This window comes from Hippopotamus amphibius, chromosome 8 (genome assembly GCF_030028045.1).
Source record: "Hippopotamus amphibius kiboko isolate mHipAmp2 chromosome 8, mHipAmp2.hap2, whole genome shotgun sequence".
In the NCBI taxonomy this organism is placed as follows: domain Eukaryota; kingdom Metazoa; phylum Chordata; class Mammalia; order Artiodactyla; family Hippopotamidae; genus Hippopotamus; species Hippopotamus amphibius.
Genome location: NC_080193.1, coordinates 29,304,196 through 29,592,553, shown reverse-complemented (window position 1 = coordinate 29,592,553; position 288,358 = coordinate 29,304,196).

Here is a 288,358-nt window from a genome sequence, read left to right as displayed (position 1 = left end):
CTGTGTGTGCACGTTGCCATTGGGCCTTGAGGAGAAACCAGTCATGACCCCTATTTCATGCAGGACTCCTGCAGCCTCTTAGCTGCCTGCCAAACCCCCATGCTGCCTGCGCTGTCTTCGCTGCTGGCAGGCCTCCCCATGTACAAGCCAGTCTCTTCAAGGGAAACAAGGTGCTTGCTCTCCCCTTGCTAGGAGCTCCTCCTACAGCACTTTAGACCAAGGGACACAGGCCCCTGGACCAGCAGCCTGCAAGGGAGCTGCAGCTTAGCCACCCAGAAAGGCCTGCAGGCCTTTGCAAGAAGCCTTCTGCTAAGGACAGATTTCCTGCTCCAAAACCTTGGAGGAGTTCATGGATGTTCGGGCCTGCAGCGTGTTTCGTCCCAGAGCACTGGGTGCCCAAAGCCTCCCCTGTGGCTTCCGAGCACCCTCCAACCCACATGCCCTTGCCATCCACTCTGGAGCCACTGGGAAGTCCTAAGCAGGACCCTCTAGCTTGTGGAGCCAGAGTGCCTCCTGCTTGGGACCTTCCTCAGGAACTCAGTTGGAGCGAGGCTTCGCCTTCCACGCTTGTCAGCCAGCAGATGGAGCCATCGCTCCACCGAAAATCTCTCTGCTTTGCCTTCAGCCAGTGATGGCCTCTCTGCCGTCCCTCTGCCTCAAGCAGAAACTCGAGTGTGCCTCCAGCCTAAAGAAAGAAGGGTGCTCTTTCCTGAGCACTGCTATGCCATGGCAGCTCCCTGAAGGCCTCTTTGAGCCTTCTCTCCCCTAACACAGTCATGACATTCAGCCCACCCGGGGAGCGCACCCACACACACCCGCACACACACACAGAAACCTATACACACACGCACACACCCGCACACACCCACATACCCACACTCACCTGCACACACACATACACACGCGCACACACCTGCACACAGTTGCACTCAACCGCACACACCCACAAACACCCATAGACACTCGCACACACAAACACACTCACACACACTCACACACACCCGCACACATACACACACACCTGCACACACCCACTCACCCTCACACACCTGCACACACTCTCACACACCCTCACACCCACACCCTCACACACCTGCACACAACCACTCACCCTCTCGCACAGGCGCACAACCTCAAGCACCCGCACACACGCACTTGCACTCACACACACTCTCACAGACCCACACAGACTCATACACACCCACACACTCTCGCACACACTAACAAACACCCACACAAACCCAAACACACCCAATCACACACACAACCTGCACACAACCACACATACCCACATATACTTGCACACTCCTGCACACATCCACACACACCCGAACACACCTGCACACCCTGCACAGTCCCACTCACTCTAACACACGCATGCACACACCCAAACCCACTCACACACACCCAAACCCACTCACACACACCCAAAGACACTAGCACACACCCACACACATTCACACACAGCCGCACACACCCACACACACCCCCCACACACACACAATCCTATACACACCCGCACACAACCGCAGATACACATACACGCCTACACACACACACACACACCTACCCCCACCAAAACACACACGCACATGCCCGCACACACACACACACACCCGCACACACCCATACACACTCGCACGCCCGCACTCACGCAAACTCTCACACACACTAATACACACTCGCACCCATGCGCACAAACCCACACATATTGGCACACCTGCACCCAACCACACTCAAGTCTCCCCTGTGGTTTCTGAGCACCCTCCAACTCACATGCCCTTGCCACCCACTCTGGAGCCACTGGGAAGTCCTCTAGCTTGTGGAGCCAGAGTGCCTCCTGCTTGGAAACTTGCTCAGGAACTCAGCTGGAGCAAGGCTTAGCCTTCCACGCTTGACGGCCAGCAGAGGGAGCCAACGCTCCACCGAAAAACCCTCTGCTCTGCCTTCCCCCGGGGATCGCCTATCTGACCTCTCCGGGCCTCAAGCAGAAACTGGAATGTGCGTCCAGCCAAAAGAAAGCAGAGTGCTCATTGCTGAGCACTGCTATGTCTTGGCAGGTCCCCCAAGGCCTCCTCGGGCCTTCTCCCACCTTAGCCAGATGTGGCATTCAGCCCTCACAGGGAGCAAAGTTCACAGTTGGAAGGGCTCAGGGTGTGGCCTGCGTGTGTTTTCAGGGCTGGGAAAGGGCAGATCCAGAGGCTGGGTGCCCACTTAGAAATGGGCACTGATGGGCACAGCAGGCATTCCCTGCTTGGGAAACAGAAGATTTGGGGGCCACCCAGCTGCATGCAAATCCCCTCCTTGGCTGCCCCTCTTTGTTCTTCTCTGCTGCCAAGCCTCTCACCACACGTGTTCCTAATGGAAAGGAGCAGGCTGCTTGCCTTCCTTTGCAAGCACCTTAACCCACAAGCCTATTGCACTCGAAGGTGAGTGAAAATTGGCCCAGAGCCTCCAGAGGAGCTGCAGTCTCTCCAGCCACAAAGGCCTGCAGCCGAGTCCATGACAGCCTGCTGCGTGGAGGGCTTCTACCGCAGAGGGCCATGCAGCCCCGGCGGGTGCTCTTTTTCACACCACTTTCCATGGGGAAACGCTGTGTGTGCCAAGCGTCTCCTGGGTGCAGAAAGTCTCTCCCCAGTGCCAGAGGCACAGCGAATCCTCTTTGTACACAGAGCAATGTTCTAGGCAGGTCTCCCTTGCTGGGGGAGGTCCACTTCCCCAGCTGTCCAGCTGTCTGAGGAACACACATCCAAGGAGTGTGGGACGGATGGGCCGGGCACCCCAAGTGAGGCACATGGATTGCAGGTAAAAACCACAGCGCTTCACATTCCCCCTGGAAGTCCTAGCTGAAGTCTCTCTGCAGCAGACACAACATTGAATGTGCCTGCAGCCTGGCCTCAAACACGGGTTTTCCCTGAGCACTGCGAGGGCAGGGCCCATCCCAGGCTCAGCCGGGCCTCTCTAGGGCCTGGGGTGGCCTAGGCCATTGCCAGCAGGCAGGCCCTCTATGGAGCACAGCTCATCCGAGGAGGCCCCAGGGTGCTGCCTGGGGGTCTCTTGCACTGCTCGGGAGCTGCAGGTCCAGAGGCTGTGTGTGCACGTTGCCATTGGGCCTTGAGGAGAAACCAGTCATGACCCCTATTTCATGCAGGACTCCTGCAGCCTCTTAGCTGCCTGCCAAACCCCCATGCTGCCTGCGCTGTCTTCGCTGCTGGCAGGCCTCCCCATGTACAAGCCAGTCTCTTCAAGGGAAACAAGGTGCTTGCTCTCCCCTTGCTAGGAGCTCCTCCTACAGCACTTTAGACCAAGGGACACAGGCCCCTGGACCAGCAGCCTGCAAGGGAGCTGCAGCTTAGCCACCCAGAAAGGCCTGCAGGCCTTTGCAAGAAGCCTTCTGCTAAGGACAGATTTCCTGCTCCAAAACCTTGGAGGAGTTCATGGATGCTCGGGCCTGCAGCGTGTTTCGTCCCAGAGCACTGGGTGCCCAAAGCCTCCCCTGTGGCTTCCGAGCACCCTCCAACCCACATGCCCTTGCCATCCACTCTGGAGCCACTGGGAAGTCCTAAGCAGGACCCTCTAGCTTGTGGAGCCAGAGTGCCTCCTGCTTGGGACCTTCCTCAGGAACTCAGTTGGAGCGAGGCTTCGCCTTCCACGCTTGTCAGCCAGCAGATGGAGCCATCGCTCCACCGAAAATCTCTCTGCTTTGCCTTCAGCCAGTGATGGCCTCTCTGCCGTCCCTCTGCCTCAAGCAGAAACTCGAGTGTGCCTCCAGCCTAAAGAAAGAAGGGTGCTCTTTCCTGAGCACTGCTATGCCATGGCAGCTCCCTGAAGGCCTCTTTGAGCCTTCTCTCCCCTAACACAGTCATGACATTCAGCCCACCCGGGGAGCGCACCCACACACACCCGCACACACACACAGAAACCTATACACACACGCACACACCCGCACACACCCACATACCCACACTCACCTGCACACACACATACACACGCGCACACACCTGCACATAGTTGCACTCAACCGCACACACCCACAAACACCCATAGACACTCGCACACACAAACACACTCACACACACTCACACACACCCGCACACATACACACACACCTGCACACACCCACTCACCCTCACACACCTGCACACACTCTCACACACCCTCACACCCACACCCTCACACACCTGCACACAACCACTCACCCTCTCGCACAGGCGCACAACCTCAAGCACCCGCACACACGCACTTGCACTCACACACACTCTCACAGACCCACACAGACTCATACACACCCACACACTCTCGCACACACTAACAAACACCCACACAAACCCAAACACACCCAATCACACACACAACCTGCACACAACCACACATACCCACATATACTTGCACACTCCTGCACACATCCACACACACCCGAACACACCTGCACACCCTGCACAGTCCCACTCACTCTAACACACGCATGCACACACCCAAACCCACTCACACACACCCAAACCCACTCACACACACCCAAAGACACTAGCACACACCCACACACATTCACACACAGCCGCACACACCCACACACACCCCCCACACACACACAATCCTATACACACCCGCACACAACCGCAGATACACATACACGCCTACACACACACACACACACCTACCCCCACCAAAACACACACGCACATGCCCGCACACACACACACACACCCGCACACACCCATACACACTCGCACGCCCGCACTCACGCAAACTCTCACACACACTAATACACACTCGCACCCATGCGCACAAACCCACACATATTGGCACACCTGCACCCAACCACACTCAAGTCTCCCCTGTGGTTTCTGAGCACCCTCCAACTCACATGCCCTTGCCACCCACTCTGGAGCCACTGGGAAGTCCTCTAGCTTGTGGAGCCAGAGTGCCTCCTGCTTGGAATCTTGCTCAGGAACTCAGCTGGAGCAAGGCTTAGCCTTCCACGCTTGACGGCCAGCAGAGGGAGCCAACGCTCCACCGAAAAACCCTCTGCTCTGCCTTCCCCCGGGGATCGCCTATCTGACCTCTCCGGGCCTCAAGCAGAAACTGGAATGTGCGTCCAGCCAAAAGAAAGCAGAGTGCTCATTGCTGAGCACTGCTATGTCTTGGCAGGTCCCCCAAGGCCTCCTCAGGCCTTCTCCCACCTTAGCCAGATGTGGCATTCAGCCCTCACAGGGAGCAAAGTTCACAGTTGGAAGGGCTCAGGGTGTGGCCTGCGTGTGTTTTCAGGGCTGGGAAAGGGCAGATCCAGAGGCTGGGTGCCCACTTAGAAATGGGCACTGATGGGCACAGCAGGCATTCCCTGCTTGGGAAACAGGAGATTTGGGGGCCACCCAGCTGCATGCAAATCCCCTCCTTGGCTGCCCCTCTTTGTTCTTCTCTGCTGCCAAGCCTCTCACCACACGTGTTCCTAATGGAAAGGAGCAGGCTGCTTGCCTTCCTTTGCAAGCACCTTAACCCACAAGCCTATTGCACTCGAAGGTGAGTGAAAATTGGCCCAGAGCCTCCAGAGGAGCTGCAGTCTCTCCAGCCACAAAGGCCTGCAGCCGAGTCCATGACAGCCTGCTGCATGGAGGGCTTCTACCGCAGAGGGCCATGCAGCCCCGGCGGGTGCTCTTTTTCACACCACTTTCCATGGGGAAACGCTGTGTGTGCCAAGTGTCTCCTGGGTGCAGAAAGTCTCTCCCCAGTGCCAGAGGCACAGCGAATCCTCTTTGTACACAGAGCAATGTTCTAGGCAGGTCTCCCTTGCTGGGGGAGGTCCACTTCCCCAGCTGTCCAGCTGTCTGAGGAACACACATCCAAGGAGTGTGGGACGGATGGGCCGGGCACCCCAAGTGAGGCACATGGATTGCAGGTAAAAACCACAGCGCTTCACATTCCCCCTGGAAGTCCTAGCTGAAGTCTCTCTGCAGCAGACACAACATTGAATGTGCCTGCAGCCTGGCCTCAAACACGGGTTTTCCCTGAGCACTGCGAGGGCAGGGCCCATCCCAGGCTCAGCCGGGCCTCTCTAGGGCCTGGGGTGGCCTAGGCCATTGCCAGCAGGCAGGCCCTCTATGGAGCACAGCTCATCCGAGGAGGCCCCAGGGTGCTGCCTGGGGGTCTCTTGCACTGCTCGGGAGCTGCAGGTCCAGAGGCTGTGTGTGCACGTTGCCATTGGGCCTTGAGGAGAAACCAGTCATGACCCCTATTTCATGCAGGACTCCTGCAGCCTCTTAGCTGCCTGCCAAACCCCCATGCTGCCTGCGCTGTCTTCGCTGCTGGCAGGCCTCCCCATGTACAAGCCAGTCTCTTCAAGGGAAACAAGGTGCTTGCTCTCCCCTTGCTAGGAGCTCCTCCTACAGCACTTTAGACCAAGGGACACAGGCCCCTGGACCAGCAGCCTGCAAGGGAGCTGCAGCTTAGCCACCCAGAAAGGCCTGCAGGCCTTTGCAAGAAGCCTTCTGCTAAGGACAGATTTCCTGCTCCAAAACCTTGGAGGAGTTCATGGATGCTCGGGCCTGCAGCGTGTTTCGTCCCAGAGCACTGGGTGCCCAAAGCCTCCCCTGTGGCTTCCGAGCACCCTCCAACCCACATGCCCTTGCCATCCACTCTGGAGCCACTGGGAAGTCCTAAGCAGGACCCTCTAGCTTGTGGAGCCAGAGTGCCTCCTGCTTGGGACCTTCCTCAGGAACTCAGTTGGAGCGAGGCTTCGCCTTCCACGCTTGTCAGCCAGCAGATGGAGCCATCGCTCCACCGAAAATCTCTCTGCTTTGCCTTCAGCCAGTGATGGCCTCTCTGCCGTCCCTCTGCCTCAAGCAGAAACTCGAGTGTGCCTCCAGCCTAAAGAAAGAAGGGTGCTCTTTCCTGAGCACTGCTATGCCATGGCAGCTCCCTGAAGGCCTCTTTGGGCCTTCTCTCCCCTAACACAGTCATGACATTCAGCCCACCCGGGGAGCGCACCCACACACACCCGCACACACACACAGAAACCTATACACACACGCACACACCCGCACACACCCACATACCCACACTCACCTGCACACACACATACACACGCGCACACACCTGCACACAGTTGCACTCAACCGCACACACCCACAAACACCCATAGACACTCGCACACACAAACACACTCACACACACTCACACACACCCGCACACATACGCACACACCTGCACACACCCACTCACCCTCACACACCTGCACACACTCACACACACCCTCACACCCACACCCTCACACACCTGCACACAACCACTCACCCTCTCGCACAGGCGCACAACCTCAAGCACCCGCACACACGCACTTGCACTCACACACACTCTCACAGACCCACACAGACTCATACACACCCACACACTCTCGCACACACTAACAAACACCCACACAAACCCAAACACACCCAATCACACACACAACCTGCACACAACCACACATACCCGCATATACTTGCACACTCCTGCACACATCCACACACACCCGAACCCACCTGCACACCCTGCACAGTCCCACTCACTCTAACACACGCATGCACACACACAAACCCACTCACACACACCCAAAGACACTAGCACACACCCACACACATTCACACACAGCCGCACACACCCACACACACCCCACACACACACACAATCCTATACACACCCGCACACACCCGCAGATACACATACACGCCTACACACACACACACACACCTACCCCCACCAAAACACACACGCACATGCCCGCACACACACACACACACCCGCACACACCCATACACACTCGCACGCCCGCACTCACGCACACTCTCACACACACTAAAACACACTCGCACACATGCGCACACACCCACACATATTGGCACACCTGCACCCAACCACACTCAAGTCTCCCCTGTGGCTTCTGAGCACCCTCCAACTCACATGCCCTTGCCACCCACTCTGGAGCCACTGGGAAGTCCTCTAGCTTGTGGAGCCAGAGTGCCTCCTGCTTGGAAACTTGCTCAGGAACTCAGCTGGAGCAAGGCTTAGCCTTCCACGCTTGACGGCCAGCAGAGGGAGCCAACGCTCCACCGAAAAACCCTCTGCTCTGCCTTCCCCCGGGGATCGCCTATCTGACCTCTCCGGGCCTCAAGCAGAAACTGGAATGTGCGTCCAGCCAAAAGAAAGCAGAGTGCTCATTGCTGAGCACTGCTATGTCTTGGCAGGTCCCCCAAGGCCTCCTCGGGCCTTCTCCCACCTTAGCCAGATGTGGCATTCAGCCCTCACAGGGAGCAAAGTTCACAGTTGGAAGGGCTCAGGGTGTGGCCTGCGTGTGTTTTCAGGGCTGGGAAAGGGCAGATCCAGAGGCTGGGTGCCCACTTAGAAATGGGCACTGATGGGCACAGCAGGCATTCCCTGCTTGGGAAACAGGAGATTTGGGGGCCACCCAGCTGCATGCAAATCCCCTCCTTGGCTGCCCCTCTTTGTTCTTCTCTGCTGCCAAGCCTCTCACCACACGTGTTCCTAATGGAAAGGAGCAGGCTGCTTGCCTTCCTTTGCAAGCACCTTAACCCACAAGCCTATTGCACTCGAAGGTGAGTGAAAATTGGCCCAGAGCCTCCAGAGGAGCTGCAGTCTCTCCAGCCACAAAGGCCTGCAGCCGAGTCCATGACAGCCTGCTGCGTGGAGGGCTTCTACCGCAGAGGGCCATGCAGCCCCGGCGGGTGCTCTTTTTCACACCACTTTCCATGGGGAAACGCTGTGTGTGCCAAGTGTCTCCTGGGTGCAGAAAGTCTCTCCCCAGTGCCAGAGGCACAGCGAATCCTCTTTGTACACAGAGCAATGTTCTAGGCAGGTCTCCCTTGCTGGGGGAGGTCCACTTCCCCAGCTGTCCAGCTGTCTGAGGAACACACATCCAAGGAGTGTGGGACGGATGGGCCGGGCACCCCAAGTGAGGCACATGGATTGCAGGTAAAAACCACAGCGCTTCACATTCCCCCTGGAAGTCCTAGCTGAAGTCTCTCTGCAGCAGACACAACATTGAATGTGCCTGCAGCCTGGCCTCAAACACGGGTTTTCCCTGAGCACTGCGCGGGCAGGGCCCATCCCAGGCTCAGCCGGGCCTCTCTAGGGCCTGGGGTGGCCTAGGCCATTGCCAGCAGGCAGGCCCTCTATGGAGCACAGCTCATCCGAGGAGGCCCCAGGGTGCTGCCTGGGGGTCTCTTGCACTGCTCGGGAGCTGCAGGTCCAGAGGCTGTGTGTGCACGTTGCCATTGGGCCTTGAGGAGAAACCAGTCATGACCCCTATTTCATGCAGGACTCCTGCAGCCTCTTAGCTGCCTGCCAAACCCCCATGCTGCCTGCGCTGTCTTCGCTGCTGGCAGGCCTCCCCATGTACAAGCCAGTCTCTTCAAGGGAAACAAGGTGCTTGCTCTCCCCTTGCTAGGAGCTCCTCCTACAGCACTTTAGACCAAGGGACACAGGCCCCTGGACCAGCAGCCTGCAAGGGAGCTGCAGCTTAGCCACCCAGAAAGGCCTGCAGGCCTTTGCAAGAAGCCTTCTGCTAAGGACAGATTTCCTGCTCCAAAACCTTGGAGGAGTTCATGGATGCTCGGGCCTGCAGCGTGTTTCGTCACAGAGCACTGGGTGCCCAAAGCCTCCCCTGTGGCTTCCGAGCACCCTCCAACCCACATGCCCTTGCCATCCACTCTGGAGCCACTGGGAAGTCCTAAGCAGGACCCTCTAGCTTGTGGAGCCAGAGTGCCTCCTGCTTGGGACCTTCCTCAGGAACTCAGTTGGAGCGAGGCTTCGCCTTCCACGCTTGTCAGCCAGCAGATGGAGCCATCGCTCCACCGAAAATCTCTCTGCTTTGCCTTCAGCCAGTGATGGCCTCTCTGCCGTCCCTCTGCCTCAAGCAGAAACTCGAGTGTGCCTCCAGCCTAAAGAAAGAAGGGTGCTCTTTCCTGAGCACTGCTATGCCATGGCAGCTCCCTGAAGGCCTCTTTGGGCCTTCTCTCCCCTAACACAGTCATGACATTCAGCCCACCCGGGGAGCGCACCCACACACACCCGCACACACACACAGAAACCTATACACACACGCACACACCCGCACACACCCACATACCCACACTCACCTGCACACACACATACACACGCGCACACACCTGCACACAGTTGCACTCAACCGCACACACCCACAAACACCCATAGACACTCGCACACACAAACACACTCACACACACTCACACACACCCGCACACATACGCACACACCTGCACACACCCACTCACCCTCACACACCTGCACACACTCACACACACCCTCACACCCACACCCTCACACACCTGCACACAACCAATCACCCTCTCGCACAGGCGCACAACCTCAAGCACCCGCACACACGCACTTGCACTCACACACACTCTCACAGACCCACACAGACTCATACACACCCACACACTCTCGCACACACTAACAAACACCCACACAAACCCAAACACACCCAATCACACACACAACCTGCACACAACCACACATACCCGCATATACTTGCACACTCCTGCACACATCCACACACACCCGAACCCACCTGCACACCCTGCACAGTCCCACTCACTCTAACACACGCATGCACACACACAAACCCACTCACACACACCCAAAGACACTAGCACACACCCACACACATTCACACACAGCCGCACACACCCACACACACCCCACACACACACACAATCCTATACACACCCGCACACACCCGCAGATACACATACACGCCTACACACACACACACACACCTACCCCCACCAAAACACACACGCACATGCCCGCACACACACACACACACCCGCACACACCCATACACACTCGCACGCCCGCACTCACGCACACTCTCACACACACTAAAACACACTCGCACACATGCGCACACACCCACACATATTGGCACACCTGCACCCAACCACACTCAAGTCTCCCCTGTGGCTTCTGAGCACCCTCCAACTCACATGCCCTTGCCACCCACTCTGGAGCCACTGGGAAGTCCTCTAGCTTGTGGAGCCAGAGTGCCTCCTGCTTGGAAACTTGCTCAGGAACTCAGCTGGAGCAAGGCTTAGCCTTCCACGCTTGACGGCCAGCAGAGGGAGCCAACGCTCCACCGAAAAACCCTCTGCTCTGCCTTCCCCCGGGGATCGCCTATCTGACCTCTCCGGGCCTCAAGCAGAAACTGGAATGTGCGTCCAGCCAAAAGAAAGCAGAGTGCTCATTGCTGAGCACTGCTATGTCTTGGCAGGTCCCCCAAGGCCTCCTCGGGCCTTCTCCCACCTTAGCCAGATGTGGCATTCAGCCCTCACAGGGAGCAAAGTTCACAGTTGGAAGGGCTCAGGGTGTGGCCTGCGTGTGTTTTCAGGGCTGGGAAAGGGCAGATCCAGAGGCTGGGTGCCCACTTAGAAATGGGCACTGATGGGCACAGCAGGCATTCCCTGCTTGGGAAACAGGAGATTTGGGGGCCACCCAGCTGCATGCAAATCCCCTCCTTGGCTGCCCCTCTTTGTTCTTCTCTGCTGCCAAGCCTCTCACCACACGTGTTCCTAATGGAAAGGAGCAGGCTGCTTGCCTTCCTTTGCAAGCACCTTAACCCACAAGCCTATTGCACTCGAAGGTGAGTGAAAATTGGCCCAGAGCCTCCAGAGGAGCTGCAGTCTCTCCAGCCACAAAGGCCTGCAGCCGAGTCCATGACAGCCTGCTGCGTGGAGGGCTTCTACCGCAGAGGGCCATGCAGCCCCGGCGGGTGCTCTTTTTCACACCACTTTCCATGGGGAAACGCTGTGTGTGCCAAGTGTCTCCTGGGTGCAGAAAGTCTCTCCCCAGTGCCAGAGGCACAGCGAATCCTCTTTGTACACAGAGCAATGTTCTAGGCAGGTCTCCCTTGCTGGGGGAGGTCCACTTCCCCAGCTGTCCAGCTGTCTGAGGAACACACATCCAAGGAGTGTGGGACGGATGGGCCGGGCACCCCAAGTGAGGCACATGGATTGCAGGTAAAAACCACAGCGCTTCACATTCCCCCTGGAAGTCCTAGCTGAAGTCTCTCTGCAGCAGACACAACATTGAATGTGCCTGCAGCCTGGCCTCAAACACGGGTTTTCCCTGAGCACTGCGCGGGCAGGGCCCATCCCAGGCTCAGCCGGGCCTCTCTAGGGCCTGGGGTGGCCTAGGCCATTGCCAGCAGGCAGGCCCTCTATGGAGCACAGCTCATCCGAGGAGGCCCCAGGGTGCTGCCTGGGGGTCTCTTGCACTGCTCGGGAGCTGCAGGTCCAGAGGCTGTGTGTGCACGTTGCCATTGGGCCTTGAGGAGAAACCAGTCATGACCCCTATTTCATGCAGGACTCCTGCAGCCTCTTAGCTGCCTGCCAAACCCCCATGCTGCCTGCGCTGTCTTCGCTGCTGGCAGGCCTCCCCATGTACAAGCCAGTCTCTTCAAGGGAAACAAGGTGCTTGCTCTCCCCTTGCTAGGAGCTCCTCCTACAGCACTTTAGACCAAGGGACACAGGCCCCTGGACCAGCAGCCTGCAAGGGAGCTGCAGCTTAGCCACCCAGAAAGGCCTGCAGGCCTTTGCAGGAAGCCTTCTGCTAAGGACAGATTTCCTGCTCCAAAACCTTGGAGGAGTTCATGGATGCTCGGGCCTGCAGCGTGTTTCGTCACAGAGCACTGGGTGCCCAAAGCCTCCCCTGCGGCTTCCGAGCACCCTCCAACCCACATGCCCTTGCCATCCACTCTGGAGCCACTGGGAAGTCCTAAGCAGGACCCTCTAGCTTGTGGAGCCAGAGTGCCTCCTGCTTGGGACCTTCCTCAGGAACTCAGTTGGAGCGAGGCTTCGCCTTCCACGCTTGTCAGCCAGCAGATGGAGCCATCGCTCCACCGAAAATCTCTCTGCTTTGCCTTCAGCCAGTGATGGCCTCTCTGCCGTCCCTCTGCCTCAAGCAGAAACTCGAGTGTGCCTCCAGCCTAAAGAAAGAAGGGTGCTCTTTCCTGAGCACTGCTATGCCATGGCAGCTCCCTGAAGGCCTCTTTGGGCCTTCTCTCCCCTAACACAGTCATGACATTCAGCCCACCCGGGGAGCGCACCCACACACACCCGCACACACACACAGAAACCTATACACACACACACACACCCGCACACACCCACATACCCACACTCACCTGCACACACACATACACATGCGCACACACCTGCACACAGTTGCACTCAACCACACACACCCACAAACACCCATAGACACTCGCACACACAAACACACTCACACACACTCACACACACCCGCACACATACGCACACACCTGCACACACCCACTCACCCTCACACACCTGCACACACTCACACACACCCTCACACCCACACCCTCACACACCTGCACACAACCACTCACCCTCTCGCACAGGCGCACAACCTCAAGCACCCGCACACACGCACTTGCACTCACACACACTCTCACAGACCCACACAGACTCATACACACCCACACACTCTCGCACACACTAACAAACACCCACACAAACCCAAACACACCCAATCACACACACAACCTGCACACAACCACACATACCCGCATATACTTGCACCCTCCTGCACACATCCACACACACCCGAACCCACCTGCACACCCTGCGCAGTCCCACTCACTCTAACACATGCATGCACACACCCAAACCCACTCACACACACCCAAAGACACTAGCACACACCCACACACATTCACACACAGCCGCACACACCCACACACACCCCACACACACACACAATCCTATACACACCCGCACACACCCGCAGATACACATACACGCCTACACACACACACACACACCTACCCCCACCAAAACACACACGCACATGCCCGCACACACACACACACACCCGCACACACCCATACACACTCGCACGCCCGCACTCACGCACACTCTCACACACACTAAAACACACTCGCACACATGCGCACACACCCACACATATTGGCACACCTGCACCCAACCACACTCAAGTCTCCCCTGTGGCTTCTGAGCACCCTCCAACTCACATGCCCTTGCCACCCACTCTGGAGCCACTGGGAAGTCCTCTAGCTTGTGGAGCCAGAGTGCCTCCTGCTTGGAAACTTGCTCAGGAACTCAGCTGGAGCAAGGCTTAGCCTTCCACGCTTGACGGCCAGCAGAGGGAGCCAACGCTCCACCGAAAAACCCTCTGCTCTGCCTTCCCCCGGGGATCGCCTATCTGACCTCTCCGGGCCTCAAGCAGAAACTGGAATGTGCGTCCAGCCAAAAGAAAGCAGAGTGCTCATTGCTGAGCACTGCTATGTCTTGGCAGGTCCCCCAAGGCCTCCTCGGGCCTTCTCCCACCTTAGCCAGATGTGGCATTCAGCCCTCACAGGGAGCAAAGTTCACAGTTGGAAGGGCTCAGGGTGTGGCCTGCGTGTGTTTTCAGGGCTGGGAAAGGGCAGATCCAGAGGCTGGGTGCCCACTTAGAAATGGGCACTGATGGGCACAGCAGGCATTCCCTGCTTGGGAAACAGGAGATTTGGGGGCCACCCAGCTGCATGCAAATCCCCTCCTTGGCTGCCCCTCTTTGTTCTTCTCTGCTGTCAAGCCTCTCACCACACGTGTTCCTAATGGAAAGGAGCAGGCTGCTTGCCTTCCTTTGCAAGCACCTTAACCCACAAGCCTATTGCACTCGAAGGTGAGTGAAAATTGGCCCAGAGCCTCCAGAGGAGCTGCAGTCTCTCCAGCCACAAAGGCCTGCAGCCGAGTCCATGACAGCCTGCTGCGTGGAGGGCTTCTACCGCAGAGGGCCATGCAGCCCCGGCGGGTGCTCTTTTTCACACCACTTTCCATGGGGAAACGCTGTGTGTGCCAAGTGTCTCCTGGGTGCAGAAAGTCTCTCCCCAGTGCCAGAGGCACAGCGAATCCTCTTTGTACACAGAGCAATGTTCTAGGCAGGTCTCCCTTGCTGGGGGAGGTCCACTTCCCCAGCTGTCCAGCTGTCTGAGGAACACACATCCAAGGAGTGTGGGACGGATGGGCCGGGCACCCCAAGTGAGGCACATGGAATGCAGGTAAAAACCACAGCGCTTCACATTCCCCCTGGAAGTCCTAGCTGAAGTCTCTCTGCAGCAGACACAACATTGAATGTGCCTGCAGCCTGGCCTCAAACACGGGTTTTCCCTGAGCACTGCGCGGGCAGGGCCCATCCCAGGCTCAGCCGGGCCTCTCTAGGGCCTGGGGTGGCCTAGGCCATTGCCAGCAGGCAGGCCCTCTATGGAGCACAGCTCATCCGAGGAGGCCCCAGGGTGCTGCCTGGGGGTCTCTTGCACTGCTCGGGAGCTGCAGGTCCAGAGGCTGTGTGTGCACGTTGCCATTGGGCCTTGAGGAGTAACCAGTCATGACCCCTATTTCATGCAGGACTCCTGCAGCCTCTTAGCTGCCTGCCAAACCCCCATGCTGCCTGCGCTGTCTTCGCTGCTGGCAGGCCTCCCCATGTACAAGCCAGTCTCTTCAAGGGAAACAAGGTGCTTGCTCTCCCCTTGCTAGGAGCTCCTCCTACAGCACTTTAGACCAAGGGACACAGGCCCCTGGACCAGCAGCCTGCAAGGGAGCTGCAGCTTAGCCACCCAGAAAGGCCTGCAGGCCTTTGCAGGAAGCCTTCTGCTAAGGACAGATTTCCTGCTCCAAAACCTTGGAGGAGTTCATGGATGCTCGGGCCTGCAGCGTGTTTCGTCACAGAGCACTGGGTGCCCAAAGCCTCCCCTGCGGCTTCCGAGCACCCTCCAACCCACATGCCCTTGCCATCCACTCTGGAGCCACTGGGAAGTCCTAAGCAGGACCCTCTAGCTTGTGGAGCCAGAGTGCCTCCTGCTTGGGACCTTCCTCAGGAACTCAGTTGGAGCGAGGCTTCGCCTTCCACGCTTGTCAGCCAGCAGATGGAGCCATCGCTCCACCGAAAATCTCTCTGCTTTGCCTTCAGCCAATGATGGCCTCTCTGCCGTCCCTCTGCCTCAAGCAGAAACTCGAGTGTGCCTCCAGCCTAAAGAAAGAAGGGTGCTCTTTCCTGAGCACTGCTATGCCATGGCAGCTCCCTGAAGGCCTCTTTGGGCCTTCTCTCCCCTAACACAGTCATGACATTCAGCCCACCCGGGGAGTGCACCCACACACACCCGCACACACACACAGAAACCTATACACACACGCACACACCCGCACACACCCACATACCCACACTCACCTGCACACACACATACACACGCGCACACACCTGCACACAGTTGCACTCAACCGCACACACCCACAAACACCCATAGACACTCGCACACACAAACACACTCACACACACTCACACACACCCGCACACATACGCACACACCTGCACACACCCACTCACCCTCACACACCTGCACACACTCACACACACACTCACACCCACACCCTCACACACCTGCACACAACCACTCACCCTCTCGCACAGGCGCACAACCTCAAGCACCCGCACACACGCACTTGCACTCACACACACTCTCACAGACCCACACAGACTCATACACACCCACACACTCTCGCACACACTAACAAACACCCACACAAACCCAAACACACCCAATCACACACACAACCTGCACACAACCACACATACCCGCATATACTTGCACACTCCTGCACACATCCACACACACCCGAACACACCTGCACACCCTGCGCAGTCCCACTCACTCTAACACATGCATGCACACACCCAAACCCACTCACACACACCCAAAGACACTAGCACACACCCACACACATTCACACACAGCCGCACACACCCACACACACCCCACACACACACACAATCCTATACACACCCGCACACACCCGCAGATATACATACACGCCTACACACACACACACACACCTACCCCCACCAAAACACACACGCACATGCCCGCACACACACACACACACACACCCGCACACACCCATACACACTCGCACGCCCGCACTCACGCACACTCTCACACACACTAAAACACACTCGCACACATGCGCACACACCCACACATATTGGCACACCTGCACCCAACCACACTCAAGTCTCCCCTGTGGTTTCTGAGCACCCTCCAACTCACATGCCCTTGCCACCCACTCTGGAGCCACTGGGAAGTCCTCTAGCTTGTGGAGCCAGAGTGCCTCCTGCTTGGAAACTTGCTCAGGAACTCAGCTGGAGCAAGGCTTAGCCTTCCACGCTTGACGGCCAGCAGAGGGAGCCAACGCTCCACCGAAAAACCCTCTGCTCTGCCTTCCCCCGGGGATCGCCTATCTGACCTCTCCGGGCCTCAAGCAGAAACTGGAATGTGCGTCCAGCCAAAAGAAAGCAGAGTGCTCATTGCTGAGCACTGCTATGTCTTGGCAGGTCCCCCAAGGCCTCCTCGGGCCTTCTCCCACCTTAGCCAGATGTGGCATTCAGCCCTCACAGGGAGCAAAGTTCACAGTTGGAAGGGCTCAGGGTGTGGCCTGCGTGTGTTTTCAGGGCTGGGAAAGGGCAGATCCAGAGGCTGGGTGCCCACTTAGAAATGGGCACTGATGGGCACAGCAGGCATTCCCTGCTTGGGAAACAGGAGATTTGGGGGCCACCCAGCTGCATGCAAATCCCCTCCTTGGCTGCCCCTCTTTGTTCTTCTCTGCTGCCAAGCCTCTCACCACACGTGTTCCTAATGGAAAGGAGCAGGCTGCTTGCCTTCCTTTGCAAGCACCTTAACCCACAAGCCTATTGCACTCGAAGGTGAGTGAAAATTGGCCCAGAGCCTCCAGAGGAGCTGCAGTCTCTCCAGCCACAAAGGCCTGCAGCCGAGTCCATGACAGCCTGCTGCGTGGAGGGCTTCTACCGCAGAGGGCCATGCAGCCCCGGCGGGTGCTCTTTTTCACACCACTTTCCATGGGGAAACGCTGTGTGTGCCAAGTGTCTCCTGGGTGCAGAAAGTCTCTCCCCAGTGCCAGAGGCACAGCGAATCCTCTTTGTACACAGAGCAATGTTCTAGGCAGGTCTCCCTTGCTGGGGGAGGTCCACTTCCCCAGCTGTCCACCTGTCTGAGGAACACACATCCAAGGAGTGTGGGACGGATGGGCCGGGCACCCCAAGTGAGGCACATGGAATGCAGGTAAAAACCACAGCGCTTCACATTCCCCCTGGAAGTCCTAGCTGAAGTCTCTCTGCAGCAGACACAACATTGAATGTGCCTGCAGCCTGGCCTCAAACACGGGTTTTCCCTGAGCACTGCGCGGGCAGGGCCCATCCCAGGCTCAGCCGGGCCTCTCTAGGGCCTGGGGTGGCCTAGGCCATTGCCAGCAGGCAGGCCCTCTATGGAGCACAGCTCATCCGAGGAGGCCCCAGGGTGCTGCCTGGGGGTCTCTTGCACTGCTCGGGAGCTGCAGGTCCAGAGGCTGTGTGTGCACGTTGCCATTGGGCCTTGAGGAGAAACCAGTCATGACCCCTATTTCATGCAGGACTCCTGCAGCCTCTTAGCTGCCTGCCAAACCCCCATGCTGCCTGCGCTGTCTTCGCTGCTGGCAGGCCTCCCCATGTACAAGCCAGTCTCTTCAAGGGAAACAAGGTGCTTGCTCTCCCCTTGCTAGGAGCTCCTCCTACAGCACTTTAGACCAAGGGACACAGGCCCCTGGACCAGCAGCCTGCAAGGGAGCTGCAGCTTAGCCACCCAGAAAGGCCTGCAGGCCTTTGCAGGAAGCCTTCTGCTAAGGACAGATTTCCTGCTCCAAAACCTTGGAGGAGTTCATGGATGCTCGGGCCTGCAGCGTGTTTCGTCACAGAGCACTGGGTGCCCAAAGCCTCCCCTGCGGCTTCCGAGCACCCTCCAACCCACATGCCCTTGCCATCCACTCTGGAGCCACTGGGAAGTCCTAAGCAGGACCCTCTAGCTTGTGGAGCCAGAGTGCCTCCTGCTTGGGACCTTCCTCAGGAACTCAGTTGGAGCGAGGCTTCGCCTTCCACGCTTGTCAGCCAGCAGATGGAGCCATCGCTCCACCGAAAATCTCTCTGCTTTGCCTTCAGCCAGTGATGGCCTCTCTGCCGTCCCTCTGCCTCAAGCAGAAACTCGAGTGTGCCTCCAGCCTAAAGAAAGAAGGGTGCTCTTTCCTGAGCACTGCTATGCCATGGCAGCTCCCTGAAGGCCTCTTTGGGCCTTCTCTCCCCTAACACAGTCATGACATTCAGCCCACCCGGGGAGTGCACCCACACACACCCGCACACACACACAGAAACCTATACACACACGCACACACCCGCACACACCCACATACCCACACTCACCTGCACACACACATACACACGCGCACACACCTGCACACAGTTGCACTCAACCGCACACACCCACAAACACCCATAGACACTCGCACACACAAACACACTCACACACACTCACACACACCCGCACACATACGCACACACCTGCACACACCCACTCACCCTCACACACCTGCACACACTCACACACACCCTCACACCCACACCCTCACACACCTGCACACAACCACTCACCCTCTCGCACAGGCGCACAACCTCAAGCACCCGCACACACGCACTTGCACTCACACTCTCACAGACCCACACAGACTCATACACACCCACACACTCTCGCACACACTAACAAACACCCACACAAACCCAAACACACCCAATCACACACACAACCTGCACACAACCACACATACCCGCATATACTTGCACACTCCTGCACACATCCACACACACCCGAACCCACCTGCACACCCTGCACAGTCCCACTCACTCTAACACACGCATGCACACACCCAAACCCACTCACACACACCCAAAGACACTAGCACACACCCACACACATTCACACACAGCCGCACACACCCACACACACCCCACACACACACACAATCCTATACACACCCGCACACACCCGCAGATACACATACACGCCTACACACACACACACACACCTACCCCCACCAAAACACACACGCACATGCCCGCACACACACACACACACCCGCACACACCCATACACACTCGCACGCCCGCACTCACGCACACTCTCACACACACTAAAACACACTCGCACACATGCGCACACACCCACACATATTGGCACACCTGCACCCAACCACACTCAAGTCTCCCCTGTGGCTTCTGAGCACCCTCCAACTCACATGCCCTTGCCACCCACTCTGGAGCCTCTGGGAAGTCCTCTAGCTTGTGGAGCCAGAGTGCCTCCTGCTTGGAAACTTGCTCAGGAACTCAGCTGGAGCAAGGCTTAGCCTTCCACGCTTGACGGCCAGCAGAGGGAGCCAACGCTCCACCGAAAAACCCTCTGCTCTGCCTTCCCCCGGGGATCGCCTATCTGACCTCTCCGGGCCTCAAGCAGAAACTGGAATGTGCGTCCAGCCAAAAGAAAGCAGAGTGCTCATTGCTGAGCACTGCTATGTCTTGGCAGGTCCCCCAAGGCCTCCTCGGGCCTTCTCCCACCTTAGCCAGATGTGGCATTCAGCCCTCACAGGGAGCAAAGTTCACAGTTGGAAGGGCTCAGGGTGTGGCCTGCGTGTGTTTTCAGGGCTGGGAAAGGGCAGATCCAGAGGCTGGGTGCCCACTTAGAAATGGGCACTGATGGGCACAGCAGGCATTCCCTGCTTGGGAAACAGGAGATTTGGGGGCCACCCAGCTGCATGCAAATCCCCTCCTTGGCTGCCCCTCTTTGTTCTTCTCTGCTGCCAAGCCTCTCACCACACGTGTTCCTAATGGAAAGGAGCAGGCTGCTTGCCTTCCTTTGCAAGCACCTTAACCCACAAGCCTATTGCACTCGAAGGTGAGTGAAAATTGGCCCAGAGCCTCCAGAGGAGCTGCAGTCTCTCCAGCCACAAAGGCCTGCAGCCGAGTCCATGACAGCCTGCTGCGTGGAGGGCTTCTACCGCAGAGGGCCATGCAGCCCCGGCGGGTGCTCTTTTTCACACCACTTTCCATGGGGAAACGCTGTGTGTGCCAAGTGTCTCCTGGGTGCAGAAAGTCTCTCCCCAGTGCCAGAGGCACAGCGAATCCTCTTTGTACACAGAGCAATGTTCTAGGCAGGTCTCCCTTGCTGGGGGAGGTCCACTTCCCCAGCTGTCCAGCTGTCTGAGGAACACACATCCAAGGAGTGTGGGATGGATGGGCCGGGCACCCCAAGTGAGGCACATGGATTGCAGGTAAAAACCACAGCGCTTCACATTCCCCCTGGAAGTCCTAGCTGAAGTCTCTCTGCAGCAGACACAACATTGAATGTGCCTGCAGCCTGGCCTCAAACACGGGTTTTCCCTGAGCACTGCGAGGGCAGGGCCCATCCCAGGCTCAGCCGGGCCTCTCTAGGGCCTGGGGTGGCCTAGGCCATTGCCAGCAGGCAGGCCCTCTATGGAGCACAGCTCATCCGAGGAGGCCCCAGGGTGCTGCCTGGGGGTCTCTTGCACTGCTCGGGAGCTGCAGGTCCAGAGGCTGTGTGTGCACGTTGCCATTGGGCCTTGAGGAGAAACCAGTCATGACCCCTATTTCATGCAGGACTCCTGCAGCCTCTTAGCTGCCTGCCAAACCCCCATGCTGCCTGCGCTGTCTTCGCTGCTGGCAGGCCTCCCCATGTACAAGCCAGTCTCTTCAAGGGAAACAAGGTGCTTGCTCTCCCCTTGCTAGGAGCTCCTCCTACAGCACTTTAGACCAAGGGACACAGGCCCCTGGACCAGCAGCCTGCAAGGGAGCTGCAGCTTAGCCACCCAGAAAGGCCTGCAGGCCTTTGCAAGAAGCCTTCTGCTAAGGACAGATTTCCTGCTCCAAAACCTTGGAGGAGTTCATGGATGCTCGGGCCTGCAGCGTGTTTCGTCACAGAGCACTGGGTGCCCAAAGCCTCCCCTGTGGCTTCCGAGCACCCTCCAACCCACATGCCCTTGCCATCCACTCTGGAGCCACTGGGAAATCCTAAGCAGGACCCTCTAGCTTGTGGAGCCAGAGTGCCTCCTGCTTGGGACCTTCCTCAGGAACTCAGTTGGAGCGAGGCTTCGCCTTCCACGCTTGTCAGCCAGCAGATGGAGCCATCGCTCCACCGAAAATCTCTCTGCTTTGCCTTCAGCCAGTGATGGCCTCTCTGCCGTCCCTCTGCCTCAAGCAGAAACTCGAGTGTGCCTCCAGCCTAAAGAAAGAAGGGTGCTCTTTCCTGAGCACTGCTATGCCATGGCAGCTCCCTGAAGGCCTCTTTGGGCCTTCTCTCCCCTAACACAGTCATGACATTCAGCCCACCCGGGGAGCGCACCCACACACACCCGCACACACACACAGAAACCTATACACACACGCACACACCCGCACACACCCACATACCCACACTCACCTGCACACACACATACACACGCGCACACACCTGCACACAGTTGCACTCAACCGCACACACCCACAAACACCCATAGACACTCGCACACACAAACACACTCACACACACTCACACACACCCGCACACATACGCACACACCTGCACACACCCACTCACCCTCACACACCTGCACACACTCACACACACCCTCACACCCACACCCTCACACACCTGCACACAACCACTCACCCTCTCGCACAGGCGCACAACCTCAAGCACCCGCACACACGCACTTGCACTCACACACACTCTCACAGACCCACACAGACTCATACACACCCACACACTCTCGCACACACTAACAAACACCCACACAAACCCAAACACACCCAATCACACACACAACCTGCACACAACCACACATACCCGCATATACTTGCACACTCCTGCACACATCCACACACACCCGAACCCACCTGCACACCCTGCACAGTCCCACTCACTCTAACACACGCATGCACACACCCAAACCCACTCACACACACCCAAAGACACTAGCACACACCCACACACATTCACACACAGCCGCACACACCCACACACACCCCACACACACACACAATCCTATACACACCCGCACACACCCGCAGATACACATACACGCCTACACACACACACACACACCTACCCCCACCAAAACACACACGCACATGCCCGCACACACACACACACACCCGCACACACCCATACACACTCGCACGCCCGCACTCACGCACACTCTCACACACACTAAAACACACTCGCACACATGCGCACACACCCACACATATTGGCACACCTGCACCCAACCACACTCAAGTCTCCCCTGTGGCTTCTGAGCACCCTCCAACTCACATGCCCTTGCCACCCACTCTGGAGCCACTGGGAAGTCCTCTAGCTTGTGGAGCCAGAGTGCCTCCTGCTTGGAAACTTGCTCAGGAACTCAGCTGGAGCAAGGCTTAGCCTTCCACGCTTGACGGCCAGCAGAGGGAGCCAACGCTCCACCGAAAAACCCTCTGCTCTGCCTTCCCCCGGGGATCGCCTATCTGACCTCTCCGGGCCTCAAGCAGAAACTGGAATGTGCGTCCAGCCAAAAGAAAGCAGAGTGCTCATTGCTGAGCACTGCTATGTCTTGGCAGGTCCCCCAAGGCCTCCTCGGGCCTTCTCCCACCTTAGCCAGATGTGGCATTCAGCCCTCACAGGGAGCAAAGTTCACAGTTGGAAGGGCTCAGGGTGTGGCCTGCATGTGTTTTCAGGGCTGGGAAAGGGCAGATCCAGAGGCTGGGTGCCCACTTAGAAATGGGCACTGATGGGCACAGCAGGCATTCCCTGCTTGGGAAACAGGAGATTTGGGGGCCACCCAGCTGCATGCAAATCCCCTCCTTGGCTGCCCCTCTTTGTTCTTCTCTGCTGCCAAGCCTCTCACCACACGTGTTCCTAATGGAAAGGAGCAGGCTGCTTGCCTTCCTTTGCAAGCACCTTAACCCACAAGCCTATTGCACTCGAAGGTGAGTGAAAATTGGCCCAGAGCCTCCAGAGGAGCTGCAGTCTCTCCAGCCACAAAGGCCTGCAGCCGAGTCCATGACAGCCTGCTGCGTGGAGGGCTTCTACCGCAGAGGGCCATGCAGCCCCGGCGGGTGCTCTTTTTCACACCACTTTCCATGGGGAAACGCTGTGTGTGCCAAGTGTCTCCTGGGTGCAGAAAGTCTCTCCCCAGTGCCAGAGGCACAGCGAATCCTCTTTGTACACAGAGCAATGTTCTAGGCAGGTCTCCCTTGCTGGGGGAGGTCCACTTCCCCAGCTGTCCAGCTGTCTGAGGAACACACATCCAAGGAGTGTGGGACGGATGGGCCGGGCACCCCAAGTGAGGCACATGGATTGCAGGTAAAAACCACAGCGCTTCACATTCCCCCTGGAAGTCCTAGCTGAAGTCTCTCTGCAGCAGACACAACATTGAATGTGCCTGCAGCCTGGCCTCAAACACGGGTTTTCCCTGAGCACTGCGCGGGCAGGGCCCATCCCAGGCTCAGCCGGGCCTCTCTAGGGCCTGGGGTGGCCTAGGCCATTGCCAGCAGGCAGGCCCTCTATGGAGCACAGCTCATCCGAGGAGGCCCCAGGGTGCTGCCTGGGGGTCTCTTGCACTGCTCGGGAGCTGCAGGTCCAGAGGCTGTGTGTGCACGTTGCCATTGGGCCTTGGGGAGAAACCAGTCATGACCCCTATTTCATGCAGGACTCCTGCAGCCTCTTAGCTGCCTGCCAAACCCCCATGCTGCCTGCGCTGTCTTCGCTGCTGGCAGGCCTCCCCATGTACAAGCCAGTCTCTTCAAGGGAAACAAGGTGCTTGCTCTCCCCTTGCTAGGAGCTCCTCCTACAGCACTTTAGACCAAGGGACACAGGCCCCTGGACCAGCAGCCTGCAAGGGAGCTGCAGCTTAGCCACCCAGAAAGGCCTGCAGGCCTTTGCAGGAAGCCTTCTGCTAAGGACAGATTTCCTGCTCCAAAACCTTGGAGGAGTTCATGGATGCTCGGGCCTGCAGCGTGTTTCGTCACAGAGCACTGGGTGCCCAAAGCCTCCCCTGCGGCTTCCGAGCACCCTCCAACCCACATGCCCTTGCCATCCACTCTGGAGCCACTGGGAAGTCCTAAGCAGGACCCTCTAGCTTGTGGAGCCAGAGTGCCTCCTGCTTGGGACCTTCCTCAGGAACTCAGTTGGAGCGAGGCTTCGCCTTCCACGCTTGTCAGCCAGCAGATGGAGCCATCGCTCCACCGAAAATCTCTCTGCTTTGCCTTCAGCCAGTGATGGCCTCTCTGCCGTCCCTCTGCCTCAAGCAGAAACTCGAGTGTGCCTCCAGCCTAAAGAAAGAAGGGTGCTCTTTCCTGAGCACTGCTATGCCATGGCAGCTCCCTGAAGGCCTCTTTGGGCCTTCTCTCCCCTAACACAGTCATGACATTCAGCCCACCCGGGGAGCGCACCCACACACACCCGCACACACACACAGAAACCTATACACACACGCACACACCCGCACACACCCACATACCCACACTCACCTGCACACACACATACACACGCGCACACACCTGCACACAGTTGCACTCAACCACACACACCCACAAACACCCATAGACACTCGCACACACAAACACACTCACACACACTCACACACACCCGCACACATACGCACACACCTGCACACACCCACTCACCCTCACACACCTGCACACACTCACACACACCCTCACACCCACACCCTCACACACCTGCACACAACCACTCACCCTCTCGCACAGGCGCACAACCTCAAGCACCCGCACACACGCACTTGCACTCACACACACTCTCACAGACCCACACAGACTCATACACACCCACACACTCTCGCACACACTAACAAACACCCACACAAACCCAAACACACCCAATCACACACACAACCTGCACACAACCACACATACCCGCATATACTTGCACCCTCCTGCACACATCCACACACACCCGAACCCACCTGCACACCCTGCACAGTCCCACTCACTCTAACACACGCATGCACACACCCAAACCCACTCACACACACCCAAAGACACTAGCACACACCCACACACATTCACACACAGCCGCACACACCCACACACACCCCACACACACACACAATCCTATACACACCCGCACACACCCGCAGATACACATACACGCCTACACACACACACACACACCTACCCCCACCAAAACACACACGCACATGCCCGCACACACACACACACACCCGCACACACCCATACACACTCGCACGCCCGCACTCACGCACACTCTCACACACACTAAAACACACTCGCACACATGCGCACACACCCACACATATTGGCACACCTGCACCCAACCACACTCAAGTCTCCCCTGTGGCTTCTGAGCACCCTCCAACTCACATGCCCTTGCCACCCACTCTGGAGCCACTGGGAAGTCCTCTAGCTTGTGGAGCCAGAGTGCCTCCTGCTTGGAAACTTGCTCAGGAACTCAGCTGGAGCAAGGCTTAGCCTTCCACGCTTGACGGCCAGCAGAGGGAGCCAACGCTCCACCGAAAAACCCTCTGCTCTGCCTTCCCCCGGGGATCGCCTATCTGACCTCTCCGGGCCTCAAGCAGAAACTGGAATGTGCGTCCAGCCAAAAGAAAGCAGAGTGCTCATTGCTGAGCACTGCTATGTCTTGGCAGGTCCCCCAAGGCCTCCTCGGGCCTTCTCCCACCTTAGCCAGATGTGGCATTCAGCCCTCACAGGGAGCAAAGTTCACAGTTGGAAGGGCTCAGGGTGTGGCCTGCATGTGTTTTCAGGGCTGGGAAAGGGCAGATCCAGAGGCTGGGTGCCCACTTAGAAATGGGCACTGATGGGCACAGCAGGCATTCCCTGCTTGGGAAACAGGAGATTTGGGGGCCACCCAGCTGCATGCAAATCCCCTCCTTGGCTGCCCCTCTTTGTTCTTCTCTGCTGCCAAGCCTCTCACCACACGTGTTCCTAATGGAAAGGAGCAGGCTGCTTGCCTTCCTTTGCAAGCACCTTAACCCACAAGCCTATTGCACTCGAAGGTGAGTGAAAATTGGCCCAGAGCCTCCAGAGGAGCTGCAGTCTCTCCAGCCACAAAGGCCTGCAGCCGAGTCCATGACAGCCTGCTGCGTGGAGGGCTTCTACCGCAGAGGGCCATGCAGCCCCGGCGGGTGCTCTTTTTCACACCACTTTCCATGGGGAAACGCTGTGTGTGCCAAGTGTCTCCTGGGTGCAGAAAGTCTCTCCCCAGTGCCAGAGGCACAGCGAATCCTCTTTGTACACAGAGCAATGTTCTAGGCAGGTCTCCCTTGCTGGGGGAGGTCCACTTCCCCAGCTGTCCAGCTGTCTGAGGAACACACATCCAAGGAGTGTGGGACGGATGGGCCGGGCACCCCAAGTGAGGCACATGGATTGCAGGTAAAAACCACAGCGCTTCACATTCCCCCTGGAAGTCCTAGCTGAAGTCTCTCTGCAGCAGACACAACATTGAATGTGCCTGCAGCCTGGCCTCAAACACGGGTTTTCCCTGAGCACTGCGAGGGCAGGGCCCATCCCAGGCTCAGCCGGGCCTCTCTAGGGCCTGGGGTGGCCTAGGCCATTGCCAGCAGGCAGGCCCTCTATGGAGCACAGCTCATCCGAGGAGGCCCCAGGGTGCTGCCTGGGGGTCTCTTGCACTGCTCGGGAGCTGCAGGTCCAGAGGCTGTGTGTGCACGTTGCCATTGGGCCTTGAGGAGAAACCAGTCATGACCCCTATTTCATGCAGGACTCCTGCAGCCTCTTAGCTGCCTGCCAAACCCCCATGCTGCCTGCGCTGTCTTCGCTGCTGGCAGGCCTCCCCATGTACAAGCCAGTCTCTTCAAGGGAAACAAGGTGCTTGCTCTCCCCTTGCTAGGAGCTCCTCCTACAGCACTTTAGACCAAGGGACACAGGCCCCTGGACCAGCAGCCTGCAAGGGAGCTGCAGCTTAGCCACCCAGAAAGGCCTGCAGGCCTTTGCAGGAAGCCTTCTGCTAAGGACAGATTTCCTGCTCCAAAACCTTGGAGGAGTTCATGGATGCTCGGGCCTGCAGCGTGTTTCGTCACAGAGCACTGGGTGCCCAAAGCCTCCCCTGCGGCTTCCGAGCACCCTCCAACCCACATGCCCTTGCCATCCACTCTGGAGCCACTGGGAAGTCCTAAGCAGGACCCTCTAGCTTGTGGAGCCAGAGTGCCTCCTGCTTGGGACCTTCCTCAGGAACTCAGTTGGAGCGAGGCTTCGCCTTCCACGCTTGTCAGCCAGCAGATGGAGCCATCGCTCCACCGAAAATCTCTCTGCTTTGCCTTCAGCCAGTGATGGCCTCTCTGCCGTCCCTCTGCCTCAAGCAGAAACTCGAGTGTGCCTCCAGCCTAAAGAAAGAAGGGTGCTCTTTCCTGAGCACTGCTATGCCATGGCAGCTCCCTGAAGGCCTCTTTGGGCCTTCTCTCCCCTAACACAGTCATGACATTCAGCCCACCCGGGGAGCGCACCCACACACACCCGCACACACACACAGAAACCTATACACACACGCACACACCCGCACACACCCACATACCCACACTCACCTGCACACACACATACACACGCGCACACACCTGCACACAGTTGCACTCAACCGCACACACCCACAAACACCCATAGACACTCGCACACACAAACACACTCACACACACTCACACACACCCGCACACATACGCACACACCTGCACACACCCACTCACCCTCACACACCTGCACACACTCACACACACCCTCACACCCACACCCTCACACACCTGCACACAACCACTCACCCTCTCGCACAGGCGCACAACCTCAAGCACCCGCACACACGCACTTGCACTCACACACACTCTCACAGACCCACACAGACTCATACACACCCACACACTCTCGCACACACTAACAAACACCCACACAAACCCAAACACACCCAATCACACACACAACCTGCACACAACCACACATACCCGCATATACTTGCACACTCCTGCACACATCCACACACACCCGAACCCACCTGCACACCCTGCACAGTCCCACTCACTCTAACACACGCATGCACACACCCAAACCCACTCACACACACCCAAAGACACTAGCACACACCCACACACATTCACACACAGCCGCACACACCCACACACACCCCCCCCACACACACAATCCTATACACACCCGCACACACCCGCAGATACACATACACGCCTACACACACACACACACACCTACCCCCACCAAAACACACACGCACATGCCTGCACACACACACACACACCCGCACACACCCATACACACTCGCACGCCCGCACTCACGCACACTCTCACACACACTAAAACACACTCGCACACATGCGCACACACCCACACATATTGGCACACCTGCACCCAACCACACTCAAGTCTCCCCTGTGGCTTCTGAGCACCCTCCAACTCTCATGCCCTTGCCACCCACTCTGGAGCCACTGGGAAGTCCTCTAGCTTGTGGAGCCAGAGTGCCTCCTGCTTGGAAACTTGCTCAGGAACTCAGCTGGAGCAAGGCTTAGCCTTCCACGCTTGACGGCCAGCAGAGGGAGCCAACGCTCCACCGAAAAACCCTCTGCTCTGCCTTCCCCCGGGGATCGCCTATCTGACCTCTCCGGGCCTCAAGCAGAAACTGGAATGTGCGTCCAGCCAAAAGAAAGCAGAGTGCTCATTGCTGAGCACTGCTATGTCTTGGCAGGTCCCCCAAGGCCTCCTCGGGCCTTCTCCCACCTTAGCCAGATGTGGCATTCAGCCCTCACAGGGAGCAAAGTTCACAGTTGGAAGGGCTCAGGGTGTGGCCTGCGTGTGTTTTCAGGGCTGGGAAAGGGCAGATCCAGAGGCTGGGTGCCCACTTAGAAATGGGCACTGATGGGCACAGCAGGCATTCCCTGCTTGGGAAACAGGAGATTTGGGGGCCACCCAGCTGCATGCAAATCCCCTCCTTGGCTGCCCCTCTTTGTTCTTCTCTGCTGCCAAGCCTCTCACCACACATGTTCCTAATGGAAAGGAGCAGGCTGCTTGCCTTCCTTTGCAAGCACCTTAACCCACAAGCCTATTGCACTCGAAGGTGAGTGAAAATTGGCCCAGAGCCTCCAGAGGAGCTGCAGTCTCTCCAGCCACAAAGGCCTGCAGCCGAGTCCATGACAGCCTGCTGCGTGGAGGGCTTCTACCGCAGAGGGCCATGCAGCCCCGGCGGGTGCTCTTTTTCACACCACTTTCCATGGGGAAACGCTGTGTGTGCCAAGTGTCTCCTGGGTGCAGAAAGTCTCTCCCCAGTGCCAGAGGCACAGCGAATCCTCTTTGTACACAGAGCAATGTTCTAGGCAGGTCTCCCTTGCTGGGGGAGGTCCACTTCCCCAGCTGTCCACCTGTCTGAGGAACACACATCCAAGGAGTGTGGGACGGATGGGCCGGGCACCCCAAGTGAGGCACATGGATTGCAGGTAAAAACCACAGCGCTTCACATTCCCCCTGGAAGTCCTAGCTGAAGTCTCTCTGCAGCAGACACAACATTGAATGTGCCTGCAGCCTGGCCTCAAACACGGGTTTTCCCTGAGCACTGCGCGGGCAGGGCCCATCCCAGGCTCAGCCGGGCCTCTCTAGGGCCTGGGGTGGCCTAGGCCATTGCCAGCAGGCAGGCCCTCTATGGAGCACAGCTCATCCGAGGAGGCCCCAGGGTGCTGCCTGGGGGTCTCTTGCACTGCTCGGGAGCTGCAGGTCCAGAGGCTGTGTGTGCATGTTGCCATTGGGCCTTGAGGAGAAACCAGTCATGACCCCTATTTCATGCAGGACTCCTGCAGCCTCTTAGCTGCCTGCCAAACCCCCATGCTGCCTGCGCTGTCTTCGCTGCTGGCAGGCCTCCCCATGTACAAGCCAGTCTCTTCAAGGGAAACAAGGTGCTTGCTCTCCCCTTGCTAGGAGCTCCTCCTACAGCACTTTAGACCAAGGGACACAGGCCCCTGGACCAGCAGCCTGCAAGGGAGCTGCAGCTTAGCCACCCAGAAAGGCCTGCAGGCCTTTGCAGGAAGCCTTCTGCTAAGGACAGATTTCCTGCTCCAAAACCTTGGAGGAGTTCATGGATGCTCGGGCCTGCAGCGTGTTTCGTCACAGAGCACTGGGTGCCCAAAGCCTCCCCTGCGGCTTCCGAGCACCCTCCAACCCACATGCCCTTGCCATCCACTCTGGAGCCACTGGGAAGTCCTAAGCAGGACCCTCTAGCTTGTGGAGCCAGAGTGCCTCCTGCTTGGGACCTTCCTCAGGAACTCAGTTGGAGCGAGGCTTCGCCTTCCACGCTTGTCAGCCAGCAGATGGAGCCATCGCTCCACCGAAAATCTCTCTGCTTTGCCTTCAGCCAGTGATGGCCTCTCTGCCGTCCCTCTGCCTCAAGCAGAAACTCGAGTGTGCCTCCAGCCTAAAGAAAGAAGGGTGCTCTTTCCTGAGCACTGCTATGCCATGGCAGCTCCCTGAAGGCCTCTTTGGGCCTTCTCTCCCCTAACACAGTCATGACATTCAGCCCACCCGGGGAGCGCACCCACACACACCCGCACACACACACAGAAACCTATACACACACGCACACACCCGCACACACCCACATACCCACACTCACCTGCACACACACATACACACGCGCACACACCTGCACACAGTCGCACTCAACCGCACACACCCACAAACACCCATAGACACTCGCACACACAAACACACTCACACACACTCACACACACCCGCACACATACGCACACACCTGCACACACCCACTCACCCTCACACACCTGCACACACTCACACACACCCTCACACCCACACCCTCACACACCTGCACACAACCACTCACCCTCTCGCACAGGCGCACAACCTCAAGCACCCGCACACACGCACTTGCACTCACACACACTCTCACAGACCCACACAGACTCATACACACCCACACACTCTCGCACACACTAACAAACACCCACACAAACCCAAACACACCCAATCACACACACAACCTGCACACAACCACACATACCCGCATATACTTGCACACTCCTGCACACATCCACACACACCCGAACCCACCTGCACACCCTGCACAGTCCCACTCACTCTAACACATGCATGCACACACCCAAACCCACTCACACACACCCAAAGACACTAGCACACACCCACACACATTCACACACAGCCGCACACACCCACACACACCCCACACACACACACAATCCTATACACACCCGCACACACCCGCAGATACACATACACGCCTACACACACACACACACACCTACCCCCACCAAAACACACACGCACATGCCTGCACACACACACACACACACACACCCGCACACACCCATACACACTCGCACGCCCGCACTCACGCACACTCTCACACACACTAAAACACACTCGCACACATGCGCACACACCCACACATATTGGCACACCTGCACCCAACCACACTCAAGTCTCCCCTGTGGCTTCTGAGCACCCTCCAACTCACATGCCCTTGCCACCCACTCTGGAGCCACTGGGAAGTCCTCTAGCTTGTGGAGCCAGAGTGCCTCCTGCTTGGAAACTTGCTCAGGAACTCAGCTGGAGCAAGGCTTAGCCTTCCACGCTTGACGGCCAGCAGAGGGAGCCAACGCTCCACCGAAAAACCCTCTGCTCTGCCTTCCCCCGGGGATCGCCTATCTGACCTCTCCGGGCCTCAAGCAGAAACTGGAATGTGCGTCCAGCCAAAAGAAAGCAGAGTGCTCATTGCTGAGCACTGCTATGTCTTGGCAGGTCCCCCAAGGCCTCCTCGGGCCTTCTCCCACCTTAGCCAGATGTGGCATTCAGCCCTCACAGGGAGCAAAGTTCACAGTTGGAAGGGCTCAGGGTGTGGCCTGCGTGTGTTTTCAGGGCTGGGAAAGGGCAGATCCAGAGGCTGGGTGCCCACTTAGAAATGGGCACTGATGGGCACAGCAGGCATTCCCTGCTTGGGAAACAGGAGATTTGGGGGCCACCCAGCTGCATGCAAATCCCCTCCTTGGCTGCCCCTCTTTGTTCTTCTCTGCTGCCAAGCCTCTCACCACACGTGTTCCTAATGGAAAGGAGCAGGCTGCTTGCCTTCCTTTGCAAGCACCTTAACCCACAAGCCTATTGCACTCGAAGGTGAGTGAAAATTGGCCCAGAGCCTCCAGAGGAGCTGCAGTCTCTCCAGCCACAAAGGCCTGCAGCCGAGTCCATGACAGCCTGCTGCGTGGAGGGCTTCTACCGCAGAGGGCCATGCAGCCCCGGCGGGTGCTCTTTTTCACACCACTTTCCATGGGGAAACGCTGTGTGTGCCAAGTGTCTCCTGGGTGCAGAAAGTCTCTCCCCAGTGCCAGAGGCACAGCGAATCCTCTTTGTACACAGAGCAATGTTCTAGGCAGGTCTCCCTTGCTGGGGGAGGTCCACTTCCCCAGCTGTCCAGCTGTCTGAGGAACACACATCCAAGGAGTGTGGGACGGATGGGCCGGGCACCCCAAGTGAGGCACATGGATTGCAGGTAAAAACCACAGCGCTTCACATTCCCCCTGGAAGTCCTAGCTGAAGTCTCTCTGCAGCAGACACAACATTGAATGTGCCTGCAGCCTGGCCTCAAACACGGGTTTTCCCTGAGCACTGCGCGGGCAGGGCCCATCCCAGGCTCAGCCGGGCCTCTCTAGGGCCTGGGGTGGCCTAGGCCATTGCCAGCAGGCAGGCCCTCTATGGAGCACAGCTCATCCGAGGAGGCCCCAGGGTGCTGCCTGGGGGTCTCTTGCACTGCTCGGGAGCTGCAGGTCCAGAGGCTGTGTGTGCACGTTGCCATTGGGCCTTGAGGAGAAACCAGTCATGACCCCTATTTCATGCAGGACTCCTGCAGCCTCTTAGCTGCCTGCCAAACCCCCATGCTGCCTGCGCTGTCTTCGCTGCTGGCAGGCCTCCCCATGTACAAGCCAGTCTCTTCAAGGGAAACAAGGTGCTTGCTCTCCTCTTGCTAGGAGCTCCTCCTACAGCACTTTAGACCAAGGGACACAGGCCCCTGGACCAGCAGCCTGCAAGGGAGCTGCAGCTTAGCCACCCAGAAAGGCCTGCAGGCCTTTGCAGGAAGCCTTCTGCTAAGGACAGATTTCCTGCTCCAAAACCTTGGAGGAGTTCATGGATGCTCGGGCCTGCAGCGTGTTTCGTCACAGAGCACTGGGTACCCAAAGCCTCCCCTGCGGCTTCCGAGCACCCTCCAACCCACATGCCCTTGCCATCCACTCTGGAGCCACTGGGAAGTCCTAAGCAGGACCCTCTAGCTTGTGGAGCCAGAGTGCCTCCTGCTTGGGACCTTCCTCAGGAACTCAGTTGGAGCGAGGCTTCGCCTTCCACGCTTGTCAGCCAGCAGATGGAGCCATCGCTCCACCGAAAATCTCTCTGCTTTGCCTTCAGCCAGTGATGGCCTCTCTGCCGTCCCTCTGCCTCAAGCAGAAACTCGAGTGTGCCTCCAGCCTAAAGAAAGAAGGGTGCTCTTTCCTGAGCACTGCTATGCCATGGCAGCTCCCTGAAGGCCTCTTTGGGCCTTCTCTCCCCTAACACAGTCATGACATTCAGCCCACCCGGGGAGCGCACCCACACACACCCGCACACACACACAGAAACCTATACACACACGCACACACCCGCACACACCCACATACCCACACTCACCTGCACACACACATACACACGCGCACACACCTGCACACAGTTGCACTCAACCGCACACACCCACAAACACCCATAGACACTCGCACACACAAACACACTCACACACACTCACACACACCTGCACACATACGCACACACCTGCACACACCCACTCACCCTCACACACCTGCACACACTCACACACACCCTCACACCCACACCCTCACACACCTGCACACAACCACTCACCCTCTCGCACAGGCGCACAACCTCAAGCACCTGCACACACGCACTTGCACTCACACACACTCTCACAGACCCACACAGACTCATACACACCCACACACTCTCGCACACACTAACAAACACCCACACAAACCCAAACACACCCAATCACACACACAACCTGCACACAACCACACATACCCGCATATACTTGCACACTCCTGCACACATCCACACACACCCGAACCCACCTGCACACCCTGCACAGTCCCACTCACTCTAACACACGCATGCACACACCCAAACCCACTCACACACACCCAAAGACACTAGCACACACCCACACACATTCACACACAGCCGCACACACCCACACACACCCCACACACACACACAATCCTATACACACCCGCACACACCCGCAGATACACATACACGCCTACACACACACACACACACCTACCCCCACCAAAACACACACGCACATGCCCGCACACACACACACACACACGCACACACCCATACACACTCGCACGCCCGCACTCACGCACACTCTCACACACACTAAAACACACTCGCACACATGCACACACACCCACACATATTGGCACACCTGCACCCAACCACACTCAAGTCTCCCCTGTGGCTTCTGAGCACCCTCCAACTCACATGCCCTTGCCACCCACTCTGGAGCCACTGGGAAGTCCTCTAGCTTGTGGAGCCAGAGTGCCTCCTGCTTGGAAACTTGCTCAGGAACTCAGCTGGAGCAAGGCTTAGCCTTCCACACTTGACGGCCAGCAGAGGGAGCCAACGCTCCACCGAAAAACCCTCTGCTCTGCCTTCCCCCGGGGATCGCCTATCTGACCTCTCCGGGCCTCAAGCAGAAACTGGAATGTGCGTCCAGCCAAAAGAAAGCAGAGTGCTCATTGCTGAGCACTGCTATGTCTTGGCAGGTCCCCCAAGGCCTCCTCGGGCCTTCTCCCACCTTAGCCAGATGTGGCATTCAGCCCTCACAGGGAGCAAAGTTCACAGTTGGAAGGGCTCAGGGTGTGGCCTGCGTGTGTTTTCAGGGCTGGGAAAGGGCAGATCCAGAGGCTGGGTGCCCACTTAGAAATGGGCACTGATGGGCACAGCAGGCATTCCCTGCTTGGGAAACAGGAGATTTGGGGGCCACCCAGCTGCATGCAAATCCCCTCCTTGGCTGCCCCTCTTTGTTCTTCTCTGCTGCCAAGCCTCTCACCACACGTGTTCCTAATGGAAAGGAGCAGGCTGCTTGCCTTCCTTTGCAAGCACCTTAACCCACAAGCCTATTGCACTCGAAGGTGAGTGAAAATTGGCCCAGAGCCTCCAGAGGAGCTGCAGTCTCTCCAGCCACAAAGGCCTGCAGCCGAGTCCATGACAGCCTGCTGCGTGGAGGGCTTCTACCGCAGAGGGCCATGCAGCCCCGGCGGGTGCTCTTTTTCACACCACTTTCCATGGGGAAACGCTGTGTGTGCCAAGTGTCTCCTGGGTGCAGAAAGTCTCTCCCCAGTGCCAGAGGCACAGCGAATCCTCTTTGTACACAGAGCAATGTTCTAGGCAGGTCTCCCTTGCTGGGGGAGGTCCACTTCCCCAGCTGTCCAGCTGTCTGAGGAACACACATCCAAGGAGTGTGGGACGGATGGGCCGGGCACCCCAAGTGAGGCACATGGATTGCAGGTAAAAACCACAGCGCTTCACATTCCCCCTGGAAGTCCTAGCTGAAGTCTCTCTGCAGCAGACACAACATTGAATGTGCCTGCAGCCTGGCCTCAAACACGGGTTTTCCCTGAGCACTGCGCGGGCAGGGCCCATCCCAGGCTCAGCCGGGCCTCTCTAGGGCCTGGGGTGGCCTAGGCCATTGCCAGCAGGCAGGCCCTCTATGGAGCACAGCTCATCCGAGGAGGCCCCAGGGTGCTGCCTGGGGGTCTCTTGCACTGCTCGGGAGCTGCAGGTCCAGAGGCTGTGTGTGCACGTTGCCATTGGGCCTTGAGGAGAAACCAGTCATGACCCCTATTTCATGCAGGACTCCTGCAGCCTCTTAGCTGCCTGCCAAACCCCCATGCTGCCTGCGCTGTCTTCGCTGCTGGCAGGCCTCCCCATGTACAAGCCAGTCTCTTCAAGGGAAACAAGGTGCTTGCTCTCCTCTTGCTAGGAGCTCCTCCTACAGCACTTTAGACCAAGGGACACAGGCCCCTGGACCAGCAGCCTGCAAGGGAGCTGCAGCTTAGCCACCCAGAAAGGCCTGCAGGCCTTTGCAAGAAGCCTTCTGCTAAGGACAGATTTCCTGCTCCAAAACCTTGGAGGAGTTCATGGATGCTCGGGCCTGCAGCGTGTTTCGTCACAGAGCACTGGGTACCCAAAGCCTCCCCTGCGGCTTCCGAGCACCCTCCAACCCACATGCCCTTGCCATCCACTCTGGAGCCACTGGGAAGTCCTAAGCAGGACCCTCTAGCTTGTGGAGCCAGAGTGCCTCCTGCTTGGGACCTTCCTCAGGAACTCAGTTGGAGCGAGGCTTCGCCTTCCACGCTTGTCAGCCAGCAGATGGAGCCATCGCTCCACCGAAAATCTCTCTGCTTTGCCTTCAGCCAGTGATGGCCTCTCTGCCGTCCCTCTGCCTCAAGCAGAAACTCGAGTGTGCCTCCAGCCTAAAGAAAGAAGGGTGCTCTTTCCTGAGCACTGCTATGCCATGGCAGCTCCCTGAAGGCCTCTTTGGGCCTTCTCTCCCCTAACACAGTCATGACATTCAGCCCACCCGGGGAGCGCACCCACACACACCCGCACACACACACAGAAACCTATACACACACGCACACACCCGCACACACCCACATACCCACACTCACCTGCACACACACATACACACGCGCACACACCTGCACACAGTTGCACTCAACCGCACACACCCACAAACACCCATAGACACTCGCACACACAAACACACTCACACACACTCACACACACCTGCACACATACGCACACACCTGCACACACCCACTCACCCTCACACACCTGCACACACTCACACACACCCTCACACCCACACCCTCACACACCTGCACACAACCACTCACCCTCTCGCACAGGCGCACAACCTCAAGCACCTGCACACACGCACTTGCACTCACACACACTCTCACAGACCCACACAGACTCATACACACCCACACACTCTCGCACACACTAACAAACACCCACACAAACCCAAACACACCCAATCACACACACAACCTGCACACAACCACACATACCCGCATATACTTGCACACTCCTGCACACATCCACACACACCCGAACCCACCTGCACACCCTGCACAGTCCCACTCACTCTAACACACGCATGCACACACCCAAACCCACTCACACACACCCAAAGACACTAGCACACACCCACACACATTCACACACAGCCGCACACACCCACACACACCCCACACACACACACAATCCTATACACACCCGCACACACCCGCAGATACACATACACGCCTACACACACACACACACACCTACCCCCACCAAAACACACACGCACATGCCCGCACACACACACACACACACGCACACACCCATACACACTCGCACGCCCGCACTCACGCACACTCTCACACACACTAAAACACACTCGCACACATGCGCACACACCCACACATATTGGCACACCTGCACCCAACCACACTCAAGTCTCCCCTGTGGCTTCTGAGCACCCTCCAACTCACATGCCCTTGCCACCCACTCTGGAGCCACTGGGAAGTCCTCTAGCTTGTGGAGCCAGAGTGCCTCCTGCTTGGAAACTTGCTCAGGAACTCAGCTGGAGCAAGGCTTAGCCTTCCACACTTGACGGCCAGCAGAGGGAGCCAACGCTCCACCGAAAAACCCTCTGCTCTGCCTTCCCCCGGGGATCGCCTATCTGACCTCTCCGGGCCTCAAGCAGAAACTGGAATGTGCGTCCAGCCAAAAGAAAGCAGAGTGCTCATTGCTGAGCACTGCTATGTCTTGGCAGGTCCCCCAAGGCCTCCTCGGGCCTTCTCCCACCTTAGCCAGATGTGGCATTCAGCCCTCACAGGGAGCAAAGTTCACAGTTGGAAGGGCTCAGGGTGTGGCCTGCGTGTGTTTTCAGGGCTGGGAAAGGGCAGATCCAGAGGCTGGGTGCCCACTTAGAAATGGGCACTGATGGGCACAGCAGGCATTCCCTGCTTGGGAAACAGGAGATTTGGGGGCCACCCAGCTGCATGCAAATCCCCTCCTTGGCTGCCCCTCTTTGTTCTTCTCTGCTGCCAAGCCTCTCACCACACGTGTTCCTAATGGAAAGGAGCAGGCTGCTTGCCTTCCTTTGCAAGCACCTTAACCCACAAGCCTATTGCACTCGAAGGTGAGTGAAAATTGGCCCAGAGCCTCCAGAGGAGCTGCAGTCTCTCCAGCCACAAAGGCCTGCAGCCGAGTCCATGACAGCCTGCTGCGTGGAGGGCTTCTACCGCAGAGGGCCATGCAGCCCCGGCGGGTGCTCTTTTTCACACCACTTTCCATGGGGAAACGCTGTGTGTGCCAAGTGTCTCCTGGGTGCAGAAAGTCTCTCCCCAGTGCCAGAGGCACAGCGAATCCTCTTTGTACACAGAGCAATGTTCTAGGCAGGTCTCCCTTGCTGGGGGAGGTCCACTTCCCCAGCTGTCCAGCTGTCTGAGGAACACACATCCAAGGAGTGTGGGACGGATGGGCCGGGCACCCCAAGTGAGGCACATGGATTGCAGGTAAAAACCACAGCGCTTCACATTCCCCCTGGAAGTCCTAGCTGAAGTCTCTCTGCAGCAGACACAACATTGAATGTGCCTGCAGCCTGGCCTCAAACACGGGTTTTCCCTGAGCACTGCGCGGGCAGGGCCCATCCCAGGCTCAGCCGGGCCTCTCTAGGGCCTGGGGTGGCCTAGGCCATTGCCAGCAGGCAGGCCCTCTATGGAGCACAGCTCATCCGAGGAGGCCCCAGGGTGCTGCCTGGGGGTCTCTTGCACTGCTCGGGAGCTGCAGGTCCAGAGGCTGTGTGTGCACGTTGCCATTGGGCCTTGAGGAGAAACCAGTCATGACCCCTATTTCATGCAGGACTCCTGCAGCCTCTTAGCTGCCTGCCAAACCCCCATGCTGCCTGCGCTGTCTTCGCTGCTGGCAGGCCTCCCCATGTACAAGCCAGTCTCTTCAAGGGAAACAAGGTGCTTGCTCTCCTCTTGCTAGGAGCTCCTCCTACAGCACTTTAGACCAAGGGACACAGGCCCCTGGACCAGCAGCCTGCAAGGGAGCTGCAGCTTAGCCACCCAGAAAGGCCTGCAGGCCTTTGCAGGAAGCCTTCTGCTAAGGACAGATTTCCTGCTCCAAAACCTTGGAGGAGTTCATGGATGCTCAGGCCTGCAGCGTGTTTCGTCACAGAGCACTGGGTACCCAAAGCCTCCCCTGCGGCTCCTGAGCACCCTCCAACCCACATGCCCTTGCCATCCACTCTGGAGCCACTGGGAAGTCCTAAGCAGGACCCTCTAGCTTGTGGAGCCAGAGTGCCTCCTGCTTGGGACCTTCCTCAGGAACTCAGTTGGAGCGAGGCTTCGCCTTCCACGCTTGTCAGCCAGCAGATGGAGCCATCGCTCCACCAAAAATCTCTCTGCTTTGCCTTCAGCCAGTGATGGCCTCTCTGCCGTCCCTCTGCCTCAAGCAGAAACTCGAGTGTGCCTCCAGCCTAAAGAAAGAAGGGTGCTCTTTCCTGAGCACTGCTATGCCATGGCAGCTCCCTGAAGGCCTCTTTGGGCCTTCTCTCCCCTAACACAGTCATGACATTCAGCCCACCCGGGGAGCGCACCCACACACACCCGCACACACACACAGAAACCTATACACACACGCACACACCCGCACACACCCACATACCCACACTCACCTGCACACACACATACACACGCGCACACACCTGCACACAGTTGCACTCAACCGCACACACCCACAAACACCCATAGACACTCGCACACACAAACACACTCACACACACTCACACACACCTGCACACATACGCACACACCTGCACACACCCACTCACCCTCACACACCTGCACACACTCACACACACCCTCACACCCACACCCTCACACACCTGCACACAACCACTCACCCTCTCGCACAGGCGCACAACCTCAAGCACCTGCACACACGCACTTGCACTCACACACACTCTCACAGACCCACACAGACTCATACACACCCACACACTCTCGCACACACTAACAAACACCCACACAAACCCAAACACACCCAATCACACACACAACCTGCACACAACCACACATACCCGCATATACTTGCACACTCCTGCACACATCCACACACACCCGAACCCACCTGCACACCCTGCACAGTCCCACTCACTCTAACACACGCATGCACACACCCAAACCCACTCACACACACCCAAAGACACTAGCACACACCCACACACATTCACACACAGCCGCACACACCCACACACACCCCACACACACACACAATCCTATACACACCCGCACACACCCGCAGATACACATACACGCCTACACACACACACACACCTACCCCCACCAAAACACACACGCACATGCCCGCACACACACACACACACACGCACACACCCATACACACTCGCACGCCCGCACTCACGCACACTCTCACACACACTAAAACACACTCGCACACATGCGCACACACCCACACATATTGGCACACCTGCACCCAACCACACTCAAGTCTCCCCTGTGGCTTCTGAGCACCCTCCAACTCACATGCCCTTGCCACCCACTCTGGAGCCACTGGGAAGTCCTCTAGCTTGTGGAGCCAGAGTGCCTCCTGCTTGGAAACTTGCTCAGGAACTCAGCTGGAGCAAGGCTTAGCCTTCCACACTTGACGGCCAGCAGAGGGAGCCAACGCTCCACCGAAAAACCCTCTGCTCTGCCTTCCCCCGGGGATCGCCTATCTGACCTCTCCGGGCCTCAAGCAGAAACTGGAATGTGCGTCCAGCCAAAAGAAAGCAGAGTGCTCATTGCTGAGCACTGCTATGTCTTGGCAGGTCCCCCAAGGCCTCCTCGGGCCTTCTCCCACCTTAGCCAGATGTGGCATTCAGCCCTCACAGGGAGCAAAGTTCACAGTTGGAAGGGCTCAGGGTGTGGCCTGCGTGTGTTTTCAGGGCTGGGAAAGGGCAGATCCAGAGGCTGGGTGCCCACTTAGAAATGGGCACTGATGGGCACAGCAGGCATTCCCTGCTTGGGAAACAGGAGATTTGGGGGCCACCCAGCTGCATGCAAATCCCCTCCTTGGCTGCCCCTCTTTGTTCTTCTCTGCTGCCAAGCCTCTCACCACACGTGTTCCTAATGGAAAGGAGCAGGCTGCTTGCCTTCCTTTGCAAGCACCTTAACCCACAAGCCTATTGCACTCGAAGGTGAGTGAAAATTGGCCCAGAGCCTCCAGAGGAGCTGCAGTCTCTCCAGCCACAAAGGCCTGCAGCCGAGTCCATGACAGCCTGCTGCGTGGAGGGCTTCTACCGCAGAGGGCCATGCAGCCCCGGCGGGTGCTCTTTTTCACACCACTTTCCATGGGGAAACGCTGTGTGTGCCAAGTGTCTCCTGGGTGCAGAAAGTCTCTCCCCAGTGCCAGAGGCACAGCGAATCCTCTTTGTACACAGAGCAATGTTCTAGGCAGGTCTCCCTTGCTGGGGGAGGTCCACTTCCCCAGCTGTCCAGCTGTCTGAGGAACACACATCCAAGGAGTGTGGGACGGATGGGCCGGGCACCCCAAGTGAGGCACATGGATTGCAGGTAAAAACCACAGCGCTTCACATTCCCCCTGGAAGTCCTAGCTGAAGTCTCTCTGCAGCAGACACAACATTGAATGTGCCTGCAGCCTGGCCTCAAACATGGGTTTTCCCTGAGCACTGCGCGGGCAGGGCCCATCCCAGGCTCAGCCGGGCCTCTCTAGGGCCTGGGGTGGCCTAGGCCATTGCCAGCAGGCAGGCCCTCTATGGAGCACAGCTCATCCGAGGAGGCCCCAGGGTGCTGCCTGGGGGTCTCTTGCACTGCTCGGGAGCTGCAGGTCCAGAGGCTGTGTGTGCACGTTGCCATTGGGCCTTGAGGAGAAACCAGTCATGACCCCTATTTCATGCAGGACTCCTGCAGCCTCTTAGCTGCCTGCCAAACCCCCATGCTGCCTGCGCTGTCTTCGCTGCTGGCAGGCCTCCCCATGTACAAGCCAGTCTCTTCAAGGGAAACAAGGTGCTTGCTCTCCTCTTGCTAGGAGCTCCTCCTACAGCACTTTAGACCAAGGGACACAGGCCCCTGGACCAGCAGCCTGCAAGGGAGCTGCAGCTTAGCCACCCAGAAAGGCCTGCAGGCCTTTGCAGGAAGCCTTCTGCTAAGGACAGATTTCCTGCTCCAAAACCTTGGAGGAGTTCATGGATGCTCGGGCCTGCAGCATGTTTCGTCACAGAGCACTGGGTACCCAAAGCCTCCCCTGCGGCTTCCGAGCACCCTCCAACCCACATGCCCTTGCCATCCACTCTGGAGCCACTGGGAAGTCCTAAGCAGGACCCTCTAGCTTGTGGAGCCAGAGTGCCTCCTGCTTGGGACCTTCCTCAGGAACTCAGTTGGAGCGAGGCTTCGCCTTCCACGCTTGTCAGCCAGCAGATGGAGCCATCGCTCCACCGAAAATCTCTCTGCTTTGCCTTCAGCCAGTGATGGCCTCTCTGCCGTCCCTCTGCCTCAAGCAGAAACTCGAGTGTGCCTCCAGCCTAAAGAAAGAAGGGTGCTCTTTCCTGAGCACTGCTATGCCATGGCAGCTCCCTGAAGGCCTCTTTGGGCCTTCTCTCCCCTAACACAGTCATGACATTCAGCCCACCCGGGGAGCGCACCCACACACACCCGCACACACACACAGAAACCTATACACACACGCACACACCTGCACACACCCACATACCCACACTCACCTGCACACACACATACACACGCGCACACACCTGCACACAGTTGCACTCAACCGCACACACCCACAAACACCCATAGACACTCGCACACACAAACACACTCACACACACTCACACACACCTGCACACATACGCACACACCTGCACACACCCACTCACCCTCACACACCTGCACACACTCACACACACCCTCACACCCACACCCTCACACACCTGCACACAACCACTCACCCTCTCGCACAGGCGCACAACCTCAAGCACCCGCACACACGCACTTGCACTCACACACACTCTCACAGACCCACACAGACTCATACACACCCACACACTCTCGCACACACTAACAAACACCCACACAAACCCAAACACACCCAATCACACACACAACCTGCACACAACCACACATACCCGCATATACTTGCACACTCCTGCACACATCCACACACACCCGAACCCACCTGCACACCCTGCACAGTCCCACTCACTCTAACACACGCATGCACACACCCAAACCCACTCACACACACCCAAAGACACTAGCACACACCCACACACATTCACACACAGCCGCACACACCCACACACACCCCACACACACACACAATCCTATACACACCCGCACACACCCGCAGATACACATACACGCCTACACACACACACACACACCTACCCCCACCAAAACACACACGCACATGCCCGCACACACACACACACCCGCACACACCCATACACACTCGCATGCCCGCACTCACGCACACTCTCACACACACTAAAACACACTCGCACACATGCGCACACACCCACACATATTGGCACACCTGCACCCAACCACACTCAAGTCTCCCCTGTGGCTTCTGAGCACCCTCCATCTCACATGCCCTTGCCACCCACTCTGGAGCCACTGGGAAGTCCTCTAGCTTGTGGAGCCAGAGTGCCTCCTGCTTGGAAACTTGCTCAGGAACTCAGCTGGAGCAAGGCTTAGCCTTCCACGCTTGACAGCCAGCAGAGGGAGCCAACGCTCCACCGAAAAACCCTCTGCTCTGCCTTCCCCCGGGGATCGCCTATCTGACCTCTCCGGGCCTCAAGCAGAAACTGGAATGTGCGTCCAGCCAAAAGAAAGCAGAGTGCTCATTGCTGAGCACTGCTATGTCTTGGCAGGTCCCCCAAGGCCTCCTCGGGCCTTCTCCCACCTTAGCCAGATGTGGCATTCAGCCCTCACAGGGAGCAAAGTTCACAGTTGGAAGGGCTCAGGGTGTGGCCTGTGTGTGTTTTCAGGGCTGGGAAAGGGCAGATCCAGAGGCTGGGTGCCCACTTAGAAATGGGCACTGATGGGCACAGCAGGCATTCCCTGCTTGGGAAACAGGAGATTTGGGGGCCACCCAGCTGCATGCAAATCCCCTCCTTGGCTGCCCCTCTTTGTTCTTCTCTGCTGCCAAGCCTCTCACCACACGTGTTCCTAATGGAAAGGAGCAGGCTGCTTGCCTTCCTTTGCAAGCACCTTAACCCACAAGCCTATTGCACTCGAAGGTGAGTGAAAATTGGCCCAGAGCCTCCAGAGGAGCTGCAGTCTCTCCAGCCACAAAGGCCTGCAGCCGAGTCCATGACAGCCTGCTGCGTGGAGGGCTTCTACCGCAGAGGGCCATGCAGCCCCGGCGGGTGCTCTTTTTCACACCACTTTCCATGGGGAAACGCTGTGTGTGCCAAGTGTCTCCTGGGTGCAGAAAGTCTCTCCCCAGTGCCAGAGGCACAGCGAATCCTCTTTGTACACAGAGCAATGTTCTAGGCAGGTCTCCCTTGCTGGGGGAGGTCCACTTCCCCAGCTGTCCAGCTGTCTGAGGAACACACATCCAAGGAGTGTGGGACGGATGGGCCGGGCACCCCAAGTGAGGCACATGGATTGCAGGTAAAAACCACAGCGCTTCACATTCCCCCTGGAAGTCCTAGCTGAAGTCTCTCTGCAGCAGACACAACATTGAATGTGCCTGCAGCCTGGCCTCAAACACGGGTTTTCCCTGAGCACTGCGAGGGCAGGGCCCATCCCAGGCTCAGCCGGGCCTCTCTAGGGCCTGGGGTGGCCTAGGCCATTGCCAGCAGGCAGGCCCTCTATGGAGCACAGCTCATCCGAGGAGGCCCCAGGGTGCTGCCTGGGGGTCTCTTGCACTGCTCGGGAGCTGCAGGTCCAGAGGCTGTGTGTGCACGTTGCCATTGGGCCTTGAGGAGAAACCAGTCATGACCCCTATTTCATGCAGGACTCCTGCAGCCTCTTAGCTGCCTGCCAAACCCCCATGCTGCCTGCGCTGTCTTCGCTGCTGGCAGGCCTCCCCATGTACAAGCCAGTCTCTTCAAGGGAAACAAGGTGCTTGCTCTCCCCTTGCTAGGAGCTCCTCCTACAGCACTTTAGACCAAGGGACACAGGCCCCTGGACCAGCAGCCTGCAAGGGAGCTGCAGCTTAGCCACCCAGAAAGGCCTGCAGGCCTTTGCAGGAAGCCTTCTGCTAAGGACAGATTTCCTGCTCCAAAACCTTGGAGGAGTTCATGGATGCTCGGGCCTGCAGCGTGTTTCGTCACAGAGCACTGGGTGCCCAAAGCCTCCCCTGCGGCTTCCGAGCACCCTCCAACCCACATGCCCTTGCCATCCACTCTGGAGCCACTGGGAAGTCCTAAGCAGGACCCTCTAGCTTGTGGAGCCAGAGTGCCTCCTGCTTGGGACCTTCCTCAGGAACTCAGTTGGAGCGAGGCTTCGCCTTCCACGCTTGTCAGCCAGCAGATGGAGCCATCGCTCCACCGAAAATCTCTCTGCTTTGCCTTCAGCCAGTGATGGCCTCTCTGCCGTCCCTCTGCCTCAAGCAGAAACTCGAGTGTGCCTCCAGCCTAAAGAAAGAAGGGTGCTCTTTCCTGAGCACTGCTATGCCATGGCAGCTCCCTGAAGGCCTCTTTGGGCCTTCTCTCCCCTAACACAGTCATGACATTCAGCCCACCCGGGGAGCGCACCCACACACACCCGCACACACACACAGAAACCTATACACACACGCACACACCCGCACACACCCACATACCCACACTCACCTGCACACACACATACACACGCGCACACACCTGCACACAGTCGCACTCAACCGCACACACCCACAAACACCCATAGACACTCGCACACACAAACACACTCACACACACTCACACACACCCGCACACATACGCACACACCTGCACACACCCACTCACCCTCACACACCTGCACACACTCACACACACCCTCACACCCACACCCTCACACACCTGCACACAACCACTCACCCTCTCGCACAGGCGCACAACCTCAAGCACCCGCACACACGCACTTGCACTCACACACACTCTCACAGACCCACACAGACTCATACACACCCACACACTCTCGCACACACTAACAAACACCCACACAAACCCAAACACACCCAATCACACACACAACCTGCACACAACCACACATACCCGCATATACTTGCACACTCCTGCACACATCCACACACACCCGAACCCACCTGCACACCCTGCACAGTCCCACTCACTCTAACACACGCATGCACACACCCAAACCCACTCACACACACCCAAAGACACTAGCACACACCCACACACATTCACACACAGCCGCACACACCCACACACACCCCACACACACACACAATCCTATACACACCCGCACACACCCGCAGATACACATACACGCCTACACACACACACACACACCTACCCCCACCAAAACACACACGCACATGCCCGCACACACACACACACACACACCCGCACACACCCATACACACTCGCACGCCCGCACTCACGCACACTCTCACACACACTAAAACACACTCGCACACATGCGCACACACCCACACATATTGGCACACCTGCACCCAACCACACTCAAGTCTCCCCTGTGGCTTCTGAGCACCCTCCAACTCACATGCCCTTGCCACCCACTCTGGAGCCACTGGGAAGTCCTCTAGCTTGTGGAGCCAGAGTGCCTCCTGCTTGGAAACTTGCTCAGGAACTCAGCTGGAGCAAGGCTTAGCCTTCCACGCTTGACGGCCAGCAGAGGGAGCCAACGCTCCACCGAAAAACCCTCTGCTCTGCCTTCCCCCGGGGATCGCCTATCTGACCTCTCCGGGCCTCAAGCAGAAACTGGAATGTGCGTCCAGCCAAAAGAAAGCAGAGTGCTCATTGCTGAGCACTGCTATGTCTTGGCAGGTCCCCCAAGGCCTCCTCGGGCCTTCTCCCACCTTAGCCAGATGTGGCATTCAGCCCTCACAGGGAGCAAAGTTCACAGTTGGAAGGGCTCAGGGTGTGGCCTGCGTGTGTTTTCAGGGCTGGGAAAGGGCAGATCCAGAGGCTGGGTGCCCACTTAGAAATGGGCACTGATGGGCACAGCAGGCATTCCCTGCTTGGGAAACAGGAGATTTGGGGGCCACCCAGCTGCATGCAAATCCCCTCCTTGGCTGCCCCTCTTTGTTCTTCTCTGCTGCCAAGCCTCTCACCACACGTGTTCCTAATGGAAAGGAGCAGGCTGCTTGCCTTCCTTTGCAAGCACCTTAACCCACAAGCCTATTGCACTCGAAGGTGAGTGAAAATTGGCCCAGAGCCTCCAGAGGAGCTGCAGTCTCTCCAGCCACAAAGGCCTGCAGCCGAGTCCATGACAGCCTGCTGCGTGGAGGGCTTCTACCGCAGAGGGCCATGCAGCCCCGGCGGGTGCTCTTTTTCACACCACTTTCCATGGGGAAACGCTGTGTGTGCCAAGTGTCTCCTGGGTGCAGAAAGTCTCTCCCCAGTGCCAGAGGCACAGCGAATCCTCTTTGTACACAGAGCAATGTTCTAGGCAGGTCTCCCTTGCTGGGGGAGGTCCACTTCCCCAGCTGTCCAGCTGTCTGAGGAACACACATCCAAGGAGTGTGGGACGGATGGGCCGGGCACCCCAAGTGAGGCACATGGATTGCAGGTAAAAACCACAGCGCTTCACATTCCCCCTGGAAGTCCTAGCTGAAGTCTCTCTGCAGCAGACACAACATTGAATGTGCCTGCAGCCTGGCCTCAAACACGGGTTTTCCCTGAGCACTGCGAGGGCAGGGCCCATCCCAGGCTCAGCCGGGCCTCTCTAGGGCCTGGGGTGGCCTAGGCCATTGCCAGCAGGCAGGCCCTCTATGGAGCACAGCTCATCCGAGGAGGCCCCAGGGTGCTGCCTGGGGGTCTCTTGCACTGCTCGGGAGCTGCAGGTCCAGAGGCTGTGTGTGCACGTTGCCATTGGGCCTTGAGGAGAAACCAGTCATGACCCCTATTTCATGCAGGACTCCTGCAGCCTCTTAGCTGCCTGCCAAACCCCCATGCTGCCTGCGCTGTCTTCGCTGCTGGCAGGCCTCCCCATGTACAAGCCAGTCTCTTCAAGGGAAACAAGGTGCTTGCTCTCCCCTTGCTAGGAGCTCCTCCTACAGCACTTTAGACCAAGGGACACAGGCCCCTGGACCAGCAGCCTGCAAGGGAGCTGCAGCTTAGCCACCCAGAAAGGCCTGCAGGCCTTTGCAGGAAGCCTTCTGCTAAGGACAGATTTCCTGCTCCAAAACCTTGGAGGAGTTCATGGATGCTCGGGCCTGCAGCGTGTTTCGTCACAGAGCACTGGGTGCCCAAAGCCTCCCCTGCGGCTTCCGAGCACCCTCCAACCCACATGCCCTTGCCATCCACTCTGGAGCCACTGGGAAGTCCTAAGCAGGACCCTCTAGCTTGTGGAGCCAGAGTGCCTCCTGCTTGGGACCTTCCTCAGGAACTCAGTTGGAGCGAGGCTTCGCCTTCCACGCTTGTCAGCCAGCAGATGGAGCCATCGCTCCACCGAAAATCTCTCTGCTTTGCCTTCAGCCAGTGATGGCCTCTCTGCCGTCCCTCTGCCTCAAGCAGAAACTCGAGTGTGCCTCCAGCCTAAAGAAAGAAGGGTGCTCTTTCCTGAGCACTGCTATGCCATGGCAGCTCCCTGAAGGCCTCTTTGGGCCTTCTCTCCCCTAACACAGTCATGACATTCAGCCCACCCGGGGAGCGCACCCACACACACCCGCACACACACACAGAAACCTATACACACACGCACACACCCGCACACACCCACATACCCACACTCACCTGCACACACACATACACACGCGCACACACCTGCACACAGTTGCACTCAACCGCACACACCCACAAACACCCATAGACACTCGCACACACAAACACACTCACACACACTCACACACACCCGCACACATACGCACACACCTGCACACACCCACTCACCCTCACACACCTGCACACACTCACACACACCCTCACACCCACACCCTCACACATCTGCACACAACCACTCACCCTCTCGCACAGGCGCACAACCTCAAGCACCCGCACACACGCACTTGCACTCACACACACTCTCACAGACCCACACAGACTCATACACACCCACACACTCTCGCACACACTAACAAACACCCACACAAACCCAAACACACCCAATCACACACACAACCTGCACACAACCACACATACCCGCATATACTTGCACACTCCTGCACACATCCACACACACCCGAACACACCTGCACACCCTGCACAGTCCCACTCACTCTAACACACGCATGCACACACCCAAACCCACTCACACACACCCAAACCCACTCACACACACCCAAAGACACTAGCACACACCCACACACATTCACACACAGCCGCACACACCCACACACACCCCACACACACACACAATCCTATACACACCCGCACACACCCGCAGATACACATACACGCCTACACACACACACACACACCTACCCCCACCAAAACACACATGCACATGCCCGCACACACACACACACACCCGCACACACCCATACACACTCGCACGCCCGCACTCACGCAAACTCTCACACACACTAATACACACTCGCACCCATGCGCACAAACCCACACATATTGGCACACCTGCACCCAACCACACTCAAGTCTCCCCTGTGGTTTCTGAGCACCCTCCAACTCACATGCCCTTGCCACCCACTCTGGAGCCACTGGGAAGTCCTCTAGCTTGTGGAGCCAGAGTGCCTCCTGCTTGGAAACTTGCTCAGGAACTGAGCTGGAGCAAGGCTTAGCCTTCCACGCTTGACGGCCAGCAGAGGGAGCCAACGCTCCACCGAAAAACCCTCTGCTCTGCCTTCCCCCGGGGATCGCCTATCTGACCTCTCCGGGCCTCAAGCAGAAACTGGAATGTGCGTCCAGCCAAAAGAAAGCAGAGTGCTCATTGCTGAGCACTGCTATGTCTTGGCAGGTCCCCCAAGGCCTCCTCGGGCCTTCTCCCACCTTAGCCAGATGTGGCATTCAGCCCTCACAGGGAGCAAAGTTCACAGTTGGAAGGGCTCAGGGTGTGGCCTGCGTGTGTTTTCAGGGCTGGGAAAGGGCAGATCCAGAGGCTGGGTGCCCACTTAGAAATGGGCACTGATGGGCACAGCAGGCATTCCCTGCTTGGGAAACAGGAGATTTGGGGGCCACCCAGCTGCATGCAAATCCCCTCCTTGGCTGCCCCTCTTTGTTCTTCTCTGCTGCCAAGCCTCTCACCACACGTGTTCCTAATGGAAAGGAGCAGGCTGCTTGCCTTCCTTTGCAAGCACCTTAACCCACAAGCCTATTGCACTCGAAGGTGAGTGAAAATTGGCCCAGAGCCTCCAGAGGAGCTGCAGTCTCTCCAGCCACAAAGGCCTGCAGCCGAGTCCATGACAGCCTGCTGCGTGGAGGGCTTCTACCGCAGAGGGCCATGCAGCCCCGGCGGGTGCTCTTTTTCACACCACTTTCCATGGGGAAACGCTGTGTGTGCCAAGTGTCTCCTGGGTGCAGAAAGTCTCTCCCCAGTGCCAGAGGCACAGCGAATCCTCTTTGTACACAGAGCAATGTTCTAGGCAGGTCTCCCTTGCTGGGGGAGGTCCACTTCCCCAGCTGTCCAGCTGTCTGAGGAACACACATCCAAGGAGTGTGGGACGGATGGGCCGGGCACCCCAAGTGAGGCACATGGATTGCAGGTAAAAACCACAGCGCTTCACATTCCCCCTGGAAGTCCTAGCTGAAGTCTCTCTGCAGCAGACACAACATTGAATGTGCCTGCAGCCTGGCCTCAAACATGGGTTTTCCCTGAGCACTGCGCGGGCAGGGCCCATCCCAGGCTCAGCCGGGCCTCTCTAGGGCCTGGGGTGGCCTAGGCCATTGCCAGCAGGCAGGCCCTCTATGGAGCACAGCTCATCCGAGGAGGCCCCAGGGTGCTGCCTGGGGGTCTCTTGCACTGCTCGGGAGCTGCAGGTCCAGAGGCTGTGTGTGCACGTTGCCATTGGGCCTTGAGGAGAAACCAGTCATGACCCCTATTTCATGCAGGACTCCTGCAGCCTCTTAGCTGCCTGCCAAACCCCCATGCTGCCTGCGCTGTCTTCGCTGCTGGCAGGCCTCCCCATGTACAAGCCAGTCTCTTCAAGGGAAACAAGGTGCTTGCTCTCCTCTTGCTAGGAGCTCCTCCTACAGCACTTTAGACCAAGGGACACAGGCCCCTGGACCAGCAGCCTGCAAGGGAGCTGCAGCTTAGCCACCCAGAAAGGCCTGCAGGCCTTTGCAGGAAGCCTTCTGCTAAGGACAGATTTCCTGCTCCAAAACCTTGGAGGAGTTCATGGATGCTCGGGCCTGCAGCATGTTTCGTCACAGAGCACTGGGTACCCAAAGCCTCCCCTGCGGCTTCCGAGCACCCTCCAACCCACATGCCCTTGCCATCCACTCTGGAGCCACTGGGAAGTCCTAAGCAGGACCCTCTAGCTTGTGGAGCCAGAGTGCCTCCTGCTTGGGACCTTCCTCAGGAACTCAGTTGGAGCGAGGCTTCGCCTTCCACGCTTGTCAGCCAGCAGATGGAGCCATCGCTCCACCGAAAATCTCTCTGCTTTGCCTTCAGCCAGTGATGGCCTCTCTGCCGTCCCTCTGCCTCAAGCAGAAACTCGAGTGTGCCTCCAGCCTAAAGAAAGAAGGGTGCTCTTTCCTGAGCACTGCTATGCCATGGCAGCTCCCTGAAGGCCTCTTTGGGCCTTCTCTCCCCTAACACAGTCATGACATTCAGCCCACCCGGGGAGCGCACCCACACACACCCGCACACACACACAGAAACCTATACACACACGCACACACCTGCACACACCCACATACCCACACTCACCTGCACACACACATACACACGCGCACACACCTGCACACAGTTGCACTCAACCGCACACACCCACAAACACCCATAGACACTCGCACACACAAACACACTCACACACACTCACACACACCCGCACACATACGCACACACCTGCACACACCCACTCACCCTCACACACCTGCACACACTCACACACACCCTCACACCCACACCCTCACACACCTGCACACAACCACTCACCCTCTCGCACAGGCGCACAACCTCAAGCACCCGCACACACGCACTTGCACTCACACACACTCTCACAGACCCACACAGACTCATACACACCCACACACTCTCGCACACACTAACAAACACCCACACAAACCCAAACACACCCAATCACACACACAACCTGCACACAACCACACATACCCGCATATACTTGCACACTCCTGCACACATCCACACACACCCGAACCCACCTGCACACCCTGCACAGTCCCACTCACTCTAACACACGCATGCACACACCCAAACCCACTCACACACACCCAAAGACACTAGCACACACCCACACACATTCACACACAGCCGCACACACCCACACACACCCCACACACACACACAATCCTATACACACCCGCACACACCCGCAGATACACATACACGCCTACACACACACACACACACCTACCCCCACCAAAACACACACGCACATGCCCGCACACACACACACTCACACGCACACACCCATACACACTCGCACGCCCGCACTCACGCACACTCTCACACACACTAAAACACACTCGCACACATGCGCACACACCCACACATATTGGCACACCTGCACCCAACCACACTCAAGTCTCCCCTGTGGCTTCTGAGCACCCTCCAACTCACATGCCCTTGCCACCCACTCTGGAGCCACTGGGAAGTCCTCTAGCTTGTGGAGCCAGAGTGCCTCCTGCTTGGAAACTTGCTCAGGAACTCAGCTGGAGCAAGGCTTAGCCTTCCACGCTTGACGGCCAGCAGAGGGAGCCAACGCTCCACCGAAAAACCCTCTGCTCTGCCTTCCCCCGGGGATCGCCTATCTGACCTCTCCGGGCCTCAAGCAGAAACTGGAATGTGCGTCCAGCCAAAAGAAAGCAGAGTGCTCATTGCTGAGCACTGCTATGTCTTGGCAGGTCCCCCAAGGCCTCCTCGGGCCTTCTCCCACCTTAGCCAGATGTGGCATTCAGCCCTCACAGGGAGCAAAGTTCACAGTTGGAAGGGCTCAGGGTGTGGCCTGCGTGTGTTTTCAGGGCTGGGAAAGGGCAGATCCAGAGGCTGGGTGCCCACTTAGAAATGGGCACTGATGGGCACAGCAGGCATTCCCTGCTTGGGAAACAGGAGATTTGGGGGCCACCCAGCTGCATGCAAATCCCCTCCTTGGCTGCCCCTCTTTGTTCTTCTCTGCTGCCAAGCCTCTCACCACACGTGTTCCTAATGGAAAGGAGCAGGCTGCTTGCCTTCCTTTGCAAGCACCTTAACCCACAAGCCTATTGCACTCGAAGGTGAGTGAAAATTGGCCCAGAGCCTCCAGAGGAGCTGCAGTCTCTCCAGCCACAAAGGCCTGCAGCCGAGTCCATGACAGCCTGCTGCATGGAGGGCTTCTACCGCAGAGGGCCATGCAGCCCCGGCGGGTGCTCTTTTTCACACCACTTTCCATGGGGAAACGCTGTGTGTGCCAAGTGTCTCCTGGGTGCAGAAAGTCTCTCCCCAGTGCCAGAGGCACAGCGAATCCTCTTTGTACACAGAGCAATGTTCTAGGCAGGTCTCCCTTGCTGCGGGAGGTCCACTTCCCCAGCTGTCCAGCTGTCTGAGGAACACACATCCAAGGAGTGTGGGACGGATGGGCCGGGCACCCCAAGTGAGGCACATGGATTGCAGGTAAAAACCACAGCGCTTCACATTCCCCCTGGAAGTCCTAGCTGAAGTCTCTCTGCAGCAGACACAACATTGAATGTGCCTGCAGCCTGGCCTCAAACACGGGTTTTCCCTGAGCACTGCGCGGGCAGGGCCCATCCCAGGCTCAGCCGGGCCTCTCTAGGGCCTGGGGTGGCCTAGGCCATTGCCAGCAGGCAGGCCCTCTATGGAGCACAGCTCATCCGAGGAGGCCCCAGGGTGCTGCCTGGGGGTCTCTTGCACTGCTCGGGAGCTGCAGGTCCAGAGGCTGTGTGTGCACGTTGCCATTGGGCCTTGAGGAGAAACCAGTCATGACCCCTATTTCATGCAGGACTCCTGCAGCCTCTTAGCTGCCTGCCAAACCCCCATGCTGCCTGCGCTGTCTTCGCTGCTGGCAGGCCTCCCCATGTACAAGCCAGTCTCTTCAAGGGAAACAAGGTGCTTGCTCTCCCCTTGCTAGGAGCTCCTCCTACAGCACTTTAGACCAAGGGACACAGGCCCCTGGACCAGCAGCCTGCAAGGGAGCTGCAGCTTAGCCACCCAGAAAGGCCTGCAGGCCTTTGCAGGAAGCCTTCTGCTAAGGACAGATTTCCTGCTCCAAAACCTTGGAGGAGTTCATGGATGCTCGGGCCTGCAGCGTGTTTCGTCACAGAGCACTGGGTGCCCAAAGCCTCCCCTGCGGCTTCCGAGCACCCTCCAACCCACATGCCCTTGCCATCCACTCTGGAGCCACTGGGAAGTCCTAAGCAGGACCCTCTAGCTTGTGGAGCCAGAGTGCCTCCTGCTTGGGACCTTCCTCAGGAACTCAGTTGGAGCGAGGCTTCGCCTTCCACGCTTGTCAGCCAGCAGATGGAGCCATCGCTCCACCGAAAATCTCTCTGCTTTGCCTTCAGCCAGTGATGGCCTCTCTGCCGTCCCTCTGCCTCAAGCAGAAACTCGAGTGTGCCTCCAGCCTAAAGAAAGAAGGGTGCTCTTTCCTGAGCACTGCTATGCCATGGCAGCTCCCTGAAGGCCTCTTTGGGCCTTCTCTCCCCTAACACAGTCATGACATTCAGCCCACCCGGGGAGCGCACCCACACACACCCGCACACACACACAGAAACCTATACACACACGCACACACCCGCACACACCCACATACCCACACTCACCTGCACACACACATACACACGCGCACACACCTGCACACAGTTGCACTCAACCGCACACACCCACAAACACCCATAGACACTCGCACACACAAACACACTCACACACACTCACACACACCCGCACACATACGCACACACCTGCACACACCCACTCACCCTCACACACCTGCACACACTCACACACACCCTCACACCCACACCCTCACACACCTGCACACAACCACTCACCCTCTCGCACAGGCGCACAACCTCAAGCACCCGCACACACGCACTTGCACTCACACACACTCTCACAGACCCACACAGACTCATACACACCCACACACTCTCGCACACACTAACAAACACCCACACAAACCCAAACACACCCAATCACACACACAACCTGCACACAACCACACATACCCGCATATACTTGCACACTCCTGCACACATCCACACACACCCGAACACACCTGCACACCCTGCACAGTCCCACTCACTCTAACACACGCATGCACACACCCAAACCCACTCACACACACCCAAACCCACTCACACACACCCAAAGACACTAGCACACACCCACACACATTCACACACAGCCGCACACACCCACACACACCCCCCACACACACACAATCCTATACACACCCGCACACACCCGCAGATACACATACACGCCTACACACACACACACACACCTACCCCCACCAAAACACACATGCACATGCCCGCACACACACACACACACCCGCACACACCCATACACACTCGCACGCCCGCACTCACGCAAACTCTCACACACACTAATACACACTCGCACCCATGCGCACAAACCCACACATATTGGCACACCTGCACCCAACCACACTCAAGTCTCCCCTGTGGCTTCTGAGCACCCTCCAACTCACATGCCCTTGCCACCCACTCTGGAGCCACTGGGAAGTCCTCTAGCTTGTGGAGCCAGAGTGCCTCCTGCTTGGAAACTTGCTCAGGAACTCAGCTGGAGCAAGGCTTAGCCTTCCACGCTTGACGGCCAGCAGAGGGAGCCAACGCTCCACCGAAAAACCCTCTGCTCTGCCTTCCCCCGGGGATCGCCTATCTGACCTCTCCGGGCCTCAAGCAGAAACTGGAATGTGCGTCCAGCCAAAAGAAAGCAGAGTGCTCATTGCTGAGCACTGCTATGTCTTGGCAGGTCCCCCAAGGCCTCCTCGGGCCTTCTCCCACCTTAGCCAGATGTGGCATTCAGCCCTCACAGGGAGCAAAGTTCACAGTTGGAAGGGCTCAGGGTGTGGCCTGCGTGTGTTTTCAGGGCTGGGAAAGGGCAGATCCAGAGGCTGGGTGCCCACTTAGAAATGGGCACTGATGGGCACAGCAGGCATTCCCTGCTTGGGAAACAGGAGATTTGGGGGCCACCCAGCTGCATGCAAATCCCCTCCTTGGCTGCCCCTCTTTGTTCTTCTCTGCTGCCAAGCCTCTCACCACACATGTTCCTAATGGAAAGGAGCAGGCTGCTTGCCTTCCTTTGCAAGCACCTTAACCCACAAGCCTATTGCACTCGAAGGTGAGTGAAAATTGGCCCAGAGCCTCCAGAGGAGCTGCAGTCTCTCCAGCCACAAAGGCCTGCAGCCGAGTCCATGACAGCCTGCTGCGTGGAGGGCTTCTACCGCAGAGGGCCATGCAGCCCCGGCGGGTGCTCTTTTTCACACCACTTTCCATGGGGAAACGCTGTGTGTGCCAAGTGTCTCCTGGGTGCAGAAAGTCTCTCCCCAGTGCCAGAGGCACAGCGAATCCTCTTTGTACACAGAGCAATGTTCTAGGCAGGTCTCCCTTGCTGGGGGAGGTCCACTTCCCCAGCTGTCCAGCTGTCTGAGGAACACACATCCAAGGAGTGTGGGACGGATGGGCCGGGCACCCCAAGTGAGGCACATGGATTGCAGGTAAAAACCACAGCGCTTCACATTCCCCCTGGAAGTCCTAGCTGAAGTCTCTCTGCAGCAGACACAACATTGAATGTGCCTGCAGCCTGGCCTCAAACACGGGTTTTCCCTGAGCACTGCGCGGGCAGGGCCCATCCCAGGCTCAGCCGGGCCTCTCTAGGGCCTGGGGTGGCCTAGGCCATTGCCAGCAGGCAGGCCCTCTATGGAGCACAGCTCATCCGAGGAGGCCCCAGGGTGCTGCCTGGGGGTCTCTTGCACTGCTCGGGAGCTGCAGGTCCAGAGGCTGTGTGTGCACGTTGCCATTGGGCCTTGAGGAGAAACCAGTCATGACCCCTATTTCATGCAGGACTCCTGCAGCCTCTTAGCTGCCTGCCAAACCCCCATGCTGCCTGCGCTGTCTTCGCTGCTGGCAGGCCTCCCCATGTACAAGCCAGTCTCTTCAAGGGAAACAAGGTGCTTGCTCTCCCCTTGCTAGGAGCTCCTCCTACAGCACTTTAGACCAAGGGACACAGGCCCCTGGACCAGCAGCCTGCAAGGGAGCTGCAGCTTAGCCACCCAGAAAGGCCTGCAGGCCTTTGCAGGAAGCCTTCTGCTAAGGACAGATTTCCTGCTCCAAAACCTTGGAGGAGTTCATGGATGCTCGGGCCTGCAGCGTGTTTCGTCACAGAGCACTGGGTGCCCAAAGCCTCCCCTGCGGCTTCCGAGCACCCTCCAACCCACATGCCCTTGCCATCCACTCTGGAGCCACTGGGAAGTCCTAAGCAGGACCCTCTAGCTTGTGGAGCCAGAGTGCCTCCTGCTTGGGACCTTCCTCAGGAACTCAGTTGGAGCGAGGCTTCGCCTTCCACGCTTGTCAGCCAGCAGATGGAGCCATCGCTCCACCGAAAATCTCTCTGCTTTGCCTTCAGCCAGTGATGGCCTCTCTGCCGTCCCTCTGCCTCAAGCAGAAACTCGAGTGTGCCTCCAGCCTAAAGAAAGAAGGGTGCTCTTTCCTGAGCACTGCTATGCCATGGCAGCTCCCTGAAGGCCTCTTTGGGCCTTCTCTCCCCTAACACAGTCATGACATTCAGCCCACCCGGGGAGCGCACCCACACACACCCGCACACACACACAGAAACCTATACACACACGCACACACCCGCACACACCCACATACCCACACTCACCTGCACACACACATACACACGCGCACACACCTGCACACAGTTGCACTCAACCGCACACACCCACAAACACCCATAGACACTCGCACACACAAACACACTCACACACACTCACACACACCCACACACATACGCACACACCTGCACACACCCACTCACCCTCACACACCTGCACACACTCACACACACCCTCACACCCACACCCTCACACACCTGCACACAACCACTCACCCTCTCGCACAGGCGCACAACCTCAAGCACCCGCACACACGCACTTGCACTCACACACACTCTCACAGACCCACACAGACTCATACACACCCACACACTCTCGCACACACTAACAAACACCCACACAAACCCAAACACACCCAATCACACACACAACCTGCACACAACCACACATACCCGCATATACTTGCACACTCCTGCACACATCCACACACACCCGAACACACCTGCACACCCTGCGCAGTCCCACTAACTCTAACACATGCATGCACACACCCAAACCCACTCACACACACCCAAAGACACTAGCACACACCCACACACATTCACACACAGCCGCACACACCCACACACACCCCACACACACACACAATCCTATACACACCTGCACACACCCGCAGATATACATACACGCCTACACACACACACACACACCTACCCCCACCAAAACACACACGCACATGCCCGCACACACACACACACACACACCCGCACACACCCATACACACTCGCACGCCCGCACTCACGCACACTCTCACACACACTAAAACACACTCGCACACATGCGCACACACCCACACATATTGGCACACCTGCACCCAACCACACTCAAGTCTCCCCTGTGGCTTCTGAGCACCCTCCAACTCACATGCCCTTGCCACCCACTCTGGAGCCACTGGGAAGTCCTCTAGCTTGTGGAGCCAGAGTGCCTCCTGCTTGGAAACTTGCTCAGGAACTCAGCTGGAGCAAGGCTTAGCCTTCCACGCTTGACGGCCAGCAGAGGGAGCCAACGCTCCACCGAAAAACCCTCTGCTCTGCCTTCCCCCGGGGATCGCCTATCTGACCTCTCCGGGCCTCAAGCAGAAACTGGAATGTGCGTCCAGCCAAAAGAAAGCAGAGTGCTCATTGCTGAGCACTGCTATGTCTTGGCAGGTCCCCCAAGGCCTCCTCGGGCCTTCTCCCACCTTAGCCAGATGTGGCATTCAGCCCTCACAGGGAGCAAAGTTCACAGTTGGAAGGGCTCAGGGTGTGGCCTGCGTGTGTTTTCAGGGCTGGGAAAGGGCAGATCCAGAGGCTGGGTGCCCACTTAGAAATGGGCACTGATGGGCACAGCAGGCATTCCCTGCTTGGGAAACAGGAGATTTGGGGGCCACCCAGCTGCATGCAAATCCCCTCCTTGGCTGCCCCTCTTTGTTCTTCTCTGCTGCCAAGCCTCTCACCACACGTGTTCCTAATGGAAAGGAGCAGGCTGCTTGCCTTCCTTTGCAAGCACCTTAACCCACAAGCCTATTGCACTCGAAGGTGAGTGAAAATTGGCCCAGAGCCTCCAGAGGAGCTGCAGTCTCTCCAGCCACAAAGGCCTGCAGCCGAGTCCATGACAGCCTGCTGCGTGGAGGGCTTCTACTGCAGAGGGCCATGCAGCCCCGGCGGGTGCTCTTTTTCACACCACTTTCCATGGGGAAACGCTGTGTGTGCCAAGTGTCTCCTGGGTGCAGAAAGTCTCTCCCCAGTGCCAGAGGCACAGCGAATCCTCTTTGTACACAGAGCAATGTTCTAGGCAGGTCTCCCTTGCTGGGGGAGGTCCACGTCCCCAGCTGTCCAGCTGTCTGAGGAACACACATCCAAGGAGTGTGGGACGGATGGGCCGGGCACCCCAAGTGAGGCACATGGATTGCAGGTAAAAACCACAGCGCTTCACATTCCCCCTGGAAGTCCTAGCTGAAGTCTCTCTGCAGCAGACACAACATTGAATGTGCCTGCAGCCTGGCCTCAAACACGGGTTTTCCCTGAGCACTGCGAGGGCAGGGCCCATCCCAGGCTCAGCCGGGCCTCTCTAGGGCCTGGGGTGGCCTAGGCCATTGCCAGCAGGCAGGCCCTCTATGGAGCACAGCTCATCCGAGGAGGCCCCAGGGTGCTGCCTGGGGGTCTCTTGCACTGCTCGGGAGCTGCAGGTCCAGAGGCTGTGTGTGCACGTTGCCATTGGGCCTTGAGGAGAAACCAGTCATGACCCCTATTTCATGCAGGACTCCTGCAGCCTCTTAGCTGCCTGCCAAACCCCCATGCTGCCTGCGCTGTCTTCGCTGCTGGCAGGCCTCCCCATGTACAAGCCAGTCTCTTCAAGGGAAACAAGGTGCTTGCTCTCCCCTTGCTAGGAGCTCCTCCTACAGCACTTTAGACCAAGGGACACAGGCCCCTGGACCAGCAGCCTGCAAGGGAGCTGCAGCTTAGCCACCCAGAAAGGCCTGCAGGCCTTTGCAGGAAGCCTTCTGCTAAGGACAGATTTCCTGCTCCAAAACCTTGGAGGAGTTCATGGATGCTCGGGCCTGCAGCGTGTTTCGTCACAGAGCACTGGGTGCCCAAAGCCTCCCCTGCGGCTTCCGAGCACCCTCCAACCCACATGCCCTTGCCATCCACTCTGGAGCCACTGGGAAGTCCTAAGCAGGACCCTCTAGCTTGTGGAGCCAGAGTGCCTCCTGCTTGGGACCTTCCTCAGGAACTCAGTTGGAGCGAGGCTTCGCCTTCCACGCTTGTCAGCCAGCAGATGGAGCCATCGCTCCACCGAAAATCTCTCTGCTTTGCCTTCAGCCAGTGATGGCCTCTCTGCCGTCCCTCTGCCTCAAGCAGAAACTCGAGTGTGCCTCCAGCCTAAAGAAAGAAGGGTGCTCTTTCCTGAGCACTGCTATGCCATGGCAGCTCCCTGAAGGCCTCTTTGGGCCTTCTCTCCCCTAACACAGTCATGACATTCAGCCCACCCGGGGAGCGGACCCACACACACCCGCACACACACACAGAAACCGATACACACACGCACACACCCGCACACACCCACATACCCACACTCACCTGCACACACACATACACACGCGCACACACCTGCACACAGTTGCACTCAACCACACACACCCACAAACACCCATAGACACTCGCACACACAAACACACTCACACACACTCACACACACCCGCACACATACGCACACACCTGCACACACCCACTCACCCTCACACACCTGCACACACTCACACACACCCTCACACCCACACCCTCACACACCTGCACACAACCACTCACCCTCTCGCACAGGCGCACAACCTCAAGCACCCGCACACACGCACTTGCACTCACACACACTCTCACAGACCCACACAGACTCATACACACCCACACACTCTCGCACACACTAACAAACACCCACACAAACCCAAACACACCCAATCACACACACAACCTGCACACAACCACACATACCCGCATATACTTGCACACTCCTGCACACATCCACACACACCCGAACACACCTGCACACCCTGCGCAGTCCCACTCACTCTAACACATGCATGCACACACCCAAATCCACTCACACACACCCAAAGACACTAGCACACACCCACACACATTCACACACAGCCGCACACACCCACACACACCCCACACACACACACAATCCTATACACACCCGCACACACCCGCAGATATACATACACGCCTACACACACACACACACACCTACCCCCACCAAAACACACACGCACATGCCCGCACACACACACACACACACACCCGCACACACCCATACACACTCGCACGCCCGCACTCACGCACACTCTCACACACACTAAAACACACTCGCACACATGCGCACACACCCACACATATTGGCACACCTGCACCCAACCACACTCAAGTCTCCCCTGTGGCTTCTGAGCACCCTCCAACTCACATGCCCTTGCCACCCACTCTGGAGCCACTGGGAAGTCCTCTAGCTTGTGGAGCCAGAGTGCCTCCTGCTTGGAAACTTGCTCAGGAACTCAGCTGGAGCAAGGCTTAGCCTTCCACGCTTGACGGCCAGCAGAGGGAGCCAACGCTCCACCGAAAAACCCTCTGCTCTGCCTTCCCCCGGGGATCGCCTATCTGACCTCTCCGGGCCTCAAGCAGAACCTGGAATGTGCGTCCAGCCAAAAGAAAGCAGAGTGCTCATTGCTGAGCACTGCTATGTCTTGGCAGGTCCCCCAAGGCCTCCTCGGGCCTTCTCCCACCTTAGCCAGATGTGGCATTCAGCCCTCACAGGGAGCAAAGTTCACAGTTGGAAGGGCTCAGGGTGTGGCCTGCGTGTGTTTTCAGGGCTGGGAAAGGGCAGATCCAGAGGCTGGGTGCCCACTTAGAAATGGGCACTGATGGGCACAGCAGGCATTCCCTGCTTGGGAAACAGGAGATTTGGGGGCCACCCAGTTGCATGCAAATCCCCTCCTTGGCTGCCCCTCTTTGTTCTTCTCTGCTGCCAAGCCTCTCACCACACGTGTTCCTAATGGAAAGGAGCAGGCTGCTTGCCTTCCTTTGCAAGCACCTTAACCCACAAGCCTATTGCACTCGAAGGTGAGTGAAAATTGGCCCAGAGCCTCCAGAGGAGCTGCAGTCTCTCCAGCCACAAAGGCCTGCAGCCGAGTCCATGACAGCCTGCTGCGTGGAGGGCTTCTACCGCAGAGGGCCATGCAGCCCCGGCGGGTGCTCTTTTTCACACCACTTTCCATGGGGAAACGCTGTGTGTGCCAAGTGTCTCCTGGGTGCAGAAAGTCTCTCCCCAGTGCCAGAGGCACAGCGAATCCTCTTTGTACACAGAGCAATGTTCTAGGCAGGTCTCCCTTGCTGCGGGAGGTCCACTTCCCCAGCTGTCCAGCTGTCTGAGGAACACACATCCAAGGAGTGTGGGACGGATGGGCCGGGCACCCCAAGTGAGGCACATGGATTGCAGGTAAAAACCACAGCGCTTCACATTCCCCCTGGAAGTCCTAGCTGAAGTCTCTCTGCAGCAGACACAACATTGAATGTGCCTGCAGCCTGGCCTCAAACACGGGTTTTCCCTGAGCACTGCGCGGGCAGGGCCCATCCCAGGCTCAGCCGGGCCTCTCTAGGGCCTGGGGTGGCCTAGGCCATTGCCAGCAGGCAGGCCCTCTATGGAGCACAGCTCATCCGAGGAGGCCCCAGGGTGCTGCCTGGGGGTCTCTTGCACTGCTCGGGAGCTGCAGGTCCAGAGGCTGTGTGTGCACGTTGCCATTGGGCCTTGAGGAGAAACCAGTCATGACCCCTATTTCATGCAGGACTCCTGCAGCCTCTTAGCTGCCTGCCAAACCCCCATGCTGCCTGCGCTGTCTTCGCTGCTGGCAGGCCTCCCCATGTACAAGCCAGTCTCTTCAAGGGAAACAAGGTGCTTGCTCTCCCCTTGCTAGGAGCTCCTCCTACAGCACTTTAGACCAAGGGACACAGGCCCCTGGACCAGCAGCCTGCAAGGGAGCTGCAGCTTAGCCACCCAGAAAGGCCTGCAGGCCTTTGCAGGAAGCCTTCTGCTAAGGACAGATTTCCTGCTCCAAAACCTTGGAGGAGTTCATGGATGCTCGGGCCTGCAGCGTGTTTCGTCACAGAGCACTGGGTGCCCAAAGCCTCCCCTGCGGCTTCCGAGCACCCTCCAACCCACATGCCCTTGCCATCCACTCTGGAGCCACTGGGAAGTCCTAAGCAGGACCCTCTAGCTTGTGGAGCCAGAGTGCCTCCTGCTTGGGACCTTCCTCAGGAACTCAGTTGGAGCGAGGCTTCGCCTTCCACGCTTGTCAGCCAGCAGATGGAGCCATCGCTCCACCGAAAATCTCTCTGCTTTGCCTTCAGCCAGTGATGGCCTCTCTGCCGTCCCTCTGCCTCAAGCAGAAACTCGAGTGTGCCTCCAGCCTAAAGAAAGAAGGGTGCTCTTTCCTGAGCACTGCTATGCCATGGCAGCTCCCTGAAGGCCTCTTTGGGCCTTCTCTCCCCTAACACAGTCATGACATTCAGCCCACCCGGGGAGCGCACCCACACACACCCGCACACACACACAGAAACCTATACACACACGCACACACCCGCACACACCCACATACCCACACTCACCTGCACACACACATACACACGCGCACACACCTGCACACAGTCGCACTCAACCGCACACACCCACAAACACCCATAGACACTCGCACACACAAACACACTCACACACACTCACACACACCCGCACACATACGCACACACCTGCACACACCCACTCACCCTCACACACCTGCACACACTCACACACACCCTCACACCCACACCCTCACACACCTGCACACAACCACTCACCCTCTCGCACAGGCGCACAACCTCAAGCACCCACACACACGCACTTGCACTCACACACACTCTCACAGACCCACACAGACTCATACACACCCACACACTCTCGCACACACTAACAAACACCCACACAAACCCAAACACACCCAATCACACACACAACCTGCACACAACCACACATACCCGCATATACTTGCACACTCCTGCACACATCCACACACACCCGAACCCACCTGCACACCCTGCACAGTCCCACTCACTCTAACACACGCATGCACACACCCAAACCCACTCACACACACCCAAAGACACTAGCACACACCCACACACATTCACACACAGCCGCACACACCCACACACACCCCACACACACACACAATCCTATACACACCCGCACACACCCGCAGATACACATACACGCCTACACACACACACACACACCTACCCCTCCAAAACACACACGCACATGCCCGCACACACACACACACACCCGCACACACCCATACACACTCGCACGCCCGCACTCACGCACACTCTCACACACACTAAAACACACTCGCACACATGCGCACACACCCACACACCCACACATATTGGCACACCTGCACCCAACCACACTCAAGTCTCCCCTGTGGCTTCTGAGCACCCTCCAACTCACATGCCCTTGCCACCCACTCTGGAGCCACTGGGAAGTCCTCTAGCTTGTGGAGCCAGAGTGCCTCCTGCTTGGAAACTTGCTCAGGAACTCAGCTGGAGCAAGGCTTAGCCTTCCACGCTTGACGGCCAGCAGAGGGAGCCAACGCTCCACCGAAAAACCCTCTGCTCTGCCTTCCCCCGGGGATCGCCTATCTGACCTCTCCGGGCCTCAAGCAGAAACTGGAATGTGCGTCCAGCCAAAAGAAAGCAGAGTGCTCATTGCTGAGCACTGCTATGTCTTGGCAGGTCCCCCAAGGCCTCCTCGGGCCTTCTCCCACCTTAGCCAGATGTGGCATTCAGCCCTCACAGGGAGCAAAGTTCACAGTTGGAAGGGCTCAGGGTGTGGCCTGCGTGTGTTTTCAGGGCTGGGAAAGGGCAGATCCAGAGGCTGGGTGCCCACTTAGAAATGGGCACTGATGGGCACAGCAGGCATTCCCTGCTTGGGAAACAGGAGATTTGGGGGCCACCCAGCTGCATGCAAATCCCCTCCTTGGCTGCCCCTCTTTGTTCTTCTCTGCTGCCAAGCCTCTCACCACACGTGTTCCTAATGGAAAGGAGCAGGCTGCTTGCCTTCCTTTGCAAGCACCTTAACCCACAAGCCTATTGCACTCGAAGGTGAGTGAAAATTGGCCCAGAGCCTCCAGAGGAGCTGCAGTCTCTCCAGCCACAAAGGCCTGCAGCCGAGTCCATGACAGCCTGCTGCATGGAGGGCTTCTACCGCAGAGGGCCATGCAGCCCCGGCGGGTGCTCTTTTTCACACCACTTTCCATGGGGAAACGCTGTGTGTGCCAAGTGTCTCCTGGGTGCAGAAAGTCTCTCCCCAGTGCCAGAGGCACAGCGAATCCTCTTTGTACACAGAGCAATGTTCTAGGCAGGTCTCCCTTGCTGGGGGAGGTCCACTTCCCCAGCTGTCCAGCTGTCTGAGGAGCACACATCCAAGGAGTGTGGGATGGATGGGCCGGGCACCCCAAGTGAGGCACATGGATTGCAGGTAAAAACCACAGCGCTTCACATTCCCCCTGGAAGTCCTAGCTGAAGTCTCTCTGCAGCAGACACAACATTGAATGTGCCTGCAGCCTGGCCTCAAACACGGGTTTTCCCTGAGCACTGCGAGGGCAGGGCCCATCCCAGGCTCAGCCGGGCCTCTCTAGGGCCTGGGGTGGCCTAGGCCATTGCCAGCAGGCAGGCCCTCTATGGAGCACAGCTCATCCGAGGAGGCCCCAGGGTGCTGCCTGGGGGTCTCTTGCACTGCTCGGGAGCTGCAGGTCCAGAGGCTGTGTGTGCACGTTGCCATTGGGCCTTGAGGAGAAACCAGTCATGACCCCTATTTCATGCAGGACTCCTGCAGCCTCTTAGCTGCCTGCCAAACCCCCATGCTGCCTGCGCTGTCTTCGCTGCTGGCAGGCCTCCCCATGTACAAGCCAGTCTCTTCAAGGGAAACAAGGTGCTTGCTCTCCCCTTGCTAGGAGCTCCTCCTACAGCACTTTAGACCAAGGGACACAGGCCCCTGGACCAGCAGCCTGCAAGGGAGCTGCAGCTTAGCCACCCAGAAAGGCCTGCAGGCCTTTGCAGGAAGCCTTCTGCTAAGGACAGATTTCCTGCTCCAAAACCTTGGAGGAGTTCATGGATGCTCGGGCCTGCAGCGTGTTTCGTCACAGAGCACTGGGTGCCCAAAGCCTCCCCTGCGGCTTCCGAGCACCCTCCAACCCACATGCCCTTGCCATCCACTCTGGAGCCACTGGGAAGTCCTAAGCAGGACCCTCTAGCTTGTGGAGCCAGAGTGCCTCCTGCTTGGGACCTTCCTCAGGAACTCAGTTGGAGCGAGGCTTCGCCTTCCACGCTTGTCAGCCAGCAGATGGAGCCATCGCTCCACCGAAAATCTCTCTGCTTTGCCTTCAGCCAGTGATGGCCTCTCTGCCGTCCCTCTGCCTCAAGCAGAAACTCGAGTGTGCCTCCAGCCTAAAGAAAGAAGGGTGCTCTTTCCTGAGCACTGCTACGCCATGGCAGCTCCCTGAAGGCCTCTTTGGGCCTTCTCTCCCCTAACACAGTCATGACATTCAGCCCACCCGGGGAGCGCACCCACACACACCCGCACACACACACAGAAACCTATACACACACGCACACACCCGCACACACCCACATACCCACACTCACCTGCACACACACATACACACGCGCACACACCTGCACACAGTTGCACTCAACCGCACACACCCACAAACACCCATAGACACTCGCACACACAAACACACTCACACACACTCACACACACCCGCACACATACGCACACACCTGCACACACCCACTCACCCTCACACACCTGCACACACTCACACACACCCTCACACCCACACCCTCACACACCTGCACACAACCACTCACCCTCTCGCACAGGCGCACAACCTCAAGCACCCGCACACACGCACTTGCACTCACACACACTCTCACAGACCCACACAGACTCATACACACCCACACACTCTCGCACACACTAACAAACACCCACACAAACCCAAACACACCCAATCACACACACAACCTGCACACAACCACACATACCCGCATATACTTGCACACTCCTGCACACATCCACACACACCCGAACCCACCTGCACACCCTGCACAGTCCCACTCACTCTAACACACGCATGCACACACCCAAACCCACTCACACACACCCAAAGACACTAGCACACACCCACACACATTCACACACAGCCGCACACACCCACACACAACCCACACACACACACAATCCTATACACACCCGCACACACCCGCAGATACACATACACGCCTACACACACACACACACCTACCCCTCCAAAACACACACGCACATGCCCGCACACACACACACACACCCGCACACACCCATACACACTCGCACGCCCGCACTCACGCACACTCTCACACACACTAAAACACACTCGCACACATGCGCACACACCCACACACCCACACATATTGGCACACCTGCACCCAACCACACTCAAGTCTCCCCTGTGGCTTCTGAGCACCCTCCAACTCACATGCCCTTGCCACCCACTCTGGAGCCACTGGGAAGTCCTCTAGCTTGTGGAGCCAGAGTGCCTCCTGCTTGGAAACTTGCTCAGGAACTCAGCTGGAGCAAGGCTTAGCCTTCCACGCTTGACGGCCAGCAGAGGGAGCCAACGCTCCACCGAAAAACCCTCTGCTCTGCCTTCCCCCGGGGATCGCCTATCTGACCTCTCCGGGCCTCAAGCAGAAACTGGAATGTGCGTCCAGCCAAAAGAAAGCAGAGTGCTCATTGCTGAGCACTGCTATGTCTTGGCAGGTCCCCCAAGGCCTCCTCGGGCCTTCTCCCACCTTAGCCAGATGTGGCATTCAGCCCTCACAGGGAGCAAAGTTCACAGTTGGAAGGGCTCAGGGTGTGGCCTGCGTGTGTTTTCAGGGCTGGGAAAGGGCAGATCCAGAGGCTGGGTGCCCACTTAGAAATGGGCACTGATGGGCACAGCAGGCATTCCCTGCTTGGGAAACAGGAGATTTGGGGGCCACCCAGCTGCATGCAAATCCCCTCCTTGGCTGCCCCTCTTTGTTCTTCTCTGCTGCCAAGCCTCTCACCACACGTGTTCCTAATGGAAAGGAGCAGGCTGCTTGCCTTCCTTTGCAAGCACCTTAACCCACAAGCCTATTGCACTCGAAGGTGAGTGAAAATTGGCCCAGAGCCTCCAGAGGAGCTGCAGTCTCTCCAGCCACAAAGGCCTGCAGCCGAGTCCATGACAGCCTGCTGCATGGAGGGCTTCTACCGCAGAGGGCCATGCAGCCCCGGCGGGTGCTCTTTTTCACACCACTTTCCATGGGGAAACGCTGTGTGTGCCAAGTGTCTCCTGGGTGCAGAAAGTCTCTCCCCAGTGCCAGAGGCACAGCGAATCCTCTTTGTACACAGAGCAATGTTCTAGGCAGGTCTCCCTTGCTGGGGGAGGTCCACTTCCCCAGCTGTCCAGCTGTCTGAGGAACACACATCCAAGGAGTGTGGGACGGATGGGCCGGGCACCCCAAGTGAGGCACATGGATTGCAGGTAAAAACCACAGCGCTTCACATTCCCCCTGGAAGTCCTAGCTGAAGTCTCTCTGCAGCAGACACAACATTGAATGTGCCTGCAGCCTGGCCTCAAACACGGGTTTTCCCTGAGCACTGCGAGGGCAGGGCCCATCCCAGGCTCAGCCGGGCCTCTCTAGGGCCTGGGGTGGCCTAGGCCATTGCCAGCAGGCAGGCCCTCTATGGAGCACAGCTCATCCGAGGAGGCCCCAGGGTGCTGCCTGGGGGTCTCTTGCACTGCTCGGGAGCTGCAGGTCCAGAGGCTGTGTGTGCACGTTGCCATTGGGCCTTGAGGAGAAACCAGTCATGACCCCTATTTCATGCAGGACTCCTGCAGCCTCTTAGCTGCCTGCCAAACCCCCATGCTGCCTGCGCTGTCTTCGCTGCTGGCAGGCCTCCCCATGTACAAGCCAGTCTCTTCAAGGGAAACAAGGTGCTTGCTCTCCCCTTGCTAGGAGCTCCTCCTACAGCACTTTAGACCAAGGGACACAGGCCCCTGGACCAGCAGCCTGCAAGGGAGCTGCAGCTTAGCCACCCAGAAAGGCCTGCAGGCCTTTGCAGGAAGCCTTCTGCTAAGGACAGATTTCCTGCTCCAAAACCTTGGAGGAGTTCATGGATGCTCGGGCCTGCAGCGTGTTTCGTCACAGAGCACTGGGTGCCCAAAGCCTCCCCTGCGGCTTCCGAGCACCCTCCAACCCACATGCCCTTGCCATCCACTCTGGAGCCACTGGGAAGTCCTAAGCAGGACCCTCTAGCTTGTGGAGCCAGAGTGCCTCCTGCTTGGGACCTTCCTCAGGAACTCAGTTGGAGCGAGGCTTCGCCTTCCACGCTTGTCAGCCAGCAGATGGAGCCATCGCTCCACCGAAAATCTCTCTGCTTTGCCTTCAGCCAGTGATGGCCTCTCTGCCGTCCCTCTGCCTCAAGCAGAAACTCGAGTGTGCCTCCAGCCTAAAGAAAGAAGGGTGCTCTTTCCTGAGCACTGCTACGCCATGGCAGCTCCCTGAAGGCCTCTTTGGGCCTTCTCTCCCCTAACACAGTCATGACATTCAGCCCACCCGGGGAGCGCACCCACACACACCCGCACACACACACAGAAACCTATACACACACGCACACACCCGCACACACCCACATACCCACACTCACCTGCACACACACATACACACGCGCACACACCTGCACACAGTTGCAATCAACCGCACACACCCACAAACACCCATAGACACTCGCACACACAAACACACTCACACACACTCACACACACCCGCACACATACGCACACACCTGCACACACCCACTCACCCTCACACACCTGCACACACTCACACACACCCTCACACCCACACCCTCACACACCTGCACACAACCACTCACCCTCTCGCACAGGCGCACAACCTCAAGCACCCGCACACACGCACTTGCACTCACACACACTCTCACAGACCCACACAGACTCATACCACCCACACACTCTCGCACACACTAACAAACACCCACACAAACCCAAACACACCCAATCACACACACAACCTGCACACAACCACACATACCCGCATATACTTGCACACTCCTGCACACATCCACACACACCCGAACCCACCTGCACACCCTGCACAGTCCCACTCACTCTAACACACGCATGCACACACCCAAACCCACTCACACACACCCAAAGACACTAGCACACACCCACACACATTCACACACAGCCGCACACACCCACACACAACCCACACACACACACAATCCTATACACACCCGCACACACCCGCAGATACACATACACGCCTACACACACACACACACCTACCCCTCCAAAACACACACGCACATGCCCGCACACACACACACACACCCGCACACACCCATACACACTCGCACGCCCGCACTCACGCACACTCTCACACACACTAAAACACACTCGCACACATGCGCACACACCCACACACCCACACATATTGGCACACCTGCACCCAACCACACTCAAGTCTCCCCTGTGGCTTCTGAGCACCCTCCAACTCACATGCCCTTGCCACCCACTCTGGAGCCACTGGGAAGTCCTCTAGCTTGTGGAGCCAGAGTGCCTCCTGCTTGGAAACTTGCTCAGGAACTCAGCTGGAGCAAGGCTTAGCCTTCCACGCTTGACGGCCAGCAGAGGGAGCCAACGCTCCACCGAAAAACCCTCTGCTCTGCCTTCCCCCGGGGATCGCCTATCTGACCTCTCCGGGCCTCAAGCAGAAACTGGAATGTGCGTCCAGCCAAAAGAAAGCAGAGTGCTCATTGCTGAGCACTGCTATGTCTTGGCAGGTCCCCCAAGGCCTCCTCGGGCCTTCTCCCACCTTAGCCAGATGTGGCATTCAGCCCTCACAGGGAGCAAAGTTCACAGTTGGAAGGGCTCAGGGTGTGGCCTGCGTGTGTTTTCAGGGCTGGGAAAGGGCAGATCCAGAGGCTGGGTGCCCACTTAGAAATGGGCACTGATGGGCACAGCAGGCATTCCCTGCTTGGGAAACAGGAGATTTGGGGGCCACCCAGCTGCATGCAAATCCCCTCCTTGGCTGCCCCTCTTTGTTCTTCTCTGCTGCCAAGCCTCTCACCACACGTGTTCCTAATGGAAAGGAGCAGGCTGCTTGCCTTCCTTTGCAAGCACCTTAACCCACAAGCCTATTGCACTCGAAGGTGAGTGAAAATTGGCCCAGAGCCTCCAGAGGAGCTGCAGTCTCTCCAGCCACAAAGGCCTGCAGCCGAGTCCATGACAGCCTGCTGCGTGGAGGGCTTCTACCGCAGAGGGCCATGCAGCCCCGGCGGGTGCTCTTTTTCACAACACTTTCCATGGGGAAACGCTGTGTGTGCCAAGTGTCTCCTGGATGCAGAAAGTCTCTCCCCAGTGCCAGAGGCACAGCGAATCCTCTTTGTACACAGAGCAATGTTCTAGGCAGGTCTCCCTTGCTGGGGGAGGTCCACTTCCCCAGCTGTCCAGCTGTCTGAGGAACACACATCCAAGGAGTGTGGGACGGATGGGCCGGGCACCCCAAGTGAGGCACATGGATTGCAGGTAAAAACCACAGCGCTTCACATTCCCCCTGGAAGTCCTAGCTGAAGTCTCTCTGCAGCAGACACAACATTGAATGTGCCTGCAGCCTGGCCTCAAACACGGGTTTTCCCTGAGCACTGCGTGGGCAGGGCCCATCCCAGGCTCAGCCGGGCCTCTCTAGGGCCTGGGGTGGCCTAGGCCATTGCCAGCAGGCAGGCCCTCTATGGAGCACAGCTCATCCGAGGAGGCCCCAGGGTGCTGCCTGGGGGTCTCTTGCACTGCTCGGGAGCTGCAGGTCCAGAGGCTGTGTGTGCACGTTGCCATTGGGCCTTGAGGAGAAACCAGTCATGACCCCTATTTCATGCAGGACTCCTGCAGCCTCTTAGCTGCCTGCCAAACCCCCATGCTGCCTGCGCTGTCTTCGCTGCTGGCAGGCCTCCCCATGTACAAGCCAGTCTCTTCAAGGGAAACAAGGTGCTTGCTCTCCCCTTGCTAGGAGCTCCTCCTACAGCACTTTAGATCCAGGGACACAGGCCCCTGGACCAGCAGCCTGCAAGGGAGCTGCAGCTTAGCCACCCAGAAAGGCCTGCAGGCCTTTGCAGGAAGCCTTCTGCTAAGGACAGATTTCCTGCTCCAAAACCTTGGAGGAGTTCATGGATGCTCGGGCCTGCAGCGTGTTTCGTCACAGAGCACTGGGTGCCCAAAGCCTCCCCTGCGGCTTCCGAGCACCCTCCAACCCACATGCCCTTGCCATCCACTCTGGAGCCACTGGGAAGTCCTAAGCAGGACCCTCTAGCTTGTGGAGCCAGAGTGCCTCCTGCTTGGGACCTTCCTCAGGAACTCAGTTGGAGCGAGGCTTCGCTTTCCATGCTTGTCAGCCAGCAGATGGAGCCATCGCTCCACCGAAAATCTCTCTGCTTTGCCTTCAGCCAGTGATGGCCTCTCTGCCGTCCCTCTGCCTCAAGCAGAAACTCGAGTGTGCCTCCAGCCTAAAGAAAGAAGGGTGCTCTTTCCTGAGCACTGCTATGCCATGGCAGCTCCCTGAAGGCCTCTTTGGGCCTTCTCTCCCCTAACACAGTCATGACATTCAGCCCACCCGGGGAGCGCACCCACACACACCCGCACACACACACAGAAACCTATACACACACGCACACACCCGCACACACCCACATACCCACACTCACCTGCACACACACATACACACGCGCACACACCTGCACACAGTTGCACTCAACCGCACACACCCACAAACACCCATAGACACTCGCACACACAAACACACTCACACACACTCACACACACCCGCACACATACGCACACACCTGCACACACCCACTCACCCTCACACACCTGCACACACTCACACACACCCTCACACCCACACCCTCACACACCTGCACACAACCACTCACCCTCTCGCACAGGCGCACAACCTCAAGCACCCGCACACACGCACTTGCACTCACACACACTCTCACAGACCCACACAGACTCATACACACCCACACACTCTCGCACACACTAACAAACACCCACACAAACCCAAACACACCCAATCACACACACAACCTGCACACAACCACACATACCCGCATATACTTGCACACTCCTGCACACATCCACACACACCCGAACCCACCTGCACACCCTGCACAGTCCCACTCACTCTAACACACGCATGCACACACCCAAACCCACTCACACACACCCAAAGACACTAGCACACACCCACACACATTCACACACAGCCGCACACACCCACACACAACCCACACACACACACAATCCTATACACACCCGCACACACCCGCAGATACACATACACGCCTACACACACACACACACCTACCCCTCCAAAACACACACGCACATGCCCGCACACACACACACACACCCGCACACACCCATACACACTCGCACGCCCGCACTCACGCACACTCTCACACACACTAAAACACACTCGCACACATGCGCACACACCCACACACCCACACATATTGGCACACCTGCACCCAACCACACTCAAGTCTCCCCTGTGGCTTCTGAGCACCCTCCAACTCACATGCCCTTGCCACCCACTCTGGAGCCACTGGGAAGTCCTCTAGCTTGTGGAGCCAGAGTGCCTCCTGCTTGGAAACTTGCTCAGGAACTCAGCTGGAGCAAGGCTTAGCCTTCCACGCTTGACGGCCAGCAGAGGGAGCCAACGCTCCACCGAAAAACCCTCTGCTCTGCCTTCCCCCGGGGATCGCCTATCTGACCTCTCCGGGCCTCAAGCAGAAACTGGAATGTGCGTCCAGCCAAAAGAAAGCAGAGTGCTCATTGCTGAGCACTGCTATGTCTTGGCAGGTCCCCCAAGGCCTCCTCGGGCCTTCTCCCACCTTAGCCAGATGTGGCATTCAGCCCTCACAGGGAGCAAAGTTCACAGTTGGAAGGGCTCAGGGTGTGGCCTGCGTGTGTTTTCAGGGCTGGGAAAGGGCAGATCCAGAGGCTGGGTGCCCACTTAGAAATGGGCACTGATGGGCACAGCAGGCATTCCCTGCTTGGGAAACAGGAGATTTGGGGGCCACCCAGCTGCATGCAAATCCCCTCCTTGGCTGCCCCTCTTTGTTCTTCTCTGCTGCCAAGCCTCTCACCACACGTGTTCCTAATGGAAAGGAGCAGGCTGCTTGCCTTCCTTTGCAAGCACCTTAACCCACAAGCCTATTGCACTCGAAGGTGAGTGAAAATTGGCCCAGAGCCTCCAGAGGAGCTGCAGTCTCTCCAGCCACAAAGGCCTGCAGCCGAGTCCATGACAGCCTGCTGCGTGGAGGGCTTCTACCGCAGAGGGCCATGCAGCCCCGGCGGGTGCTCTTTTTCACACCACTTTCCATGGGGAAACGCTGTGTGTGCCAAGTGTCTCCTGGGTGCAGAAAGTCTCTCCCCAGTGCCAGAGGCACAGCGAATCCTCTTTGTACACAGAGCAATGTTCTAGGCAGGTCTCCCTTGCTGGGGGAGGTCCACTTCCCCAGCTGTCCAGCTGTCTGAGGAACACACATCCAAGGAGTGTGGGACGGATGGGCCGGGCACCCCAAGTGAGGCACATGGATTGCAGGTAAAAACCACAGCGCTTCACATTCCCCCTGGAAGTCCTAGCTGAAGTCTCTCTGCAGCAGACACAACATTGAATGTGCCTGCAGCCTGGCCTCAAACACGGGTTTTCCCTGAGCACTGCGCGGGCAGGGCCCATCCCAGGCTCAGCCGGGCCTCTCTAGGGCCTGGGGTGGCCTAGGCCATTGCCAGCAGGCAGGCCCTCTATGGAGCACAGCTCATCCGAGGAGGCCCCAGGGTGCTGCCTGGGGGTCTCTTGCACTGCTCGGGAGCTGCAGGTCCAGAGGCTGTGTGTGCACGTTGCCATTGGGCCTTGAGGAGAAACCAGTCATGACCCCTATTTCATGCAGGACTCCTGCAGCCTCTTAGCTGCCTGCCAAACCCCCATGCTGCCTGCGCTGTCTTCGCTGCTGGCAGGCCTCCCCATGTACAAGCCAGTCTCTTCAAGGGAAACAAGGTGCTTGCTCTCCCCTTGCTAGGAGCTCCTCCTACAGCACTTTAGACCAAGGGACACAGGCCCCTGGACCAGCAGCCTGCAAGGGAGCTGCAGCTTAGCCACCCAGAAAGGCCTGCAGGCCTTTGCAGGAAGCCTTCTGCTAAGGACAGATTTCCTGCTCCAAAACCTTGGAGGAGTTCATGGATGCTCGGGCCTGCAGCGTGTTTCGTCACAGAGCACTGGGTGCCCAAAGCCTCCCCTGCGGCTTCCGAGCACCCTCCAACCCACATGCCCTTGCCATCCACTCTGGAGCCACTGGGAAGTCCTAAGCAGGACCCTCTAGCTTGTGGAGCCAGAGTGCCTCCTGCTTGGGACCTTCCTCAGGAACTCAGTTGGAGCGAGGCTTCGCCTTCCACGCTTGTCAGCCAGCAGATGGAGCCATCGCTCCACCGAAAATCTCTCTGCTTTGCCTTCAGCCAGTGATGGCCTCTCTGCCGTCCCTCTGCCTCAAGCAGAAACTCGAGTGTGCCTCCAGCCTAAAGAAAGAAGGGTGCTCTTTCCTGAGCACTGCTATGCCATGGCAGCTCCCTGAAGGCCTCTTTGGGCCTTCTCTCCCCTAACACAGTCATGACATTCAGCCCACCCGGGGAGCGCACCCACACACACCCGCACACACACACAGAAACCTATACACACACGCACACACCCGCACACACCCACATACCCACACTCACCTGCACACACACATAGACACGCGCACACACCTGCACACAGTTGCACTCAACCGCACACACCCACAAACACCCATAGACACTCGCACACACAAACACACTCACACACACTCACACACACCCGCACACACACGCACACACCTGCACACACCCACTCACCCTCACACACCTGCACACACTCACACACACCCTCACACCCACACCCTCACACACCTGCACACAACCACTCACCCTCTCGCACAGGCGCACAACCTCAAGCACCCGCACACACGCACTTGCACTCACACACACTCTCACAGACCCACACAGACTCATACACACCCACACACTCTCGCACACACTAACAAACACCCACACAAACCCAAACACACCCAATCACACACACAACCTGCACACAACCACACATACCCGCATATACTTGCACACTCCTGCACACATCCACACACACCCGAACCCACCTGCACACCCTGCACAGTCCCACTCACTCTAACACACGCATGCACACACCCAAACCCACTCACACACACCCAAACCCACTCACACACACCCAAAGACACTAGCACACACCCACACACATTCACACACAGCCGCACACACCCACACACACCCCCCACACACACACAATCCTATACACACCCGCACACACCCGCAGATACACATACACGCCTACACACACACACACACACCTACCCCCACCAAAACACACACGCACATGCCCGCACACACACACACACACCCGCACACACCCATACACACTCGCACGCCCGCACTCACGCAAACTCTCACACACACTAATACACACTCGCACCCATGCGCTCAAACCCACACATATTGGCACACCTGCACCCAACCACACTCAAGTCTCCCCTGTGGTTTCTGAGCACCCTCCAACTCACATGCCCTTGCCACCCACTCTGGAGCCACTGGGAAGTCCTCTAGCTTGTGGAGCCAGAGTGCCTCCTGCTTGGAAACTTGCTCAGGAACTCAGCTGGAGCAAGGCTTAGCCTTCCACGCTTGACGGCCAGCAGAGGGAGCCAACGCTCCACCGAAAAACCCTCTGCTCTGCCTTCCCCCGGGGATCGCCTATCTGACCTCTCCGGGCCTCAAGCAGAAACTGGAATGTGCGTCCAGCCAAAAGAAAGCAGAGTGCTCATTGCTGAGCACTGCTATGTCTTGGCAGGTCCCCCAAGGCCTCCTCGGGCCTTCTCCCACCTTAGCCAGATGTGGCATTCAGCCCTCACAGGGAGCAAAGTTCACAGTTGGAAGGGCTCAGGGTGTGGCCTGCGTGTGTTTTCAGGGCTGGGAAAGGGCAGATCCAGAGGCTGGGTGCCCACTTAGAAATGGGCACTGATGGGCACAGCAGGCATTCCCTGCTTGGGAAACAGGAGATTTGGGGGCCACCCAGCTGCATGCAAATCCCCTCCTTGGCTGCCCCTCTTTGTTCTTCTCTGCTGCCAAGCCTCTCACCACACGTGTTCCTAATGGAAAGGAGCAGGCTGCTTGCCTTCCTTTGCAAGCACCTTAACCCACAAGCCTATTGCACTCGAAGGTGAGTGAAAATTGGCCCAGAGCCTCCAGAGGAGCTGCAGTCTCTCCAGCCACAAAGGCCTGCAGCCGAGTCCATGACAGCCTGCTGCGTGGAGGGCTTCTACCGCAGAGGGCCATGCAGCCCCGGCGGGTGCTCTTTTTCACACCACTTTCCATGGGGAAACGCTGTGTGTGCCAAGTGTCTCCTGGGTGCAGAAAGTCTCTCCCCAGTGCCAGAGGCACAGCGAATCCTCTTTGTACACAGAGCAATGTTCTAGGCAGGTCTCCCTTGCTGGGGGAGGTCCACTTCCCCAGCTGTCCAGCTGTCTGAGGAACACACATCCAAGGAGTGTGGGACGGATGGGCCGGGCACCCCAAGTGAGGCACATGGATTGCAGGTAAAAACCACAGCGCTTCACATTCCCCCTGGAAGTCCTAGCTGAAGTCTCTCTGCAGCAGACACAACATTGAATGTGCCTGCAGCCTGGCCTCAAACACGGGTTTTCCCTGAGCACTGCGCGGGCAGGGCCCATCCCAGGCTCAGCCGGGCCTCTCTAGGGCCTGGGGTGGCCTAGGCCATTGCCAGCAGGCAGGCCCTCTATGGAGCACAGCTCATCCGAGGAGGCCCCAGGGTGCTGCCTGGGGGTCTCTTGCACTGCTCGGGAGCTGCAGGTCCAGAGGCTGTGTGTGCACGTTGCCATTGGGCCTTGAGGAGAAACCAGTCATGACCCCTATTTCATGCAGGACTCCTGCAGCCTCTTAGCTGCCTGCCAAACCCCCATGCTGCCTGCGCTGTCTTCGCTGCTGGCAGGCCTCCCCATGTACAAGCCAGTCTCTTCAAGGGAAACAAGGTGCTTGCTCTCCCCTTGCTAGGAGCTCCTCCTACAGCACTTTAGACCAAGGGACACAGGCCCCTGGACCAGCAGCCTGCAAGGGAGCTGCAGCTTAGCCACCCAGAAAGGCCTGCAGGCCTTTGCAAGAAGCCTTCTGCTAAGGACAGATTTCCTGCTCCAAAACCTTGGAGGAGTTCATGGATGCTCGGGCCTGCAGCATGTTTCGTCACAGAGCACTGGGTGCCCAAAGCCTCCCCTGTGGCTTCTGAGCACCCTCCAACCCACATGCCCTTGCCATCCACTCTGGAGCCACTGGGAAGTCCTAAGCAGGACCCTCTAGCTTGTGGAGCCAGAGTGCCTCCTGCTTGGGACCTTCCTCAGGAACTCAGTTGGAGCGAGGCTTCGCCTTCCACGCTTGTCAGCCAGCAGATGGAGCCATCGCTCCACCGAAAATCTCTCTGCTTTGCCTTCAGCCAGTGATGGCCTCTCTGCCGTCCCTCTGCCTCAAGCAGAAACTCGAGTGTGCCTCCAGCCTAAAGAAAGAAGGGTGCTCTTTCCTGAGCACTGCTATGCCATGGCAGCTCCCTGAAGGCCTCTTTGGGCCTTCTCTCCCCTAACACAGTCATGACATTCAGCCCACCCGGGGAGCGCACCCACACACACCCGCACACACACACAGAAACCTATACACACACGCACACACCCGCACACACCCACATACCCACACTCACCTGCACACACACATACACACGCGCACACACCTGCACACAGTCGCACTCAACCGCACACACCCACAAACACCCATAGACACTCGCACACACAAACACACTCACACACACTCACACACACCCGCACACATACGCACACACCTGCACACACCCACTCACCCTCACACACCTGCACACACTCACACACCCTCACACCCACACCCTCACACACCTGCACACAACCACTCACCCTCTCGCACAGGCGCACAACCTCAAGCACCCGCACACACGCACTTGCACTCACACACACTCTCACAGACCCACACAGACTCATACACACCCACACACTCTCGCACACACTAACAAACACCCACACAAACCCAAACACACCCAATCACACACACAACCTGCACACAACCACACATACCCGCATATACTTGCACACTCCTGCACACATCCACACACACCCGAACACACCTGCACACCCTGCACAGTCCCACTCACTCTAACACACGCATGCACACACCCAAACCCACTCACACACACCCAAACCCACTCACACACACCCAAAGACACTAGCACACACCCACACACATTCACACACAGCCGCACACACCCACACACACCCCACACACACACACAATCCTATACACACCCGCACACACCCGCAGATACACATACACGCCTACACACACACACACACACCTACCCCCACCAAAACACACACGCACATGCCCGCACACACACACACACACCCGCACACACCCATACACACTCGCACGCCCGCACTCACGCAAACTCTCACACACACTAATACACACTCGCACCCATGCGCACAAACCCACACATATTGGCACACCTGCACCCAACCACACTCAAGTCTCCCCTGTGGTTTCTGAGCTCCCTCCAACTCACATGCCCTTGCCACCCACTCTGGAGCCACTGGGAAGTCCTCTAGCTTGTGGAGCCAGAGTGCCTCCTGCTTGGAAACTTGCTCAGGAACTCAGCTGGAGCAAGGCTTAGCCTTCCACGCTTGACGGCCAGCAGAGGGAGCCAACGCTCCACCGAAAAACCCTCTGCTCTGCCTTCCCCCGGGGATCGCCTATCTGACCTCTCTGGGCCTCAAGCAGAAACTGGAATGTGCGTCCAGCCAAAAGAAAGCAGAGTGCTCATTGCTGAGCACTGCTATGTCTTGGCAGGTCCCCCAAGGCCTCCTCGGGCCTTCTCCCACCTTAGCCAGATGTGGCATTCAGCCCTCACAGGGAGCAAAGTTCACAGTTGGAAGGGCTCAGGGTGTGGCCTGCGTGTGTTTTCAGGGCTGGGAAAGGGCAGATCCAGAGGCTGGGTGCCCACTTAGAAATGGGCACTGATGGGCACAGCAGGCATTCCCTGCTTGGGAAACAGGAGATTTGGGGGCCACCCAGCTGCATGCAAATCCCCTCCTTGGCTGCCCCTCTTTGTTCTTCTCTGCTGCCAAGCCTCTCACCACACGTGTTCCTAATGGAAAGGAGCAGGCTGCTTGCCTTCCTTTGCAAGCACCTTAACCCACAAGCCTATTGCACTCGAAGGTGAGTGAAAATTGGCCCAGAGCCTCCAGAGGAGCTGCAGTCTCTCCAGCCACAAAGGCCTGCAGCCGAGTCCATGACAGCCTGCTGCATGGAGGGCTTCTACCGCAGAGGGCCATGCAGCCCCAGTGGGTGCTCTTTTTCACACCACTTTCCATGGGGAAACGCTGTGTGTGCCAAGTGTCTCCTGGGTGCAGAAAGTCTCTCCCCAGTGCCAGAGGCACAGCGAATCCTCTTTGTACACAGAGCAATGTTCTAGGCAGGTCTCCCTTGCTGGGGGAGGTCCACTTCCCCAGCTGTCCAGCTGTCTGAGGAACACACATCCAAGGAGTGTGGGATGGATGGGCCGGGCACCCCAAGTGAGGCACATGGATTGCAGGTAAAAACCACAGCGCTTCACATTCCCCCTGGAAGTCCTAGCTGAAGTCTCTCTGCAGCAGACACAACATTGAATGTGCCTGCAGCCTGGCCTCAAACACGGGTTTTCCCTGAGCACTGCGAGGGCAGGGCCCATCCCAGGCTCAGCCGGGCCTCTCTAGGGCCTGGGGTGGCCTAGGCCATTGCCAGCAGGCAGGCCCTCTATGGAGCACAGCTCATCCAAGGAGGCCCCAGGGTGCTGCCTGGGGGTCTCTTGCACTGCTCGGGAGCTGCAGGTCCAGAGGCTGTGTGTGCACGTTGCCATGGGCCTTGAGGAGAAACCAGTCATGACCCCTATTTCATGCAGGACTCCTGCAGCCTCTTAGCTGCCTGCCAAACCCCCATGCTGCCTGCGCTGTCTTCGCTGCTGGCAGGCCTCCCCATGTACAAGCCAGTCTCTTCAAGGGAAACAAGGTGCTTGCTCTCCCCTTGCTAGGAGCTCCTCCTACAGCACTTTAGACCAAGGGACACAGGCCCCTGGACCAGCAGCCTGCAAGGGAGCTGCAGCTTAGCCACCCAGAAAGGCCTGCAGGCCTTTGCAAGAAGCCTTCTGCTAAGGACAGATTTCCTGCTCCAAAACCTTGGAGGAGTTCATGGATGCTCGGGCCTGCAGCGTATTTCGTCACAGAGCACTGGGTGCCCAAAGCCTCCCCTGTGGCTTCCGAGCACCCTCCAACCCACATGCCCTTGCCATCCACTCTGGAGCCACTGGGAAGTCCTAAGCAGGACCCTCTAGCTTGTGGAGCCAGAGTGCCTCCTGCTTGGGACCTTCCTCAGGAACTCAGTTGGAGCGAGGCTTCGCCTTCCACGCTTGTCAGCCAGCAGATGGAGCCATCGCTCCACCAAAAATCTCTCTGCTTTGCCTTCAGCCAGTGATGGCCTCTCTGCCGTCCCTCTGCCTCAAGCAGAAACTCGAGTGTGCCTCCAGCCTAAAGAAAGAAGGGTGCTCTTTCCTGAGCACTGCTATGCCATGGCAGCTCCCTGAAGGCCTCTTTGGGCCTTCTCTCCCCTAACACAGTCATGACATTCAGCCCACCCGGGGAGCGCACCCACACACACCCGCACACACACACAGAAACCTATACACACACGCACACACCCGCACACACCCACATACCCACACTCACCTGCACACACACATACACACGCGCACACACCTGCACACAGTCGCACTCAACCGCACACACCCACAAACACCCATAGACACTCGCACACACAAACACACTCACACACACTCACACACACCCGCACACATACGCACACACCTGCACACACCCACTCACCCTCACACACCTGCACACACTCACACACACCCTCACACCCACACCCTCACACACCTGCACACAACCACTCACCCTCTCGCACAGGCGCACAACCTCAAGCACCCGCACACACGCACTTGCACTCACACACACTCTCACAGACCCACACAGACTCATACACACCCACACACTCTCGCACACACTAACAAACACCCACACAAACCCAAACACACCCAATCACACACACAACCTGCACACAACCACACATACCCGCATATACTTGCACACTCCTGCACACATCCACACACACCCGAACACACCTGCACACCCTGCACAGTCCCACTCACTCTAACACACGCATGCACACACCCAAACCCACTCACACACACCCAAACCCACTCACACACACCCAAAGACACTAGCACACACCCACACACATTCACACACAGCCGCACACACCCACACACACCCCCCCCACACACACAATCCTATACACACCCGCACACACCCGCAGATACACATACACGCCTACACACACACACACACCTACCCCCACCAAAACACACACGCACATGCCCGCACACACACACACACACCCGCACACACCCATGCACACTCGCACGCCCGCACTCACGCAAACTCTCACACACACTAATACACACTCGCACCCATGCGCACAAACCCACACATATTGGCACACCTGCACCCAACCACACTCAAGTCTCCCCTGTGGTTTCTGAGCTCCCTCCAACTCACATGCCCTTGCCACCCACTCTGGAGCCACTGGGAAGTCCTCTAGCTTGTGGAGCCAGAGTGCCTCCTGCTTGGAAACTTGCTCAGGAACTCAGCTGGAGCAAGGCTTAGCCTTCCACGCTTGACGGCCAGCAGAGGGAGCCAACGCTCCACCGAAAAACCCTCTGCTCTGCCTTCCCCCGGGGATCGCCTATCTGACCTCTCCGGGCCTCAAGCAGAAACTGGAATGTGCGTCCAGCCAAAAGAAAGCAGAGTGCTCATTGCTGAGCACTGCTATGTCTTGGCAGGTCCCCCAAGGCCTCCTCGGGCCTTCTCCCACCTTAGCCAGATGTGGCATTCAGCCCTCACAGGGAGCAAAGTTCACAGTTGGAAGGGCTCAGGGTGTGGCCTGCGTGTGTTTTCAGGGCTGGGAAAGGGCAGATCCAGAGGCTGGGTGCCCACTTAGAAATGGGCACTGATGGGCACAGCAGGCATTCCCTGCTTGGGAAACAGGAGATTTGGGGGCCACCCAGCTGCATGCAAATCCCCTCCTTGGCTGCCCCTCTTTGTTCTTCTCTGCTGCCAAGCCTCTCACCACACGTGTTCCTAATGGAAAGGAGCAGGCTGCTTGCCTTCCTTTGCAAGCACCTTAACCCACAAGCCTATTGCACTCGAAGGTGAGTGAAAATTGGCCCAGAGCCTCCAGAGGAGCTGCAGTCTCTCCAGCCACAAAGGCCTGCAGCCGAGTCCATGACAGCCTGCTGCGTGGAGGGCTTCTACCGCAGAGGGCCATGCAGCCCCGGCGGGTGCTCTTTTTCACACCACTTTCCATGGGGAAACGCTGTGTGTGCCAAGTGTCTCCTGGGTGCAGAAAGTCTCTCCCCAGTGCCAGAGGCACAGCGAATCCTCTTTGTACACAGAGCAATGTTCTAGGCAGGTCTCCCTTGCTGGGGGAGGTCCACTTCCCCAGCTGTCCAGCTGTCTGAGGAACACACATCCAAGGAGTGTGGGACGGATGGGCCGGGCACCCCAAGTGAGGCACATGGATTGCAGGTAAAAACCACAGCGCTTCACATTCCCCCTGGAAGTCCTAGCTGAAGTCTCTCTGCAGCAGACACAACATTGAATGTGCCTGCAGCCTGGCCTCAAACACGGGTTTTCCCTGAGCACTGCGCGGGCAGGGCCCATCCCAGGCTCAGCCGGGCCTCTCTAGGGCCTGGGGTGGCCTAGGCCATTGCCAGCAGGCAGGCCCTCTATGGAGCACAGCTCATCCGAGGAGGCCCCAGGGTGCTGCCTGGGGGTCTCTTGCACTGCTCGGGAGCTGCAGGTCCAGAGGCTGTGTGTGCACGTTGCCATTGGGCCTTGAGGAGAAACCAGTCATGACCCCTATTTCATGCAGGACTCCTGCAGCCTCTTAGCTGCCTGCCAAACCCCCATGCTGCCTGCGCTGTCTTCGCTGCTGGCAGGCCTCCCCATGTACAAGCCAGTCTCTTCAAGGGAAACAAGGTGCTTGCTCTCCCCTTGCTAGGAGCTCCTCCTACAGCACTTTAGACCAAGGGACACAGGCCCCTGGACCAGCAGCCTGCAAGGGAGCTGCAGCTTAGCCACCCAGAAAGGCCTGCAGGCCTTTGCAGGAAGCCTTCTGCTAAGGACAGATTTCCTGCTCCAAAACCTTGGAGGAGTTCATGGATGCTCGGGCCTGCAGCGTGTTTCGTCACAGAGCACTGGGTGCCCAAAGCCTCCCCTGCGGCTTCCGAGCACCCTCCAACCCACATGCCCTTGCCATCCACTCTGGAGCCACTGGGAAGTCCTAAGCAGGACCCTCTAGCTTGTGGAGCCAGAGTGCCTCCTGCTTGGGACCTTCCTCAGGAACTCAGTTGGAGCGAGGCTTCGCCTTCCACGCTTGTCAGCCAGCAGATGGAGCCATCGATCCACCGAAAATCTCTCTGCTTTGCCTTCAGCCAGTGATGGCCTCTCTGCCGTCCCTCTGCCTCAAGCAGAAACTCGAGTGTGCCTCCAGCCTAAAGAAAGAAGGGTGCTCTTTCCTGAGCACTGCTATGCCATGGCAGCTCCCTGAAGGCCTCTTTGGGCCTTCTCTCCCCTAACACAGTCATGACATTCAGCCCACCCGGGGAGCGCACCCACACACACCCGCACACACACACAGAAACCTATACACACATGCACACACCCGCACACACCCACATACCCACACTCACCTGCACACACACATACACACGCGCACACACCTGCACACAGTTGCACTCAACCGCACACACCCACAAACACCCATAGACACTCGCACACACAAACACACTCACACACACTCACACACACCCGCACACACACGAACACACCTGCACACACCCACTCACCCTCACACACCTGCACACACTCACACACACCCTCACACCCACACCCTCACACACCTGCACACAACCACTCACCCTCTCGCACAGGCGCACAACCTCAAGCACCCGCACACACGCACTTGCACTCACACACACTCTCACAGACCCACACAGACTCATACACACCCACACACTCTCGCACACACTAACAAACACCCACACAAACCCAAACACACCCAATCACACACACAACCTGCACACAACCACACATACCCGCATATACTTGCACACTCCTGCACACATCCACACACACCCGAACACACCTGCACACCCTGCACAGTCCCACTCACTCTAACACACGCATGCACACACCCAAACCCACTCACACACACCCAAACCCACTCACACACACCCAAAGACACTAGCACACACCCACACACATTCACACACAGCCGCACACACCCACACACACCCCCCACACACACACAATCCTATACACACCCGCACACACCCGCAGATACACATACACGCCTACACACACACACACACACCTACCCCCACCAAAACACACACGCACATGCCCGCACACACACACACACACCCGCACACACCCATACACACTCGCACGCCCGCACTCACGCAAACTCTCACACACACTAATACACACTCGCACCCATGCGCACAAACCCACACATATTGGCACACCTGCACCCAACCACACTCAAGTCTCCCCTGTGGTTTCTGAGCACCCTCCAACTCACATGCCCTTGCCACCCACTCTGGAGCCACTGGGAAGTCCTCTAGCTTGTGGAGCCAGAGTGCCTCCTGCTTGGAAACTTGCTCAGGAACTCAGCTGGAGCAAGGCTTAGCCTTCCACGCTTGACGGCCAGCAGAGGGAGCCAACGCTCCACCGAAAAACCCTCTGCTCTGCCTTCCCCCGGGGATCGCCTATCTGACCTCTCCGGGCCTCAAGCAGAAACTGGAATGTGCGTCCAGCCAAAAGAAAGCAGAGTGCTCATTGCTGAGCACTGCTATGTCTTGGCAGGTCCCCCAAGGCCTCCTCGGGCCTTCTCCCACCTTAGCCAGATGTGGCATTCAGCCCTCACAGGGAGCAAAGTTCACAGTTGGAAGGGCTCAGGGTGTGGCCTGCGTGTGTTTTCAGGGCTGGGAAAGGGCAGATCCAGAGGCTGGGTGCCCACTTAGAAATGGGCACTGATGGGCACAGCAGGCATTCCCTGCTTGGGAAACAGGAGATTTGGGGGCCACCCAGCTGCATGCAAATCCCCTCCTTGGCTGCCCCTCTTTGTTCTTCTCTGCTGCCAAGCCTCTCACCACACGTGTTCCTAATGGAAAGGAGCAGGCTGCTTGCCTTCCTTTGCAAGCACCTTAACCCACAAGCCTATTGCACTCGAAGGTGAGTGAAAATTGGCCCAGAGCCTCCAGAGGAGCTGCAGTCTCTCCAGCCACAAAGGCCTGCAGCCGAGTCCATGACAGCCTGCTGCATGGAGGGCTTCTACCGCAGAGGGCCATGCAGCCCCGGCGGGTGCTCTTTTTCACACCACTTTCCATGGGGAAACGCTGTGTGTGCCAAGTGTCTCCTGGGTGCAGAAAGTCTCTCCCCAGTGCCAGAGGCACAGCGAATCCTCTTTGTACACAGAGCAATGTTCTAGGCAGGTCTCCCTTGCTGGGGGAGGTCCACTTCCCCAGCTGTCCAGCTGTCTGAGGAACACACATCCAAGGAGTGTGGGATGGATGGGCCGGGCACCCCAAGTGAGGCACATGGATTGCAGGTAAAAACCACAGCGCTTCACATTCCCCCTGGAAGTCCTAGCTGAAGTCTCTCTGCAGCAGACACAACATTGAATGTGCCTGCAGCCTGGCCTCAAACACGGGTTTTCCCTGAGCACTGCGAGGGCAGGGCCCATCCCAGGCTCAGCCGGGCCTCTCTAGGGCCTGGGGTGGCCTAGGCCATTGCCAGCAGGCAGGCCCTCTATGGAGCACAGCTCATCCGAGGAGGCCCCAGGGTGCTGCCTGGGGGTCTCTTGCACTGCTCGGGAGCTGCAGGTCCAGAGGCTGTGTGTGCACGTTGCCATTGGGCCTTGAGGAGAAACCAGTCATGACCCCTATTTCATGCAGGACTCCTGCAGCCTCTTAGCTGCCTGCCAAACCCCCATGCTGCCTGCGCTGTCTTCGCTGCTGGCAGGCCTCCCCATGTACAAGCCAGTCTCTTCAAGGGAAACAAGGTGCTTGCTCTCCCCTTGCTAGGAGCTCCTCCTACAGCACTTTAGACCAAGGGACACAGGCCCCTGGACCAGCAGCCTGCAAGGGAGCTGCAGCTTAGCCACCCAGAAAGGCCTGCAGGCCTTTGCAAGAAGCCTTCTGCTAAGGACAGATTTCCTGCTCCAAAACCTTGGAGGAGTTCATGGATGCTCGGGCCTGCAGCATGTTTCGTCACAGAGCACTGGGTGCCCAAAGCCTCCCCTGTGGCTTCTGAGCACCCTCCAACCCACATGCCCTTGCCATCCACTCTGGAGCCACTGGGAAGTCCTAAGCAGGACCCTCTAGCTTGTGGAGCCAGAGTGCCTCCTGCTTGGGACCTTCCTCAGGAACTCAGTTGGAGCGAGGCTTCGCCTTCCACGCTTGTCAGCCAGCAGATGGAGCCATCGCTCCACCGAAAATCTCTCTGCTTTGCCTTCAGCCAGTGATGGCCTCTCTGCCGTCCCTCTGCCTCAAGCAGAAACTCGAGTGTGCCTCCAGCCTAAAGAAAGAAGGGTGCTCTTTCCTGAGCACTGCTATGCCATGGCAGCTCCCTGAAGGCCTCTTTGGGCCTTCTCTCCCCTAACACAGTCATGACATTCAGCCCACCCGGGGAGCGCACCCACACACACCCGCACACACACACAGAAACCTATACACACACGCACACACCCGCACACACCCACATACCCACACTCACCTGCACACACACATACACACGCGCACACACCTGCACACAGTTGCACTCAACCGCACACACCCACAAACACCCATAGACACTCGCACACACAAACACACTCACACACACTCACACACACCCGCACACATACGCACACACCTGCACACACCCACTCACCCTCACACACCTGCACACACTCACACACCCTCACACCCACACCCTCACACACCTGCACACAACCACTCACCCTCTCGCACAGGCGCACAACCTCAAGCACCCGCACACACGCACTTGCACTCACACACACTCTCACAGACCCACACAGACTCATACACACCCACACACTCTCGCACACACTAACAAACACCCACACAAACCCAAACACACCCAATCACACACACAACCTGCACACAACCACACATACCCGCATATACTTGCACACTCCTGCACACATCCACACACACCCGAACACACCTGCACACCCTGCACAGTCCCACTCACTCTAACACACGCATGCACACACCCAAACCCACTCACACACACCCAAACCCACTCACACACACCCAAAGACACTAGCACACACCCACACACATTCACACACAGCCGCACACACCCACACACACCCCACACACACACACAATCCTATACACACCCGCACACACCCGCAGATACACATACACGCCTACACACACACACACACACCTACCCCCACCAAAACACACACGCACATGCCCGCACACACACACACACACCCGCACACACCCATACACACTCGCACGCCCGCACTCACGCAAACTCTCACACACACTAATACACACTCGCACCCATGCGCACAAACCCACACATATTGGCACACCTGCACCCAACCACACTCAAGTCTCCCCTGTGGTTTCTGAGCTCCCTCCAACTCACATGCCCTTGCCACCCACTCTGGAGCCACTGGGAAGTCCTCTAGCTTGTGGAGCCAGAGTGCCTCCTGCTTGGAAACTTGCTCAGGAACTCAGCTGGAGCAAGGCTTAGCCTTCCACGCTTGACGGCCAGCAGAGGGAGCCAACGCTCCACCGAAAAACCCTCTGCTCTGCCTTCCCCCGGGGATCGCCTATCTGACCTCTCTGGGCCTCAAGCAGAAACTGGAATGTGCGTCCAGCCAAAAGAAAGCAGAGTGCTCATTGCTGAGCACTGCTATGTCTTGGCAGGTCCCCCAAGGCCTCCTCGGGCCTTCTCCCACCTTAGCCAGATGTGGCATTCAGCCCTCACAGGGAGCAAAGTTCACAGTTGGAAGGGCTCAGGGTGTGGCCTGCGTGTGTTTTCAGGGCTGGGAAAGGGCAGATCCAGAGGCTGGGTGCCCACTTAGAAATGGGCACTGATGGGCACAGCAGGCATTCCCTGCTTGGGAAACAGGAGATTTGGGGGCCACCCAGCTGCATGCAAATCCCCTCCTTGGCTGCCCCTCTTTGTTCTTCTCTGCTGCCAAGCCTCTCACCACACGTGTTCCTAATGGAAAGGAGCAGGCTGCTTGCCTTCCTTTGCAAGCACCTTAACCCACAAGCCTATTGCACTCGAAGGTGAGTGAAAATTGGCCCAGAGCCTCCAGAGGAGCTGCAGTCTCTCCAGCCACAAAGGCCTGCAGCCGAGTCCATGACAGCCTGCTGCATGGAGGGCTTCTACCGCAGAGGGCCATGCAGCCCCGGTGGGTGCTCTTTTTCACACCACTTTCCATGGGGAAACGCTGTGTGTGCCAAGTGTCTCCTGGGTGCAGAAAGTCTCTCCCCAGTGCCAGAGGCACAGCGAATCCTCTTTGTACACAGAGCAATGTTCTAGGCAGGTCTCCCTTGCTGGGGGAGGTCCACTTCCCCAGCTGTCCAGCTGTCTGAGGAACACACATCCAAGGAGTGTGGGATGGATGGGCCGGGCACCCCAAGTGAGGCACATGGATTGCAGGTAAAAACCATAGCGCTTCACATTCCCCCTGGAAGTCCTAGCTGAAGTCTCTCTGCAGCAGACACAACATTGAATGTGCCTGCAGCCTGGCCTCAAACACGGGTTTTCCCTGAGCACTGCGAGGGCAGGGCCCATCCCATGCTCAGCCGGGCCTCTCTAGGGCCTGGGGTGGCCTAGGCCATTGCCAGCAGGCAGGCCCTCTATGGAGCACAGCTCATCCAAGGAGGCCCCAGGGTGCTGCCTGGGGGTCTCTTGCACTGCTCGGGAGCTGCAGGTCCAGAGGCTGTGTGTGCACGTTGCCATGGGCCTTGAGGAGAAACCAGTCATGACCCCTATTTCATGCAGGACTCCTGCAGCCTCTTAGCTGCCTGCCAAACCCCCATGCTGCCTGCGCTGTCTTCGCTGCTGGCAGGCCTCCCCATGTACAAGCCAGTCTCTTCAAGGGAAACAAGGTGCTTGCTCTCCCCTTGCTAGGAGCTCCTCCTACAGCACTTTAGACCAAGGGACACAGGCCCCTGGACCAGCAGCCTGCAAGGGAGCTGCAGCTTAGCCACCCAGAAAGGCCTGCAGGCCTTTGCAAGAAGCCTTCTGCTAAGGACAGATTTCCTGCTCCAAAACCTTGGAGGAGTTCATGGATGCTCGGGCCTGCAGCGTATTTCGTCACAGAGCACTGGGTGCCCAAAGCCTCCCCTGTGGCTTCCGAGCACCCTCCAACCCACATGCCCTTGCCATCCACTCTGGAGCCACTGGGAAGTCCTAAGCAGGACCCTCTAGCTTGTGGAGCCAGAGTGCCTCCTGCTTGGGACCTTCCTCAGGAACTCAGTTGGAGCGAGGCTTCGCCTTCCACGCTTGTCAGCCAGCAGATGGAGCCATCGCTCCACCAAAAATCTCTCTGCTTTGCCTTCAGCCAGTGATGGCCTCTCTGCCGTCCCTCTGCCTCAAGCAGAAACTCGAGTGTGCCTCCAGCCTAAAGAAAGAAGGGTGCTCTTTCCTGAGCACTGCTATGCCATGGCAGCTCCCTGAAGGCCTCTTTGGGCCTTCTCTCCCCTAACACAGTCATGACATTCAGCCCACCCGGGGAGCGCACCCACACACACCCGCACACACACACAGAAACCTATACACACACGCACACACCCGCACACACCCACATACCCACACTCACCTGCACACACACATACACACGCGCACACACCTGCACACAGTCGCACTCAACCGCACACACCCACAAACACCCATAGACACTCGCACACACAAACACACTCACACACACTCACACACACCCGCACACATACGCACACACCTGCACACACCCACTCACCCTCACACACCTGCACACACTCACACACACCCTCACACCCACACCCTCACACACCTGCACACAACCACTCACCCTCTCGCACAGGCGCACAACCTCAAGCACCCGCACACACGCACTTGCACTCACACACACTCTCACAGACCCACACAGACTCATACACACCCACACACTCTCGCACACACTAACAAACACCCACACAAACCCAAACACACCCAATCACACACACAACCTGCACACAACCACACATACCCGCATATACTTGCACACTCCTGCACACATCCACACACACCCGAACACACCTGCACAACCTGCACAGTCCCACTCACTCTAACACACGCATGCACACACCCAAACCCACTCACACACACCCAAACCCACTCACACACACCCAAAGACACTAGCACACACCCACACACATTCACACACAGCCGCACACACCCACACACACCCCCCCACACACACAATCCTATACACACCCGCACACACCCGCAGATACACATACACGCCTACACACACACACACACACCTACCCCCACCAAAACACACACGCAAATGCCCGCACACACACACACACACCCGCACACACCCATGCACACTCGCACGCCCGCACTCACGCAAACTCTCACACACACTAATACACACTCGCACCCATGCGCACAAACCCACACATATTGGCACACCTGCACCCAACCACACTCAAGTCTCCCCTGTGGTTTCTGAGCTCCCTCCAACTCACATGCCCTTGCCACCCACTCTGGAGCCACTGGGAAGTCCTCTAGCTTGTGGAGCCAGAGTGCCTCCTGCTTGGAAACTTGCTCAGGAACTCAGCTGGAGCAAGGCTTAGCCTTCCACGCTTGACGGCCAGCAGAGGGAGCCAACGCTCCACCGAAAAACCCTCTGCTCTGCCTTCCCCCGGGGATCGCCTATCTGACCTCTCCGGGCCTCAAGCAGAAACTGGAATGTGCGTCCAGCCAAAAGAAAGCAGAGTGCTCATTGCTGAGCACTGCTATGTCTTGGCAGGTCCCCCAAGGCCTCCTCGGGCCTTCTCCCACCTTAGCCAGATGTGGCATTCAGCCCTCACAGGGAGCAAAGTTCACAGTTGGAAGGGCTCAGGGTGTGGCCTGCGTGTGTTTTCAGGGCTGGGAAAGGGCAGATCCAGAGGCTGGGTGCCCACTTAGAAATGGGCACTGATGGGCACAGCAGGCATTCCCTGCTTGGGAAACAGGAGATTTGGGGGCCACCCAGCTGCATGCAAATCCCCTCCTTGGCTGCCCCTCTTTGTTCTTCTCTGCTGCCAAGCCTCTCACCACACGTGTTCCTAATGGAAAGGAGCAGGCTGCTTGCCTTCCTTTGCAAGCACCTTAACCCACAAGCCTATTGCACTCGAAGGTGAGTGAAAATTGGCCCAGAGCCTCCAGAGGAGCTGCAGTCTCTCCAGCCACAAAGGCCTGCAGCCGAGTCCATGACAGCCTGCTGCGTGGAGGGCTTCTACCGCAGAGGGCCATGCAGCCCCGGCGGGTGCTCTTTTTCACACCACTTTCCATGGGGAAACGCTGTGTGTGCCAAGTGTCTCCTGGGTGCAGAAAGTCTCTCCCCAGTGCCAGAGGCACAGCGAATCCTCTTTGTACACAGAGCAATGTTCTAGGCAGGTCTCCCTTGCTGGGGGAGGTCCACTTCCCCAGCTGTCCAGCTGTCTGAGGAACACACATCCAAGGAGTGTGGGACGGATGGGCCGGGCACCCCAAGTGAGGCACATGGATTGCAGGTAAAAACCACAGCGCTTCACATTCCCCCTGGAAGTCCTAGCTGAAGTCTCTCTGCAGCAGACACAACATTGAATGTGCCTGCAGCCTGGCCTCAAACACGGGTTTTCCCTGAGCACTGCGAGGGCAGGGCCCATCCCAGGCTCAGCCGGGCCTCTCTAGGGCCTGGGGTGGCCTAGGCCATTGCCAGCAGGCAGGCCCTCTATGGAGCACAGCTCATCCGAGGAGGCCCCAGGGTGCTGCCTGGGGGTCTCTTGCACTGCTCGGGAGCTGCAGGTCCAGAGGCTGTGTGTGCACGTTGCCATTGGGCCTTGAGGAGAAACCAGTCATGACCCCTATTTCATGCAGGACTCCTGCAGCCTCTTAGCTGCCTGCCAAACCCCCATGCTGCCTGCGCTGTCTTCGCTGCTGGCAGGCCTCCCCATGTACAAGCCAGTCTCTTCAAGGGAAACAAGGTGCTTGCTCTCCCCTTGCTAGGAGCTCCTCCTACAGCACTTTAGACCAAGGGACACAGGCCCCTGGACCAGCAGCCTGCAAGGGAGCTGCAGCTTAGCCACCCAGAAAGGCCTGCAGGCCTTTGCAAGAAGCCTTCTGCTAAGGACAGATTTCCTGCTCCAAAACCTTGGAGGAGTTCATGGATGCTCGGGCCTGCAGCGTGTTTCGTCACAGAGCACTGGGTGCCCAAAGCCTCCCCTGTGGCTTCCGAGCACCCTCCAACCCACATGCCCTTGCCATCCACTCTGGAGCCACTGGGAAGTCCTAAGCAGGACCCTCTAGCTTGTGGAGCCAGAGTGCCTCCTGCTTGGGACCTTCCTCAGGAACTCAGTTGGAGCGAGGCTTCGCCTTCCACGCTTGTCAGCCAGCAGATGGAGCCATCGCTCCACCGAAAATCTCTCTGCTTTGCCTTCAGCCAGTGATGGCCTCTCTGCCGTCCCTCTGCCTCAAGCAGAAACTCGAGTGTGCCTCCAGCCTAAAGAAAGAAGGGTGCTCTTTCCTGAGCACTGCTATGCCATGGCAGCTCCCTGAAGGCCTCTTTGGGCCTTCTCTCCCCTAACACAGTCATGACATTCAGCCCACCCGGGGAGCGCACCCACACACACCCGCACACACACACAGAAACCTATACACACACGCACACACCCGCACACACCCACATACCCACACTCACCTGCACACACACATACACACGCGCACACACCTGCACACAGTCGCACTCAACCGCACACACCCACAAACACCCATAGACACTCGCACACACAAACACACTCACACACACTCACACACACCCGCACACATACGCACACACCTGCACACACCCACTCACCCTCACACACCTGCACACACTCACACACACCCTCACACCCACACCCTCACACACCTGCACACAACCACTCACCCTCTCGCACAGGCGCACAACCTCAAGCACCCGCACACACGCACTTGCACTCACACACACTCTCACAGACCCACACAGACTCATACACACCCACACACTCTCGCACACACTAACAAACACCCACACAAACCCAAACACACCCAATCACACACACAACCTGCACACAACCACACATACCCGCATATACTTGCACACTCCTGCACACATCCACACACACCCGAACACACCTGCACACCCTGCACAGTCCCACTCACTCTAACACACGCATGCACACACCCAAACCCACTCACACACACCCAAACCCACTCACACACACCCAAAGACACTAGCACACACCCACACACATTCACACACAGCCGCACACACACACACAATCCTATACACACCCGCACACACCCGCAGATACACATACACGCCTACACACACACACACACCTACCCCCACCAAAACACACACGCACATGCCCGCACACACACACACACACCCGCACACACCCATACACACTCGCACGCCCGCACTCACGCACACTCTCACACACACTAAAACACACTCGCACACATGCGCACACACCCACACACCCACACATATTGGCACACCTGCACCCAACCACACTCAAGTCTCCCCTGTGGCTTCTGAGCACCCTCCATCTCACATGCCCTTGCCACCCACTCTGGAGCCACTGGGAAGTCCTCTAGCTTGTGGAGCCAGAGTGCCTCCTGCTTGGAAACTTGCTCAGGAACTCAGCTGGAGCAAGGCTTAGCCTTCCACGCTTGACGGCCAGCAGAGGGAGCCAACGCTCCACCGAAAAACCCTCTGCTCTGCCTTCCCCCGGGGATCGCCTATCTGACCTCTCCGGGCCTCAAGCAGAAACTGGAATGTGCGTCCAGCCAAAAGAAAGCAGAGTGCTCATTGCTGAGCACTGCTATGTCTTGGCAGGTCCCCCAAGGCCTCCTCGGGCCTTCTCCCACCTTAGCCAGATGTGGCATTCAGCCCTCACAGGGAGCAAAGTTCACAGTTGGAAGGGCTCAGGGTGTGGCCTGCGTGTGTTTTCAGGGCTGGGAAAGGGCAGATCCAGAGGCTGGGTGCCCACTTAGAAATGGGCACTGATGGGCACAGCAGGCATTCCCTGCTTGGGAAACAGGAGATTTGGGGGCCACCCAGCTGCATGCAAATCCCCTCCTTGGCTGCCCCTCTTTGTTCTTCTCTGCTGCCAAGCCTCTCACCACACGTGTTCCTAATGGAAAGGAGCAGGCTGCTTGCCTTCCTTTGCAAGCACCTTAACCCACAAGCCTATTGCACTCGAAGGTGAGTGAAAATTGGCCCAGAGCCTCCAGAGGAGCTGCAGTCTCTCCAGCCACAAAGGCCTGCAGCCGAGTCCATGACAGCCTGCTGCGTGGAGGGCTTCTACCGCAGAGGGCCATGCAGCCCCGGCGGGTGCTCTTTTTCACACCACTTTCCATGGGGAAACGCTGTGTGTGCCAAGTGTCTCCTGGGTGCAGAAAGTCTCTCCCCAGTGCCAGAGGCACAGCGAATCCTCTTTGTACACAGAGCAATGTTCTAGGCAGGTCTCCCTTGCTGGGGGAGGTCCACTTCCCCAGCTGTCCAGCTGTCTGAGGAACACACATCCAAGGAGTGTGGGACGGATGGGCCGGGCACCCCAAGTGAGGCACATGGATTGCAGGTAAAAACCACAGCGCTTCACATTCCCCCTGGAAGTCCTAGCTGAAGTCTCTCTGCAGCAGACACAACATTGAATGTGCCTGCAGCCTGGCCTCAAACACGGGTTTTCCCTGAGCACTGCGAGGGCAGGGCCCATCCCAGGCTCAGCCGGGCCTCTCTAGGGCCTGGGGTGGCCTAGGCCATTGCCAGCAGGCAGGCCCTCTATGGAGCACAGCTCATCCGAGGAGGCCCCAGGGTGCTGCCTGGGGGTCTCTTGCACTGCTCGGGAGCTGCAGGTCCAGAGGCTGTGTGTGCACGTTGCCATTGGGCCTTGAGGAGAAACCAGTCATGACCCCTATTTCATGCAGGACTCCTGCAGCCTCTTAGCTGCCTGCCAAACCCCCATGCTGCCTGCGCTGTCTTCGCTGCTGGCAGGCCTCCCCATGTACAAGCCAGTCTCTTCAAGGGAAACAAGGTGCTTGCTCTCCCCTTGCTAGGAGCTCCTCCTACAGCACTTTAGACCAAGGGACACAGGCCCCTGGACCAGCAGCCTGCAAGGGAGCTGCAGCTTAGCCACCCAGAAAGGCCTGCAGGCCTTTGCAAGAAGCCTTCTGCTAAGGACAGATTTCCTGCTCCAAAACCTTGGAGGAGTTCATGGATGCTCGGGCCTGCAGCGTGTTTCGTCACAGAGCACTGGGTGCCCAAAGCCTCCCCTGTGGCTTCCGAGCACCCTCCAACCCACATGCCCTTGCCATCCACTCTGGAGCCACTGGGAAGTCCTAAGCAGGACCCTCTAGCTTGTGGAGCCAGAGTGCCTCCTGCTTGGGACCTTCCTCAGGAACTCAGTTGGAGCGAGGCTTCGCCTTCCACGCTTGTCAGCCAGCAGATGGAGCCATCGCTCCACCGAAAATCTCTCTGCTTTGCCTTCAGCCAGTGATGGCCTCTCTGCCGTCCCTCTGCCTCAAGCAGAAACTCGAGTGTGCCTCCAGCCTAAAGAAAGAAGGGTGCTCTTTCCTGAGCACTGCTATGCCATGGCAGCTCCCTGAAGGCCTCTTTGGGCCTTCTCTCCCCTAACACAGTCATGACATTCAGCCCACCCGGGGAGCGCACCCACACACACCCGCACACACACACAGAAACCTATACACACACGCACACACCCGCACACACCCACATACCCACACTCACCTGCACACACACATACACACGCGCACACACCTGCACACAGTCGCACTCAACCGCACACACCCACAAACACCCATAGACACTCGCACACACAAACACACTCACACACACTCACACACACCCGCACACATACGCACACACCTGCACACACCCACTCACCCTCACACACCTGCACACACTCACACACACCCTCACACCCACACCCTCACACACCTGCACACAACCACTCACCCTCTCGCACAGGCGCACAACCTCAAGCACCCGCACACACGCACTTGCACTCACACACACTCTCACAGACCCACACAGACTCATACACACCCACACACTCTCGCACACACTAACAAACACCCACACAAACCCAAACACACCCAATCACACACACAACCTGCACACAACCACACATACCCGCATATACTTGCACACTCCTGCACACATCCACACACACCCGAACACACCTGCACACCCTGCACAGTCCCACTCACTCTAACACACGCATGCACACACCCAAACCCACTCACACACACCCAAACCCACTCACACACACCCAAAGACACTAGCACACACCCACACACATTCACACACAGCCGCACACACACACACAATCCTATACACACCCGCACACACCCGCAGATACACATACACGCCTACACACACACACACACCTACCCCCACCAAAACACACACGCACATGCCCGCACACACACACACACACCCGCACACACCCATACACACTCGCACGCCCGCACTCACGCACACTCTCACACACACTAAAACACACTCGCACACATGCGCACACACCCACACACCCACACATATTGGCACACCTGCACCCAACCACACTCAAGTCTCCCCTGTGGCTTCTGAGCACCCTCCAACTCACATGCCCTTGCCACCCACTCTGGAGCCACTGGGAAGTCCTCTAGCTTGTGGAGCCAGAGTGCCTCCTGCTTGGAAACTTGCTCAGGAACTCAGCTGGAGCAAGGCTTAGCCTTCCACGCTTGACGGCCAGCAGAGGGAGCCAACGCTCCACCGAAAAACCCTCTGCTCTGCCTTCCCCCGGGGATCGCCTATCTGACCTCTCCGGGCCTCAAGCAGAAACTGGAATGTGCGTCCAGCCAAAAGAAAGCAGAGTGCTCATTGCTGAGCACTGCTATGTCTTGGCAGGTCCCCCAAGGCCTCCTCGGGCCTTCTCCCACCTTAGCCAGATGTGGCATTCAGCCCTCACAGGGAGCAAAGTTCACAGTTGGAAGGGCTCAGGGTGTGGCCTGCGTGTGTTTTCAGGGCTGGGAAAGGGCAGATCCAGAGGCTGGGTGCCCACTTAGAAATGGGCACTGATGGGCACAGCAGGCATTCCCTGCTTGGGAAACAGGAGATTTGGGGGCCACCCAGCTGCATGCAAATCCCCTCCTTGGCTGCCCCTCTTTGTTCTTCTCTGCTGCCAAGCCTCTCACCACACGTGTTCCTAATGGAAAGGAGCAGGCTGCTTGCCTTCCTTTGCAAGCACCTTAACCCACAAGCCTATTGCACTCGAAGGTGAGTGAAAATTGGCCCAGAGCCTCCAGAGGAGCTGCAGTCTCTCCAGCCACAAAGGCCTGCAGCCGAGTCCATGACAGCCTGCTGCGTGGAGGGCTTCTACCGCAGAGGGCCATGCAGCCCCGGCGGGTGCTCTTTTTCACACCACTTTCCATGGGGAAACGCTGTGTGTGCCAAGTGTCTCCTGGGTGCAGAAAGTCTCTCCCCAGTGCCAGAGGCACAGCGAATCCTCTTTGTACACAGAGCAATGTTCTAGGCAGGTCTCCCTTGCTGGGGGAGGTCCACTTCCCCAGCTGTCCACCTGTCTGAGGAACACACATCCAAGGAGTGTGGGACGGATGGGCCGGGCACCCCAAGTGAGGCACATGGATTGCAGGTAAAAACCACAGCGCTTCACATTCCCCCTGGAAGTCCTAGCTGAAGTCTCTCTGCAGCAGACACAACATTGAATGTGCCTGCAGCCTGGCCTCAAACACGGGTTTTCCCTGAGCACTGCGCGGGCAGGGCCCATCCCAGGCTCAGCCGGGCCTCTCTAGGGCCTGGGGTGGCCTAGGCCATTGCCAGCAGGCAGGCCCTCTATGGAGCACAGCTCATCCGAGGAGGCCCCAGGGTGCTGCCTGGGGGTCTCTTGCACTGCTCGGGAGCTGCAGGTCCAGAGGCTGTGTGTGCACGTTGCCATTGGGCCTTGAGGAGAAACCAGTCATGACCCCTATTTCATGCAGGACTCCTGCAGCCTCTTAGCTGCCTGCCAAACCCCCATGCTGCCTGCGCTGTCTTCGCTGCTGGCAGGCCTCCCCATGTACAAGCCAGTCTCTTCAAGGGAAACAAGGTGCTTGCTCTCCCCTTGCTAGGAGCTCCTCCTACAGCACTTTAGACCAAGGGACACAGGCCCATGGACCAGCAGCCTGCAAGGGAGCTGCAGCTTAGCCACCCAGAAAGGCCTGCAGGCCTTTGCAGGAAGCCTTCTGCTAAGGACAGATTTCCTGCTCCAAAACCTTGGAGGAGTTCATGGATGCTCGGGCCTGCAGCGTGTTTCGTCACAGAGCACTGGGTGCCCAAAGCCTCCCCTGCGGCTTCCGAGCACCCTCCAACCCACATGCCCTTGCCATCCACTCTGGAGCCACTGGGAAGTCCTAAGCAGGACCCTCTAGCTTGTGGAGCCAGAGTGCCTCCTGCTTGGGACCTTCCTCAGGAACTCAGTTGGAGCGAGGCTTCGCCTTCCACGCTTGTCAGCCAGCAGATGGAGCCATCGCTCCACCGAAAATCTCTCTGCTTTGCCTTCAGCCAGTGATGGCCTCTCTGCCGTCCCTCTGCCTCAAGCAGAAACTCGAGTGTGCCTCCAGCCTAAAGAAAGAAGGGTGCTCTTTCCTGAGCACTGCTATGCCATGGCAGCTCCCTGAAGGCCTCTTTGGGCCTTCTCTCCCCTAACACAGTCATGACATTCAGCCCACCCGGGGAGCGCACCCACACACACCCGCAGACACACACAGAAACCTATACACACACGCACACACCCGCACACACCCACATACCCACACTCACCTGCACACACACATACACACGCGCACACACCTGCACACAGTCGCACTCAACTGCACACACCCACAAACACCCATAGACACTCGCACACACAAACACACTCACACACACTCAAACACACCCGCACACACACACAGAAACCTATACACACACGCACACACCCGCACACACCCACATACCCACACTCACCTGCACACACACATACACACGCGCACACACCTGCACACAGTCGCACTCAACCGCACACACCCACAAACACCCATAGACACTCGCACACACAAACACACTCACACACACTCACACACACCCGCACACATACGCACACACCTGCACACACCCACTCACCCTCACACACCTGCACACACTCACACACACCCTCACACCCACACCCTCACACACCTGCACACAACCACTCACCCTCTCGCACAGGCGCACAACCTCAAGCACCCGCACACACGCACTTGCACTCACACACACTCTCACAGACCCACACAGACTCATACACACCCACACACTCTCGCACACACTAACAAACACCCACACAAACCCAAACACACCCAATCACACACACAACCTGCACACAACCACACATACCCGCATATACTTGCACACTCCTGCACACATCCACACACACCCGAACCCACCTGCACACCCTGCACAGTCCCACTCACTCTAACACACGCATGCACACACCCAAACCCACTCACACACACCCAAAGACACTAGCACACACCCACACACATTCACACACAGCCGCACACACCCACACACACCCCACACACACACACAATCCTATACACACCCGCACACACCCGCAGATACACATACACGCCTACACACACACACACACACCTACCCCCACCAAAACACACACGCACATGCCCGCACACACACACACACACACACCCGCACACACCCATACACACTCGCACGCCCGCACTCACGCACACTCTCACACACACTAAAACACACTCGCACACATGCGCACACACCCACACATATTGGCACACCTGCACCCAACCACACTCAAGTCTCCCCTGTGGCTTCTGAGCACCCTCCAACTCACATGCCCTTGCCACCCACTCTGGAGCCACTGGGAAGTCCTCTAGCTTGTGGAGCCAGAGTGCCTCCTGCTTGGAAACTTGCTCAGGAACTCAGCTGGAGCAAGGCTTAGCCTTCCACGCTTGACGGCCAGCAGAGGGAGCCAACGCTCCACCGAAAAACCCTCTGCTCTGCCTTCCCCCGGGGATCGCCTATCTGACCTCTCCGGGCCTCAAGCAGAAACTGGAATGTGCGTCCAGCCAAAAGAAAGCAGAGTGCTCATTGCTGAGCACTGCTATGTCTTGGCAGGTCCCCCAAGGCCTCCTCGGGCCTTCTCCCACCTTAGCCAGATGTGGCATTCAGCCCTCACAGGGAGCAAAGTTCACAGTTGGAAGGGCTCAGGGTGTGGCCTGCGTGTGTTTTCAGGGCTGGGAAAGGGCAGATCCAGAGGCTGGGTGCCCACTTAGAAATGGGCACTGATGGGCACAGCAGGCATTCCCTGCTTGGGAAACAGGAGATTTGGGGGCCACCCAGCTGCATGCAAATCCCCTCCTTGGCTGCCCCTCTTTGTTCTTCTCTGCTGCCAAGCCTCTCACCACACGTGTTCCTAATGGAAAGGAGCAGGCTGCTTGCCTTCCTTTGCAAGCACCTTAACCCACAAGCCTATTGCACTCGAAGGTGAGTGAAAATTGGCCCAGAGCCTCCAGAGGAGCTGCAGTCTCTCCAGCCACAAAGGCCTGCAGCCGAGTCCATGACAGCCTGCTGCGTGGAGGGCTTCTACCGCAGAGGGCCATGCAGCCCCGGCGGGTGCTCTTTTTCACACCACTTTCCATGGGGAAACGCTGTGTGTGCCAAGTGTCTCCTGGGTGCAGAAAGTCTCTCCCCAGTGCCAGAGGCACAGCAAATCCTCTTTGTACACAGAGCAATGTTCTAGGCAGGTCTCCCTTGCTGGGGGAGGTCCACTTCCCCAGCTGTCCAGCTGTCTGAGGAACACACATCCAAGGAGTGTGGGACGGATGGGCCGGGCACCCCAAGTGAGGCACATGGATTGCAGGTAAAAACCACAGCGCTTCACATTCCCCCTGGAAGTCCTAGCTGAAGTCTCTCTGCAGCAGACACAACATTGAATGTGCCTGCAGCCTGGCCTCAAACACGGGTTTTCCCTGAGCACTGCGAGGGCAGGGCCCATCCCAGGCTCAGCCGGGCCTCTCTAGGGCCTGGGGTGGCCTAGGCCATTGCCAGCAGGCAGGCCCTCTATGGAGCACAGCTCATCCGAGGAGGCCCCAGGGTGCTGCCTGGGGGTCTCTTGCACTGCTCGGGAGCTGCAGGTCCAGAGGCTGTGTGTGCACGTTGCCATTGGGCCTTGAGGAGAAACCAGTCATGACCCCTATTTCATGCAGGACTCCTGCAGCCTCTTAGCTGCCTGCCAAACCCCCATGCTGCCTGCGCTGTCTTCGCTGCTGGCAGGCCTCCCCATGTACAAGCCAGTCTCTTCAAGGGAAACAAGGTGCTTGCTCTCCCCTTGCTAGGAGCTCCTCCTACAGCACTTTAGACCAAGGGACACAGGCCCCTGGACCAGCAGCCTGCAAGGGAGCTGCAGCTTAGCCACCCAGAAAGGCCTGCAGGCCTTTGCAGGAAGCCTTCTGCTAAGGACAGATTTCCTGCTCCAAAACCTTGGAGGAGTTCATGGATGCTCGGGCCTGCAGCGTGTTTCGTCACAGAGCACTGGGTGCCCAAAGCCTCCCCTGCGGCTTCCGAGCACCCTCCAACCCACATGCCCTTGCCATCCACTCTGGAGCCACTGGGAAGTCCTAAGCAGGACCCTCTAGCTTGTGGAGCCAGAGTGCCTCCTGCTTGGGACCTTCCTCAGGAACTCAGTTGGAGCGAGGCTTCGCCTTCCACGCTTGTCAGCCAGCAGATGGAGCCATCGCTCCACCGAAAATCTCTCTGCTTTGCCTTCAGCCAGTGATGGCCTCTCTGCCGTCCCTCTGCCTCAAGCAGAAACTCGAGTGTGCCTCCAGCCTAAAGAAAGAAGGGTGCTCTTTCCTGAGCACTGCTATGCCATGGCAGCTCCCTGAAGGCCTCTTTGGGCCTTCTCTCCCCTAACACAGTCATGACATTCAGCCCACCCGGGGAGCGCACCCACACACACCCGCACACACACACAGAAACCTATACACACACGCACACACCCGCACACACCCACATACCCACACTCACCTGCACACACACATACACACGCGCACACACCTGCACACAGTCGCACTCAACCGCACACACCCACAAACACCCATAGACACTCGCACACACAAACACACTCACACACACTCACACACACCCGCACACACACACAGAAACCTATACACACACGCACACACCCGCACACACCCACATACCCACACTCACCTGCACACACACATACACACGCGCACACACCTGCACACAGTCGCACTCAACCGCACACACCCACAAACACCCATAGACACTCGCACACACAAACACACTCACACACACTCACACACACCCGCACACATACGCACACACCTGCACACACCCACTCACCCTCACACACCTGCACACACTCACACACACCCTCACACCCACACCCTCACACACCTGCACACAACCACTCACCCTCTCGCACAGGCGCACAACCTCAAGCACCCGCACACACGCACTTGCACTCACACACACTCTCACAGACCCACACAGACTCATACACACCCACACACTCTCGCACACACTAACAAACACCCACACAAACCCAAACACACCCAATCACACACACAACCTGCACACAACCACACATACCCGCATATACTTGCACACTCCTGCACACATCCACACACACCCGAACCCACCTGCACACCCTGCACAGTCCCACTCACTCTAACACACGCATGCACACACCCAAACCCACTCACACACACCCAAAGACACTAGCACACACCCACACACATTCACACACAGCCGCACACACCCACACACACCCCACACACACACACAATCCTATACACACCCGCACACACCCGCAGATACACATACATGCCTACACACACACACACACACCTACCCCCACCAAAACACACACGCACATGCCCGCACACACACACACACACACACCCGCACACACCCATACACACTCGCACGCCCGCACTCACGCACACTCTCACACACACTAAAACACACTCGCACACATGCGCACACACCCACACATATTGGCACACCTGCACCCAACCACACTCAAGTCTCCCCTGTGGCTTCTGAGCACCCTCCAACTCACATGCCCTTGCCACCCACTCTGGAGCCACTGGGAAGTCCTCTAGCTTGTGGAGCCAGAGTGCCTCCTGCTTGGAAACTTGCTCAGGAACTCAGCTGGAGCAAGGCTTAGCCTTCCACGCTTGACGGCCAGCAGAGGGAGCCAACGCTCCACCGAAAAACCCTCTGCTCTGCCTTCCCCCGGGGATCGCCTATCTGACCTCTCCGGGCCTCAAGCAGAAACTGGAATGTGCGTCCAGCCAAAAGAAAGCAGAGTGCTCATTGCTGAGCACTGCTATGTCTTGGCAGGTCCCCCAAGGCCTCCTCGGGCCTTCTCCCACCTTAGCCAGATGTGGCATTCAGCCCTCACGGGGAGCAAAGTTCACAGTTGGAAGGGCTCAGGGTGTGGCCTGCGTGTGTTTTCAGGGCTGGGAAAGGGCAGATCCAGAGGCTGGGTGCCCACTTAGAAATGGGCACTGATGGGCACAGCAGGCATTCCCTGCTTGGGAAACAGGAGATTTGGGGGCCACCCAGCTGCATGCAAATCCCCTCCTTGGCTGCCCCTCTTTGTTCTTCTCTGCTGCCAAGCCTCTCACCACACGTGTTCCTAATGGAAAGGAGCAGGCTGCTTGCCTTCCTTTGCAAGCACCTTAACCCACAAGCCTATTGCACTCGAAGGTGAGTGAAAATTGGCCCAGAGCCTCCAGAGGAGCTGCAGTCTCTCCAGCCACAAAGGCCTGCAGCCGAGTCCATGACAGCCTGCTGCGTGGAGGGCTTCTACCGCAGAGGGCCATGCAGCCCCGGCGGGTGCTCTTTTTCACACCACTTTCCATGGGGAAACGCTGTGTGTGCCAAGTGTCTCCTGGGTGCAGAAAGTCTCTCCCCAGTGCCAGAGGCACAGCAAATCCTCTTTGTACACAGAGCAATGTTCTAGGCAGGTCTCCCTTGCTGGGGGAGGTCCACTTCCCCAGCTGTCCAGCTGTCTGAGGAACACACATCCAAGGAGTGTGGGACGGATGGGCCAGGCACCCCAAGTGAGGCACATGGATTGCAGGTAAAAACCACAGCGCTTCACATTCCCCCTGGAAGTCCTAGCTGAAGTCTCTCTGCAGCAGACACAACATTGAATGTGCCTGCAGCCTGGCCTCAAACACGGGTTTTCCCTGAGCACTGCGAGGGCAGGGCCCATCCCAGGCTCAGCCGGGCCTCTCTAGGGCCTGGGGTGGCCTAGGCCATTGCCAGCAGGCAGGCCCTCTATGGAGCACAGCTCATCCGAGGAGGCCCCAGGGTGCTGCCTGGGGGTCTCTTGCACTGCTCGGGAGCTGCAGGTCCAGAGGCTGTGTGTGCACGTTGCCATTGGGCCTTGAGGAGAAACCAGTCATGACCCCTATTTCATGCAGGACTCCTGCAGCCTCTTAGCTGCCTGCCAAACCCCCATGCTGCCTGCGCTGTCTTCGCTGCTGGCAGGCCTCCCCATGTACAAGCCAGTCTCTTCAAGGGAAACAAGGTGCTTGCTCTCCCCTTGCTAGGAGCTCCTCCTACAGCACTTTAGACCAAGGGACACAGGCCCCTGGACCAGCAGCCTGCAAGGGAGCTGCAGCTTAGCCACCCAGAAAGGCCTGCAGGCCTTTGCAGGAAGCCTTCTGCTAAGGACAGATTTCCTGCTCCAAAACCTTGGAGGAGTTCATGGATGCTCGGGCCTGCAGCGTGTTTCGTCACAGAGCACTGGGTGCCCAAAGCCTCCCCTGCGGCTTCCGAGCACCCTCCAACCCACATGCCCTTGCCATCCACTCTGGAGCCACTGGGAAGTCCTAAGCAGGACCCTCTAGCTTGTGGAGCCAGAGTGCCTCCTGCTTGGGACCTTCCTCAGGAACTCAGTTGGAGCGAGGCTTCGCCTTCCACGCTTGTCAGCCAGCAGATGGAGCCATCGCTCCACCGAAAATCTCTCTGCTTTGCCTTCAGCCAGTGATGGCCTCTCTGCCGTCCCTCTGCCTCAAGCAGAAACTCGAGTGTGCCTCCAGCCTAAAGAAAGAAGGGTGCTCTTTCCTGAGCACTGCTATGCCATGGCAGCTCCCTGAAGGCCTCTTTGGGCCTTCTCTCCCCTAACACAGTCATGACATTCAGCCCACCCGGGGAGCGCACCCACACACACCCGCACACACACACAGAAACCTATACACACACGCACACACCCGCACACACCCACATACCCACACTCACCTGCACACACACATACACACGCGCACACACCTGCACACAGTCGCACTCAACCGCACACACCCACAAACACCCATAGACACTCGCACACACAAACACACTCACACACACTCACACACACCCGCACACATACGCACACACCTGCACACACCCACTCACCCTCACACACCTGCACACACTCACACACACCCTCACACCCACACCCTCACACACCTGCACACAACCACTCACCCTCTCGCACAGGCGCACAACCTCAAGCACCCGCACACACGCACTTGCACTCACACACACTCTCACAGACCCACACAGACTCATACACACCCACACACTCTCGCACACACTAACAAACACCCACACAAACCCAAACACACCCAATCACACACACAACCTGCACACAACCACACATACCCGCATATACTTGCACACTCCTGCACACATCCACACACACCCGAACCCACCTGCACACCCTGCACAGTCCCACTCACTCTAACACACGCATGCACACACCCAAACCCACTCACACACACCCAAAGACACTAGCACACACCCACACACATTCACACACAGCCGCACACACCCACACACACCCCACACACACACACAATCCTATACACACCCGCACACACCCGCAGATACACATACATGCCTACACACACACACACACACCTACCCCCACCAAAACACACACGCACATGCCCGCACACACACACACACACACACCCGCACACACCCATACACACTCGCACGCCCGCACTCACGCACACTCTCACACACACTAAAACACACTCGCACACATGCGCACACACCCACACATATTGGCACACCTGCACCCAACCACACTCAAGTCTCCCCTGTGGCTTCTGAGCACCCTCCAACTCACATGCCCTTGCCACCCACTCTGGAGCCACTGGGAAGTCCTCTAGCTTGTGGAGCCAGAGTGCCTCCTGCTTGGAAACTTGCTCAGGAACTCAGCTGGAGCAAGGCTTAGCCTTCCACGCTTGACGGCCAGCAGAGGGAGCCAACGCTCCACCGAAAAACCCTCTGCTCTGCCTTCCCCCGGGGATCGCCTATCTGACCTCTCCGGGCCTCAAGCAGAAACTGGAATGTGCGTCCAGCCAAAAGAAAGCAGAGTGCTCATTGCTGAGCACTGCTATGTCTTGGCAGGTCCCCCAAGGCCTCCTCGGGCCTTCTCCCACCTTAGCCAGATGTGGCATTCAGCCCTCACAGGGAGCAAAGTTCACAGTTGGAAGGGCTCAGGGTGTGGCCTGCGTGTGTTTTCAGGGCTGGGAAAGGGCAGATCCAGAGGCTGGGTGCCCACTTAGAAATGGGCACTGATGGGCACAGCAGGCATTCCCTGCTTGGGAAACAGGAGATTTGGGGGCCACCCAGCTGCATGCAAATCCCCTCCTTGGCTGCCCCTCTTTGTTCTTCTCTGCTGCCAAGCCTCTCACCACACGTGTTCCTAATGGAAAGGAGCAGGCTGCTTGCCTTCCTTTGCAAGCACCTTAACCCACAAGCCTATTGCACTCGAAGGTGAGTGAAAATTGGCCCAGAGCCTCCAGAGGAGCTGCAGTCTCTCCAGCCACAAAGGCCTGCAGCCGAGTCCATGACAGCCTGCTGCGTGGAGGGCTTCTACCGCAGAGGGCCATGCAGCCCCGGCGGGTGCTCTTTTTCACACCACTTTCCATGGGGAAACGCTGTGTGTGCCAAGTGTCTCCTGGGTGCAGAAAGTCTCTCCCCAGTGCCAGAGGCACAGCAAATCCTCTTTGTACACAGAGCAATGTTCTAGGCAGGTCTCCCTTGCTGGGGGAGGTCCACTTCCCCAGCTGTCCAGCTGTCTGAGGAACACACATCCAAGGAGTGTGGGACGGATGGGCCAGGCACCCCAAGTGAGGCACATGGATTGCAGGTAAAAACCACAGCGCTTCACATTCCCCCTGGAAGTCCTAGCTGAAGTCTCTCTGCAGCAGACACAACATTGAATGTGCCTGCAGCCTGGCCTCAAACACGGGTTTTCCCTGAGCACTGCGAGGGCAGGGCCCATCCCAGGCTCAGCCGGGCCTCTCTAGGGCCTGGGGTGGCCTAGGCCATTGCCAGCAGGCAGGCCCTCTATGGAGCACAGCTCATCCGAGGAGGCCCCAGGGTGCTGCCTGGGGGTCTCTTGCACTGCTCGGGAGCTGCAGGTCCAGAGGCTGTGTGTGCACGTTGCCATTGGGCCTTGAGGAGAAACCAGTCATGACCCCTATTTCATGCAGGACTCCTGCAGCCTCTTAGCTGCCTGCCAAACCCCCATGCTGCCTGCGCTGTCTTCGCTGCTGGCAGGCCTCCCCATGTACAAGCCAGTCTCTTCAAGGGAAACAAGGTGCTTGCTCTCCCCTTGCTAGGAGCTCCTCCTACAGCACTTTAGACCAAGGGACACAGGCCCCTGGACCAGCAGCCTGCAAGGGAGCTGCAGCTTAGCCACCCAGAAAGGCCTGCAGGCCTTTGCAGGAAGCCTTCTGCTAAGGACAGATTTCCTGCTCCAAAACCTTGGAGGAGTTCATGGATGCTCGGGCCTGCAGCGTGTTTCGTCACAGAGCACTGGGTGCCCAAAGCCTCCCCTGCGGCTTCCGAGCACCCTCCAACCCACATGCCCTTGCCATCCACTCTGGAGCCACTGGGAAGTCCTAAGCAGGACCCTCTAGCTTGTGGAGCCAGAGTGCCTCCTGCTTGGGACCTTCCTCAGGAACTCAGTTGGAGCGAGGCTTCGCCTTCCACGCTTGTCAGCCAGCAGATGGAGCCATCGCTCCACCGAAAATCTCTCTGCTTTGCCTTCAGCCAGTGATGGCCTCTCTGCCGTCCCTCTGCCTCAAGCAGAAACTCGAGTGTGCCTCCAGCCTAAAGAAAGAAGGGTGCTCTTTCCTGAGCACTGCTATGCCATGGCAGCTCCCTGAAGGCCTCTTTGGGCCTTCTCTCCCCTAACACAGTCATGACATTCAGCCCACCCGGGGAGCGCACCCACACACACCCGCACACACACACAGAAACCTATACACACACGCACACACCCGCACACACCCACATACCCACACTCACCTGCACACACACATACACACGCGCACACACCTGCACACAGTCGCACTCAACCGCACACACCCACAAACACCCATAGACACTCGCACACACAAACACACTCACACACACTCACACACACCCGCACACATACGCACACACCTGCACACACCCACTCACCCTCACACACCTGCACACACTCACACACACCCTCACACCCACACCCTCACACACCTGCACACAACCACTCACCCTCTCGCACAGGCGCACAACCTCAAGCACCCGCACACATGCACTTGCACTCACACACACTCTCACAGACCCACACAGACTCATACACACCCACACACTCTCGCACACACTAACAAACACCCACACAAACCCAAACACACCCAATCACACACACAACCTGCACACAACCACACATACCCGCATATACTTGCACACTCCTGCACACATCCACACACACCCGAACACACCTGCACACCCTGCACAGTCCCACTCACTCTAACACACGCATGCACACACCCAAACCCACTCACACACACCCAAAGACACTAGCACACACCCACACACATTCACACACAGCCGCACACACCCACACACACCCCACACACACACACAATCCTATACACACCCGCACACACCCGCAGATACACATACACGCCTACACACACACACACACACCTACCCCCACCAAAACACACACGCACATGCCCGCACACACACACACACACACACCCGCACACACCCATACACACTCGCACGCCCGCACTCACGCACACTCTCACACACACTAAAACACACTCGCACACATGCGCACACACCCACACATATTGGCACACCTGCACCCAACCACACTCAAGTCTCCCCTGTGGCTTCTGAGCACCCTCCAACTCACATGCCCTTGCCACCCACTCTGGAGCCACTGGGAAGTCCTCTAGCTTGTGGAGCCAGAGTGCCTCCTGCTTGGAAACTTGCTCAGGAACTCAGCTGGAGCAAGGCTTAGCCTTCCACGCTTGACGGCCAGCAGAGGGAGCCAACGCTCCACCGAAAAACCCTCTGCTCTGCCTTCCCCCGGGGATCGCCTATCTGACCTCTCCGGGCCTCAAGCAGAAACTGGAATGTGCGTCCAGCCAAAAGAAAGCAGAGTGCTCATTGCTGAGCACTGCTATGTCTTGGCAGGTCCCCCAAGGCCTCCTCGGGCCTTCTCCCACCTTAGCCAGATGTGGCATTCAGCCCTCACAGGGAGCAAAGTTCACAGTTGGAAGGGCTCAGGGTGTGGCCTGCGTGTGTTTTCAGGGCTGGGAAAGGGCAGATCCAGAGGCTGGGTGCCCACTTAGAAATGGGCACTGATGGGCACAGCAGGCATTCCCTGCTTGGGAAACAGGAGATTTGGGGGCCACCCAGCTGCATGCAAATCCCCTCCTTGGCTGCCCCTCTTTGTTCTTCTCTGCTGCCAAGCCTCTCACCACACGTGTTCCTAATGGAAAGGAGCAGGCTGCTTGCCTTCCTTTGCAAGCACCTTAACCCACAAGCCTATTGCACTCGAAGGTGAGTGAAAATTGGCCCAGAGCCTCCAGAGGAGCTGCAGTCTCTCCAGCCACAAAGGCCTGCAGCCGAGTCCATGACAGCCTGCTGCGTGGAGGGCTTCTACCGCAGAGGGCCATGCAGCCCCGGCGGGTGCTCTTTTTCACACCACTTTCCATGGGGAAACGCTGTGTGTGCCAAGTGTCTCCTGGGTGCAGAAAGTCTCTCCCCAGTGCCAGAGGCACAGCAAATCCTCTTTGTACACAGAGCAATGTTCTAGGCAGGTCTCCCTTGCTGGGGGAGGTCCACTTCCCCAGCTGTCCAGCTGTCTGAGGAACACACATCCAAGGAGTGTGGGACGGATGGGCCGGGCACCCCAAGTGAGGCACATGGATTGCAGGTAAAAACCACAGCGCTTCACATTCCCCCTGGAAGTCCTAGCTGAAGTCTCTCTGCAGCAGACACAACATTGAATGTGCCTGCAGCCTGGCCTCAAACACGGGTTTTCCCTGAGCACTGCGAGGGCAGGGCCCATCCCAGGCTCAGCCGGGCCTCTCTAGGGCCTGGGGTGGCCTAGGCCATTGCCAGCAGGCAGGCCCTCTATGGAGCACAGCTCATCCGAGGAGGCCCCAGGGTGCTGCCTGGGGGTCTCTTGCACTGCTCGGGAGCTGCAGGTCCAGAGGCTGTGTGTGCACGTTGCCATTGGGCCTTGAGGAGAAACCAGTCATGACCCCTATTTCATGCAGGACTCCTGCAGCCTCTTAGCTGCCTGCCAAACCCCCATGCTGCCTGCGCTGTCTTCGCTGCTGGCAGGCCTCCCCATGTACAAGCCAGTCTCTTCAAGGGAAACAAGGTGCTTGCTCTCCCCTTGCTAGGAGCTCCTCCTACAGCACTTTAGACCAAGGGACACAGGCCCCTGGACCAGCAGCCTGCAAGGGAGCTGCAGCTTAGCCACCCAGAAAGGCCTGCAGGCCTTTGCAGGAAGCCTTCTGCTAAGGACAGATTTCCTGCTCCAAAACCTTGGAGGAGTTCATGGATGCTCGGGCCTGCAGCGTGTTTCGTCACAGAGCACTGGGTGCCCAAAGCCTCCCCTGCGGCTTCCGAGCACCCTCCAACCCACATGCCCTTGCCATCCACTCTGGAGCCACTGGGAAGTCCTAAGCAGGACCCTCTAGCTTGTGGAGCCAGAGTGCCTCCTGCTTGGGACCTTCCTCAGGAACTCAGTTGGAGCGAGGCTTCGCCTTCCACGCTTGTCAGCCAGCAGATGGAGCCATCGCTCCACCGAAAATCTCTCTGCTTTGCCTTCAGCCAGTGATGGCCTCTCTGCCGTCCCTCTGCCTCAAGCAGAAACTCGAGTGTGCCTCCAGCCTAAAGAAAGAAGGGTGCTCTTTCCTGAGCACTGCTATGCCATGGCAGCTCCCTGAAGGCCTCTTTGGGCCTTCTCTCCCCTAACACAGTCATGACATTCAGCCCACCCGGGGAGCGCACCCACACACACCCGCACACACACACAGAAACCTATACACACACGCACACACCCGCACACACCCACATACCCACACTCACCTGCACACACACATACACACGCGCACACACCTGCACACAGTCGCACTCAACCGCACACACCCACAAACACCCATAGACACTCGCACACACAAACACACTCACACACACTCACACACACCCGCACACATACGCACACACCTGCACACACCCACTCACCCTCACACACCTGCACACACTCACACACACCCTCACACCCACACCCTCACACACCTGCACACAACCACTCACCCTCTCGCACAGGCGCACAACCTCAAGCACCCGCACACATGCACTTGCACTCACACACACTCTCACAGACCCACACAGACTCATACACACCCACACACTCTCGCACACACTAACAAACACCCACACAAACCCAAACACACCCAATCACACACACAACCTGCACACAACCACACATACCCGCATATACTTGCACACTCCTGCACACATCCACACACACCCGAACCCACCTGCACACCCTGCACAGTCCCACTCACTCTAACACACGCATGCACACACCCAAACCCACTCACACACACCCAAAGACACTAGCACACACCCACACACATTCACACACAGCCGCACACACCCACACACACCCCACACACACACACAATCCTATACACACCCGCACACACCCGCAGATACACATACAGGCCTACACACACACACACACACCTACCCCCACCAAAACACACACGCACATGCCCGCACACACACACACACACACACACGCACACACCCATACACACTCGCACGCCCGCACTCACGCACACTCTCACACACACTAAAACACACTCGCACACATGCGCACACACCCACACATATTGGCACACCTGCACCCAACCACACTCAAGTCTCCCCTGTGGCTTCTGAGCACCCTCCAACTCACATGCCCTTGCCACCCACTCTGGAGCCACTGGGAAGTCCTCTAGCTTGTGGAGCCAGAGTGCCTCCTGCTTGGAAACTTGCTCAGGAACTCAGCTGGAGCAAGGCTTAGCCTTCCACGCTTGACGGCCAGCAGAGGGAGCCAACGCTCCACCGAAAAACCCTCTGCTCTGCCTTCCCCCGGGGATCGCCTATCTGACCTCTCCGGGCCTCAAGCAGAAACTGGAATGTGCGTCCAGCCAAAAGAAAGCAGAGTGCTCATTGCTGAGCACTGCTATGTCTTGGCAGGTCCCCCAAGGCCTCCTCGGGCCTTCTCCCACCTTAGCCAGATGTGGCATTCAGCCCTCACAGGGAGCAAAGTTCACAGTTGGAAGGGCTCAGGGTGTGGCCTGCGTGTGTTTTCAGGGCTGGGAAAGGGCAGATCCAGAGGCTGGGTGCCCACTTAGAAATGGGCACTGATGGGCACAGCAGGCATTCCCTGCTTGGGAAACAGGAGATTTGGGGGCCACCCAGCTGCATGCAAATCCCCTCCTTGGCTGCCCCTCTTTGTTCTTCTCTGCTGCCAAGCCTCTCACCACACGTGTTCCTAATGGAAAGGAGCAGGCTGCTTGCCTTCCTTTGCAAGCACCTTAACCCACAAGCCTATTGCACTCGAAGGTGAGTGAAAATTGGCCCAGAGCCTCCAGAGGAGCTGCAGTCTCTCCAGCCACAAAGGCCTGCAGCCGAGTCCATGACAGCCTGCTGCGTGGAGGGCTTCTACCGCAGAGGGCCATGCAGCCCCGGCGGGTGCTCTTTTTCACACCACTTTCCATGGGGAAACGCTGTGTGTGCCAAGTGTCTCCTGGGTGCAGAAAGTCTCTCCCCAGTGCCAGAGGCACAGCGAATCCTCTTTGTACACAGAGCAATGTTCTAGGCAGGTCTCCCTTGCTGGGGGAGGTCCACTTCCCCAGCTGTCCAGCTGTCTGAGGAACACACATCCAAGGAGTGTGGGACGGATGGGCCGGGCACCCCAAGTGAGGCACATGGATTGCAGGTAAAAACCACAGCGCTTCACATTCCCCCTGGAAGTCCTAGCTGAAGTCTCTCTGCAGCAGACACAACATTGAATGTGCCTGCAGCCTGGCCTCAAACACGGGTTTTCCCTGAGCACTGCGAGGGCAGGGCCCATCCCAGGCTCAGCCGGGCCTCTCTAGGGCCTGGGGTGGCCTAGGCCATTGCCAGCAGGCAGGCCCTCTATGGAGCACAGCTCATCCGAGGAGGCCCCAGGGTGCTGCCTGGGGGTCTCTTGCACTGCTCGGGAGCTGCAGGTCCAGAGGCTGTGTGTGCACGTTGCCATTGGGCCTTGAGGAGAAACCAGTCATGACCCCTATTTCATGCAGGACTCCTGCAGCCTCTTAGCTGCCTGCCAAACCCCCATGCTGCCTGCGCTGTCTTCGCTGCTGGCAGGCCTCCCCATGTACAAGCCAGTCTCTTCAAGGGAAACAAGGTGCTTGCTCTCCCCTTGCTAGGAGCTCCTCCTACAGCACTTTAGACCAAGGGACACAGGCCCCTGGACCAGCAGCCTGCAAGGGAGCTGCAGCTTAGCCACCCAGAAAGGCCTGCAGGCCTTTGCAGGAAGCCTTCTGCTAAGGACAGATTTCCTGCTCCAAAACCTTGGAGGAGTTCATGGATGCTCGGGCCTGCAGCGTGTTTCGTCACAGAGCACTGGGTGCCCAAAGCCTCCCCTGCGGCTTCCGAGCACCCTCCAACCCACATGCCCTTGCCATCCACTCTGGAGCCACTGGGAAGTCCTAAGCAGGACCCTCTAGCTTGTGGAGCCAGAGTGCCTCCTGCTTGGGACCTTCCTCAGGAACTCAGTTGGAGCGAGGCTTCGCCTTCCACGCTTGTCAGCCAGCAGATGGAGCCATCGCTCCACCGAAAATCTCTCTGCTTTGCCTTCAGCCAGTGATGGCCTCTCTGCCGTCCCTCTGCCTCAAGCAGAAACTCGAGTGTGCCTCCAGCCTAAAGAAAGAAGGGTGCTCTTTCCTGAGCACTGCTATGCCATGGCAGCTCCCTGAAGGCCTCTTTGGGCCTTCTCTCCCCTAACACAGTCATGACATTCAGCCCACCCGGGGAGCACACCCACACACACCCGCACACACACACAGAAACCTATACACACATGCACACACCCGCACACACCCACATACCCACACTCACCTGCACACACACATACACACGCGCACACACCTGCACACAGTCGCACTCAACCGCACACACCCACAAACACCCATAGACACTCGCACACACAAACACACTCACACACACTCACACACACCCGCACACATACGCACACACCTGCACACACCCACTCACCCTCACACACCTGCACACACTCACACACACCCTCACACCCACACCCTCACACACCTGCACACAACCACTCACCCTCTCGCACAGGCGCACAACCTCAAGCACCCGCACACACGCACTTGCACTCACACACACTCTCACAGACCCACACAGACTCATACACACCCACACACTCTCGCACACACTAACAAACACCCACACAAACCCAAACACACCCAATCACACACACAACCTGCACACAACCACACATACCCGCATATACTTGCACACTCCTGCACACATCCACACACACCCGAACCCACCTGCACACCCTGCACAGTCCCACTCACTCTAACACACGCATGCACACACCCAAACCCACTCACACACACCCAAAGACACTAGCACACACCCACACACATTCACACACAGCCGCACACACCCACACACACCCCACACACACACACAATCCTATACACACCCGCACACACCCGCAGATACACATACACGCCTACACACACACACACACACCTACCCCCACCAAAACACACACGCACATGCCCGCACACACACACACACACACCCGCACACACCCATACACACTCGCACGCCCGCACTCACGCACACTCTCACACACACTAAAACACACTCACACACATGCGCACACACCCACACATATTGGCACACCTGCACCCAACCACACTCAAGTCTCCCCTGTGGCTTCTGAGCACCCTCCAACTCACATGCCCTTGCCACCCACTCTGGAGCCACTGGGAAGTCCTCTAGCTTGTGGAGCCAGAGTGCCTCCTGCTTGGAAACTTGCTCAGGAACTCAGCTGGAGCAAGGCTTAGCCTTCCACGCTTGACGGCCAGCAGAGGGAGCCAACGCTCCACCGAAAAACCCTCTGCTCTGCCTTCCCCCGGGGATCGCCTATCTGACCTCTCCGGGCCTCAAGCAGAAACTGGAATGTGCGTCCAGCCAAAAGAAAGCAGAGTGCTCATTGCTGAGCACTGCTATGTCTTGGCAGGTCCCCCAAGGCCTCCTCGGGCCTTCTCCCACCTTAGCCAGATGTGGCATTCAGCCCTCACAGGGAGCAAAGTTCACAGTTGGAAGGGCTCAGGGTGTGGCCTGCGTGTGTTTTCAGGGCTGGGAAAGGGCAGATCCAGAGGCTGGGTGCCCACTTAGAAATGGGCACTGATGGGCACAGCAGGCATTCCCTGCTTGGGAAACAGGAGATTTGGGGGCCACCCAGCTGCATGCAAATCCCCTCCTTGGCTGCCCCTCTTTGTTCTTCTCTGCTGCCAAGCCTCTCACCACACGTGTTCCTAATGGAAAGGAGCAGGCTGCTTGCCTTCCTTTGCAAGCACCTTAACCCACAAGCCTATTGCACTCGAAGGTGAGTGAAAATTGGCCCAGAGCCTCCAGAGGAGCTGCAGTCTCTCCAGCCACAAAGGCCTGCAGCCGAGTCCATGACAGCCTGCTGCGTGGAGGGCTTCTACCGCAGAGGGCCATGCAGCCCCGGCGGGTGCTCTTTTTCACACCACTTTCCATGGGGAAACGCTGTGTGTGCCAAGTGTCTCCTGGGTGCAGAAAGTCTCTCCCCAGTGCCAGAGGCACAGCGAATCCTCTTTGTACACAGAGCAATGTTCTAGGCAGGTCTCCCTTGCTGGGGGAGGTCCACTTCCCCAGCTGTCCAGCTGTCTGAGGAACACACATCCAAGGAGTGTGGGACGGATGGGCCGGGCACCCCAAGTGAGGCACATGGATTGCAGGTAAAAACCACAGCGCTTCACATTCCCCCTGGAAGTCCTAGCTGAAGTCTCTCTGCAGCAGACACAACATTGAATGTGCCTGCAGCCTGGCCTCAAACACGGGTTTTCCCTGAGCACTGCGAGGGCAGGGCCCATCCCAGGCTCAGCCGGGCCTCTCTAGGGCCTGGGGTGGCCTAGGCCATTGCCAGCAGGCAGGCCCTCTATGGAGCACAGCTCATCCGAGGAGGCCCCAGGGTGCTGCCTGGGGGTCTCTTGCACTGCTCGGGAGCTGCAGGTCCAGAGGCTGTGTGTGCACGTTGCCATTGGGCCTTGAGGAGAAACCAGTCATGACCCCTATTTCATGCAGGACTCCTGCAGCCTCTTAGCTGCCTGCCAAACCCCCATGCTGCCTGCGCTGTCTTCGCTGCTGGCAGGCCTCCCCATGTACAAGCCAGTCTCTTCAAGGGAAACAAGGTGCTTGCTCTCCCCTTGCTAGGAGCTCCTCCTACAGCACTTTAGACCAAGGGACACAGGCCCCTGGACCAGCAGCCTGCAAGGGAGCTGCAGCTTAGCCACCCAGAAAGGCCTGCAGGCCTTTGCAGGAAGCCTTCTGCTAAGGACAGATTTCCTGCTCCAAAACCTTGGAGGAGTTCATGGATGCTCGGGCCTGCAGCGTGTTTCGTCACAGAGCACTGGGTGCCCAAAGCCTCCCCTGCGGCTTCCGAGCACCCTCCAACCCACATGCCCTTGCCATCCACTCTGGAGCCACTGGGAAGTCCTAAGCAGGACCCTCTAGCTTGTGGAGCCAGAGTGCCTCCTGCTTGGGACCTTCCTCAGGAACTCAGTTGGAGCGAGGCTTCGCCTTCCACGCTTGTCAGCCAGCAGATGGAGCCATCGCTCCACCGAAAATCTCTCTGCTTTGCCTTCAGCCAGTGATGGCCTCTCTGCCGTCCCTCTGCCTCAAGCAGAAACTCGAGTGTGCCTCCAGCCTAAAGAAAGAAGGGTGCTCTTTCCTGAGCACTGCTATGCCATGGCAGCTCCCTGAAGGCCTCTTTGGGCCTTCTCTCCCCTAACACAGTCATGACATTCAGCCCACCCGGGGAGCGCACCCACACACACCCGCACACACACACAGAAACCTATACACACACGCACACACCTGCACACACCCACATACCCACACTCACCTGCACACACACATACACACGCGCACACACCTGCACACAGTCGCACTCAACCGCACACACCCACAAACACCCATAGACACTCGCACACACAAACACACTCACACACACTCACACACACCCGCACACATACGCACACACCTGCACACACCCACTCACCCTCACACACCTGCACACACTCACACACACCCTCACACCCACACCCTCACACACCTGCACACAACCACTCACCCTCTCGCACAGGCGCACAACCTCAAGCACCCGCACACACGCACTTGCACTCACACACACTCTCACAGACCCACACAGACTCATACACACCCACACACTCTCGCACACACTAACAAACACCCACACAAACCCAAACACACCCAATCACACACACAACCTGCACACAACCACACATACCCGCATATACTTGCACACTCCTGCACACATCCACACACACCCGAACCCACCTGCACACCCTGCACAGTCCCACTCACTCTAACACACGCATGCACACACCCAAACCCACTCACACACACCCAAAGACACTAGCACACACCCACACACATTCACACACAGCCGCACACACCCACACACACCCCACACACACACACAATCCTATACACACCCGCACACACCCGCAGATACACATACACGCCTACACACACACACACACACCTACCCCCACCAAAACACACACGCACATGCCCGCACACACACACACACCCGCACACACCCATACACACTCGCATGCCCGCACTCACGCACACTCTCACACACACTAAAACACACTCGCACACATGCGCACACACCCACACATATTGGCACACCTGCACCCAACCACACTCAAGTCTCCCCTGTGGCTTCTGAGCACCCTCCATCTCACATGCCCTTGCCACCCACTCTGGAGCCACTGGGAAGTCCTCTAGCTTGTGGAGCCAGAGTGCCTCCTGCTTGGAAACTTGCTCAGGAACTCAGCTGGAGCAAGGCTTAGCCTTCCACGCTTGACAGCCAGCAGAGGGAGCCAACGCTCCACCGAAAAACCCTCTGCTCTGCCTTCCCCCGGGGATCGCCTATCTGACCTCTCCGGGCCTCAAGCAGAAACTGGAATGTGCGTCCAGCCAAAAGAAAGCAGAGTGCTCATTGCTGAGCACTGCTATGTCTTGGCAGGTCCCCCAAGGCCTCCTCGGGCCTTCTCCCACCTTAGCCAGATGTGGCATTCAGCCCTCACAGGGAGCAAAGTTCACAGTTGGAAGGGCTCAGGGTGTGGCCTGTGTGTGTTTTCAGGGCTGGGAAAGGGCAGATCCAGAGGCTGGGTGCCCACTTAGAAATGGGCACTGATGGGCACAGCAGGCATTCCCTGCTTGGGAAACAGGAGATTTGGGGGCCACCCAGCTGCATGCAAATCCCCTCCTTGGCTGCCCCTCTTTGTTCTTCTCTGCTGCCAAGCCTCTCACCACACGTGTTCCTAATGGAAAGGAGCAGGCTGCTTGCCTTCCTTTGCAAGCACCTTAACCCACAAGCCTATTGCACTCGAAGGTGAGTGAAAATTGGCCCAGAGCCTCCAGAGGAGCTGCAGTCTCTCCAGCCACAAAGGCCTGCAGCCGAGTCCATGACAGCCTGCTGCGTGGAGGGCTTCTACCGCAGAGGGCCATGCAGCCCCGGCGGGTGCTCTTTTTCACACCACTTTCCATGGGGAAACGCTGTGTGTGCCAAGTGTCTCCTGGGTGCAGAAAGTCTCTCCCCAGTGCCAGAGGCACAGCGAATCCTCTTTGTACACAGAGCAATGTTCTAGGCAGGTCTCCCTTGCTGGGGGAGGTCCACTTCCCCAGCTGTCCAGCTGTCTGAGGAACACACATCCAAGGAGTGTGGGACGGATGGGCCGGGCACCCCAAGTGAGGCACATGGATTGCAGGTAAAAACCACAGCGCTTCACATTCCCCCTGGAAGTCCTAGCTGAAGTCTCTCTGCAGCAGACACAACATTGAATGTGCCTGCAGCCTGGCCTCAAACACGGGTTTTCCCTGAGCACTGCGAGGGCAGGGCCCATCCCAGGCTCAGCCGGGCCTCTCTAGGGCCTGGGGTGGCCTAGGCCATTGCCAGCAGGCAGGCCCTCTATGGAGCACAGCTCATCCGAGGAGGCCCCAGGGTGCTGCCTGGGGGTCTCTTGCACTGCTCGGGAGCTGCAGGTCCAGAGGCTGTGTGTGCACGTTGCCATTGGGCCTTGAGGAGAAACCAGTCATGACCCCTATTTCATGCAGGACTCCTGCAGCCTCTTAGCTGCCTGCCAAACCCCCATGCTGCCTGCGCTGTCTTCGCTGCTGGCAGGCCTCCCCATGTACAAGCCAGTCTCTTCAAGGGAAACAAGGTGCTTGCTCTCCCCTTGCTAGGAGCTCCTCCTACAGCACTTTAGACCAAGGGACACAGGCCCCTGGACCAGCAGCCTGCAAGGGAGCTGCAGCTTAGCCACCCAGAAAGGCCTGCAGGCCTTTGCAGGAAGCCTTCTGCTAAGGACAGATTTCCTGCTCCAAAACCTTGGAGGAGTTCATGGATGCTCGGGCCTGCAGCGTGTTTCGTCACAGAGCACTGGGTGCCCAAAGCCTCCCCTGCGGCTTCCGAGCACCCTCCAACCCACATGCCCTTGCCATCCACTCTGGAGCCACTGGGAAGTCCTAAGCAGGACCCTCTAGCTTGTGGAGCCAGAGTGCCTCCTGCTTGGGACCTTCCTCAGGAACTCAGTTGGAGCGAGGCTTCGCCTTCCACGCTTGTCAGCCAGCAGATGGAGCCATCGCTCCACCGAAAATCTCTCTGCTTTGCCTTCAGCCAGTGATGGCCTCTCTGCCGTCCCTCTGCCTCAAGCAGAAACTCGAGTGTGCCTCCAGCCTAAAGAAAGAAGGGTGCTCTTTCCTGAGCACTGCTATGCCATGGCAGCTCCCTGAAGGCCTCTTTGGGCCTTCTCTCCCCTAACACAGTCATGACATTCAGCCCACCCGGGGAGCGCACCCACACACACCCGCACACACACACAGAAACCTATACACACACGCACACACCCGCACACACCCACATACCCACACTCACCTGCACACACACATACACACGCGCACACACCTGCACACAGTCGCACTCAACCGCACACACCCACAAACACCCATAGACACTCGCACACACAAACACACTCACACACACTCACACACACCCGCACACATACGCACACACCTGCACACACCCACTCACCCTCACACACCTGCACACACTCACACACACCCTCACACCCACACCCTCACACACCTGCACACAACCACTCACCCTCTCGCACAGGCGCACAACCTCAAGCACCCGCACACACGCACTTGCACTCACACACACTCTCACAGACCCACACAGACTCATACACACCCACACACTCTCGCACACACTAACAAACACCCACACAAACCCAAACACACCCAATCACACACACAACCTGCACACAACCACACATACCCGCATATACTTGCACACTCCTGCACACATCCACACACACCCGAACCCACCTGCACACCCTGCACAGTCCCACTCACTCTAACACACGCATGCACACACCCAAACCCACTCACACACACCCAAAGACACTAGCACACACCCACACACATTCACACACAGCCGCACACACCCACACACACCCCACACACACACACAATCCTATACACACCCGCACACACCCGCAGATACACATACACGCCTACACACACACACACACACCTACCCCCACCAAAACACACACGCACATGCCCGCACACACACACACACACACACCCGCACACACCCATACACACTCGCACGCCCGCACTCACGCACACTCTCACACACACTAAAACACACTCGCACACATGCGCACACACCCACACATATTGGCACACCTGCACCCAACCACACTCAAGTCTCCCCTGTGGCTTCTGAGCACCCTCCAACTCACATGCCCTTGCCACCCACTCTGGAGCCACTGGGAAGTCCTCTAGCTTGTGGAGCCAGAGTGCCTCCTGCTTGGAAACTTGCTCAGGAACTCAGCTGGAGCAAGGCTTAGCCTTCCACGCTTGACGGCCAGCAGAGGGAGCCAACGCTCCACCGAAAAACCCTCTGCTCTGCCTTCCCCCGGGGATCGCCTATCTGACCTCTCCGGGCCTCAAGCAGAAACTGGAATGTGCGTCCAGCCAAAAGAAAGCAGAGTGCTCATTGCTGAGCACTGCTATGTCTTGGCAGGTCCCCCAAGGCCTCCTCGGGCCTTCTCCCACCTTAGCCAGATGTGGCATTCAGCCCTCACAGGGAGCAAAGTTCACAGTTGGAAGGGCTCAGGGTGTGGCCTGCGTGTGTTTTCAGGGCTGGGAAAGGGCAGATCCAGAGGCTGGGTGCCCACTTAGAAATGGGCACTGATGGGCACAGCAGGCATTCCCTGCTTGGGAAACAGGAGATTTGGGGGCCACCCAGCTGCATGCAAATCCCCTCCTTGGCTGCCCCTCTTTGTTCTTCTCTGCTGCCAAGCCTCTCACCACACGTGTTCCTAATGGAAAGGAGCAGGCTGCTTGCCTTCCTTTGCAAGCACCTTAACCCACAAGCCTATTGCACTCGAAGGTGAGTGAAAATTGGCCCAGAGCCTCCAGAGGAGCTGCAGTCTCTCCAGCCACAAAGGCCTGCAGCCGAGTCCATGACAGCCTGCTGCGTGGAGGGCTTCTACCGCAGAGGGCCATGCAGCCCCGGCGGGTGCTCTTTTTCACACCACTTTCCATGGGGAAACGCTGTGTGTGCCAAGTGTCTCCTGGGTGCAGAAAGTCTCTCCCCAGTGCCAGAGGCACAGCAAATCCTCTTTGTACACAGAGCAATGTTCTAGGCAGGTCTCCCTTGCTGGGGGAGGTCCACTTCCCCAGCTGTCCAGCTGTCTGAGGAACACACATCCAAGGAGTGTGGGACGGATGGGCCGGGCACCCCAAGTGAGGCACATGGATTGCAGGTAAAAACCACAGCGCTTCACATTCCCCCTGGAAGTCCTAGCTGAAGTCTCTCTGCAGCAGACACAACATTGAATGTGCCTGCAGCCTGGCCTCAAACACGGGTTTTCCCTGAGCACTGCGAGGGCAGGGCCCATCCCAGGCTCAGCCGGGCCTCTCTAGGGCCTGGGGTGGCCTAGGCCATTGCCAGCAGGCAGGCCCTCTATGGAGCACAGCTCATCCGAGGAGGCCCCAGGGTGCTGCCTGGGGGTCTCTTGCACTGCTCGGGAGCTGCAGGTCCAGAGGCTGTGTGTGCACGTTGCCATTGGGCCTTGAGGAGAAACCAGTCATGACCCCTATTTCATGCAGGACTCCTGCAGCCTCTTAGCTGCCTGCCAAACCCCCATGCTGCCTGCGCTGTCTTCGCTGCTGGCAGGCCTCCCCATGTACAAGCCAGTCTCTTCAAGGGAAACAAGGTGCTTGCTCTCCCCTTGCTAGGAGCTCCTCCTACAGCACTTTAGACCAAGGGACACAGGCCCCTGGACCAGCAGCCTGCAAGGGAGCTGCAGCTTAGCCACCCAGAAAGGCCTGCAGGCCTTTGCAGGAAGCCTTCTGCTAAGGACAGATTTCCTGCTCCAAAACCTTGGAGGAGTTCATGGATGCTCGGGCCTGCAGCGTGTTTCGTCACAGAGCACTGGGTGCCCAAAGCCTCCCCTGCGGCTTCCGAGCACCCTCCAACCCACATGCCCTTGCCATCCACTCTGGAGCCACTGGGAAGTCCTAAGCAGGACCCTCTAGCTTGTGGAGCCAGAGTGCCTCCTGCTTGGGACCTTCCTCAGGAACTCAGTTGGAGCGAGGCTTCGCCTTCCACGCTTGTCAGCCAGCAGATGGAGCCATCGCTCCACCGAAAATCTCTCTGCTTTGCCTTCAGCCAGTGATGGCCTCTCTGCCGTCCCTCTGCCTCAAGCAGAAACTCGAGTGTGCCTCCAGCCTAAAGAAAGAAGGGTGCTCTTTCCTGAGCACTGCTATGCCATGGCAGCTCCCTGAAGGCCTCTTTGGGCCTTCTCTCCCCTAACACAGTCATGACATTCAGCCCACCCGGGGAGCGCACCCACACACACCCGCACACACACACAGAAACCTATACACACACGCACACACCCGCACACACCCACATACCCACACTCACCTGCACACACACATACACACGCGCACACACCTGCACACAGTCGCACTCAACCGCACACACCCACAAACACCCATAGACACTCGCACACACAAACACACTCACACACACTCACACACACCCGCACACATACGCACACACCTGCACACACCCACTCACCCTCACACACCTGCACACACTCACACACACCCTCACACCCACACCCTCACACACCTGCACACAACCACTCACCCTCTCGCACAGGCGCACAACCTCAAGCACCCGCACACATGCACTTGCACTCACACACACTCTCACAGACCCACACAGACTCATACACACCCACACACTCTCGCACACACTAACAAACACCCACACAAACCCAAACACACCCAATCACACACACAACCTGCACACAACCACACATACCCGCATATACTTGCACACTCCTGCACACATCCACACACACCCGAACCCACCTGCACACCCTGCACAGTCCCACTCACTCTAACACACGCATGCACACACCCAAACCCACTCACACACACCCAAAGACACTAGCACACACCCACACACATTCACACACAGCCGCACACACCCACACACACCCCACACACACACACAATCCTATACACACCCGCACACACCCGCAGATACACATACAGGCCTACACACACACACACACACCTACCCCCACCAAAACACACACGCACATGCCCGCACACACACACACACACACACACGCACACACCCATACACACTCGCACGCCCGCACTCACGCACACTCTCACACACACTAAAACACACTCGCACACATGCGCACACACCCACACATATTGGCACACCTGCACCCAACCACACTCAAGTCTCCCCTGTGGCTTCTGAGCACCCTCCAACTCACATGCCCTTGCCACCCACTCTGGAGCCACTGGGAAGTCCTCTAGCTTGTGGAGCCAGAGTGCCTCCTGCTTGGAAACTTGCTCAGGAACTCAGCTGGAGCAAGGCTTAGCCTTCCACGCTTGACGGCCAGCAGAGGGAGCCAACGCTCCACCGAAAAACCCTCTGCTCTGCCTTCCCCCGGGGATCGCCTATCTGACCTCTCCGGGCCTCAAGCAGAAACTGGAATGTGCGTCCAGCCAAAAGAAAGCAGAGTGCTCATTGCTGAGCACTGCTATGTCTTGGCAGGTCCCCCAAGGCCTCCTCGGGCCTTCTCCCACCTTAGCCAGATGTGGCATTCAGCCCTCACAGGGAGCAAAGTTCACAGTTGGAAGGGCTCAGGGTGTGGCCTGCGTGTGTTTTCAGGGCTGGGAAAGGGCAGATCCAGAGGCTGGGTGCCCACTTAGAAATGGGCACTGATGGGCACAGCAGGCATTCCCTGCTTGGGAAACAGGAGATTTGGGGGCCACCCAGCTGCATGCAAATCCCCTCCTTGGCTGCCCCTCTTTGTTCTTCTCTGCTGCCAAGCCTCTCACCACACGTGTTCCTAATGGAAAGGAGCAGGCTGCTTGCCTTCCTTTGCAAGCACCTTAACCCACAAGCCTATTGCACTCGAAGGTGAGTGAAAATTGGCCCAGAGCCTCCAGAGGAGCTGCAGTCTCTCCAGCCACAAAGGCCTGCAGCCGAGTCCATGACAGCCTGCTGCGTGGAGGGCTTCTACCGCAGAGGGCCATGCAGCCCCGGCGGGTGCTCTTTTTCACACCACTTTCCATGGGGAAACGCTGTGTGTGCCAAGTGTCTCCTGGGTGCAGAAAGTCTCTCCCCAGTGCCAGAGGCACAGCGAATCCTCTTTGTACACAGAGCAATGTTCTAGGCAGGTCTCCCTTGCTGGGGGAGGTCCACTTCCCCAGCTGTCCAGCTGTCTGAGGAACACACATCCAAGGAGTGTGGGACGGATGGGCCGGGCACCCCAAGTGAGGCACATGGATTGCAGGTAAAAACCACAGCGCTTCACATTCCCCCTGGAAGTCCTAGCTGAAGTCTCTCTGCAGCAGACACAACATTGAATGTGCCTGCAGCCTGGCCTCAAACACGGGTTTTCCCTGAGCACTGCGAGGGCAGGGCCCATCCCAGGCTCAGCCGGGCCTCTCTAGGGCCTGGGGTGGCCTAGGCCATTGCCAGCAGGCAGGCCCTCTATGGAGCACAGCTCATCCGAGGAGGCCCCAGGGTGCTGCCTGGGGGTCTCTTGCACTGCTCGGGAGCTGCAGGTCCAGAGGCTGTGTGTGCACGTTGCCATTGGGCCTTGAGGAGAAACCAGTCATGACCCCTATTTCATGCAGGACTCCTGCAGCCTCTTAGCTGCCTGCCAAACCCCCATGCTGCCTGCGCTGTCTTCGCTGCTGGCAGGCCTCCCCATGTACAAGCCAGTCTCTTCAAGGGAAACAAGGTGCTTGCTCTCCCCTTGCTAGGAGCTCCTCCTACAGCACTTTAGACCAAGGGACACAGGCCCCTGGACCAGCAGCCTGCAAGGGAGCTGCAGCTTAGCCACCCAGAAAGGCCTGCAGGCCTTTGCAGGAAGCCTTCTGCTAAGGACAGATTTCCTGCTCCAAAACCTTGGAGGAGTTCATGGATGCTCGGGCCTGCAGCGTGTTTCGTCACAGAGCACTGGGTGCCCAAAGCCTCCCCTGCGGCTTCCGAGCACCCTCCAACCCACATGCCCTTGCCATCCACTCTGGAGCCACTGGGAAGTCCTAAGCAGGACCCTCTAGCTTGTGGAGCCAGAGTGCCTCCTGCTTGGGACCTTCCTCAGGAACTCAGTTGGAGCGAGGCTTCGCCTTCCACGCTTGTCAGCCAGCAGATGGAGCCATCGCTCCACCGAAAATCTCTCTGCTTTGCCTTCAGCCAGTGATGGCCTCTCTGCCGTCCCTCTGCCTCAAGCAGAAACTCGAGTGTGCCTCCAGCCTAAAGAAAGAAGGGTGCTCTTTCCTGAGCACTGCTATGCCATGGCAGCTCCCTGAAGGCCTCTTTGGGCCTTCTCTCCCCTAACACAGTCATGACATTCAGCCCACCCGGGGAGCACACCCACACACACCCGCACACACACACAGAAACCTATACACACATGCACACACCCGCACACACCCACATACCCACACTCACCTGCACACACACATACACACGCGCACACACCTGCACACAGTCGCACTCAACCGCACACACCCACAAACACCCATAGACACTCGCACACACAAACACACTCACACACACTCACACACACCCGCACACATACGCACACACCTGCACACACCCACTCACCCTCACACACCTGCACACACTCACACACACCCTCACACCCACACCCTCACACACCTGCACACAACCACTCACCCTCTCGCACAGGCGCACAACCTCAAGCACCCGCACACACGCACTTGCACTCACACACACTCTCACAGACCCACACAGACTCATACACACCCACACACTCTCGCACACACTAACAAACACCCACACAAACCCAAACACACCCAATCACACACACAACCTGCACACAACCACACATACCCGCATATACTTGCACACTCCTGCACACATCCACACACACCCGAACCCACCTGCACACCCTGCACAGTCCCACTCACTCTAACACACGCATGCACACACCCAAACCCACTCACACACACCCAAAGACACTAGCACACACCCACACACATTCACACACAGCCGCACACACCCACACACACCCCACACACACACACAATCCTATACACACCCGCACACACCCGCAGATACACATACACGCCTACACACACACACACACACCTACCCCCACCAAAACACACACGCACATGCCCGCACACACACACACACACACCCGCACACACCCATACACACTCGCACGCCCGCACTCACGCACACTCTCACACACACTAAAACACACTCACACACATGCGCACACACCCACACATATTGGCACACCTGCACCCAACCACACTCAAGTCTCCCCTGTGGCTTCTGAGCACCCTCCAACTCACATGCCCTTGCCACCCACTCTGGAGCCACTGGGAAGTCCTCTAGCTTGTGGAGCCAGAGTGCCTCCTGCTTGGAAACTTGCTCAGGAACTCAGCTGGAGCAAGGCTTAGCCTTCCACGCTTGACGGCCAGCAGAGGGAGCCAACGCTCCACCGAAAAACCCTCTGCTCTGCCTTCCCCCGGGGATCGCCTATCTGACCTCTCCGGGCCTCAAGCAGAAACTGGAATGTGCGTCCAGCCAAAAGAAAGCAGAGTGCTCATTGCTGAGCACTGCTATGTCTTGGCAGGTCCCCCAAGGCCTCCTCGGGCCTTCTCCCACCTTAGCCAGATGTGGCATTCAGCCCTCACAGGGAGCAAAGTTCACAGTTGGAAGGGCTCAGGGTGTGGCCTGCGTGTGTTTTCAGGGCTGGGAAAGGGCAGATCCAGAGGCTGGGTGCCCACTTAGAAATGGGCACTGATGGGCACAGCAGGCATTCCCTGCTTGGGAAACAGGAGATTTGGGGGCCACCCAGCTGCATGCAAATCCCCTCCTTGGCTGCCCCTCTTTGTTCTTCTCTGCTGCCAAGCCTCTCACCACACGTGTTCCTAATGGAAAGGAGCAGGCTGCTTGCCTTCCTTTGCAAGCACCTTAACCCACAAGCCTATTGCACTCGAAGGTGAGTGAAAATTGGCCCAGAGCCTCCAGAGGAGCTGCAGTCTCTCCAGCCACAAAGGCCTGCAGCCGAGTCCATGACAGCCTGCTGCGTGGAGGGCTTCTACCGCAGAGGGCCATGCAGCCCCGGCGGGTGCTCTTTTTCACACCACTTTCCATGGGGAAACGCTGTGTGTGCCAAGTGTCTCCTGGGTGCAGAAAGTCTCTCCCCAGTGCCAGAGGCACAGCGAATCCTCTTTGTACACAGAGCAATGTTCTAGGCAGGTCTCCCTTGCTGGGGGAGGTCCACTTCCCCAGCTGTCCAGCTGTCTGAGGAACACACATCCAAGGAGTGTGGGACGGATGGGCCGGGCACCCCAAGTGAGGCACATGGATTGCAGGTAAAAACCACAGCGCTTCACATTCCCCCTGGAAGTCCTAGCTGAAGTCTCTCTGCAGCAGACACAACATTGAATGTGCCTGCAGCCTGGCCTCAAACACGGGTTTTCCCTGAGCACTGCGAGGGCAGGGCCCATCCCAGGCTCAGCCGGGCCTCTCTAGGGCCTGGGGTGGCCTAGGCCATTGCCAGCAGGCAGGCCCTCTATGGAGCACAGCTCATCCGAGGAGGCCCCAGGGTGCTGCCTGGGGGTCTCTTGCACTGCTCGGGAGCTGCAGGTCCAGAGGCTGTGTGTGCACGTTGCCATTGGGCCTTGAGGAGAAACCAGTCATGACCCCTATTTCATGCAGGACTCCTGCAGCCTCTTAGCTGCCTGCCAAACCCCCATGCTGCCTGCGCTGTCTTCGCTGCTGGCAGGCCTCCCCATGTACAAGCCAGTCTCTTCAAGGGAAACAAGGTGCTTGCTCTCCCCTTGCTAGGAGCTCCTCCTACAGCACTTTAGACCAAGGGACACAGGCCCCTGGACCAGCAGCCTGCAAGGGAGCTGCAGCTTAGCCACCCAGAAAGGCCTGCAGGCCTTTGCAGGAAGCCTTCTGCTAAGGACAGATTTCCTGCTCCAAAACCTTGGAGGAGTTCATGGATGCTCGGGCCTGCAGCGTGTTTCGTCACAGAGCACTGGGTGCCCAAAGCCTCCCCTGCGGCTTCCGAGCACCCTCCAACCCACATGCCCTTGCCATCCACTCTGGAGCCACTGGGAAGTCCTAAGCAGGACCCTCTAGCTTGTGGAGCCAGAGTGCCTCCTGCTTGGGACCTTCCTCAGGAACTCAGTTGGAGCGAGGCTTCGCCTTCCACGCTTGTCAGCCAGCAGATGGAGCCATCGCTCCACCGAAAATCTCTCTGCTTTGCCTTCAGCCAGTGATGGCTTCTCTGCCGTCCCTCTGCCTCAAGCAGAAACTCGAGTGTGCCTCCAGCCTAAAGAAAGAAGGGTGCTCTTTCCTGAGCACTGCTATGCCATGGCAGCTCCCTGAAGGCCTCTTTGGGCCTTCTCTCCCCTAACACAGTCATGACATTCAGCCCACCCGGGGAGCGCACCCACACACACCCGCACACACACACAGAAACCTATACACACACGCACACACCTGCACACACCCACATACCCACACTCACCTGCACACACACATACACACGCGCACACACCTGCACACAGTCGCACTCAACCGCACACACCCACAAACACCCATAGACACTCGCACACACAAACACACTCACACACACTCACACACACCCGCACACATACGCACACACCTGCACACACCCACTCACCCTCACACACCTGCACACACTCACACACACCCTCACACCCACACCCTCACACACCTGCACACAACCACTCACCCTCTCGCACAGGCGCACAACCTCAAGCACCCGCACACACGCACTTGCACTCACACACACTCTCACAGACCCACACAGACTCATACACACCCACACACTCTCGCACACACTAACAAACACCCACACAAACCCAAACACACCCAATCACACACACAACCTGCACACAACCACACATACCCGCATATACTTGCACACTCCTGCACACATCCACACACACCCGAACCCACCTGCACACCCTGCACAGTCCCACTCACTCTAACACACGCATGCACACACCCAAACCCACTCACACACACCCAAAGACACTAGCACACACCCACACACATTCACACACAGCCGCACACACCCACACACACCCCACACACACACACAATCCTATACACACCCGCACACACCCGCAGATACACATACACGCCTACACACACACACACACACCTACCCCCACCAAAACACACACGCACATGCCCGCACACACACACACACCCGCACACACCCATACACACTCGCATGCCCGCACTCACGCACACTCTCACACACACTAAAACACACTCGCACACATGCGCACACACCCACACATATTGGCACACCTGCACCCAACCACACTCAAGTCTCCCCTGTGGCTTCTGAGCACCCTCCATCTCACATGCCCTTGCCACCCACTCTGGAGCCACTGGGAAGTCCTCTAGCTTGTGGAGCCAGAGTGCCTCCTGCTTGGAAACTTGCTCAGGAACTCAGCTGGAGCAAGGCTTAGCCTTCCACGCTTGACAGCCAGCAGAGGGAGCCAACGCTCCACCGAAAAACCCTCTGCTCTGCCTTCCCCCGGGGATCGCCTATCTGACCTCTCCGGGCCTCAAGCAGAAACTGGAATGTGCGTCCAGCCAAAAGAAAGCAGAGTGCTCATTGCTGAGCACTGCTATGTCTTGGCAGGTCCCCCAAGGCCTCCTCGGGCCTTCTCCCACCTTAGCCAGATGTGGCATTCAGCCCTCACAGGGAGCAAAGTTCACAGTTGGAAGGGCTCAGGGTGTGGCCTGTGTGTGTTTTCAGGGCTGGGAAAGGGCAGATCCAGAGGCTGGGTGCCCACTTAGAAATGGGCACTGATGGGCACAGCAGGCATTCCCTGCTTGGGAAACAGGAGATTTGGGGGCCACCCAGCTGCATGCAAATCCCCTCCTTGGCTGCCCCTCTTTGTTCTTCTCTGCTGCCAAGCCTCTCACCACACGTGTTCCTAATGGAAAGGAGCAGGCTGCTTGCCTTCCTTTGCAAGCACCTTAACCCACAAGCCTATTGCACTCGAAGGTGAGTGAAAATTGGCCCAGAGCCTCCAGAGGAGCTGCAGTCTCTCCAGCCACAAAGGCCTGCAGCCGAGTCCATGACAGCCTGCTGCGTGGAGGGCTTCTACCGCAGAGGGCCATGCAGCCCCGGCGGGTGCTCTTTTTCACACCACTTTCCATGGGGAAACGCTGTGTGTGCCAAGTGTCTCCTGGGTGCAGAAAGTCTCTCCCCAGTGCCAGAGGCACAGCGAATCCTCTTTGTACACAGAGCAATGTTCTAGGCAGGTCTCCCTTGCTGGGGGAGGTCCACTTCCCCAGCTGTCCAGCTGTCTGAGGAACACACATCCAAGGAGTGTGGGACGGATGGGCCGGGCACCCCAAGTGAGGCACATGGATTGCAGGTAAAAACCACAGCGCTTCACATTCCCCCTGGAAGTCCTAGCTGAAGTCTCTCTGCAGCAGACACAACATTGAATGTGCCTGCAGCCTGGCCTCAAACACGGGTTTTCCCTGAGCACTGCGAGGGCAGGGCCCATCCCAGGCTCAGCCGGGCCTCTCTAGGGCCTGGGGTGGCCTAGGCCATTGCCAGCAGGCAGGCCCTCTATGGAGCACAGCTCATCCGAGGAGGCCCCAGGGTGCTGCCTGGGGGTCTCTTGCACTGCTCGGGAGCTGCAGGTCCAGAGGCTGTGTGTGCACGTTGCCATTGGGCCTTGAGGAGAAACCAGTCATGACCCCTATTTCATGCAGGACTCCTGCAGCCTCTTAGCTGCCTGCCAAACCCCCATGCTGCCTGCGCTGTCTTCGCTGCTGGCAGGCCTCCCCATGTACAAGCCAGTCTCTTCAAGGGAAACAAGGTGCTTGCTCTCCCCTTGCTAGGAGCTCCTCCTACAGCACTTTAGACCAAGGGACACAGGCCCCTGGACCAGCAGCCTGCAAGGGAGCTGCAGCTTAGCCACCCAGAAAGGCCTGCAGGCCTTTGCAGGAAGCCTTCTGCTAAGGACAGATTTCCTGCTCCAAAACCTTGGAGGAGTTCATGGATGCTCGGGCCTGCAGCGTGTTTCGTCACAGAGCACTGGGTGCCCAAAGCCTCCCCTGCGGCTTCCGAGCACCCTCCAACCCACATGCCCTTGCCATCCACTCTGGAGCCACTGGGAAGTCCTAAGCAGGACCCTCTAGCTTGTGGAGCCAGAGTGCCTCCTGCTTGGGACCTTCCTCAGGAACTCAGTTGGAGCGAGGCTTCGCCTTCCACGCTTGTCAGCCAGCAGATGGAGCCATCGCTCCACCGAAAATCTCTCTGCTTTGCCTTCAGCCAGTGATGGCCTCTCTGCCGTCCCTCTGCCTCAAGCAGAAACTCGAGTGTGCCTCCAGCCTAAAGAAAGAAGGGTGCTCTTTCCTGAGCACTGCTATGCCATGGCAGCTCCCTGAAGGCCTCTTTGGGCCTTCTCTCCCCTAACACAGTCATGACATTCAGCCCACCCGGGGAGCGCACCCACACACACCCGCACACACACACAGAAACCTATACACACACGCACACACCCGCACACACCCACATACCCACACTCACCTGCACACACACATACACACGCGCACACACCTGCACACAGTCGCACTCAACCGCACACACCCACAAACACCCATAGACACTCGCACACACAAACACACTCACACACACTCACACACACCCGCACACATACGCACACACCTGCACACACCCACTCACCCTCACACACCTGCACACACTCACACACACCCTCACACCCACACCCTCACACACCTGCACACAACCACTCACCCTCTCGCACAGGCGCACAACCTCAAGCACCCGCACACACGCACTTGCACTCACACACACTCTCACAGACCCACACAGACTCATACACACCCACACACTCTCGCACACACTAACAAACACCCACACAAACCCAAACACACCCAATCACACACACAACCTGCACACAACCACACATACCCGCATATACTTGCACACTCCTGCACACATCCACACACACCCGAACCCACCTGCACACCCTGCACAGTCCCACTCACTCTAACACACGCATGCACACACCCAAACCCACTCACACACACCCAAAGACACTAGCACACACCCACACACATTCACACACAGCCGCACACACCCACACACACCCCACACACACACACAATCCTATACACACCCGCACACACCCGCAGATACACATACACGCCTACACACACACACACACACCTACCCCCACCAAAACACACACGCACATGCCCGCACACACACACACACACACACCCGCACACACCCATACACACTCGCACGCCCGCACTCACGCACACTCTCACACACACTAAAACACACTCGCACACATGCGCACACACCCACACATATTGGCACACCTGCACCCAACCACACTCAAGTCTCCCCTGTGGCTTCTGAGCACCCTCCAACTCACATGCCCTTGCCACCCACTCTGGAGCCACTGGGAAGTCCTCTAGCTTGTGGAGCCAGAGTGCCTCCTGCTTGGAAACTTGCTCAGGAACTCAGCTGGAGCAAGGCTTAGCCTTCCACGCTTGACGGCCAGCAGAGGGAGCCAACGCTCCACCGAAAAACCCTCTGCTCTGCCTTCCCCCGGGGATCGCCTATCTGACCTCTCCGGGCCTCAAGCAGAAACTGGAATGTGCGTCCAGCCAAAAGAAAGCAGAGTGCTCATTGCTGAGCACTGCTATGTCTTGGCAGGTCCCCCAAGGCCTCCTCGGGCCTTCTCCCACCTTAGCCAGATGTGGCATTCAGCCCTCACAGGGAGCAAAGTTCACAGTTGGAAGGGCTCAGGGTGTGGCCTGCGTGTGTTTTCAGGGCTGGGAAAGGGCAGATCCAGAGGCTGGGTGCCCACTTAGAAATGGGCACTGATGGGCACAGCAGGCATTCCCTGCTTGGGAAACAGGAGATTTGGGGGCCACCCAGCTGCATGCAAATCCCCTCCTTGGCTGCCCCTCTTTGTTCTTCTCTGCTGCCAAGCCTCTCACCACACGTGTTCCTAATGGAAAGGAGCAGGCTGCTTGCCTTCCTTTGCAAGCACCTTAACCCACAAGCCTATTGCACTCGAAGGTGAGTGAAAATTGGCCCAGAGCCTCCAGAGGAGCTGCAGTCTCTCCAGCCACAAAGGCCTGCAGCCGAGTCCATGACAGCCTGCTGCGTGGAGGGCTTCTACCGCAGAGGGCCATGCAGCCCCGGCGGGTGCTCTTTTTCACACCACTTTCCATGGGGAAACGCTGTGTGTGCCAAGTGTCTCCTGGGTGCAGAAAGTCTCTCCCCAGTGCCAGAGGCACAGCGAATCCTCTTTGTACACAGAGCAATGTTCTAGGCAGGTCTCCCTTGCTGGGGGAGGTCCACTTCCCCAGCTGTCCAGCTGTCTGAGGAACACACATCCAAGGAGTGTGGGACGGATGGGCCGGGCACCCCAAGTGAGGCACATGGATTGCAGGTAAAAACCACAGCGCTTCACATTCCCCCTGGAAGTCCTAGCTGAAGTCTCTCTGCAGCAGACACAACATTGAATGTGCCTGCAGCCTGGCCTCAAACACGGGTTTTCCCTGAGCACTGCGAGGGCAGGGCCCATCCCAGGCTCAGCCGGGCCTCTCTAGGGCCTGGGGTGGCCTAGGCCATTGCCAGCAGGCAGGCCCTCTATGGAGCACAGCTCATCCGAGGAGGCCCCAGGGTGCTGCCTGGGGGTCTCTTGCACTGCTCGGGAGCTGCAGGTCCAGAGGCTGTGTGTGCACGTTGCCATTGGGCCTTGAGGAGAAACCAGTCATGACCCCTATTTCATGCAGGACTCCTGCAGCCTCTTAGCTGCCTGCCAAACCCCCATGCTGCCTGCGCTGTCTTCGCTGCTGGCAGGCCTCCCCATGTACAAGCCAGTCTCTTCAAGGGAAACAAGGTGCTTGCTCTCCCCTTGCTAGGAGCTCCTCCTACAGCACTTTAGACCAAGGGACACAGGCCCCTGGACCAGCAGCCTGCAAGGGAGCTGCAGCTTAGCCACCCAGAAAGGCCTGCAGGCCTTTGCAGGAAGCCTTCTGCTAAGGACAGATTTCCTGCTCCAAAACCTTGGAGGAGTTCATGGATGCTCGGGCCTGCAGCGTGTTTCGTCACAGAGCACTGGGTGCCCAAAGCCTCCCCTGCGGCTTCCGAGCACCCTCCAACCCACATGCCCTTGCCATCCACTCTGGAGCCACTGGGAAGTCCTAAGCAGGACCCTCTAGCTTGTGGAGCCAGAGTGCCTCCTGCTTGGGACCTTCCTCAGGAACTCAGTTGGAGCGAGGCTTCGCCTTCCACGCTTGTCAGCCAGCAGATGGAGCCATCGCTCCACCGAAAATCTCTCTGCTTTGCCTTCAGCCAGTGATGGCCTCTCTGCCGTCCCTCTGCCTCAAGCAGAAACTCGAGTGTGCCTCCAGCCTAAAGAAAGAAGGGTGCTCTTTCCTGAGCACTGCTATGCCATGGCAGCTCCCTGAAGGCCTCTTTGGGCCTTCTCTCCCCTAACACAGTCATGACATTCAGCCCACCCGGGGAGCACACCCACACACACCCGCACACACACACAGAAACCTATACACACACGCACACACCCGCACACACCCACATACCCACACTCACCTGCACACACACATACACACGCGCACACACCTGCACACAGTCGCACTCAACCGCACACACCCACAAACACCCATAGACACTCGCACACACAAACACACTCACACACACTCACACACACCCGCACACATACGCACACACCTGCACACACCCACTCACCCTCACACACCTGCACACACTCACACACACCCTCACACCCACACCCTCACACACCTGCACACAACCACTCACCCTCTCGCACAGGCGCACAACCTCAAGCACCCGCACACACGCACTTGCACTCACACACACTCTCACAGACCCACACAGACTCATACACACCCACACACTCTCGCACACACTAACAAACACCCACACAAACCCAAACACACCCAATCACACACACAACCTGCACACAACCACACATACCCGCATATACTTGCACACTCCTGCACACATCCACACACACCCGAACCCACCTGCACACCCTGCACAGTCCCACTCACTCTAACACACGCATGCACACACCCAAACCCACTCACACACACCCAAAGACACTAGCACACACCCACACACATTCACACACAGCCGCACACACCCACACACACCCCACACACACACACAATCCTATACACACCCGCACACACCCGCAGATACACATACACGCCTACACACACACACACACACCTACCCCCACCAAAACACACACGCACATGCCCGCACACACACACACACACACCCGCACACACCCATACACACTCGCACGCCCGCACTCACGCACACTCTCACACACACTAAAACACACTCACACACATGCGCACACACCCACACATATTGGCACACCTGCACCCAACCACACTCAAGTCTCCCCTGTGGCTTCTGAGCACCCTCCAACTCACATGCCCTTGCCACCCACTCTGGAGCCACTGGGAAGTCCTCTAGCTTGTGGAGCCAGAGTGCCTCCTGCTTGGAAACTTGCTCAGGAACTCAGCTGGAGCAAGGCTTAGCCTTCCACGCTTGACGGCCAGCAGAGGGAGCCAACGCTCCACCGAAAAACCCTCTGCTCTGCCTTCCCCCGGGGATCGCCTATCTGACCTCTCCGGGCCTCAAGCAGAAACTGGAATGTGCGTCCAGCCAAAAGAAAGCAGAGTGCTCATTGCTGAGCACTGCTATGTCTTGGCAGGTCCCCCAAGGCCTCCTCGGGCCTTCTCCCACCTTAGCCAGATGTGGCATTCAGCCCTCACAGGGAGCAAAGTTCACAGTTGGAAGGGCTCAGGGTGTGGCCTGCGTGTGTTTTCAGGGCTGGGAAAGGGCAGATCCAGAGGCTGGGTGCCCACTTAGAAATGGGCACTGATGGGCACAGCAGGCATTCCCTGCTTGGGAAACAGGAGATTTGGGGGCCACCCAGCTGCATGCAAATCCCCTCCTTGGCTGCCCCTCTTTGTTCTTCTCTGCTGCCAAGCCTCTCACCACACGTGTTCCTAATGGAAAGGAGCAGGCTGCTTGCCTTCCTTTGCAAGCACCTTAACCCACAAGCCTATTGCACTCGAAGGTGAGTGAAAATTGGCCCAGAGCCTCCAGAGGAGCTGCAGTCTCTCCAGCCACAAAGGCCTGCAGCCGAGTCCATGACAGCCTGCTGCGTGGAGGGCTTCTACCGCAGAGGGCCATGCAGCCCCGGCGGGTGCTCTTTTTCACACCACTTTCCATGGGGAAACGCTGTGTGTGCCAAGTGTCTCCTGGGTGCAGAAAGTCTCTCCCCAGTGCCAGAGGCACAGCGAATCCTCTTTGTACACAGAGCAATGTTCTAGGCAGGTCTCCCTTGCTGGGGGAGGTCCACTTCCCCAGCTGTCCAGCTGTCTGAGGAACACACATCCAAGGAGTGTGGGACGGATGGGCCGGGCACCCCAAGTGAGGCACATGGATTGCAGGTAAAAACCACAGCGCTTCACATTCCCCCTGGAAGTCCTAGCTGAAGTCTCTCTGCAGCAGACACAACATTGAATGTGCCTGCAGCCTGGCCTCAAACACGGGTTTTCCCTGAGCACTGCGAGGGCAGGGCCCATCCCAGGCTCAGCCGGGCCTCTCTAGGGCCTGGGGTGGCCTAGGCCATTGCCAGCAGGCAGGCCCTCTATGGAGCACAGCTCATCCGAGGAGGCCCCAGGGTGCTGCCTGGGGGTCTCTTGCACTGCTCGGGAGCTGCAGGTCCAGAGGCTGTGTGTGCACGTTGCCATTGGGCCTTGAGGAGAAACCAGTCATGACCCCTATTTCATGCAGGACTCCTGCAGCCTCTTAGCTGCCTGCCAAACCCCCATGCTGCCTGCGCTGTCTTCGCTGCTGGCAGGCCTCCCCATGTACAAGCCAGTCTCTTCAAGGGAAACAAGGTGCTTGCTCTCCCCTTGCTAGGAGCTCCTCCTACAGCACTTTAGACCAAGGGACACAGGCCCCTGGACCAGCAGCCTGCAAGGGAGCTGCAGCTTAGCCACCCAGAAAGGCCTGCAGGCCTTTGCAGGAAGCCTTCTGCTAAGGACAGATTTCCTGCTCCAAAACCTTGGAGGAGTTCATGGATGCTCGGGCCTGCAGCGTGTTTCGTCACAGAGCACTGGGTGCCCAAAGCCTCCCCTGCGGCTTCCGAGCACCCTCCAACCCACATGCCCTTGCCATCCACTCTGGAGCCACTGGGAAGTCCTAAGCAGGACCCTCTAGCTTGTGGAGCCAGAGTGCCTCCTGCTTGGGACCTTCCTCAGGAACTCAGTTGGAGCGAGGCTTCGCCTTCCACGCTTGTCAGCCAGCAGATGGAGCCATCGCTCCACCGAAAATCTCTCTGCTTTGCCTTCAGCCAGTGATGGCTTCTCTGCCGTCCCTCTGCCTCAAGCAGAAACTCGAGTGTGCCTCCAGCCTAAAGAAAGAAGGGTGCTCTTTCCTGAGCACTGCTATGCCATGGCAGCTCCCTGAAGGCCTCTTTGGGCCTTCTCTCCCCTAACACAGTCATGACATTCAGCCCACCCGGGGAGCGCACCCACACACACCCGCACACACACACAGAAACCTATACACACACGCACACACCTGCACACACCCACATACCCACACTCACCTGCACACACACATACACACGCGCACACACCTGCACACAGTCGCACTCAACCGCACACACCCACAAACACCCATAGACACTCGCACACACAAACACACTCACACACACTCACACACACCCGCACACATACGCACACACCTGCACACACCCACTCACCCTCACACACCTGCACACACTCACACACACCCTCACACCCACACCCTCACACACCTGCACACAACCACTCACCCTCTCGCACAGGCGCACAACCTCAAGCACCCGCACACACGCACTTGCACTCACACACACTCTCACAGACCCACACAGACTCATACACACCCACACACTCTCGCACACACTAACAAACACCCACACAAACCCAAACACACCCAATCACACACACAACCTGCACACAACCACACATACCCGCATATACTTGCACACTCCTGCACACATCCACACACACCCGAACCCACCTGCACACCCTGCACAGTCCCACTCACTCTAACACACGCATGCACACACCCAAACCCACTCACACACACCCAAAGACACTAGCACACACCCACACACATTCACACACAGCCGCACACACCCACACACACCCCACACACACACACAATCCTATACACACCCGCACACACCCGCAGATACACATACACGCCTACACACACACACACACACCTACCCCCACCAAAACACACACGCACATGCCCGCACACACACACACACCCGCACACACCCATACACACTCGCATGCCCGCACTCACGCACACTCTCACACACACTAAAACACACTCGCACACATGCGCACACACCCACACATATTGGCACACCTGCACCCAACCACACTCAAGTCTCCCCTGTGGCTTCTGAGCACCCTCCATCTCACATGCCCTTGCCACCCACTCTGGAGCCACTGGGAAGTCCTCTAGCTTGTGGAGCCAGAGTGCCTCCTGCTTGGAAACTTGCTCAGGAACTCAGCTGGAGCAAGGCTTAGCCTTCCACGCTTGACAGCCAGCAGAGGGAGCCAACGCTCCACCGAAAAACCCTCTGCTCTGCCTTCCCCCGGGGATCGCCTATCTGACCTCTCCGGGCCTCAAGCAGAAACTGGAATGTGCGTCCAGCCAAAAGAAAGCAGAGTGCTCATTGCTGAGCACTGCTATGTCTTGGCAGGTCCCCCAAGGCCTCCTCGGGCCTTCTCCCACCTTAGCCAGATGTGGCATTCAGCCCTCACAGGGAGCAAAGTTCACAGTTGGAAGGGCTCAGGGTGTGGCCTGTGTGTGTTTTCAGGGCTGGGAAAGGGCAGATCCAGAGGCTGGGTGCCCACTTAGAAATGGGCACTGATGGGCACAGCAGGCATTCCCTGCTTGGGAAACAGGAGATTTGGGGGCCACCCAGCTGCATGCAAATCCCCTCCTTGGCTGCCCCTCTTTGTTCTTCTCTGCTGCCAAGCCTCTCACCACACGTGTTCCTAATGGAAAGGAGCAGGCTGCTTGCCTTCCTTTGCAAGCACCTTAACCCACAAGCCTATTGCACTCGAAGGTGAGTGAAAATTGGCCCAGAGCCTCCAGAGGAGCTGCAGTCTCTCCAGCCACAAAGGCCTGCAGCCGAGTCCATGACAGCCTGCTGCGTGGAGGGCTTCTACCGCAGAGGGCCATGCAGCCCCGGCGGGTGCTCTTTTTCACACCACTTTCCATGGGGAAACGCTGTGTGTGCCAAGTGTCTCCTGGGTGCAGAAAGTCTCTCCCCAGTGCCAGAGGCACAGCGAATCCTCTTTGTACACAGAGCAATGTTCTAGGCAGGTCTCCCTTGCTGGGGGAGGTCCACTTCCCCAGCTGTCCAGCTGTCTGAGGAACACACATCCAAGGAGTGTGGGACGGATGGGCCGGGCACCCCAAGTGAGGCACATGGATTGCAGGTAAAAACCACAGCGCTTCACATTCCCCCTGGAAGTCCTAGCTGAAGTCTCTCTGCAGCAGACACAACATTGAATGTGCCTGCAGCCTGGCCTCAAACACGGGTTTTCCCTGAGCACTGCGAGGGCAGGGCCCATCCCAGGCTCAGCCGGGCCTCTCTAGGGCCTGGGGTGGCCTAGGCCATTGCCAGCAGGCAGGCCCTCTATGGAGCACAGCTCATCCGAGGAGGCCCCAGGGTGCTGCCTGGGGGTCTCTTGCACTGCTCGGGAGCTGCAGGTCCAGAGGCTGTGTGTGCACGTTGCCATTGGGCCTTGAGGAGAAACCAGTCATGACCCCTATTTCATGCAGGACTCCTGCAGCCTCTTAGCTGCCCGCCAAACCCCCATGCTGCCTGCGCTGTCTTCGCTGCTGGCAGGCCTCCCCATGTACAAGCCAGTCTCTTCAAGGGAAACAAGGTGCTTGCTCTCCCCTTGCTAGGAGCTCCTCCTACAGCACTTTAGACCAAGGGACACAGGCCCCTGGACCAGCAGCCTGCAAGGGAGCTGCAGCTTAGCCACCCAGAAAGGCCTGCAGGCCTTTGCAGGAAGCCTTCTGCTAAGGACAGATTTCCTGCTCCAAAACCTTGGAGGAGTTCATGGATGCTCGGGCCTGCAGCGTGTTTCGTCACAGAGCACTGGGTGCCCAAAGCCTCCCCTGCGGCTTCCGAGCACCCTCCAACCCACATGCCCTTGCCATCCACTCTGGAGCCACTGGGAAGTCCTAAGCAGGACCCTCTAGCTTGTGGAGCCAGAGTGCCTCCTGCTTGGGACCTTCCTCAGGAACTCAGTTGGAGCGAGGCTTCGCCTTCCACGCTTGTCAGCCAGCAGATGGAGCCATCGCTCCACCGAAAATCTCTCTGCTTTGCCTTCAGCCAGTGATGGCCTCTCTGCCGTCCCTCTGCCTCAAGCAGAAACTCGAGTGTGCCTCCAGCCTAAAGAAAGAAGGGTGCTCTTTCCTGAGCACTGCTATGCCATGGCAGCTCCCTGAAGGCCTCTTTGGGCCTTCTCTCCCCTAACACAGTCATGACATTCAGCCCACCCGGGGAGCGCACCCACACACACCCGCACACACACACAGAAACCTATACACACACGCACACACCCGCACACACCCACATACCCACACTCACCTGCACACACACATACACACGCGCACACACCTGCACACAGTCGCACTCAACCGCACACACCCACAAACACCCATAGACACTCGCACACACAAACACACTCACACACACTCACACACACCCGCACACATACGCACACACCTGCACACACCCACTCACCCTCACACACCTGCACACACTCACACACACCCTCACACCCACACCCTCACACACCTGCACACAACCACTCACCCTCTCGCACAGGCGCACAACCTCAAGCACCCGCACACACGCACTTGCACTCACACACACTCTCACAGACCCACACAGACTCATACACACCCACACACTCTCGCACACACTAACAAACACCCACACAAACCCAAACACACCCAATCACACACACAACCTGCACACAACCACACATACCCGCATATACTTGCACACTCCTGCACACATCCACACACACCCGAACCCACCTGCACACCCTGCACAGTCCCACTCACTCTAACACACGCATGCACACACCCAAACCCACTCACACACACCCAAAGACACTAGCACACACCCACACACATTCACACACAGCCGCACACACCCACACACACCCCACACACACACACAATCCTATACACACCCGCACACACCCGCAGATACACATACACGCCTACACACACACACACACACCTACCCCCACCAAAACACACACGCACATGCCCGCACACACACACACACACACACCCGCACACACCCATACACACTCGCACGCCCGCACTCACGCACACTCTCACACACACTAAAACACACTCGCACACATGCGCACACACCCACACATATTGGCACACCTGCACCCAACCACACTCAAGTCTCCCCTGTGGCTTCTGAGCACCCTCCATCTCACATGCCCTTGCCACCCACTCTGGAGCCACTGGGAAGTCCTCTAGCTTGTGGAGCCAGAGTGCCTCCTGCTTCGAAACTTGCTCAGGAACTCAGCTGGAGCAAGGCTTAGCCTTCCACGCTTGACAGCCAGCAGAGGGAGCCAACGCTCCACCGAAAAACCCTCTGCTCTGCCTTCCCCCGGGGATCGCCTATCTGACCTCTCCGGGCCTCAAGCAGAAACTGGAATGTGCGTCCAGCCAAAAGAAAGCAGAGTGCTCATTGCTGAGCACTGCTATGTCTTGGCAGGTCCCCCAAGGCCTCCTCGGGCCTTCTCCCACCTTAGCCAGATGTGGCATTCAGCCCTCACAGGGAGCAAAGTTCACAGTTGGAAGGGCTCAGTGTGTGGCCTGCGTGTGTTTTCAGGGCTGGGAAAGGGCAGATCCAGAGGCTGGGTGCCCACTTAGAAATGGGCACTGATGGGCACAGCAGGCATTCCCTGCTTGGGAAACAGGAGATTTGGGGGCCACCCAGCTGCATGCAAATCCCCTCCTTGGCTGCCCCTCTTTGTTCTTCTCTGCTGCCAAGCCTCTCACCACACGTGTTCCTAATGGAAAGGAGCAGGCTGCTTGCCTTCCTTTGCAAGCACCTTAACCCACAAGCCTATTGCACTCGAAGGTGAGTGAAAATTGGCCCAGAGCCTCCAGAGGAGCTGCAGTCTCTCCAGCCACAAAGGCCTGCAGCCGAGTCCATGACAGCCTGCTGCGTGGAGGGCTTCTACCGCAGAGGGCCATGCAGCCCCGGCGGGTGCTCTTTTTCACACCACTTTCCATGGGGAAACGCTGTGTGTGCCAAGTGTCTCCTGGGTGCAGAAAGTCTCTCCCCAGTGCCAGAGGCACAGCGAATCCTCTTTGTACACAGAGCAATGTTCTAGGCAGGTCTCCCTTGCTGGGGGAGGTCCACTTCCCCAGCTGTCCAGCTGTCTGAGGAACACACATCCAAGGAGTGTGGGACGGATGGGCCGGGCACCCCAAGTGAGGCACATGGATTGCAGGTAAAAACCACAGCGCTTCACATTCCCCCTGGAAGTCCTAGCTGAAGTCTCTCTGCAGCAGACACAACATTGAATGTGCCTGCAGCCTGGCCTCAAACACGGGTTTTCCCTGAGCACTGCGAGGGCAGGGCCCATCCCAGGCTCAGCCGGGCCTCTCTAGGGCCTGGGGTGGCCTAGGCCATTGCCAGCAGGCAGGCCCTCTATGGAGCACAGCTCATCCGAGGAGGCCCCAGGGTGCTGCCTGGGGGTCTCTTGCACTGCTCGGGAGCTGCAGGTCCAGAGGCTGTGTGTGCACGTTGCCATTGGGCCTTGAGGAGAAACCAGTCATGACCCCTATTTCATGCAGGACTCCTGCAGCCTCTTAGCTGCCTGCCAAACCCCCATGCTGCCTGCGCTGTCTTCGCTGCTGGCAGGCCTCCCCATGTACAAGCCAGTCTCTTCAAGGGAAACAAGGTGCTTGCTCTCCCCTTGCTAGGAGCTCCTCCTACAGCACTTTAGACCAAGGGACACAGGCCCCTGGACCAGCAGCCTGCAAGGGAGCTGCAGCTTAGCCACCCAGAAAGGCCTGCAGGCCTTTGCAGGAAGCCTTCTGCTAAGGACAGATTTCCTGCTCCAAAACCTTGGAGGAGTTCATGGATGCTCGGGCCTGCAGCGTGTTTCGTCACAGAGCACTGGGTGCCCAAAGCCTCCCCTGCGGCTTCCGAGCACCCTCCAACCCACATGCCCTTGCCATCCACTCTGGAGCCACTGGGAAGTCCTAAGCAGGACCCTCTAGCTTGTGGAGCCAGAGTGCCTCCTGCTTGGGACCTTCCTCAGGAACTCAGTTGGAGCGAGGCTTCGCCTTCCACGCTTGTCAGCCAGCAGATGGAGCCATCGCTCCACCGAAAATCTCTCTGCTTTGCCTTCAGCCAGTGATGGCCTCTCTGCCATCCCTCTGCCTCAAGCAGAAACTCGAGTGTGCCTCCAGCCTAAAGAAAGAAGGGTGCTCTTTCCTGAGCACTGCTATGCCATGGCAGCTCCCTGAAGGCCTCTTTGGGCCTTCTCTCCCCTAACACAGTCATGACATTCAGCCCACCCGGGGAGCGCACCCACACACACCCGCACACACACACAGAAACCTATACACACACGCACACACCCGCACACACCCACATACCCACACTCACCTGCACACACACATACACACGCGCACACACCTGCACACAGTCGCACTCAACCGCACACACCCACAAACACCCATAGACACTCGCACACACAAACACACTCACACACACTCACACACACCCGCACACATACGCACACACCTGCACACACCCACTCACCCTCACACACCTGCACACACTCACACACACCCTCACACCCACACCCTCACACACCTGCACACAACCACTCACCCTCTCGCACAGGCGCACAACCTCAAGCACCCGCACACACGCACTTGCACTCACACACACTCTCACAGACCCACACAGACTCATACACACCCACACACTCTCGCACACACTAACAAACACCCACACAAACCCAAACACACCCAATCACACACACAACCTGCACACAACCACACATACCCGCATATACTTGCACACTCCTGCACACATCCACACACACCCGAACCCACCTGCACACCCTGCACAGTCCCACTCACTCTAACACACGCATGCACACACCCAAACCCACTCACACACACCCAAAGACACTAGCACACACCCACACACATTCACACACAGCCGCACACACCCACACACACCCCACACACACACACAATCCTATACACACCCGCACACACCCGCAGATACACATACACGCCTACACACACACACACACACCTACCCCCACCAAAACACACACGCACATGCCCGCACACACACACACACACACACCCGCACACACCCATACACACTCGCACGCCCGCACTCACGCACACTCTCACACACACTAAAACACACTCGCACACATGCGCACACACCCACACATATTGGCACACCTGCACCCAACCACACTCAAGTCTCCCCTGTGGCTTCTGAGCACCCTCCATCTCACATGCCCTTGCCACCCACTCTGGAGCCACTGGGAAGTCCTCTAGCTTGTGGAGCCAGAGTGCCTCCTGCTTGGAAACTTGCTCAGGAACTCAGCTGGAGCAAGGCTTAGCCTTCCACGCTTGACGGCCAGCAGAGGGAGCCAACGCTCCACCGAAAAACCCTCTGCTCTGCCTTCCCCCGGGGATCGCCTATCTGACCTCTCCGGGCCTCAAGCAGAAACTGGAATGTGCGTCCAGCCAAAAGAAAGCAGAGTGCTCATTGCTGAGCACTGCTATGTCTTGGCAGGTCCCCCAAGGCCTCCTCGGGCCTTCTCCCACCTTAGCCAGATGTGGCATTCAGCCCTCACAGGGAGCAAAGTTCACAGTTGGAAGGGCTCAGGGTGTGGCCTGCGTGTGTTTTCAGGGCTGGGAAAGGGCAGATCCAGAGGCTGGGTGCCCACTTAGAAATGGGCACTGATGGGCACAGCAGGCATTCCCTGCTTGGGAAACAGGAGATTTGGGGGCCACCCAGCTGCATGCAAATCCCCTCCTTGGCTGCCCCTCTTTGTTCTTCTCTGCTGCCAAGCCTCTCACCACACGTGTTCCTAATGGAAAGGAGCAGGCTGCTTGCCTTCCTTTGCAAGCACCTTAACCCACAAGCCTATTGCACTCGAAGGTGAGTGAAAATTGGCCCAGAGCCTCCAGAGGAGCTGCAGTCTCTCCAGCCACAAAGGCCTGCAGCCGAGTCCATGACAGCCTGCTGCGTGGAGGGCTTCTACCGCAGAGGGCCATGCAGCCCCGGCGGGTGCTCTTTTTCACACCACTTTCCATGGGGAAACGCTGTGTGTGCCAAGTGTCTCCTGGGTGCAGAAAGTCTCTCCCCAGTGCCAGAGGCACAGCGAATCCTCTTTGTACACAGAGCAATGTTCTAGGCAGGTCTCCCTTGCTGGGGGAGGTCCACTTCCCCAGCTGTCCACCTGTCTGAGGAACACACATCCAAGGAGTGTGGGACGGATGGGCCGGGCACCCCAAGTGAGGCACATGGATTGCAGGTAAAAACCACAGCGCTTCACATTCCCCCTGGAAGTCCTAGCTGAAGTCTCTCTGCAGCAGACACAACATTGAATGTGCCTGCAGCCTGGCCTCAAACACGGGTTTTCCCTGAGCACTGCGCGGGCAGGGCCCATCCCAGGCTCAGCCGGGCCTCTCTAGGGCCTGGGGTGGCCTAGGCCATTGCCAGCAGGCAGGCCCTCTATGGAGCACAGCTCATCCGAGGAGGCCCCAGGGTGCTGCCTGGGGGTCTCTTGCACTGCTCGGGAGCTGCAGGTCCAGAGGCTGTGTGTGCACGTTGCCATTGGGCCTTGAGGAGAAACCAGTCATGACCCCTATTTCATGCAGGACTCCTGCAGCCTCTTAGCTGCCTGCCAAACCCCCATGCTGCCTGCGCTGTCTTCGCTGCTGGCAGGCCTCCCCATGTACAAGCCAGTCTCTTCAAGGGAAACAAGGTGCTTGCTCTCCCCTTGCTAGGAGCTCCTCCTACAGCACTTTAGACCAAGGGACACAGGCCCCTGGACCAGCAGCCTGCAAGGGAGCTGCAGCTTAGCCACCCAGAAAGGCCTGCAGGCCTTTGCAGGAAGCCTTCTGCTAAGGACAGATTTCCTGCTCCAAAACCTTGGAGGAGTTCATGGATGCTCGGGCCTGCAGCGTGTTTCGTCACAGAGCACTGGGTGCCCAAAGCCTCCCCTGCGGCTTCCGAGCACCCTCCAACCCACATGCCCTTGCCATCCACTCTGGAGCCACTGGGAAGTCCTAAGCAGGACCCTCTAGCTTGTGGAGCCAGAGTGCCTCCTGCTTGGGACCTTCCTCAGGAACTCAGTTGGAGCGAGGCTTCGCCTTCCACGCTTGTCAGCCAGCAGATGGAGCCATCGCTCCACCGAAAATCTCTCTGCTTTGCCTTCAGCCAGTGATGGCCTCTCTGCCATCCCTCTGCCTCAAGCAGAAACTCGAGTGTGCCTCCAGCCTAAAGAAAGAAGGGTGCTCTTTCCTGAGCACTGCTATGCCATGGCAGCTCCCTGAAGGCCTCTTTGGGCCTTCTCTCCCCTAACACAGTCATGACATTCAGCCCACCCGGGGAGCGCACCCACACACACCCGCACACACACACAGAAACCTATACACACACGCACACACCCGCACACACCCACATACCCACACTCACCTGCACACACACATACACACGCGCACACACCTGCACACAGTCGCACTCAACCGCACACACCCACAAACACCCATAGACACTCGCACACACAAACACACTCACACACACTCACACACACCCGCACACATACGCACACACCTGCACACACCCACTCACCCTCACACACCTGCACACACTCACACACACCCTCACACCCACACCCTCACACACCTGCACACAACCACTCACCCTCTCGCACAGGCGCACAACCTCAAGCACCCGCACACACGCACTTGCACTCACACACACTCTCACAGACCCACACAGACTCATACACACCCACACACTCTCGCACACACTAACAAACACCCACACAAACCCAAACACACCCAATCACACACACAACCTGCACACAACCACACATACCCGCATATACTTGCACACTCCTGCACACATCCACACACACCCGAACCCACCTGCACACCCTGCACAGTCCCACTCACTCTAACACACGCATGCACACACCCAAACCCACTCACACACACCCAAAGACACTAGCACACACCCACACACATTCACACACAGCCGCACACACCCACACACACCCCACACACACACACAATCCTATACACACCCGCACACACCCGCAGATACACATACACGCCTACACACACACACACACACCTACCCCCACCAAAACACACACGCACATGCCCGCACACACACACACACACACACCCGCACACACCCATACACACTCGCACGCCCGCACTCACGCACACTCTCACACACACTAAAACACACTCGCACACATGCGCACACACCCACACATATTGGCACACCTGCACCCAACCACACTCAAGTCTCCCCTGTGGCTTCTGAGCACCCTCCATCTCACATGCCCTTGCCACCCACTCTGGAGCCACTGGGAAGTCCTCTAGCTTGTGGAGCCAGAGTGCCTCCTGCTTGGAAACTTGCTCAGGAACTCAGCTGGAGCAAGGCTTAGCCTTCCACGCTTGACGGCCAGCAGAGGGAGCCAACGCTCCACCGAAAAACCCTCTGCTCTGCCTTCCCCCGGGGATCGCCTATCTGACCTCTCCGGGCCTCAAGCAGAAACTGGAATGTGCGTCCAGCCAAAAGAAAGCAGAGTGCTCATTGCTGAGCACTGCTATGTCTTGGCAGGTCCCCCAAGGCCTCCTCGGGCCTTCTCCCACCTTAGCCAGATGTGGCATTCAGCCCTCACAGGGAGCAAAGTTCACAGTTGGAAGGGCTCAGGGTGTGGCCTGCGTGTGTTTTCAGGGCTGGGAAAGGGCAGATCCAGAGGCTGGGTGCCCACTTAGAAATGGGCACTGATGGGCACAGCAGGCATTCCCTGCTTGGGAAACAGGAGATTTGGGGGCCACCCAGCTGCATGCAAATCCCCTCCTTGGCTGCCCCTCTTTGTTCTTCTCTGCTGCCAAGCCTCTCACCACACGTGTTCCTAATGGAAAGGAGCAGGCTGCTTGCCTTCCTTTGCAAGCACCTTAACCCACAAGCCTATTGCACTCGAAGGTGAGTGAAAATTGGCCCAGAGCCTCCAGAGGAGCTGCAGTCTCTCCAGCCACAAAGGCCTGCAGCCGAGTCCATGACAGCCTGCTGCGTGGAGGGCTTCTACCGCAGAGGGCCATGCAGCCCCGGCGGGTGCTCTTTTTCACACCACTTTCCATGGGGAAACGCTGTGTGTGCCAAGTGTCTCCTGGGTGCAGAAAGTCTCTCCCCAGTGCCAGAGGCACAGCGAATCCTCTTTGTACACAGAGCAATGTTCTAGGCAGGTCTCCCTTGCTGGGGGAGGTCCACTTCCCCAGCTGTCCAGCTGTCTGAGGAACACACATCCAAGGAATGTGGGACGGATGGGCCGGGCACCCCAAGTGAGGCACATGGATTGCAGGTAAAAACCACAGCGCTTCACATTCCCCCTGGAAGTCCTAGCTGAAGTCTCTCTGCAGCAGACACAACATTGAATGTGCCTGCAGCCTGGCCTCAAACACGGGTTTTCCCTGAGCACTGCGAGGGCAGGGCCCATCCCAGGCTCAGCCGGGCCTCTCTAGGGCCTGGGGTGGCCTAGGCCATTGCCAGCAGGCAGGCCCTCTATGGAGCACAGCTCATCCGAGGAGGCCCCAGGGTGCTGCCTGGGGGTCTCTTGCACTGCTCGGGAGCTGCAGGTCCAGAGGCTGTGTGTGCACGTTGCCATTGGGCCTTGAGGAGAAACCAGTCATGACCCCTATTTCATGCAGGACACCTGCAGCCTCTTAGCTGCCTGCCAAACCCCCATGCTGCCTGCGCTGTCTTCGCTGCTGGCAGGCCTCCCCATGTACAAGCCAGTCTCTTCAAGGGAAACAAGGTGCTTGCTCTCCCCTTGCTAGGAGCTCCTCCTACAGCACTTTAGACCAAGGGACACAGGCCCCTGGACCAGCAGCCTGCAAGGGAGCTGCAGCTTAGCCACCCAGAAAGGCCTGCAGGCCTTTGCAGGAAGCCTTCTGCTAAGGACAGATTTCCTGCTCCAAAACCTTGGAGGAGTTCATGGATGCTCGGGCCTGCAGCGTGTTTCGTCACAGAGCACTGGGTGCCCAAAGCCTCCCCTGCGGCTTCCGAGCACCCTCCAACCCACATGCCCTTGCCATCCACTCTGGAGCCACTGGGAAGTCCTAAGCAGGACCCTCTAGCTTGTGGAGCCAGAGTGCCTCCTGCTTGGGACCTTCCTCAGGAACTCAGTTGGAGCGAGGCTTCGCCTTCCACGCTTGTCAGCCAGCAGATGGAGCCATCGCTCCACCGAAAATCTCTCTGCTTTGCCTTCAGCCAGTGATGGCCTCTCTGCCGTCCCTCTGCCTCAAGCAGAAACTCGAGTGTGCCTCCAGCCTAAAGAAAGAAGGGTGCTCTTTCCTGAGCACTGCTATGCCATGGCAGCTCCCTGAAGGCCTCTTTGGGCCTTCTCTCCCCTAACACAGTCATGACATTCAGCCCACCCGGGGAGCGCACCCACACACACCCGCACACACACACAGAAACCTATACACACATGCACACACCCGCACACACCCACATACCCACACTCACCTGCACACACACATACACACGCGCACACACCTGCACACAGTCGCACTCAACCGCACACACCCACAAACACCCATAGACACTCGCACACACAAACACACTCACACACACTCACACACACCCGCACACATACGCACACACCTGCACACACCCACTCACCCTCACACACCTGCACACACTCACACACACCCTCACACCCACACCCTCACACACCTGCACACAACCACTCACCCTCTCGCACAGGCGCACAACCTCAAGCACCCGCACACACGCACTTGCACTCACACACACTCTCACAGACCCACACAGACTCATACACACCCACACACTCTCGCACACACTAACAAACACCCACACAAACCCAAACACACCCAATCACACACACAACCTGCACACAACCACACATACCCGCATATACTTGCACACTCCTGCACACATCCACACACACCCGAACACACCTGCACACCCTGCACAGTCCCACTCACTCTAACACACGCATGCACACACCCAAACCCACTCACACACACCCAAAGACACTAGCACACACCCACACACATTCACACACAGCCGCACACACCCACACACACCCCACACACACACACAATCCTATACACACCCGCACACACCCGCAGATACACATACACGCCTACACACACACACACACACCTACCCCCACCAAAACACACACGCACATGCCCGCACACACACACACACACACACCCGCACACACCCATACACACTCGCACGCCCGCACTCACGCACACTCTCACACACACTAAAACACACTCGCACACATGCGCACACACCCACACATATTGGCACACCTGCACCCAACCACACTCAAGTCTCCCCTGTGGCTTCTGAGCACCCTCCATCTCACATGCCCTTGCCACCCACTCTGGAGCCACTGGGAAGTCCTCTAGCTTGTGGAGCCAGAGTGCCTCCTGCTTGGAAACTTGCTCAGGAACTCAGCTGGAGCAAGGCTTAGCCTTCCACGCTTGACGGCCAGCAGAGGGAGCCAACGCTCCACCGAAAAACCCTCTGCTCTGCCTTCCCCCGGGGATCGCCTATCTGACCTCTCCGGGCCTCAAGCAGAAACTGGAATGTGCGTCCAGCCAAAAGAAAGCAGAGTGCTCATTGCTGAGCACTGCTATGTCTTGGCAGGTCCCCCAAGGCCTCCTCGGGCCTTCTCCCACCTTAGCCAGATGTGGCATTCAGCCCTCACAGGGAGCAAAGTTCACAGTTGGAAGGGCTCAGGGTGTGGCCTGCGTGTGTTTTCAGGGCTGGGAAAGGGCAGATCCAGAGGCTGGGTGCCCACTTAGAAATGGGCACTGATGGGCACAGCAGGCATTCCCTGCTTGGGAAACAGGAGATTTGGGGGCCACCCAGCTGCATGCAAATCCCCTCCTTGGCTGCCCCTCTTTGTTCTTCTCTGCTGCCAAGCCTCTCACCACACGTGTTCCTAATGGAAAGGAGCAGGCTGCTTGCCTTCCTTTGCAAGCACCTTAACCCACAAGCCTATTGCACTCGAAGGTGAGTGAAAATTGGCCCAGAGCCTCCAGAGGAGCTGCAGTCTCTCCAGCCACAAAGGCCTGCAGCCGAGTCCATGACAGCCTGCTGCGTGGAGGGCTTCTACCGCAGAGGGCCATGCAGCCCCGGCGGGTGCTCTTTTTCACACCACTTTCCATGGGGAAACGCTGTGTGTGCCAAGTGTCTCCTGGGTGCAGAAAGTCTCTCCCCAGTGCCAGAGGCACAGCGAATCCTCTTTGTACACAGAGCAATGTTCTAGGCAGGTCTCCCTTGCTGGGGGAGGTCCACTTCCCCAGCTGTCCAGCTGTCTGAGGAACACACATCCAAGGAGTGTGGGACGGATGGGCCGGGCACCCCAAGTGAGGCACATGGATTGCAGGTAAAAACCACAGCGCTTCACATTCCCCCTGGAAGTCCTAGCTGAAGTCTCTCTGCAGCAGACACAACATTGAATGTGCCTGCAGCCTGGCCTCAAACACGGGTTTTCCCTGAGCACTGCGAGGGCAGGGCCCATCCCAGGCTCAGCCGGGCCTCTCTAGGGCCTGGGGTGGCCTAGGCCATTGCCAGCAGGCAGGCCCTCTATGGAGCACAGCTCATCCGAGGAGGCCCCAGGATGCTGCCTGGGGGTCTCTTGCACTGCTCGGGAGCTGCAGGTCCAGAGGCTGTGTGTGCACGTTGCCATTGGGCCTTGAGGAGAAACCAGTCATGACCCCTATTTCATGCAGGACTCCTGCAGCCTCTTAGCTGCCTGCCAAACCCCCATGCTGCCTGCGCTGTCTTCGCTGCTGGCAGGCCTCCCCATGTACAAGCCAGTCTCTTCAAGGGAAACAAGGTGCTTGCTCTCCCCTTGCTAGGAGCTCCTCCTACAGCACTTTAGACCAAGGGACACAGGCCCCTGGACCAGCAGCCTGCAAGGGAGCTGCAGCTTAGCCACCCAGAAAGGCCTGCAGGCCTTTGCAGGAAGCCTTCTGCTAAGGACAGATTTCCTGCTCCAAAACCTTGGAGGAGTTCATGGATGCTCGGGCCTGCAGCGTGTTTCGTCACAGAGCACTGGGTGCCCAAAGCCTCCCCTGCGGCTTCCGAGCACCCTCCAACCCACATGCCCTTGCCATCCACTCTGGAGCCACTGGGAAGTCCTAAGCAGGACCCTCTAGCTTGTGGAGCCAGAGTGCCTCCTGCTTGGGACCTTCCTCAGGAACTCAGTTGGAGCGAGGCTTCGCCTTCCACGCTTGTCAGCCAGCAGATGGAGCCATCGCTCCACCGAAAATCTCTCTGCTTTGCCTTCAGCCAGTGATGGCCTCTCTGCCGTCCCTCTGCCTCAAGCAGAAACTCGAGTGTGCCTCCAGCCTAAAGAAAGAAGGGTGCTCTTTCCTGAGCACTGCTATGCCATGGCAGCTCCCTGAAGGCCTCTTTGGGCCTTCTCTCCCCTAACACAGTCATGACATTCAGCCCACCCGGGGAGCGCACCCACACACACCCGCACACACACACAGAAACCTATACACACACGCACACACCCGCACACACCCACATACCCACACTCACCTGCACACACACATACACACGCGCACACACCTGCACACAGTCGCACTCAACCGCACACACCCACAAACACCCATAGACACTCGCACACACAAACACACTCACACACACTCACACACACCCGCACACATACGCACACACCTGCACACACCCACTCACCCTCACACACCTGCACACACTCACACACACCCTCACACCCACACCCTCACACACCTGCACACAACCACTCACCCTCTCGCACAGGCGCACAACCTCAAGCACCCGCACACACGCACTTGCACTCACACACACTCTCACAGACCCACACAGACTCATACACACCCACACACTCTCGCACACACTAACAAACACCCACACAAACCCAAACACACCCAATCACACACACAACCTGCACACAACCACACATACCCGCATATACTTGCACACTCCTGCACACATCCACACACACCCGAACCCACCTGCACACCCTGCACAGTCCCACTCACTCTAACACACGCATGCACACACCCAAACCCACTCACACACACCCAAAGACACTAGCTCACACCCACACACATTCACACACAGCCGCACACACCCACACACACCCCACACACACACACAATCCTATACACACCCGCACACACCCGCAGATACACATACACGCCTACACACACACACACACACCTACCCCCACCAAAACACACACGCACATGCCCGCACACACACACACACACACACCCGCACACACCCATACACACTCGCACGCCCGCACTCACGCACACTCTCACACACACTAAAACACACTCGCACACATGCGCACACACCCACACATATTGGCACACCTGCACCCAACCACACTCAAGTCTCCCCTGTGGCTTCTGAGCACCCTCCATCTCACATGCCCTTGCCACCCACTCTGGAGCCACTGGGAAGTCCTCTAGCTTGTGGAGCCAGAGTGCCTCCTGCTTGGAAACTTGCTCAGGAACTCAGCTGGAGCAAGGCTTAGCCTTCCACGCTTGACGGCCAGCAGAGGGAGCCAACGCTCCACCGAAAAACCCTCTGCTCTGCCTTCCCCCGGGGATCGCCTATCTGACCTCTCCGGGCCTCAAGCAGAAACTGGAATGTGCGTCCAGCCAAAAGAAAGCAGAGTGCTCATTGCTGAGCACTGCTATGTCTTGGCAGGTCCCCCAAGGCCTCCTCGGGCCTTCTCCCACCTTAGCCAGATGTGGCATTCAGCCCTCACAGGGAGCAAAGTTCACAGTTGGAAGGGCTCAGGGTGTGGCCTGCGTGTGTTTTCAGGGCTGGGAAAGGGCAGATCCAGAGGCTGGGTGCCCACTTAGAAATGGGCACTGATGGGCACAGCAGGCATTCCCTGCTTGGGAAACAGGAGATTTGGGGGCCACCCAGCTGCATGCAAATCCCCTCCTTGGCTGCCCCTCTTTGTTCTTCTCTGCTGCCAAGCCTCTCACCACACATGTTCCTAATGGAAAGGAGCAGGCTGCTTGCCTTCCTTTGCAAGCACCTTAACCCACAAGCCTATTGCACTCGAAGGTGAGTGAAAATTGGCCCAGAGCCTCCAGAGGAGCTGCAGTCTCTCCAGCCACAAAGGCCTGCAGCCGAGTCCATGACAGCCTGCTGCGTGGAGGGCTTCTACCGCAGAGGGCCATGCAGCCCCGGCGGGTGCTCTTTTTCACACCACTTTCCATGGGGAAACGCTGTGTGTGCCAAGTGTCTCCTGGGTGCAGAAAGTCTCTCCCCAGTGCCAGAGGCACAGCGAATCCTCTTTGTACACAGAGCAATGTTCTAGGCAGGTCTCCCTTGCTGGGGGAGGTCCACTTCCCCAGCTGTCCAGCTGTCTGAGGAACACACATCCAAGGAGTGTGGGACGGATGGGCCGGGCACCCCAAGTGAGGCACATGGATTGCAGGTAAAAACCACAGCGCTTCACATTCCCCCTGGAAGTCCTAGCTGAAGTCTCTCTGCAGCAGACACAACATTGAATGTGCCTGCAGCCTGGCCTCAAACACGGGTTTTCCCTGAGCACTGCGAGGGCAGGGCCCATCCCAGGCTCAGCCGGGCCTCTCTAGGGCCTGGGGTGGCCTAGGTCATTGCCAGCAGGCAGGCCCTCTATGGAGCACAGCTCATCCGAGGAGGCCCCAGGCTGCTGCCTGGGGGTCTCTTGCACTGCTCGGGAGCTGCAGGTCCAGAGGCTGTGTGTGCACGTTGCCATTGGGCCTTGAGGAGAAACCAGTCATGACCCCTATTTCATGCAGGACTCCTGCAGCCTCTTAGCTGCCTGCCAAACCCCCATGCTGCCTGCGCTGTCTTCGCTGCTGGCAGGCCTCCCCATGTACAAGCCAGTCTCTTCAAGGGAAACAAGGTGCTTGCTCTCCCCTTGCTAGGAGCTCCTCCTACAGCACTTTAGACCAAGGGACACAGGCCCCTGGACCAGCAGCCTGCAAGGGAGCTGCAGCTTAGCCACCCAGAAAGGCCTGCAGGCCTTTGCAGGAAGCCTTCTGCTAAGGACAGATTTCCTGCTCCAAAACCTTGGAGGAGTTCATGGATGCTCGGGCCTGCAGCGTGTTTCGTCACAGAGCACTGGGTGCCCAAAGCCTCCCCTGCGGCTTCCGAGCACCCTCCAACCCACATGCCCTTGCCATCCACTCTGGAGCCACTGGGAAGTCCTAAGCAGGACCCTCTAGCTTGTGGAGCCAGAGTGCCTCCTGCTTGGGACCTTCCTCAGGAACTCAGTTGGAGCGAGGCTTCGCCTTCCACGCTTGTCAGCCAGCAGATGGAGCCATCGCTCCACCGAAAATCTCTCTGCTTTGCCTTCAGCCAGTGATGGCCTCTCTGCCGTCCCTCTGCCTCAAGCAGAAACTCGAGTGTGCCTCCAGCCTAAAGAAAGAAGGGTGCTCTTTCCTGAGCACTGCTATGCCATGGCAGCTCCCTGAAGGCCTCTTTGGGCCTTCTCTCCCCTAACACAGTCATGACATTCAGCCCACCCGGGGAGCGCACCCACACACACCCGCACACACACACAGAAACCTATACACACACGCACACACCCGCACACACCCACATACCCACACTCACCTGCACACACACATACACACGCGCACACACCTGCACACAGTCGCACTCAACCGCACACACCCACAAACACCCATAGACACTCGCACACACAAACACACTCACACACACTCACACACACCCGCACACATACGCACACACCTGCACACACCCACTCACCCTCACACACCTGCACACACTCACACACACCCTCACACCCACACCCTCACACACCTGCACACAACCACTCACCCTCTCGCACAGGCGCACAACCTCAAGCACCCGCACACACGCACTTGCACTCACACACACTCTCACAGACCCACACAGACTCATACACACCCACACACTCTCGCACACACTAACAAACACCCACACAAACCCAAACACACCCAATCACACACACAACCTGCACACAACCACACATACCCGCATATACTTGCACACTCCTGCACACATCCACACACACCCGAACCCACCTGCACACCCTGCACAGTCCCACTCACTCTAACACACGCATGCACACACCCAAACCCACTCACACACACCCAAAGACACTAGCTCACACCCACACACATTCACACACAGCCGCACACACCCACACACACCCCACACACACACACAATCCTATACACACCCGCACACACCCGCAGATACACATACACGCCTACACACACACACACACACCTACCCCCACCAAAACACACACGCACATGCCCGCACACACACACACACACACACCCGCACACACCCATACACACTCGCACGCCCGCACTCACGCACACTCTCACACACACTAAAACACACTCGCACACATGCGCACACACCCACACATATTGGCACACCTGCACCCAACCACACTCAAGTCTCCCCTGTGGCTTCTGAGCACCCTCCATCTCACATGCCCTTGCCACCCACTCTGGAGCCACTGGGAAGTCCTCTAGCTTGTGGAGCCAGAGTGCCTCCTGCTTGGAAACTTGCTCAGGAACTCAGCTGGAGCAAGGCTTAGCCTTCCACGCTTGACGGCCAGCAGAGGGAGCCAACGCTCCACCGAAAAACCCTCTGCTCTGCCTTCCCCCGGGGATCGCCTATCTGACCTCTCCGGGCCTCAAGCAGAAACTGGAATGTGCGTCCAGCCAAAAGAAAGCAGAGTGCTCATTGCTGAGCACTGCTATGTCTTGGCAGGTCCCCCAAGGCCTCCTCGGGCCTTCTCCCACCTTAGCCAGATGTGGCATTCAGCCCTCACAGGGAGCAAAGTTCACAGTTGGAAGGGCTCAGGGTGTGGCCTGCGTGTGTTTTCAGGGCTGGGAAAGGGCAGATCCAGAGGCTGGGTGCCCACTTAGAAATGGGCACTGATGGGCACAGCAGGCATTCCCTGCTTGGGAAACAGGAGATTTGGGGGCCACCCAGCTGCATGCAAATCCCCTCCTTGGCTGCCCCTCTTTGTTCTTCTCTGCTGCCAAGCCTCTCACCACACGTGTTCCTAATGGAAAGGAGCAGGCTGCTTGCCTTCCTTTGCAAGCACCTTAACCCACAAGCCTATTGCACTCGAAGGTGAGTGAAAATTGGCCCAGAGCCTCCAGAGGAGCTGCAGTCTCTCCAGCCACAAAGGCCTGCAGCCGAGTCCATGACAGCCTGCTGCGTGGAGGGCTTCTACCGCAGAGGGCCATGCAGCCCCGGCGGGTGCTCTTTTTCACACCACTTTCCATGGGGAAACGCTGTGTGTGCCAAGTGTCTCCTGGGTGCAGAAAGTCTCTCCCCAGTGCCAGAGGCACAGCGAATCCTCTTTGTACACAGAGCAATGTTCTAGGCAGGTCTCCCTTGCTGGGGGAGGTCCACTTCCCCAGCTGTCCAGCTGTCTGAGGAACACACATCCAAGGAGTGTGGGACGGATGGGCCGGGCACCCCAAGTGAGGCACATGGATTGCAGGTAAAAACCACAGCACTTCACATTCCCCCTGGAAGTCCTAGCTGAAGTCTCTCTGCAGCAGACACAACATTGAATGTGCCTGCAGCCTGGCCTCAAACACGGGATTTCCCTGAGCACTGCGAGGGCAGGGCCCATCCCAGGCTCAGCCGGGCCTCTCTAGGGCCTGGGGTGGCCTAGGCCATTGCCAGCAGGCAGGCCCTCTATGGAGCACAGCTCATCCGAGGAGGCCCCAGGGTGCTGCCTGGGGGTCTCTTGCACTGCTCGGGAGCTGCAGGTCCAGAGGCTGTGTGTGCACGTTGCCATTGGGCCTTGAGGAGAAACCAGTCATGACCCCTATTTCATGCAGGACTCCTGCAGCCTCTTAGCTGCCTGCCAAACCCCCATGCTGCCTGCGCTGTCTTCGCTGCTGGCAGGCCTCCCCATGTACAAGCCAGTCTCTTCAAGGGAAACAAGGTGCTTGCTCTCCCCTTGCTAGGAGCTCCTCCTACAGCACTTTAGACCAAGGAACACAGGCCCCTGGACCAGCAGCCTGCAAGGGAGCTGCAGCTTAGCCACCCAGAAAGGCCTGCAGGCCTTTGCAGGAAGCCTTCTGCTAAGGACAGATTTCCTGCTCCAAAACCTTGGAGGAGTTCATGGATGCTCGGGCCTGCAGCGTGTTTCGTCACAGAGCACTGGGTGCCCAAAGCCTCCCCTGCGGCTTCCGAGCACCCTCCAACCCACATGCCCTTGCCATCCACTCTGGAGCCACTGGGAAGTCCTAAGCAGGACCCTCTAGCTTGTGGAGCCAGAGTGCCTCCTGCTTGGGACCTTCCTCAGGAACTCAGTTGGAGCGAGGCTTCGCCTTCCACGCTTGTCAGCCAGCAGATGGAGCCATCGCTCCACCGAAAATCTCTCTGCTTTGCCTTCAGCCAGTGATGGCCTCTCTGCCGTCCCTCTGCCTCAAGCAGAAACTCGAGTGTGCCTCCAGCCTAAAGAAAGAAGGGTGCTCTTTCCTGAGCACTGCTATGCCATGGCAGCTCCCTGAAGGCCTCTTTGGGCCTTCTCTCCCCTAACACAGTCATGACATTCAGCCCACCCGGGGAGCGCACCCACACACACCCGCACACACACACAGAAACCTATACACACACGCACACACCCGCACACACCCACATACCCACACTCACCTGCACACACACATACACACGCGCACACACCTGCACACAGTCGCACTCAACCGCACACACCCACAAACACCCATAGACACTCGCACACACAAACACACTCACACACACTCACACACACCCGCACACATACGCACACACCTGCACACACCCACTCACCCTCACACACCTGCACACACTCACACACACCCTCACACCCACACCCTCACACACCTGCACACAACCACTCACCCTCTCGCACAGGCGCACAACCTCAAGCACCCGCACACACGCACTTGCACTCACACACACTCTCACAGACCCACACAGACTCATACACACCCACACACTCTCGCACACACTAACAAACACCCACACAAACCCAAACACACCCAATCACACACACAACCTGCACACAACCACACATACCCGCATATACTTGCACACTCCTGCACACATCCACACACACCCGAACCCACCTGCACACCCTGCACAGTCCCACTCACTCTAACACACGCATGCACACACCCAAACCCACTCACACACACCCAAAGACACTAGCACACACCCACACACATTCACACACAGCCGCACACACCCACACACACCCCACACACACACACAATCCTATACACACCCGCACACACCCGCAGATACACATACACGCCTACACACACACACACACACCTACCCCCACCAAAACACACACGCACATGCCCGCACACACACACACACACACACACGCACACACCCATACACACTCGCATGCCCGCACTCACGCACACTCTCACACACACTAAAACACACTCGCACACATGCGCACACACCCACACATATTGGCACACCTGCACCCAACCACACTCAAGTCTCCCCTGTGGCTTCTGAGCACCCTCCATCTCACATGCCCTTGCCACCCACTCTGGAGCCACTGGGAAGTCCTCTAGCTTGTGGAGCCAGAGTGCCTCCTGCTTGGAAACTTGCTCAGGAACTCAGCTGGAGCAAGGCTTAGCCTTCCACGCTTGACAGCCAGCAGAGGGAGCCAACGCTCCACCGAAAAACCCTCTGCTCTGCCTTCCCCCGGGGATCGCCTATCTGACCTCTCCGGGCCTCAAGCAGAAACTGGAATGTGCGTCCAGCCAAAAGAAAGCAGAGTGCTCATTGCTGAGCACTGCTATGTCTTGGCAGGTCCCCCAAGGCCTCCTCGGGCCTTCTCCCACCTTAGCCAGATGTGGCATTCAGCCCTCACAGGGAGCAAAGTTCACAGTTGGAAGGGCTCAGGGTGTGGCCTGCGTGTGTTTTCAGGGCTGGGAAAGGGCAGATCCAGAGGCTGGGTGCCCACTTAGAAATGGGCACTGATGGGCACAGCAGGCATTCCCTGCTTGGGAAACAGGAGATTTGGGGGCCACCCAGCTGCATGCAAATCCCCTCCTTGGCTGCCCCTCTTTGTTCTTCTCTGCTGCCAAGCCTCTCACCACACGTGTTCCTAATGGAAAGGAGCAGGCTGCTTGCCTTCCTTTGCAAGCACCTTAACCCACAAGCCTATTGCACTCGAAGGTGAGTGAAAATTGGCCCAGAGCCTCCAGAGGAGCTGCAGTCTCTCCAGCCACAAAGGCCTGCAGCCGAGTCCATGACAGCCTGCTGCGTGGAGGGCTTCTACCGCAGAGGGCCATGCAGCCCCGGCGGGTGCTCTTTTTCACACCACTTTCCATGGGGAAACGCTGTGTGTGCCAAGTGTCTCCTGGGTGCAGAAAGTCTCTCCCCAGTGCCAGAGGCACAGCGAATCCTCTTTGTACACAGAGCAATGTTCTAGGCAGGTCTCCCTTGCTGGGGGAGGTCCACTTCCCCAGCTGTCCAGCTGTCTGAGGAACACACATCCAAGGAGTGTGGGATGGATGGGCCGGGCACCCCAAGTGAGGCACATGGATTGCAGGTAAAAACCACAGCACTTCACATTCCCCCTGGAAGTCCTAGCTGAAGTCTCTCTGCAGCAGACACAACATTGAATGTGCCTGCAGCCTGGCCTCAAACACGGGATTTCCCTGAGCACTGCGAGGGCAGGGCCCATCCCAGGCTCAGCCGGGCCTCTCTAGGGCCTGGGGTGGCCTAGGCCATTGCCAGCAGGCAGGCCCTCTATGGAGCACAGCTCATCCGAGGAGGCCCCAGGGTGCTGCCTGGGGGTCTCTTGCACTGCTCGGGAGCTGCAGGTCCAGAGGCTGTGTGTGCACGTTGCCATTGGGCCTTGAGGAGAAACCAGTCATGACCCCTATTTCATGCAGGACTCCTGCAGCCTCTTAGCTGCCTGCCAAACCCCCATGCTGCCTGCGCTGTCTTCGCTGCTGGCAGGCCTCCCCATGTACAAGCCAGTCTCTTCAAGGGAAACAAGGTGCTTGCTCTCCCCTTGCTAGGAGCTCCTCCTACAGCACTTTAGACCAAGGAACACAGGCCCCTGGACCAGCAGCCTGCAAGGGAGCTGCAGCTTAGCCACCCAGAAAGGCCTGCAGGCCTTTGCAGGAAGCCTTCTGCTAAGGACAGATTTCCTGCTCCAAAACCTTGGAGGAGTTCATGGATGCTCGGGCCTGCAGCGTGTTTCGTCACAGAGCACTGGGTGCCCAAAGCCTCCCCTGCGGCTTCCGAGCACCCTCCAACCCACATGCCCTTGCCATCCACTCTGGAGCCACTGGGAAGTCCTAAGCAGGACCCTCTAGCTTGTGGAGCCAGAGTGCCTCCTGCTTGGGACCTTCCTCAGGAACTCAGTTGGAGCGAGGCTTCGCCTTCCACGCTTGTCAGCCAGCAGATGGAGCCATCGCTCCACCGAAAATCTCTCTGCTTTGCCTTCAGCCAGTGATGGCCTCTCTGCCGTCCCTCTGCCTCAAGCAGAAACTCGAGTGTGCCTCCAGCCTAAAGAAAGAAGGGTGCTCTTTCCTGAGCACTGCTATGCCATGGCAGCTCCCTGAAGGCCTCTTTGGGCCTTCTCTCCCCTAACACAGTCATGACATTCAGCCCACCCGGGGAGCGCACCCACACACACCCGCACACACACACAGAAACCTATACACACACGCACACACCCGCACACACCCACATACCCACACTCACCTGCACACACACATACACACGCGCACACACCTGCACACAGTCGCACTCAACCGCACACACCCACAAACACCCATAGACACTCGCACACACAAACACACTCACACACACTCACACACACCCGCACACATACGCACACACCTGCACACACCCACTCACCCTCACACACCTGCACACACTCACACACACCCTCACACCCACACCCTCACACACCTGCACACAACCACTCACCCTCTCGCACAGGCGCACAACCTCAAGCACCCGCACACACGCACTTGCACTCACACACACTCTCACAGACCCACACAGACTCATACACACCCACACACTCTCGCACACACTAACAAACACCCACACAAACCCAAACACACCCAATCACACACACAACCTGCACACAACCACACATACCCGCATATACTTGCACACTCCTGCACACATCCACACACACCCGAACCCACCTGCACACCCTGCACAGTCCCACTCACTCTAACACACGCATGCACACACCCAAACCCACTCACACACACCCAAAGACACTAGCACACACCCACACACATTCACACACAGCCGCACACACCCACACACACCCCACACACACACACAATCCTATACACACCCGCACACACCCGCAGATACACATACACGCCTACACACACACACACACACCTACCCCCACCAAAACACACACGCACATGCCCGCACACACACACACACACACACACGCACACACCCATACACACTCGCATGCCCGCACTCACGCACACTCTCACACACACTAAAACACACTCGCACACATGCGCACACACCCACACATATTGGCACACCTGCACCCAACCACACTCAAGTCTCCCCTGTGGCTTCTGAGCACCCTCCATCTCACATGCCCTTGCCACCCACTCTGGAGCCACTGGGAAGTCCTCTAGCTTGTGGAGCCAGAGTGCCTCCTGCTTGGAAACTTGCTCAGGAACTCAGCTGGAGCAAGGCTTAGCCTTCCACGCTTGACAGCCAGCAGAGGGAGCCAACGCTCCACCGAAAAACCCTCTGCTCTGCCTTCCCCCGGGGATCGCCTATCTGACCTCTCCGGGCCTCAAGCAGAAACTGGAATGTGCGTCCAGCCAAAAGAAAGCAGAGTGCTCATTGCTGAGCACTGCTATGTCTTGGCAGGTCCCCCAAGGCCTCCTCGGGCCTTCTCCCACCTTAGCCAGATGTGGCATTCAGCCCTCACAGGGAGCAAAGTTCACAGTTGGAAGGGCTCAGGGTGTGGCCTGCGTGTGTTTTCAGGGCTGGGAAAGGGCAGATCCAGAGGCTGGGTGCCCACTTAGAAATGGGCACTGATGGGCACAGCAGGCATTCCCTGCTTGGGAAACAGGAGATTTGGGGGCCACCCAGCTGCATGCAAATCCCCTCCTTGGCTGCCCCTCTTTGTTCTTCTCTGCTGCCAAGCCTCTCACCACACGTGTTCCTAATGGAAAGGAGCAGGCTGCTTGCCTTCCTTTGCAAGCACCTTAACCCACAAGCCTATTGCACTCGAAGGTGAGTGAAAATTGGCCCAGAGCCTCCAGAGGAGCTGCAGTCTCTCCAGCCACAAAGGCCTGCAGCCGAGTCCATGACAGCCTGCTGCGTGGAGGGCTTCTACCGCAGAGGGCCATGCAGCCCCGGCGGGTGCTCTTTTTCACACCACTTTCCATGGGGAAACGCTGTGTGTGCCAAGTGTCTCCTGGGTGCAGAAAGTCTCTCCCCAGTGCCAGAGGCACAGCGAATCCTCTTTGTACACAGAGCAATGTTCTAGGCAGGTCTCCCTTGCTGGGGGATGTCCACTTCCCCAGCTGTCCAGCTGTCTGAGGAACACACATCCAAGGAGTGTGGGACGGATGGGCCGGGCACCCCAAGTGAGGCACATGGATTGCAGGTAAAAACCACAGCGCTTCACATTCCCCCTGGAAGTCCTAGCTGAAGTCTCTCTGCAGCAGACACAACATTGAATGTGCCTGCAGCCTGGCCTCAAACACGGGTTTTCCCTGAGCACTGCGAGGGCAGGGCCCATCCCAGGCTCAGCCGGGCCTCTCTAGGGCCTGGGGTGGCCTAGGCCATTGCCAGCAGGCAGGCCCTCTATGGAGCACAGCTCATCCGAGGAGGCCCCAGGGTGCTGCCTGGGGGTCTCTTGCACTGCTCGGGAGCTGCAGGTCCAGAGGCTGTGTGTGCACGTTGCCATTGGGCCTTGAGGAGAAACCAGTCATGACCCCTATTTCATGCAGGACTCCTGCAGCCTCTTAGCTGCCTGCCAAACCCCCATGCTGCCTGCGCTGTCTTCGCTGCTGGCAGGCCTCCCCATGTACAAGCCAGTCTCTTCAAGGGAAACAAGGTGCTTGCTCTCCCCTTGCTAGGAGCTCCTCCTACAGCACTTTAGACCAAGGGACACAGGCCCCTGGACCAGCAGCCTGCAAGGGAGCTGCAGCTTAGCCACCCAGAAAGGCCTGCAGGCCTTTGCAGGAAGCCTTCTGCTAAGGACAGATTTCCTGCTCCAAAACCTTGGAGGAGTTCATGGATGCTCGGGCCTGCAGCGTGTTTCGTCACAGAGCACTGGGTGCCCAAAGCCTCCCCTGCGGCTTCCGAGCACCCTCCAACCCACATGCCCTTGCCATCCACTCTGGAGCCACTGGGAAGTCCTAAGCAGGACCCTCTAGCTTGTGGAGCCAGAGTGCCTCCTGCTTGGGACCTTCCTCAGGAACTCAGTTGGAGCGAGGCTTCGCCTTCCACGCTTGTCAGCCAGCAGATGGAGCCATCGCTCCACCGAAAATCTCTCTGCTTTGCCTTCAGCCAGTGATGGCCTCTCTGCCGTCCCTCTGCCTCAAGCAGAAACTCGAGTGTGCCTCCAGCCTAAAGAAAGAAGGGTGCTCTTTCCTGAGCACTGCTATGCCATGGCAGCTCCCTGAAGGCCTCTTTGGGCCTTCTCTCCCCTAACTCAGTCATGACATTCAGCCCACCCGGGGAGCGCACCCACACACACCCGCACACACACACAGAAACCTATACACACACGCACACACCCGCACACACCCACATACCCACACTCACCTGCACACACACATACACACGCGCACACACCTGCACACAGTCGCACTCAACCGCACACACCCACAAACACCCATAGACACTCGCACACACAAACACACTCACACACACTCACACACACCCGCACACATACGCACACACCTGCACACACCCACTCACCCTCACACACCTGCACACACTCACACACACCCTCACACCCACACCCTCACACACCTGCACACAACCACTCACCCTCTCGCACAGGCGCACAACCTCAAGCACCCGCACACACGCACTTGCACTCACACACACTCTCACAGACCCACACAGACTCATACACACCCACACACTCTCGCACACACTAACAAACACCCACACAAACCCAAACACACCCAATCACACACACAACCTGCACACAACCACACATACCCGCATATACTTGCACACTCCTGCACACATCCACACACACCCGAACCCACCTGCACACCCTGCACAGTCCCACTCACTCTAACACACGCATGCACACACCCAAACCCACTCACACACACCCAAAGACACTAGCACACACCCACACACATTCACACACAGCCGCACACACCCACACACACCCCACACACACACACAATCCTATACACACCCGCACACACCCGCAGATACACGTACACGCCTACACACACACACACACACCTACCCCCACCAAAACACACACGCACATGCCCGCACACACACACACACACACACCCGCACACACCCATACACACTCGCATGCCCGCACTCACGCACACTCTCACACACACTAAAACACACTCGCACACATGCGCACACACCCACACATATTGGCACACCTGCACCCAACCACACTCAAGTCTCCCCTGTGGCTTCTGAGCACCCTCCATCTCACATGCCCTTGCCACCCACTCTGGAGCCACTGGGAAGTCCTCTAGCTTGTGGAGCCAGAGTGCCTCCTGCTTGGAAACTTGCTCAGGAACTCAGCTGGAGCAAGGCTTAGCCTTCCACGCTTGACGGCCAGCAGAGGGAGCCAACGCTCCACCGAAAAACCCTCTGCTCTGCCTTCCCCCGGGGATCGCCTATCTGACCTCTCCGGGCCTCAAGCAGAAACTGGAATGTGCGTCCAGCCAAAAGAAAGCAGAGTGCTCATTGCTGAGCACTGCTATGTCTTGGCAGGTCCCCCAAGGCCTCCTCGGGCCTTCTCCCACCTTAGCCAGATGTGGCATTCAGCCCTCACAGGGAGCAAAGTTCACAGTTGGAAGGGCTCAGGGTGTGGCCTGCGTGTGTTTTCAGGGCTGGGAAAGGGCAGATCCAGAGGCTGGGTGCCCACTTAGAAATGGGCACTGATGGGCACAGCAGGCATTCCCTGCTTGGGAAACAGGAGATTTGGGGGCCACCCAGCTGCATGCAAATCCCCTCCTTGGCTGCCCCTCTTTGTTCTTCTCTGCTGCCAAGCCTCTCACCACACGTGTTCCTAATGGAAAGGAGCAGGCTGCTTGCCTTCCTTTGCAAGCACCTTAACCCACAAGCCTATTGCACTCGAAGGTGAGTGAAAATTGGCCCAGAGCCTCCAGAGGAGCTGCAGTCTCTCCAGCCACAAAGGCCTGCAGCCGAGTCCATGACAGCCTGCTGCGTGGAGGGCTTCTACCGCAGAGGGCCATGCAGCCCCGGCGGGTGCTCTTTTTCACACCACTTTCCATGGGGAAACGCTGTGTGTGCCAAGTGTCTCCTGGGTGCAGAAAGTCTCTCCCCAGTGCCAGAGGCACAGCGAATCCTCTTTGTACACAGAGCAATGTTCTAGGCAGGTCTCCCTTGCTGGGGGAGGTCCACTTCCCCAGCTGTCCAGCTGTCTGAGGAACACACATCCAAGGAGTGTGGGACGGATGGGCCGGGCACCCCAAGTGAGGCACATGGATTGCAGGTAAAAACCACAGCACTTCACATTCCCCCTGGAAGTCCTAGCTGAAGTCTCTCTGCAGCAGACACAACATTGAATGTGCCTGCAGCCTGGCCTCAAACACGGGATTTCCCTGAGCACTGCGAGGGCAGGGCCCATCCCAGGCTCAGCCGGGCCTCTCTAGGGCCTGGGGTGGCCTAGGCCATTGCCAGCAGGCAGGCCCTCTATGGAGCACAGCTCATCCGAGGAGGCCCCAGGGTGCTGCCTGGGGGTCTCTTGCACTGCTCGGGAGCTGCAGGTCCAGAGGCTGTGTGTGCACGTTGCCATTGGGCCTTGAGGAGAAACCAGTCATGACCCCTATTTCATGCAGGACTCCTGCAGCCTCTTAGCTGCCTGCCAAACCCCCATGCTGCCTGCGCTGTCTTCGCTGCTGGCAGGCCTCCCCATGTACAAGCCAGTCTCTTCAAGGGAAACAAGGTGCTTGCTCTCCCCTTGCTAGGAGCTCCTCCTACAGCACTTTAGACCAAGGGACACAGGCCCCTGGACCAGCAGCCTGCAAGGGAGCTGCAGCTTAGCCACCCAGAAAGGCCTGCAGGCCTTTGCAGGAAGCCTTCTGCTAAGGACAGATTTCCTGCTCCAAAACCTTGGAGGAGTTCATGGATGCTCGGGCCTGCAGCGTGTTTCGTCACAGAGCACTGGGTGCCCAAAGCCTCCCCTGCGGCTTCCGAGCACCCTCCAACCCACATGCCCTTGCCATCCACTCTGGAGCCACTGGGAAGTCCTAAGCAGGACCCTCTAGCTTGTGGAGCCAGAGTGCCTCCTGCTTGGGACCTTCCTCAGGAACTCAGTTGGAGCGAGGCTTCGCCTTCCACGCTTGTCAGCCAGCAGATGGAGCCATCGCTCCACCGAAAATCTCTCTGCTTTGCCTTCAGCCAGTGATGGCCTCTCTGCCGTCCCTCTGCCTCAAGCAGAAACTCGAGTGTGCCTCCAGCCTAAAGAAAGAAGGGTGCTCTTTCCTGAGCACTGCTATGCCATGGCAGCTCCCTGAAGGCCTCTTTGGGCCTTCTCTCCCCTAACACAGTCATGACATTCAGCCCACCCGGGGAGCGCACCCACACACACCCGCACACACACACAGAAACCTATACACACACGCACACACCCGCACACACCCACATACCCACACTCACCTGCACACACACATACACACGCGCACACACCTGCACACAGTCGCACTCAACCGCACACACCCACAAACACCCATAGACACTCGCACACACAAACACACTCACACACACTCACACACACCCGCACACATACGCACACACCTGCACACACCCACTCACCCTCACACACCTGCACACACTCACACACACCCTCACACCCACACCCTCACACACCTGCACACAACCACTCACCCTCTCGCACAGGCGCACAACCTCAAGCACCCGCACACACGCACTTGCACTCACACACACTCTCACAGACCCACACAGACTCATACACACCCACACACTCTCGCACACACTAACAAACACCCACACAAACCCAAACACACCCAATCACACACACAACCTGCACACAACCACACATACCCGCATATACTTGCACACTCCTGCACACATCCACACACACCCGAACCCACCTGCACACCCTGCACAGTCCCACTCACTCTAACACACGCATGCACACACCCAAACCCACTCACACACACCCAAAGACACTAGCACACACCCACACACATTCACACACAGCCGCACACACCCACACACACCCCACACACACACACAATCCTATACACACCCGCACACACCCGCAGATACACATACACGCCTACACACACACACACACACCTACCCCCACCAAAACACACACGCACATGCCCGCACACACACACACACACACACCCGCACACACCCATACACACTCGCATGCCCGCACTCACGCACACTCTCACACACACTAAAACACACTCGCACACATGCGCACACACCCACACATATTGGCACACCTGCACCCAACCACACTCAAGTCTCCCCTGTGGCTTCTGAGCACCCTCCATCTCACATGCCCTTGCCACCCACTCTGGAGCCACTGGGAAGTCCTCTAGCTTGTGGAGCCAGAGTGCCTCCTGCTTGGAAACTTGCTCAGGAACTCAGCTGGAGCAAGGCTTAGCCTTCCACGCTTGACAGCCAGCAGAGGGAGCCAACGCTCCACCGAAAAACCCTCTGCTCTGCCTTCCCCCGGGGATCGCCTATCTGACCTCTCCGGGCCTCAAGCAGAAACTGGAATGTGCGTCCAGCCAAAAGAAAGCAGAGTGCTCATTGCTGAGCACTGCTATGTCTTGGCAGGTCCCCCAAGGCCTCCTCGGGCCTTCTCCCACCTTAGCCAGATGTGGCATTCAGCCCTCACAGGGAGCAAAGTTCACAGTTGGAAGGGCTCAGGGTGTGGCCTGCGTGTGTTTTCAGGGCTGGGAAAGGGCAGATCCAGAGGCTGGGTGCCCACTTAGAAATGGGCACTGATGGGCACAGCAGGCATTCCCTGCTTGGGAAACAGGAGATTTGGGGGCCACCCAGCTGCATGCAAATCCCCTCCTTGGCTGCCCCTCTTTGTTCTTCTCTGCTGCCAAGCCTCTCACCACACGTGTTCCTAATGGAAAGGAGCAGGCTGCTTGCCTTCCTTTGCAAGCACCTTAACCCACAAGCCTATTGCACTCGAAGGTGAGTGAAAATTGGCCCAGAGCCTCCAGAGGAGCTGCAGTCTCTCCAGCCACAAAGGCCTGCAGCCGAGTCCATGACAGCCTGCTGCGTGGAGGGCTTCTACCGCAGAGGGCCATGCAGCCCCGGCGGGTGCTCTTTTTCACACCACTTTCCATGGGGAAACGCTGTGTGTGCCAAGTGTCTCCTGGGTGCAGAAAGTCTCTCCCCAGTGCCAGAGGCACAGCGAATCCTCTTTGTACACAGAGCAATGTTCTAGGCAGGTCTCCCTTGCTGGGGGATGTCCACTTCCCCAGCTGTCCAGCTGTCTGAGGAACACACATCCAAGGAGTGTGGGACGGATGGGCCGGGCACCCCAAGTGAGGCACATGGATTGCAGGTAAAAACCACAGCGCTTCACATTCCCCCTGGAAGTCCTAGCTGAAGTCTCTCTGCAGCAGACACAACATTGAATGTGCCTGCAGCCTGGCCTCAAACACGGGTTTTCCCTGAGCACTGCGAGGGCAGGGCCCATCCCAGGCTCAGCCGGGCCTCTCTAGGGCCTGGGGTGGCCTAGGCCATTGCCAGCAGGCAGGCCCTCTATGGAGCACAGCTCATCCGAGGAGGCCCCAGGGTGCTGCCTGGGGGTCTCTTGCACTGCTCGGGAGCTGCAGGTCCAGAGGCTGTGTGTGCACGTTGCCATTGGGCCTTGAGGAGAAACCAGTCATGACCCCTATTTCATGCAGGACTCCTGCAGCCTCTTAGCTGCCTGCCAAACCCCCATGCTGCCTGCGCTGTCTTCGCTGCTGGCAGGCCTCCCCATGTACAAGCCAGTCTCTTCAAGGGAAACAAGGTGCTTGCTCTCCCCTTGCTAGGAGCTCCTCCTACAGCACTTTAGACCAAGGGACACAGGCCCCTGGACCAGCAGCCTGCAAGGGAGCTGCAGCTTAGCCACCCAGAAAGGCCTGCAGGCCTTTGCAGGAAGCCTTCTGCTAAGGACAGATTTCCTGCTCCAAAACCTTGGAGGAGTTCATGGATGCTCGGGCCTGCAGCGTGTTTCGTCACAGAGCACTGGGTGCCCAAAGCCTCCCCTGCGGCTTCCGAGCACCCTCCAACCCACATGCCCTTGCCATCCACTCTGGAGCCACTGGGAAGTCCTAAGCAGGACCCTCTAGCTTGTGGAGCCAGAGTGCCTCCTGCTTGGGACCTTCCTCAGGAACTCAGTTGGAGCGAGGCTTCGCCTTCCACGCTTGTCAGCCAGCAGATGGAGCCATCGCTCCACCGAAAATCTCTCTGCTTTGCCTTCAGCCAGTGATGGCCTCTCTGCCGTCCCTCTGCCTCAAGCAGAAACTCGAGTGTGCCTCCAGCCTAAAGAAAGAAGGGTGCTCTTTCCTGAGCACTGCTATGCCATGGCAGCTCCCTGAAGGCCTCTTTGGGCCTTCTCTCCCCTAACACAGTCATGACATTCAGCCCACCCGGGGAGCGCACCCACACACACCCGCACACACACACAGAAACCTATACACACACGCACACACCCGCACACACCCACATACCCACACTCACCTGCACACACACATACACACGCGCACACACCTGCACACAGTCGCACTCAACCGCACACACCCACAAACACCCATAGACACTCGCACACACAAACACACTCACACACACTCACACACACCCGCACACATACGCACACACCTGCACACACCCACTCACCCTCACACACCTGCACACACTCACACACACCCTCACACCCACACCCTCACACACCTGCACACAACCACTCACCCTCTCGCACAGGCGCACAACCTCAAGCACCCGCACACACGCACTTGCACTCACACACACTCTCACAGACCCACACAGACTCATACACACCCACACACTCTCGCACACACTAACAAACACCCACACAAACCCAAACACACCCAATCACACACACAACCTGCACACAACCACACATACCCGCATATACTTGCACACTCCTGCACACATCCACACACACCCGAACCCACCTGCACACCCTGCACAGTCCCACTCACTCTAACACACGCATGCACACACCCAAACCCACTCACACACACCCAAAGACACTAGCACACACCCACACACATTCACACACAGCCGCACACACCCACACACACCCCACACACACACACAATCCTATACACACCCGCACACACCCGCAGATACACATACACGCCTACACACACACACACACACCTACCCCCACCAAAACACACACGCACATGCCCGCACACACACACACACACACACCCGCACACACCCATACACACTCGCATGCCCGCACTCACGCACACTCTCACACACACTAAAACACACTCGCACACATGCGCACACACCCACACATATTGGCACACCTGCACCCAACCACACTCAAGTCTCCCCTGTGGCTTCTGAGCACCCTCCATCTCACATGCCCTTGCCACCCACTCTGGAGCCACTGGGAAGTCCTCTAGCTTGTGGAGCCAGAGTGCCTCCTGCTTGGAAACTTGCTCAGGAACTCAGCTGGAGCAAGGCTTAGCCTTCCACGCTTGACGGCCAGCAGAGGGAGCCAACGCTCCACCGAAAAACCCTCTGCTCTGCCTTCCCCCGGGGATCGCCTATCTGACCTCTCCGGGCCTCAAGCAGAAACTGGAATGTGCGTCCAGCCAAAAGAAAGCAGAGTGCTCATTGCTGAGCACTGCTATGTCTTGGCAGGTCCCCCAAGGCCTCCTCGGGCCTTCTCCCACCTTAGCCAGATGTGGCATTCAGCCCTCACAGGGAGCAAAGTTCACAGTTGGAAGGGCTCAGGGTGTGGCCTGCGTGTGTTTTCAGGGCTGGGAAAGGGCAGATCCAGAGGCTGGGTGCCCACTTAGAAATGGGCACTGATGGGCACAGCAGGCATTCCCTGCTTGGGAAACAGGAGATTTGGGGGCCACCCAGCTGCATGCAAATCCCCTCCTTGGCTGCCCCTCTTTGTTCTTCTCTGCTGCCAAGCCTCTCACCACACGTGTTCCTAATGGAAAGGAGCAGGCTGCTTGCCTTCCTTTGCAAGCACCTTAACCCACAAGCCTATTGCACTCGAAGGTGAGTGAAAATTGGCCCAGAGCCTCCAGAGGAGCTGCAGTCTCTCCAGCCACAAAGGCCTGCAGCCGAGTCCATGACAGCCTGCTGCGTGGAGGGCTTCTACCGCAGAGGGCCATGCAGCCCCGGCGGGTGCTCTTTTTCACACCACTTTCCATGGGGAAACGCTGTGTGTGCCAAGTGTCTCCTGGGTGCAGAAAGTCTCTCCCCAGTGCCAGAGGCACAGCGAATCCTCTTTGTACACAGAGCAATGTTCTAGGCAGGTCTCCCTTGCTGGGGGAGGTCCACTTCCCCAGCTGTCCAGCTGTCTGAGGAACACACATCCAAGGAGTGTGGGACGGATGGGCCGGGCACCCCAAGTGAGGCACATGGATTGCAGGTAAAAACCACAGCACTTCACATTCCCCCTGGAAGTCCTAGCTGAAGTCTCTCTGCAGCAGACACAACATTGAATGTGCCTGCAGCCTGGCCTCAAACACGGGATTTCCCTGAGCACTGCGAGGGCAGGGCCCATCCCAGGCTCAGCCGGGCCTCTCTAGGGCCTGGGGTGGCCTAGGCCATTGCCAGCAGGCAGGCCCTCTATGGAGCACAGCTCATCCGAGGAGGCCCCAGGGTGCTGCCTGGGGGTCTCTTGCACTGCTCGGGAGCTGCAGGTCCAGAGGCTGTGTGTGCACGTTGCCATTGGGCCTTGAGGAGAAACCAGTCATGACCCCTATTTCATGCAGGACTCCTGCAGCCTCTTAGCTGCCTGCCAAACCCCCATGCTGCCTGCGCTGTCTTCGCTGCTGGCAGGCCTCCCCATGTACAAGCCAGTCTCTTCAAGGGAAACAAGGTGCTTGCTCTCCCCTTGCTAGGAGCTCCTCCTACAGCACTTTAGACCAAGGGACACAGGCCCCTGGACCAGCAGCCTGCAAGGGAGCTGCAGCTTAGCCACCCAGAAAGGCCTGCAGGCCTTTGCAGGAAGCCTTCTGCTAAGGACAGATTTCCTGCTCCAAAACCTTGGAGGAGTTCATGGATGCTCGGGCCTGCAGCGTGTTTCGTCACAGAGCACTGGGTGCCCAAAGCCTCCCCTGCGGCTTCCGAGCACCCTCCAACCCACATGCCCTTGCCATCCACTCTGGAGCCACTGGGAAGTCCTAAGCAGGACCCTCTAGCTTGTGGAGCCAGAGTGCCTCCTGCTTGGGACCTTCCTCAGGAACTCAGTTGGAGCGAGGCTTCGCCTTCCACGCTTGTCAGCCAGCAGATGGAGCCATCGCTCCACCGAAAATCTCTCTGCTTTGCCTTCAGCCAGTGATGGCCTCTCTGCCGTCCCTCTGCCTCAAGCAGAAACTCGAGTGTGCCTCCAGCCTAAAGAAAGAAGGGTGCTCTTTCCTGAGCACTGCTATGCCATGGCAGCTCCCTGAAGGCCTCTTTGGGCCTTCTCTCCCCTAACACAGTCATGACATTCAGCCCACCCGGGGAGCGCACCCACACACACCCGCACACACACACAGAAACCTATACACACACGCACACACCCGCACACACCCACATACCCACACTCACCTGCACACACACATACACACGCGCACACACCTGCACACAGTCGCACTCAACCGCACACACCCACAAACACCCATAGACACTCGCACACACAAACACACTCACACACACTCACACACACCCGCACACATATGCACACACCTGCACACACCCACTCACCCTCACACACCTGCACACACTCACACACACCCTCACACCCACACCCTCACACACCTGCACACAACCACTCACCCTCTCGCACAGGCGCACAACCTCAAGCACCCGCACACACGCACTTGCACTCACACACACTCTCACAGACCCACACAGACTCATACACACCCACACACTCTCGCACACACTAACAAACACCCACACAAACCCAAACACACCCAATCACACACACAACCTGCACACAACCACACATACCCGCATATACTTGCACACTCCTGCACACATCCACACACACCCGAACCCACCTGCACACCCTGCACAGTCCCACTCACTCTAACACACGCATGCACACACCCAAACCCACTCACACACACCCAAAGACACTAGCACACACCCACACACATTCACACACAGCCGCACACACCCACACACACCCCACACACACACACAATCCTATACACACCCGCACACACCCGCAGATACACATACACGCCTACACACACACACACACACCTACCCCCACCAAAACACACACGCACATGCCCGCACACACACACACACACACACCCGCACACACCCATACACACTCGCATGCCCGCACTCACGCACACTCTCACACACACTAAAACACACTCGCACACATGCGCACACACCCACACATATTGGCACACCTGCACCCAACCACACTCAAGTCTCCCCTGTGGCTTCTGAGCACCCTCCATCTCACATGCCCTTGCCACCCACTCTGGAGCCACTGGGAAGTCCTCTAGCTTGTGGAGCCAGAGTGCCTCCTGCTTGGAAACTTGCTCAGGAACTCAGCTGGAGCAAGGCTTAGCCTTCCACGCTTGACAGCCAGCAGAGGGAGCCAACGCTCCACCGAAAAACCCTCTGCTCTGCCTTCCCCCGGGGATCGCCTATCTGACCTCTCCGGGCCTCAAGCAGAAACTGGAATGTGCGTCCAGCCAAAAGAAAGCAGAGTGCTCATTGCTGAGCACTGCTATGTCTTGGCAGGTCCCCCAAGGCCTCCTCGGGCCTTCTCCCACCTTAGCCAGATGTGGCATTCAGCCCTCACAGGGAGCAAAGTTCACAGTTGGAAGGGCTCAGGGTGTGGCCTGCGTGTGTTTTCAGGGCTGGGAAAGGGCAGATCCAGAGGCTGGGTGCCCACTTAGAAATGGGCACTGATGGGCACAGCAGGCATTCCCTGCTTGGGAAACAGGAGATTTGGGGGCCACCCAGCTGCATGCAAATCCCCTCCTTGGCTGCCCCTCTTTGTTCTTCTCTGCTGCCAAGCCTCTCACCACACGTGTTCCTAATGGAAAGGAGCAGGCTGCTTGCCTTCCTTTGCAAGCACCTTAACCCACAAGCCTATTGCACTCGAAGGTGAGTGAAAATTGGCCCAGAGCCTCCAGAGGAGCTGCAGTCTCTCCAGCCACAAAGGCCTGCAGCCGAGTCCATGACAGCCTGCTGCGTGGAGGGCTTCTACCGCAGAGGGCCATGCAGCCCCGGCGGGTGCTCTTTTTCACACCACTTTCCATGGGGAAACGCTGTGTGTGCCAAGTGTCTCCTGGGTGCAGAAAGTCTCTCCCCAGTGCCAGAGGCACAGCGAATCCTCTTTGTACACAGAGCAATGTTCTAGGCAGGTCTCCCTTGCTGGGGGAGGTCCACTTCCCCAGCTGTCCAGCTGTCTGAGGAACACACATCCAAGGAGTGTGGGACGGATGGGCCGGGCACCCCAAGTGAGGCACATGGATTGCAGGTAAAAACCACAGCGCTTCACATTCCCCCTGGAAGTCCTAGCTGAAGTCTCTCTGCAGCAGACACAACATTGAATGTGCCTGCAGCCTGGCCTCAAACACGGGTTTTCCCTGAGCACTGCGAGGGCAGGGCCCATCCCAGGCTCAGCCGGGCCTCTCTAGGGCCTGGGGTGGCCTAGGCCATTGCCAGCAGGCAGGCCCTCTATGGAGCACAGCTCATCCGAGGAGGCCCCAGGGTGCTGCCTGGGGGTCTCTTGCACTGCTCGGGAGCTGCAGGTCCAGAGGCTGTGTGTGCACGTTGCCATTGGGCCTTGAGGAGAAACCAGTCATGACCCCTATTTCATGCAGGACTCCTGCAGCCTCTTAGCTGCCTGCCAAACCCCCATGCTGCCTGCGCTGTCTTCGCTGCTGGCAGGCCTCCCCATGTACAAGCCAGTCTCTTCAAGGGAAACAAGGTGCTTGCTCTCCCCTTGCTAGGAGCTCCTCCTACAGCACTTTAGACCAAGGGACACAGGCCCCTGGACCAGCAGCCTGCAAGGGAGCTGCAGCTTAGCCACCCAGAAAGGCCTGCAGGCCTTTGCAGGAAGCCTTCTGCTAAGGACAGATTTCCTGCTCCAAAACCTTGGAGGAGTTCATGGATGCTCGGGCCTGCAGCGTGTTTCGTCACAGAGCACTGGGTGCCCAAAGCCTCCCCTGCGGCTTCCGAGCACCCTCCAACCCACATGCCCTTGCCATCCACTCTGGAGCCACTGGGAAGTCCTAAGCAGGACCCTCTAGCTTGTGGAGCCAGAGTGCCTCCTGCTTGGGACCTTCCTCAGGAACTCAGTTGGAGCGAGGCTTCGCCTTCCACGCTTGTCAGCCAGCAGATGGAGCCATCGCTCCACCGAAAATCTCTCTGCTTTGCCTTCAGCCAGTGATGGCCTCTCTGCCGTCCCTCTGCCTCAAGCAGAAACTCGAGTGTGCCTCCAGCCTAAAGAAAGAAGGGTGCTCTTTCCTGAGCACTGCTATGCCATGGCAGCTCCCTGAAGGCCTCTTTGGGCCTTCTCTCCCCTAACACAGTCATGACATTCAGCCCACCCGGGGAGCGCACCCACACACACCCGCACACACACACAGAAACCTATACACACACGCACACACCCGCACACACCCACATACCCACACTCACCTGCACACACACATACACACGCGCACACACCTGCACACAGTCGCACTCAACCGCACACACCCACAAACACCCATAGACACTCGCACACACAAACACACTCACACACACTCACACACACCCGCACACATACGCACACACCTGCACACACCCACTCACCCTCACACACCTGCACACACTCACACACACCCTCACACCCACACCCTCACACACCTGCACACAACCACTCACCCTCTCGCACAGGCGCACAACCTCAAGCACCCGCACACACGCACTTGCACTCACACACACTCTCACAGACCCACACAGACTCATACACACCCACACACTCTCGCACACACTAACAAACACCCACACAAACCCAAACACACCCAATCACACACACAACCTGCACACAACCACACATACCCGCATATACTTGCACACTCCTGCACACATCCACACACACCCGAACCCACCTGCACACCCTGCACAGTCCCACTCACTCTAACACACGCATGCACACACCCAAACCCACTCACACACACCCAAAGACACTAGCACACACCCACACACATTCACACACAGCCGCACACACCCACACACACCCCACACACACACACAATCCTATACACACCCGCACACACCCGCAGATACACATACACGCCTACACACACACACACACACCTACCCCCACCAAAACACACACGCACATGCCCGCACACACACACACACACACACCCGCACACACCCATACACACTCGCATGCCCGCACTCACGCACACTCTCACACACACTAAAACACACTCGCACACATGCGCACACACCCACACATATTGGCACACCTGCACCCAACCACACTCAAGTCTCCCCTGTGGCTTCTGAGCACCCTCCAACTCACATGCCCTTGCCACCCACTCTGGAGCCACTGGGAAGTCCTCTAGCTTGTGGAGCCAGAGTGCCTCCTGCTTGGAAACTTGCTCAGGAACTCAGCTGGAGCAAGGCTTAGCCTTCCACGCTTGACGGCCAGCAGAGGGAGCCAACGCTCCACCGAAAAACCCTCTGCTCTGCCTTCCCCCGGGGATCGCCTATCTGACCTCTCCGGGCCTCAAGCAGAAACTGGAATGTGCGTCCAGCCAAAAGAAAGCAGAGTGCTCATTGCTGAGCACTGCTATGTCTTGGCAGGTCCCCCAAGGCCTCCTCGGGCCTTCTCCCACCTTAGCCAGATGTGGCATTCAGCCCTCACAGGGAGCAAAGTTCACAGTTGGAAGGGCTCAGGGTGTGGCCTGCGTGTGTTTTCAGGGCTGGGAAAGGGCAGATCCAGAGGCTGGGTGCCCACTTAGAAATGGGCACTGATGGGCACAGCAGGCATTCCCTGCTTGGGAAACAGGAGATTTGGGGGCCACCCAGCTGCATGCAAATCCCCTCCTTGGCTGCCCCTCTTTGTTCTTCTCTGCTGCCAAGCCTCTCACCACACGTGTTCCTAATGGAAAGGAGCAGGCTGCTTGCCTTCCTTTGCAAGCACCTTAACCCACAAGCCTATTGCACTCGAAGGTGAGTGAAAATTGGCCCAGAGCCTCCAGAGGAGCTGCAGTCTCTCCAGCCACAAAGGCCTGCAGCCGAGTCCATGACAGCCTGCTGCGTGGAGGGCTTCTACCGCAGAGGGCCATGCAGCCCCGGCGGGTGCTCTTTTTCACACCACTTTCCATGGGGAAACGCTGTGTGTGCCAAGTGTCTCCTGGGTGCAGAAAGTCTCTCCCCAGTGCCAGAGGCACAGCGAATCCTCTTTGTACACAGAGCAATGTTCTAGGCAGGTCTCCCTTGCTGGGGGAGGTCCACTTCCCCAGCTGTCCAGCTGTCTGAGGAACACACATCCAAGGAGTGTGGGACGGATGGGCCGGGCACCCCAAGTGAGGCACATGGATTGCAGGTAAAAACCACAGCGCTTCACATTCCCCCTGGAAGTCCTAGCTGAAGTCTCTCTGCAGCAGACACAACATTGAATGTGCCTGCAGCCTGGCCTCAAACACGGGTTTTCCCTGAGCACTGCGAGGGCAGGGCCCATCCCAGGCTCAGCCGGGCCTCTCTAGGGCCTGGGGTGGCCTAGGCCATTGCCAGCAGGCAGGCCCTCTATGGAGCACAGCTCATCCGAGGAGGCCCCAGGGTGCTGCCTGGGGGTCTCTTGCACTGCTCGGGAGCTGCAGGTCCAGAGGCTGTGTGTGCACGTTGCCATTGGGCCTTGAGGAGAAACCAGTCATGACCCCTATTTCATGCAGGACTCCTGCAGCCTCTTAGCTGCCTGCCAAACCCCCATGCTGCCTGCGCTGTCTTCGCTGCTGGCAGGCCTCCCCATGTACAAGCCAGTCTCTTCAAGGGAAACAAGGTGCTTGCTCTCCCCTTGCTAGGAGCTCCTCCTACAGCACTTTAGACCAAGGAACACAGGCCCCTGGACCAGCAGCCTGCAAGGGAGCTGCAGCTTAGCCACCCAGAAAGGCCTGCAGGCCTTTGCAGGAAGCCTTCTGCTAAGGACAGATTTCCTGCTCCAAAACCTTGGAGGAGTTCATGGATGCTCGGGCCTGCAGCGTGTTTCGTCACAGAGCACTGGGTGCCCAAAGCCTCCCCTGCGGCTTCCGAGCACCCTCCAACCCACATGCCCTTGCCATCCACTCTGGAGCCACTGGGAAGTCCTAAGCAGGACCCTCTAGCTTGTGGAGCCAGAGTGCCTCCTGCTTGGGACCTTCCTCAGGAACTCAGTTGGAGCGAGGCTTCGCCTTCCACGCTTGTCAGCCAGCAGATGGAGCCATCGCTCCACCGAAAATCTCTCTGCTTTGCCTTCAGCCAGTGATGGCCTCTCTGCCGTCCCTCTGCCTCAAGCAGAAACTCGAGTGTGCCTCCAGCCTAAAGAAAGAAGGGTGCTCTTTCCTGAGCACTGCTATGCCATGGCAGCTCCCTGAAGGCCTCTTTGGGCCTTCTCTCCCCTAACACAGTCATGACATTCAGCCCACCCGGGGAGCGCACCCACACACACCCGCACACACACACAGAAACCTATACACACACGCACACACCCGCACACACCCACATACCCACACTCACCTGCACACACACATACACACGCGCACACACCTGCACACAGTTGCACTCAACCGCACACACCCACAAACACCCATAGACACTCGCACACACAAACACACTCACACACACTCACACACACCCGCACACATATGCACACACCTGCACACACCCACTCACCCTCACACACCTGCACACACTCACACACACCCTCACACCCACACCCTCACACACCTGCACACAACCACTCACCCTCTCGCACAGGCGCACAACCTCAAGCACCCGCACACACGCACTTGCACTCACACACACTCTCACAGACCCACACAGACTCATACACACCCACACACTCTCGCACACACTAACAAACACCCACACAAACCCAAACACACCCAATCACACACACAACCTGCACACAACCACACATACCCGCATATACTTGCACACTCCTGCACACATCCACACACACCCGAACCCACCTGCACACCCTGCACAGTCCCACTCACTCTAACACACGCATGCACACACCCAAACCCACTCACACACACCCAAAGACACTAGCACACACCCACACACATTCACACACAGCCGCACACACCCACACACACCCCACACACACACACAATCCTATACACACCCGCACACACCCGCAGATACACATACACGCCTACACACACACACACACACCTACCCCCACCAAAACACACACGCACATGCCCGCACACACACACACACACACACCCGCACACACCCATACACACTCGCACGCCCGCACTCACGCACACTCTCACACACACTAAAACACACTCGCACACATGCGCACACACCCACACATATTGGCACACCTGCACCCAACCACACTCAAGTCTCCCCTGTGGCTTCTGAGCACCCTCCAACTCACATGCCCTTGCCACCCACTCTGGAGCCACTGGGAAGTCCTCTAGCTTGTGGAGCCAGAGTGCCTCCTGCTTGGAAACTTGCTCAGGAACTCAGCTGGAGCAAGGCTTAGCCTTCCACGCTTGACGGCCAGCAGAGGGAGCCAACGCTCCACCGAAAAACCCTCTGCTCTGCCTTCCCCCGGGGATCGCCTATCTGACCTCTCCGGGCCTCAAGCAGAAACTGGAATGTGCGTCCAGCCAAAAGAAAGCAGAGTGCTCATTGCTGAGCACTGCTATGTCTTGGCAGGTCCCCCAAGGCCTCCTCGGGCCTTCTCCCACCTTAGCCAGATGTGGCATTCAGCCCTCACAGGGAGCAAAGTTCACAGTTGGAAGGGCTCAGGGTGTGGCCTGCGTGTGTTTTCAGGGCTGGGAAAGGGCAGATCCAGAGGCTGGGTGCCCACTTAGAAATGGGCACTGATGGGCACAGCAGGCATTCCCTGCTTGGGAAACAGGAGATTTGGGGGCCACCCAGCTGCATGCAAATCCCCTCCTTGGCTGCCCCTCTTTGTTCTTCTCTGCTGCCAAGCCTCTCACCACACGTGTTCCTAATGGAAAGGAGCAGGCTGCTTGCCTTCCTTTGCAAGCACCTTAACCCACAAGCCTATTGCACTCGAAGGTGAGTGAAAATTGGCCCAGAGCCTCCAGAGGAGCTGCAGTCTCTCCAGCCACAAAGGCCTGCAGCCGAGTCCATGACAGCCTGCTGCGTGGAGGGCTTCTACCGCAGAGGGCCATGCAGCCCCGGCGGGTGCTCTTTTTCACACCACTTTCCATGGGGAAACGCTGTGTGTGCCAAGTGTCTCCTGGGTGCAGAAAGTCTCTCCCCAGTGCCAGAGGCACAGCGAATCCTCTTTGTACACAGAGCAATGTTCTAGGCAGGTCTCCCTTGCTGGGGGAGGTCCACTTCCCCAGCTGTCCAGCTGTCTGAGGAACACACATCCAAGGAGTGTGGGACGGATGGGCCGGGCACCCCAAGTGAGGCACATGGATTGCAGGTAAAAACCACAGCGCTTCACATTCCCCCTGGAAGTCCTAGCTGAAGTCTCTCTGCAGCAGACACAACATTGAATGTGCCTGCAGCCTGGCCTCAAACACGGGTTTTCCCTGAGCACTGCGAGGGCAGGGCCCATCCCAGGCTCAGCCGGGCCTCTCTAGGGCCTGGGGTGGCCTAGGCCATTGCCAGCAGGCAGGCCCTCTATGGAGCACAGCTCATCCGAGGAGGCCCCAGGGTGCTGCCTGGGGGTCTCTTGCACTGCTCGGGAGCTGCAGGTCCAGAGGCTGTGTGTGCACGTTGCCATTGGGCCTTGAGGAGAAACCAGTCATGACCCCTATTTCATGCAGGACTCCTGCAGCCTCTTAGCTGCCTGCCAAACCCCCATGCTGCCTGCGCTGTCTTCGCTGCTGGCAGGCCTCCCCATGTACAAGCCAGTCTCTTCAAGGGAAACAAGGTGCTTGCTCTCCCCTTGCTAGGAGCTCCTCCTACAGCACTTTAGACCAAGGAACACAGGCCCCTGGACCAGCAGCCTGCAAGGGAGCTGCAGCTTAGCCACCCAGAAAGGCCTGCAGGCCTTTGCAGGAAGCCTTCTGCTAAGGACAGATTTCCTGCTCCAAAACCTTGGAGGAGTTCATGGATGCTCGGGCCTGCAGCGTGTTTCGTCACAGAGCACTGGGTGCCCAAAGCCTCCCCTGCGGCTTCCGAGCACCCTCCAACCCACATGCCCTTGCCATCCACTCTGGAGCCACTGGGAAGTCCTAAGCAGGACCCTCTAGCTTGTGGAGCCAGAGTGCCTCCTGCTTGGGACCTTCCTCAGGAACTCAGTTGGAGCGAGGCTTCGCCTTCCACGCTTGTCAGCCAGCAGATGGAGCCATCGCTCCACCGAAAATCTCTCTGCTTTGCCTTCAGCCAGTGATGGCCTCTCTGCCGTCCCTCTGCCTCAAGCAGAAACTCGAGTGTGCCTCCAGCCTAAAGAAAGAAGGGTGCTCTTTCCTGAGCACTGCTATGCCATGGCAGCTCCCTGAAGGCCTCTTTGGGCCTTCTCTCCCCTAACACAGTCATGACATTCAGCCCACCCGGGGAGCGCACCCACACACACCCGCACACACACACAGAAACCTATACACACACGCACACACCCGCACACACCCACATACCCACACTCACCTGCACACACACATACACACGCGCACACACCTGCACACAGTCGCACTCAACCGCACACACCCACAAACACCCATAGACACTCGCACACACAAACACACTCACACACACTCACACACACCCGCACACATACGCACACACCTGCACACACCCACTCACCCTCACACACCTGCACACACTCACACACACCCTCACACCCACACCCTCACACACCTGCACACAACCACTCACCCTCTTGCACAGGCGCACAACCTCAAGCACCCACACACAAGCACTTGCACTCACACACACTCTCACAGACCCACACAGACTCATACACACCCACACACTCTCGCACACACTAACAAACACCCACACAAACCCAAACACACCCAATCACACACACAACCTGCACACAACCACACATACCCGCATATACTTGCACACTCCTGCACACATCCACACACACCCGAACCCACCTGCACACCCTGCACAGTCCCACTCACTCTAACACACGCATGCACACACCCAAACCCACTCACACACACCCAAAGACACTAGCACACACCCACACACATTCACACACAGCCGCACACACCCACACACACCCCACACACACACACAATCCTATACACACCCGCACACACCCGCAGATACACATACACGCCTACACACACACACACACACCTACCCCCACCAAAACACACACGCACATGCCCGCACACACACACACACACCCGCACACACCCATACACACTCGCACGCCCGCACTCACGCACACTCTCACACACACTAAAACACACTCGCACACATGCGCACACACCCACACATATTGGCACACCTGCACCCAACCACACTCAAGTCTCCCCTGTGGCTTCTGAGCACCCTCCAACTCACATGCCCTTGCCACCCACTCTGGAGCCACTGGGAAGTCCTCTAGCTTGTGGAGCCAGAGTGCCTCCTGCTTGGAAACTTGCTCAGGAACTCAGCTGGAGCAAGGCTTAGCCTTCCACGCTTGACGGCCAGCAGAGGGAGCCAACGCTCCACCGAAAAACCCTCTGCTCTGCCTTCCCCCGGGGATCGCCTATCTGACCTCTCCGGGCCTCAAGCAGAAACTGGAATGTGCGTCCAGCCAAAAGAAAGCAGAGTGCTCATTGCTGAGCACTGCTATGTCTTGGCAGGTCCCCCAAGGCCTCCTCGGGCCTTCTCCCACCTTAGCCAGATGTGGCATTCAGCCCTCACAGGGAGCAAAGTTCACAGTTGGAAGGGCTCAGGGTGTGGCCTGCGTGTGTTTTCAGGGCTGGGAAAGGGCAGATCCAGAGGCTGGATGCCCACTTAGAAATGGGCACTGATGGGCACAGCAGGCATTCCCTGCTTGGGAAACAGGAGATTTGGGGGCCACCCAGCTGCATGCAAATCCCCTCCTTGGCTGCCCCTCTTTGTTCTTCTCTGCTGCCAAGCCTCTCACCACACGTGTTCCTAATGGAAAGGAGCAGGCTGCTTGCCTTCCTTTGCAAGCACCTTAACCCACAAGCCTATTGCACTCGAAGGTGAGTGAAAATTGGCCCAGAGCCTCCAGAGGAGCTGCAGTCTCTCCAGCCACAAAGGCCTGCAGCCGAGTCCATGACAGCCTGCTGCGTGGAGGGCTTCTACCGCAGAGGGCCATGCAGCCCCGGCGGGTGCTCTTTTTCACACCACTTTCCATGGGGAAACGCTGTGTGTGCCAAGTGTCTCCTGGGTGCAGAAAGTCTCTCCCCAGTGCCAGAGGCACAGCGAATCCTCTTTGTACACAGAGCAATGTTCTAGGCAGGTCTCCCTTGCTGGGGGAGGTCCACTTCCCCAGCTGTCCAGCTGTCTGAGGAACACACATCCAAGGAGTGTGGGACGGATGGGCCGGGCACCCCAAGTGAGGCACATGGATTGCAGGTAAAAACCACAGCGCTTCACATTCCCCCTGGAAGTCCTAGCTGAAGTCTCTCTGCAGCAGACACAACATTGAATGTGCCTGCAGCCTGGCCTCAAACACGGGTTTTCCCTGAGCACTGCGAGGGCAGGGCCCATCCCAGGCTCAGCCGGGCCTCTCTAGGGCCTGGGGTGGCCTAGGCCATTGCCAGCAGGCAGGCCCTCTATGGAGCACAGCTCATCCGAGGAGGCCCCAGGGTGCTGCCTGGGGGTCTCTTGCACTGCTCGGGAGCTGCAGGTCCAGAGGCTGTGTGTGCACGTTGCCATTGGGCCTTGAGGAGAAACCAGTCATGACCCCTATTTCATGCAGGACTCCTGCAGCCTCTTAGCTGCCTGCCAAACCCCCATGCTGCCTGCGCTGTCTTCGCTGCTGGCAGGCCTCCCCATGTACAAGCCAGTCTCTTCAAGGGAAACAAGGTGCTTGCTCTCCCCTTGCTAGGAGCTCCTCCTACAGCACTTTAGACCAAGGGACACAGGCCCCTGGACCAGCAGCCTGCAAGGGAGCTGCAGCTTAGCCACCCAGAAAGGCCTGCAGGCCTTTGCAGGAAGCCTTCTGCTAAGGACAGATTTCCTGCTCCAAAACCTTGGAGGAGTTCATGGATGCTCGGGCCTGCAGCGTGTTTCGTCACAGAGCACTGGGTGCCCAAAGCCTCCCCTGCGGCTTCCGAGCACCCTCCAACCCACATGCCCTTGCCATCCACTCTGGAGCCACTGGGAAGTCCTAAGCAGGACCCTCTAGCTTGTGGAGCCAGAGTGCCTCCTGCTTGGGACCTTCCTCAGGAACTCAGTTGGAGCGAGGCTTCACCTTCCACGCTTGTCAGCCAGCAGATGGAGCCATCGCTCCACCGAAAATCTCTCTGCTTTGCCTTCAGCCAGTGATGGCCTCTCTGCTGTCCCTCTGCCTCAAGCAGAAACTCGAGTGTGCCTCCAGCCTAAAGAAAGAAGGGTGCTCTTTCCTGAGCACTGCTATGCCATGGCAGCTCCCTGAAGGCCTCTTTGGGCCTTCTCTCCCCTAACACAGTCATGACATTCAGCCCACCCGGGGAGCGCACCCACACACACCCGCACACACACACAGAAACCTATACACACACGCACACACCCGCACACACCCACATACCCACACTCACCTGCACACACACATACACACGCACACACACCTGCACACAGTCGCACTCAACCGCACACACCCACAAACACCCATAGACACTCGCACACACAAACACACTCACACACACTCACACACACCCGCACACATACGCACACACCTGCACACACCCACTCACCCTCACACACCTGCACACACTCACACACACCCTCACACCCACACCCTCACACACCTGCACACAACCACTCACCCTCTCGCACAGGCGCACAACCTCAAGCACCCGCACACACGCACTTGCACTCACACACACTCTCACAGACCCACACAGACTCATACACACCCACACACTCTCGCACACACTAACAAACACCCACACAAACCCAAACACACCCAATCACACACACAACCTGCACACAACCACACATACCCGCATATACTTGCACACTCCTGCACACATCCACACACACCCGAACCCACCTGCACACCCTGCACAGTCCCACTCACTCTAACACACGCATGCACACACCCAAACCCACTCACACACACCCAAAGACACTAGCACACACCCACACACATTCACACACAGCCGCACACACCCACACACACCCCACACACACACACAATCCTATACACACCCGCACACACCCGCAGATACACATACACGCCTACACACACACACACACACCTACCCCCACCAAAACACACACGCACATGCCCGCACACACACACACACACACACCCGCACACACCCATACACACTCGCACGCCCGCACTCACGCACACTCTCACACACACTAAAACACACTCGCACACATGCGCACACACCCACACATATTGGCACACCTGCACCCAACCACACTCAAGTCTCCCCTGTGGCTTCTGAGCACCCTCCATCTCACATGCCCTTGCCACCCACTCTGGAGCCACTGGGAAGTCCTCTAGCTTGTGGAGCCAGAGTGCCTCCTGCTTGGAAACTTGCTCAGGAACTCAGCTGGAGCAAGGCTTAGCCTTCCACGCTTGACGGCCAGCAGAGGGAGCCAACGCTCCACCGAAAAACCCTCTGCTCTGCCTTCCCCCGGGGATCGCCTATCTGACCTCTCCGGGCCTCAAGCAGAAACTGGAATGTGCGTCCAGCCAAAAGAAAGCAGAGTGCTCATTGCTGAGCACTGCTATGTCTTGGCAGGTCCCCCAAGGCCTCCTCGGGCCTTCTCCCACCTTAGCCAGATGTGGCATTCAGCCCTCACAGGGAGCAAAGTTCACAGTTGGAAGGGCTCAGGGTGTGGCCTGCGTGTGTTTTCAGGGCTGGGAAAGGGCAGATCCAGAGGCTGGGTGCCCACTTAGAAATGGGCACTGATGGGCACAGCAGGCATTCCCTGCTTGGGAAACAGGAGATTTGGGGGCCACCCAGCTGCATGCAAATCCCCTCCTTGGCTGCCCCTCTTTGTTCTTCTCTGCTGCCAAGCCTCTCACCACACGTGTTCCTAATGGAAAGGAGCAGGCTGCTTGCCTTCCTTTGCAAGCACCTTAACCCACAAGCCTATTGCACTCGAAGGTGAGTGAAAATTGGCCCAGAGCCTCCAGAGGAGCTGCAGTCTCTCCAGCCACAAAGGCCTGCAGCCGAGTCCATGACAGCCTGCTGCGTGGAGGGCTTCTACCGCAGAGGGCCATGCAGCCCCGGCGGGTGCTCTTTTTCACACCACTTTCCATGGGGAAACGCTGTGTGTGCCAAGTGTCTCCTGGGTGCAGAAAGTCTCTCCCCAGTGCCAGAGGCACAGCGAATCCTCTTTGTACACAGAGCAATGTTCTAGGCAGGTCTCCCTTGCTGGGGGAGGTCCACTTCCCCAGCTGTCCAGCTGTCTGAGGAACACACATCCAAGGAGTGTGGGACGGATGGGCCGGGCACCCCAAGTGAGGCACATGGATTGCAGGTAAAAACCACAGCGCTTCACATTCCCCCTGGAAGTCCTAGCTGAAGTCTCTCTGCAGCAGACACAACATTGAATGTGCCTGCAGCCTGGCCTCAAACACGGGTTTTCCCTGAGCACTGCGAGGGCAGGGCCCATCCCAGGCTCAGCCGGGCCTCTCTAGGGCCTGGGGTGGCCTAGGCCATTGCCAGCAGGCAGGCCCTCTATGGAGCACAGCTCATCCGAGGAGGCCCCAGGGTGCTGCCTGGGGGTCTCTTGCACTGCTCGGGAGCTGCAGGTCCAGAGGCTGTGTGTGCACGTTGCCATTGGGCCTTGAGGAGAAACCAGTCATGACCCCTATTTCATGCAGGACTCCTGCAGCCTCTTAGCTGCCTGCCAAACCCCCATGCTGCCTGCGCTGTCTTCGCTGCTGGCAGGCCTCCCCATGTACAAGCCAGTCTCTTCAAGGGAAACAAGGTGCTTGCTCTCCCCTTGCTAGGAGCTCCTCCTACAGCACTTTAGACCAAGGGACACAGGCCCCTGGACCAGCAGCCTGCAAGGGAGCTGCAGCTTAGCCACCCAGAAAGGCCTGCAGGCCTTTGCAGGAAGCCTTCTGCTAAGGACAGATTTCCTGCTCCAAAACCTTGGAGGAGTTCATGGATGCTCGGGCCTGCAGCGTGTTTCGTCACAGAGCACTGGGTGCCCAAAGCCTCCCCTGCGGCTTCCGAGCACCCTCCAACCCACATGCCCTTGCCATCCACTCTGGAGCCACTGGGAAGTCCTAAGCAGGACCCTCTAGCTTGTGGAGCCAGAGTGCCTCCTGCTTGGGACCTTCCTCAGGAACTCAGTTGGAGCGAGGCTTCGCCTTCCACGCTTGTCAGCCAGCAGATGGAGCCATCGCTCCACCGAAAATCTCTCTGCTTTGCCTTCAGCCAGTGATGGCCTCTCTGCTGTCCCTCTGCCTCAAGCAGAAACTCGAGTGTGCCTCCAGCCTAAAGAAAGAAGGGTGCTCTTTCCTGAGCACTGCTATGCCATGGCAGCTCCCTGAAGGCCTCTTTGGGCCTTCTCTCCCCTAACACAGTCATGACATTCAGCCCACCCGGGGAGCGCACCCACACACACCCGCACACACACACAGAAACCTATACACACACGCACACACCCGCACACACCCACATACCCACACTCACCTGCACACACACATACACACGCGCACACACCTGCACACAGTCGCACTCAACCGCACACACCCACAAACACCCATAGACACTCGCACACACAAACACACTCACACACACTCACACACACCCGCACACATACGCACACACCTGCACACACCCACTCACCCTCACACACCTGCACACACTCACACACACCCTCACACCCACACCCTCACACACCTGCACACAACCACTCACCCTCTCGCACAGGCGCACAACCTCAAGCACCCGCACACACGCACTTGCACTCACACACACTCTCACAGACCCACACAGACTCATACACACCCACACACTCTCGCACACACTAACAAACACCCACACAAACCCAAACACACCCAATCACACACACAACCTGCACACAACCACACATACCCGCATATACTTGCACACTCCTGCACACATCCACACACACCCGAACCCACCTGCACACCCTGCACAGTCCCACTCACTCTAACACACGCATGCACACACCCAAACCCACTCACACACACCCAAAGACACTAGCACACACCCACACACATTCACACACAGCCGCACACACCCACACACACCCCACACACACACACAATCCTATACACACCCGCACACACCCGCAGATACACATACACGCCTACACACACACACACACACCTACCCCCACCAAAACACACACGCACATGCCCGCACACACACACACACACACACCCGCACACACCCATACACACTCGCATGCCCGCACTCACGCACACTCTCACACACACTAAAACACACTCGCACACATGCGCACACACCCACACATATTGGCACACCTGCACCCAACCACACTCAAGTCTCCCCTGTGGCTTCTGAGCACCCTCCATCTCACATGCCCTTGCCACCCACTCTGGAGCCACTGGGAAGTCCTCTAGCTTGTGGAGCCAGAGTGCCTCCTGCTTGGAAACTTGCTCAGGAACTCAGCTGGAGCAAGGCTTAGCCTTCCACGCTTGACGGCCAGCAGAGGGAGCCAACGCTCCACCGAAAAACCCTCTGCTCTGCCTTCCCCCGGGGATCGCCTATCTGACCTCTCCGGGCCTCAAGCAGAAACTGGAATGTGCGTCCAGCCAAAAGAAAGCAGAGTGCTCATTGCTGAGCACTGCTATGTCTTGGCAGGTCCCCCAAGGCCTCCTCGGGCCTTCTCCCACCTTAGCCAGATGTGGCATTCAGCCCTCACAGGGAGCAAAGTTCACAGTTGGAAGGGCTCAGGGTGTGGCCTGCGTGTGTTTTCAGGGCTGGGAAAGGGCAGATCCAGAGGCTGGGTGCCCACTTAGAAATGGGCACTGATGGGCACAGCAGGCATTCCCTGCTTGGGAAACAGGAGATTTGGGGGCCACCCAGCTGCATGCAAATCCCCTCCTTGGCTGCCCCTCTTTGTTCTTCTCTGCTGCCAAGCCTCTCACCACACGTGTTCCTAATGGAAAGGAGCAGGCTGCTTGCCTTCCTTTGCAAGCACCTTAACCCACAAGCCTATTGCACTCGAAGGTGAGTGAAAATTGGCCCAGAGCCTCCAGAGGAGCTGCAGTCTCTCCAGCCACAAAGGCCTGCAGCCGAGTCCATGACAGCCTGCTGCGTGGAGGGCTTCTACCGCAGAGGGCCATGCAGCCCCGGCGGGTGCTCTTTTTCACACCACTTTCCATGGGGAAACGCTGTGTGTGCCAAGTGTCTCCTGGGTGCAGAAAGTCTCTCCCCAGTGCCAGAGGCACAGCGAATCCTCTTTGTACACAGAGCAATGTTCTAGGCAGGTCTCCCTTGCTGGGGGAGGTCCACTTCCCCAGCTGTCCAGCTGTCTGAGGAACACACATCCAAGGAGTGTGGGACGGATGGGCCGGGCACCCCAAGTGAGGCACATGGATTGCAGGTAAAAACCACAGCGCTTCACATTCCCCCTGGAAGTCCTAGCTGAAGTCTCTCTGCAGCAGACACAACATTGAATGTGCCTGCAGCCTGGCCTCAAACACGGGTTTTCCCTGAGCACTGCGAGGGCAGGGCCCATCCCAGGCTCAGCCGGGCCTCTCTAGGGCCTGGGGTGGCCTAGGCCATTGCCAGCAGGCAGGCCCTCTATGGAGCACAGCTCATCCGAGGAGGCCCCAGGGTGCTGCCTGGGGGTCTCTTGCACTGCTCGGGAGCTGCAGGTCCAGAGGCTGTGTGTGCACGTTGCCATTGGGCCTTGAGGAGAAACCAGTCATGACCCCTATTTCATGCAGGACTCCTGCAGCCTCTTAGCTGCCTGCCAAACCCCCATGCTGCCTGCGCTGTCTTCGCTGCTGGCAGGCCTCCCCATGTACAAGCCAGTCTCTTCAAGGGAAACAAGGTGCTTGCTCTCCCCTTGCTAGGAGCTCCTCCTACAGCACTTTAGACCAAGGGACACAGGCCCCTGGACCAGCAGCCTGCAAGGGAGCTGCAGCTTAGCCACCCAGAAAGGCCTGCAGGCCTTTGCAGGAAGCCTTCTGCTAAGGACAGATTTCCTGCTCCAAAACCTTGGAGGAGTTCATGGATGCTCGGGCCTGCAGCGTGTTTCGTCACAGAGCACTGGGTGCCCAAAGCCTCCCCTGCGGCTTCCGAGCACCCTCCAACCCACATGCCCTTGCCATCCACTCTGGAGCCACTGGGAAGTCCTAAGCAGGACCCTCTAGCTTGTGGAGCCAGAGTGCCTCCTGCTTGGGACCTTCCTCAGGAACTCAGTTGGAGCGAGGCTTCGCCTTCCACGCTTGTCAGCCAGCAGATGGAGCCATCGCTCCACCGAAAATCTCTCTGCTTTGCCTTCAGCCAGTGATGGCCTCTCTGCTGTCCCTCTGCCTCAAGCAGAAACTCGAGTGTGCCTCCAGCCTAAAGAAAGAAGGGTGCTCTTTCCTGAGCACTGCTATGCCATGGCAGCTCCCTGAAGGCCTCTTTGGGCCTTCTCTCCCCTAACACAGTCATGACATTCAGCCCACCCGGGGAGCGCACCCACACACACCCGCACACACACACAGAAACCTATACACACACGCACACACCCGCACACACCCACATACCCACACTCACCTGCACACACACATACACACGCGCACACACCTGCACACAGTCGCACTCAACCGCACACACCCACAAACACCCATAGACACTCGCACACACAAACACACTCACACACACTCACACACACCCGCACACATACGCACACACCTGCACACACCCACTCACCCTCACACACCTGCACACACTCACACACACCCTCACACCCACACCCTCACACACCTGCACACAACCACTCACCCTCTCGCACAGGCGCACAACCTCAAGCACCCGCACACACGCACTTGCACTCACACACACTCTCACAGACCCACACAGACTCATACACACCCACACACTCTCGCACACACTAACAAACACCCACACAAACCCAAACACACCCAATCACACACACAACCTGCACACAACCACACATACCCGCATATACTTGCACACTCCTGCACACATCCACACACACCCGAACCCACCTGCACACCCTGCACAGTCCCACTCACTCTAACACACGCATGCACACACCCAAACCCACTCACACACACCCAAAGACACTAGCACACACCCACACACATTCACACACAGCCGCACACACCCACACACACCCCACACACACACACAATCCTATACACACCCGCACACACCCGCAGATACACATACACGCCTACACACACACACACACACCTACCCCCACCAAAACACACACGCACATGCCCGCACACACACACACACACACACCCGCACACACCCATACACACTCGCATGCCCGCACTCACGCACACTCTCACACACACTAAAACACACTCGCACACATGCGCACACACCCACACATATTGGCACACCTGCACCCAACCACACTCAAGTCTCCCCTGTGGCTTCTGAGCACCCTCCATCTCACATGCCCTTGCCACCCACTCTGGAGCCACTGGGAAGTCCTCTAGCTTGTGGAGCCAGAGTGCCTCCTGCTTGGAAACTTGCTCAGGAACTCAGCTGGAGCAAGGCTTAGCCTTCCACGCTTGACGGCCAGCAGAGGGAGCCAACGCTCCACCGAAAAACCCTCTGCTCTGCCTTCCCCCGGGGATCGCCTATCTGACCTCTCCGGGCCTCAAGCAGAAACTGGAATGTGCGTCCAGCCAAAAGAAAGCAGAGTGCTCATTGCTGAGCACTGCTATGTCTTGGCAGGTCCCCCAAGGCCTCCTCGGGCCTTCTCCCACCTTAGCCAGATGTGGCATTCAGCCCTCACAGGGAGCAAAGTTCACAGTTGGAAGGGCTCAGGGTGTGGCCTGCGTGTGTTTTCAGGGCTGGGAAAGGGCAGATCCAGAGGCTGGGTGCCCACTTAGAAATGGGCACTGATGGGCACAGCAGGCATTCCCTGCTTGGGAAACAGGAGATTTGGGGGCCACCCAGCTGCATGCAAATCCCCTCCTTGGCTGCCCCTCTTTGTTCTTCTCTGCTGCCAAGCCTCTCACCACACGTGTTCCTAATGGAAAGGAGCAGGCTGCTTGCCTTCCTTTGCAAGCACCTTAACCCACAAGCCTATTGCACTCGAAGGTGAGTGAAAATTGGCCCAGAGCCTCCAGAGGAGCTGCAGTCTCTCCAGCCACAAAGGCCTGCAGCCGAGTCCATGACAGCCTGCTGCGTGGAGGGCTTCTACCGCAGAGGGCCATGCAGCCCCGGCGGGTGCTCTTTTTCACACCACTTTCCATGGGGAAACGCTGTGTGTGCCAAGTGTCTCCTGGGTGCAGAAAGTCTCTCCCCAGTGCCAGAGGCACAGCGAATCCTCTTTGTACACAGAGCAATGTTCTAGGCAGGTCTCCCTTGCTGGGGGAGGTCCACTTCCCCAGCTGTCCAGCTGTCTGAGGAACACACATCCAAGGAGTGTGGGACGGATGGGCCGGGCACCCCAAGTGAGGCACATGGATTGCAGGTAAAAACCACAGCGCTTCACATTCCCCCTGGAAGTCCTAGCTGAAGTCTCTCTGCAGCAGACACAACATTGAATGTGCCTGCAGCCTGGCCTCAAACACGGGTTTTCCCTGAGCACTGCGAGGGCAGGGCCCATCCCAGGCTCAGCCGGGCCTCTCTAGGGCCTGGGGTGGCCTAGGCCATTGCCAGCAGGCAGGCCCTCTATGGAGCACAGCTCATCCGAGGAGGCCCCAGGGTGCTGCCTGGGGGTCTCTTGCACTGCTCGGGAGCTGCAGGTCCAGAGGCTGTGTGTGCACGTTGCCATTGGGCCTTGAGGAGAAACCAGTCATGACCCCTATTTCATGCAGGACTCCTGCAGCCTCTTAGCTGCCTGCCAAACCCCCATGCTGCCTGCGCTGTCTTCGCTGCTGGCAGGCCTCCCCATGTACAAGCCAGTCTCTTCAAGGGAAACAAGGTGCTTGCTCTCCCCTTGCTAGGAGCTCCTCCTACAGCACTTTAGACCAAGGGACACAGGCCCCTGGACCAGCAGCCTGCAAGGGAGCTGCAGCTTAGCCACCCAGAAAGGCCTGCAGGCCTTTGCAGGAAGCCTTCTGCTAAGGACAGATTTCCTGCTCCAAAACCTTGGAGGAGTTCATGGATGCTCGGGCCTGCAGCGTGTTTCGTCACAGAGCACTGGGTGCCCAAAGCCTCCCCTGCGGCTTCCGAGCACCCTCCAACCCACATGCCCTTGCCATCCACTCTGGAGCCACTGGGAAGTCCTAAGCAGGACCCTCTAGCTTGTGGAGCCAGAGTGCCTCCTGCTTGGGACCTTCCTCAGGAACTCAGTTGGAGCGAGGCTTCACCTTCCACGCTTGTCAGCCAGCAGATGGAGCCATCGCTCCACCGAAAATCTCTCTGCTTTGCCTTCAGCCAGTGATGGCCTCTCTGCCGTCCCTCTGCCTCAAGCAGAAACTCGAGTGTGCCTCCAGCCTAAAGAAAGAAGGGTGCTCTTTCCTGAGCACTGCTATGCCATGGCAGCTCCCTGAAGGCCTCTTTGGGCCTTCTCTCCCCTAACACAGTCATGACATTCAGCCCACCCGGGGAGCGCACCCACACACACCCGCACACACACACAGAAACCTATACACACACGCACACACCCGCACACACCCACATACCCACACTCACCTGCACACACACATACACACGCGCACACACCTGCACACAGTCGCACTCAACCGCACACACCCACAAACACCCATAGACACTCGCACACACAAACACACTCACACACACTCACACACACCCGCACACATACGCACACACCTGCACACACCCACTCACCCTCACACACCTGCACACACTCACACACACCCTCACACCCACACCCTCACACACCTGCACACAACCACTCACCCTCTCGCACAGGCGCACAACCTCAAGCACCCGCACACACGCACTTGCACTCACACACACTCTCACAGACCCACACAGACTCATACACACCCACACACTCTCGCACACACTAACAAACACCCACACAAACCCAAACACACCCAATCACACACACAACCTGCACACAACCACACATACCCGCATATACTTGCACACTCCTGCACACATCCACACACACCCGAACCCACCTGCACACCCTGCACAGTCCCACTCACTCTAACACACGCATGCACACACCCAAACCCACTCACACACACCCAAAGACACTAGCACACACCCACACACATTCACACACAGCCGCACACACCCACACACACCCCACACACACACACAATCCTATACACACCCGCACACACCCGCAGATACACATACACGCCTACACACACACACACACACCTACCCCCACCAAAACACACACGCACATGCCCGCACACACACACACACACACACACCCGCACACACCCATACACACTCGCACGCCCGCACTCACGCACACTCTCACACACACTAAAACACACTCGCACACATGCGCACACACCCACACATATTGGCACACCTGCACCCAACCACACTCAAGTCTCCCCTGTGGCTTCTGAGCACCCTCCATCTCACATGCCCTTGCCACCCACTCTGGAGCCACTGGGAAGTCCTCTAGCTTGTGGAGCCAGAGTGCCTCCTGCTTGGAAACTTGCTCAGGAACTCAGCTGGAGCAAGGCTTAGCCTTCCACGCTTGACGGCCAGCAGAGGGAGCCAACGCTCCACCGAAAAACCCTCTGCTCTGCCTTCCCCCGGGGATCGCCTATCTGACCTCTCCGGGCCTCAAGCAGAAACTGGAATGTGCGTCCAGCCAAAAGAAAGCAGAGTGCTCATTGCTGAGCACTGCTATGTCTTGGCAGGTCCCCCAAGGCCTCCTCGGGCCTTCTCCCACCTTAGCCAGATGTGGCATTCAGCCCTCACAGGGAGCAAAGTTCACAGTTGGAAGGGCTCAGGGTGTGGCCTGCGTGTGTTTTCAGGGCTGGGAAAGGGCAGATCCAGAGGCTGGGTGCCCACTTAGAAATGGGCACTGATGGGCACAGCAGGCATTCCCTGCTTGGGAAACAGGAGATTTGGGGGCCACCCAGCTGCATGCAAATCCCCTCCTTGGCTGCCCCTCTTTGTTCTTCTCTGCTGCCAAGCCTCTCACCACACGTGTTCCTAATGGAAAGGAGCAGGCTGCTTGCCTTCCTTTGCAAGCACCTTAACCCACAAGCCTATTGCACTCGAAGGTGAGTGAAAATTGGCCCAGAGCCTCCAGAGGAGCTGCAGTCTCTCCAGCCACAAAGGCCTGCAGCCGAGTCCATGACAGCCTGCTGCGTGGAGGGCTTCTACCGCAGAGGGCCATGCAGCCCCGGCGGGTGCTCTTTTTCACACCACTTTCCATGGGGAAACGCTGTGTGTGCCAAGTGTCTCCTGGGTGCAGAAAGTCTCTCCCCAGTGCCAGAGGCACAGCGAATCCTCTTTGTACACAGAGCAATGTTCTAGGCAGGTCTCCCTTGCTGGGGGAGGTCCACTTCCCCAGCTGTCCAGCTGTCTGAGGAACACACATCCAAGGAGTGTGGGACGGATGGGCCGGGCACCCCAAGTGAGGCACATGGATTGCAGGTAAAAACCACAGCGCTTCACATTCCCCCTGGAAGTCCTAGCTGAAGTCTCTCTGCAGCAGACACAACATTGAATGTGCCTGCAGCCTGGCCTCAAACACGGGTTTTCCCTGAGCACTGCGAGGGCAGGGCCCATCCCAGGCTCAGCCGGGCCTCTCTAGGGCCTGGGGTGGCCTAGGCCATTGCCAGCAGGCAGGCCCTCTATGGAGCACAGCTCATCCGAGGAGGCCCCAGGGTGCTGCCTGGGGGTCTCTTGCACTGCTCGGGAGCTGCAGGTCCAGAGGCTGTGTGTGCACGTTGCCATTGGGCCTTGAGGAGAAACCAGTCATGACCCCTATTTCATGCAGGACTCCTGCAGCCTCTTAGCTGCCTGCCAAACCCCCATGCTGCCTGCGCTGTCTTCGCTGCTGGCAGGCCTCCCCATGTACAAGCCAGTCTCTTCAAGGGAAACAAGGTGCTTGCTCTCCCCTTGCTAGGAGCTCCTCCTACAGCACTTTAGACCAAGGGACACAGGCCCCTGGACCAGCAGCCTGCAAGGGAGCTGCAGCTTAGCCACCCAGAAAGGCCTGCAGGCCTTTGCAGGAAGCCTTCTGCTAAGGACAGATTTCCTGCTCCAAAACCTTGGAGGAGTTCATGGATGCTCGGGCCTGCAGCGTGTTTCGTCACAGAGCACTGGGTGCCCAAAGCCTCCCCTGCGGCTTCCGAGCACCCTCCAACCCACATGCCCTTGCCATCCACTCTGGAGCCACTGGGAAGTCCTAAGCAGGACCCTCTAGCTTGTGGAGCCAGAGTGCCTCCTGCTTGGGACCTTCCTCAGGAACTCAGTTGGAGCGAGGCTTCGCCTTCCACGCTTGTCAGCCAGCAGATGGAGCCATCGCTCCACCGAAAATCTCTCTGCTTTGCCTTCAGCCAGTGATGGCCTCACTGCTGTCCCTCTGCCTCAAGCAGAAACTCGAGTGTGCCTCCAGCCTAAAGAAAGAAGGGTGCTCTTTCCTGAGCACTGCTATGCCATGGCAGCTCCCTGAAGGCCTCTTTGGGCCTTCTCTCCCCTAACACAGTCATGACATTCAGCCCACCCGGGGAGCGCAGCCACACACACCCGCACACACACACAGAAACCTATACACACACGCACACACCCGCACACACCCACATACCCACACTCACCTGCACACACACATACACACGCGCACACACCTGCACACAGTCGCACTCAACCGCACACACCCACAAACACCCATAGACACTCGCACACACAAACACACTCACACACACTCACACACACCCACACACATACGCACACACCTGCACACACCCACTCACCCTCACACACCTGCACACACTCACACACACCCTCACACCCACACCCTCACACACCTGCACACAACCACTCACCCTCTCGCACAGGCGCACAACCTCAAGCACCCGCACACACGCACTTGCACTCACACACACTCTCACAGACCCACACAGACTCATACACACCCACACACTCTCGCACACACTAACAAACACCCACACAAACCCAAACACACCCAATCACACACACAACCTGCACACAACCACACATACCCGCATATACTTGCACACTCCTGCACACATCCACACACACCCGAACCCACCTGCACACCCTGCACAGTCCCACTCACTCTAACACACGCATGCACACACCCAAACCCACTCACACACACCCAAAGACACTAGCACACACCCACACACATTCACACACAGCCGCACACACCCACACACACCCCACACACACACACAATCCTATACACACCCGCACACACCCGCAGATACACATACACGCCTACACACACACACACACACCTACCCCCACCAAAACACACACGCACATGCCCGCACACACACACACACACACACCCGCACACACCCATACACACTCGCACGCCCGCACTCACGCACACTCTCACACACACTAAAACACACTCGCACACATGCGCACACACCCACACATATTGGCACACCTGCACCCAACCACACTCAAGTCTCCCCTGTGGCTTCTGAGCACCCTCCATCTCACATGCCCTTGCCACCCACTCTGGAGCCACTGGGAAGTCCTCTAGCTTGTGGAGCCAGAGTGCCTCCTGCTTGGAAACTTGCTCAGGAACTCAGCTGGAGCAAGGCTTAGCCTTCCACGCTTGACGGCCAGCAGAGGGAGCCAACGCTCCACCGAAAAACCCTCTGCTCTGCCTTCCCCCGGGGATCGCCTATCTGACCTCTCCGGGCCTCAAGCAGAAACTGGAATGTGCGTCCAGCCAAAAGAAAGCAGAGTGCTCATTGCTGAGCACTGCTATGTCTTGGCAGGTCCCCCAAGGCCTCCTCGGGCCTTCTCCCACCTTAGCCAGATGTGGCATTCAGCCCTCACAGGGAGCAAAGTTCACAGTTGGAAGGGCTCAGGGTGTGGCCTGCGTGTGTTTTCAGGGCTGGGAAAGGGCAGATCCAGAGGCTGGGTGCCCACTTAGAAATGGGCACTGATGGGCACAGCAGGCATTCCCTGCTTGGGAAACAGGAGATTTGGGGGCCACCCAGCTGCATGCAAATCCCCTCCTTGGCTGCCCCTCTTTGTTCTTCTCTGCTGCCAAGCCTCTCACCACACGTGTTCCTAATGGAAAGGAGCAGGCTGCTTGCCTTCCTTTGCAAGCACCTTAACCCACAAGCCTATTGCACTCGAAGGTGAGTGAAAATTGGCCCAGAGCCTCCAGAGGAGCTGCAGTCTCTCCAGCCACAAAGGCCTGCAGCCGAGTCCATGACAGCCTGCTGCGTGGAGGGCTTCTACCGCAGAGGGCCATGCAGCCCCGGCGGGTGCTCTTTTTCACACCACTTTCCATGGGGAAACGCTGTGTGTGCCAAGTGTCTCCTGGGTGCAGAAAGTCTCTCCCCAGTGCCAGAGGCACAGCGAATCCTCTTTGTACACAGAGCAATGTTCTAGGCAGGTCTCCCTTGCTGGGGGAGGTCCACTTCCCCAGCTGTCCAGCTGTCTGAGGAACACACATCCAAGGAGTGTGGGACGGATGGGCCGGGCACCCCAAGTGAGGCACATGGATTGCAGGTAAAAACCACAGCGCTTCACATTCCCCCTGGAAGTCCTAGCTGAAGTCTCTCTGCAGCAGACACAACATTGAATGTGCCTGCAGCCTGGCCTCAAACACGGGTTTTCCCTGAGCACTGCGAGGGCAGGGCCCATCCCAGGCTCAGCCGGGCCTCTCTAGGGCCTGGGGTGGCCTAGGCCATTGCCAGCAGGCAGGCCCTCTATGGAGCACAGCTCATCCGAGGAGGCCCCAGGGTGCTGCCTGGGGGTCTCTTGCACTGCTCGGGAGCTGCAGGTCCAGAGGCTGTGTGTGCACGTTGCCATTGGGCCTTGAGGAGAAACCAGTCATGACCCCTATTTCATGCAGGACTCCTGCAGCCTCTTAGCTGCCTGCCAAACCCCCATGCTGCCTGCGCTGTCTTCGCTGCTGGCAGGCCTCCCCATGTACAAGCCAGTCTCTTCAAGGGAAACAAGGTGCTTGCTCTCCCCTTGCTAGGAGCTCCTCCTACAGCACTTTAGACCAAGGAACACAGGCCCCTGGACCAGCAGCCTGCAAGGGAGCTGCAGCTTAGCCACCCAGAAAGGCCTGCAGGCCTTTGCAGGAAGCCTTCTGCTAAGGACAGATTTCCTGCTCCAAAACCTTGGAGGAGTTCATGGATGCTCGGGCCTGCAGCGTGTTTCGTCACAGAGCACTGGGTGCCCAAAGCCTCCCCTGCGGCTTCCGAGCACCCTCCAACCCACATGCCCTTGCCATCCACTCTGGAGCCACTGGGAAGTCCTAAGCAGGACCCTCTAGCTTGTGGAGCCAGAGTGCCTCCTGCTTGGGACCTTCCTCAGGAACTCAGTTGGAGCGAGGCTTCGCCTTCCACACTTGTCAGCCAGCAGATGGAGCCATCGCTCCACCGAAAATCTCTCTGCTTTGCCTTCAGCCAGTGATGGCCTCTCTGCCGTCCCTCTGCCTCAAGCAGAAACTCGAGTGTGCCTCCAGCCTAAAGAAAGAAGGGTGCTCTTTCCTGAGCACTGCTATGCCATGGCAGCTCCCTGAAGGCCTCTTTGGGCCTTCTCTCCCCTAACACAGTCATGACATTCAGCCCACCCGGGGAGCGCACCCACACACACCCGCACACACACACAGAAACCTATACACACACGCACACACCCGCACACACCCACATACCCACACTCACCTGCACACACACATACACACGCGCACACACCTGCACACAGTCGCACTCAACCGCACACACCCACAAACACCCATAGACACTCGCACACACAAACACACTCACACACACTCACACACACCCGCACACATACGCACACACCTGCACACACCCACTCACCCTCACACACCTGCACACACTCACACACACCCTCACACCCACACCCTCACACACCTGCACACAACCACTCACCCTCTTGCACAGGCGCACAACCTCAAGCACCCACACACAAGCACTTGCACTCACACACACTCTCACAGACCCACACAGACTCATACACACCCACACACTCTCGCACACACTAACAAACACCCACACAAACCCAAACACACCCAATCACACACACAACCTGCACACAACCACACATACCCGCATATACTTGCACACTCCTGCACACATCCACACACACCCGAACCCACCTGCACACCCTGCACAGTCCCACTCACTCTAACACACGCATGCACACACCCAAACCCACTCACACACACCCAAAGACACTAGCACACACCCACACACATTCACACACAGCCGCACACACCCACACACACCCCACACACACACACAATCCTATACACACCCGCACACACCCGCAGATACACATACACGCCTACACACACACACACACACCTACCCCCACCAAAACACACACGCACATGCCCGCACACACACACACACACCCGCACACACCCATACACACTCGCACGCCCGCACTCACGCACACTCTCACACACACTAAAACACACTCGCACACATGCGCACACACCCACACATATTGGCACACCTGCACCCAACCACACTCAAGTCTCCCCTGTGGCTTCTGAGCACCCTCCAACTCACATGCCCTTGCCACCCACTCTGGAGCCACTGGGAAGTCCTCTAGCTTGTGGAGCCAGAGTGCCTCCTGCTTGGAAACTTGCTCAGGAACTCAGCTGGAGCAAGGCTTAGCCTTCCACGCTTGACGGCCAGCAGAGGGAGCCAACGCTCCACCGAAAAACCCTCTGCTCTGCCTTCCCCCGGGGATCGCCTATCTGACCTCTCCGGGCCTCAAGCAGAAACTGGAATGTGCGTCCAGCCAAAAGAAAGCAGAGTGCTCATTGCTGAGCACTGCTATGTCTTGGCAGGTCCCCCAAGGCCTCCTCGGGCCTTCTCCCACCTTAGCCAGATGTGGCATTCAGCCCTCACAGGGAGCAAAGTTCACAGTTGGAAGGGCTCAGGGTGTGGCCTGCGTGTGTTTTCAGGGCTGGGAAAGGGCAGATCCAGAGGCTGGATGCCCACTTAGAAATGGGCACTGATGGGCACAGCAGGCATTCCCTGCTTGGGAAACAGGAGATTTGGGGGCCACCCAGCTGCATGCAAATCCCCTCCTTGGCTGCCCCTCTTTGTTCTTCTCTGCTGCCAAGCCTCTCACCACACGTGTTCCTAATGGAAAGGAGCAGGCTGCTTGCCTTCCTTTGCAAGCACCTTAACCCACAAGCCTATTGCACTCGAAGGTGAGTGAAAATTGGCCCAGAGCCTCCAGAGGAGCTGCAGTCTCTCCAGCCACAAAGGCCTGCAGCCGAGTCCATGACAGCCTGCTGCGTGGAGGGCTTCTACCGCAGAGGGCCATGCAGCCCCGGCGGGTGCTCTTTTTCACACCACTTTCCATGGGGAAACGCTGTGTGTGCCAAGTGTCTCCTGGGTGCAGAAAGTCTCTCCCCAGTGCCAGAGGCACAGCGAATCCTCTTTGTACACAGAGCAATGTTCTAGGCAGGTCTCCCTTGCTGGGGGAGGTCCACTTCCCCAGCTGTCCAGCTGTCTGAGGAACACACATCCAAGGAGTGTGGGACGGATGGGCCGGGCACCCCAAGTGAGGCACATGGATTGCAGGTAAAAACCACAGCGCTTCACATTCCCCCTGGAAGTCCTAGCTGAAGTCTCTCTGCAGCAGACACAACATTGAATGTGCCTGCAGCCTGGCCTCAAACACGGGTTTTCCCTGAGCACTGCGAGGGCAGGGCCCATCCCAGGCTCAGCCGGGCCTCTCTAGGGCCTGGGGTGGCCTAGGCCATTGCCAGCAGGCAGGCCCTCTATGGAGCACAGCTCATCCGAGGAGGCCCCAGGGTGCTGCCTGGGGGTCTCTTGCACTGCTCGGGAGCTGCAGGTCCAGAGGCTGTGTGTGCACGTTGCCATTGGGCCTTGAGGAGAAACCAGTCATGACCCCTATTTCATGCAGGACTCCTGCAGCCTCTTAGCTGCCTGCCAAACCCCCATGCTGCCTGCGCTGTCTTCGCTGCTGGCAGGCCTCCCCATGTACAAGCCAGTCTCTTCAAGGGAAACAAGGTGCTTGCTCTCCCCTTGCTAGGAGCTCCTCCTACAGCACTTTAGACCAAGGGACACAGGCCCCTGGACCAGCAGCCTGCAAGGGAGCTGCAGCTTAGCCACCCAGAAAGGCCTGCAGGCCTTTGCAGGAAGCCTTCTGCTAAGGACAGATTTCCTGCTCCAAAACCTTGGAGGAGTTCATGGATGCTCGGGCCTGCAGCGTGTTTCGTCACAGAGCACTGGGTGCCCAAAGCCTCCCCTGCGGCTTCCGAGCACCCTCCAACCCACATGCCCTTGCCATCCACTCTGGAGCCACTGGGAAGTCCTAAGCAGGACCCTCTAGCTTGTGGAGCCAGAGTGCCTCCTGCTTGGGACCTTCCTCAGGAACTCAGTTGGAGCGAGGCTTCGCCTTCCACGCTTGTCAGCCAGCAGATGGAGCCATCGCTCCACCGAAAATCTCTCTGCTTTGCCTTCAGCCAGTGATGGCCTCTCTGCTGTCCCTCTGCCTCAAGCAGAAACTCGAGTGTGCCTCCAGCCTAAAGAAAGAAGGGTGCTCTTTCCTGAGCACTGCTATGCCATGGCAGCTCCCTGAAGGCCTCTTTGGGCCTTCTCTCCCCTAACACAGTCATGACATTCAGCCCACCCGGGGAGCGCACCCACACACACCCGCACACACACACAGAAACCTATACACACACGCACACACCCGCACACACCCACATACCCACACTCACCTGCACACACACATACACACGCGCACACACCTGCACACAGTCGCACTCAACCGCACACACCCACAAACACCCATAGACACTCGCACACACAAACACACTCACACACACTCACACACACCCGCACACATACGCACACACCTGCACACACCCACTCACCCTCACACACCTGCACACACTCACACACACCCTCACACCCACACCCTCACACACCTGCACACAACCACTCACCCTCTCGCACAGGCGCACAACCTCAAGCACCCGCACACACGCACTTGCACTCACACACACTCTCACAGACCCACACAGACTCATACACACCCACACACTCTCGCACACACTAACAAACACCCACACAAACCCAAACACACCCAATCACACACACAACCTGCACACAACCACACATACCCGCATATACTTGCACACTCCTGCACACATCCACACACACCCGAACCCACCTGCACACCCTGCACAGTCCCACTCACTCTAACACACGCATGCACACACCCAAACCCACTCACACACACCCAAAGACACTAGCACACACCCACACACATTCACACACAGCCGCACACACCCACACACACCCCACACACACACACAATCCTATACACACCCGCACACACCCGCAGATACACATACACGCCTACACACACACACACACCTACCCCCACCAAAACACACACGCACATGCCCGCACACACACACACACACACACCCGCACACACCCATACACACTCGCATGCCCGCACTCACGCACACTCTCACACACACTAAAACACACTCGCACACATGCGCACACACCCACACATATTGGCACACCTGCACCCAACCACACTCAAGTCTCCCCTGTGGCTTCTGAGCACCCTCCATCTCACATGCCCTTGCCACCCACTCTGGAGCCACTGGGAAGTCCTCTAGCTTGTGGAGCCAGAGTGCCTCCTGCTTGGAAACTTGCTCAGGAACTCAGCTGGAGCAAGGCTTAGCCTTCCACGCTTGACGGCCAGCAGAGGGAGCCAACGCTCCACCGAAAAACCCTCTGCTCTGCCTTCCCCCGGGGATCGCCTATCTGACCTCTCCGGGCCTCAAGCAGAAACTGGAATGTGCGTCCAGCCAAAAGAAAGCAGAGTGCTCATTGCTGAGCACTGCTATGTCTTGGCAGGTCCCCCAAGGCCTCCTCGGGCCTTCTCCCACCTTAGCCAGATGTGGCATTCAGCCCTCACAGGGAGCAAAGTTCACAGTTGGAAGGGCTCAGGGTGTGGCCTGCGTGTGTTTTCAGGGCTGGGAAAGGGCAGATCCAGAGGCTGGGTGCCCACTTAGAAATGGGCACTGATGGGCACAGCAGGCATTCCCTGCTTGGGAAACAGGAGATTTGGGGGCCACCCAGCTGCATGCAAATCCCCTCCTTGGCTGCCCCTCTTTGTTCTTCTCTGCTGCCAAGCCTCTCACCACACGTGTTCCTAATGGAAAGGAGCAGGCTGCTTGCCTTCCTTTGCAAGCACCTTAACCCACAAGCCTATTGCACTCGAAGGTGAGTGAAAATTGGCCCAGAGCCTCCAGAGGAGCTGCAGTCTCTCCAGCCACAAAGGCCTGCAGCCGAGTCCATGACAGCCTGCTGCGTGGAGGGCTTCTACCGCAGAGGGCCATGCAGCCCCGGCGGGTGCTCTTTTTCACACCACTTTCCATGGGGAAACGCTGTGTGTGCCAAGTGTCTCCTGGGTGCAGAAAGTCTCTCCCCAGTGCCAGAGGCACAGCGAATCCTCTTTGTACACAGAGCAATGTTCTAGGCAGGTCTCCCTTGCTGGGGGAGGTCCACTTCCCCAGCTGTCCAGCTGTCTGAGGAACACACATCCAAGGAGTGTGGGACGGATGGGCCGGGCACCCCAAGTGAGGCACATGGATTGCAGGTAAAAACCACAGCGCTTCACATTCCCCCTGGAAGTCCTAGCTGAAGTCTCTCTGCAGCAGACACAACATTGAATGTGCCTGCAGCCTGGCCTCAAACACGGGTTTTCCCTGAGCACTGCGAGGGCAGGGCCCATCCCAGGCTCAGCCGGGCCTCTCTAGGGCCTGGGGTGGCCTAGGCCATTGCCAGCAGGCAGGCCCTCTATGGAGCACAGCTCATCCGAGGAGGCCCCAGGGTGCTGCCTGGGGGTCTCTTGCACTGCTCGGGAGCTGCAGGTCCAGAGGCTGTGTGTGCACGTTGCCATTGGGCCTTGAGGAGAAACCAGTCATGACCCCTATTTCATGCAGGACTCCTGCAGCCTCTTAAATGCCTGCCAAACCCCCATGCTGCCTGCGCTGTCTTCGCTGCTGGCAGGCCTCCCCATGTACAAGCCAGTCTCTTCAAGGGAAACAAGGTGCTTGCTCTCCCCTTGCTAGGAGCTCCTCCTACAGCACTTTAGACCAAGGGACACAGGCCCCTGGACCAGCAGCCTGCAAGGGAGCTGCAGCTTAGCCACCCAGAAAGGCCTGCAGGCCTTTGCAGGAAGCCTTCTGCTAAGGACAGATTTCCTGCTCCAAAACCTTGGAGGAGTTCATGGATGCTCGGGCCTGCAGCGTGTTTCGTCACAGAGCACTGGGTGCCCAAAGCCTCCCCTGCGGCTTCCGAGCACCCTCCAACCCACATGCCCTTGCCATCCACTCTGGAGCCACTGGGAAGTCCTAAGCAGGACCCTCTAGCTTGTGGAGCCAGAGTGCCTCCTGCTTGGGACCTTCCTCAGGAACTCAGTTGGAGCGAGGCTTCACCTTCCACGCTTGTCAGCCAGCAGATGGAGCCATCGCTCCACCGAAAATCTCTCTGCTTTGCCTTCAGCCAGTGATGGCCTCTCTGCCGTCCCTCTGCCTCAAGCAGAAACTCGAGTGTGCCTCCAGCCTAAAGAAAGAAGGGTGCTCTTTCCTGAGCACTGCTATGCCATGGCAGCTCCATGAAGGCCTCTTTGGGCCTTCTCTCCCCTAACACAGTCATGACATTCAGCCCACCCGGGGAGCGCACCCACACACACCCGCACACACACACAGAAACCTATACACACACGCACACACCCGCACACACCCACATACCCACACTCACCTGCACACACACATACACACGCGCACACACCTGCACACAGTCGCACTCAACCGCACACACCCACAAACACCCATAGACACTCGCACACACAAACACACTCACACACACTCACACACACCCGCACACATACGCACACACCTGCACACACCCACTCACCCTCACACACCTGCACACACTCACACACACCCTCACACCCACACCCTCACACACCTGCACACAACCACTCACCCTCTCGCACAGGCGCACAACCTCAAGCACCCGCACACACGCACTTGCACTCACACACACTCTCACAGACCCACACAGACTCATACACACCCACACACTCTCGCACACACTAACAAACACCCACACAAACCCAAACACACCCAATCACACACACAACCTGCACACAACCACACATACCCGCATATACTTGCACACTCCTGCACACATCCACACACACCCGAACCCACCTGCACACCCTGCACAGTCCCACTCACTCTAACACACGCATGCACACACCCAAACCCACTCACACACACCCAAAGACACTAGCACACACCCACACACATTCACACACAGCCGCACACACCCACACACACCCCACACACACACACAATCCTATACACACCCGCACACACCTGCAGATACACATACACGCCTACACACACACACACACACCTACCCCCACCAAAACACACACGCACATGCCCGCACACACACACACACACCCGCACACACCCATACACACTCGCACGCCCGCACTCATGCACACTCTCACACACACTAAAACACACTCGCACACATGCGCACACACCCACACATATTGGCACACCTGCACCCAACCACACTCAAGTCTCCCCTGTGGCTTCTGAGCACCCTCCAACTCACATGCCCTTGCCACCCACTCTGGAGCCACTGGGAAGTCCTCTAGCTTGTGGAGCCAGAGTGCCTCCTGCTTGGAAACTTGCTCAGGAACTCAGCTGGAGCAAGGCTTAGCCTTCCACGCTTGACGGCCAGCAGAGGGAGCCAACGCTCCACCGAAAAACCCTCTGCTCTGCCTTCCCCCGGGGATCGCCTATCTGACCTCTCCGGGCCTCAAGCAGAAACTGGAATGTGCGTCCAGCCAAAAGAAAGCAGAGTGCTCATTGCTGAGCACTGCTATGTCTTGGCAGGTCCCCCAAGGCCTCCTCGGGCCTTCTCCCACCTTAGCCAGATGTGGCATTCAGCCCTCACAGGGAGCAAAGTTCACAGTTGGAAGGGCTCAGGGTGTGGCCTGCGTGTGTTTTCAGGGCTGGGAAAGGGCAGATCCAGAGGCTGGGTGCCCACTTAGAAATGGGCACTGATGGGCACAGCAGGCATTCCCTGCTTGGGAAACAGGAGATTTGGGGGCCACCCAGCTGCATGCAAATCCCCTCCTTGGCTGCCCCTCTTTGTTCTTCTCTGCTGCCAAGCCTCTCACCACACGTGTTCCTAATGGAAAGGAGCAGGCTGCTTGCCTTCCTTTGCAAGCACCTTAACCCACAAGCCTATTGCACTCGAAGGTGAGTGAAAATTGGCCCAGAGCCTCCAGAGGAGCTGCAGTCTCTCCAGCCACAAAGGCCTGCAGCCGAGTCCATGACAGCCTGCTGCGTGGAGGGCTTCTACCGCAGAGGGCCATGCAGCCCCGGTGGGTGCTCTTTTTCACACCACTTTCCATGGGGAAACGCTGTGTGTGCCAAGTGTCTCCTGGGTGCAGAAAGTCTCTCCCCAGTGCCAGAGGCACAGCGAATCCTCTTTGTACACAGAGCAATGTTCTAGGCAGGTCTCCCTTGCTGGGGGAGGTCCACTTCCCCAGCTGTCCAGCTGTCTGAGGAACACACATCCAAGGAGTGTGGGACGGATGGGCCGGGCACCCCAAGTGAGGCACATGGATTGCAGGTAAAAACCACAGCGCTTCACATTCCCCCTGGAAGTCCTAGCTGAAGTCTCTCTGCAGCAGACACAACATTGAATGTGCCTGCAGCCTGGCCTCAAACACGGGTTTTCCCTGAGCACTGCGAGGGCAGGGCCCATCCCAGGCTCAGCCGGGCCTCTCTAGGGCCTGGGGTGGCCTAGGCCATTGCCAGCAGGCAGGCCCTCTATGGAGCACAGCTCATCCGAGGAGGCCCCAGGGTGCTGCCTGGGGGTCTCTTGCACTGCTCGGGAGCTGCAGGTCCAGAGGCTGTGTGTGCACGTTGCCATTGGGCCTTGAGGAGAAACCAGTCATGACCCCTATTTCATGCAGGACTCCTGCAGCCTCTTAGCTGCCTGCCAAACCCCCATGCTGCCTGCGCTGTCTTCGCTGCTGGCAGGCCTCCCCATGTACAAGCCAGTCTCTTCAAGGGAAACAAGGTGCTTGCTCTCCCCTTGCTAGGAGCTCCTCCTACAGCACTTTAGACCAAGGGACACAGGCCCCTGGACCAGCAGCCTGCAAGGGAGCTGCAGCTTAGCCACCCAGAAAGGCCTGCAGGCCTTTGCAGGAAGCCTTCTGCTAAGGACAGATTTCCTGCTCCAAAACCTTGGAGGAGTTCATGGATGCTCGGGCCTGCAGCGTGTTTCGTCACAGAGCACTGGGTGCCCAAAGCCTCCCCTGCGGCTTCCGAGCACCCTCCAACCCACATGCCCTTGCCATCCACTCTGGAGCCACTGGGAAGTCCTAAGCAGGACCCTCTAGCTTGTGGAGCCAGAGTGCCTCCTGCTTGGGACCTTCCTCAGGAACTCAGTTGGAGCGAGGCTTCACCTTCCACGCTTGTCAGCCAGCAGATGGAGCCATCGCTCCACCGAAAATCTCTCTGCTTTGCCTTCAGCCAGTGATGGCCTCACTGCTGTCCCTCTGCCTCAAGCAGAAACTCGAGTGTGCCTCCAGCCTAAAGAAAGAAGGGTGCTCTTTCCTGAGCACTGCTATGCCATGGCAGCTCCCTGAAGGCCTCTTTGGGCCTTCTCTCCCCTAACACAGTCATGACATTCAGCCCACCCGGGGAGCGCACCCACACACACCCGCACACACACACAGAAACCTATACACACACGCACACACCCGCACACACCCACATACCCACACTCACCTGCACACACACATACACACGCGCACACACCTGCACACAGTCGCACTCAACCGCACACACCCACAAACACCCATAGACACTCGCACACACAAACACACTCACACACACTCACACACACCCGCACACATACGCACACACCTGCACACACCCACTCACCCTCACACACCTGCACACACTCACACACACCCTCACACCCACACCCTCACACACCTGCACACAACCACTCACCCTCTCGCACAGGTGCACAACCTCAAGCACCCGCACACACGCACTTGCACTCACACACACTCTCACAGACCCACACAGACTCATACACACCCACACACTCTCGCACACACTAACAAACACCCACACAAACCCAAACACACCCAATCACACACACAACCTGCACACAACCACACATACCCGCATATACTTGCACACTCCTGCACACATCCACACACACCCGAACCCACCTGCACACCCTGCACAGTCCCACTCACTCTAACACACGCATGCACACACCCAAACCCACTCACACACACCCAAAGACACTAGCACACACCCACACACATTCACACACAGCCGCACACACCCACACACACCCCACACACACACACAATCCTATACACACCCGCACACACCCGCAGATACACATACACGCCTACACACACACACACACACCTACCCCCACCAAAACACACACGCACATGCCCGCACACACACACACACACACACCCGCACACACCCATACACACTCGCATGCCCGCACTCACGCACACTCTCACACACACTAAAACACACTCGCACACATGCGCACACACCCACACATATTGGCACACCTGCACCCAACCACACTCAAGTCTCCCCTGTGGCTTCTGAGCACCCTCCATCTCACATGCCCTTGCCACCCACTCTGGAGCCACTGGGAAGTCCTCTAGCTTGTGGAGCCAGAGTGCCTCCTGCTTGGAAACTTGCTCAGGAACTCAGCTGGAGCAAGGCTTAGCCTTCCACGCTTGACGGCCAGCAGAGGGAGCCAACGCTCCACCGAAAAACCCTCTGCTCTGCCTTCCCCCGGGGATCGCCTATCTGACCTCTCCGGGCCTCAAGCAGAAACTGGAATGTGCGTCCAGCCAAAAGAAAGCAGAGTGCTCATTGCTGAGCACTGCTATGTCTTGGCAGGTCCCCCAAGGCCTCCTCGGGCCTTCTCCCACCTTAGCCAGATGTGGCATTCAGCCCTCACAGGGAGCAAAGTTCACAGTTGGAAGGGCTCAGGGTGTGGCCTGCGTGTGTTTTCAGGGCTGGGAAAGGGCAGATCCAGAGGCTGGGTGCCCACTTAGAAATGGGCACTGATGGGCACAGCAGGCATTCCCTGCTTGGGAAACAGGAGATTTGGGGGCCACCCAGCTGCATGCAAATCCCCTCCTTGGCTGCCCCTCTTTGTTCTTCTCTGCTGCCAAGCCTCTCACCACACGTGTTCCTAATGGAAAGGAGCAGGCTGCTTGCCTTCCTTTGCAAGCACCTTAACCCACAAGCCTATTGCACTCGAAGGTGAGTGAAAATTGGCCCAGAGCCTCCAGAGGAGCTGCAGTCTCTCCAGCCACAAAGGCCTGCAGCCGAGTCCATGACAGCCTGCTGCGTGGAGGGCTTCTACCGCAGAGGGCCATGCAGCCCCGGCGGGTGCTCTTTTTCACACCACTTTCCATGGGGAAACGCTGTGTGTGCCAAGTGTCTCCTGGGTGCAGAAAGTCTCTCCCCAGTGCCAGAGGCACAGCGAATCCTCTTTGTACACAGAGCAATGTTCTAGGCAGGTCTCCCTTGCTGGGGGAGGTCCACTTCCCCAGCTGTCCAGCTGTCTGAGGAACACACATCCAAGGAGTGTGGGACGGATGGGCCGGGCACCCCAAGTGAGGCACATGGATTGCAGGTAAAAACCACAGCGCTTCACATTCCCCCTGGAAGTCCTAGCTGAAGTCTCTCTGCAGCAGACACAACATTGAATGTGCCTGCAGCCTGGCCTCAAACACGGGTTTTCCCTGAGCACTGCGAGGGCAGGGCCCATCCCAGGCTCAGCCGGGCCTCTCTAGGGCCTGGGGTGGCCTAGGCCATTGCCAGCAGGCAGGCCCTCTATGGAGCACAGCTCATCCGAGGAGGCCCCAGGGTGCTGCCTGGGGGTCTCTTGCACTGCTCGGGAGCTGCAGGTCCAGAGGCTGTGTGTGCACGTTGCCATTGGGCCTTGAGGAGAAACCAGTCATGACCCCTATTTCATGCAGGACTCCTGCAGCCTCTTAGCTGCCTGCCAAACCCCCATGCTGCCTGCGCTGTCTTCGCTGCTGGCAGGCCTCCCCATGTACAAGCCAGTCTCTTCAAGGGAAACAAGGTGCTTGCTCTCCCCTTGCTAGGAGCTCCTCCTACAGCACTTTAGACCAAGGAACACAGGCCCCTGGACCAGCAGCCTGCAAGGGAGCTGCAGCTTAGCCACCCAGAAAGGCCTGCAGGCCTTTGCAGGAAGCCTTCTGCTAAGGACAGATTTCCTGCTCCAAAACCTTGGAGGAGTTCATGGATGCTCGGGCCTGCAGCGTGTTTCGTCACAGAGCACTGGGTGCCCAAAGCCTCCCCTGCGGCTTCCGAGCACCCTCCAACCCACATGCCCTTGCCATCCACTCTGGAGCCACTGGGAAGTCCTAAGCAGGACCCTCTAGCTTGTGGAGCCAGAGTGCCTCCTGCTTGGGACCTTCCTCAGGAACTCAGTTGGAGCGAGGCTTCGCCTTCCACGCTTGTCAGCCAGCAGATGGAGCCATCGCTCCACCGAAAATCTCTCTGCTTTGCCTTCAGCCAGTGATGGCCTCACTGCTGTCCCTCTGCCTCAAGCAGAAACTCGAGTGTGCCTCCAGCCTAAAGAAAGAAGGGTGCTCTTTCCTGAGCACTGCTATGCCATGGCAGCTCCCTGAAGGCCTCTTTGGGCCTTCTCTCCCCTAACACAGTCATGACATTCAGCCCACCCGGGGAGCGCACCCACACACACCCGCACACACACACAGAAACCTATACACACACGCACACACCCGCACACACCCACATACCCACACTCACCTGCACACACACATACACACGCGCACACACCTGCACACAGTCGCACTCAACCGCACACACCCACAAACACCCATAGACACTCGCACACACAAACACACTCACACACACTCACACACACCCGCACACATATGCACACACCTGCACACACCCACTCACCCTCACACACCTGCACACACTCACACACACCCTCACACCCACACCCTCACACACCTGCACACAACCACTCACCCTCTCGCACAGGCGCACAACCTCAAGCACCCGCACACACGCACTTGCACTCACACACACTCTCACAGACCCACACAGACTCATACACACCCACACACTCTCGCACACACTAACAAACACCCACACAAACCCAAACACACCCAATCACACACACAACCTGCACACAACCACACATACCCGCATATACTTGCACACTCCTGCACACATCCACACACACCCGAACCCACCTGCACACCCTGCACAGTCCCACTCACTCTAACACACGCATGCACACACCCAAACCCACTCACACACACCCAAAGACACTAGCACACACCCACACACATTCACACACAGCCGCACACACCCACACACACCCCACACACACACACAATCCTATACACACCCGCACACACCCGCAGATACACATACACGCCTACACACACACACACACACCTACCCCCACCAAAACACACACGCACATGCCTGCACACACACACACACACACACCCGCACACACCCATACACACTCGCACGCCCGCACTCACGCACACTCTCACACACACTAAAACACACTCGCACACATGCGCACACACCCACACATATTGGCACACCTGCACCCAACCACACTCAAGTCTCCCCTGTGGCTTCTGAGCACCCTCCATCTCACATGCCCTTGCCACCCACTCTGGAGCCACTGGGAAGTCCTCTAGCTTGTGGAGCCAGAGTGCCTCCTGCTTGGAAACTTGCTCAGGAACTCAGCTGGAGCAAGGCTTAGCCTTCCACGCTTGACGGCCAGCAGAGGGAGCCAACGCTCCACCGAAAAACCCTCTGCTCTGCCTTCCCCCGGGGATCGCCTATCTGACCTCTCCGGGCCTCAAGCAGAAACTGGAATGTGCGTCCAGCCAAAAGAAAGCAGAGTGCTCATTGCTGAGCACTGCTATGTCTTGGCAGGTCCCCCAAGGCCTCCTCGGGCCTTCTCCCACCTTAGCCAGATGTGGCATTCAGCCCTCACAGGGAGCAAAGTTCACAGTTGGAAGGGCTCAGGGTGTGGCCTGCGTGTGTTTTCAGGGCTGGGAAAGGGCAGATCCAGAGGCTGGGTGCCCACTTAGAAATGGGCACTGATGGGCACAGCAGGCATTCCCTGCTTGGGAAACAGGAGATTTGGGGGCCACCCAGCTGCATGCAAATCCCCTCCTTGGCTGCCCCTCTTTGTTCTTCTCTGCTGCCAAGCCTCTCACCACACGTGTTCCTAATGGAAAGGAGCAGGCTGCTTGCCTTCCTTTGCAAGCACCTTAACCCACAAGCCTATTGCACTCGAAGGTGAGTGAAAATTGGCCCAGAGCCTCCAGAGGAGCTGCAGTCTCTCCAGCCACAAAGGCCTGCAGCCGAGTCCATGACAGCCTGCTGCGTGGAGGGCTTCTACCGCAGAGGGCCATGCAGCCCCGGCGGGTGCTCTTTTTCACACCACTTTCCATGGGGAAACGCTGTGTGTGCCAAGTGTCTCCTGGGTGCAGAAAGTCTCTCCCCAGTGCCAGAGGCACAGCGAATCCTCTTTGTACACAGAGCAATGTTCTAGGCAGGTCTCCCTTGCTGGGGGAGGTCCACTTCCCCAGCTGTCCAGCTGTCTGAGGAACACACATCCAAGGAGTGTGGGACGGATGGGCCGGGCACCCCAAGTGAGGCACATGGATTGCAGGTAAAAACCACAGCGCTTCACATTCCCCCTGGAAGTCCTAGCTGAAGTCTCTCTGCAGCAGACACAACATTGAATGTGCCTGCAGCCTGGCCTCAAACACGGGTTTTCCCTGAGCACTGCGAGGGCAGGGCCCATCCCAGGCTCAGCCGGGCCTCTCTAGGGCCTGGGGTGGCCTAGGCCATTGCCAGCAGGCAGGCCCTCTATGGAGCACAGCTCATCCGAGGAGGCCCCAGGGTGCTGCCTGGGGGTCTCTTGCACTGCTCGGGAGCTGCAGGTCCAGAGGCTGTGTGTGCACGTTGCCATTGGGCCTTGAGGAGAAACCAGTCATGACCCCTATTTCATGCAGGACTCCTGCAGCCTCTTAGCTGCCTGCCAAACCCCCATGCTGCCTGCGCTGTCTTCGCTGCTGGCAGGCCTCCCCATGTACAAGCCAGTCTCTTCAAGGGAAACAAGGTGCTTGCTCTCCCCTTGCTAGGAGCTCCTCCTACAGCACTTTAGACCAAGGGACACAGGCCCCTGGACCAGCAGCCTGCAAGGGAGCTGCAGCTTAGCCACCCAGAAAGGCCTGCAGGCCTTTGCAGGAAGCCTTCTGCTAAGGACAGATTTCCTGCTCCAAAACCTTGGAGGAGTTCATGGATGCTCGGGCCTGCAGCGTGTTTTGTCACAGAGCACTGGGTGCCCAAAGCCTCCCCTGCGGCTTCCGAGCACCCTCCAACCCACATGCCCTTGCCATCCACTCTGGAGCCACTGGGAAGTCCTAAGCAGGACCCTCTAGCTTGTGGAGCCAGAGTGCCTCCTGCTTGGGACCTTCCTCAGGAACTCAGTTGGAGCGAGGCTTCGCCTTCCACGCTTGTCAGCCAGCAGATGGAGCCATCGCTCCACCGAAAATCTCTCTGCTTTGCCTTCAGCCAGTGATGGCCTCTCTGCCGTCCCTCTGCCTCAAGCAGAAACTCGAGTGTGCCTCCAGCCTAAAGAAAGAAGGGTGCTCTTTCCTGAGCACTGCTATGCCATGGCAGCTCCCTGAAGGCCTCTTTGGGCCTTCTCTCCCCTAACACAGTCATGACATTCAGCCCACCCGGGGAGCACACCCACACACACCCGCACACACACACAGAAACCTATACACACACGCACACACCCGCACACACCCACATACCCACACTCACCTGCACACACACATACACACGCGCACACACCTGCACACAGTCGCACTCAACCGCACACACCCACAAACACCCATAGACACTCGCACACACAAACACACTCACACACACTCACACACACCCGCACACACACACAGAAACCTATACACACACGCACACACCCGCACACACCCACATACCCACACTCACCTGCACACACACATACACACGCGCACACACCTGCACACAGTCGCACTCAACCGCACACACCCACAAACACCCATAGACACTCGCACACACAAACACACTCACACACACTCACACACACCCGCACACATACGCACACACCTGCACACACCCACTCACCCTCACACACCTGCACACACTCACACACACCCTCACACCCACACCCTCACACACCTGCACACAACCACTCACCCTCTCGCACAGGCGCACAACCTCAAGCACCCGCACACACGCACTTGCACTCACACACACTCTCACAGACCCACACAGACTCATACACACCCACACACTCTCGCACACACTAACAAACACCCACACAAACCCAAACACACCCAATCACACACACAACCTGCACACAACCACACATACCCGCATATACTTGCACACTCCTGCACACATCCACACACACCCGAACCCACCTGCACACCCTGCACAGTCCCACTCACTCTAACACACGCATGCACACACCCAAACCCACTCACACACACCCAAAGACACTAGCACACACCCACACACATTCACACACAGCCGCACACACCCACACACACCCCACACACACACACAATCCTATACACACCCACACACACCCGCAGATACACATACACGCCTACACACACACACACACACCTACCCCCACCAAAACACACACGCACATGCCCGCACACACACACACACACACACCCGCACACACCCATACACACTCGCACGCCCGCACTCACGCACACTCTCACACACACTAAAACACACTCGCACACATGCGCACACACCCACACATATTGGCACACCTGCACCCAACCACACTCAAGTCTCCCCTGTGGCTTCTGAGCACCCTCCAACTCACATGCCCTTGCCACCCACTCTGGAGCCACTGGGAAGTCCTCTAGCTTGTGGAGCCAGAGTGCCTCCTGCTTGGAAACTTGCTCAGGAACTCAGCTGGAGCAAGGCTTAGCCTTCCACGCTTGACGGCCAGCAGAGGGAGCCAACGCTCCACCGAAAAACCCTCTGCTCTGCCTTCCCCCGGGGATCGCCTATCTGACCTCTCCGGGCCTCAAGCAGAAACTGGAATGTGCGTCCAGCCAAAAGAAAGCAGAGTGCTCATTGCTGAGCACTGCTATGTCTTGGCAGGTCCCCCAAGGCCTCCTCGGGCCTTCTCCCACCTTAGCCAGATGTGGCATTCAGCCCTCACAGGGAGCAAAGTTCACAGTTGGAAGGGCTCAGGGTGTGGCCTGCGTGTGTTTTCAGGGCTGGGAAAGGGCAGATCCAGAGGCTGGGTGCCCACTTAGAAATGGGCACTGATGGGCACAGCAGGCATTCCCTGCTTGGGAAACAGGAGATTTGGGGGCCACCCAGCTGCATGCAAATCCCCTCCTTGGCTGCCCCTCTTTGTTCTTCTCTGCTGCCAAGCCTCTCACCACACGTGTTCCTAATGGAAAGGAGCAGGCTGCTTGCCTTCCTTTGCAAGCACCTTAACCCACAAGCCTATTGCACTCGAAGGTGAGTGAAAATTGGCCCAGAGCCTCCAGAGGAGCTGCAGTCTCTCCAGCCACAAAGGCCTGCAGCCGAGTCCATGACAGCCTGCTGCGTGGAGGGCTTCTACCGCAGAGGGCCATGCAGCCCCGGCGGGTGCTCTTTTTCACACCACTTTCCATGGGGAAACGCTGTGTGTGCCAAGTGTCTCCTGGGTGCAGAAAGTCTCTCCCCAGTGCCAGAGGCACAGCGAATCCTCTTTGTACACAGAGCAATGTTCTAGGCAGGTCTCCCTTGCTGGGGGAGGTCCACTTCCCCAGCTGTCCAGCTGTCTGAGGAACACACATCCAAGGAGTGTGGGACGGATGGGCCGGGCACCCCAAGTGAGGCACATGGATTGCAGGTAAAAACCACAGCGCTTCACATTCCCCCTGGAAGTCCTAGCTGAAGTCTCTCTGCAGCAGACACAACATTGAATGTGCCTGCAGCCTGGCCTCAAACACGGGTTTTCCCTGAGCACTGCGAGGGCAGGGCCCATCCCAGGCTCAGCCGGGCCTCTCTAGGGCCTGGGGTGGCCTAGGCCATTGCCAGCAGGCAGGCCCTCTATGGAGCACAGCTCATCCGAGGAGGCCCCAGGGTGCTGCCTGGGGGTCTCTTGCACTGCTCGGGAGCTGCAGGTCCAGAGGCTGTGTGTGCACGTTGCCATTGGGCCTTGAGGAGAAACCAGTCATGACCCCTATTTCATGCAGGACTCCTGCAGCCTCTTAGCTGCCTGCCAAACCCCCATGCTGCCTGCGCTGTCTTCGCTGCTGGCAGGCCTCCCCATGTACAAGCCAGTCTCTTCAAGGGAAACAAGGTGCTTGCTCTCCCCTTGCTAGGAGCTCCTCCTACAGCACTTTAGACCAAGGGACACAGGCCCCTGGACCAGCAGCCTGCAAGGGAGCTGCAGCTTAGCCACCCAGAAAGGCCTGCAGGCCTTTGCAGGAAGCCTTCTGCTAAGGACAGATTTCCTGCTCCAAAACCTTGGAGGAGTTCATGGATGCTCGGGCCTGCAGCGTGTTTTGTCACAGAGCACTGGGTGCCCAAAGCCTCCCCTGCGGCTTCCGAGCACCCTCCAACCCACATGCCCTTGCCATCCACTCTGGAGCCACTGGGAAGTCCTAAGCAGGACCCTCTAGCTTGTGGAGCCAGAGTGCCTCCTGCTTGGGACCTTCCTCAGGAACTCAGTTGGAGCGAGGCTTCGCCTTCCACGCTTGTCAGCCAGCAGATGGAGCCATCGCTCCACCGAAAATCTCTCTGCTTTGCCTTCAGCCAGTGATGGCCTCTCTGCCGTCCCTCTGCCTCAAGCAGAAACTCGAGTGTGCCTCCAGCCTAAAGAAAGAAGGGTGCTCTTTCCTGAGCACTGCTATGCCATGGCAGCTCCCTGAAGGCCTCTTTGGGCCTTCTCTCCCCTAACACAGTCATGACATTCAGCCCACCCGGGGAGCGCACCCACACACACCCGCACACACACACAGAAACCTATACACACATGCACACACCCGCACACACCCACATACCCACACTCACCTGCACACACACATACACACGCGCACACACCTGCACACAGTCGCACTCAACCGCACACACCCACAAACACCCATAGACACTCGCACACACAAACACACTCACACACACTCACACACACCCGCACACATACGCACACACCTGCACACACCCACTCACCCTCACACACCTGCACACACTCACACACACCCTCACACCCACACCCTCACACACCTGCACACAACCACTCACCCTCTCGCACAGGCGCACAACCTCAAGCACCCGCACACACGCACTTGCACTCACACACACTCTCACAGACCCACACAGACTCATACACACCCACACACTCTCGCACACACTAACAAACACCCACACAAACCCAAACACACCCAATCACACACACAACCTGCACACAACCACACATACCCGCATATACTTGCACACTCCTGCACACATCCACACACACCCGAACCCACCTGCACACCCTGCACAGTCCCACTCACTCTAACACACGCATGCACACACCCAAACCCACTCACACACACCCAAAGACACTAGCACACACCCACACACATTCACACACAGCCGCACACACCCACACACACCCCACACACACACACAATCCTATACACACCCGCACACACCCGCAGATACACATACACGCCTACACACACACACACACACCTACCCCCACCAAAACACACACGCACATGCCCGCACACACACACACACACACACCCGCACACACCCATACACACTCGCACGCCCGCACTCACGCACACTCTCACACACACTAAAACACACTCGCACACATGCGCACACACCCACACATATTGGCACACCTGCACCCAACCACACTCAAGTCTCCCCTGTGGCTTCTGAGCACCCTCCATCTCACATGCCCTTGCCACCCACTCTGGAGCCACTGGGAAGTCCTCTAGCTTGTGGAGCCAGAGTGCCTCCTGCTTGGAAACTTGCTCAGGAACTCAGCTGGAGCAAGGCTTAGCCTTCCACGCTTGACGGCCAGCAGAGGGAGCCAACGCTCCACCGAAAAACCCTCTGCTCTGCCTTCCCCCGGGGATCGCCTATCTGACCTCTCCGGGCCTCAAGCAGAAACTGGAATGTGCGTCCAGCCAAAAGAAAGCAGAGTGCTCATTGCTGAGCACTGCTATGTCTTGGCAGGTCCCCCAAGGCCTCCTCGGGCCTTCTCCCACCTTAGCCAGATGTGGCATTCAGCCCTCACAGGGAGCAAAGTTCACAGTTGGAAGGGCTCAGGGTGTGGCCTGCGTGTGTTTTCAGGGCTGGGAAAGGGCAGATCCAGAGGCTGGGTGCCCACTTAGAAATGGGCACTGATGGGCACAGCAGGCATTCCCTGCTTGGGAAACAGGAGATTTGGGGGCCACCCAGCTGCATGCAAATCCCCTCCTTGGCTGCCCCTCTTTGTTCTTCTCTGCTGCCAAGCCTCTCACCACACGTGTTCCTAATGGAAAGGAGCAGGCTGCTTGCCTTCCTTTGCAAGCACCTTAACCCACAAGCCTATTGCACTCGAAGGTGAGTGAAAATTGGCCCAGAGCCTCCAGAGGAGCTGCAGTCTCTCCAGCCACAAAGGCCTGCAGCCGAGTCCATGACAGCCTGCTGCGTGGAGGGCTTCTACCGCAGAGGGCCATGCAGCCCCGGCGGGTGCTCTTTTTCACACCACTTTCCATGGGGAAACGCTGTGTGTGCCAAGTGTCTCCTGGGTGCAGAAAGTCTCTCCCCAGTGCCAGAGGCACAGCGAATCCTCTTTGTACACAGAGCAATGTTCTAGGCAGGTCTCCCTTGCTGGGGGAGGTCCACTTCCCCAGCTGTCCAGCTGTCTGAGGAACACACATCCAAGGAGTGTGGGACGGATGGGCCGGGCACCCCAAGTGAGGCACATGGATTGCAGGTAAAAACCACAGCGCTTCACATTCCCCCTGGAAGTCCTAGCTGAAGTCTCTCTGCAGCAGACACAACATTGAATGTGCCTGCAGCCTGGCCTCAAACACGGGTTTTCCCTGAGCACTGCGAGGGCAGGGCCCATCCCAGGCTCAGCCGGGCCTCTCTAGGGCCTGGGGTGGCCTAGGCCATTGCCAGCAGGCAGGCCCTCTATGGAGCACAGCTCATCCGAGGAGGCCCCAGGGTGCTGCCTGGGGGTCTCTTGCACTGCTCGGGAGCTGCAGGTCCAGAGGCTGTGTGTGCACGTTGCCATTGGGCCTTGAGGAGAAACCAGTCATGACCCCTATTTCATGCAGGACTCCTGCAGCCTCTTAGCTGCCTGCCAAACCCCCATGCTGCCTGCGCTGTCTTCGCTGCTGGCAGGCCTCCCCATGTACAAGCCAGTCTCTTCAAGGGAAACAAGGTGCTTGCTCTCCCCTTGCTAGGAGCTCCTCCTACAGCACTTTAGACCAAGGGACACAGGCCCCTGGACCAGCAGCCTGCAAGGGAGCTGCAGCTTAGCCACCCAGAAAGGCCTGCAGGCCTTTGCAGGAAGCCTTCTGCTAAGGACAGATTTCCTGCTCCAAAACCTTGGAGGAGTTCATGGATGCTCGGGCCTGCAGCGTGTTTTGTCACAGAGCACTGGGTGCCCAAAGCCTCCCCTGCGGCTTCCGAGCACCCTCCAACCCACATGCCCTTGCCATCCACTCTGGAGCCACTGGGAAGTCCTAAGCAGGACCCTCTAGCTTGTGGAGCCAGAGTGCCTCCTGCTTGGGACCTTCCTCAGGAACTCAGTTGGAGCGAGGCTTCGCCTTCCACGCTTGTCAGCCAGCAGATGGAGCCATCGCTCCACCGAAAATCTCTCTGCTTTGCCTTCAGCCAGTGATGGCCTCTCTGCCGTCCCTCTGCCTCAAGCAGAAACTCGAGTGTGCCTCCAGCCTAAAGAAAGAAGGGTGCTCTTTCCTGAGCACTGCTATGCCATGGCAGCTCCCTGAAGGCCTCTTTGGGCCTTCTCTCCCCTAACACAGTCATGACATTCAGCCCACCCGGGGAGCGCACCCACACACACCCGCACACACACACAGAAACCTATACACACATGCACACACCCGCACACACCCACATACCCACACTCACCTGCACACACACATACACACGCGCACACACCTGCACACAGTCGCACTCAACCGCACACACCCACAAACACCCATAGACACTCGCACACACAAACACACTCACACACACTCACACACACCCGCACACATACGCACACACCTGCACACACCCACTCACCCTCACACACCTGCACACACTCACACACACCCTCACACCCACACCCTCACACACCTGCACACAACCACTCACCCTCTCGCACAGGCGCACAACCTCAAGCACCCGCACACACGCACTTGCACTCACACACACTCTCACAGACCCACACAGACTCATACACACCCACACACTCTCGCACACACTAACAAACACCCACACAAACCCAAACACACCCAATCACACACACAACCTGCACACAACCACACATACCCGCATATACTTGCACACTCCTGCACACATCCACACACACCCGAACCCACCTGCACACCCTGCACAGTCCCACTCACTCTAACACACGCATGCACACACCCAAACCCACTCACACACACCCAAAGACACTAGCACACACCCACACACATTCACACACAGCCGCACACACCCACACACACCCCACACACACACACAATCCTATACACACCCGCACACACCCGCAGATACACATACACGCCTACACACACACACACACACCTACCCCCACCAAAACACACACGCACATGCCCGCACACACACACACACACACACCCGCACACACCCATACACACTCGCACGCCCGCACTCACGCACACTCTCACACACACTAAAACACACTCGCACACATGCGCACACACCCACACATATTGGCACACCTGCACCCAACCACACTCAAGTCTCCCCTGTGGCTTCTGAGCACCCTCCATCTCACATGCCCTTGCCACCCACTCTGGAGCCACTGGGAAGTCCTCTAGCTTGTGGAGCCAGAGTGCCTCCTGCTTGGAAACTTGCTCAGGAACTCAGCTGGAGCAAGGCTTAGCCTTCCACGCTTGACGGCCAGCAGAGGGAGCCAACGCTCCACCGAAAAACCCTCTGCTCTGCCTTCCCCCGGGGATTGCCTATCTGACCTCTCCGGGCCTCAAGCAGAAACTGGAATGTGCGTCCAGCCAAAAGAAAGCAGAGTGCTCATTGCTGAGCACTGCTATGTCTTGGCAGGTCCCCCAAGGCCTCCTCGGGCCTTCTCCCACCTTAGCCAGATGTGGCATTCAGCCCTCACAGGGAGCAAAGTTCACAGTTGGAAGGGCTCAGGGTGTGGCCTGCGTGTGTTTTCAGGGCTGGGAAAGGGCAGATCCAGAGGCTGGGTGCCCACTTAGAAATGGGCACTGATGGGCACAGCAGGCATTCCCTGCTTGGGAAACAGGAGATTTGGGGGCCACCCAGCTGCATGCAAATCCCCTCCTTGGCTGCCCCTCTTTGTTCTTCTCTGCTGCCAAGCCTCTCACCACACGTGTTCCTAATGGAAAGGAGCAGGCTGCTTGCCTTCCTTTGCAAGCACCTTAACCCACAAGCCTATTGCACTCGAAGGTGAGTGAAAATTGGCCCAGAGCCTCCAGAGGAGCTGCAGTCTCTCCAGCCACAAAGGCCTGCAGCCGAGTCCATGACAGCCTGCTGCGTGGAGGGCTTCTACCGCAGAGGGCCATGCAGCCCCGGCGGGTGCTCTTTTTCACACCACTTTCCATGGGGAAACGCTGTGTGTGCCAAGTGTCTCCTGGGTGCAGAAAGTCTCTCCCCAGTGCCAGAGGCACAGCGAATCCTCTTTGTACACAGAGCAATGTTCTAGGCAGGTCTCCCTTGCTGGGGGAGGTCCACTTCCCCAGCTGTCCAGCTGTCTGAGGAACACACATCCAAGGAGTGTGGGACGGATGGGCCGGGCACCCCAAGTGAGGCACATGGATTGCAGGTAAAAACCACAGCGCTTCACATTCCCCCTGGAAGTCCTAGCTGAAGTCTCTCTGCAGCAGACACAACACTGAATGTGCCTGCAGCCTGGCCTCAAACACGGGTTTTCCCTGAGCACTGCGAGGGCAGGGCCCATCCCAGGCTCAGCCGGGCCTCTCTAGGGCCTGGGGTGGCCTAGGCCATTGCCAGCAGGCAGGCCCTCTATGGAGCACAGCTCATCCGAGGAGGCCCCAGGGTGCTGCCTGGGGGTCTCTTGCACTGCTCGGGAGCTGCAGGTCCAGAGGCTGTGTGTGCACGTTGCCATTGGGCCTTGAGGAGAAACCAGTCATGACCCCTATTTCATGCAGGACTCCTGCAGCCTCTTAGCTGCCTGCCAAACCCCCATGCTGCCTGCGCTGTCTTCGCTGCTGGCAGGCCTCCCCATGTACAAGCCAGTCTCTTCAAGGGAAACAAGGTGCTTGCTCTCCCCTTGCTAGGAGCTCCTCCTACAGCACTTTAGACCAAGGGACACAGGCCCCTGGACCAGCAGCCTGCAAGGGAGCTGCAGCTTAGCCACCCAGAAAGGCCTGCAGGCCTTTGCAGGAAGCCTTCTGCTAAGGACAGATTTCCTGCTCCAAAACCTTGGAGGAGTTCATGGATGCTCGGGCCTGCAGCGTGTTTCGTCACAGAGCACTGGGTGCCCAAAGCCTCCCCTGCGGCTTCCGAGCACCCTCCAACCCACATGCCCTTGCCATCCACTCTGGAGCCACTGGGAAGTCCTAAGCAGGACCCTCTAGCTTGTGGAGCCAGAGTGCCTCCTGCTTGGGACCTTCCTCAGGAACTCAGTTGGAGCGAGGCTTCGCCTTCCACGCTTGTCAGCCAGCAGATGGAGCCATCGCTCCACCGAAAATCTCTCTGCTTTGCCTTCAGCCAGTGATGGCCTCTCTGCCGTCCCTCTGCCTCAAGCAGAAACTCGAGTGTGCCTCCAGCCTAAAGAAAGAAGGGTGCTCTTTCCTGAGCACTGCTATGCCATGGCAGCTCCCTGAAGGCCTCTTTGGGCCTTCTCTCCCCTAACACAGTCATGACATTCAGCCCACCCGGGGAGCGCACCCACACACACCCGCACACACACACAGAAACCTATACACACATGCACACACCCGCACACACCCACATACCCACACTCACCTGCACACACACATACACACGCGCACACACCTGCACACAGTCGCACTCAACCGCACACACCCACAAACACCCATAGACACTCGCACACACAAACACACTCACACACACTCACACACACCCGCACACATACGCACACACCTGCACACACCCACTCACCCTCACACACCTGCACACACTCACACACACCCTCACACCCACACCCTCACACACCTGCACACAACCACTCACCCTCTCGCACAGGCGCACAACCTCAAGCACCCGCACACACGCACTTGCACTCACACACACTCTCACAGACCCACACAGACTCATACACACCCACACACTCTCGCACACACTAACAAACACCCACACAAACCCAAACACACCCAATCACACACACAACCTGCACACAACCACACATACCCGCATATACTTGCACACTCCTGCACACATCCACACACACCCGAACCCACCTGCACACCCTGCACAGTCCCACTCACTCTAACACACGCATGCACACACCCAAACCCACTCACACACACCCAAAGACACTAGCACACACCCACACACATTCACACACAGCCGCACACACCCACACACACCCCACACACACACACAATCCTATACACACCCGCACACACCCGCAGATACACATACACGCCTACACACACACACACACACCTACCCCCACCAAAACACACACGCACATGCCCGCACACACACACACACACACACACACCCGCACACACCCATACACACTCGCACGCCCGCACTCACGCACACTCTCACACACACTAAAACACACTCACACACATGCGCACCCACCCACACATATTGGCACACCTGCACCCAACCACACTCAAGTCTCCCCTGTGGCTTCTGAGCACCCTCCAACTCACATGCCCTTGCCACCCACTCTGGAGCCACTGGGAAGTCCTCTAGCTTGTGGAGCCAGAGTGCCTCCTGCTTGGAAACTTGCTCAGGAACTCAGCTGGAGCAAGGCTTAGCCTTCCACGCTTGACGGCCAGCAGAGGGAGCCAACGCTCCACCGAAAAACCCTCTGCTCTGCCTTCCCCCGGGGATCGCCTATCTGACCTCTCCGGGCCTCAAGCAGAAACTGGAATGTGCGTCCAGCCAAAAGAAAGCAGAGTGCTCATTGCTGAGCACTGCTATGTCTTGGCAGGTCCCCCAAGGCCTCCTCGGGCCTTCTCCCACCTTAGCCAGATGTGGCATTCAGCCCTCACAGGGAGCAAAGTTCACAGTTGGAAGGGCTCAGGGTGTGGCCTGCGTGTGTTTTCAGGGCTGGGAAAGGGCAGATCCAGAGGCTGGGTGCCCACTTAGAAATGGGCACTGATGGGCACAGCAGGCATTCCCTGCTTGGGAAACAGGAGATTTGGGGGCCACCCAGCTGCATGCAAATCCCCTCCTTGGCTGCCCCTCTTTGTTCTTCTCTGCTGCCAAGCCTCTCACCACACGTGTTCCTAATGGAAAGGAGCAGGCTGCTTGCCTTCCTTTGCAAGCACCTTAACCCACAAGCCTATTGCACTCGAAGGTGAGTGAAAATTGGCCCAGAGCCTCCAGAGGAGCTGCAGTCTCTCCAGCCACAAAGGCCTGCAGCCGAGTCCATGACAGCCTGCTGCGTGGAGGGCTTCTACCGCAGAGGGCCATGCAGCCCCGGCGGGTGCTCTTTTTCACACCACTTTCCATGGGGAAACGCTGTGTGTGCCAAGTGTCTCCTGGGTGCAGAAAGTCTCTCCCCAGTGCCAGAGGCACAGCGAATCCTCTTTGTACACAGAGCAATGTTCTAGGCAGGTCTCCCTTGCTGGGGGAGGTCCACTTCCCCAGCTGTCCAGCTGTCTGAGGAACACACATCCAAGGAGTGTGGGACGGATGGGCCGGGCACCCCAAGTGAGGCACATGGATTGCAGGTAAAAACCACAGCGCTTCACATTCCCCCTGGAAGTCCTAGCTGAAGTCTCTCTGCAGCAGACACAACACTGAATGTGCCTGCAGCCTGGCCTCAAACACGGGTTTTCCCTGAGCACTGCGAGGGCAGGGCCCATCCCAGGCTCAGCCGGGCCTCTCTAGGGCCTGGGGTGGCCTAGGCCATTGCCAGCAGGCAGGCCCTCTATGGAGCACAGCTCATCCGAGGAGGCCCCAGGGTGCTGCCTGGGGGTCTCTTGCACTGCTCGGGAGCTGCAGGTCCAGAGGCTGTGTGTGCACGTTGCCATTGGGCCTTGAGGAGAAACCAGTCATGACCCCTATTTCATGCAGGACTCCTGCAGCCTCTTAGCTGCCTGCCAAACCCCCATGCTGCCTGCGCTGTCTTCGCTGCTGGCAGGCCTCCCCATGTACAAGCCAGTCTCTTCAAGGGAAACAAGGTGCTTGCTCTCCCCTTGCTAGGAGCTCCTCCTACAGCACTTTAGACCAAGGGACACAGGCCCCTGGACCAGCAGCCTGCAAGGGAGCTGCAGCTTAGCCACCCAGAAAGGCCTGCAGGCCTTTGCAGGAAGCCTTCTGCTAAGGACAGATTTCCTGCTCCAAAACCTTGGAGGAGTTCATGGATGCTCGGGCCTGCAGCGTGTTTCGTCACAGAGCACTGGGTGCCCAAAGCCTCCCCTGCGGCTTCCGAGCACCCTCCAACCCACATGCCCTTGCCATCCACTCTGGAGCCACTGGGAAGTCCTAAGCAGGACCCTCTAGCTTGTGGAGCCAGAGTGCCTCCTGCTTGGGACCTTCCTCAGGAACTCAGTTGGAGCGAGGCTTCGCCTTCCACGCTTGTCAGCCAGCAGATGGAGCCATCGCTCCACCGAAAATCTCTCTGCTTTGCCTTCAGCCAGTGATGGCCTCTCTGCCGTCCCTCTGCCTCAAGCAGAAACTCGAGTGTGCCTCCAGCCTAAAGAAAGAAGGGTGCTCTTTCCTGAGCACTGCTATGCCATGGCAGCTCCCTGAAGGCCTCTTTGGGCCTTCTCTCCCCTAACACAGTCATGACATTCAGCCCACCCGGGGAGCGCACCCACACACACCCGCACACACACACAGAAACCTATACACACATGCACACACCCGCACACACCCACATACCCACACTCACCTGCACACACACATACACACGCGCACACACCTGCACACAGTCGCACTCAACCGCACACACCCACAAACACCCATAGACACTCGCACACACAAACACACTCACACACACTCACACACACCCGCACACATACGCACACACCTGCACACACCCACTCACCCTCACACACCTGCACACACTCACACACACCCTCACACCCACACCCTCACACACCTGCACACAACCACTCACCCTCTCGCACAGGCGCACAACCTCAAGCACCCGCACACACGCACTTGCACTCACACACACTCTCACAGACCCACACAGACTCATACACACCCACACACTCTCGCACACACTAACAAACACCCACACAAACCCAAACACACCCAATCACACACACAACCTGCACACAACCACACATACCCGCATATACTTGCACACTCCTGCACACATCCACACACACCCGAACCCACCTGCACACCCTGCACAGTCCCACTCACTCTAACACACGCATGCACACACCCAAACCCACTCACACACACCCAAAGACACTAGCACACACCCACACACATTCACACACAGCCGCACACACCCACACACACCCCACACACACACACAATCCTATACACACCCGCACACACCCGCAGATACACATACACGCCTACACACACACACACACACCTACCCCCACCAAAACACACACGCACATGCCCGCACACACACACACACACACACCCGCACACACCCATACACACTCGCACGCCCGCACTCACGCACACTCTCACACACACTAAAACACACTCACACACATGCGCACCCACCCACACATATTGGCACACCTGCACCCAACCACACTCAAGTCTCCCCTGTGGCTTCTGAGCACCCTCCAACTCACATGCCCTTGCCACCCACTCTGGAGCCACTGGGAAGTCCTCTAGCTTGTGGAGCCAGAGTGCCTCCTGCTTGGAAACTTGCTCAGGAACTCAGCTGGAGCAAGGCTTAGCCTTCCACGCTTGACGGCCAGCAGAGGGAGCCAACGCTCCACCGAAAAACCCTCTGCTCTGCCTTCCCCCGGGGATCGCCTATCTGACCTCTCCGGGCCTCAAGCAGAAACTGGAATGTGCGTCCAGCCAAAAGAAAGCAGAGTGCTCATTGCTGAGCACTGCTATGTCTTGGCAGGTCCCCCAAGGCCTCCTCGGGCCTTCTCCCACCTTAGCCAGATGTGGCATTCAGCCCTCACAGGGAGCAAAGTTCACAGTTGGAAGGGCTCAGGGTGTGGCCTGCGTATGTTTTCAGGGCTGGGAAAGGGCAGATCCAGAGGCTGGGTGCCCACTTAGAAATGGGCACTGATGGGCACAGCAGGCATTCCCTGCTTGGGAAACAGGAGATTTGGGGGCCACCCAGCTGCATGCAAATCCCCTCCTTGGCTGCCCCTCTTTGTTCTTCTCTGCTGCCAAGCCTCTCACCACACGTGTTCCTAATGGAAAGGAGCAGGCTGCTTGCCTTCCTTTGCAAGCACCTTAACCCACAAGCCTATTGCACTCGAAGGTGAGTGAAAATTGGCCCAGAGCCTCCAGAGGAGCTGCAGTCTCTCCAGCCACAAAGGCCTGCAGCCGAGTCCATGACAGCCTGCTGCGTGGAGGGCTTCTACCGCAGAGGGCCATGCAGCCCCGGCGGGTGCTCTTTTTCACACCACTTTCCATGGGGAAACGCTGTGTGTGCCAAGTGTCTCCTGGGTGCAGAAAGTCTCTCCCCAGTGCCAGAGGCACAGCGAATCCTCTTTGTACACAGAGCAATGTTCTAGGCAGATCTCCCTTGCTGGGGGAGGTCCACTTCCCCAGCTGTCCAGCTGTCTGAGGAACACACATCCAAGGAGTGTGGGACGGATGGGCCGGGCACCCCAAGTGAGGCACATGGATTGCAGGTAAAAACCACAGCGCTTCACATTCCCCCTGGAAGTCCTAGCTGAAGTCTCTCTGCAGCAGACACAACATTGAATGTGCCTGCAGCCTGGCCTCAAACACGGGTTTTCCCTGAGCACTGCGAGGGCAGGGCCCATCCCAGGCTCAGCCGGGCCTCTCTAGGGCCTGGGGTGGCCTAGGCCATTGCCAGCAGGCAGGCCCTCTATGGAGCACAGCTCATCCGAGGAGGCCCCAGGGTGCTGCCTGGGGGTCTCTTGCACTGCTCGGGAGCTGCAGGTCCAGAGGCTGTGTGTGCACGTTGCCATTGGGCCTTGAGGAGAAACCAGTCATGACCCCTATTTCATGCAGGACTCCTGCAGCCTCTTAGCTGCCTGCCAAACCCCCATGCTGCCTGCGCTGTCTTCGCTGCTGGCAGGCCTCCCCATGTACAAGCCAGTCTCTTCAAGGGAAACAAGGTGCTTGCTCTCCCCTTGCTAGGAGCTCCTCCTACAGCACTTTAGACCAAGGGACACAGGCCCCTGGACCAGCAGCCTGCAAGGGAGCTGCAGCTTAGCCACCCAGAAAGGCCTGCAGGCCTTTGCAGGAAGCCTTCTGCTAAGGACAGATTTCCTGCTCCAAAACCTTGGAGGAGTTCATGGATGCTCGGGCCTGCAGCGTGTTTCGTCACAGAGCACTGGGTGCCCAAAGCCTCCCCTGCGGCTTCCGAGCACCCTCCAACCCACATGCCCTTGCCATCCACTCTGGAGCCACTGGGAAGTCCTAAGCAGGACCCTCTAGCTTGTGGAGCCAGAGTGCCTCCTGCTTGGGACCTTCCTCAGGAACTCAGTTGGAGCGAGGCTTCGCCTTCCACGCTTGTCAGCCAGCAGATGGAGCCATCGCTCCACCGAAAATCTCTCTGCTTTGCCTTCAGCCAGTGATGGCCTCTCTGCCGTCCCTCTGCCTCAAGCAGAAACTCGAGTGTGCCTCCAGCCTAAAGAAAGAAGGGTGCTCTTTCCTGAGCACTGCTATGCCATGGCAGCTCCCTGAAGGCCTCTTTGGGCCTTCTCTCCCCTAACACAGTCATGACATTCAGCCCACCCGGGGAGCGCACCCACACACACCCGCACACACACACAGAAACCTATACACACATGCACACACCCGCACACACCCACATACCCACACTCACCTGCACACACACATACACACGCGCACACACCTGCACACAGTCGCACTCAACCGCACACACCCACAAACACCCATAGACACTCGCACACACAAACACACTCACACACACTCACACACACCCGCACACATACGCACACACCTGCACACACCCACTCACCCTCACACACCTGCACACACTCACACACACCCTCACACCCACACCCTCACACACCTGCACACAACCACTCACCCTCTCGCACAGGCGCACAACCTCAAGCACCCGCACACACGCACTTGCACTCACACACACTCTCACAGACCCACACAGACTCATACACACCCACACACTCTCGCACACACTAACAAACACCCACACAAACCCAAACGCACCCAATCACACACACAACCTGCACACAACCACACATACCCGCATATACTTGCACACTCCTGCACACATCCACACACACCCGAACCCACCTGCACACCCTGCACAGTCCCACTCACTCTAACACACGCATGCACACACCCAAACCCACTCACACACACCCAAAGACACTAGCACACACCCACACACATTCACACACAGCCACACACACCCACACACACCCCACACAAACACACAATCCTATACACACCCGCACACACCCGCAGATACACATACACGCCTACACACACACACACACACCTACCCCCACCAAAACACACACGCACATGCCCGCACACACACACACACACACACCCGCACACACCCATACACACTCGCACGCCCGCACTCACGCACACTCTCACACACACTAAAACACACTCACACACATGCGCACACACCCACACATATTGGCACACCTGCACCCAACCACACTCAAGTCTCCCCTGTGGCTTCTGAGCACCCTCCAACTCACATGCCCTTGCCACCCACTCTGGAGCCACTGGGAAGTCCTCTAGCTTGTGGAGCCAGAGTGCCTCCTGCTTGGAAACTTGCTCAGGAACTCAGCTGGAGCAAGGCTTAGCCTTCCACGCTTGACGGCCAGCAGAGGGAGCCAACGCTCCACCGAAAAACCCTCTGCTCTGCCTTCCCCCGGGGATCGCCTATCTGACCTCTCCGGGCCTCAAGCAGAAACTGGAATGTGCGTCCAGCCAAAAGAAAGCAGAGTGCTCATTGCTGAGCACTGCTATGTCTTGGCAGGTCCCCCAAGGCCTCCTCGGGCCTTCTCCCACCTTAGCCAGATGTGGCATTCAGCCCTCACAGGGAGCAAAGTTCACACTTGGAAGGGCTCAGGGTGTGGCCTGCGTGTGTTTTCAGGGCTGGGAAAGGGCAGATCCAGAGGCTGGGTGCCCACTTAGAAATGGGCACTGATGGGCACAGCAGGCATTCCCTGCTTGGGAAACAGGAGATTTGGGGGCCACCCAGCTGCATGCAAATCCCCTCCTTGGCTGCCCCTCTTTGTTCTTCTCTGCTGCCAAGCCTCTCACCACACGTGTTCCTAATGGAAAGGAGCAGGCTGCTTGCCTTCCTTTGCAAGCACCTTAACCCACAAGCCTATTGCACTCGAAGGTGAGTGAAAATTGGCCCAGAGCCTCCAGAGGAGCTGCAGTCTCTCCAGCCACAAAGGCCTGCAGCCGAGTCCATGACAGCCTGCTGCGTGGAGGGCTTCTACCGCAGAGGGCCATGCAGCCCCGGCGGGTGCTCTTTTTCACACCACTTTCCATGGGGAAACGCTGTGTGTGCCAAGTGTCTCCTGGGTGCAGAAAGTCTCTCCCCAGTGCCAGAGGCACAGCGAATCCTCTTTGTACACAGAGCAATGTTCTAGGCAGGTCTCCCTTGCTGGGGGAGGTCCACTTCCCCAGCTGTCCAGCTGTCTGAGGAACACACATCCAAGGAGTGTGGGACGGATGGGCCGGGCACCCCAAGTGAGGCACATGGATTGCAGGTAAAAACCACAGCGTTTCACATTCCCCCTGGAAGTCCTAGCTGAAGTCTCTCTGCAGCAGACACAACATTGAATGTGCCTGCAGCCTGGCCTCAAACACGGGTTTTCCCTGAGCACTGCGAGGGCAGGGCCCATCCCAGGCTCAGCCGGGCCTCTCTAGGGCCTGGGGTGGCCTAGGCCATTGCCAGCAGGCAGGCCCTCTATGGAGCACAGCTCATCCGAGGAGGCCCCAGGGTGCTGCCTGGGGGTCTCTTGCACTGCTCGGGAGCTGCAGGTCCAGAGGCTGTGTGTGCACGTTGCCATTGGGCCTTGAGGAGAAACCAGTCATGACCCCTATTTCATGCAGGACTCCTGCAGCCTCTTAGCTGCCTGCCAAACCCCCATGCTGCCTGCGCTGTCTTCGCTGCTGGCAGGCCTCCCCATGTACAAGCCAGTCTCTTCAAGGGAAACAAGGTGCTTGCTCTCCCCTTGCTAGGAGCTCCTCCTACAGCACTTTAGACCAAGGGACACAGGCCCCTGGACCAGCAGCCTGCAAGGGAGCTGCAGCTTAGCCACCCAGAAAGGCCTGCAGGCCTTTGCAGGAAGCCTTCTGCTAAGGACAGATTTCCTGCTCCAAAACCTTGGAGGAGTTCATGGATGCTCGGGCCTGCAGCGTGTTTCGTCACAGAGCACTGGGTGCCCAAAGCCTCCCCTGCGGCTTCCGAGCACCCTCCAACCCACATGCCCTTGCCATCCACTCTGGAGCCACTGGGAAGTCCTAAGCAGGACCCTCTAGCTTGTGGAGCCAGAGTGCCTCCTGCTTGGGACCTTCCTCAGGAACTCAGTTGGAGCGAGGCTTCGCCTTCCACGCTTGTCAGCCAGCAGATGGAGCCATCGCTCCACCGAAAATCTCTCTGCTTTGCCTTCAGCCAGTGATGGCCTCTCTGCCGTCCCTCTGCCTCAAGCAGAAACTCGAGTGTGCCTCCAGCCTAAAGAAAGAAGGGTGCTCTTTCCTGAGCACTGCTATGCCATGGCAGCTCCCTGAAGGCCTCTTTGGGCCTTCTCTCCCCTAACACAGTCATGACATTCAGCCCACCCGGGGAGCGCACCCACACACACCCGCACACACACACAGAAACCTATACACACATGCACACACCCGCACACACCCACATACCCACACTCACCTGCACACACACATACACACGCGCACACACCTGCACACAGTCGCACTCAACCGCACACACCCACAAACACCCATAGACACTCGCACACACAAACACACTCACACACACTCACACACACCCGCACACATACGCACACACCTGCACACACCCACTCACCCTCACACACCTGCACACACTCACACACACCCTCACACCCACACCCTCACACACCTGCACACAACCACTCACCCTCTCGCACAGGCGCACAACCTCAAGCACCCGCACACACGCACTTGCACTCACACACACTCTCACAGACCCACACAGACTCATACACACCCACACACTCTCGCACACACTAACAAACACCCACACAAACCCAAACACACCCAATCACACACACAACCTGCACACAACCACACATACCCGCATATACTTGCACACTCCTGCACACATCCACACACACCCGAACCCACCTGCACACCCTGCACAGTCCCACTCACTCTAACACACGCATGCACACACCCAAACCCACTCACACACACCCAAAGACACTAGCACACACCCACACACATTCACACACAGCCGCACACACCCACACACACCCCACACACACACACAATCCTATACACACCCGCACACACCCGCAGATACACATACACGCCTACACACACACACACACACCTACCCCCACCAAAACACACACGCACATGCCCACACACACACACACACACACCCGCACACACCCATACACACTCGCACGCCCGCACTCACGCACACTCTCACACACACTAAAACACACTCACACACATGCGCACACACCCACACATATTGGCACACCTGCACCCAACCACACTCAAGTCTCCCCTGTGGCTTCTGAGCACCCTCCAACTCACATGCCCTTGCCACCCACTCTGGAGCCACTGGGAAGTCCTCTAGCTTGTGGAGCCAGAGTGCCTCCTGCTTGGAAACTTGCTCAGGAACTCAGCTGGAGCAAGGCTTAGCCTTCCACGCTTGACGGCCAGCAGAGGGAGCCAACGCTCCACCGAAAAACCCTCTGCTCTGCCTTCCCCCGGGGATCGCCTATCTGACCTCTCCGGGCCTCAAGCAGAAACTGGAATGTGCGTCCAGCCAAAAGAAAGCAGAGTGCTCATTGCTGAGCACTGCTATGTCTTGGCAGGTCCCCCAAGGCCTCCTCGGGCCTTCTCCCACCTTAGCCAGATGTGGCATTCAGCCCTCACAGGGAGCAAAGTTCACAGTTGGAAGGGCTCAGGGTGTGGCCTGCGTGTGTTTTCAGGGCTGGGAAAGGGCAGATCCAGAGGCTGGGTGCCCACTTAGAAATGGGCACTGATGGGCACAGCAGGCATTCCCTGCTTGGGAAACAGGAGATTTGGGGGCCACCCAGCTGCATGCAAATCCCCTCCTTGGCTGCCCCTCTTTGTTCTTCTCTGCTGCCAAGCCTCTCACCACACGTGTTCCTAATGGAAAGGAGCAGGCTGCTTGCCTTCCTTTGCAAGCACCTTAACCCACAAGCCTATTGCACTCGAAGGTGAGTGAAAATTGGCCCAGAGCCTCCAGAGGAGCTGCAGTCTCTCCAGCCACAAAGGCCTGCAGCCGAGTCCATGACAGCCTGCTGCGTGGAGGGCTTCTACCGCAGAGGGCCATGCAGCCCCGGCGGGTGCTCTTTTTCACACCACTTTCCATGGGGAAACGCTGTGTGTGCCAAGTGTCTCCTGGGTGCAGAAAGTCTCTCCCCAGTGCCAGAGGCACAGCGAATCCTCTTTGTACACAGAGCAATGTTCTAGGCAGGTCTCCCTTGCTGGGGGAGGTCCACTTCCCCAGCTGTCCAGCTGTCTGAGGAACACACATCCAAGGAGTGTGGGACGGATGGGCCGGGCACCCCAAGTGAGGCACATGGATTGCAGGTAAAAACCACAGCGCTTCACATTCCCCCTGGAAGTCCTAGCTGAAGTCTCTCTGCAGCAGACACAACATTGAATGTGCCTGCAGCCTGGCCTCAAACACGGGTTTTCCCTGAGCACTGCGAGGGCAGGGCCCATCCCAGGCTCAGCCGGGCCTCTCTAGGGCCTGGGGTGGCCTAGGCCATTGCCAGCAGGCAGGCCCTCTATGGAGCACAGCTCATCCGAGGAGGCCCCAGGGTGCTGCCTGGGGGTCTCTTGCACTGCTCGGGAGCTGCAGGTCCAGAGGCTGTGTGTGCACGTTGCCATTGGGCCTTGAGGAGAAACCAGTCATGACCCCTATTTCATGCAGGACTCCTGCAGCCTCTTAGCTGCCTGCCAAACCCCCATGCTGCCTGCGCTGTCTTCGCTGCTGGCAGGCCTCCCCATGTACAAGCCAGTCTCTTCAAGGGAAACAAGGTGCTTGCTCTCCCCTTGCTAGGAGCTCCTCCTACAGCACTTTAGACCAAGGGACACAGGCCCCTGGACCAGCAGCCTGCAAGGGAGCTGCAGCTTAGCCACCCAGAAAGGCCTGCAGGCCTTTGCAGGAAGCCTTCTGCTAAGGACAGATTTCCTGCTCCAAAACCTTGGAGGAGTTCATGGATGCTCGGGCCTGCAGTGTGTTTCGTCACAGAGCACTGGGTGCCCAAAGCCTCCCCTGCGGCTTCCGAGCACCCTCCAACCCACATGCCCTTGCCATCCACTCTGGAGCCACTGGGAAGTCCTAAGCAGGACCCTCTAGCTTGTGGAGCCAGAGTGCCTCCTGCTTGGGACCTTCCTCAGGAACTCAGTTGGAGCGAGGCTTCGCCTTCCACGCTTGTCAGCCAGCAGATGGAGCCATCGCTCCACCGAAAATCTCTCTGCTTTGCCTTCAGCCAGTGATGGCTTCTCTGCCGTCCCTCTGCCTCAAGCAGAAACTCGAGTGTGCCTCCAGCCTAAAGAAAGAAGGGTGCTCTTTCCTGAGCACTGCTATGCCATGGCAGCTCCCTGAAGGCCTCTTTGGGCCTTCTCTCCCCTAACACAGTCATGACATTCAGCCCACCCGGGGAGCGCACCCACACACACCCGCACACACACACAGAAACCTATACACACACGCACACACCCGCACACACCCACATACCCACACTCACCTGCACACACACATACACACGCGCACACACCTGCACACAGTCGCACTCAACCGCACACACCCACAAACACCCATAGACACTCGCACACACAAACACACTCACACACACTCACACACACCCGCACACATACGCACACACCTGCACACACCCACTCACCCTCACACACCTGCACACACTCACACACACCCTCACACCCACACCCTCACACACCTGCACACAACCACTCACCCTCTCGCACAGGCGCACAACCTCAAGCACCCGCACACACGCACTTGCACTCACACACACTCTCACAGACCCACACAGACTCATACACACCCACACACTCTCGCACACACTAACAAACACCCACACAAACCCAAACACACCCAATCACACACACAACCTGCACACAACCACACATACCCGCATATACTTGCACACTCCTGCACACATCCACACACACCCGAACCCACCTGCACACCCTGCACAGTCCCACTCACTCTAACACACGCATGCACACACCCAAACCCACTCACACACACCCAAAGACACTAGCACACACCCACACACATTCACACACAGCCGCACACACCCACACACACCCCCACACACACACAATCCTATACACACCCGCACACACCTGCAGATACACATACACGCCTACACACACACACACACACCTACCCCCACCAAAACACACACGCACATGCCCGCACACACACACACACACACACCCGCACACACCCATACACACTCGCACGCCCGCACTCACGCACACTCTCACACACACTAAAACACACTCGCACACATGCGCACACACCCACACATATTGGCACACCTGCACCCAACCACACTCAAGTCTCCCCTGTGGCTTCTGAGCACCCTCCATCTCACATGCCCTTGCCACCCACTCTGGAGCCACTGGGAAGTCCTCTAGCTTGTGGAGCCAGAGTGCCTCCTGCTTGGAAACTTGCTCAGGAACTCAGCTGGAGCAAGGCTTAGCCTTCCACGCTTGACGGCCAGCAGAGGGAGCCAACGCTCCACCGAAAAACCCTCTGCTCTGCCTTCCCCCGGGGATCGCCTATCTGACCTCTCCGGGCCTCAAGCAGAAACTGGAATGTGCGTCCAGCCAAAAGAAAGCAGAGTGCTCATTGCTGAGCACTGCTATGTCTTGGCAGGTCCCCCAAGGCCTCCTCGGGCCTTCTCCCACCTTAGCCAGATGTGGCATTCAGCCCTCACAGGGAGCAAAGTTCACAGTTGGAAGGGCTCAGGGTGTGGCCTGCGTGTGTTTTCAGGGCTGGGAAAGGGCAGATCCAGAGGCTGGGTGCCCACTTAGAAATGGGCACTGATGGGCACAGCAGGCATTCCCTGCTTGGGAAACAGGAGATTTGGGGGCCACCCAGCTGCATGCAAATCCCCTCCTTGGCTGCCCCTCTTTGTTCTTCTCTGCTGCCAAGCCTCTCACCACACGTGTTCCTAATGGAAAGGAGCAGGCTGCTTGCCTTCCTTTGCAAGCACCTTAACCCACAAGCCTATTGCACTCGAAGGTGAGTGAAAATTGGCCCAGAGCCTCCAGAGGAGCTGCAGTCTCTCCAGCCACAAAGGCCTGCAGCCGAGTCCATGACAGCCTGCTGCGTGGAGGGCTTCTACCGCAGAGGGCCATGCAGCCCCGGCGGGTGCTCTTTTTCACACCACTTTCCATGGGGAAACGCTGTGTGTGCCAAGTGTCTCCTGGGTGCAGAAAGTCTCTCCCCAGTGCCAGAGGCACAGCGAATCCTCTTTGTACACAGAGCAATGTTCTAGGCAGGTCTCCCTTGCTGGGGGAGGTCCACTTCCCCAGCTGTCCAGCTGTCTGAGGAACACACATCCAAGGAGTGTGGGACGGATGGGCCGGGCACCCCAAGTGAGGCACATGGATTGCAGGTAAAAACCACAGCACTTCACATTCCCCCTGGAAGTCCTAGCTGAAGTCTCTCTGCAGCAGACACAACATTGAATGTGCCTGCAGCCTGGCCTCAAACACGGGTTTTCCCTGAGCACTGCGAGGGCAGGGCCCATCCCAGGCTCAGCCGGGCCTCTCTAGGGCCTGGGGTGGCCTAGGCCATTGCCAGCAGGCAGGCCCTCTATGGAGCACAGCTCATCCGAGGAGGCCCCAGGGTGCTGCCTGGGGGTCTCTTGCACTGCTCGGGAGCTGCAGGTCCAGAGGCTGTGTGTGCACGTTGCCATTGGGCCTTGAGGAGAAACCAGTCATGACCCCTATTTCATGCAGGACTCCTGCAGCCTCTTAGCTGCCTGCCAAACCCCCATGCTGCCTGCGCTGTCTTCGCTGCTGGCAGGCCTCCCCATGTACAAGCCAGTCTCTTCAAGGGAAACAAGGTGCTTGCTCTCCCCTTGCTAGGAGCTCCTCCTACAGCACTTTAGACCAAGGGACACAGGCCCCTGGACCAGCAGCTTGCAAGGGAGCTGCAGCTTAGCCACCCAGAAAGGCCTGCAGGCCTTTGCAGGAAGCCTTCTGCTAAGGACAGATTTCCTGCTCCAAAACCTTGGAGGAGTTCATGGATGCTCGGGCCTGCAGCGTGTTTCGTCACAGAGCACTGGGTGCCCAAAGCCTCCCCTGCGGCTTCCGAGCACCCTCCAACCCACATGCCCTTGCCATCCACTCTGGAGCCACTGGGAAGTCCTAAGCAGGACCCTCTAGCTTGTGGAGCCAGAGTGCCTCCTGCTTGGGACCTTCCTCAGGAACTCAGTTGGAGCGAGGCTTCGCCTTCCACGCTTGTCAGCCAGCAGATGGAGCCATCGCTCCACCGAAAATCTCTCTGCTTTGCCTTCAGCCAGTGATGGCCTCTCTGCCGTCCCTCTGCCTCAAGCAGAAACTCGAGTGTGCCTCCAGCCTAAAGAAAGAAGGGTGCTCTTTCCTGAGCACTGCTATGCCATGGCAGCTCCATGAAGGCCTCTTTGGGCCTTCTCTCCCCTAACACAGTCATGACATTCAGCCCACCCGGGGAGCGCACCCACACACACCCGCACACACACACAGAAACCTATACACACACGCACACACCCGCACACACCCACATACCCACACTCACCTGCACACACACATACACACGCGCACACACCTGCACACAGTCGCACTCAACCGCACACACCCACAAACACCCATAGACACTCGCACACACAAACACACTCACACACACTCACACACACCCGCACACATACGCACACACCTGCACACACCCACTCACCCTCACACACCTGCACACACTCACACACACCCTCACACCCACACCCTCACACACCTGCACACAACCACTCACCCTCTCGCACAGGCGCACAACCTCAAGCACCCGCACACACGCACTTGCACTCACACACACTCTCACAGACCCACACAGACTCATACACACCCACACACTCTCGCACACACTAACAAACACCCACACAAACCCAAACACACCCAATCACACACACAACCTGCACACAACCACACATACCCGCATATACTTGCACACTCCTGCACACATCCACACACACCCGAACCCACCTGCACACCCTGCACAGTCCCACTCACTCTAACACACGCATGCACACACCCAAACCCACTCACACACACCCAAAGACACTAGCACACACCCACACACATTCACACACAGCCGCACACACCCACACACACCCCACACACACACACAATCCTATACACACCCGCACACACCCGCAGATACACATACACGCCTACACACACACACACACACCTACCCCCACCAAAACACACACGCACATGCCCGCACACACACACACACACACACCCGCACACACCCATACACACTCGCACGCCCGCACTCACGCACACTCTCACACACACTAAAACACACTCACACACATGCGCACACACCCACACATATTGGCACACCTGCACCCAACCACACTCAAGTCTCCCCTGTGGCTTCTGAGCACCCTCCATCTCACATGCCCTTGCCACCCACTCTGGAGCCACTGGGAAGTCCTCTAGCTTGTGGAGCCAGAGTGCCTCCTGCTTGGAAACTTGCTCAGGAACTCAGCTGGAGCAAGGCTTAGCCTTCCACGCTTGACGGCCAGCAGAGGGAGCCAACGCTCCACCGAAAAACCCTCTGCTCTGCCTTCCCCCGGGGATCGCCTATCTGACCTCTCCGGGCCTCAAGCAGAAACTGGAATGTGCGTCCAGCCAAAAGAAAGCAGAGTGCTCATTGCTGAGCACTGCTATGTCTTGGCAGGTCCCCCAAGGCCTCCTCGGGCCTTCTCCCACCTTAGCCAGATGTGGCATTCAGCCCTCACAGGGAGCAAAGTTCACAGTTGGAAGGGCTCAGGGTGTGACCTGCGTGTGTTTTCAGGGCTGGGAAAGGGCAGATCCAGAGGCTGGGTGCCCACTTAGAAATGGGCACTGATGGGCACAGCAGGCATTCCCTGCTTGGGAAACAGGAGATTTGGGGGCCACCCAGCTGCATGCAAATCCCCTCCTTGGCTGCCCCTCTTTGTTCTTCTCTGCTGCCAAGCCTCTCACCACACGTGTTCCTAATGGAAAGGAGCAGGCTGCTTGCCTTCCTTTGCAAGCACCTTAACCCACAAGCCTATTGCACTCGAAGGTGAGTGAAAATTGGCCCAGAGCCTCCAGAGGAGCTGCAGTCTCTCCAGCCACAAAGGCCTGCAGCCGAGTCCATGACAGCCTGCTGCGTGGAGGGCTTCTACCGCAGAGGGCCATGCAGCCCCGGCGGGTGCTCTTTTTCACACCACTTTCCATGGGGAAATGCTGTGTGTGCCAAGTGTCTCCTGGGTGCAGAAAGTCTCTCCCCAGTGCCAGAGGCACAGCGAATCCTCTTTGTACACAGAGCAATGTTCTAGGCAGGTCTCCCTTGCTGGGGGAGGTCCACTTCCCCAGCTGTCCAGCTGTCTGAGGAACACACATCCAAGGAGTGTGGGACGGATGGGCCGGGCACCCCAAGTGAGGCACATGGATTGCAGGTAAAAACCACAGCACTTCACATTCCCCCTGGAAGTCCTAGCTGAAGTCTCTCTGCAGCAGACACAACATTGAATGTGCCTGCAGCCTGGCCTCAAACACGGGTTTTCCCTGAGCACTGCGAGGGCAGGGCCCATCCCAGGCTCAGCCGGGCCTCTCTAGGGCCTGGGGTGGCCTAGGCCATTGCCAGCAGGCAGGCCCTCTATGGAGCACAGCTCATCCGAGGAGGCCCCAGGGTGCTGCCTGGGGGTCTCTTGCACTGCTCGGGAGCTGCAGGTCCAGAGGCTGTGTGTGCACGTTGCCATTGGGCCTTGAGGAGAAACCAGTCATGACCCCTATTTCATGCAGGACTCCTGCAGCCTCTTAGCTGCCTGCCAAACCCCCATGCTGCCTGCGCTGTCTTCGCTGCTGGCAGGCCTCCCCATGTACAAGCCAGTCTCTTCAAGGGAAACAAGGTGCTTGCTCTCCCCTTGCTAGGAGCTCCTCCTACAGCACTTTAGACCAAGGGACACAGGCCCCTGGACCAGCAGCTTGCAAGGGAGCTGCAGCTTAGCCACCCAGAAAGGCCTGCAGGCCTTTGCAGGAAGCCTTCTGCTAAGGACAGATTTCCTGCTCCAAAACCTTGGAGGAGTTCATGGATGCTCGGGCCTGCAGCGTGTTTCGTCACAGAGCACTGGGTGCCCAAAGCCTCCCCTGCGGCTTCCGAGCACCCTCCAACCCACATGCCCTTGCCATCCACTCTGGAGCCACTGGGAAGTCCTAAGCAGGACCCTCTAGCTTGTGGAGCCAGAGTGCCTCCTGCTTGGGACCTTCCTCAGGAACTCAGTTGGAGCGAGGCTTCGCCTTCCACGCTTGTCAGCCAGCAGATGGAGCCATCGCTCCACCGAAAATCTCTCTGCTTTGCCTTCAGCCAGTGATGGCCTCTCTGCCGTCCCTCTGCCTCAAGCAGAAACTCGAGTGTGCCTCCAGCCTAAAGAAAGAAGGGTGCTCTTTCCTGAGCACTGCTATGCCATGGCAGCTCCCTGAAGGCCTCTTTGGGCCTTCTCTCCCCTAACACAGTCATGACATTCAGCCCACCCGGGGAGCGCACCCACACACACCCGCACACACACACAGAAACCTATACACACACGCACACACCCGCACACACCCACATACCCACACTCACCTGCACACACACATACACACGCGCACACACCTGCACACAGTCGCACTCAACCGCACACACCCACAAACACCCATAGACACTCGCACACACAAACACACTCACACACACTCACACACACCCGCACACATACGCACACACCTGCACACACCCACTCACCCTCACACACCTGCACACACTCACACACACCCTCACACCCACACCCTCACACACCTGCACACAACCACTCACCCTCTCGCACAGGCGCACAACCTCAAGCACCCGCACACACGCACTTGCACTCACACACACTCTCACAGACCCACACAGACTCATACACACCCACACACTCTCGCACACACTAACAAACACCCACACAAACCCAAACACACCCAATCACACACACAACCTGCACACAACCACACATACCCGCATATACTTGCACACTCCTGCACACATCCACACACACCCGAACCCACCTGCACACCCTGCACAGTCCCACTCACTCTAACACACGCATGCACACACCCAAACCCACTCACACACACCCAAAGACACTAGCACACACCCACACACATTCACACACAGCCGCACACACCCACACACACCCCACACACACACACAATCCTATACACACCCGCACACACCCGCAGATACACATACACGCCTACACACACACACACACACCTACCCCCACCAAAACACACACGCACATGCCCGCACACACACACACACACACACCCGCACACACCCATACACACTCGCACGCCCGCACTCACGCACACTCTCACACACACTAAAACACACTCGCACACATGCGCACACACCCACACATATTGGCACACCTGCACCCAACCACACTCAAGTCTCCCCTGTGGCTTCTGAGCACCCTCCATCTCACATGCCCTTGCCACCCACTCTGGAGCCACTGGGAAGTCCTCTAGCTTGTGGAGCCAGAGTGCCTCCTGCTTGGAAACTTGCTCAGGAACTCAGCTGGAGCAAGGCTTAGCCTTCCACGCTTGACGGCCAGCAGAGGGAGCCAACGCTCCACCGAAAAACCCTCTGCTCTGCCTTCCCCCGGGGATCGCCTATCTGACCTCTCCGGGCCTCAAGCAGAAACTGGAATGTGCGTCCAGCCAAAAGAAAGCAGAGTGCTCATTGCTGAGCACTGCTATGTCTTGGCAGGTCCCCCAAGGCCTCCTCGGGCCTTCTCCCACCTTAGCCAGATGTGGCATTCAGCCCTCACAGGGAGCAAAGTTCACAGTTGGAAGGGCTCAGGGTGTGGCCTGCGTGTGTTTTCAGGGCTGGGAAAGGGCAGATCCAGAGGCTGGGTGCCCACTTAGAAATGGGCACTGATGGGCACAGCAGGCATTCCCTGCTTGGGAAACAGGAGATTTGGGGGCCACCCAGCTGCATGCAAATCCCCTCCTTGGCTGCCCCTCTTTGTTCTTCTCTGCTGCCAAGCCTCTCACCACACGTGTTCCTAATGGAAAGGAGCAGGCTGCTTGCCTTCCTTTGCAAGCACCTTAACCCACAAGCCTATTGCACTCGAAGGTGAGTGAAAATTGGCCCAGAGCCTCCAGAGGAGCTGCAGTCTCTCCAGCCACAAAGGCCTGCAGCCGAGTCCATGACAGCCTGCTGCGTGGAGGGCTTCTACCGCAGAGGGCCATGCAGCCCCGGCGGGTGCTCTTTTTCACACCACTTTCCATGGGGAAACGCTGTGTGTGCCAAGTGTCTCCTGGGTGCAGAAAGTCTCTCCCCAGTGCCAGAGGCACAGCGAATCCTCTTTGTACACAGAGCAATGTTCTAGGCAGGTCTCCCTTGCTGGGGGAGGTCCACTTCCCCAGCTGTCCAGCTGTCTGAGGAACACACATCCAAGGAGTGTGGGACGGATGGGCCGGGCACCCCAAGTGAGGCACATGGATTGCAGGTAAAAACCACAGCACTTCACATTCCCCCTGGAAGTCCTAGCTGAAGTCTCTCTGCAGCAGACACAACATTGAATGTGCCTGCAGCCTGGCCTCAAACACGGGTTTTCCCTGAGCACTGCGAGGGCAGGGCCCATCCCAGGCTCAGCCGGGCCTCTCTAGGGCCTGGGGTGGCCTAGGCCATTGCCAGCAGGCAGGCCCTCTATGGAGCACAGCTCATCCGAGGAGGCCCCAGGGTGCTGCCTGGGGGTCTCTTGCACTGCTCGGGAGCTGCAGGTCCAGAGGCTGTGTGTGCACGTTGCCATTGGGCCTTGAGGAGAAACCAGTCATGACCCCTATTTCATGCAGGACTCCTGCAGCCTCTTAGCTGCCTGCCAAACCCCCATGCTGCCTGCGCTGTCTTCGCTGCTGGCAGGCCTCCCCATGTACAAGCCAGTCTCTTCAAGGGAAACAAGGTGCTTGCTCTCCCCTTGCTAGGAGCTCCTCCTACAGCACTTTAGACCAAGGGACACAGGCCCCTGGACCAGCAGCTTGCAAGGGAGCTGCAGCTTAGCCACCCAGAAAGGCCTGCAGGCCTTTGCAGGAAGCCTTCTGCTAAGGACAGATTTCCTGCTCCAAAACCTTGGAGGAGTTCATGGATGCTCGGGCCTGCAGCGTGTTTCGTCACAGAGCACTGGGTGCCCAAAGCCTCCCCTGCGGCTTCCGAGCACCCTCCAACCCACATGCCCTTGCCATCCACTCTGGAGCCACTGGGAAGTCCTAAGCAGGACCCTCTAGCTTGTGGAGCCAGAGTGCCTCCTGCTTGGGACCTTCCTCAGGAACTCAGTTGGAGCGAGGCTTCGCCTTCCACGCTTGTCAGCCAGCAGATGGAGCCATCGCTCCACCGAAAATCTCTCTGCTTTGCCTTCAGCCAGTGATGGCCTCTCTGCCGTCCCTCTGCCTCAAGCAGAAACTCGAGTGTGCCTCCAGCCTAAAGAAAGAAGGGTGCTCTTTCCTGAGCACTGCTATGCCATGGCAGCTCCATGAAGGCCTCTTTGGGCCTTCTCTCCCCTAACACAGTCATGACATTCAGCCCACCCGGGGAGCGCACCCACACACACCCGCACACACACACAGAAACCTATACACACACGCACACACCCGCACACACCCACATACCCACACTCACCTGCACACACACATACACACGCGCACACACCTGCACACAGTCGCACTCAACCGCACACACCCACAAACACCCATAGACACTCGCACACACAAACACACTCACACACACTCACACACACCCGCACACATACGCACACACCTGCACACACCCACTCACCCTCACACACCTGCACACACTCACACACACCCTCACACCCACACCCTCACACACCTGCACACAACCACTCACCCTCTCGCACAGGCGCACAACCTCAAGCACCCGCACACACGCACTTGCACTCACACACACTCTCACAGACCCACACAGACTCATACACACCCACACACTCTCGCACACACTAACAAACACCCACACAAACCCAAACACACCCAATCACACACACAACCTGCACACAACCACACATACCCGCATATACTTGCACACTCCTGCACACATCCACACACACCCGAACCCACCTGCACACCCTGCACAGTCCCACTCACTCTAACACACGCATGCACACACCCAAACCCACTCACACACACCCAAAGACACTAGCACACACCCACACACATTCACACACAGCCGCACACACCCACACACACCCCACACACACACACAATCCTATACACACCCGCACACACCCGCAGATACACATACACGCCTACACACACACACACACACCTACCCCCACCAAAACACACACGCACATGCCCGCACACACACACACACACCCCCGCACACACCCATACACACTCGCATGCCCGCACTCACGCACACTCTCACACACACTAAAACACACTCGCACACATGCGCACACACCCACACATATTGGCACACCTGCACCCAACCACACTCAAGTCTCCCCTGTGGCTTCTGAGCACCCTCCATCTCACATGCCCTTGTCACCCACTCTGGAGCCACTGGGAAGTCCTCTAGCTTGTGGAGCCAGAGTGCCTCCTGCTTGGAAACTTGCTCAGGAACTCAGCTGGAGCAAGGCTTAGCCTTCCACGCTTGACGGCCAGCAGAGGGAGCCAACGCTCCACCAAAAAACCCTCTGCTCTGCCTTCCCCCGGGGATCGCCTATCTGACCTCTCCGGGCCTCAAGCAGAAACTGGAATGTGCGTCCAGCCAAAAGAAAGCAGAGTGCTCATTGCTGAGCACTGCTATGTCTTGGCAGGTCCCCCAAGGCCTCCTCGGGCCTTCTCCCACCTTAGCCAGATGTGGCATTCAGCCCTCACAGGGAGCAAAGTTCACAGTTGGAAGGGCTCAGGGTGTGGCCTGCGTGTGTTTTCAGGGCTGGGAAAGGGCAGATCCAGAGGCTGGGTGCCCACTTAGAAATGGGCACTGATGGGCACAGCAGGCATTCCCTGCTTGGGAAACAGGAGATTTGGGGGCCACCCAGCTGCATGCAAATCCCCTCCTTGGCTGCCCCTCTTTGTTCTTCTCTGCTGCCAAGCCTCTCACCACACGTGTTCCTAATGGAAAGGAGCAGGCTGCTTGCCTTCCTTTGCAAGCACCTTAACCCACAAGCCTATTGCACTCGAAGGTGAGTGAAAATTGGCCCAGAGCCTCCAGAGGAGCTGCAGTCTCTCCAGCCACAAAGGCCTGCAGCCGAGTCCATGACAGCCTGCTGCGTGGAGGGCTTCTACCGCAGAGGGCCATGCAGCCCCGGCGGGTGCTCTTTTTCACACCACTTTCCATGGGGAAACGCTGTGTGTGCCAAGTGTCTCCTGGGTGCAGAAAGTCTCTCCCCAGTGCCAGAGGCACAGCGAATCCTCTTTGTACACAGAGCAATGTTCTAGGCAGGTCTCCCTTGCTGGGGGAGGTCCACTTCCCCAGCTGTCCAGCTGTCTGAGGAACACACATCCAAGGAATGTGGGACGGATGGGCCGGGCACCCCAAGTGAGGCACATGGATTGCAGGTAAAAACCACAGCACTTCACATTCCCCCTGGAAGTCCTAGCTGAAGTCTCTCTGCAGCAGACACAACATTGAATGTGCCTGCAGCCTGGCCTCAAACACGGGTTTTCCCTGAGCACTGCGAGGGCAGGGCCCATCCCAGGCTCAGCCGGGCCTCTCTAGGGCCTGGGGTGGCCTAGGCCATTGCCAGCAGGCAGGCCCTCTATGGAGCACAGCTCATCCGAGGAGGCCCCAGGGTGCTGCCTGGGGGTCTCTTGCACTGCTCGGGAGCTGCAGGTCCAGAGGCTGTGTGTGCACGTTGCCATTGGGCCTTGAGGAGAAACCAGTCATGACCCCTATTTCATGCAGGACTCCTGCAGCCTCTTAGCTGCCTGCCAAACCCCCATGCTGCCTGCGCTGTCTTCGCTGCTGGCAGGCCTCCCCATGTACAAGCCAGTCTCTTCAAGGGAAACAAGGTGCTTGCTCTCCCCTTGCTAGGAGCTCCTCCTACAGCACTTTAGACCAAGGGACACAGGCCCCTGGACCAGCAGCCTGCAAGGGAGCTGCAGCTTAGCCACCCAGAAAGGCCTGCAGGCCTTTGCAGGAAGCCTTCTGCTAAGGACAGATTTCCTGCTCCAAAACCTTGGAGGAGTTCATGGATGCTCGGGCCTGCAGCGTGTTTCGTCACAGAGCACTGGGTGCCCAAAGCCTACCCTGCGGCTTCTGAGCACCCTCCAACCCACATGCCCTTGCCATCCACTCTGGAGCCACTGGGAAGTCCTAAGCAGGACCCTCTAGCTTGTGGAGCCAGAGTGCCTCCTGCTTGGGACCTTCCTCAGGAACTCAGTTGGAGCGAGGCTTCGCCTTCCACGCTTGTCAGCCAGCAGATGGAGCCATCGCTCCACCGAAAATCTCTCTGCTTTGCCTTCAGCCAGTGATGGCCTCTCTGCCGTCCCTCTGCCTCAAGCAGAAACTCGAGTGTGCCTCCAGCCTAAAGAAAGAAGGGTGCTCTTTCCTGAGCACTGCTATGCCATGGCAGCTCCATGAAGGCCTCTTTGGGCCTTCTCTCCCCTAACACAGTCATGACATTCAGCCCACCCGGGGAGCGCACCCACACACACCCGCACACACACACAGAAACCTATACACACACGCACACACCCGCACACACCCACATACCCACACTCACCTGCACACACACATACACACGCGCACACACCTGCACACAGTCGCACTCAACCGCACACACCCACAAACACCCATAGACACTCGCACACACAAACACACTCACACACACTCACACACACCCGCACACATACGCACACACCTGCACACACCCACTCACCCTCACACACCTGCACACACTCACACACACCCTCACACCCACACCCTCACACACCTGCACACAACCACTCACCCTCTCGCACAGGCGCACAACCTCAAGCACCCGCACACACGCACTTGCACTCACACACACTCTCACAGACCCACACAGACTCATACACACCCACACACTCTCGCACACACTAACAAACACCCACACAAACCCAAACACACCCAATCACACACACAACCTGCACACAACCACACATACCCGCATATACTTGCACACTCCTGCACACATCCACACACACCCGAACCCACCTGCACACCCTGCACAGTCCCACTCACTCTAACACACGCATGCACACACCCAAACCCACTCACACACACCCAAAGACACTAGCACACACCCACACACATTCACACACAGCCGCACACACCCACACACACCCCCACACACACACAATCCTATACACACCCGCACACACCCGCAGATACACATACACGCCTACACACACACACACACACCTACCCCCACCAAAACACACACGCACATGCCCGCACACACACACACACACACACCCGCACACACCCATACACACTCGCACGCCCGCACTCACGCACACTCTCACACACACTAAAACACACTCGCACACATGCGCACACACCCACACATATTGGCACACCTGCACCCAACCACACTCAAGTCTCCCCTGTGGCTTCTGAGCATCCTCCATCTCACATGCCCTTGCCACCCACTCTGGAGCCACTGGGAAGTCCTCTAGCTTGTGGAGCCAGAGTGCCTCCTGCTTGGAAACTTGCTCAGGAACTCAGCTGGAGCAAGGCTTAGCCTTCCACGCTTGACGGCCAGCAGAGGGAGCCAACGCTCCACCGAAAAACCCTCTGCTCTGCCTTCCCCCGGGGATCGCCTATCTGACCTCTCTGGGCCTCAAGCAGAAACTGGAATGTGCGTCCAGCCAAAAGAAAGCAGAGTGCTCATTGCTGAGCACTGCTATGTCTTGGCAGGTCCCCCAAGGCCTCCTCGGGCCTTCTCCCACCTTAGCCAGATGTGGCATTCAGCCCTCACAGGGAGCAAAGTTCACAGTTGGAAGGGCTCAGGGTGTGGCCTGCGTGTGTTTTCAGGGCTGGGAAAGGGCAGATCCAGAGGCTGGGTGCCCACTTAGAAATGGGCACTGATGGGCACAGCAGGCATTCCCTGCTTGGGAAACAGGAGATTTGGGGGCCACCCAGCTGCATGCAAATCCCCTCCTTGGCTGCCCCTCTTTGTTCTTCTCTGCTGCCAAGCCTCTCACCACACGTGTTCCTAATGGAAAGGAGCAGGCTGCTTGCCTTCCTTTGCAAGCACCTTAACCCACAAGCCTATTGCACTCGAAGGTGAGTGAAAATTGGCCCAGAGCCTCCAGAGGAGCTGCAGTCTCTCCAGCCACAAAGGCCTGCAGCCGAGTCCATGACAGCCTGCTGCGTGGAGGGCTTCTACCGCAGAGGGCCATGCAGCCCCGGCGGGTGCTCTTTTTCACACCACTTTCCATGGGGAAACGCTGTGTGTGCCAAGTGTCTCCTGGGTGCAGAAAGTCTCTCCCCAGTGCCAGAGGCACAGCGAATCCTCTTTGTACACAGAGCAATGTTCTAGGCAGGTCTCCCTTGCTGGGGGAGGTCCACTTCCCCAGCTGTCCAGCTGTCTGAGGAACACACATCCAAGGAGTGTGGGACGGATGGGCCGGGCACCCCAAGTGAGGCACATGGATTGCAGGTAAAAACCACAGCACTTCACATTCCCCCTGGAAGTCCTAGCTGAAGTCTCTCTGCAGCAGACACAACATTGAATGTGCCTGCAGCCTGGCCTCAAACACGGGTTTTCCCTGAGCACTGCGAGGGCAGGGCCCATCCCAGGCTCAGCCGGGCCTCTCTAGGGCCTGGGGTGGCCTAGGCCATTGCCAGCAGGCAGGCCCTCTATGGAGCACAGCTCATCCGAGGAGGCCCCAGGGTGCTGCCTGGGGGTCTCTTGCACTGCTCGGGAGCTGCAGGTCCAGAGGCTGTGTGTGCACGTTGCCATTGGGCCTTGAGGAGAAACCAGTCATGACCCCTATTTCATGCAGGACTCCTGCAGCCTCTTAGCTGCCTGCCAAACCCCCATGCTGCCTGCGCTGTCTTCGCTGCTGGCAGGCCTCCCCATGTACAAGCCAGTCTCTTCAAGGGAAACAAGGTGCTTGCTCTCCCCTTGCTAGGAGCTCCTCCTACAGCACTTTAGACCAAGGGACACAGGCCCCTGGACCAGCAGCTTGCAAGGGAGCTGCAGCTTAGCCACCCAGAAAGGCCTGCAGGCCTTTGCAGGAAGCCTTCTGCTAAGGACAGATTTCCTGCTCCAAAACCTTGGAGGAGTTCATGGATGCTCGGGCCTGCAGCGTGTTTCGTCACAGAGCACTGGGTGCCCAAAGCCTCCCCTGCGGCTTCCGAGCACCCTCCAACCCACATGCCCTTGCCATCCACTCTGGAGCCACTGGGAAGTCCTAAGCAGGACCCTCTAGCTTGTGGAGCCAGAGTGCCTCCTGCTTGGGACCTTCCTCAGGAACTCAGTTGGAGCGAGGCTTCGCCTTCCACGCTTGTCAGCCAGCAGATGGAGCCATCGCTCCACCGAAAATCTCTCTGCTTTGCCTTCAGCCAGTGATGGCCTCTCTGCCGTCCCTCTGCCTCAAGCAGAAACTCGAGTGTGCCTCCAGCCTAAAGAAAGAAGGGTGCTCTTTCCTGAGCACTGCTATGCCATGGCAGCTCCATGAAGGCCTCTTTGGGCCTTCTCTCCCCTAACACAGTCATGACATTCAGCCCACCCGGGGAGCGCACCCACACACACCCGCACACACACACAGAAACCTATACACACACGCACACACCCGCACACACCCACATACCCACACTCACCTGCACACACACATACACACGCGCACACACCTGCACACAGTCGCACTCAACCGCACACACCCACAAACACCCATAGACACTCGCACACACAAACACACTCACACACACTCACACACACCCGCACACATACGCACACACCTGCACACACCCACTCACCCTCACACACCTGCACACACTCACACACACCCTCACACCCACACCCTCACACACCTGCACACAACCACTCACCCTCTCGCACAGGCGCACAACCTCAAGCACCCGCACACACGCACTTGCACTCACACACACTCTCACAGACCCACACAGACTCATACACACCCACACACTCTCGCACACACTAACAAACACCCACACAAACCCAAACACACCCAATCACACACACAACCTGCACACAACCACACATACCCGCATATACTTGCACACTCCTGCACACATCCACACACACCCGAACCCACCTGCACACCCTGCACAGTCCCACTCACTCTAACACACGCATGCACACACCCAAACCCACTCACACACACCCAAAGACACTAGCACACACCCACACACATTCACACACAGCCGCACACACCCACACACACCCCACACACACACACAATCCTATACACACCCGCACACACCCGCAGATACACATACACGCCTACACACACACACACACACCTACCCCCACCAAAACACACACGCACATGCCCGCACACACACACACACACACACCCGCACACACCCATACACACTCGCACGCCCGCACTCACGCACACTCTCACACACACTAAAACACACTCGCACACATGCGCACACACCCACACATATTGGCACACCTGCACCCAACCACACTCAAGTCTCCCCTGTGGCTTCTGAGCACCCTCCATCTCACATGCCCTTGCCACCCACTCTGGAGCCACTGGGAAGTCCTCTAGCTTGTGGAGCCAGAGTGCCTCCTGCTTGGAAACTTGCTCAGGAACTCAGCTGGAGCAAGGCTTAGCCTTCCACGCTTGACGGCCAGCAGAGGGAGCCAACGCTCCACCGAAAAACCCTCTGCTCTGCCTTCCCCCGGGGGTCGCCTATCTGACCTCTCCGGGCCTCAAGCAGAAACTGGAATGTGCGTCCAGCCAAAAGAAAGCAGAGTGCTCATTGCTGAGCACTGCTATGTCTTGGCAGGTCCCCCAAGGCCTCCTCGGGCCTTCTCCCACCTTAGCCAGATGTGGCATTCAGCCCTCACAGGGAGCAAAGTTCACAGTTGGAAGGGCTCAGGGTGTGGCCTGCGTGTGTTTTCAGGGCTGGGAAAGGGCAGATCCAGAGGCTGGGTGCCCACTTAGAAATGGGCACTGATGGGCACAGCAGGCATTCCCTGCTTGGGAAACAGGAGATTTGGGGGCCACCCAGCTGCATGCAAATCCCCTCCTTGGCTGCCCCTCTTTGTTCTTCTCTGCTGCCAAGCCTCTCACCACACGTGTTCCTAATGGAAAGGAGCAGGCTGCTTGCCTTCCTTTGCAAGCACCTTAACCCACAAGCCTATTGCACTCGAAGGTGAGTGAAAATTGGCCCAGAGCCTCCAGAGGAGCTGCAGTCTCTCCAGCCACAAAGGCCTGCAGCCGAGTCCATGACAGCCTGCTGCGTGGAGGGCTTCTACCGCAGAGGGCCATGCAGCCCCGGCGGGTGCTCTTTTTCACACCACTTTCCATGGGGAAACGCTGTGTGTGCCAAGTGTCTCCTGGGTGCAGAAAGTCTCTCCCCAGTGCCAGAGGCACAGCGAATCCTCTTTGTACACAGAGCAATGTTCTAGGCAGGTCTCCCTTGCTGGGGGAGGTCCACTTCCCCAGCTGTCCAGCTGTCTGAGGAACACACATCCAAGGAGTGTGGGACGGATGGGCCGGGCACCCCAAGTGAGGCACATGGATTGCAGGTAAAAACCACAGCACTTCACATTCCCCCTGGAAGTCCTAGCTGAAGTCTCTCTGCAGCAGACACAACATTGAATGTGCCTGCAGCCTGGCCTCAAACACGGGTTTTCCCTGAGCACTGCGAGGGCAGGGCCCATCCCAGGCTCAGCCGGGCCTCTCTAGGGCCTGGGGTGGCCTAGGCCATTGCCAGCAGGCAGGCCCTCTATGGAGCACAGCTCATCCGAGGAGGCCCCAGGGTGCTGCCTGGGGGTCTCTTGCACTGCTCGGGAGCTGCAGGTCCAGAGGCTGTGTGTGCACGTTGCCATTGGGCCTTGAGGAGAAACCAGTCATGACCCCTATTTCATGCAGGACTCCTGCAGCCTCTTAGCTGCCTGCCAAACCCCCATGCTGCCTGCGCTGTCTTCGCTGCTGGCAGGCCTCCCCATGTACAAGCCAGTCTCTTCAAGGGAAACAAGGTGCTTGCTCTCCCCTTGCTAGGAGCTCCTCCTACAGCACTTTAGACCAAGGGACACAGGCCCCTGGACCAGCAGCTTGCAAGGGAGCTGCAGCTTAGCCACCCAGAAAGGCCTGCAGGCCTTTGCAGGAAGCCTTCTGCTAAGGACAGATTTCCTGCTCCAAAACCTTGGAGGAGTTCATGGATGCTCGGGCCTGCAGCGTGTTTCGTCACAGAGCACTGGGTGCCCAAAGCCTCCCCTGCGGCTTCCGAGCACCCTCCAACCCACATGCCCTTGCCATCCACTCTGGAGCCACTGGGAAGTCCTAAGCAGGACCCTCTAGCTTGTGGAGCCAGAGTGCCTCCTGCTTGGGACCTTCCTCAGGAACTCAGTTGGAGCGAGGCTTCGCCTTCCACGCTTGTCAGCCAGCAGATGGAGCCATCGCTCCACCGAAAATCTCTCTGCTTTGCCTTCAGCCAGTGATGGCCTCTCTGCCGTCCCTCTGCCTCAAGCAGAAACTCGAGTGTGCCTCCAGCCTAAAGAAAGAAGGGTGCTCTTTCCTGAGCACTGCTATGCCATGGCAGCTCCATGAAGGCCTCTTTGGGCCTTCTCTCCCCTAACACAGTCATGACATTCAGCCCACCCGGGGAGCGCACCCACACACACCCGCACACACACACAGAAACCTATACACACACGCACACACCCGCACACACCCACATACCCACACTCACCTGCACACACACATACACACGCGCACACACCTGCACACAGTCGCACTCAACCGCACACACCCACAAACACCCATAGACACTCGCACACACAAACACACTCACACACACTCACACACACCCGCACACATACGCACACACCTGCACACACCCACTCACCCTCACACACCTGCACACACTCACACACACCCTCACACCCACACCCTCACACACCTGCACACAACCACTCACCCTCTCGCACAGGCGCACAACCTCAAGCACCCGCACACACGCACTTGCACTCACACACACTCTCACAGACCCACACAGACTCATACACACCCACACACTCTCGCACACACTAACAAACACCCACACAAACCCAAACACACCCAATCACACACACAACCTGCACACAACCACACATACCCGCATATACTTGCACACTCCTGCACACATCCACACACACCCGAACCCACCTGCACACCCTGCACAGTCCCACTCACTCTAACACACGCATGCACACACCCAAACCCACTCACACACACCCAAAGACACTAGCACACACCCACACACATTCACACACAGCCGCACACACCCACACACACCCCACACACACACACAATCCTATACACACCCGCACACACCCGCAGATACACATACACGCCTACACACACACACACACACCTACCCCCACCAAAACACACACGCACATGCCCGCGCACACACACACACACACACCCGCACACACCCATACACACTCGCACGCCCGCACTCACGCACACTCTCACACACACTAAAACACACTCGCACACATGCGCACACACCCACACATATTGGCACACCTGCACCCAACCACACTCAAGTCTCCCCTGTGGCTTCTGAGCACCCTCCATCTCACATGCCCTTGCCACCCACTCTGGAGCCACTGGGAAGTCCTCTAGCTTGTGGAGCCAGAGTGCCTCCTGCTTGGAAACTTGCTCAGGAACTCAGCTGGAGCAAGGCTTAGCCTTCCACGCTTGACGGCCAGCAGAGGGAGCCAACGCTCCACCGAAAAACCCTCTGCTCTGCCTTCCCCCGGGGATCGCCTATCTGACCTCTCCGGGCCTCAAGCAGAAACTGGAATGTGCGTCCAGCCAAAAGAAAGCAGAGTGCTCATTGCTGAGCACTGCTATGTCTTGGCAGGTCCCCCAAGGCCTCCTCGGGCCTTCTCCCACCTTAGCCAGATGTGGCATTCAGCCCTCACAGGGAGCAAAGTTCACAGTTGGAAGGGCTCAGGGTGTGGCCTGCGTGTGTTTTCAGGGCTGGGAAAGGGCAGATCCAGAGGCTGGGTGCCCACTTAGAAATGGGCACTGATGGGCACAGCAGGCATTCCCTGCTTGGGAAACAGGAGATTTGGGGGCCACCCAGCTGCATGCAAATCCCCTCCTTGGCTGCCCCTCTTTGTTCTTCTCTGCTGCCAAGCCTCTCACCACACGTGTTCCTAATGGAAAGGAGCAGGCTGCTTGCCTTCCTTTGCAAGCACCTTAACCCACAAGCCTATTGCACTCGAAGGTGAGTGAAAATTGGCCCAGAGCCTCCAGAGGAGCTGCAGTCTCTCCAGCCACAAAGGCCTGCAGCCGAGTCCATGACAGCCTGCTGCGTGGAGGGCTTCTACCGCAGAGGGCCATGCAGCCCCGGCGGGTGCTCTTTTTCACACCACTTTCCATGGGGAAACGCTGTGTGTGCCAAGTGTCTCCTGGGTGCAGAAAGTCTCTCCCCAGTGCCAGAGGCACAGCGAATCCTCTTTGTACACAGAGCAATGTTCTAGGCAGGTCTCCCTTGCTGGGGGAGGTCCACTTCCCCAGCTGTCCAGCTGTCTGAGGAACACACATCCAAGGAGTGTGGGACGGATGGGCCGGGCACCCCAAGTGAGGCACATGGATTGCAGGTAAAAACCACAGCACTTCACATTCCCCCTGGAAGTCCTAGCTGAAGTCTCTCTGCAGCAGACACAACATTGAATGTGCCTGCAGCCTGGCCTCAAACACGGGTTTTCCCTGAGCACTGCGAGGGCAGGGCCCATCCCAGGCTCAGCCGGGCCTCTCTAGGGCCTGGGGTGGCCTAGGCCATTGCCAGCAGGCAGGCCCTCTATGGAGCACAGCTCATCCGAGGAGGCCCCAGGGTGCTGCCTGGGGGTCTCTTGCACTGCTCGGGAGCTGCAGGTCCAGAGGCTGTGTGTGCACGTTGCCATTGGGCCTTGAGGAGAAACCAGTCATGACCCCTATTTCATGCAGGACTCCTGCAGCCTCTTAGCTGCCTGCCAAACCCCCATGCTGCCTGCGCTGTCTTCGCTGCTGGCAGGCCTCCCCATGTACAAGCCAGTCTCTTCAAGGGAAACAAGGTGCTTGCTCTCCCCTTGCTAGGAGCTCCTCCTACAGCACTTTAGACCAAGGGACACAGGCCCCTGGACCAGCAGCTTGCAAGGGAGCTGCAGCTTAGCCACCCAGAAAGGCCTGCAGGCCTTTGCAGGAAGCCTTCTGCTAAGGACAGATTTCCTGCTCCAAAACCTTGGAGGAGTTCATGGATGCTCGGGCCTGCAGCGTGTTTCGTCACAGAGCACTGGGTGCCCAAAGCCTCCCCTGCGGCTTCCGAGCACCCTCCAACCCACATGCCCTTGCCATCCACTCTGGAGCCACTGGGAAGTCCTAAGCAGGACCCTCTAGCTTGTGGAGCCAGAGTGCCTCCTGCTTGGGACCTTCCTCAGGAACTCAGTTGGAGCGAGGCTTCGCCTTCCACGCTTGTCAGCCAGCAGATGGAGCCATCGCTCCACCGAAAATCTCTCTGCTTTGCCTTCAGCCAGTGATGGCCTCTCTGCCGTCCCTCTGCCTCAAGCAGAAACTCGAGTGTGCCTCCAGCCTAAAGAAAGAAGGGTGCTCTTTCCTGAGCACTGCTATGCCATGGCAGCTCCATGAAGGCCTCTTTGGGCCTTCTCTCCCCTAACACAGTCATGACATTCAGCCCACCCGGGGAGCGCACCCACACACACCCGCACACACACACAGAAACCTATACACACACGCACACACCCGCACACACCCACATACCCACACTCACCTGCACACACACATACACACGCGCACACACCTGCACACAGTCGCACTCAACCGCACACACCCACAAACACCCATAGACACTCGCACACACAAACACACTCACACACACTCACACACACCCGCACACATACGCACACACCTGCACACACCCACTCACCCTCACACACCTGCACACACTCACACACACCCTCACACCCACACCCTCACACACCTGCACACAACCACTCACCCTCTCGCACAGGCGCACAACCTCAAGCACCCGCACACACGCACTTGCACTCACACACACTCTCACAGACCCACACAGACTCATACACACCCACACACTCTCGCACACACTAACAAACACCCACACAAACCCAAACACACCCAATCACACACACAACCTGCACACAACCACACATACCCGCATATACTTGCACACTCCTGCACACATCCACACACACCCGAACCCACCTGCACACCCTGCACAGTCCCACTCACTCTAACACACGCATGCACACACCCAAACCCACTCACACACACCCAAAGACACTAGCACACACCCACACACATTCACACACAGCCGCACACACCCACACACACCCCACACACACACACAATCCTATACACACCCGCACACACCCGCAGATACACATACACGCCTACACACACACACACACACCTACCCCCACCAAAACACACACGCACATGCCCGCACACACACACACACACACACCCGCACACACCCATACACACTCGCACGCCCGCACTCACGCACACTCTCACACACACTAAAACACACTCGCACACATGCGCACACACCCACACATATTGGCACACCTGCACCCAACCACACTCAAGTCTCCCCTGTGGCTTCTGAGCACCCTCCATCTCACATGCCCTTGCCACCCACTCTGGAGCCACTGGGAAGTCCTCTAGCTTGTGGAGCCAGAGTGCCTCCTGCTTGGAAACTTGCTCAGGAACTCAGCTGGAGCAAGGCTTAGCCTTCCACGCTTGACGGCCAGCAGAGGGAGCCAACGCTCCACCGAAAAACCCTCTGCTCTGCCTTCCCCCGGGGATCGCCTATCTGACCTCTCCGGGCCTCAAGCAGAAACTGGAATGTGCGTCCAGCCAAAAGAAAGCAGAGTGCTCATTGCTGAGCACTGCTATGTCTTGGCAGGTCCCCCAAGGCCTCCTCGGGCCTTCTCCCACCTTAGCCAGATGTGGCATTCAGCCCTCACAGGGAGCAAAGTTCACAGTTGGAAGGGCTCAGGGTGTGGCCTGCGTGTGTTTTCAGGGCTGGGAAAGGGCAGATCCAGAGGCTGGGTGCCCACTTAGAAATGGGCACTGATGGGCACAGCAGGCATTCCCTGCTTGGGAAACAGGAGATTTGGGGGCCACCCAGCTGCATGCAAATCCCCTCCTTGGCTGCCCCTCTTTGTTCTTCTCTGCTGCCAAGCCTCTCACCACACGTGTTCCTAATGGAAAGGAGCAGGCTGCTTGCCTTCCTTTGCAAGCACCTTAACCCACAAGCCTATTGCACTCGAAGGTGAGTGAAAATTGGCCCAGAGCCTCCAGAGGAGCTGCAGTCTCTCCAGCCACAAAGGCCTGCAGCCGAGTCCATGACAGCCTGCTGCGTGGAGGGCTTCTACCGCAGAGGGCCATGCAGCCCCGGCGGGTGCTCTTTTTCACACCACTTTCCATGGGGAAACGCTGTGTGTGCCAAGTGTCTCCTGGGTGCAGAAAGTCTCTCCCCAGTGCCAGAGGCACAGCGAATCCTCTTTGTACACAGAGCAATGTTCTAGGCAGGTCTCCCTTGCTGGGGGAGGTCCACTTCCCCAGCTGTCCAGCTGTCTGAGGAACACACATCCAAGGAGTGTGGGACGGATGGGCCGGGCACCCCAAGTGAGGCACATGGATTGCAGGTAAAAACCACAGCACTTCACATTCCCCCTGGAAGTCCTAGCTGAAGTCTCTCTGCAGCAGACACAACATTGAATGTGCCTGCAGCCTGGCCTCAAACACGGGTTTTCCCTGAGCACTGCGAGGGCAGGGCCCATCCCAGGCTCAGCCGGGCCTCTCTAGGGCCTGGGGTGGCCTAGGCCATTGCCAGCAGGCAGGCCCTCTATGGAGCACAGCTCATCCGAGGAGGCCCCAGGGTGCTGCCTGGGGGTCTCTTGCACTGCTCGGGAGCTGCAGGTCCAGAGGCTGTGTGTGCACGTTGCCATTGGGCCTTGAGGAGAAACCAGTCATGACCCCTATTTCATGCAGGACTCCTGCAGCCTCTTAGCTGCCTGCCAAACCCCCATGCTGCCTGCGCTGTCTTCGCTGCTGGCAGGCCTCCCCATGTACAAGCCAGTCTCTTCAAGGGAAACAAGGTGCTTGCTCTCCCCTTGCTAGGAGCTCCTCCTACAGCACTTTAGACCAAGGGACACAGGCCCCTGGACCAGCAGCTTGCAAGGGAGCTGCAGCTTAGCCACCCAGAAAGGCCTGCAGGCCTTTGCAGGAAGCCTTCTGCTAAGGACAGATTTCCTGCTCCAAAACCTTGGAGGAGTTCATGGATGCTCGGGCCTGCAGCGTGTTTCGTCACAGAGCACTGGGTGCCCAAAGCCTCCCCTGCGGCTTCCGAGCACCCTCCAACCCACATGCCCTTGCCATCCACTCTGGAGCCACTGGGAAGTCCTAAGCAGGACCCTCTAGCTTGTGGAGCCAGAGTGCCTCCTGCTTGGGACCTTCCTCAGGAACTCAGTTGGAGCGAGGCTTCGCCTTCCACGCTTGTCAGCCAGCAGATGGAGCCATCGCTCCACCGAAAATCTCTCTGCTTTGCCTTCAGCCAGTGATGGCCTCTCTGCCGTCCCTCTGCCTCAAGCAGAAACTCGAGTGTGCCTCCAGCCTAAAGAAAGAAGGGTGCTCTTTCCTGAGCACTGCTATGCCATGGCAGCTCCATGAAGGCCTCTTTGGGCCTTCTCTCCCCTAACACAGTCATGACATTCAGCCCACCCGGGGAGCGCACCCACACACACCCGCACACACACACAGAAACCTATACACACACGCACACACCCGCACACACCCACATACCCACACTCACCTGCACACACACATACACACGCGCACACACCTGCACACAGTCGCACTCAACCGCACACACCCACAAACACCCATAGACACTCGCACACACAAACACACTCACACACACTCACACACACCCGCACACATACGCACACACCTGCACACACCCACTCACCCTCACACACCTGCACACACTCACACACACCCTCACACCCACACCCTCACACACCTGCACACAACCACTCACCCTCTCGCACAGGCGCACAACCTCAAGCACCCGCACACACGCACTTGCACTCACACACACTCTCACAGACCCACACAGACTCATACACACCCACACACTCTCGCACACACTAACAAACACCCACACAAACCCAAACACACCCAATCACACACACAACCTGCACACAACCACACATACCCGCATATACTTGCACACTCCTGCACACATCCACACACACCCGAACCCACCTGCACACCCTGCACAGTCCCACTCACTCTAACACACGCATGCACACACCCAAACCCACTCACACACACCCAAAGACACTAGCACACACCCACACACATTCACACACAGCCGCACACACCCACACACACCCCACACACACACACAATCCTATACACACCCGCACACACCCGCAGATACACATACACGCCTACACACACACACACACACCTGCCCCCACCAAAACACACACGCACATGCCCGCACACACACACACACACACACCCGCACACACCCATACACACTCGCACGCCCGCACTCACGCACACTCTCACACACACTAAAACACACTCGCACACATGCGCACACACCCACACATATTGGCACACCTGCACCCAACCACACTCAAGTCTCCCCTGTGGCTTCTGAGCACCCTCCATCTCACATGCCCTTGCCACCCACTCTGGAGCCACTGGGAAGTCCTCTAGCTTGTGGAGCCAGAGTGCCTCCTGCTTGGAAACTTGCTCAGGAACTCAGCTGGAGCAAGGCTTAGCCTTCCACGCTTGACGGCCAGCAGAGGGAGCCAACGCTCCACCGAAAAACCCTCTGCTCTGCCTTCCCCCGGGGATCGCCTATCTGACCTCTCCGGGCCTCAAGCAGAAACTGGAATGTGCGTCCAGCCAAAAGAAAGCAGAGTGCTCATTGCTGAGCACTGCTATGTCTTGGCAGGTCCCCCAAGGCCTCCTCGGGCCTTCTCCCACCTTAGCCAGATGTGGCATTCAGCCCTCACAGGGAGCAAAGTTCACAGTTGGAAGGGCTCAGGGTGTGGCCTGCGTGTGTTTTCAGGGCTGGGAAAGGGCAGATCCAGAGGCTGGGTGCCCACTTAGAAATGGGCACTGATGGGCACAGCAGGCATTCCCTGCTTGGGAAACAGGAGATTTGGGGGCCACCCAGCTGCATGCAAATCCCCTCCTTGGCTGCCCCTCTTTGTTCTTCTCTGCTGCCAAGCCTCTCACCACACGTGTTCCTAATGGAAAGGAGCAGGCTGCTTGCCTTCCTTTGCAAGCACCTTAACCCACAAGCCTATTGCACTCGAAGGTGAGTGAAAATTGGCCCAGAGCCTCCAGAGGAGCTGCAGTCTCTCCAGCCACAAAGGCCTGCAGCCGAGTCCATGACAGCCTGCTGCGTGGAGGGCTTCTACCGCAGAGGGCCATGCAGCCCCGGCGGGTGCTCTTTTTCACACCACTTTCCATGGGGAAACGCTGTGTGTGCCAAGTGTCTCCTGGGTGCAGAAAGTCTCTCCCCAGTGCCAGAGGCACAGCGAATCCTCTTTGTACACAGAGCAATGTTCTAGGCAGGTCTCCCTTGCTGGGGGAGGTCCACTTCCCCAGCTGTCCAGCTGTCTGAGGAACACACATCCAAGGAGTGTGGGACGGATGGGCCGGGCACCCCAAGTGAGGCACATGGATTGCAGGTAAAAACCACAGCACTTCACATTCCCCCTGGAAGTCCTAGCTGAAGTCTCTCTGCAGCAGACACAACATTGAATGTGCCTGCAGCCTGGCCTCAAACACGGGTTTTCCCTGAGCACTGCGAGGGCAGGGCCCATCCCAGGCTCAGCCGGGCCTCTCTAGGGCCTGGGGTGGCCTAGGCCATTGCCAGCAGGCAGGCCCTCTATGGAGCACAGCTCATCCGAGGAGGCCCCAGGGTGCTGCCTGGGGGTCTCTTGCACTGCTCGGGAGCTGCAGGTCCAGAGGCTGTGTGTGCACGTTGCCATTGGGCCTTGAGGAGAAACCAGTCATGACCCCTATTTCATGCAGGACTCCTGCAGCCTCTTAGCTGCCTGCCAAACCCCCATGCTGCCTGCGCTGTCTTCGCTGCTGGCAGGCCTCCCCATGTACAAGCCAGTCTCTTCAAGGGAAACAAGGTGCTTGCTCTCCCCTTGCTAGGAGCTCCTCCTACAGCACTTTAGACCAAGGGACACAGGCCCCTGGACCAGCAGCTTGCAAGGGAGCTGCAGCTTAGCCACCCAGAAAGGCCTGCAGGCCTTTGCAGGAAGCCTTCTGCTAAGGACAGATTTCCTGCTCCAAAACCTTGGAGGAGTTCATGGATGCTCGGGCCTGCAGCGTGTTTCGTCACAGAGCACTGGGTGCCCAAAGCCTCCCCTGCGGCTTCCGAGCACCCTCCAACCCACATGCCCTTGCCATCCACTCTGGAGCCACTGGGAAGTCCTAAGCAGGACCCTCTAGCTTGTGGAGCCAGAGTGCCTCCTGCTTGGGACCTTCCTCAGGAACTCAGTTGGAGCGAGGCTTCGCCTTCCACGCTTGTCAGCCAGCAGATGGAGCCATCGCTCCACCGAAAATCTCTCTGCTTTGCCTTCAGCCAGTGATGGCCTCTCTGCCGTCCCTCTGCCTCAAGCAGAAACTCGAGTGTGCCTCCAGCCTAAAGAAAGAAGGGTGCTCTTTCCTGAGCACTGCTATGCCATGGCAGCTCCATGAAGGCCTCTTTGGGCCTTCTCTCCCCTAACACAGTCATGACATTCAGCCCACCCGGGGAGCGCACCCACACACACCCGCACACACACACAGAAACCTATACACACACGCACACACCCGCACACACCCACATACCCACACTCACCTGCACACACACATACACACGCGCACACACCTGCACACAGTCGCACTCAACCGCACACACCCACAAACACCCATAGACACTCGCACACACAAACACACTCACACACACTCACACACACCCGCACACATACGCACACACCTGCACACACCCACTCACCCTCACACACCTGCACACACTCACACACACCCTCACACCCACACCCTCACACACCTGCACACAACCACTCACCCTCTCGCACAGGCGCACAACCTCAAGCACCCGCACACACGCACTTGCACTCACACACACTCTCACAGACCCACACAGACTCATACACACCCACACACTCTCGCACACACTAACAAACACCCACACAAACCCAAACACACCCAATCACACACACAACCTGCACACAACCACACATACCCGCATATACTTGCACACTCCTGCACACATCCACACACACCCGAACCCACCTGCACACCCTGCACAGTCCCACTCACTCTAACACACGCATGCACACACCCAAACCCACTCACACACACCCAAAGACACTAGCACACACCCACACACATTCACACACAGCCGCACACACCCACACACACCCCACACACACACACAATCCTATACACACCCGCACACACCCGCAGATACACATACACGCCTACACACACACACACACACCTACCCCCACCAAAACACACACGCACATGCCCGCACACACACACACACACACACCCGCACACACCCATACACACTCGCACGCCCGCACTCACGCACACTCTCACACACACTAAAACACACTCGCACACATGCGCACACACCCACACATATTGGCACACCTGCACCCAACCACACTCAAGTCTCCCCTGTGGCTTCTGAGCACCCTCCATCTCACATGCCCTTGCCACCCACTCTGGAGCCACTGGGAAGTCCTCTAGCTTGTGGAGCCAGAGTGCCTCCTGCTTGGAAACTTGCTCAGGAACTCAGCTGGAGCAAGGCTTAGCCTTCCACGCTTGACGGCCAGCAGAGGGAGCCAACGCTCCACCGAAAAACCCTCTGCTCTGCCTTCCCCCGGGGATCGCCTATCTGACCTCTCCGGGCCTCAAGCAGAAACTGGAATGTGCGTCCAGCCAAAAGAAAGCAGAGTGCTCATTGCTGAGCACTGCTATGTCTTGGCAGGTCCCCCAAGGCCTCCTCGGGCCTTCTCCCACCTTAGCCAGATGTGGCATTCAGCCCTCACAGGGAGCAAAGTTCACAGTTGGAAGGGCTCAGGGTGTGGCCTGCGTGTGTTTTCAGGGCTGGGAAAGGGCAGATCCAGAGGCTGGGTGCCCACTTAGAAATGGGCACTGATGGGCACAGCAGGCATTCCCTGCTTGGGAAACAGGAGATTTGGGGGCCACCCAGCTGCATGCAAATCCCCTCCTTGGCTGCCCCTCTTTGTTCTTCTCTGCTGCCAAGCCTCTCACCACACGTGTTCCTAATGGAAAGGAGCAGGCTGCTTGCCTTCCTTTGCAAGCACCTTAACCCACAAGCCTATTGCACTCGAAGGTGAGTGAAAATTGGCCCAGAGCCTCCAGAGGAGCTGCAGTCTCTCCAGCCACAAAGGCCTGCAGCCGAGTCCATGACAGCCTGCTGCGTGGAGGGCTTCTACCGCAGAGGGCCATGCAGCCCCGGCGGGTGCTCTTTTTCACACCACTTTCCATGGGGAAACGCTGTGTGTGCCAAGTGTCTCCTGGGTGCAGAAAGTCTCTCCCCAGTGCCAGAGGCACAGCGAATCCTCTTTGTACACAGAGCAATGTTCTAGGCAGGTCTCCCTTGCTGGGGGAGGTCCACTTCCCCAGCTGTCCAGCTGTCTGAGGAACACACATCCAAGGAGTGTGGGACGGATGGGCCGGGCACCCCAAGTGAGGCACATGGATTGCAGGTAAAAACCACAGCACTTCACATTCCCCCTGGAAGTCCTAGCTGAAGTCTCTCTGCAGCAGACACAACATTGAATGTGCCTGCAGCCTGGCCTCAAACACGGGTTTTCCCTGAGCACTGCGAGGGCAGGGCCCATCCCAGGCTCAGCCGGGCCTCTCTAGGGCCTGGGGTGGCCTAGGCCATTGCCAGCAGGCAGGCCCTCTATGGAGCACAGCTCATCCGAGGAGGCCCCAGGGTGCTGCCTGGGGGTCTCTTGCACTGCTCGGGAGCTGCAGGTCCAGAGGCTGTGTGTGCACGTTGCCATTGGGCCTTGAGGAGAAACCAGTCATGACCCCTATTTCATGCAGGACTCCTGCAGCCTCTTAGCTGCCTGCCAAACCCCCATGCTGCCTGCGCTGTCTTCGCTGCTGGCAGGCCTCCCCATGTACAAGCCAGTCTCTTCAAGGGAAACAAGGTGCTTGCTCTCCCCTTGCTAGGAGCTCCTCCTACAGCACTTTAGACCAAGGGACACAGGCCCCTGGACCAGCAGCTTGCAAGGGAGCTGCAGCTTAGCCACCCAGAAAGGCCTGCAGGCCTTTGCAGGAAGCCTTCTGCTAAGGACAGATTTCCTGCTCCAAAACCTTGGAGGAGTTCATGGATGCTCGGGCCTGCAGCGTGTTTCGTCACAGAGCACTGGGTGCCCAAAGCCTCCCCTGCGGCTTCCGAGCACCCTCCAACCCACATGCCCTTGCCATCCACTCTGGAGCCACTGGGAAGTCCTAAGCAGGACCCTCTAGCTTGTGGAGCCAGAGTGCCTCCTGCTTGGGACCTTCCTCAGGAACTCAGTTGGAGCGAGGCTTCGCCTTCCACGCTTGTCAGCCAGCAGATGGAGCCATCGCTCCACCGAAAATCTCTCTGCTTTGCCTTCAGCCAGTGATGGCCTCTCTGCCGTCCCTCTGCCTCAAGCAGAAACTCGAGTGTGCCTCCAGCCTAAAGAAAGAAGGGTGCTCTTTCCTGAGCACTGCTATGCCATGGCAGCTCCATGAAGGCCTCTTTGGGCCTTCTCTCCCCTAACACAGTCATGACATTCAGCCCACCCGGGGAGCGCACCCACACACACCCGCACACACACACAGAAACCTATACACACACGCACACACCCGCACACACCCACATACCCACACTCACCTGCACACACACATACACACGCGCACACACCTGCACACAGTCGCACTCAACCGCACACACCCACAAACACCCATAGACACTCGCACACACAAACACACTCACACACACTCACACACACCCGCACACATACGCACACACCTGCACACACCCACTCACCCTCACACACCTGCACACACTCACACACACCCTCACACCCACACCCTCACACACCTGCACACAACCACTCACCCTCTCGCACAGGCGCACAACCTCAAGCACCCGCACACACGCACTTGCACTCACACACACTCTCACAGACCCACACAGACTCATACACACCCACACACTCTCGCACACACTAACAAACACCCACACAAACCCAAACACACCCAATCACACACACAACCTGCACACAACCACACATACCCGCATATACTTGCACACTCCTGCACACATCCACACACACCCGAACCCACCTGCACACCCTGCACAGTCCCACTCACTCTAACACACGCATGCACACACCCAAACCCACTCACACACACCCAAAGACACTAGCACACACCCACACACATTCACACACAGCCGCACACACCCACACACACCCCACACACACACACAATCCTATACACACCCGCACACACCCGCAGATACACATACACGCCTACACACACACACACACACCTGCCCCCACCAAAACACACACGCACATGCCCGCACACACACACACACACACACCCGCACACACCCATACACACTCGCACGCCCGCACTCACGCACACTCTCACACACACTAAAACACACTCGCACACATGCGCACACACCCACACATATTGGCACACCTGCACCCAACCACACTCAAGTCTCCCCTGTGGCTTCTGAGCACCCTCCATCTCACATGCCCTTGCCACCCACTCTGGAGCCACTGGGAAGTCCTCTAGCTTGTGGAGCCAGAGTGCCTCCTGCTTGGAAACTTGCTCAGGAACTCAGCTGGAGCAAGGCTTAGCCTTCCACGCTTGACGGCCAGCAGAGGGAGCCAACGCTCCACCGAAAAACCCTCTGCTCTGCCTTCCCCCGGGGATCGCCTATCTGACCTCTCCGGGCCTCAAGCAGAAACTGGAATGTGCGTCCAGCCAAAAGAAAGCAGAGTGCTCATTGCTGAGCACTGCTATGTCTTGGCAGGTCCCCCAAGGCCTCCTCGGGCCTTCTCCCACCTTAGCCAGATGTGGCATTCAGCCCTCACAGGGAGCAAAGTTCACAGTTGGAAGGGCTCAGGGTGTGGCCTGCGTGTGTTTTCAGGGCTGGGAAAGGGCAGATCCAGAGGCTGGGTGCCCACTTAGAAATGGGCACTGATGGGCACAGCAGGCATTCCCTGCTTGGGAAACAGGAGATTTGGGGGCCACCCAGCTGCATGCAAATCCCCTCCTTGGCTGCCCCTCTTTGTTCTTCTCTGCTGCCAAGCCTCTCACCACACGTGTTCCTAATGGAAAGGAGCAGGCTGCTTGCCTTCCTTTGCAAGCACCTTAACCCACAAGCCTATTGCACTCGAAGGTGAGTGAAAATTGGCCCAGAGCCTCCAGAGGAGCTGCAGTCTCTCCAGCCACAAAGGCCTGCAGCCGAGTCCATGACAGCCTGCTGCGTGGAGGGCTTCTACCGCAGAGGGCCATGCAGCCCCGGCGGGTGCTCTTTTTCACACCACTTTCCATGGGGAAACGCTGTGTGTGCCAAGTGTCTCCTGGGTGCAGAAAGTCTCTCCCCAGTGCCAGAGGCACAGCGAATCCTCTTTGTACACAGAGCAATGTTCTAGGCAGGTCTCCCTTGCTGGGGGAGGTCCACTTCCCCAGCTGTCCAGCTGTCTGAGGAACACACATCCAAGGAGTGTGGGACGGATGGGCCGGGCACCCCAAGTGAGGCACATGGATTGCAGGTAAAAACCACAGCACTTCACATTCCCCCTGGAAGTCCTAGCTGAAGTCTCTCTGCAGCAGACACAACATTGAATGTGCCTGCAGCCTGGCCTCAAACACGGGTTTTCCCTGAGCACTGCGAGGGCAGGGCCCATCCCAGGCTCAGCCGGGCCTCTCTAGGGCCTGGGGTGGCCTAGGCCATTGCCAGCAGGCAGGCCCTCTATGGAGCACAGCTCATCCGAGGAGGCCCCAGGGTGCTGCCTGGGGGTCTCTTGCACTGCTCGGGAGCTGCAGGTCCAGAGGCTGTGTGTGCACGTTGCCATTGGGCCTTGAGGAGAAACCAGTCATGACCCCTATTTCATGCAGGACTCCTGCAGCCTCTTAGCTGCCTGCCAAACCCCCATGCTGCCTGCGCTGTCTTCGCTGCTGGCAGGCCTCCCCATGTACAAGCCAGTCTCTTCAAGGGAAACAAGGTGCTTGCTCTCCCCTTGCTAGGAGCTCCTCCTACAGCACTTTAGACCAAGGGACACAGGCCCCTGGACCAGCAGCTTGCAAGGGAGCTGCAGCTTAGCCACCCAGAAAGGCCTGCAGGCCTTTGCAGGAAGCCTTCTGCTAAGGACAGATTTCCTGCTCCAAAACCTTGGAGGAGTTCATGGATGCTCGGGCCTGCAGCGTGTTTCGTCACAGAGCACTGGGTGCCCAAAGCCTCCCCTGCGGCTTCCGAGCACCCTCCAACCCACATGCCCTTGCCATCCACTCTGGAGCCACTGGGAAGTCCTAAGCAGGACCCTCTAGCTTGTGGAGCCAGAGTGCCTCCTGCTTGGGACCTTCCTCAGGAACTCAGTTGGAGCGAGGCTTCGCCTTCCACGCTTGTCAGCCAGCAGATGGAGCCATCGCTCCACCGAAAATCTCTCTGCTTTGCCTTCAGCCAGTGATGGCCTCTCTGCCGTCCCTCTGCCTCAAGCAGAAACTCGAGTGTGCCTCCAGCCTAAAGAAAGAAGGGTGCTCTTTCCTGAGCACTGCTATGCCATGGCAGCTCCATGAAGGCCTCTTTGGGCCTTCTCTCCCCTAACACAGTCATGACATTCAGCCCACCCGGGGAGCGCACCCACACACACCCGCACACACACACAGAAACCTATACACACACGCACACACCCGCACACACCCACATACCCACACTCACCTGCACACACACATACACACGCGCACACACCTGCACACAGTCGCACTCAACCGCACACACCCACAAACACCCATAGACACTCGCACACACAAACACACTCACACACACTCACACACACCCGCACACATACGCACACACCTGCACACACCCACTCACCCTCACACACCTGCACACACTCACACACACCCTCACACCCACACCCTCACACACCTGCACACAACCACTCACCCTCTCGCACAGGCGCACAACCTCAAGCACCCGCACACACGCACTTGCACTCACACACACTCTCACAGACCCACACAGACTCATACACACCCACACACTCTCGCACACACTAACAAACACCCACACAAACCCAAACACACCCAATCACACACACAACCTGCACACAACCACACATACCCGCATATACTTGCACACTCCTGCACACATCCACACACACCCGAACCCACCTGCACACCCTGCACAGTCCCACTCACTCTAACACACGCATGCACACACCCAAACCCACTCACACACACCCAAAGACACTAGCACACACCCACACACATTCACACACAGCCGCACACACCCACACACACCCCACACACACACACAATCCTATACACACCCGCACACACCCGCAGATACACATACACGCCTACACACACACACACACACCTACCCCCACCAAAACACACACGCACATGCCCGCACACACACACACACACACACCCGCACACACCCATACACACTCGCACGCCCGCACTCATGCACACTCTCACACACACTAAAACACACTCGCACACATGCGCACACACCCACACATATTGGCACACCTGCACCCAACCACACTCAAGTCTCCCCTGTGGCTTCTGAGCACCCTCCATCTCACATGCCCTTGCCACCCACTCTGGAGCCACTGGGAAGTCCTCTAGCTTGTGGAGCCAGAGTGCCTCCTGCTTGGAAACTTGCTCAGGAACTCAGCTGGAGCAAGGCTTAGCCTTCCACGCTTGACGGCCAGCAGAGGGAGCCAACGCTCCACCGAAAAACCCTCTGCTCTGCCTTCCCCCGGGGATCGCCTATCTGACCTCTCCGGGCCTCAAGCAGAAACTGGAATGTGCGTCCAGCCAAAAGAAAGCAGAGTGCTCATTGCTGAGCACTGCTATGTCTTGGCAGGTCCCCCAAGGCCTCCTCGGGCCTTCTCCCACCTTAGCCAGATGTGGCATTCAGCCCTCACAGGGAGCAAAGTTCACAGTTGGAAGGGCTCAGGGTGTGGCCTGCGTGTGTTTTCAGGGCTGGGAAAGGGCAGATCCAGAGGCTGGGTGCCCACTTAGAAATGGGCACTGATGGGCACAGCAGGCATTCCCTGCTTGGGAAACAGGAGATTTGGGGGCCACCCAGCTGCATGCAAATCCCCTCCTTGGCTGCCCCTCTTTGTTCTTCTCTGCTGCCAAGCCTCTCACCACACGTGTTCCTAATGGAAAGGAGCAGGCTGCTTGCCTTCCTTTGCAAGCACCTTAACCCACAAGCCTATTGCACTCGAAGGTGAGTGAAAATTGGCCCAGAGCCTCCAGAGGAGCTGCAGTCTCTCCAGCCACAAAGGCCTGCAGCCGAGTCCATGACAGCCTGCTGCGTGGAGGGCTTCTACCGCAGAGGGCCATGCAGCCCCGGCGGGTGCTCTTTTTCACACCACTTTCCATGGGGAAACGCTGTGTGTGCCAAGTGTCTCCTGGGTGCAGAAAGTCTCTCCCCAGTGCCAGAGGCACAGCGAATCCTCTTTGTACACAGAGCAATGTTCTAGGCAGGTCTCCCTTGCTGGGGGAGGTCCACTTCCCCAGCTGTCCAGCTGTCTGAGGAACACACATCCAAGGAATGTGGGACGGATGGGCCGGGCACCCCAAGTGAGGCACATGGATTGCAGGTAAAAACCACAGCACTTCACATTCCCCCTGGAAGTCCTAGCTGAAGTCTCTCTGCAGCAGACACAACATTGAATGTGCCTGCAGCCTGGCCTCAAACACGGGTTTTCCCTGAGCACTGCGAGGGCAGGGCCCATCCCAGGCTCAGCCGGGCCTCTCTAGGGCCTGGGGTGGCCTAGGCCATTGCCAGCAGGCAGGCCCTCTATGGAGCACAGCTCATCCGAGGAGGCCCCAGGGTGCTGCCTGGGGGTCTCTTGCACTGCTCGGGAGCTGCAGGTCCAGAGGCTGTGTGTGCACGTTGCCATTGGGCCTTGAGGAGAAACCAGTCATGACCCCTATTTCATGCAGGACTCCTGCAGCCTCTTAGCTGCCTGCCAAACCCCCATGCTGCCTGCGCTGTCTTCGCTGCTGGCAGGCCTCCCCATGTACAAGCCAGTCTCTTCAAGGGAAACAAGGTGCTTGCTCTCCCCTTGCTAGGAGCTCCTCCTACAGCACTTTAGACCAAGGGACACAGGCCCCTGGACCAGCAGCCTGCAAGGGAGCTGCAGCTTAGCCACCCAGAAAGGCCTGCAGGCCTTTGCAGGAAGCCTTCTGCTAAGGACAGATTTCCTGCTCCAAAACCTTGGAGGAGTTCATGGATGCTCGGGCCTGCAGCGTGTTTCGTCACAGAGCACTGGGTGCCCAAAGCCTCCCCTGCGGCTTCCGAGCACCCTCCAACCCACATGCCCTTGCCATCCACTCTGGAGCCACTGGGAAGTCCTAAGCAGGACCCTCTAGCTTGTGGAGCCAGAGTGCCTCCTGCTTGGGACCTTCCTCAGGAACTCAGTTGGAGCGAGGCTTCGCCTTCCACGCTTGTCAGCCAGCAGATGGAGCCATCGCTCCACCGAAAATCTCTCTGCTTTGCCTTCAGCCAGTGATGGCCTCTCTGCCGTCCCTCTGCCTCAAGCAGAAACTCGAGTGTGCCTCCAGCCTAAAGAAAGAAGGGTGCTCTTTCCTGAGCACTGCTATGCCATGGCAGCTCCCTGAAGGCCTCTTTGGGCCTTCTCTCCCCTAACACAGTCATGACATTCAGCCCACCCGGGGAGCGCACCCACACACACCCGCACACACACACAGAAACCTATACACACACGCACACACCCGCACACACCCACATACCCACACTCACCTGCACACACACATACACACGCGCACACACCTGCACACAGTCGCACTCAACCGCACACACCCACAAACACCCATAGACACTCGCACACACAAACACACTCACACACACTCACACACACCCGCACACATACGCACACACCTGCACACACCCACTCACCCTCACACACCTGCACACACTCACACACACCCTCACACCCACACCCTCACACACCTGCACACAACCACTCACCCTCTCGCACAGGCGCACAACCTCAAGCACCCGCACACACGCACTTGCACTCACACACACTCTCACAGACCCACACAGACTCATACACACCCACACACTCTCGCACACACTAACAAACACCCACACAAACCCAAACACACCCAATCACACACACAACCTGCACACAACCACACATACCCGCATATACTTGCACACTCCTGCACACATCCACACACACCCGAACCCACCTGCACACCCTGCACAGTCCCACTCACTCTAACACACGCATGCACACACCCAAACCCACTCACACACACCCAAAGACACTAGCACACACCCACACACATTCACACACAGCCGCACACACCCACACACACCCCACACACACACACAATCCTATACACACCCGCACACACCCGCAGATACACATACACGCCTACACACACACACACACACCTACCCCCACCAAAACACACACGCACATGCCCGCACACACACACACACACACACCCGCACACACCCATACACACTCGCACGCCCGCACTCATGCACACTCTCACACACACTAAAACACACTCGCACACATGCGCACACACCCACACATATTGGCACACCTGCACCCAACCACACTCAAGTCTCCCCTGTGGCTTCTGAGCACCCTCCATCTCACATGCCCTTGCCACCCACTCTGGAGCCACTGGGAAGTCCTCTAGCTTGTGGAGCCAGAGTGCCTCCTGCTTGGAAACTTGCTCAGGAACTCAGCTGGAGCAAGGCTTAGCCTTCCACGCTTGACGGCCAGCAGAGGGAGCCAACGCTCCACCGAAAAACCCTCTGCTCTGCCTTCCCCCGGGGATCGCCTATCTGACCTCTCCGGGCCTCAAGCAGAAACTGGAATGTGCGTCCAGCCAAAAGAAAGCAGAGTGCTCATTGCTGAGCACTGCTATGTCTTGGCAGGTCCCCCAAGGCCTCCTCGGGCCTTCTCCCACCTTAGCCAGATGTGGCATTCAGCCCTCACAGGGAGCAAAGTTCACAGTTGGAAGGGCTCAGGGTGTGGCCTGCGTGTGTTTTCAGGGCTGGGAAAGGGCAGATCCAGAGGCTGGGTGCCCACTTAGAAATGGGCACTGATGGGCACAGCAGGCATTCCCTGCTTGGGAAACAGGAGATTTGGGGGCCACCCAGCTGCATGCAAATCCCCTCCTTGGCTGCCCCTCTTTGTTCTTCTCTGCTGCCAAGCCTCTCACCACACGTGTTCCTAATGGAAAGGAGCAGGCTGCTTGCCTTCCTTTGCAAGCACCTTAACCCACAAGCCTATTGCACTCGAAGGTGAGTGAAAATTGGCCCAGAGCCTCCAGAGGAGCTGCAGTCTCTCCAGCCACAAAGGCCTGCAGCCGAGTCCATGACAGCCTGCTGCGTGGAGGGCTTCTACCGCAGAGGGCCATGCAGCCCCGGCGGGTGCTCTTTTTCACACCACTTTCCATGGGGAAACGCTGTGTGTGCCAAGTGTCTCCTGGGTGCAGAAAGTCTCTCCCCAGTGCCAGAGGCACAGCGAATCCTCTTTGTACACAGAGCAATGTTCTAGGCAGGTCTCCCTTGCTGGGGGAGGTCCACTTCCCCAGCTGTCCAGCTGTCTGAGGAACACACATCCAAGGAATGTGGGACGGATGGGCCGGGCACCCCAAGTGAGGCACATGGATTGCAGGTAAAAACCACAGCACTTCACATTCCCCCTGGAAGTCCTAGCTGAAGTCTCTCTGCAGCAGACACAACATTGAATGTGCCTGCAGCCTGGCCTCAAACATGGGTTTTCCCTGAGCACTGCGAGGGCAGGGCCCATCCCAGGCTCAGCCGGGCCTCTCTAGGGCCTGGGGTGGCCTAGGCCATTGCCAGCAGGCAGGCCCTCTATGGAGCACAGCTCATCCGAGGAGGCCCCAGGGTGCTGCCTGGGGGTCTCTTGCACTGCTCGGGAGCTGCAGGTCCAGAGGCTGTGTGTGCACGTTGCCATTGGGCCTTGAGGAGAAACCAGTCATGACCCCTATTTCATGCAGGACTCCTGCAGCCTCTTAGCTGCCTGCCAAACCCCCATGCTGCCTGCGCTGTCTTCGCTGCTGGCAGGCCTCCCCATGTACAAGCCAGTCTCTTCAAGGGAAACAAGGTGCTTGCTCTCCCCTTGCTAGGAGCTCCTCCTACAGCACTTTAGACCAAGGGACACAGGCCCCTGGACCAGCAGCCTGCAAGGGAGCTGCAGCTTAGCCACCCAGAAAGGCCTGCAGGCCTTTGCAGGAAGCCTTCTGCTAAGGACAGATTTCCTGCTCCAAAACCTTGGAGGAGTTCATGGATGCTCGGGCCTGCAGCGTGTTTCGTCACAGAGCACTGGGTGCCCAAAGCCTCCCCTGCGGCTTCCGAGCACCCTCCAACCCACATGCCCTTGCCATCCACTCTGGAGCCACTGGGAAGTCCTAAGCAGGACCCTCTAGCTTGTGGAGCCAGAGTGCCTCCTGCTTGGGACCTTCCTCAGGAACTCAGTTGGAGCGAGGCTTCGCCTTCCACGCTTGTCAGCCAGCAGATGGAGCCATCGCTCCACCGAAAATCTCTCTGCTTTGCCTTCAGCCAGTGATGGCTTCTCTGCCGTCCCTCTGCCTCAAGCAGAAACTCGAGTGTGCCTCCAGCCTAAAGAAAGAAGGGTGCTCTTTCCTGAGCACTGCTATGCCATGGCAGCTCCCTGAAGGCCTCTTTGGGCCTTCTCTCCCCTAACACAGTCATGACATTCAGCCCACCCGGGGAGCGCACCCACACACACCCGCACACACACACAGAAACCTATACACACACGCACACACCCGCACACACCCACATACCCACACTCACCTGCACACACACATACACACGCGCACACACCTGCACACAGTCGCACTCAACCGCACACACCCACAAACACCCATAGACACTCGCACACACAAACACACTCACACACACTCACACACACCTGCACACATACGCACACACCTGCACACACCCACTCACCCTCACACACCTGCACACACTCACACACACCCTCACACCCACACCCTCACACACCTGCACACAACCACTCACCCTCTCGCACAGGCGCACAACCTCAAGCACCCGCACACACGCACTTGCACTCACACACACTCTCACAGACCCACACAGACTCATACACACCCACACACTCTCGCACACACTAACAAACACCCACACAAACCCAAACACACCCAATCACACACACAACCTGCACACAACCACACATACCCGCATATACTTGCACACTCCTGCACACATCCACACACACCCGAACCCACCTGCACACCCTGCACAGTCCCACTCACTCTAACACACGCATGCACACACCCAAACCCACTCACACACACCCAAAGACACTAGCACACACCCACACACATTCACACACAGCCGCACACACCCACACACACCCCACACACACACACAATCCTATACACACCCGCACACACCCGCAGATACACATACACGCCTACACACACACACACACACCTACCCCCACCAAAACACACACGCACATGCCCGCACACACACACACACACACACCCGCACACACCCATACACACTCGCATGCCCGCACTCACGCACACTCTCACACACACTAAAACACACTCGCACACATGCGCACACACCCACACATATTGGCACACCTGCACCCAACCACACTCAAGTCTCCCCTGTGGCTTCTGAGCACCCTCCATCTCACATGCCCTTGCCACCCACTCTGGAGCCACTGGGAAGTCCTCTAGCTTGTGGAGCCAGAGTGCCTCCTGCTTGGAAACTTGCTCAGGAACTCAGCTGGAGCAAGGCTTAGCCTTCCACGCTTGACGGCCAGCAGAGGGAGCCAACGCTCCACCGAAAAACCCTCTGCTCTGCCTTCCCCCGGGGATCGCCTATCTGACCTCTCTGGGCCTCAAGCAGAAACTGGAATGTGCGTCCAGCCAAAAGAAAGCAGAGTGCTCATTGCTGAGCACTGCTATGTCTTGGCAGGTCCCCCAAGGCCTCCTCGGGCCTTCTCCCACCTTAGCCAGATGTGGCATTCAGCCCTCACAGGGAGCAAAGTTCACAGTTGGAAGGGCTCAGGGTGTGGCCTGCGTGTGTTTTCAGGGCTGGGAAAGGGCAGATCCAGAGGCTGGGTGCCCACTTAGAAATGGGCACTGATGGGCACAGCAGGCATTCCCTGCTTGGGAAACAGGAGATTTGGGGGCCACCCAGCTGCATGCAAATCCCCTCCTTGGCTGCCCCTCTTTGTTCTTCTCTGCTGCCAAGCCTCTCACCACACGTGTTCCTAATGGAAAGGAGCAGGCTGCTTGCCTTCCTTTGCAAGCACCTTAACCCACAAGCCTATTGCACTCGAAGGTGAGTGAAAATTGGCCCAGAGCCTCCAGAGGAGCTGCAGTCTCTCCAGCCACAAAGGCCTGCAGCCGAGTCCATGACAGCCTGCTGCGTGGAGGGCTTCTACCGCAGAGGGCCATGCAGCCCCGGCGGGTGCTCTTTTTCACACCACTTTCCATGGGGAAACGCTGTGTGTGCCAAGTGTCTCCTGGGTGCAGAAAGTCTCTCCCCAGTGCCAGAGGCACAGCGAATCCTCTTTGTACACAGAGCAATGTTCTAGGCAGGTCTCCCTTGCTGGGGGAGGTCCACTTCCCCAGCTGTCCAGCTGTCTGAGGAACACACATCCAAGGAGTGTGGGACGGATGGGCCGGGCACCCCAAGTGAGGCACATGGATTGCAGGTAAAAACCACAGCACTTCACATTCCCCCTGGAAGTCCTAGCTGAAGTCTCTCTGCAGCAGACACAACATTGAATGTGCCTGCAGCCTGGCCTCAAACACGGGTTTTCCCTGAGCACTGCGAGGGCAGGGCCCATCCCAGGCTCAGCCGGGCCTCTCTAGGGCCTGGGGTGGCCTAGGCCATTGCCAGCAGGCAGGCCCTCTATGGAGCACAGCTCATCCGAGGAGGCCCCAGGGTGCTGCCTGGGGGTCTCTTGCACTGCTCGGGAGCTGCAGGTCCAGAGGCTGTGTGTGCACGTTGCCATTGGGCCTTGAGGAGAAACCAGTCATGACCCCTATTTCATGCAGGACTCCTGCAGCCTCTTAGCTGCCTGCCAAACCCCCATGCTGCCTGTGCTGTCTTCGCTGCTGGCAGGCCTCCCCATGTACAAGCCAGTCTCTTCAAGGGAAACAAGGTGCTTGCTCTCCCCTTGCTAGGAGCTCCTCCTACAGCACTTTAGACCAAGGGACACAGGCCCCTGGACCAGCAGCCTGCAAGGGAGCTGCAGCTTAGCCACCCAGAAAGGCCTGCAGGCCTTTGCAGGAAGCCTTCTGCTAAGGACAGATTTCCTGCTCCAAAACCTTGGAGGAGTTCATGGATGCTCGGGCCTGCAGCGTGTTTCGTCACAGAGCACTGGGTGCCCAAAGCCTCCCCTGCGGCTTCCGAGCACCCTCCAACCCACATGCCCTTGCCATCCACTCTGGAGCCACTGGGAAGTCCTAAGCAGGACCCTCTAGCTTGTGGAGCCAGAGTGCCTCCTGCTTGGGACCTTCCTCAGGAACTCAGTTGGAGCGAGGCTTCGCCTTCCACGCTTGTCAGCCAGCAGATGGAGCCATCGCTCCACCGAAAATCTCTCTGCTTTGCCTTCAGCCAGTGATGGCCTCTCTGCCGTCCCTCTGCCTCAAGCAGAAACTCGAGTGTGCCTCCAGCCTAAAGAAAGAAGGGTGCTCTTTCCTGAGCACTGCTATGCCATGGCAGCTCCATGAAGGCCTCTTTGGGCCTTCTCTCCCCTAACACAGTCATGACATTCAGCCCACCCGGGGAGCGCACCCACACACACCCGCACACACACACAGAAACCTATACACACACGCACACACCCGCACACACCCACATACCCACACTCACCTGCACACACACATACACACGCGCACACACCTGCACACAGTCGCACTCAACCGCACACACCCACAAACACCCATAGACACTCGCACACACAAACACACTCACACACACTCACACACACCCGCACACATACGCACACACCTGCACACACCCACTCACCCTCACACACCTGCACACACTCACACACACCCTCACACCCACACCCTCACACACCTGCACACAACCACTCACCCTCTCGCACAGGCGCACAACCTCAAGCACCCGCACACACGCACTTGCACTCACACACACTCTCACAGACCCACACAGACTCATACACACCCACACACTCTCGCACACACTAACAAACACCCACACAAACCCAAACACACCCAATCACACACACAACCTGCACACAACCACACATACCCGCATATACTTGCACACTCCTGCACACATCCACACACACCCGAACCCACCTGCACACCCTGCACAGTCCCACTCACTCTAACACACGCATGCACACACCCAAACCCACTCACACACACCCAAAGACACTAGCACACACCCACACACATTCACACACAGCCGCACACACCCACACACACCCCACACACACACACAATCCTATACACACCCGCACACACCCGCAGATACACATACACGCCTACACACACACACACACACCTACCCCCACCAAAACACACACGCACATGCCCGCACACACACACACACACACACACCCGCACACACCCATACACACTCGCACGCCCGCACTCACGCACACTCTCACACACACTAAAACACACTCGCACACATGCGCACACACCCACACATATTGGCACACCTGCACCCAACCACACTCAAGTCTCCCCTGTGGCTTCTGAGCACCCTCCATCTCACATGCCCTTGCCACCCACTCTGGAGCCACTGGGAAGTCCTCTAGCTTGTGGAGCCAGAGTGCCTCCTGCTTGGAAACTTGCTCAGGAACTCAGCTGGAGCAAGGCTTAGCCTTCCACGCTTGACGGCCAGCAGAGGGAGCCAACGCTCCACCGAAAAACCCTCTGCTCTGCCTTCCCCCGGGGATCGCCTATCTGACCTCTCCGGGCCTCAAGCAGAAACTGGAATGTGCGTCCAGCCAAAAGAAAGCAGAGTGCTCATTGCTGAGCACTGCT